Source organism: Crocodylus siamensis, chromosome 3 (genome assembly GCF_052110815.1).
Source record: "Crocodylus siamensis isolate JL-2025a chromosome 3, ASM5211081v1, whole genome shotgun sequence".
NCBI classification, from domain to species: Eukaryota; Metazoa; Chordata; order Crocodylia; family Crocodylidae; genus Crocodylus; species Crocodylus siamensis.
The window spans coordinates 135,161,468-135,387,075 of record NC_143397.1 but is presented as its reverse complement, the minus strand read 5'-3'; the positions used below and the strand labels follow the sequence as shown (position 1 = coordinate 135,387,075).

The 225,608-nt window shown below is 43.6% G+C and overlaps 1 protein-coding gene across 7 annotated transcripts; it reads left to right on the top strand.

Moving 5' to 3' along the window:
* The first annotated feature begins 25,931 nt into the window (after nt 1-25,931).
* Nucleotides 25,932-223,313, top strand: KIF13A (kinesin family member 13A). Of its 7 annotated transcripts, XM_090039263.1 has the most exons (41): nt 25,932-26,345; nt 27,622-27,715; nt 99,406-99,418; nt 116,221-116,281; nt 136,146-136,238; nt 136,839-137,019; nt 138,634-138,721; nt 140,927-141,061; nt 141,499-141,611; nt 152,678-152,789; nt 154,260-154,472; nt 155,540-155,650; nt 156,849-156,983; nt 158,439-158,569; nt 160,217-160,303; nt 160,411-160,577; nt 161,987-162,109; nt 167,453-167,663; nt 171,895-172,057; nt 173,174-173,314; nt 175,028-175,177; nt 177,099-177,263; nt 178,103-178,276; nt 179,062-179,213; nt 179,336-179,468; nt 179,567-179,713; nt 181,694-181,732; nt 183,100-183,199; nt 185,158-185,284; nt 188,560-188,615; nt 189,338-189,462; nt 191,027-191,203; nt 193,111-193,203; nt 199,455-199,607; nt 200,041-200,118; nt 200,757-200,804; nt 204,002-204,113; nt 205,117-205,268; nt 205,754-205,858; nt 218,995-220,123; nt 221,119-223,313. In XM_090039263.1, exons 1-41 carry the CDS (start codon nt 26,291-26,293, stop codon nt 221,403-221,405), a joined length of 6,129 nt encoding a protein of 2,042 aa, XP_089895389.1. In that variant the 5' UTR covers nt 25,932-26,290; the 3' UTR covers nt 221,406-223,313. The 7 variants fall into 7 exon arrangements, with proteins under 7 accessions (XP_089895389.1, XP_089895390.1, XP_089895391.1 ...); XM_090039264.1 differs by lacking the exon at nt 181,694-181,732; XM_090039265.1 differs by lacking the exon at nt 205,754-205,858.
* Nucleotides 223,314-225,608: the final 2,295 nt, after the last annotated feature.

Here is a 225,608-nt window from a genome sequence, read left to right as displayed (position 1 = left end):
GGAGCAAGTATAAACACGGCCAGGGAGCCTGAAGGTCTCAGTGGCCCAGGATCAGGGCCAGGACCCAGAGATGGGCCACAGGCCAAGGAGGGCCACAGCTGGAGACAGGCAGGGCTGGGGGAACCCATGAATCTCAACTGGCCTAGGAGCAGGGCCAGGGCCCAGAGAGCGGGACCAAAGACTGAGAGTCACAGCTGGAGACCAAGGGGGCCAAGGAGCCTGTAGCCCAGGAGAGGCGAGGACTGGAAGCCTATAGCCCAAGAAGGGCATGTGTCAACAGAGGGGCCTGTAGCCCAAGAGAGGTGTTAGGAACCGCAGAGAGAGAGAAAAGAGTAATGTTTTCAAGGCATGGCTGTGGTATTGTGGAGGATGGAGCCTGTGAGGGAGTGGCGGCTAGGGGCGGCCGTGAACCCCCTAGCGCCGCCTACCGTCACTTTAGGGTGACGTAGCACCCTCAGAATCTCGCCCGCCACGACTTTGATGTTAAGAAATATGATGTGGAGGCTGCCAGTTTCCCTAATGGACGGTCTTGTTAGTCGTCCCTATTCCCAGACGGGTATTTGATAAGCGTCCTGCCTTAAGGGCAATGCGTGCCTCCAAGCCTCCCCCTTAGCACGCCCCAAGCCTCGCAGCTATTCCGGGGGACGCTTGTATGGTCCCTCGCCCCTCGGGTGCCCTTGTTCTCACTCTCGGGCACCGGGGTTCTTCGCCCACCTGGCGCCTCCTTGGGTCGGGCCCCAATCTCTGGCCCGTTGCCCACGCCCTGGGCCTATCACGCTGGCGCCCAGCTACTTGCTGGCGCCTCCTGGGTTGGCTCCTCCAGCGCCGCTCACTACCGGCCCCCTGGGCCGGGTTCTAGCCGGCGCCTGGCTAATCGCCGGCTCTGCCTGAGTCTGGAGCACTCTCGCCGCCCTAGCCTCGGCGCCCTCGGGCCGGCTCACTCTCGCCGCCCTAGCCTCGGCGCCCTCGGGCCGGCTCACTCCCTGCGCCCGGATCTCGGGTCTCTCGCCACCCTAGTCTCGGCGCCCTTGGGCAAGCACTACCGCCGCCCTCGTCTCGGCGCCCTCGGGTGGCTAGCTAGGCTGCTCTCGCCGCGCTAGCCTTGGCTCAATCGCCGCCCTAGTCTCGGCGCCCTTGGGCCGGCACTACCGCCGCCCTAATCTCGGCGCCCTCGGGTGGCTGGCACTATCGCCGCCCTGGCCTAAGCTCTATCGCCGCCCTGGCCTCGGCGCCCTCGGGCCGGCTCACTATCGCCGCCCTAATCTCAGCGCCCTTGGGTGGCTAGCTAGGCCGCTCTCGCCGCGCTCTGTCTCTGCCCTGCTCCGGGCCTTGCCCTCTCGGGCTGACTCTGCGCCTCCTGCGCTCTGTCACTGCTCCGCTCCAGGGTTAAACACCGCCCTTCTGGGCTGGGGTCTGTAACCCGCACACTGCGCCTCCCTGGCGCAATACCATGCCCAGCCGCACTGACACTAGTGCCCCCGGCACAGTGCCTCAACTGGGCCCTGGGAACCCCCAAGCTGTTGGGGAGCTCCCCTGAGGCCTCCTCGCTCCCCTACAGCCTCCCCAGTCCTCCGGATGTAAACTATAACTAAACACTCAAGCCATCTGGCTATAACATAAGCAAAGGCTCCACACGCCTAATAACTCCAAGCCCCACCAGGGCTCTCAATCCTACCTCCAGTTAGGGCGATCCTGTTCCCTGCATCATTGCAGCCGGTTAGCGCGATGAAGTAGTAGCCACTAACCCCGGCCACTCAGCTCAGCCGCAGAGCTCCTGCTCCTGCTCCTGCTCCTGCTCCTGCTCCTGCTCCTGCTCCTGCTCCTGCTCCTGCTCCTGCTCCTGCTCCTGCTCCTGCTCCTGCTCCTGCTCCTGCTCCTGCTCCTGCGGCAGCCAGAAGGGAACTGTGTCTCAGGCTCTGGCCTGAGCTGGTTTTAAAGGCCTGGCCCTGCCCCCTTCCGGTCATGTGACCACCTGGTTGCCCCTGGCAACCGGGCACCTGAGCTGCCTGGGTGATTGGCAGCCCTGCCAATCACTCTCACAATCACGGAGCCCTTCTGTGACTCCGTGACATACCCCCCCCCTTAAGTTCCCAACTCACCGGGGAGGGGCTCTTCAGCCTCTCCACGAACTATCCCACCGTTGGGAATGTTCTTCTGGGGTTACCAGCAGCGTCTAATTTGGGTGGCGGAGGTTTTGAGGCGCCCCCAACTCGCCTTTTACCCGGGGGTGCACCATGCGGGATTTCCTGGGGTTTACCCGCCACAGGTAGCCCCCCCACATTAGCAGACCTCGGTAGATTCCCTACCTCGTTCGCTGCTCTACGGATCGCCTTCCGGGATTTCCATTCGGCGGTCCCCTTTCGGGTTTCTTCCGGCCTCATGTTTCGCCGGGCCGCTCGGCTCTCCTGCTGTGCTTGGGCATCCTGGAGTGCGCCCCAAATCTCCCACTGGCACCTTAGTGCCCTCTGGGCTTCCTCTCTACTCCAGAATTCCACCTTACCTCGGCCTGCGGATCTTCCTCCTGGGCCCTTAAAAATTTGGACCCAGGCCACTTTCCCCACCTTCCTTTCTATGAGGTACTTAAGTGTCCTCCACGTGACCTGTCGGGGTATCCTGGCCATATACAGACACGGCCTCTTCCCCATCGCTAGGTTCCCCTTCCCTGGGTGCGCTGCGGTGCTCTTCGCGCCGCCCTGGGTTCTCTGCTCTTGCTGGGGTGGTGTAACTACCCTGGCCTTACCTCTGGCCTGACGCCCGCGCCGTTTATTACAGGCGTCCCCTTGTGCGTATGGCCTGTCTGGCCCTTTCACCAGGTCTCCTAAACGTTGCTCTAATTGAGCTAGGCCATGCAGGTGAAGTTCTTGCCACCGGGCCCACTTTGACTCCCAACATTCAAAGAAGCCTACCTGGGTCCCCTTATGTGAAGGGTCTATTCCCCCGTCTAAGGGGTCCTCCTCCTGGACCGGCCCTCCTGACTGTTCTGGGTCACTGTTCCCCCCAGACTGGTCCGGATTTCTCCTTCTGGGAGATCTCTCCTTTACTGGCCCCTGGGTCTGTGCTAACTGGGGCTCTTTACCTTGGGCTCTACTCCAATTCGAGACTTCACTGAGGGTTTCATTTTCCTGCAAACGCCCTTCCACAGCCTGAAGCTCTTTCTCGCAGGTGCCTGATCTCCTGGTGGTCTGCACTCCCCGATCCATCAGATCTTTCCCTTTTGTCTCTTTACCTTGCTGCACCCGTATCATTTCCTCGGTAGTTTGGCTGCCCACCTCGAAGGACTGCAGCTGGTCACCCTGGCATGGCTGTAACCCTAACAGCCCTTTCTTCAGGGTTTGCACCTCTTGTAGCAGCTGCCCTTGCTCGGCCATAAGCGATGTTACCTTGACCTGGCTCTCCGCGAGGAGAGTTTCAAGTGCTGCTGCCTGCTCCTTAAGCTGGTTTCTTTCTGTCAGCAGATCCTGCACTCGTTCTCCTAGCTCCTCAGCCTGCTGGACCCTCTGAGCTTCTAGAGCCTGCTGGTCTGTAGCCTCCCTCAGCCACTGCATTCGTTGGCGCTGAAAGTTCTCTAATTGAGGCCCGGTTTGCCTCAAGGTCTCGATAAGGGCCTCCCTCTCTTGGAGTTCCTCCCGGACACCCCTTAGGTAGCCTTGTAGCCGCTCCTCTACAGCCTCCAATTCTTTTTGCAGGCTGCCTGAGCTCTCTCCGGTTTGCACTCCCTGTTCTACCCGGCTTTTCTCCTTCTCGTTTTTTTCCACCACAGCCTTCACCTTTACATACTGCACCTCCCAGAACTTCCTAGATTCCTCAAGTAGACCACGGTTCTGGGTAAACTCTTCCTGTAACTGGTCTACCATGCTTTCGGCCTTCAGGCCTCTCTCCCGCCAATTCTCCAGGTCCTCCTGAAGGACTTGGATCTGCTCCTCGCGAGCCTGGATCTCTCTCCGTAAAGTCGTAATCAGATCCCTAGACACCTCTAACTTTAGTTGTAACTTTGTTTTCGCTTTGGCCGGGGTTTCGCTGGCCTCTAGGGCCTGATCCCTCCAGCGCCGCACTTCTGCCTGCATAACACCGAGCTGGTATTCCCGCTCTTGGCTCTTCTCCCTTTCGAGCGCCATTCGTCGCTCTACCTCCCGCACTCTCTCCGCCTCCTCCGTTAGGAAGCGTCGGAGTTCCTTAGCAACCCCGCTCTTTTTGCCCGGCGACCATTGTCGCTCCAGGGCGGCTGCTCTAGCCTCTGCACTCTCACGCCAGATATTGGCTGCCTCTAGTTCCTGTCTGAGCTGGAGCACTTGTTCCTCCAGCTCCTCGCACCTTAACCTACTCCTGAGGTCGTCCATATTCTCCTGCAGCCCCTCTAGGGCTGTTACTTTCTCGGTCTCACGTATGGGCCCTACTGTCTCGGCACCATACGCTGCGGAATGGGCATCCATGCCCCAACAACGTCCGAGCCCCTCTAGGGCCGTTACTTTCTCTGTCTTACGTATGTGCCCTACTCTCTCGGCACCATACGCTGAGTAATGGGCATCCATGCCCCAACAATGTCAACTACCCTAATCGGCTAGGTTCGCTTTGTCCCCGTCTGGGTTCACGAGTTTTACCCCGTGCACGGCCGGTGTTCCCGGCCAATGCACCACTTGTGAGGGAGTGGCGGCTAGGGGCGGCCGTGAACCCCCTAGCGCCGCCTACCGTCACTTTAGGGTGACGTAGCACCCTCAGAATCTCGCCCGCCACGACTTTGATGTTAAGAAATATGATGTGGAGGCTGCCAGTTTCCCTAATGGACGGTCTTGTTAGTCGTCCCTATTCCCAGACGGGTATTTGATAAGCGTCCTGCCTTAAGGGCAATGCGTGCCTCCAAGCCTCCCCCTTAGCACGCCCCAAGCCTCGCAGCTATTCCGGGGGACGCTTGTATGGTCCCTCGCCCCTCGGGTGCCCTTGTTCTCACTCTCGGGCACCGGGGTTCTTCGCCCACCTGGCGCCTCCTTGGGTCGGGCCCCAATCTCTGGCCCGTTGCCCACGCCCTGGGCCTATCACGCTGGCGCCCAGCTACTTGCTGGCGCCTCCTGGGTCGGCTCCTCCAGCGCCGCTCACTACCGGCCCCCTGGGCCGGGTTCTAGCCGGCGCCTGGCTAATCGCCGGCTCTGCCTGAGTCTGGAGCACTCTCGCCGCCCTAGCCTCAGCGCCCTCGGGCCGGCTCACTCTCGCCGCCCTAGCCTCGGCGCCCTCGGGCCGGCTCACTCCCTGCGCCCGGATCTCGGGTCTCTCGCCACCCTCGGGCCGGCTCACTCCCTGCGCCCGGATCTCGGGTCTCTCGCCAGCCTAGTCTCGGGTCTCTCGCCACCCTAGTCTCGGCGCCCTTGGGCAAGCACTACCGCCGCCCTCGTCTCGGCGCCCTCGGGTGGCTAGCTAGGCTGCTCTCGCCGCACTAGCCTTGGCTCAATCGCCGCCCTAGTCTCGGCGCCCTTGGGCCGGCACTACCGCCGCCCTAATCTCGGCGCCCTCAGGTGGCTGGCACTATCGCCGCCCTGGCCTAAGCTCTATCGCCGCCCTGGCCTCGGCGCCCTCGGGCCGGCTCACTATCGCCGCCCTAATCTCAGCGCCCTTGGGTGGCTAGCTAGGCCGCTCTCGCCGCGCTCTGTCTCTGCCCTGCTCCGGGCCTTGCCCTCTCGGGCTGACTCTGCGCCTCCTGCGCTCTGTCACTGCTCCGCTCCAGGGTTAAACACCGCCCTTCTGGGCTGGGGTCTGTAACCCGCACACTGCGCCTCCCTGGCGCAATACCATGCCCAGCCGCACTGACACTAGTGCCCCCGGCACAGTGCCTCAACTGGGCCCTGGGACCCCCCAAGCTGTTGGGGAGCTCCCCTGAGGCCTCCTCGCTCCCCTACAGCCTCCCCGGTCCTCCGGATGTAAACTATAACTAAACACTCAAGCCATCTGGCTATAACATAAGCAAAGGCTCCACACACCTAATAACTCCAAGCCCCACCAGGGCTCTCAATCCTACCTCCAGTTAGGGCGATCCTGTTCCCTGCATCATTGCAGCCGGTTAGCGCGATGAAGTAGTAGCCACTAACCCCGGCCACTCAGCTCAGCCGCAGAGCTCCTGCTCCTGCTCCTGCGGCAGCCAGAAGGGAACTGTGTCTCAGGCTCTGGCCTGAGCTGGTTTTAAAGGCCTGGCCCTGCCCCCTTCCGGTCATGTGACCACCTGGTTGCCCCTGGCAACCGGGCACCTGAGCTGCCTGGGTGATTGGCAGCCCTGCCAATCACTCTCACAATCACGGAGCCCTTCTGTGACTCCGTGACAGAGCCCATGTAAGGAACATGGACTAGAGAGTCCCTTAAGGTAGAGAGCAGATGCACCTGAGCTCAGGAGTGTGAGATCAGGCTTGGGAAGCCCTGGGGCAGCCTCCCTCTTTCTAAAATCATAGTAACATCAAGACGTGGAAGGAGAGATTGCCAAGAAGACAGCAAAGTTGGCAGGGGCTGAGGGGAACTCCAGGGGCATCATGGCTAACCTTGGAAGTAAACCTTGTTACACTTCCAGAAACATATTGTTCACCATGCAGATTTCACGTAATTTATTATTTTAATTATTTTTTTCCCCTTTGTACCAAAATGGACCCTTGGCCAGACCATTAACTGTCCATTGGATCAGTATAAAATCTGAATTTTTGGAGGATTATAGTAAATTAATAACAGATTAGGACTAAACTGCAATTAACGATCAGTCAAGGGAGGATAGATACTCAGGCTGCCTGAGAGTTCTGTAGAGGAAAATGGAAGGACCTGTCTTGGAGGATCTTTCAGGATGTTAATGGAAGAATGTTTTCTTTGTGTGGCAGGCAGACCATGTTGGGTCTGGCTACTTACTGTGCACAACAAGCTAAATTATTTTTATCCTGGATATTTTAATTTCTTTTTATGTAATCTCAAATTCATAAACATCTAAATGGGATTTGCAATACCTGAGAGTAACTGCATTGCTAATTTCTAACATAGTAAAGAGAAAGTACAGATACTCCAGAGAGGCCAGGAATCACACCTGGGGATCTCATCTGACACTGGTTGTTAGATTTATGTGACAGTCACAAAATTACTTGCTACAACCATGTGTTTGGACAGGATTATACACTATAATGTGTAATATTTTTTATCCTATCTCAATAATATTATTATAGTAATACTTTTAAATAACAAAAATACACATGTGAAACAGAAATTACCCATTTTTGTAAATCAATCTTTAAGGCAGAAGCCATGTTGTGCCAGAATCCATTTAATTAAACTATTCTTGGATGCTTTCTGAAATCTAGCAAGATAATTTTTACCAATTCCCTTTGACTTTGGATTAAAACAGATTAAGCTCACCAGCTTGTCTGTTGTTATTCCTACTGTATTTCTGTTCTAATATAAAGACATGCCTTTAACTGTCAGATTAGAGAGCAGTATTGAGATCACAATGTGGGGCTGAGATGGCATTGAAGTCACTCAGGAAAGGTGTCTCAGAAAAAGACTTGCAAATTTAATCAAATAATACAGAAGGAGGAAGAAATCTATCATGTAAACTTGATCAAGACCAGCACTTCTGTGCAAATCCCTTTCCATGGAGATGCTAGCAGTGCTAGCAAATGTGGGAGAACTTGTTTAGATGGTAAATCACCTGCACTTTTTTGGGGGGGTTGTTTTGTTTTGTTTTGTATGTTTTGTTGTTGTTGTTTTGTTTGGGGGGGGTTGTTGTTGTTGTTGTTTTTTGGGGGGCGTTATAATTTACCATCCAGTTAATGTTTGCCTACCATAGCAAACTAGCCTGGATGGCCCAGGAAATCCCTTCCAGTCCTACATTCCTAAATGACAATGGTGAAAAATGCCTGTGATGCATACACACACTACTGCTTTCACTGTTTCTGCCACTAGAAGCAAAATGCTGATGTAGAGAATCCTAGAAAGATGGCAAGCTGAATAGTTAGGAAAAAATAGCCTTTGTTTCCTTCCCTCTTCCTAAATTCAAAAGCCATTTTTGCTCTTTCTTTAAATGAATAGGAAGACAGCTGGGACATGTCTGCACCTGCTTAATACAGTACATAAAAGAGAGAATTTACTGGCACAAGCCTTGCAACATACTAAAGTGATTCATTTTGTACTGCCAGCATTTAGGCAGTCATGCCCAATTGGAAGAGCTAAGGTTTGTCCTGGAACAAACTCCTGGAGACAAGTCTGTCAAACAGTCTGCAGTCCTCCACCCCAATTGTACTTAAAAAAGGGTCCAGTTGCCCCTCCCAGACAATCAGGAGGTAAGTATACTTCATTAGTCCAACATACCAGCCAAGCCTGCCTGATATGGTTTCTGACAGCAACGCAAGCAGACACCGCATAATTCAGTGCCACCCTCCCTTCCACTATCCGGAGGTGATGTAGACATGACCTTAAACTGAAATGATGAAAAAGCATTTCAGAAGAGCAGTGGTATTTGGCAAACTTCCATCAAAGAAATGTTTGATAACATTTTTTTCCTGATGATTATTGAAAGATTGTTGGTTTTATTATACAACTGGAAGATTGTATTATCCTTTAGACCCGAGAGATTTTTTTTTTTAAAGACCTCAAGTCTTGACTTCAGATTAACACAGCTAACATTCTCTTAAGTCAGGCAGAAAGTAGGGCCAGGTGGTACCTTTGAGACTAACAGTCTGAGAGAAACTAGTTTTGTCAGATACTGGGCACATCTACATATGCATTAACATGCCTTACTTACTGTACATTACATTTAGTACCTAAAATAACAGGTACTAATGCAATGCACAGTAATTAGCACTACTGCTCAGTAACACTGGTGCATGATTTTTTTTTTGTAATACTAATACTCAGTAGACTAATTCTACTGTGTATTAGCATGTTTTTTGCCTGTGTTAAAGCGCAGTAGAATTAGTCTATTGCACATTTAGCACCTTGTGTAGATGAGTCCACTAAGTCTTGACCTGACACTCTAATAAGCTGACTTCATATCTATCCACTTATGCAACCAACCAATTAAAATTAATGGGATTCTTTCAATTGATTTTAATGGAAGAGCCAGACCATGCTGACATGACTTTCTTTTTAATAAAAGGAATCCCACCGCCTCCTTTTCCCCTGCTACTCAAGCCTTAGATTTATCATTTGGATAGAAATGTTTTTAAGATTAATTACTTTAATTATCTCTTCCAAGCAATAATTTCCTTTGTCCACTATGTTGTATATGAATACTCAGTTTTGCTTGCAGTACAAAGGAGGAGGCACAGCATTAACACAATTTAATAAGGTCAAATTGCAGCCTGGCTAGTGGGGATGCTAGCTGAACAAAGCAAGCCAGCTCCACAGTGCAGCTCCTCATCATCATCACTGTCTTCCCTGTGTAGGCTGGCAGGCAGGGTACAGGCATGGCACTGTGTATACCCATGCATCAACTCAATGTAATTTAGTCTCACTTTGGGAGCAAAAGGGAAACTGGGGAAAAGATTGGGACTGACTGGAGAGGGTTAACAAAATGTTACATTTTTAAGAGGTTAGTTTCATTTACTGCATCACAAAGAGCAGGTATTTATTGACTACCTGTTCACCCCTATAGACCAGTACCCATGTGTCTATAACTGAATGCCAGAGTTTCTCTGTGTTAAACAGACTTGATGTTGTTTGTCATTGCTAACTATTATAATCTATTAGACTGCAAGCTCTTCAGGGAAGGAACAGTTTTTACCCATGTTGAATAGGGCAGGCAATGTTATTTGCACTTAGTGACCATGTAAGAAATGCAGTGATGATATTCATAAGCTGGGCCCCTGCTTTCTGTTACCAAAAGTCTTTAGACTCAACTGAGGATTCACATTCACAATAGAACTGCAAGGGATCTATTTCAGTCATACTTGCATACCAGACATTCTTTATAGTCATGATGAAGAGGGTGACTGCCTTCTGGGGAAGGGTGAATAATGGGAGAGTTGTCCTTTCCAGCACTTGTTGGGGCCTTCCTTACTAATTTACATTGTAGATCATGTCAGGAACTGACTGTGGCATTTAGTTGGTTTTTAGGGATAAGCATCTAATTCCTCAACTAAACGCCAAAAAGAAATGAACCTTTAAACTTAAAATGGTTAATTTGGAAAATCTCAAATATTAATTTCCAGATATCTGCCCCATTTTAAAACTTAAATTCTTAATGCTATTTACACAACATCAGTACCTTTCCTTCTGTGTGCTCTGATCTTTACCTCTATTGTCACAATGCTTTCTGTTTTCATTTTTCCTTCTTTTCTACCTATCATAAACCACATCTGTTACACTGCCTCATTAGCATTAAACATATCAAATTAAACCCAAGAAACTCTGTATCACATAAGAAAATAGGATGGGAAGGGAACTTCTGGATTTTCAACTCCAGTCTTGGAGTGTCACAGGCATCATGTCATGTAATCCTGTTCATAAATGTGCTGAACTCTACCTTAAGATAAATTAGGGGTTTTTGCCCTCTCTACTCTAATGAGCAAGCTGTTTTAGAACCTCACTGCTTTACATGTTGGAAACAATTTTTCTAGTTTCCAACCTAGATCTATTAACAAGCAATTTATGTCTGTTTTTGTGCCAACATTGCCCATCAGTTTAAATAGCTTTTCTCCTTCTCTGCTCTTTAGATCCCTGATGCATTTATAGGCAGATATTACATCCTGTACCTGTTCATTTGGCTAGTCTGTACAAGCCCAAGCTCTTCTAGTGTAAGATCTGCATTCCCCAAACCAATCCTATTAGCTCTTCTCTGTACTTATTCCAGTTTGAGTTTTATTTCCTTCAACATAGGTTAGAATTTTATGCTATATTCTGAATGCCACCAGGGCCTTGTACAATGTTATTAATATTTCTCTTTCTCTCCCTCTTTCCCTCTGCTGGCAGTACCTCAGCTGACATATCCTAGGATCATATTTGCCCTTTTCATAATAGCAACACATTGGCAATTCAGATTCATTCTGTGATCAACGAATATGCTCTAGTCCTCCTCCTCAGTGATTTTCCAAATGATAAAGTTCTTATTAGTTCCCCATAAGCATGACCTTGTATTTTGCATTACTTGTATCTCATTCCTATTACTCTAGTCGTCAAGGTCCAGTTCTTCCTGTATATCCTGATCCTTCTCTTAAACATATGAATATGTTCAGAATCCATTAACATTAATTTTATTTCCCTACTGCTGTAGAAATTTGAACATTACAGTATAGCAACACTATCATGGTGGCAGCATATCCTAGTCGGGACACCCCTGAGTGTGCTCCCCCCATGCTTTCCCTCCTCTCATGCTGCAGTTTCTAATATAGTTAAATCCTCATGAGACTAACCAGTTATTCTCTTGAAGATATTTTTCTACCATGTTTGTGTATAAATCTTTTTAGAGCCACTATTGCAATACTGTGTCAGGTTTAGAGGCAGGCAAAAATAGTTGTCACATGAGACAATTCTCTTCAACGTTCCAAAGTATCTCAAACTGCTCTGAGCCACACATCTCTGAAGTAGGCTGTTCATTTTTAAATGTCCATCACCAAATTGCCATTATGACAGATCAGTAATACAGCAAAGATGCTATTTTATGTTATTGTCCCATTAGTTGAAGAGAAGTTCTAAAATACAGGCAAAGCTGTACTGTTGAGGTACTCCTCTGTTTCAGGGAAGGTACAGAACTGAACCACCGCATAGATCTTAATGTGTGGACTGTGCTTCTGAAACCCATTATCATCTGAAAGCATAAGGGGAATGAAAATGTACTCTAAAGATGTGAAGTTCCAGGCTGTACTATCTTGTGGGGTGACTAAGACAGAAACTATACCTCTTAAAAACAGGAATGAATCTGATCCAAAGTCTTTGTGTTATGGATGTAAACCATAGAAAAACACTCCCCTCTTCACCTGGCTGGCCTTGAACAGCCAACTGATGCAGGAATGGGAGGATTTGGAGAGGGAAGGTAGAAAAGTTGCTGAGCTGTGGGCAGGGCCAGATTACCCATAAAGGCAAAGTAGGCACGTGCCTAGGGGCACTGGCGTTCTAGTGTTGTAATTTTTTTTAATTGAAGTTTTTTATTGAACAGCACATCAAGTCCCATATACCACAATACATGCTTGAAAACTTTCTGTTGAACTACCCGCAGAACAGTTGACCACTAGATGTTGATATATCATTGGCTCAGAAAAAACTTAAGTCAGAATAGATAGGCAGTGATGAAGATTATGTGTCTAGGGGTGTGTGAGGTATAAATCCAAGCCTGGTTGTGGGAAGAAGCTGGAGACAACCTGCAGTATACTAACAGTTGTTGCAGCCATACAGTAAAGGCCATTTTTAATCAATATGAATGTTAGAAAAATTACAGTATTAGCAGTGATAGAAAATGTTAGTTCAAAATGACCTTATTTAAAACTATTTGTACTGGCAGCTACTTTTACAGATGTATCCTTACACAGCAATTTTAATCTTCAAAGCCCTAAAGCCCTGAACAATTAATTGTCCTTTGTACTTCCGGTAAGAAAGGAAGAGTTCTAATTTGAGATGCCACTTCAGATGTACACAGGCTTCACTTACAGCAGTCAAGATGTTAACATGATTGAATATGGCCTAACGTGCTTTTTAGTGAAAACAGATAATTTCACTGTAGAGAAGTCCTAATTATGAGAGAACAGGTGTTATCTTCTGCTGATGCAAACAGGTAGTAAATAAAGTCACTGAACCTGAGAATTTGGTTCAGTGAGTCTAAACAAATGTGACCTTTTTCTTCTTATTCTGTACTCCCTTCTCTCATAGTTATTACTCACACTTATTTTATGCTATCTGAATTTAAGCCCAGATTGTGTTTTTAGATAAACACAGGCAGACCATGTTACGTCTACATGAGCCCCACTCAGATCTGGCCAGGAGATCCAATTAAAAGATCAAGGCTTTCGACTGTAGGATCTTCCAGGTGGGTGCTGCATCTTATTCGTATTTTAATTAGCCCAGAAAGTTCTGGCACCCTTGTGAATGTTGAATAAATACTAATACAGCTGGTAAATATGGTGGTATACAAGAAAGTAAAAATGCAGTTATTTTAAATGTAATTTTAATATAAAGAAAGAAGTCAAAGTGGGGGGAAATGGTTCTGCTTTTGTCCTGTATTAACACTTGTTGAAGAAATGGTCAAAATAATCATTATTTATTTACAACCTGTTTAAGAATAGTCAGGACATCATTTAGTTTTCTGGACCCAGTATGCTTAAGCAGTCTGAGTGCTGATATTCAATTTTTCTTTTCTTTTCCATAAAGTATTCATTTTACTGGAACTGATGGATTATCAATCCTTCCTTTGAAGAAAAAGGGAAGCATTTATTTAAAAAACTACTAGTGAGAAAAGAATCAAGTTTCAGAAATTAATATCAAAGTATTGCTAGAAATCCCCCCAAAAGGTCAACTCTTGTGACAAAAAGCATCTTACTGCTGTATACTTGAAAAAACCCGAAGTAAACCTGACTTGCATGGCTCTATCTCGACAGCCAAAATAAATGAGTACATTTTTGTTAGATTCAGTTGTTTGACGGGGTCCAGCTAACTCTGACTGAATGGGACTTTGTTTTCCTAATGTAACTGCAAATCTAAATGAAAGTTTACTTTTCCTTCAATTAAATAAATAGATAATTTTCCAACTGAGGGATCTCTGCTAGATTAATTTAAAAAAAGATTGGTGACATGTAGTTGTCCAATTTTAGTTGAAATTCTTCCCATCATAATGAAAATATTGATGTTTAAATTGAAACTTTAAAAAAAAAAACTTGCTGTCCCAGGGCGCGGCGAAGGTATGAACCCCGAAGGGTCCAAGGGGGGCTCTGGGGGGCAGCACACCACAGGGAAACGAAAGGAGAAGAGAAACTAAACAAAAACAGCTTACTGGCGGCAGGAAGCGCAGCAGGGATCGCAGCGGAGCGAAAAGTGGCAGCAGGTCCCGTGCGGCTCATTAGCCCCGGTTTACTTAAAGGGGAAACAGCTGGGGAAGTGGGGGAGGAGAACCAGCATGAGAGAATAAGAAGGGAGAGCGAGTGGGCAGAAGGGGAGGAGAGGTGGCAAGAAAGCATGGGGAGAAGATCTCCAGAGCCCACCAGGAAGGTACAGGAGCCGAAGAACAGTGCTGCAGCCTCACAGGAAGAATCTGAATCCTGCCCAGGGGAAGACGCTGCCATCGGGCTTGACAAGACCCAAGTGTCTCAACTGCATATAACCCTGGGGCACGAGGAGAGCCGAAGTTGAAGGCTTCATTAGCACAGAGGATGACGGATATTGGAATTAAGAAGGAATCCTCAAAGGAAAGAGGGACGGAGACACGACGGCGGGGATATAGGACCTCAACCAAAATTTGTGAGCTGAATATTCCCTTGATAGGGAGTGTAACTTATTTTGTGGGGAACGTGATCCGTTGAGCCTTGTGATTAAATTAGCAATTTTTTTCCTTTCACTACTAGTATGGTTTGTTTGTGTTGGCCAGGATCTCTGTATTAGTGTTCAGGGCTATTGAGTTAAGGGGGATTCTAGGATCCCACAGGTTAGACTGGCCGAGAAGGAACCAGGACTTCCTGGGCCCCTGCGTGAGCCTAGTTGGCACCCAGTAGGGTCCCTCATCAAGCAGAGGGCCAGCTAGCAGCAACACCTATAGCACACTGCTGAGGCGGAGTCTAGGGCGAGGTGCAGGGGAGGTGGAGCCTCGCGAAGAACATCACGCTTTGACCTTGGGGAGGTAGCCAGCGTCAGGTGGCCATCCCCTCCACCACTGAAATGTCATCGAAGTCATGGCAGGCGGGATACAGAGGGGGAGTACGCCTGAAGCGGAAGACCGAGGACTACTCCCTTAAGAGACGGAGCGGAAGGTGACCACCAGGCCCCTGGGCAGGGTGGCAAGGGACCGAGTAATTGAGGCCCGGCGGGTGCACTTGTCCAATGTGACTCAACTCAGTTGCAGTATTTTAACATTTGTTCAATGTAAATTAAGGATCAGGACACACAGGGATGTTATATTCATTAACCACTAAAGCTGGAAATCACTTCACTCCAGATATTTTGTCCAGCTCCATATAATCTAGTTTAAGAATAACACACCTGGTAAGTGTATTCACAGTGTAAAAAAATCACAAAGTTAAAATTAAAATCTAAAAGTGTTTCCTACTTCTGAAGAAAGTGGACAAGTTGCTCTTTTTTCATCATGTTGATGGTGCTCTGAAATCTGTCATCACAAGGGGTCTAATTAGAGAACAACTATCTCCTTCTTCATAGAGAGCATACAATTGGCCATATGAGACTGTCTCAGGAATTCAAGAGCATGGAACAAATCCTACTTGTTCTTTTTTTTTTTTAAACAGGGGCCTAGCACTCTGATTTAGAATTTACTTATTATTATTAATTTAGAATTTGAACAAGGTGCTTTTCACCCCCTCGTCCAAGTTGCTGATGAAGATGTTGTACAGTATGGGCCCGAGGACTGAGCCCTGGGAGAACCCCACTGCCCACATCCCTCCAGGTCGAAAATGACCTGTCCACCATCACTCTCTGGGTGTGGTCCTCCAGCCAATTTGCAACCCATCTGATTGTGTAGGCATCTAAACCACAGTCTCCTAATTTTTTAATGAGAATGGGGTGAGAGACAATGTCAAAGGCCTTCCTAAAGTCCAGAAAGACTATGTCCACCGCAACACTTGCGTCCAAGGATTTTGTGACCTGGTCGTAGAAGGCCAGCAGGTTGGTCTGACAGGACCTGCTTCTAATGATCCCATGCTGATTGCCCCTAAGCATAATCTCCCCTGCTGGTCCCTTGCAGATGTGCTCCTACCCTGTGGGTCTTCAAAAGGAGGCGAGATAATCACCTTGCCGGGGTCATTTGACACCAGCATTCTTTTCTGCCCATGGCAGGGGGTTGGACTTGATGGTCTGCTCAGGTCCCTTCCAACCCTACCAACTATGAAACTATGTTCTCATACACACTGAGGTAAATCCAGAGTAATCCCCCTTCAGTGGAGTTTCTCTGGATTTCCACTGATGTAGGGGCAAAAATATGGGAACAAGGTAAGAGGAGGAACAATGACACATGGGGGAGAGAAGAGAGAGGCAAAGGGCTCAGTCTGGAACTCTGGGTAGAAATAGGTGTTGCCAAATGAAGAAGATCAGCTGTGCTGGAACGCACTTGGCTGATCCGCTTCATCGAGCAAAGCACATTTTGCCTGTTATCCCACTGATGCTGCAGGACAATGGCTTCTGTGTTCTCCCAGGTCTTAAGGGGCTCAATCCTGTATACCCTGGGAAATTATGTGCCTGCCCAGCTTTTTCTGCTTACTGAGATGTGCCCCTAAAATCTCCAGAGTGCATTTTGAGAAATGGGGAAAGTCAAGGTTTCCCTGCTGATTGAGATGGTTCCCCTGGATCTTGAGGGTGCATCTTGGTAAGCAGGGAAACCCTGACTTTCCTCACTTACCAAGACATACTCAGAGATCCAAGGGGTGCTTCTCTGCAAGTGGGGAAAGCCAGGGAAGTCCTCTGAGGGTTGGGTTTGAGGGGCCCAATCCAGTGTGTTAATTCCTTTGGTATACAGGATCAGGCTTCTTAAGCCCCTAGAGCACCTGCCCAGAGAGGTCAGAGAGTGTGGGTAACTCCCGTTTGCCCTTGCTCTCACGCCTTAAGGGAAACAGACATTGGCTACTGAATAGCAGAAGAAATGGATGGCAGCTTCATCATGGCCACAATTCGTGGTGTGACAAAGAGTATGGTCATCTGTTTACTTTGCCTTATTTGTGCCGCCATACTTTTTACAGCAACAAAAGGTGACAGCTGACTCCACCTTCACAGAAGCTAGCTGTAATACTCTGATTAATTTCAGTGACACAATATCAGGCCCAGACCTGGAAGGGGGGAGAGAGAAAAAAAAGATGATGGGGAAAAGTGACCTAAAATTAATTCAGCCCTGGCTTGTAAAATGGAGCTTAACATAGCCCTGTTCTCTTTTCCCTCAATTTTTCCTTTACTTTTTCCTGCTCTCACATTATTTCCCATTGCTGGGGCAGGTTTTTTCATTTGTTGTCTCCCACCTGTCAAGGTAGCTAATAGCTAATTCTGGTGAGTGTGTGACATTAGAATTCACTGCCAGTTGCAATGGGGCATGAGAGCTGATTGCTACCTAATACAGACAGATGACAGACATTAATGACAGGGGTGGGCAAAATGCGGCCTGGGGGCTGGATGCAGCCCGCCAGGCCATTCTATCCGGCCCACAGGGCCCCTAAAAAATTTAGAAAAGTAATATTAATCTGCCCTGGGCTGCCTGTCATGCGGCCCTCGATGGCTTGCTGAAACTCAGTAAGTAGCCCTCTGCCCAAAATAATTGCCCACCCCTGCATTAATCTAACCTGTTATCAGTAGCAAAAGAAGAGATGTAAAGGATTCCTTATGATGGCTATGTTTCATGGAGAAATATACAAAGATGTTATGCCAAGACCTAAACAGTATGTTAGCCAGTATCCTACTCACTCACTTCTGCTACTTCCCCCCTCATCCTTATACAGATTCCTGACATCTCTTTTCCTCTTCAGTGAATAGAAGCATACACCAGCAATGATGTCTTGTCTAAAAAAATAATGTAAAAAACTGTTGGAAATTAAATAAAACTATAAACTAAGGCATAGAGCAGATATATATCTATGTATTGGAGTCTGAGGAAGCTGAAAAAATCCCTTTGAAATCTGGACTACATGTCTTTCTTCTCGTCCATGTTCCCTAGTTCTCTTTTCTTTTCCACCTATTACTTGATTCCATCCTCTGCTTGGTCAAAGCAGCTGTTTTGTAGTGTACTACCTACTCTCTCTTGTGATTATAAAATATTTACAACAAAGGTGAAGCATCAGAAACTCTTTTTTCAAATTCTAATTTATTATTTTTTGTAAATATGTAAAATCCATATTTTCTTCCCTTTCATGCATGGAAATAATTAGCTGTTTGGAAATGTATATGCATAATTCCTGTGCCAGCCTACCTTAAGAAGTCCCATGACTAAACAGTATGTTAAAACAACAACTTGTCACGTTTAGCATAAGACTGTAACATTTTAGGTTAAAAACTCAACTTAAAAAAAGGAATCAGAACTTTGGGTAGAGGTGATATCTTTTATTAGATCAACTAGATATTTGCTATATATATATATAATATTTGCAGGCTTTCAGGCATACTCACCATTCTTCAGGCATAGGAGAATGCAAAGATTGTAAAATTTCTCCTAGGTGGAAATGCAAATTCATATTTCACAGGAGAACTGAAGGTATTGTAAGATCTCCTGGTCGGAAATGTTCATTTTGTGCAAATTAGACTCAGATAAAAGTTAGAACAGTCTATTTAATTTGAAGTTGTCTGATGGTAAGCAGAATGTTGAATTATGTTTCTTTCTGGTTGTGATGTTTCATATTTCGCAGGAGGATGGGTAGATGGAAGGCTCTTTTGGGCAAGGAATTTCTGTTGTGTTGATATAGCTCTGAGCTCTGTGAACATGCACATTTATTTCACAATAAAAGGCAGGGGCACGGGTGTCAGCTTTCAAGTTTCAATGTGTTGATTTTTTTTTCCTTCTTGTAAAATTATGAAGTTTTAATTTTTAAAATTGCTAATTTTGATATTGTCCATGTTTCAGGGATACAGGTTGTACCTATATTGGTTTACAGGCAAAAGGAATTTTTTTGCAACTATCTAGTTGGTCTAATATAAGATATCACCTCTACCCAGAGTTCTGATTCCTTTTACCTATAGACCAGTATGGTTACAACCTGTACCCCTTAACTTAAAACATACTTTTTAAGGGAAGAAAACAAAGATTCTCCATAAAACGGACCCTGCCATCATTTCTATGCTTGTCTGTTACCCATGCTTCATCTTAAACATGGCACTGCCATCTCTGTTTACTTTCCATGATCTTTGTGCCCTATTTTTTTCTGCTTGGAACTCCATTCCAAGGGCTGTGCCTGGAAGAGCTTCCCTCCAGCTGTGCATCTAGTTAAATGAAATATCTAGTTAAATGAAATATGCTCAGATGCTACATTCATGAACACTGGTACAAATCCTTCTGAGGTAGGAAGTCTGACTGTTTTGGCTGATGTTTTAAAACTATGGATGCTCTACTCCCCCCAGAACTACTTATTTTTTTAAATAACTTGAAGAGGTATTTTTCATAAAAAGCAGAGCCTCAAGGGGTTAATGTTTTGTGATACTCAAATGATTAGAAAACTTAAATGCACAACTCCTCTGGCCCTCCAAACTTTAAAATTCTATTCTATTTTTCACTCTTTACGGTTTACCACTAGTACTTAGGATGTGAAGAATTTCATAGATTCATAGACACTAGGACTGGAAGGGACCTTGGAAGATTATCGAGTCCAGCCCTCTGCCCCAGGGGCAGGAAGTCAGCAGGGATCATAGGATCCCAGCAAGATAAACATCCAAATATCTCTTGAAGGTGTTCAAAGTAGGTGCTTGAACCACTTCTGGTGGCAGTCTATTCCAGACCTTGGGGACTCGGACAGTAAATAAGTTCTTCCTTATGTCCAACCTGAAACGGTCATGCAGGAGTTTGTGACCATTTGATCTGGTCATCCTTTGGGGCGCTCTGGTAATGTTCCAGATCCTGGTGAGCACTCCTGATAAACTTATAGGTAGCCACCAGATCACCCCTGAGCCAAAACAGGAGGCAACACAGAGCCTTGAACTGGCAACCTTATGGTCTCAAGCTCACAGCTCAAGACCTCCAGCTATGGAGAAGTCCAACATTTTTCTTTTTATTCTGTTATCTGATTCTGTATTTAAGGATTTAGTTCTGATATCTTCAAGTAAGATTGAATAATAGGCCTCTAAACCTGTATTTCAGCATACAGTTAAATATTATACTTTTCAAAGGCACTGAGAACTTACAACTCTGATTTGAATGGCAGGAATTGCACTGGGTCACTGAAAGTCAGTCAACCTAACTAGGAAGAGAAACAATTGAATATGATAACCTTTATTAGCTCTATGCCCAAAACGTAATTTTTTTAAAATCAAAATGGCCAAAATGTTTACACTAGACAACCAACATGCAAATGAGACCTAGCAGACCTAGCTCATTCCAGTTCTTCTGATGAAAAGGAATATCCAACTGTAAAGAGCTGTGTCCAGATCAGAGTTCTGAAACATGTCTGGTCTGTTCCTTTTCTCATTCACCAACAGATGGCAGTGGCAAGCTCCCTTCCATCTGGGGCTTTAGGTAAAAGGGTTACAATCTGCCCCCCCCATCCCTGCCCCCCACAGCTGAGAATGTGTTTTCCTGGAAAATTCCACTCTCAATATCACACCAGGCTCATTATTTCTTCCTTTATTTCTCATGGTTTAAAAAAAAGAATGCTACCCAGTCTTGTGACTTATTTAATAAAAGACAGTATTAAATTAATGCAGTGCCAGCCCAGTTCTGCTGTACTTACTCATAATGAGTAACTAATAGCTCTATTCAAGTCTGTGGGAATACTCTTAAGAGTAAGAATTATTCTGTAGGGGTGAAGGTAGCAGAACTGGGCCCCTGGCAGTGCCTTAGGCTTTCCACATACAGTGGAAGGGAAAGCTGAACTAAAATTAACATGCAACTGAAAATATTTAAAAAAAAAGAAATCAAGCAAGCAACCTAACAGGGGAAGTAAGTTTTGAAATTAATGCACTGGCACTTAAAATGGAAAATCTAAAATGGAAAATCTGGCTACCACAGCTTGGTTGCTCACTAGCTGGAACAGTTCCAGTTGCTCACTATCTGGAATCTTACATGTGTCATATATTGTTTTTTCTCTGTCCTTAAAAAAATCTGTTACACCAATTAAGAGAATGGAAGTGCAGGTGAAATTGCTCTTTGACATTAAAAGCTCCTATAAGGGTTCCTCAGATACTAACACTGTTCCCTGCCTATCTTGTCCTAATTCAGGATGGAAATTTCTTCTGCATGCACATGGATACTGTCTAACAACATACAGGTGTAATCATAAAACCTCCTTTCCTTAACTACATCTGCAAAAGCTGGTGAAACCAACTTCTTACTCTTGGCTGATTGTCAAGGGGGCACTGGAGCAGCATATTCAGTTTTAAATCAGAAGACGCCAGGCACTCACACTATTTGGAAGGCCCTGCTGTGCCAAGTTACAATTTAGGCTCCACATCAGGACACATTATGATAACATTTTCCTCTCCAGACTCACTTCCATAAATATGTAGGCAAACTTAAGGAAAAGTGGTTTCTTTCCAGGTCCCTTTTGCTGTCCAGGTCCAGTGTTCCGTCTTGCAAGGGAGTGTCTTAATTTCCCTACAATTAGCTGGAGATTTCTGGGTATCACTTTATTTGATATAAACTAGTTTCAGGCAGATAGAAATTATCCTATTTACAAACTTGAATTCTTGGCCTTACAGTGGGCTGTCACTGAGAAATGCTGAAGCTGTTCATATAGTGCTCAGTTTCAAGTGTGGACAGACAATGACTCAATGATTTGCCAATTAACAAGAGACAAGCATGAAGCTACAAGTGGAGATGAGTTGCTGTTTTATCCTACAGTAAATTCAGCATTTGATACCAATCAGGGCATTCTTCCAGCTCACAGTCCTCTGTTGTTCTTCTACCTCAGGGGTTGTCCAACTGATTTGGCCCCACATGCCTGACTGTCATCTAGTCATCTGAAGTTCCCTTTTAAAGCATGGACTTACCTGGCATGGCACTATGACTCACTGCTCCCTTCACCTCTCTTCTCTGTAATAATTGCTGCAGCCTCTGTAGGCAGGCTGGGATTTCCTTGCCTCTTTGCTGCCTGGTGTTATGGAATTTACAAGAGAATCCTTACTTCTCCCCATAGTCCCAAAGGTAGAAAGCCTTTATACCACCATTATACCGTTACTTTCTGGTGGTCATTTATACTACCAGAAAGTAACATTTATTTAAGATGCAGCACAGGACTGTATGACAAAAACTTGCTTGAGGGCTATTGCCAACACACAGTGCTGTAACTCCCAGTATCCCTAAGCAATAAGGGTTCAATGAATCTTGTATCACCTTCAGTCTCTCCTTCTTTGGCCAAGAAAGTTAACAACTTCCTCAGAAATTGATCCCTTGAAGCAGGAGGCTCAGAGGGTTGGCTTCCAGGGACTGCCAGCTTCCGTCCATCCTCAGTGGCTATTTCCAGTGCAGTGCCTTCTGACTGACTTCAGACTAACATACCTAACTACCTCTGTTTCCTTTAGAACAGGCAAGTATTCCCATGTCTCTCTCTCCCTCCATCATGTTGCACAGATATTATCTTTCTTCCTGCACATAAAACCAATGCACCTTGCAGCAACTTAGGCATTTTGTGGCTGTCTGCCTGGTGGTTTCAAGTGAACCCTCATTGTGTCTCTGATATTGCAGTAACCAAAAGAGATCTCTTGTGATCACCATGCATCCCCTTGCACAAGCTCTCCCATGTTTCCTGCCAGGATAGGCACCATCATTCTACCAAATATAAGCAAATGAGGTTTTGTGAATTACTGGCTGACTCAAGATAGTCCTACGAGGAGCACAAACCCAGAGTATCCCCGACAACTTCAAAAGTAGTTCTAAGAACATAAGAATTGCCATTTATTGGGTCAGACCATAGGTCCATCTTGCCCAGTCTCATGTCCTCCAGGGCTCGGTCCTTGGGCCGGTGCTGTTCAACATCTTCATTAGCGACCTGGACGAGGGTGTGGAGAGCACCCTGTTCAAGTTCGCTGATGACACCAAGCTGTGGGGTAAAGTGAATACACCGGCAGGCAGGGACCGCATCCAGGCAGACCTGGATAGGTTAGAAAAGTGGGTGGATCTGAACAGGATGCGGTTCAACAAGGACAAGAGCAGGGTGCTGCACCTGGGGAGAGGGAACCAGCATTCTGGTTATAGGTTAGGGGCTGACCCTCTCGGCAGAACAGGGGCAGAGAGGGATCTTGGAGTCAGGATTGACTCCAGGATGAATATGAGTCGCCAATGTGACGAAGCAATAGGCAGAGCCAACCGCACCCTGTCCTGCATCAACAGGGGCATCACTAACAGGTCCTGAGAGGTCTTGCTCCCCTCTATGCAGCGCTGGTCAGGCTGCAGCTGGAGTACTGTGTCCAGTCCTGGGCGCCGCACTTCAAGAGGGACGTGGAGAACCTGGAGAGGGTCCACAGGAGGCCGCTCATATGATTGAGGGCCTCCATGGCCAGCCCTATGAGGAGAGGCTGAGGGACCTGAATCTCTTCAGTCTCCGCAAGAGGAGACTGAGGGGGTATCTTGTGGTTGCCTACAACCTTATCAGGGGCCACCAGCAGAGACTCGGGGAAAGTCTGTTCACCAGGGCCCCCCTTGGAGTCACCAGGAACAATGGCCACAAGCTGAGGGAGGATAGGTTTAGGTTAGATATTAGGAAGAACTACTTCACTGTAAGGGTGGCCAGAGCCTGGAATAGGCTTCCCAGAGAGGTGGTGCTCTCACTTTCCCTGGAGATCTTCAAGAGGAGACTGGATAGGCACCTGGCTGGGGTCTTATGACCCCTGCTACCCCCAGGGCTCCTTCCTGTCCATGGCAAGGGGTCAGACTAGATGATCTGTCTAGGTCCCTTCCAACTCATTGATTCTATGATTCTGTGTGTCAGACAGTGGCAGAGTGGGTGCTGAGAGAGAGAGAGTAAATAGAGTACAATCAAGGTTGTTTTTTTTCCATTGTTCCTTTCTCACTTGCAGCCTCCAGCATTTAAGGTCTAGGAAGTTCTCATTCAGAGGCTATATCCTTACTTCCCATGCTCAATAGCTACTGATGCCTCTTTCCTCCCAGAATTTGTCCATTCTCTTTCTGAATCCAGCTAAGCTCTCAGTTTCCACAACATCTGGTGGCAATTATTTCCACGCTTTAATGATGCAGTGTGTGAAACAGAACTTCCTTTTGTTAGTTTTACACTTACTGTGTACTAGGTTCATTTTGTGACCCTTAGTTTTTGTCTTGTGGGAGTAAATAATGAATCCCTATTTCTCATCACCAGTTAGTATTTTCTATTTATCATGTCCCTGCTCAAGTGTCTCTTTTCTTAACTGAATAGACCTAGCCTCTTTAGTCTCATTTCATATGGAAGCCTCTATATACCACTAATCATCCTGGTTGTCCTCTCTACCTTCTCTTGTTCTTCTATGCCCTTTTTGAGGTGAGGACCAGAACTGGGTACAGCATTCAAGGTGTGGATGCACCACAGGTTAATAAAGGAGTGTAATGATCAGGGATCCAGGTTTTCCATTCACCATGGAAAAATGCAGTAAAGCGTGGATGTTCTTATTTTGAGAAAAACATGGATTTTCTCTTTTAAAGAAGAAAAACATGGGAAATGGTGGGCTTCCCCTTGCAGGCTGGCAGAGTTTGACAGGGGGCACAATGTATATATGCTCACATACATACACGTGACTGCCAGGCAGCCTGAAGAGCAGGTCCTGCAGGTAAGTTGGGTGGAGGAATAAGCCCTCCATAGTGAGGGAGGGAGGGAGTTGGGTAGGAATGGGGCTGGGGCTGAGGTGTCTGCCCAGCCCAAGTGATACTTGGGGTCAGGGCTGGAATACATGGCTGCAAGGCCCAGGCAGGGAGCAGGACAGGACCATAGGCAGCTCATCAAGGGGTGGGGGTGGGTGAGATGTGGCCCTCTGCCCACCCAGCAGCAGCAGGAAACACAAATCTGCATCATCCTCCCACTGCTGCTGGGTGGGCAGGGGGCACCTTGCCATGGCAGCACTTGGCTCCTGGCAGTGGCACTGAATTTCCCCACCCCACTCTGCCCTGTTGTGCCACGTCTCACCCACTGGGCCACAGAGGCCATAGAGAGGGCAGCAGGGTGGGGAGCTTGAGCCCACAACAGGCAGCCCTCCCCTGGACCCTGCTCATGATACCCAGACAGGAGGGAGAGTAGGGTTTCGCGCTCTACTCCTGCAGCAGCCACCACCTCCCATAATCATTGACTGGGACTTAGATGCTGCTGTGGGAGGCAGGGGGCTGTGGACCCAGGTCCCTGGCCCTGTAGCCCTGGCAGCTGGGGGCCCCCCTCCAGCAGGGCCAGGGGGGCAGGAGGTCATTGGCTGTGATTGAGGGTCACTGGCAGGGCTGGGGGGCTGCAGGGTGGGAGTGAGGAGCATAAGCAACAGTGGGGGGAGGCTATGGGGTGGGGAGTGAAGGGGTGGGCAGTGGCAGATTTTGGTGTTTTTATCGGAGAATTTGTGATTTTAAAACAGAGGAAACCCAGATCCCTGAATTAATAATTTCTATTCTGTTTTCAGTTCCCCTTTTACTAAACTGTAACATTTCATTTGCCTTTTGATGGCTGCTGGGTAGTGAGCTGCTGTTTTTGGCCAGTGGCTCACCATGACTCCCAGATCTTTCCTGTGTGGTAACCCATCATGTAGCCCCCATCATAGTGTAGGGATAATTTTGGTTATTTTTTTTGCCCTGGTGCCTTACTTGATCCTTATCTACATTGTATTTCACCCACCATTCAGTTGCCCAGTTGCTTAATTGTTCTAGATCCTTCTGCAGGCACCCTTCTGCCAAGAGCTGTGCATGGGAAGAACCACACATCTGCCCTCCCCTCCTCAATCCTCCTGCTTTAAACTAACCCTACTTTACCCCTTCCCCATTACTCACTCCCCTCCACCGCCCAGCTTCCCCCCCCACCTTTAGAGCCCAGCTCTGAGCACGTGACACGAGACGAAGTGCGAGGTGAAAAAACCAACCGCGCTTGCGCAACTATACCCATGAAGGGGAGGTAGTTTGCGCATGCTCAGATAGCTGCACCTGGGGAAGGGGCGAGGCTAGTTTGCGCATGTTCGGGAGGCGGAGAAGCTGGCTGTAGGTGGGGCGAGGTGGTGCTCGCGGGGGGGTGGGGTTCGCTCCGCCCCGCCCCGTCCCGCCCCGCCCCTCGCTCGGTTCCCGAAGGCACTCGGCTGTTTCCGGCCCTCTCCGGCGCCGTCCGTACACCCTCCCCCCCGCCCCCGGTCTCCCGGGGCTGCGGTCTAGGCGCGGGGCCGGCGCGGCCGCAAGATGGCGGCGGGCGCCGCTGCTCAGGCGAGGCGGGGGCCGGGCGCGGCCTGACGACGAGGGGAGGAGGCAGGGGCGGCCGTCGCTTCGCCCCGCCGCCCGGCATGGCCTGGCAGCCCCGGCCGCTGAGGCGCTGACCGCCCGCCTCGCCGCCGCCCGCCCACCCGCCCGGCCATGGCGGACACCAAGGTGAAGGTGGCCGTCAGGGTCCGGCCCATGAACCGCCGAGGTGAGCACCACCCCCCACAACCCGGGGGTCGGCCCGGAGGGAGCGCAGAGTCGTGTCCTCCCCCGACGGCCACGGGCCGCTTGCGTGCGCTCTGCGGGGTGGGGAGCCGTCGGGGGGGAGGCGTGTGTGCGCCCTGCTGGGCACGGGGTAAGGGGTGGAGAAGGGGGGCAGGGAGTTTGGGGGTGCCCTCTGCTGTGCACGGGATGGGGGGAATGTGGAGAACCCGTGGGTGGGTGGGGGTGAGTGTGTGTGTGTGTGGGGAGTGGGGGTGAGTGAGTGGGTATGTCCCCTTCCGTGCAAGGGGTAAGGGGAGGATGTGGACAACCTGTGCGTCTGAGTGTCTGGGGGTTGTCCACTTCTCTGGTAGGAGTAAGGAGAGGATGTGGAGAAAAGTGGGTGCGTTAATGGGCTTGTTCCTTTCTGTGCATGAGCAGAGGGAGAATGTGGAGGAGCTCCCCCCACGGCTCTGTGCGCATGTGTGCATGCCGATGTAGGTGTGTATGTCCCCTTTTGCATGGGAGTAAGGAGATGTGGAGAAGCTCTAGGCATGTGCATGTGTGCATATATTTGTGTGTGCAGGGGTGTCCCTGTCTGTGTATGGGAGTGAGGGGAGGATGTGAAGCCCTGGGGGATGTGCATGCATGCACATGTGTACGGGGGGTGTCCCTTTCTGTGCACTGGGGTAAATGGAGGATGTGGAGAAGCCTGTGAATGTGCACATGTATGCATTTGTTGGGGTGTCTCCTGTGCATGAGAGCAGGGGAAGGATGTGGGAAGCCCTGTGTTAGGGGGAGGGTTGTCCCCTTTTGTGCATGGAGGTAAAAGGAAGATATGGAGAAGCCCTTGTGGTGTGTGTTGGGATTTGCAGGGGTGTGTGTGTGTGTGTGGTGTGTTTCCTCCTGTGCGTGGGGGCAGAGGGAGGATGCAGAGAAGCCCTGTGGAGTGTGGGTATGTGTGTGGTAGTCCCCCTCTGCACATGGGGAAGGGGGTGAATGTGGAGAACCCCTGGGAGTGGAGGGGAGGCAGGCTGTCTTTTGCAGGGTGACCACATAGAGCAGACAGGTTGGGGGGAAGCTGTGCTGTGCAGAGGAAGGGTGTGAAGAAGCCTGGGGGAAGAGGGTTGTGGTGAAACTTTGTGTGGGGCTGTCCCCCTCTGTGTAGGGGCAGAATATTGAGAAATCCTTGTGGAGAGAGTGTATCCCCCCTCTTGTGCATGGGGCCAGGTGGAGGTTTCTCAGGCAGTGGGTAAAATCCTTTATGTCCTGCTCTCTTCCAGAGCTGGACTTGAATACGAAGTGTATTGTGGAGATGGAAGGGAATCAGACTGTGCTGCATCCTCCGCCTTCCAACACCAAACAGGGAGAAAACAGGTAAAAACACAGAAGAGATTGCTTATCCAGGCCCATGTCTGATCTTGCCTAGCTTGGATGAAGCAGTGGGTTAGGACCTTGAATTGTTTGAGCGCTTTTGTTAAAGGAGCTGTAGTTTCTCAAATCACTCTGGGTCTCTTTTGGAGGCCATTGCGGCTGGCTAGGAAGGGGTCTGGTGCTCTTTTGTTCACAGCATCGTAAACTAGGGTTGTTCTAAATGGAATTACATCAGTGAGACATTGGAATTAGGCCCCAAGTTGCTGGTTCCAGGAACCCTCGGAGGAATTAGGAGCATTGGTATTACGTGTGTGGATGCAAGGGGATCACTTGTAGACTTTGCTGTTCAAAGTTGATTGTTTTGTTGACTATTAGATAAGGTAGATTATTGGTCAGTTATGACTGTTAGTAATAGTTTTGTCCCTTTCTGTCATAGGGACACTGTTAATGAGCTGATGTAACCTTCAGGTTTGATTTATGAAAGCAAAAGCGTGCTTTGAATTTTGCAGATGCTAGGGATTGTTTTTTGTTTTTTTTAAAGATTGTGTTTACTAGGTTGCAACATAGTTGCATTTGAAATGTTGGAACTGCTGGCTCCCTTGTTAGTACTTCATAGAGCAGCACAGCATTAGAGGAGTGTGCTAAAGTAAATGGGAAAGTTGGCATTAGTTGTGAAGCCCCTATAAAGAGTACTTTTGGAAATGGTCCAAAATACCAGTGCACCAAACTAAAAATAGATTGGAACAGGAAAGACTTTTTTCCCCCCCCATTTTGGGGGTGTGGGGAAAAGTGGGGAAGTGAGAGGAAGAGTTTTATTGTGTGTTGATCTCTTCAATTACTTGTTGCTCCAAAAAATATTTTTAGTTAAGAGCAGAAATTTGGGTGCATATAAGTTATGGGTATTGTCTTGTAACTTTTGATCCCCCTATCCAATAGCTGTTGATACTTTTTCTTTTTTTGGCTTGGCTTTGAAATCTGTGTAAAGCAGTGGTCACCAAACTAGTTGATTATGATTGACTGGTAGATCCTGGAGCCTCTTCAAGTTGATCCTGGGCTGGGGGGCTGAGTGTGTTCACCTGCCTGCCCTCCCCCCCCCGCCCCCCCAGCCCAGCAGGTCAGTCAGTGGGGGAGGGAAGGAGCAGAGGCCTGGGGGCCACATGCAGTAGGGCTCAGGGTGCAAAGCCCAGCTGGCAGCTGCAGCCACTCCCACCATGCACAGATGGGGGGGAGGGGGACACATGCCCTGCCCCCAAATGCACACAACACTAGCAGCTACAGGTGGGGGGTGGGGAAGCCCTGCACAGCCAGGGCAGGAGATGGAGCCGCACTTTGCTGGAGAGGGGGAGAGGGCAGGGCACATGGCCCAGGAGAGCATGGGGTGTGTGGTGTGTCCCCAGATCTGCATGTGGGGCTAGGGCAGGCTGGGGCCAGTGCAGTCCTCAGGCCAGGCAGTTGCAGTGGCGGCACTGGGAGAGGGGCTGCTGGGGGCATAGTGCTCCCCCCACCAACTCCCAGTGCCACTGTTAAGTGCCGTGCAGGCCAGGCCTGGTGGGAACAGCCTGGTGCAGCCTCCCTTCCCCGCCAAGGATATGGGGCCTGGAGGCTAGGGGGCGTGGCAGAGGGCAGGCTGCAGCTGAAGACTGGAAGTGGGGGCAATCAAGGTCCCAGCCGTGAGAGAGGGAGTGGGGTAGGACTGGGGCCTCGATCTGCCCCACCCCCCCACAGCTCTTTCCCTTCCCGCCTTCTTTCCCCACAGACTTACCTGCTGGTTGGGTAGAGGGAGGGGGTAGCTCTTCAGTTCCTCTTGAATTCCAAAAATGATCTTAGACCTAAAAAGGAGAAGTAGTTAAGTCTGTTAGTCTAAAATCAGATGGAAGGCAGAATACAGATGCACCTTTATAGACTAAACCCAAGGTCGTTTACACATACATAGGAATTATTTGTGTTCCCTGCTTTGTAACCAAAATTTAGTGTACTTGTAGACCATATGTAGCATGACTGATTTTAATATTCAAAAAGTATTGAGTTTTTCTGTGCGTTTACTCACACTGATCCAAATGCAGGGTCAAGGCCATAATCACAATTATTTAACTGCATGTCATAAAGATCTCTTCCTGGCTCTTCAATAGACCATGTGTGACCTTGGTCAAGTCATATAACCGTGGTTCTCTATCTTTGTTCTCAGTCTTCAAAATGGGGAAAACATTGTGGTTCTTTGTTCAGGTGTATCCTGTTTAGAATGTCAGCTTTTTAGAGCAGGATCATTTCTTACTTGCTCTGTTCAGTGTCTCTTATAATGGATACCTGATTTTATTTGGGCTCTGCTTTGATATTGATAAGATTTATGAGCTGTATTTAATGTGTGTGGCCTTAATAGAACTTTGAGATTTCCCTGGAGAGGAACAGTTATAAGAACACCTTTTAAAAAATTGTGTTCTTTTTTTCTTTTTGTTCAGTGTGAAAGCATGAGATACGCAGATAACTTTACAATACCCAACTAAAATAAAAAATTTGGAATAGCTGTCCTGATAAAGAGAAAAGGCTCAGTGCTTTGAAGTGTCTGCTGGATACTAATATTTCCGTTTTTACAAAATTCTCGTCTGAATTTAACTAATTGGAAGTGACCTTGAATTATGTAACATGCAGTTGACCCCATAGTTAAGAAGAATTTTTGTCTGCTTAAAAAAAACAAAGAGCCCCCGCCCCCCCCCAATAAGTCAATGTCTTCTAAATCCAGAAGTTGTGAACAGCATAATTTGAAGTTTGGTGAGTCTTCTTGGTACTTAGTAGGACCTCTTAAATTTCCTGCCAATATTGATGTATCTGTTTTAATTAGTCTAATTTAAAGAGTCTAAATGGTTATGGTACTGGAGGAATTCTTCAATTTTGTGTATATATCCAAGTGTAATGTCTATCCTGCTTGTACTTGGATTAATGTCTCAGTAGGGATAAAGACATCAAATCAGTTTTGATTTTCCTTGTGTAGCTTGGTTTCATATTTCTCAGCTAGATTTTTCCTTTTAAAGTAACAGTGCATTTGAAAACGTATTTTGCTTCTTTGACTGCATTTTTGATCTTATTTCTTTTTTAACCTTTTGGTGGGGGTTTTTTTCTGTTGCGTACAAATTTTAGTTCAACATAGCTTTTCCGTTGACTGTATGCGGAAAGCCTAAGGTGCTAATGGAAACCTGGTTCTGCTACCTTTATCTGTACTGAATAGTTCTTACTCTTAAGAGTATTCCCATAGACTTGAATAGAGCTATTAGCTACTCAGTATGAGTAAGCACAGCAGAACTGGGCTGGGACTAGATTAGCTCATTTTTATTTAATAAGTGCATGTGAGAGAAGAGAAAACAAACAATTAATATAACTTGCATTTTTTTCATTTTAAAAAAATGTAATTGTGCTAACATTCAGACTGGCAAATGTTATGCTGAAAAATTGTCTTTGTGGTTAAGTGAAGGCAAAAGTTAGTGCTTTGCTTCATAATGAGAACAAGTGGTTTCCAGCAAAAGTTGCAAGTCAGTTTTTGGCTTTAATAATTATTTCTTCTTAATAGAGTTTAAATTGAGAAATTATAGCAAAAAATGGATTTCTGAACCTTTGTGTCTTTATATAGTTTGCCCTCAGGTCACAAACTGGACTTCCAGTTTGTGGCCTGAACAGACTCTTTAATTTCATTTTAGACAGAACTGTCATGCATGATGGAACTTGTATCTAGAACGGTGGTTTTCAACCTCTTTTTGCTTGTGGACCCCTTTGGAAATTTCAAATGGAGGTGCAGACCCCTTTGAACTGTAGTGTGAGTATTCATGTGCTTTTGATCAGAGTCATCTTTTGCTGACCCCCTTACAGGTTGAAAACCAGTGGTCTCAAACAGTGGTTTCCAAACTTTTTTGATCATGCACCCCTATCAGTAAAAAAATTTTTTGAGCACGCGCCCCCAATATATGTATATAAATAGAAATAGAAGTTCTAATATTTTCTTCCGGCACCTCAGTGGATCATCTTGTGCACCCCATGGGGTGTGTGCACCCCACTTTGGAGACGACTGGTCTAGAAGACTGGCTTTTATAAAACAGTTTCAGATGATAAAATTCAAAGTTTTCAATATATATCTGTTTCATTATGATATATTTAATCTGTGACCCTTTTAAACTTCAGAAGTGGGTACTGCACATCAGTAAATATCATCCTCATTTTACAAGTGAGAAGAACAAGGAGTAGTTTTCACTTGCCTCAACTTATATAGTGAGAAACTGGCAGAGCAGTAATGAACATTCCCTAGTTCCAGGTCCCTTGTTCTAACTACCAGCCACATTGCCTTCTGTAACTTAATAAGCAAAGCATGTGACAGTTTAAGTTACTTTGATTAGTGTTAGAACTCTGCCGTTCTTTGAGGAACAGGCTAGAAACAGGCCTTTTTACCCCACAAAAGTGTGATTTTTCTACTTTTAATTATGCACCTTATTAACTGAGAAACATCAAAACCTTGAAGAAATTACCAAGCTGCACTTCACTTTCATTGAGCTAGTAAGTACTTATTTGGTTTGGCATTTGAGTTGCATCAAACGGTTTAAAAAGAACAATTTTTATTAGTTAACATCAACCTCTTATGTTGGCCAGAGCTATTGCATGTTAATTGGATTTGTCTTTAATGGTAAACTGAACTAAATCTAAATTAAGTAACAGTAGGGCTTCTTCTGTAACCTTTTACTGGGAGCTATATTTTTCTGGGTGAGAGAAACCAGGAATACTTCCTGTATGTGCATAGATAGGTGTTTGGTTGTCTTTTCAGCTGGAAATCTGTTTCCTTCCACTTACTAGACTCCTCTGCACTAATAGGACATACTGAATTACAATATATGTTTTATTTTTAAATATGTATTGCTTTTCAGAGGTTAGGGAGATAAAAGCCTCATCTGTCACATTTTCATAAACATTTCCATGTTGTTTCCTGCAATAAATGGTGCCATATGAGATGGAACTAGTGAGTAATTGAAACTAGTTTAGGAATTGAATGGATGCTTCTAAGTATTTTTATTGAAATGTTTGTCTCATTTTTTTTTTAAAACCAGTTTTGGAAAGAAGTATAAAATACAAGTTTGCATTTAGGTCTCTGAGTCTGCTATAAAGTAAATTAGAAAGGACTTTTCTTGTACCTCCTTTGTACTTATGAGTGACTTTTAATTGTTAGTTAGAACAGATTTTACCACCTTTTTAAGAACATGAATTTGAGGGATTTTGAATAACCAAGTGCTGCTTGTTTATTGCAACGTGCAGGTTTCCCTTGCTATATGCTGTATATGCGATCTTGGAAAAGGGCCCATAACTCTCACTTGCATAAAGGGAACCCACTTTATAATGTAACAAATAGGGATATGTTCCAAGACCTTGACTTACTGACCCCCAAGACCGTTTGGTACTCACCAACAGCAGACAGTACACACAAGTACAGGGTACTTTCATAATGGGGATGGAAACTACAGAAACAAGTGTTGCAGATCCACACGGGAGACTATATTTTGGTGCGCATTGCTCCCACAAGGCATCACATAATGCAGCTGACTGACTGCGTGCTTCCACCACACCAATCGCATGAGTGAATTTACCTAGCATATAACAAATTTTGGTATAAAAAGGGTCATCGCGTAAGAGTGAATTCACACATACAGAGCCCGCATAAAGCGAGGGAAACCTGTATAATCTGTTTTGATTTTTATTAAAGTATTTGTATCTTGACAAAAAATAAAGAAGAATCTAGAGTGGAGAGCTGAAATAGTACTTAAAAACTATTGCATTAAAGGATACAATTCTTGTACTTAAATTTAAGCTAAGTTAGCATTTGTCAGCAAGAAAATGAATGATAGTTGTGAATGGCTAAATTTAAATTTTATTATATGGGTTAGAAACTAGTGAAATTCTTCATAGGGTACCTTAAAAATGCATGTAGTGAAGATTATTGTTTCTATGAATAAGCCTCCTGCCCTCCCTTTTCCAAGTTTGAGCTACTTGTTATCTATTCAAGAACAAATCCTGCAAATCTTACTTTTAAAGTGGCTCTTCTTAACTTCTGAGGCACAAGTTGATGTTTTCCTAGACAGGAAGCATTTGGTAGCATTTTAATTTATAGATTCATTCAGATCAGATACGTGGAGAGTTAGCAGTCATCTCATTTCGCTTGACAGTCCCTTCAGACAAGGTTCAATTGAAAGGTGAGACTGTTGCCACACTCACCAACTCCCAAGAGCAGTGACTTCCTTCTCCTCCTCTTTATCTCCTCCAATGCTGCAAACAGTGGTAAATCAAAACAAAAACTACAAGCTCCACTACAAATGCTATCTACCAAAGTCAATTCAGAATCATGATTTTCCCCCTACCTCCTTTTGGCAGAAGGACAGAGTTGCTATTGTTTATAGAAGAAACTATTTTTCTTCTTAAAATGCTACTATCTAGGAAAATTTTACAAACACACACACATGTTGAATCTGCACTTTGCTGCAGAAGATTAAGTTCATTTTTTAATTTTTTATAACCTTTTGTCATCTTCATCATCTTCATGGTTTATGTATTATTGCCTGTTTCAACTTTAAAACCTTTGAGACCATCATTTCCATCTGCTTGCTTCTCTTGTAGACTGTAACAATCTGGCCTCCAGAATAAGAGATTTAATTTATATAGAATAGATTTCTTCAATTAAAAAATAACTAGGGGTACACTGATAGAGATTTTTGGGGCCGATACCGATAGCTGATTTTTAAGGAGGCGCATAGGCCCATACCAGTCCAATTTCCAATACCCGCATGGAGACCTGCACGCAGCTGGTAAGTCTGGTGTGGTGGAAGGGTGGGGGGGGGAGGGAGAAGAGAAGGGGTGTTGGTGGGGGGGGGGAGGGCAGATCGAGGCCCCTGCAGTGAGGAAGGAGTGGGGCAGGGGCTGGGGCAAATGCTGCCCAGCCAGGGTAGGTGCAGGACAGAGCCGCAGCTTGTCTGTGGGGTGCAGGGATGTGGGGGGTAGCTCCCACCGCTTCATGCCACTCATCTGGGAGGGCATGAGTGGGGGGGGTGTATGCCCCCAGATCTGTGCAGAGTGCGGTAGGCTGGGGCTGGGGCTTCACCAAACTCTCCCAGGCTGGGCTTGTGCTAGATGGCAGAGTGCTTAGTGTGGTGGAGTGGGCTATGGTGAATTTTGTGGTGGCTGCAGTCTGAACCCAGCCCACCCAGCCAGGAAGAGTTTGGCGCAGCCCTAGCCTGCCCTGTGCAGATCCAGGGGCACATGCCCCTCCCCCCCATGCCTTTTTGGGCAAGTGGTGGGAGCAGTGGCAGGAGCCACTGGAGGAATAATGCACAGCAACGGGAGTCACCCCCCAGACAAGCTGTGGCTCCATCCTGCGCCTGCCCTGGCTGGGCAGTGCTTTCCCCATCCCTAGCCTCAGCCCCAGCCCTACTGCTCCCTCACCTCAGGGGCCTTGATCTTCCCCTGCATGCCTGTTCCTTCCCCTTTTCTCCTTCCATTACACCAGCCTTACCACCTGGAGGCAGCTCTCCAAGCTGCCAGGTGGTGCTCCTTGCTGCTTGTGCTGTGCTGTGGCTGCGTGCATGCCCAAGCCATTTATCAGCCAAATTATTGGCCTGATACGGTCTATTTCCAATACAGACATTTTTCTTTATAGTGGTGCCGATCTGATATGGAGCCAATGTATTGGTGCACATCTAACAATAATAACTCTGCCCTTCTGCCAAGGTGGGAATCATGATTCTGAAATGACTTTGGTAGATAGCATTTGTAGTGGAGCTTGTGGTTTTTTGTTCTGTTTTCCACTGTTAGCACCACTGAAGGAGAGAAGGAGGATGAGTAGGTCACTGTTCATGGGAGTTGGTGAGGGTGGCAACAGTCTCACTTGTTAATTGAACCTTGTCTGAAGGGAGTGTCAAGTGAAATGAGATGACTGCTAACTCTCCACATATCTGAATGAATTATCAACCAGAAACTTGGATACCTGGGCTCTAAATATCACCAATGTGAGGTAGTGGATAGAATAACAGCAGGCAGCAGCCATTGCTCATCTATCTAGGAAACTGTAAAAGACCTCTCTCAAATTGGTTTCCTGTTACACATTGGTGTTCAGGTTGTAAGTTACTGGCTTTAAGTCCCTTTCAAGAAGAGGTGCAGTTGCAGAATGTGGGGTTGGAAGTGGTAGTCCAGAGCCATTTCAGTAACATTTGACTTTGTTACATTTCTGATAGGAAACTAGGTGCTGTTCCAGAAAAGTACTGTTCTCGAATTCCACATAATTAAAAATCCTTGAGTTTCAATTTATTGGCATTTGGCAGCATGGTTTCTGAGGTGGTCAGAAGCAGGGTAAATGGAACAATTATTCTGTGAGCAAATTTATAAAATACAAATAGCTGTATGTACCTTGTGCTTGCATCTTTAAATGGCACTACTGGAGCAAGCTGGCACTAGAAGCTTTTGAAATTGTGGGCAGGCTTCACTGTGTAATTCTAGACTGGCAACATTTCAGAACAAGTGAAGATGAGGCATTTGAGGAAACAAAACTGATCTTGGTATTGCCTTGAATGGCAGTCCTTGGCTTTTATAACCTTCCTTTACATGACCACAGTCATTTGAATGTTCTTGGGTGAAAATTAATGTGAGAAGTTGAACTTACAAACATTTAGCTTGCACATTTATTTTGAAATATTAGATGCCTCCACACCATGTGAAGTCCAGTAGTTCTGTTAAAAAAGATTAGCAAGCCTTTAGGTGTGGTTCATTTCAATGGCTGGTATGACTGAGTGTGCTTGCATCTACCTGTTATCCCAAGCTACCTTTTTATTAGTTTTTTTTAAATTAAAGGCTTTTTAAAATTTCAACATGTACTTACCGAAATAAGTTTAGCAAGAATACAGATCTCAGTCTTAAAACAGAATTTTCCTTTTGTTGAGGAAAGTGAGACTGAAGGATAACTCAAGGATATCAGTAGTGTAGGTTATTAGTGGCAAAGTGGTTTTCTGTCTAGTCCCAGTTCTTCAGTGTGAAGTGCATGGGCAGAAAATCCAGTTAATCAATGAGATGCCACATGTCTTTTTTTTTTTTTTAAATCTAGAATCGGCACCAGAATTTAACATTAACATGAATACTTGCTGTTGTTCAATACAGCAAGATAAAAATACAGTTTTCCTTTTCCAGGTTTGCTGATCTATTTTCACCATCATCATTATCATCATTAAGATTATGGTCTTCTTTTTCAAATATTCTACTTCAGTGGTAGTGGAAATGTTTGATTGTATAGTTTCAGCCTCATGCAAGTTAGGTGAGGAATATTTGTTACATGCACGAATGATTTTCATGGTCAGTAAAACTAATCCAGTGCAATAGTTGTACTCCTTTGTGTTGGTATCTCTGTCATCAACTCCTTTGCTTTTAAAATAAGTCTTTTGGCTAAACTCATATTAGTACTTATTTTCTAAACCCAAGTATGCATTTTTGTTAAAGATCACTGTTTCTTCCCTTAATTTGTGGGAGGTGCTGGATTGATTGATACCAGAAACCAGGGTCTATTATTTGGCCACATGTTGGTGCAAGTTGTCAGTAAAGTTAACCTCATTGACTGCCTTACCTATGTCCCTTGTGTGGAAAGACTCACTTTTTTTAAAGAAGAGAAATATGGAGAGAGTAATTCTGTATTTCTCTTATGTGGCTCTTGGCCTTTGGGTCTGTTAATGGAAGCAGTTCATGCCAAAGCATGAAAAGCTATTTTCAGGAGGAATGCTTTTAGTTGCACAAGTGAATATTTTCCCCAATCATATCATTCCATTTGCTTTGTATATTGATATATGTTACAGGATTCAAAATGATGCAAAAGCTCTGCAGCAAGTATGAAATTGCAAAACAGTTGCATTCATTCAGTAACTTGTGACAGACTGAAGTAAGGCTTTGTAACAATCTCTTCACCTGGAAGTCGACATGAACTGAACCTGGACCATAGCACCAAAGTGCATGTCTCAACTGTTAACTGATAGATAATACTGTTATTTAGCACCAGTACTAATCTTCTGATCCCTACGTATAAGGGGACTAAACATGAACGCAACTTATTTATTCATTGCCCTCAACTACTTACTGTCATGAAGTTTGTCTTGAGTGAGGCCTACAGGACTTCAGCATTTCCTATGTAAAACTGGTAACTATTCTTCCATGAATTGTTAGTGGATACTGAATTTGAGAGTGCTGGCATCAAAATCATAGGCCTCTGTTATTTTAATGAGTTGGCAATGAATTGTCGAGCTAAGGAGTAAGTGGTTGCTGGCAAACAGCTTAAAAACTGGGTATATAGGAATGGATTAGAGCAGGGGTGTCAAGCCTTTTTGCATGTGGGGCCGGATCATGAACTTTTTATCACCCAGTGGGCTGGCGAGCCATATTCAAAGACCTCACAGGAAGCGGTATCACATCAGAAAGTGATGGCACGTGAACTTTGACACCAGTGAAGTTGCAGGAAGTGATGATGGAATGGGTCTGGAAATGTAGTTTAAAATCCTAAATAAAAACAATATAAAAGCAAGAATGAAATAATACCAAACACCTGACTAAAATAAACACTTTCGCTTCTACATACTTCTCAATGAATGAAAGAAGCATAATGCAAATCATCAACAGACCAAATGTGGAAGAGATATCAGCCAGAGTGGAAACTAATCAAAGCAACAAAATACGGGCATTTTTGAGAATAATCTTCAAGAAGATTTACTTTTATTGCATTAATAACGTGTTAGTAACTCATCTTTAACAAGTAGTAACAAGTTCAACCCCCAATTCCTCACAAATAGAAACAGGAGCAAACACAATCCAAATGCTGGACAATATTTTTACAAAGATTTTTACCTGCTGGTTAGGGGGGAGAAGTGTAGCTGCCTCCCTCCCACATGCCCTTGCCCTGCTTCTTGTGAACGGTAGTGAGCAGACAGCAGCACCACCAGCTGGGCTGATGATACAAAGAATTTCCAGTGCTACTGTGGCTATTTTTTTTTATTCCTCCTGACAATGAGCAGGGGGGTTTTGGGATGTGAATCTCCCCCTCACCTCCCAAGCCTGCCCGGAGGACACGGGGGCATGTGCCAGCAGGTAAATCAGGTGGCAGGGAGCTCCCTCGCTGGTGGCTGGGGAAGGGGAGAGAGGGGAAGCACGGTGCGGGTGAGGAATCGGGTATGGCAGAGCTGGTGGGGAGAGAAAACTCCTGGCTGCTGCTGCCGCCACTTCCTTATTACGTGGTGGTTGCTCATCCTGGGAATCGGGTGACAAGAGCTGGCAGCAGCCTTCTGTCCCAGCCCAGACGCTTGCTCCTTCCTTGCCATTCCCGCCACCCCCAACGTGGCAAAGCTGGGCATGGCCACAGCTGCACCCAGGCACAGAGCGGGCAGGGCAGGGAGAGCCACTGCCACGCACAGGAGCCACAGTCTGGGCTTGTCTTCCCGGCTGCAGCCTCCCTGGGATGCGCTGGAAAGGCGCCTTCCACTCTTCTGCCACCCGCTGCACGGCCCCCTGCTCACACCTCGGCCCTGCATGCCTCCACCTGCTTTCAAGGAAGTTGTTTGGGCACCAGGCAGTGCATGTGTGCCTGGGCCCCGCTGTGGGGCACTGCCCACTGCAGGCTGCATGTGAGAATCTTGTTTCTTCCCCAGCCCATCAGCAGCTATTAGGGAGCTGCTGAGGGGCTGGGGAAGGGACAAGGGGTGGGAAAGAAAGTAAACAGTGTTCACTTTCGTTTCCCATTGCAGCACCTCAGGCCTCAGAAAACGGCTTGGCAGGCCGCATGTTGGATAAGCCAGGATTAGAGCATAGGTATCACTCACCCTGCCCCACAGGCTGGATGGTGAGGTTGGGGCTGGTCAGCAAGCCACTTTCCTGAATGATATGAAGCCTGGTTTACATTGAAGAGTTTGTTGGCATAAGCTTGTATTTACCCATAAACAAATTTTAGTGTACAACCGACAACGTTGAGTTTTTGTGTTGACTAAGCTTACCCTGCTCTTGGAGCGATGCAAGTCCTCAACTAATATATGTACATAATAGAGACACTGGTTGGATTGGCTCAAGAAGCCCTTAAATGTATATCCCACATGGCTCAGTAATAACTGTTTTGGCCAGAGTTCTGGAGCTCTGTTGCTCCAGGGTCTAATTGAATTGAAACCTGTTTTTTTATTTTTTTGCCTCTCCCAAATTCCCAGGTGTTTTTTAGAAGTGCCTTCCCCCCTCGTGCCAGCTCGCATGCATGAATAGATGCAAATTGCTTCATCCAGTGGGTTTCATTTCCTTTACTCCCCTAGCTATACACGCCACAGGCAGCTCCCCACCCCTGCCTCAGCCCTGGCACAATCTGTGGGCAAGGCAAGAGCCCCCAAGGGGACACTTGCCTTCCTGTACACTAATGCCAGGAGCCTGGGCAGGAGGAGCTCATCCTCCTGCTCAGTGCAAAGAATTATGACGTCATTGGGATAACGGAGACCTGGTGGGACTCCACCCATGACTGGACCACGGGTATAGAGGGCTATACCCTGTACAGGAGGGATCGTGTTGACAAAAGGGGCGGGGGTGTAGCTCTCTATGTGAAGGAAAGCTACATGTCCCTGCAAGCTGATGTTGACGACTGGCATGGACAACTAGAGACCCTCTGGGTAAAAATTTGTGGGGAATATGGCACAGGGGACACAACGGTGGGAGTCTACTACAGGCCTCCCACTCAAAGTCCCGAGCTTGACCAGGAGTTCGCCCGGGAACTGACTGAGGCCGCTTGCTCCAGGACCTTGGTTGTCATGGGTGACTTCAATTATCCGGACATCTCCTGGGAAGATCACTCAGCTAAATCCGAGCAGTTGCAAAGCTTTCTCTCGTGCGTGGATGACCTCTACCTGACTCAAGAAGTCTATGGGCCAACGAGAGGCAAAGCGCTGCTCGACCTGGTACTGGCTACGGGGGACGACCTAATCGGCGACCTAGTGATCGATGGGAAGCTGGGTGACAGCGACCACGAGCTGATCACCTTCACCATCCGCCATAAAGCTGGCAAGTCAGTCAGCAACACAGAAGTCCTTGACTTCAGAAAAGCCGACTTTGACAAGCTCAAGAGGCTTGTCAGTCAGGCCCTCAGGGACCATGACCCCAGGGAGATGGAAGTTCAAGAAGAGTGGTTGCTTCTCAAGGAAGCGATCCTCAATGCACAAGCTAAATCTATTCCAACATGGAGGAAAGGCAGCAAGAAGGCACAGCAGCCCTCCTGGCTCTCCAGGGACCTAGCGGACCTCCTGCGGCTAAAAAGGAAAGCCTACAAAGGGTAGAGGATGGGATTCACCTCCAAGGAGGATTATTCTGCGCTGGTCCGGTCCTGTGGGGAGCAAACCAGGAAAGCCAAGGCTGCAACTGAACTCCAACTAGCTACAAGCAACAAGGACAACAAAAAGTCCTTTTTCAGATGTGGGGAGCCGGAGGAAAAGCAAGGGCAACGTTGGACCCCTGCTAAACCAGATGGGGCAACTGACAACTGACGCCCAGGAAAAAGCCAACCTATTAAATAGGTACTTTGCGTCAGTCTTTCATCAGTCCCATGGGACGCCCATGCCTGCTATGGGACAGGGAGATGCGGGTGAGTGGGATCCCCTACCCTCCATAAATGCTGGCCTCGTGAAGGAACACCTTGGGAAGCTAGATACTTTCAAGTCAGCTGGCCCTGACAGTCTGCACCCCAGGGTACTCAAGGACCTGGCGAGCGTGATAGCCCAGCCCCTGGTGCTCTGGTGTAGTGCCCGAAGACTGGAAGAAGGCCAACGTGGTGCCGATCTTCAAGAAAGGGAGGAGAGTGGATCCGGCTAACTACAGGCCCATTAGCCTGACTTCTATCCTGGGGAAGATCTTAGAAAAGTTTATTAAGGAGGCCATCCTTGATGGACTGGCTCAGGCTAACATCCTAAGGGATAGCCAGCACGGGTTTGTTGCGGGTAGGTCTTGTTTGACCAATCTCATTTCCTTCTACGACCAGGTGACCTATCACCTGGACGAGGGAGAAGAGATTGATGTCATATATCTTGACTTCAAAAAAGCTTTTGATGTGGTATCGCATGATCACCTCTTGGCCACAACTGGCCAGTTGTGGCCTTGGCTCCACCATGATCCACTGGCTGGGAAATTGGCTCTGTGGTCGGACCCAGAGGGTTGTAGTTGATGGCAGTCACTCATCGTGGTGCCCTGTGACCAGTGGGGTCCCTCAAGGCTCTGTCCTGGGACCCATACTGTTCTACATCTTCACTAACGATGTGGACATTGGAGTCAGGAGTGGACTGGCTAAGTTTGCCGATGACACCAAACTTTGGGGCAAAGCATCCACGCCAGAAGATAGGCGGGTGATCCAGGCTGAGCTGGACAAGCTCAGCAAATGGGTGGACGAGAACCTGATGATGTTTAACACCGAAAAATGCAAGGTTCTCCACCTTGGGAGAAAAAACCTGCAGCATCCTTATAGGCTCGGCAGTGCTACGTTGGATAGCACTACAGAAGAAAGAGACGTGGGGGTCATCATTGACCACAAGATGAACATGAGCTTGCAATGCGATGCTGCGGCTAGTAAAGCGACCAAAACGCTGGCTTGCCATCCATAGATGCTTCTCGAGCAAATCCCGGGACGTCATTCTCCCCTTGTACTCGGCCTTGGTGAGGCCGCAGCTGGAGTACTGCGTCCAGTTTTGGGCTCCACAATTCAAAAAGGATGTGGAGAAGCTTGAGAGAGTCCAGAGGAGAGCCACGCACATGATCAGAGGTCAGGAAAACAGATCTTAAGATGATAGGTTGAGAGACATGGGATTCTTTAGCCTGGAAAAGCGTAGGCTCAGGGGTGATCTGATGGCCACCTATAAGTTTATCAGGGGTGACCACCAGGATCTGGGGGAACGTCTGTTCACCAGGTCGCCCCAAGCGATGACGAGGTCGAACGGTCACAAACTCCTGCAAGACCGTTTCAGGCTGGACATAAGGAAGAATTTCTTTACGGTCCGAGCCCCCAAGGTGTGGAACAGTCTGCCAGTGGAGGTGGTTCAAGCACCTACATTGAACACCTTCAAGAGTAAATTGGATGCTTATCTTGCTGGGATCCTATGACCCCAGCTGACTTCCTGCCCTTTGGGCAGGGGGCTGGACTCGATCTCCTGAGGTCTCTTCCAGCCCTGATGTCTATGAAATCTATAGGCAGCCTAGCTCCCCCTGTGTGCACATGGTGAAGGTAGAGCACTGGGCAGCCTGGCTCTCCTCTCCCAGATGCACAGGAAGCTCTGCAGCACCAGCAGCCCAGTGCCCCCCTCTCCCGGTTGGATATGCAGTGCTGGGCAGCCCATCTCCCCACTCCTAGCCCTGTGTACCATGCACGCGGCAGCCTCGTCCCTCCTGGCTGTGTGGGGGGAGCCAGGCAACCAGTGCTATAGCGCTGCATAAACAGGTCATAGCTGGCCAGACTAGTTCCCCCTCTCCCATCCATATGCACTGTGGGAGTTGCCCCCCCCCAGCACACGCAGCCTGACTTTCATCTCTCCCTCCCTTCCCCCCCAACATTCCCTCTTCCCCTGTGGTGTAAGAAGGTTTCCTTCTTTGCTGGGGGCACAGCTTGGACACTCCAGCCCCCTGTATGAGGAAAAGGTGGAGGGATAGCATACCCCTGGGTGAGCTGGGCAGTGGTGAAGAATGCAGCAAGCTTGCCACAAGAAGTGTTCTTGGAACAAAACATCTGGACCTGCACCACTTACTTGTCCTCAATACGATAAGCTTTAATGCTATACTAATCAGGGACCCCCTGTTATCACTGCACTCACTTTGTGCAAACCTAATGATGGATAATGAAAAGAATGAGGAAAATGATGCCAAAGGATTTTCCTTCTCTTGATAGTCCTAGATATGGCCACATTTTTGGCTCTTCTTTCGTGATGGGAAGCTTTCCCTTCCTGTTCTATGACTTGTTGTCATTGGTGGCACCATCCCTGTTGCAGGCAGCTAACAGGGCAGTCTTAGGCTTGCTTTCTCTGATTTCACTTGGAATCTGACTCAGTTGAACCACAAGCAACTGAAATGATTTTTGGTCAACTTTTTGTCCTTGGTTCACACCTCAGAACACTCACCTGAAGATAGTCTGGCCTTTATTTCTAGCGTCCATTAAACTTTAACTCTTTGTTAAAGAAGTCCTTTCGTTTGGCTATGGCTGTAAATTTAATGAACATCCTCAGCTGGAATTTCTTTTGAGAAGCAGTGTGAACATCTGCAGAGAAATAATATGGGTGAAAAAAGCAAGAGGCACTCTAGAGATGACCTGTTTGCAGCCTGTGCAGTGCACCAACACAGCTGAGGAAGAATGTGAATAAAAATTCTGTGAACAGTGCAGAAAATGCACCATATTAATTAATTAATTGAAAAGACAGTATAGCTGTGTATCAAGTCATATAGTTGAATTGCTCTCTTCAGACAGTCATCTGCCAAACAAGCATCTCGCTGACTTATCATTATGCTCCTGATGAGCGAGTGACTGTTCATGTTTAGCAATTGGTCTGTGTTCACTTGTCACCTTAATAACAATATTTCTTCAGCTTGGGGCACATGTAGCACAATATTTAACCTTTGCAGACATGCCATTATTCACATTGCATAGTTTCATGAGTAGGGAAGTAGAGGGTAAGTTGGGTCCCCCCAAAATGACTATTGGCACATCAACAGCACTGTTTTAAACAAGGCAGTTGGGAGAAAAATGTCCGTGTTCGCAAACCCTGGAAGAGTCCTGTGTTGCTAAAGACGTGAGTGTCTGTACCTTTCCCCATTACCCACCATTTAATGCCTGTGACATGCCTCTGTGATCCATTAGTGCTCTTATGGCGCTGGAAGAGTAACTTCTGATTAATGTGCTTCCAGACAAGGGAGGGGGACAGAGTGGCACGTGTGTCTCTACCTCTCCAAAGTTAAGGAAGTCTACTGCTTACTCGCACATTGCCCATGTTGTAGCCAGTTGTAGGATGACATGGTTAATACCTTTGCACTTCTCTATCACCATGACCACTCTGGATTTTTCTGATCCCAAACCAATTCCACACCAACTGGTAAACCTGTTGCAAGTTGCCATGTTGTTGTTGCCCATTCGTTGACTGTCAAAGCAGGTTACATGCTTAAGTTTGAGTAGTGGAAGACAGGAGCAAGTTTACTGCACAATTTTGGAAGTGTGACTTCATTTGAAACTCGTACAGCTTCTGGCAGTCATTCCTGACCTCCATCACAGTGTGACCTCATCACTTGCTAGTTTACTGCAAGTGATGTCTTTGGAAACAAAATCGGAGTTGTTGGATCGAAAGATGGGAACTTTCATAAATGTAATTTTTATAAATGGGCTTATATCCTAAGAGTTTAGAAACTTGTGTTTTAACCAATAATGACACACTTTTGTGCACAGTTGAAATGTGAGAATAGCATTTTAGTTATAATCTCAACTACTTTGGCAAGCATTGCTTTGTACTTGCTATTGTATGTGTGGGTGTAAGTGAAAGAACTATTTTTTCCAACTGTACCAGGAGATGTGCCCATATGCTAGCATCAGCATGTACATGTATTAATCCTTTAAAATGATACTGAGTTAACTGATTTGTGTTTAAATGCATTAAATAACAGAAATACTTTACTTTTCCAAAAGCAGCAAAATTCAGTGACTGAATAAAGTGAATGGAAAACATTTATAGCTGAAAGACTGTAAATTTACAACTGAGTCTGACCTTTTGTAAAACAGGCTGAGGGATTTCACCTGCTGAATTTAAAAGTGCTGTATGTTATGCTTTCAAAATTGTTCTTCTGTTTGGGGAGAATGTGACTTCATACTGTTTTTTGGCCTGCAATTTTGGGAAAGTCTTCTTGTTTTAATAAAATAGTAAAAGCGAGAGGGCTGTAGCAACTATAGGTTATAATCTCTTTTACATTGCATGGGTTGTATACCTGCATAATGCAGTGTGAGTTCTCATTTGTTACCCTATTAGGTACATTCTAACAAACTCTGCTAGTCTATAGATTGGTTTAAATGCATAAACAGCTTCAAATGCATTGCACCTTTCAGCTCTCTTGTCTACTGTGTAATTTAATTGTACTCTGGTTAACTGAATACTAACTGTAACTGCATCTGCCTGTTTTGTAGCCAGTCTTACTCCATTTAAGGGCTTCAGAAAGGGTGAAGAAGCAGCAACTGTTAAAAGGCATCTGTAAGAAGCCTTGAAAATTACAGAAGCTAGTAAGTTTTATGGCTGTTCTCTTCCCTTGGGACTGAAAAAGGCTATGTATTCACTCCCAAACTGAATGTGAATAGCTCTGTCTGTACTGTGGTGTCAGTGACTCTGGAAATAACCAGCTTCTTTCATTTTCAGGGCTTTCTAACAGCCCCCAGACTGATTGATTGTTAAAAGCCTTGAACATGAGGGGAGCTAGTTAGTTTCAGAGTTGCTAATACCACATCACCAGGGATCCTGGTTTTCTCTGATAAAAATCACAAATGATCTCATAACCTGCCCCCCCCCCCATCCCATGATTAAAATTAACCTTCCCCCAGCCCTGCAGAAGGGGGCCCCAGGTGCCAGGGCTACAGGGCCAGGGACCCAGGTCCACAACCCCCCTGCCCCTGACATAAGGCAGCAGCTGCTGCAGTGGAGTAGAGCACAGAGCTGACTCCCTCCCCCCCTCCCCCCCAGTTGCCTGCTTACTGCAGGCTCAGGCTGGCTCCCCACAGCTGTATGCTCTCCTGGGGCACAGGGGGGACCCGTGCCCCACAGATGTGTGCATGGGGCAGGGCAGGTGTGCACTGCAGGCTCTGGTTCCCGCCCTGCTGCCTTCCCCTGGGGCCTTCACAGCCCCGGGGTGAAACCTGGCGCTTTAAAGCAGAGTGCGGCTGTGCAGGAAAGCTGCTTGCAGTGTGAGCTCTTGGCGACTCGTCTCCTGTGCATGTGGTAGTGGTGAGGGCCACTACCCCCTGCTGCCCCTGCACGCTTAGGGGACATGTTGCAGTGTGGCGCTCGCAGCAGCAAACGACTTTCCTGCACAGCTAGTGTTCTTCCTTGCAGTGCTGGCTCTTACCCACTGGGCTGCAGAAACCCTGGGGGAGGGTAGTGGAGCCCAAGCCTGCAGTAGGGAGCCCATCCCACCCCTGCCCTGCATACAGATCTAGGGGCCATGGGTCCCCCTTGCTCCCCCTGGGTGTAGACTGGGGTGAGGAGCTGTTCCCTGCTCCACCCCGTGGACAAGTTGCCTATGGCCCTGTCCCACTCCTTGCTAGGGCCCCGTAGCTGTGTATTACAGCCCCGGGCCCCAAGCCTGAAATACTGCATGGCTGGGCTGCAGCCCCAGCCCTGCCCAACACAGTCCCTCCCTATGGGGGTCTGAATCCCTCCCCTTCCCCCCACTTACCTGTGGGAGCTGCTCTTCAGGCTCCCTGCGGCTATGTACATGTACATGGTGCCCCCTGCCTGACCACTCTCCTCCCACTTCCTCCCAGCCCCCTGCAGGCTGGAGCTCTGGAAGCCTACAGAGGCCTCACTGCAAAATTCACGGGTTTCTCTTCTACACTGATAAACCCACGTTTCATTCCAGTAAGGGGGGGAGTCCACGTTTTACTCTGTTTTTCTGTGGGAAATGAAAAACCCGGATCCCCTCCACATCACTGAGGCTCTTGTAAACAATGCTGACGCAGCATTAGACTTTAAATATCTGGTTGCAAGTGTATTATTTTCACTTCCTATTGACTATTTACCAATCAGAGAATTACCTTAATTCATATGTTGTAAAATAAGTTACTGTATAATTACAAGGATAGAGGACTCCTTTTAGATTCCCATTTTTTCTGTAAGTACTGATTCCAGATGGGTGTTTAAGAGCATATTAAAGTAAGACTGCTTTTGATCTTGGCCACATGGAATTTTCTAACCAAGCTAGTTTCAGACCCTGTATGTCAGTTTGGCAAGTACAAGTTAGCTTTACTAAGAGAACTCCAACCTGGCTTGTCTTAATGTGTCATCCCTCAGGGAGAAGGAGGCTTTAAGCCTTTTTACAAGTTTTTGCAATTTTGAGAACAGAGTTTCAACACTCCTTAATAAACCTGTATCTTACCCTGTCCTGACTCCTCTAAGTCAGTGGAGGCCCACCACACAATTTGTCTCTTTTTCCTCATCTACCTTTGGGCTCAGTAAACCAGAGATGAATGCAAGGCCTGTCTAGAACTTGAAATGAGATGTCATGAAATGTTGTTTATGTTGCCATTAGCTTCAAATTCCCTGGTTTACCTTGCACAAATACCTCCCACTTAACTTTATTCCTACCATCTGGCTGAATCATTCTGTTAAGAAAACTGCATTTACATATAGATTAAGGATTCTTGATGCATGCTATTTGTTTTCAGTGTTGTTCTATTTTAGACAGAAAGGCAAGGTGGCACCTTGGAGACGTAACTCTTCAGAAATTCAAAAGCTTTCACAGGCAACAGCTTACTTCTTTAGATGCTTTGAAACGTCATCAGCTGCTATGATAAAGTAGACTGTTATCTTCAAAAGCTTATACGTTTCTGAATGAGTCATTCACTAGGTACCCCCCAACACTGGCTTCTGCCAGACCTCAGATTAACATGGGTAAGGTTTATGCCAGTGTTTTGAGAGCATTAAAAGATCCCAAAACACCTACTGTATTTAATTTTAATGAAAAAATATAACGTTACTGTTTGATTCACCCTAAGCATTTCAGCATTGGGTTAATAACCAGGAGAAACAAAGCAAAACTGACTAGTAATAAATTAATTTGCTGAGTCTTTTTTCTGTTGTTCAAAAGAAGCAAAAAAAAAAAGAAAGAAAAATGGCATAAGCCATGAAAAGTTAGCTGGGTTTTTAATTCATTTTAATTAATACCCATTTTTGGCTGGTAAAAGAGTTTTTTTTTTTTTTTTTAGTAATGGGCATTAAAAAGTATTCCATAGACTTAGCCAGAGAGTGTCTTTAAGCCTTGAAATATATAGGTTACATAATAATACGATCTGCTTTTGAAGAGTTTTAGTAAATAAAACTTTAATCTTACACCCCTTTAAAAAGACTTGTTCATCTTTTATATAGTCATCAAAACATACCATTTAGGTGGTCTTCATCTTCTGTGGGAAGCCATGGGTGTAGTCCAGTTAAACTCTGTAAATTCTGCAGGTGCTGGGAAATAGCAGGATTAAGAACTTGGGGATGAAACTTCTGCATAGATCTCAGTTACATGTGCAGCTGTTAAAATCGTTTTTATGGTAGTGTATAAGTATGGTTACTCGGGAAGAAAGGAAAAATCACAAACTAAAACGAATACATCTCACTGGAATTCCTCACACTCTTCTCAAAGCATAACTAACCAAAATATTTTATGATGTAATACATTTTTCTGCTTTATCAGTTAGTCCTTTTCTTGGTTATTGGTAAATAATCAAAGTACAGAAACTTGGGTTACCCTGGATTTTTCTCAGAGAAGAAAAGTGGTCACATGTACTTAATATTCTTTTTTCTGTCTTAATATACAAACAGATTATAAGGTAGTTTCTTATGACAGTTTGTTGGAAGCTTTTTGAATGACCAAATTCCTTTTATCTACTATTTTTAATTTATTTGACATTGATTAATTAATAGACACAGTGTTAAGTGGATGGACCTGAGAATTAATATAAAATTAAACTGCTTACACTAACTGCTAAGAAATAAAATGATCGAGGAGCTTTTAGTTAAAGCAAGAGGAAGCTCCAAGCCTACAGGTGGCTTGTAATTTATATACATTTTCTTTAGACCAGAGGTGCAACTGTAGCTCATGTAGGCTTACTTGCACAAGTGTTAAGACTATTTGGCTTGTGTACACATAGCAGAACAGCTGTAGCAGCGTTGGGTTCAGTGCAGCCTGCAAAACTTGCCTGGAAAAATGGGTAAGCATTTGGCTGGGTAGCCCATGCCACCCTCCAAGCCACTGCTGTCAGTCCCTGAGTTAGGTAGTTCAAAGCTTGCTAGTGTGTGTTCTGTAGCTTTGGATCATGGTATAGACAGGTCCCTGGCAGATGTTAATACAGTTACAAGTATGATCAGAGGCATTTTATGCCTGATCCCCAAAATTGTGTTCTGCCATGCCTGATATGATTCCCAGTTCCTTTGGTCCTAATCACATGATTTACAGTGCAGGGAGCACAGAATCAGGACATGGTCCCTAATGCCAGGTTCCTCACCATCCGACAAATTGAAAGGCAAGCTGTACAGCTTGACATGGAGGAACCAGCTCCATGTTCTCTTTTCTTAAGCTTCCCAAGCACTGTGAGCCTGACATTGGGGAGAGACAGTCCCCAGTTTCAGGGTCTTGAGACCCAAGACTTTTAAAAGGCTTAGTGCAGCCCAACATCATCTTTATCCTTTGAACATTGCCAGCTCCCTGCAGAATGGCATGTTCAGCAGGTGCACATGCTGCATGTGTTGCTCCTGGACGTCTGCCTGCCATATGTTCAAAATTGAGTGCAATACAAACCAGCCGCAAAGACATTGTACGGTAAATGTCATGATATTTTATTATGTCTCGAATATCTTGCACGTGTGGCATGTTGCCATTTGTAATGTGGTTAACCTATTAATTGTATGATTAATATAACATCTGCCAGGGGCTGCTTTGAAATTTACTTCAGGCCCTTCCCTGTGATTGTACTGTTTTGTCTTTCCTCTTTTGCCTTTCTATCTCTTGGCCTTCCACCACATTCTTTCTTGTTTTTTATGATGCTATTTAAAACCTGTTATATCTCTAAAATTGGTAGCATGGGAAAATGAAAAGAAGATATCAAATACTGCTGACAGCAGTGAGTGCTACTCTGCTGGGGACTCTGAAATGATAACTTGGGCACTTTGATTTGAAAGTAGTGAAGTTGTTGTGCATTCAGTACAGGAGCATTTATATACTGCATGTGGTTTGACTGCTATTTTCTGAAGATCTAGCTCTATCTGACTGTCTTGCAAGCAGTGCATCCCGTGCATTTTCTGACGCTTTCTTTCTTTTCCCCAAGTTCTCATGTGTGCACCTTTTAAAATTTTACTACTACTGGGAAACCTTTCAGGGCTGTCAGCCCATTTCACTGTAAGATAATTGTGCTTTCTCTGCTGGGTGCCCTGTTGTGTTCCTTTCAAATTAGTCTTCTAATGCAGTAGATAAAAACATAAATATTTAGTTAACAAATGTACACCTGTGTACGATGGTATTGGGCAAGAATATCAATTTTTCTAAGAGGAAGCAAAAAGCTAACTTTTATTAAATTAAAAAACAGTCAGTTGGGATTGCAAAAAAATCTATTATTTCCATATAAGCAGAGTATGATTTCTTGTTTTGCTGTGAAGAGACCAAAACAGGCAGCTTCAGTGCTTACACTCAGTGAATACAGTAAATCCTGCATGAATAGAATTGAAATACATTTCTTTTTTTAGTAGGCAGGAACAGAATCATACTGCTTTTAAATTTTTTTTTTCAGTTAAAGATAATAGATTAAATAAAACCCCTTCATTTATAAAACTGTATAGGGTAATTTTAATTTAAAAAATAATATAGCTTATGCTATAGACCTTAAATAATTTGTGTTAATTTCTGCTACCATTTGAAAACTAATTGGCCATTTCTTCGTAATATTTCACATTTTACTATTCAAGTATTGTGCTTGGGTTTGCAGTATGCAGGAAGTGAATGACACTGCTTTTGGAAACAGGTATTTTGAACACATTTTGCTGTGCTGTTCTATGCATACAAGGACTTAAATGTGGCACAGCAGTTGCATGTCTGGCTTGCGCTACTGTGCATTGAAGTACATCTTGTCAGTGAGACTATGCAGGACAAAGGTGGATGAGAGGCACAAGGCTGAGTTTTGGGACTCTCTTTTTTTGTACTGACCCAAATTTGGAGTGTTATCAGCTAGGTAGGTTATTTTAACATATTTGGGGTTTATTCAATATGGATTGAAGTCAGTGAGTCATTTAGTGACTTCTGTGGACTTTAAATGGAGCCCCACATGCTTACAGTGGTCGCACATCAAAGTATTATGAAAAATGTTATTGTTTTTAGTTATGCATAGGGAATATATCCCAAGCAGGCAAACTCTTGCAGCGTTATAAGACTTCTTAAATTCGGTCCCTGTTCACATCAAGACATTACATAAAGTCATTTATTTATGTCCAAGTAAAATAAGGAAGCATCTAGGGTCAAATGTATTGGAAAATTCTAAGTGGAAATGCGTTATACTATAAATCAGTGATGCTCAAGGTTTTAATTACATTCTGTATATGAAAAAATATAATTGTATTATAATTCTCCAGGTATACAGTCTAATTATTGGAGAGTTGTCTTAAATTCATCCCCTTCCCACTGCTACAGCAGGGGCTGCAGGGCAGTCAGGTGGCTCTCCTGCTCACGTCTTCCTCCTGCACCCTTCAGCCCCTAGCTTCCCATAATTTCTACCCCTTCCCCTCTTCCCCCCACCTCTACCTCTTCCCCACACTCACAATCTCTGTCCTTTTTCCCCTGCTCCCTGCAGTCTCTGCCTCTTTGCTTCCCTTCCCTTCCTATCAGATGCTGTTCCCACAGCTTAGCATCCCACAGCCCTTGCCTGGCCATGCAGCAGTGGTGCTGCTGATTGGTGGGGTAGGGGACAGAGTTTCCATGTGCTCTGTGCCTGAGAGGGAATCCAAATTGAGCTGGAGCCAAGCTGCACTTAACAGTATGGGGGTGGGGGGAGGAAAGGGTGGGGGGAGGGGCTAGGCAGTTGTTTTGGATCTGTCTCTGGACTCAACCTGGGCTCAGGGCCACAGTCAGCCACAGCGGCCACCTTCCCCCTGCCTGCCCCCCCCCCCCCCCAACACTTTGTATATGAATCTAAAATGAGTGGCATTTACCCCCATGCTGACTGTGCAGGAAGAAAACCTCATCTTGGATGTGAGTAAATATTATATTTAAAAAGCTTATAATCAAAGGAAATTGGCTAGGAAATTGATTTGGGATGAACTGCTTGGAAGGCAGCTGTAATCAGACTATCACCAGCTATTCCTGTGTTCATGTTGTTGAAGGGTGGTCTGGTGATAACGCTGGTCAAGTTCTTAACCTTTCTATACAATATTTTGTACAGAGTCTTTTATATCTGTTCAACTGCTAGTACCACATTACAAATCTAAAGGAAGTTCTCTGAAAAAATGGTGTCCTGGGACACAGTGTCCCCCAAAAATTCACCTGAAAATGGCTCAGTTCACATGTAAACATATAGTTTTAAATACTGCCCTGCAGGCTGCTCTAGGGTCTGAAAAGACAAAACATATTCTTTAAAAACAAACAAACGCTAATTGCCAGTAATGTGAGATTTAACTGTGCACATGAGGATCTAAAGTTACTTTTTGTTGACTTTGTTAATGACAGTGCATATATGCATAGCTTTACTATGTTCACAGTATATTGTGTGTGTGTCTGCCTTGCAGAGCTCTTTCTTACACTTGTGGTTGGTGTCATTTGATTTCAGAATTCTGTTGGGCAAATATAACAAGTACCACAGTTAATATTGGTCTTGCAGGCCAAATTCTCCTGTTTTCATTACAATTTTCATTGTTTAAATCAGTGGGGGCCAACCTTTTTAGGCAGGAATGCCACAAGTTAAACTCTGCACGCTCCAGTACCCTTCCCCTGCCTGATCATCTGCTTTGCTTTCTCCAACCTGCCCTGTGCTCTTTGCCCCAATTTGCTGCTCTGCTTTCTGTTCCTTGCACTGTCTGCCATTGCGCTGTCCCATTCCCAGTCTGTTGCAGGGCACACATGGTGGCTGTCTCTGTGCCACTGCTGGCATTCATGCCACAGATTGACTACCCCGGTCTAAACTTTGTGTGTGTGTGTGTGTGTGTGTATAACCTCATGGTCCATGCTTCCTGTGATTTAAACTTCACACTGTTGTTGACAATGTGCAAGTGGGATAGGTTCTTAACCCTTTAATTGCTTTAACTGCAGGAGTCATATCCTGTTTTTGTTGCTATCGTGAGCAGACATTTTTTAATTCATATGGGAAACAAAATCTGGGGATAGTTTAAAAAAAACCCCCCAAAACAAAACTCAACTGTAAGCTAAACAGATGCTGGATAATGTAGCAATGTATTTGGAATTTTCTTTATAGAGTAGTATATACATTGAGCTGTATGTGGAGAATGGCATAACTGTTAAAGAAATTGTAGAAGTATTTGGAGTGGGAAAAGTTATGTGAGATGCTGATAACTTGGAGGAATGGTATAGGCTTAAAGGAGTTCCTGACTTGAAACGTTTAAGGGTTTTTCAATACTTCTAGTTAAGTTTTTTAGTTAGCCTTGATGACAAATTTTCCAGTGAAATAAGTAAATTCTTCTTTCCAGAACTACTGTTAATTAGGTTTATAGATGAGAAGAAGAAATGTAGAGACTTAAAAATGAGCAAATGCAGTAGAGTTGTTAACAGAGACCTCTATAGACTACTTGTGCTATGGATGGGATGCACTTAATTTGGCTTATCAAATGAGAAGCTACTTTTGGCATTATGCCTGACTATCTGAAACCACATCATTGAGGTCTGTAGGTATCATAAGTCTACATTTGCCTTCCTTTTCCATTTATGACTTGAATTTTCAGAGGAGCTGAGTACTGAGAATTTCAGCTGCAATCAGAGATGAAGGTGTGTGCAGAGATGAAGGCCCTGCTGTCTCTGGATAGCATGGCAAGAATAGCTGGTTTTTTGCCTGAACAAATTACTATCCTTTGTCTTCATAGAACAGTTAAGGTATTTTTAATGATTATGAAGAGTTTGTGGTGCAGTTGTGTCAACTGGCTGCTTTTCATTGAAATAAAAGTATATTTTCAGCTCTATTTTGCTTAATATAACAAAGTTTATATTACAGTAACAAGGGATAGGAAAGGAAATGTATCGTGTAACTAATGAGGGGAAGTCACCACTCATAAGCTTGAAGCATAAATGAGTATCGGAGTTTGATGTGATACAAGGTCAGTAGTAGTCTAATGCTTTTACATCTAATTTATCAGAATAGTTTATCTTTGGCATAGCCTTAGAATGGTGATTGTGGTGTTGCTAGGAGTTTGAAGTAAAAAGCAGCAGCAAAGGAGCCATCTTTTGATACTGCTCCTTCTTGTGCTTTGCCTGAGAGTTCCAGTGGCAATTCCATTTGCTGAATTCTTGTTCTCCCTTAAACTGATGCTTGAAAAAGAGTGTACATCTAAGAATGTACTGTATTCAAACTGCTAAATGCTGTCAGACACCAGGTCTCCTGAAGCAACAGATCTAGTATCTGATAAGTTCTTTTCTGACATTTTTCATTAATATCTCAGCGTTGGTTACATCTTACCAAGTCAGATGTATCAAATAGCACATAAGACATCTGTCAGAATAGCTTCTAGCCAATATTAATGATTTTGGGGTAGATGTTAGTTTTACCCAAAAGGCAGCCTACTTTTTACTTCATTACTTTTCTCTATTACTGCCAATTTAAAATAGCAGAAGGCATCAACGAGTAGTGTAGAAAGTATGTGAAATTGTGACTTTATGCTGGATTTTTTTATTGTTCTTTCTGTCTGCGAGACACTAGTGTTATGGTCTGATAGAGTGTTTTTCAATTAACCTGTACAATTTATAATAAAACTATGCATACCTACTTACAAAGTGAAAGATATGCTTGCGCTAAAGGAGTAGTGGGTTTATAGCCTGTTACTTGATTTTGCTTGTTAGGTTTTTAGTACATTGTGTCAACGTTACAACATTGATAACAAATATTTTTGATGTCCCTTAAATTCTTATGAGAATTTAAAAAAATTCTTAGTGAGTGCTTAACTTACTAATTTAGATTCAAAATGTTTTGTCAGGACTGATGAGATTCTTATGTATTACATTCGTGTGCTGGGCTGCATAGAGATTAGGGGTCAGAAAATGGAACAGATTTGCAGCAAATGTGTAAAGCTGATTTGTATTGCATAAGAGCTAGAAACTGAGCAAAAGTCACTTGTCTGTAGTTCTGGAAGAATTCTTCAACCATATTTCATGGAAATACCAAAATGTTCCCTCTTTGTTATTGAAATGGTGTGAGTGATGCTGCCTATTCCACCAGCAACATGTCATCTAGGAAAATTGCCTTGTGGTCCAAAAATTATAGTAGCTAAAGGCAGTTTTCAAAATCTGTAGCCTGTGCAAACTTTGGGCTTTATTATCAAATCACAGTTTTTTTAAGTCTTTGAAAATTGACAGCTTTTACTGACATATGAAGATAAAACACTTTGTCTAACTCATTTCCATCCTTATCTCTTCTGTTCCTCAGAGGGCTGGGGAGATAAAAAGATAACTGTGAGAGCATGAATGGAAGCTATCATATGCAGTGTGCTTGTTTAAAGGGACAGATCTCATCATAAAAGATGATCTTGTGTGAATTTTTATTTACAAAATGTAGCATAAATATATGTAGAGAGAAAAGGGTGTGCTAACAATTACGAATTTTACAAAAATTCAACGTTGCTTGTGCACACGCAAGGAAGTTATTTTTGCATTGTGGTGATCCATATTCAATGACTGTGGCTATTTAAAGTGAGTTTATTATAACCTGAAGTCCAGGAACTAATGCCAAGGTAGGCATTGTAAAGGAATTTATAGTTTTAAGACATATTTAAATTTGACTCTAATTTGGCCAGCATAGACATGGTTTGGTCTTTTTTTTTTTAAAAGAATTCTCAGTGTTTAGAAAGATTATTTTGTTATCACTGAGTATGCAATAAAATGAAATGTGTTCAGATTTTAGAAAGAGAAAGGAACCCATATTTTGTCTTTATCTTCTTGTTATAAATTTTAAGGTCTGAGATCATTTGATTATCTAGCCTGAGCTCTTTGGTAAGGTTATAGCATTTCATTTGTTAAATCCTGTACTGAGCCCAATAACTTGTTTATATTAATCTATATCTTTCACAAAGGCATCTACTTATGGTAGCACTTAGGAGAGCTAGTTGTGGACCAAGTCTCAACTGTACTAGGCACTGAGCCCAGTACGGAATATAATGAGCAAGGATCCTGGTTTTCTCTAATAAAAAAATTACAGATCCTCTGATTTAAAACCCTCCAAATCTGTGATTAAAAAACCCACTATAAATAGATATAGATATAGTTGTATAGGTCTCAGCTGAACACATGGTTTTATTGATATATTTGCAATTTTAAAGCAGTTTGGAAGCTAGCCAGTGCCTCAATCACTATAATAAATTTAATTCTAAATACCTGTACATCTTGGTATTTGATTCTGGGTTTTTTATCATGGAAAGTCAGAGCTCCCTGTGCCCCCTTACCTCACAGAATGCAGGTCTAGGCCTCTCACTCCCAAGTCATAGCCCCCTGTCCCCCCAGCCCTGCTAGAGGGAACCCCCAGCTACCAGAGCTGCCACCCCCTGCCCCCTGCAGCATTGCCCAAGCCCCAGGTGCTGCAGCATAGTAGAGTGCAGAGCCCAGCTGTCCCTCTTCTGTAGGCAACACGCCTGGAGTGAAGCCGGTGGGGGGACATGGGGCTTACAGTGGCAAGGAGCGTCCCTGCCTGGCCCTGCTCTGCCCTCCCATGCCAGGTCCCACCCACTGGGTCACAGAGGCCCTGGGGAAGGGCAGCAGGATGGAGAGCCCAAGCCTGCCCCAGGCAGCCTGCACCTGCCCCATGCACAGATCGGGGTTTGGTAAGGGTCCCCCCCTGCCCCCCCAAGAGTGTGCACAGCATCAGGGAGCCTGTCCCCACCCCTCAGACAACCTGCTTGTGGTCATGTCCCACACCCTGCTGGGGCCCTGCAGCTGCACGTTCCAACCCTGGGCCCCAAGCCCCACACACCCCAGCCCTCCCAAGCCCCAGTCCAATATGCTCCCTCTCTCTCTGTTGGGGCCTCAATCCCCTCTTCCCTGCCCCTGCCAGACTTACCTGCTGGAGCCACTCTCTAGGCTGCCTGGCCAGGGCCAGTACAACCCTTTAGCAGGCCCTAGGCAAACAAACTTGCCATTATAAAAAAAGATATAAAGATAATGCCAGCACATCTACTGTTTAAAACCTAGAAATGGTGCCTCTTTCTTTTCAAAGGCAAATTCATGGATTCATTTACCATGTTGCCCTATTTACCTTTTTTTTAAAATTGTGTGTAGTTTGGTCAAGGTGTACAATGAGACTAGCATGTGCCAGGGTGTGGTGGATGCATTTTATTTCCCTTCATATTGAAATTGAGCTGTAAAATTAATATTGGGCTGCGTAAGAAGAGGGAGAGGATGCATCAGCAAAGTAAAAATCTAGAAGCCATGTGTTCTACAGCAGGAGTAATTATTTTTCAAATGTACAGAACATGTTACATGAGGTACAAAATAAGGATTATGTGGTGTCAGTGTTTTTTAAAAGAAAATGGAAATAGTAATACTGGTTTTTCTCTGAAGATACTTTTTAACTTTTGTTGAATGGTTGTAAAAAAAAATACTTAAAAATGTTCCTACTTTTCCATATAGTGAGGAGAAGTACAACCCTTGAACATTTCTAAAAAACTTCAGGGTGCTGGGATTTTTATTTTCAGGGTTAAAATTTATTTTTTTTAGAATCTTGCTGGCTGTAGGATTTTGCTGTTGGCCAGTGTTGTGCTAAGTCAGTCTCCAAAGGATATCTTTGGGTAGTTGTCCACTGTGGGATGCCACTTTCAATATGCTGTGTATGGACATTGATTTTCCCCCCTGCCCTTCCCCCAGTATTGCTAGGTATTATCCAAGAAGGAATCTAAAATGCACATTAAGGCCCCAAACCTGCAAGTTGCTGAGTTCTTTCTCCTTGATTTTGACCTTTTCATTAAAGCCACCACTGGCAGACTATAATCAAGGTGAAATCTACTTTAGCAAAAATCTGACTTGGAATAAGTACTTTAAAAATTCAAATACTAGAACAAAACAAGCTTTGGATGGAATTTTATCTTTTTACAATAAGATGGGCAGAAAAGTGGTTCCAGAAATACTAAAGGTCTATAGATCCAAGGCAGAGTCCCATTTTATTGCATGGAGCAGAACTTTGGGGTGTTGACTTTTTGGTCCATTTAAAACTGAAAAGATTTCTAATAATCTTTTAAAGGTAGCTTTTATTTCTACCTTATTCTATGACGGGGGGTTGGGGTGCTCACGCACTCTGAAACCAGACTGATTTGTTACTGGTGAGTGGTACAGAAGAATCCTGTATCTTGTGCAGAGCTCAGTAAAGAGCTCTGCACAAAAGGATGAAAAATAGATCTTTTATGCCTATTGGATACCAAAAGCGGTGCTTTCTAGAAGCCTCTCCTTTGCCAAATTAATGGCTCAGATGGCAAAATAATATCTATATTCTCTTCCAGACAAATGACCTGGGAAATGTACAGTCACTGATCCAATATTTCCCCTATATTTAAAGTAAGACATCAGCTTGAGAATTAAAAATGCCAGCAGGCAAATAGATATGCTGGTGGTGAAACTGTCTTGAACTTCCCCTTTATTAAGATTAATAAAACATTCCTTTGGCCTGGAAGACTGCCTGTCTCTGGTGCAAAAGTCCAAACAACAGGAGGCCATCACAAGATTGAGGTTCACACTGCTGCGATCTGCAGTTCTCATGGGCAGGTGGGGTCAAACCCCATATTTGGACAGAATTTGTTTTTGCAGTTAGAATGAGATAAATTATTTGAATCATTATATGTGGTCTTGTTTGTCTTTTGAAGAAATGAGAGAGAGATAAATCTCTTCATTATTGGGAAATTTTAAACACTGGTGTAACAAAGAAGAAACAATCTGGCCTCTTTCTAATACTTTGGAGCCTATCCCATACTCCTTAGGTGTATTTGCACTGCTTGCACATAAGGGCTAAACTCGAACAGAATTCTCATGTCTTGTTTTAATGTTCTCTGCTTTGTTTTATTTTTTCTTTTATATCACCAGGCACTATGTGCTGTTTTAATTTTGTGTAAACTTGTAGAATAGATCATTTTATTTTATGTTTATAACAAAAAAATTGTGTTATTTTATTGTATTTTTATTGCTTATTGTATGGTATTGTTTTGGCAAAAGCTGTAAATAAACTACTATTACTACTACAGTATAACCTCATAAATCCCAATATGAAAAATCTGGAATTCAAAAATTTGGCACTTCCCTCTGTTGCTCTGGGAGCAACCGCTGCTCCTTCCAATCCCAGATAGGAGGGCTGGGGGCGGGAGTGCTCTGTGTGCAGCTGCTGCTCCGGGACCACCCATTGCGCCAATTTCCAGAATCTGGTATTTTCAAATTTCCGGCAACTGCTTGGTCCCATGTACACTGGATTTATGAGGGTTTACTGTACTAGTGCGGTCAAAGTCAGGTCTGATGGTCCCATCCCTCTTTGCACCTCTGTGAGGCCAGGTGTGTGGGGTGGGGGAGAAGATTTGTGACTGGTGAGTGGTACAGAAGAATCCTATTTCTTCTGAAAAGAAAAATGTTTGTACTCTTTTTAGCAGATTTAGAAGGGTGTGTGTGCAGTAAGCCTGAGTCACTTAAACTGCTGCATTTGTCTCATGTTCTAAAAAAACCTTACTAGTTCTGAGCTGAGGTGGCAATGTAGTGAAGTGGCTGCCATTTATGATGCTCGCAGTATAAGTGCAATGTAAGTGATGGACAAGTTCTGCTACTCTTATCCTGGTTACTGTGCAAATATTCTCTGAGTTTAGTGGGGCTGCTCTCATTTATGTTTTTCCATAGTGGAGACCTAAGGTTTCTTTGAAAGAGAGGAGGGCTGGCTGAATCAGGTCTGAATCATTTTCCAACCTGCTTTAATAAAAGACTTAGTCAATGCAGACTGCTTTTCTGTCTGAATGTTTTACCTATTGTTAGAGGTGATACTTCATATCCACAAAAAATTCAGAAGAAGAAAAAAATGCAATTTGTGTTAAACATAATGTTTCCTTTGACTTTGTCTAGTGTAATCAAATAGATTCCAGGGCAGTAAAGGAATTGTGTTAGCACAGCGGTGGGCAATTATTTCAGGCGGAGGGTCGCTTGATGTGTTTTGGCGAGCTGTCGAGGGCCACATGGGTAGCCCCGCCTTTCCAGTTGCCCTACCCCTGGTCACCATCTTGGGACCGGATGTCCCGCTCCCTGACCTTTGCCACTGGAAGTCCCTCCCCTTTCACAGCTTAACACGTAGCAAGGGGTTGTGACCCCTCTAACATCCTGCCCCAGCAGTGAGGTTTCAGGGGCATCAGACCTCCCCCAGAACTTTCCCCCTACCTGTGCCAGCTGGTCCCAAAAGGAGGAGGCTCTGCCACTGCTTCTCCTGGCCGGTGCAGACCCGGCCAGGCTCCTCCGGTCTTCAGCAGCACGTGAGGAGCTGACTTCAGCTGCATGCTGCCTTTCCTGGCCGATGCAGACCCAGGCAGGCTCCTCCTGTCCCCAGCAGCATGCGGCTGAAGCCAGCTTCTCACATGCTGCTGGGGATGGGAGGAGCTCAGCCGAATCTGCACCAGCCAGCAGGAGCAGCGGCATGCTGCTTCGGATGGGACGGGGCTGGCCGGATCAGCACTGGCCAGCAGGAGCGGCAGCAGAGCCGTGTGCTGCTCGGGACTGACTGGTGCAGGCAGGGGGAAAGTGCAGCTCACGGGCCGTATTTTGCCCACCACTGTGTTAGCACAAGACTTTGTCTGAACACATTATTTTGTTGGATTATGCCCTTGGTAATTTTTCTTTCTGTATAGGCCAAACATATATGACTAGAGGGAAGAGAAACCTCTAAAAACAAAGGTTGTTACAAAATAACGACACAGTAGTGAGGGATAAAAAGTCTTTATACATTAATACTGAGTAACACTTTAAAACTTGGCATTCACGCTGATAATATCCACTTAATCGCATTCTAGGGGTAGGGTAAGGAGCCTTCCCTTATAAAATGGCCTTTTTATCTAGGTCCAAAAACAAATAACCATGTGTACATACAGCCTGAGGGTCCTCTACTTTTTAGAAGGTTTTGAGGTTTCCTTCTCCTTTCATTTGTCTATAGTGTATTTGCTGCGTTAACTGACTTAGCTGTTCAAGGCAATTTTTGGTCACTTTTTTTTTTTTTAAACATGTTCTAAAAAATTGGGTACTGTACATGGCTTGACTCTTCTCTGTATGGATAGTTAACACTATATCTAGCAAGATATTAGCTTCATTTCTTGATGATACTTTATAGTTTTTCCCAGTTGTTTCAGTCACACTTTTGTGGCCATTTTTTTAAAATTTGGTTCAGGACTTGAAATGTCACACACCAAAGCAGGATGCCTGTTTGAGTATCAGTGTTTTGTAACTTGCTTTGGAGCACTTCTCCAGATGGTTCCTGGAATTTAAAGGGCAGTGAATGAATATCTCTGCATTCTTGAATATTTGCCAGAACTTTAGCCCATACTTTCAGGTGAAACTTTAATTCTGATACCCATTGCCTTCCCCCCCCCCAAGTACCAGTCTCAACTTTGATAGTAACTTTCATTTAAGTCAGAAAATTCCATTCTAAATTTCTAATACATACGTTAAGACTTCTGTATTGTACTGGTTTCATTGTGTGTGGGAATTTGAAAATTGCCATAATCAAGGGTTGTTAATTCTTTCAGAGTTAATCATGGAAAGACAGAATCCTGGGTTAGACGCAATTCAGTAGATGTGCATATAGCATAAAGTAGTTCTTTTCTGTTGACATGATTATGAACAGGGGGATGGAAAAGATGATTCTCCATTATGGATTTTATAAAGTGCTTTCCAAAGCAGTAGAACCGTTTCCTTTATCCTTAATGGGAAGCTGGAACAATAACTAGAAAATTGGCTCAAGTCTTGTTTTTAACTGATACAGTGAGTCATCCAAACAGATATCACGTGGAAGCTTCATCAAGTTGGGACTCTGTAGGCCAAGCAACAGGACTCAAGAATTAGTGGTATTTAGAAGAAAAACCTGCAAACAATCCTGGGAAGCATGTATGGAAGTAAAATTTTCTAATGGAGTTAGAAGTTGAGCAGAAGGCCTTAAAGTCAGATTCATAAAAAAGGGTGGATGGATTTAAACCCACAAGTGGAAAACTTTGGTTTAAATCATCTACCTTAATCAACTTTTCATTTCTACTAAAGAAAGATATAGTCTTATTGGATGCCACAGCTATTAAATCTTGTGGATTTACACCTAAACAGAACTTTTCAGCTAGATTTAGTAAGTTTTTCTTCTACCAAAAATGGTACCCTCTAATTGTATACATTTGCTTAAACAGTTATACAGCTTAATATTTTTTAACTCTTATTAGGTTTACATGTTTACTTTGTTAGAAAATGATAAGTGGTATATTACTGATTCACTTGATGTCTTTCTGCTTATGGCTTGTGTTGGGGAGTTGCATTAAAATAGGAGTGAGACCAGTCAGGTGGGCTCAGTGGATGATGCCAGTGATGTACATGATGTCTGCTGGAGTCACTGGCTGGGGCCCAAGGCCTGTGATGACATTGCCAGTCTCTTGCACCAGTACCACAATGCTTTGATCTTCCACAGAATTAAGCTCTTAGTGGAGCACATGATCTTTTGTGCCATATTTGGAAAGCTGAGCTTCCAAAGGTAGATGCTTATCTTTCTTTATACAGAAAAGCTTGCAGCCTGTAAGTTGGAGATGTTATAGCTATTCATAGAGTCAGTATATTTAAATTAACTGAAAATTTTTAAGCCATTAGAAAAGTAGGCCTTAACAGATTTGATATTAAATTCAGATCTCATTTTAAAGGTGTTTATTTTTAAAAAAGAAAAAAAGCATGTTCTGTTTTAAATACCAAAATACAAAATCAGAACAAAATAGAAATCCAACAAAAATGTTCTTATTTTTCAATAACCCCATCATAAATGAAAATGTAAAAAATAAGGATAGCTAATGAAGGAGCTTAGATGATGGAATTGCTTGAAGTAAACAAAATCTCTAAAAGTAATTTTATATGCTATCTAGTCAAGAGATTTTTTTGTAATATTCACCTTCCTGTGTAAAGGTGACAGTTAATATAGACTTACAGATCACTACTTTGCCTTGATGCTTATCAGTGGCTGTAATAAATTCTGTTAGCCAGTGGACATTTTGATGTAAATACAGCTCTATAAATTATAACTACGACTATAAACTATATAATTTAATAGAGAACTAGTCTTTGTTAGAGGTTTTTTGAACTATTACGTGAGTAAGAAGAAATTCCCTGTTATAGGATGGTTTGTTCACATAAATGGAAAACTTACTAATTTCTCATTTAAAGTCTACAGACTTTTTTTTCGTAAGTGTGAGGAATTATAAAACTACGTTTTTGGGTGTGTACCATTTGATGCACATAAAGCAAGATGCTAACAACTTAAAATGTTAATGGATGAGCCTTTTTTTAGTGTTTGGGTAATGAATAGTATAAAAAAATAAACTTTAATGACCGTAGACAACACTGGGAAAGTCTTGTTTCCCACTGAAATACAGAACACTTCCGTAAACACTAGCCAAAGAAATGGGGCCTGCATTCCTTTTAGATCTATGAGGGAATGATTTTGAGAGGTTTGGGCCCTTCCTTAAATACTCTAATTGCAGCTTGCAGGGTTTTCATAGATTTCATAGACATTTGGGCTGGAAAGGACCCTGGAGAACTGTCGAGTCCAGCCCCCTGCCCCAGGGGCAGGAAGTCAGCTGGGGTCATAAGATCCCAGCAAGATAAGCATCCAAATATGTCTTGAAAGCGTTCAGAGTAGGTGCTTGAACCACCCCCGGCAGCAGTCTGTTCCAAACCTTGGGGGCTCGGACAGTGAAGAAGTTCTTTCTTATGTCCAGCCTGAATCAGTCACAGTGGAGTTTGTGACTGTTTGATCTTGTCATCCCTTGGGGGGCTGTAGTGAACAGACTTTCCCCCAGATGCTCATGAGCACCTCTGATAAACTTATAGGTGACTGCCAGATCACCCCTGAGCCTGTGCTTTTCCAGGCTGAATAGCCCCATTGCTCTCAGGCTCTCATCATAAGGTCTGTTTTCCTGAACTCTGATTATACGTGTGGCTCTCCTCTGCACCCTCTCAAACTTCTCCACATCCTTTTTGAATTGTGGAGCTCAAAACTGGACACAATACTCCAGCTGCGGCCTCACCAAGGCCGAGTACAATGGGAGAATGACGTCCCGGGATCCGCTTGAGGCACATCTATGGATGCACGCCAGCATTTTGCTCGCTTTACTGGCGGCAGCATTACATTGCAGGCTCATGTTCATCTTGTGGTCAACCGTGACCCCCAAGTCCCTTTCATCAGTAGTGCTATCCAGTGTAGCACTACCAAGCCTATAAGGATGCTGCAGGTTTTTCCTCCCAAGGTGGAGAACCTTGCATTTTTTGGTGTTGAACACCATCAGGTTCTCGTCCGCCCGTTTCATTAGTCTGTGCAGATCCACCTGGATCACCCGCCTATCCTCAGGTGTGGATGCTTTACCACAGAGTTTGGTGTCATAAGCGAACTTGGCCAGTCCACTTCTGACACCAATGTCCATATCGTTGATGAAGATGTTAAACAGTATAGGCCCAAGGACAGAGCCTTGTGGGACCCCACTGGTCACAGCTCACCAAGATGATTGGCTCCCATCAACCACCACTCTCTGGGTCCTACCGTGGAGCCAGTTCCCCAGCCAGCAGATCGTGGTGACATCAAGACTGCAGTTAGCCAGTTTAGCCAAAAGGTGATCGTGGGGTACCAGATCGAAAGTTTTTTTAAAGTCTTGTGTCTGGATGAATAACATACCCAGCTGTTGTGGTAGCATCATAGAGTTTGAAACACCTTAAGATCCTTTTAGGTGAAAGGCTTGGATTCCTCTCCCCCCATAGGAAAAACAAATGACATGTTAGCCAATTCTGTAAATATTTAGCTATAGTACATTAGTTAAGTTTATAAGTACAGAGGACTTCTACTAGTTCTCTGTATTGTGTTAATCCAAGAATTTGTAATGGTTTGTTTAAGATCTTTTCTTTTCTTCTACATTGCTAACGCATGCTTTATATACAGGCAGTCATGTCTAATCTGTGTCTGGTTCATCTGTGTGTCTGAATATCCAGGAGGTTTAAGTAGCAACTAGTTCTATACCATATAGTGGTGTTCATTTTAGGAATCTGAATGGAAATGGATTTTGAACACTGATCTGTCTGGGTTGCTGTTTAAGTGATCGTAGCAGTCTGGTTAGTTGGCTAAGAAACATCTTGTTTAGCATCTCTTTCTTTTTTCTCTTCCTTTGGCAAACTAATCTTCCAAGTGGGCTTTCTAAAAACTTCTGCACATACCGTAAGATAAAATGATGCAAACTCAAGTGAAAAGGCCAATTTTAAAAGACACGTCCTATAAGTTCTGTTGTCAGAATAAATTAGTGACAGTGTGTCACATTATGTGTAGAGAGGGACAAAAGGGGACCATTATTATATGGGAAAATTCCATTTTTAATACCTTATTCACACTAACAAATAGAAAACTATAGGATTTGGCTTTATGCATCAAACAATAACACAACTGCATGACACTTTAATTCCTTTGCCTTTTGTCTGTGTAGAAGATTTAAGAACTAGGCACATTAAACTGTTTAGTGTACCTGTGCTGAGTATAGAAAATGATTTTCTGTAATTCCTAAGCTGTGCAATTTGGTAGACAAGGTGACTGTTTTTATCTTATTGGTACTGAATTAAACACTGTATTTCAGAAGTGCAAATGTGTCTTGCTGCAGAAAATGTTACATGCCTCTCAAAAACATGGTTTATGAGTGAATTACCTTCCAGCTTCATAATCCAGTTCCATTTTTAATAGATACAAATTATATATTTTTCATGTAGCATCTTAATATTTTTTCGTCATGATTTTAGATCTTTTTCTGATGGGGAAGTTTTAAAAGAAAGTACCTGTGAAGCTCACCAGGAAGCCTAAGTTTTTAAAGCCAAGTAGCAAATGAATAAAAGTTACATCTTTAAGTGCAAGGAATGAGTCTTGGGAGATACTTAGTCACTTCTCTGAGATAAGAAGATACTTTGTCATTGAAGACTGTTGTTAATGGTCCCACCTAACTCTTAGTACAGGCAGTCCTTGGACTTATGATATAATTGGTTCCTGAAAACTGCATCTTAAATCGAAACGTTGCAACTCTGAACTGATTTTCCCATAGGAAACAATGTTATAAATGGGGTGTTGGTTCCTGACCTAAGGCCCAATACCCTATTTTCACCAAAAATAACCCAGAATTTTGTACTCAGTCAATTATAGATGAGTAATATAGTTACATTAATGTATTTATATTGTAAATAGCAATCGTATTGATTTGGAAGGACTTCTTTGAGATGACTTCGCTGCACTTTTTGGAGGGCTCTTGGTTGGAGTCTTCTCAGGAGTCTTGGCTGCAGGTTTTGCTGGAGTCTTGTCTGCTTTTTTAAAGAAAGCGTCCAAGGAAAATTAGACAGATATTCTCCAGGGAGTTGGGCAATGCAGCAAACTTATCGCTGGCATGGTGTGACATCAGATCAAGCATTGTAAAGTTGAAACTGATGTCAGAAAGTTGAAATGGTGTCAATTTATAAACGTAAGTGTGAAATGTTGTTACTCGAAACGTAAGTAGGGGACTGCCTGTAATGCTAGCTGAATAAGCAGCAGTGTGTGTTACATGTATTTAGTCTCTGACGTGACACAATGAAAATTAAAGACACTTATGGATTTGGGTGATAAGGGGTGTTTGTGGATGAAGGAAGAGAATACATTATTTTTTTTCTGTTTAACACAGCTGCCATGTTGGGGAAATGGCTTTAATAAAGTGGGCTGCATGCTTGCATTAGGTTAAGAATGGAACGGCTAGTCAAAAGCCACACCACCAAGCTGCAGGACTAATTCTCATAGGAGAGACTGAGGCTGTAGGTTCCATCAGTAGGATAAGTTGGCATTTTCTTGGTGAGGTTCCCAACTTATCCATAGCTCCTGGAAGGCTTCTACCAGGGGGGTCTTTAAGAGGAGGTTAGATATATACCTTGCTGGAGTCATTTTACCCCAGTACTCTTTCCTGCCATGGCAGGGGGTCAGAGTTGATGATCTACTCAGGTCCCTTCCGACCCTAGAAACTATGAAACGATACATTTAGGAGGTCTGCTGTGGCAACTTGGTTGCAGCCATTTGTAAAGTAGACTTGAGGGTTGCATTAAACCTATCAACCAGATCAGTAGTCTCTGGGTGCTGGGGTGCAGATTTCAACCGTCACCTGCACAATTTTCACAGTCCTTCGGACAGAAGAGATGTGAAACTTGTCCCTGTTTCTGAGAGCCTCTCTTTTGGAGAGCCCATTGGGCTACAAATTATACATAGGATGTGGGCCACTGTCTCAGTCTCTTATATTTATTTGACAGGACAACTGCCTCTGGGTATTATGTAGCAAAATCCATGACTGCTAATGCAAACCTGTTGGTTGGATGAGGGGAAATTGTCTGACTAGGATCATCCCCACCCTGGCAAATGGCTTTTCATAGGGAGAGGAGGCAAGGATCTGGTAGAAACCTGTAGTCTTTTTCCACCTCTGTCATAAATCACAGGATCTGTAGTAATTCCTTGCATCCCTCAGAATACCTTGCCAGTGAAACATGTTTTTAGTCTGTCATATGTCTTTTTTTTTGTGCCCTGGTGCCCAGTGAAAAGGCAATCACGTGCCAACCACAGCAGCTCTATGCAGTATGTTGCTGGCACCTCCAGTTGTCTGTGGGCAGCTCTTAGGAGTTCACTTTTTCCTACTAGAGCAGTCTTGTGCAGATATCCATCCTCTGCTCTGAACCTCTCAGTGCCCTTTCCCTCATTGCCAGTGTTCATAAACAGGTGCTGTGGTGGCCTGGGTGCTAAGGCGCATGGTTGACAGTCCAGAGGTTGCAAGTTCAAGGCCATAGCAGAAGTGCTCACATGGCTCTGTCAGATTTCCGTGAATCTTCAGATTATGCTAAATATCTTGTTGCAAGGACACAAAAAAGTTAAGGAACCTCTTCTACCAAACACCAATTTTTTTTTGGCAGGTGCATGCTGTAGTATCTGCTTCTGGTGCTTCTGAAGCAACAGCATTAGCATTGAGTCATTCTCCCTCTTGGGTGTTTTACTTGAACTTGTAGGGTTTTGGAAAATTGCTGTAAAATTACAAAAAATCTTGGTTCTGACCACGCAGCTGCTTATGAATAACTTTGGTCATCCTATTTTTTTGGTGTATCCTGCAGCTTAGCAGAAATATTTATACAGCAACATCAAAATTAGACTAACTGGTCAACAAAATCTCAGAGAAATGTGGATAGTTATGTTCTTTTGCCTTCAGTATAATAGAGAGTGAAATAATTTAAAAGTATACTTTCTTGTAATTTCTTCCTCTGTAAATAACATTAAAAAAAATTCCTCAGATTCAAGGTGAGCCCTAGATGAGATGATTTAATTGGGTTTGGGTAAGGGGATATTAGTTTCCATTTAGAAGAGAGAACTTGCTGTAAGTCCTTTACCTCTGTTTACTGTAATGAATAAGCCACAAGCAGGAAGATAAGAGAATTTACAAGCATTTCAGGAACAGTTTGGTAAAATTGTTCATATAAAGTCACTTGTCACAGAGTCATAGAATCAGAGAAGTCAGGCTGGAAAGCACCTTCAGAGGTCATCCAGTTCAACCCTCTGCCTCAGGCAGGATCATCATTATCCAAGACATCCTATACAAACCATCATCTAAAATCTACATAAGACTGCTGTCAACCCTGACGCATCGCACACCTAACACCCTGCCCTGGCCACAGATAAAGCTGGGGAATCATGGCAGCCAACATCCTGCTTCTATGAAATGTTGTCAATATATTCTCAAGAAATCCTGGGTAGAGGGCCATGCCACCCACTACAGAGGAAGGCAAAACCTCCCACAGTCCATACCAGTCTGGCCATGGAGTAAAATTCCTTCCTGACCCCATATGTGGTGACTGGTCTGATCCTGAGTGGAGGGGCAAGACCCTCTAGCCAGGAACCTCCAGCTTTAAGTCCCAGCAGGAGTATTGGCACACCCCAGTCAAAGTCTTGTCATAGTCAAAGCCTTGGCTGTAGCCAACACCCAGTGCCTCTTGAGGGAGGTTTAAAAACAACCTGCCATAGCAGAAAGGGGGGAGGGGCATGGGCCATCAGCAAAGCACAGAAGCATGGGAAATACCCATAGTAGAACACGGACACATAGCTGTGCCCAAGTCATCCCCGACTGGTGGCTGTCCAACCTCTTTTTGGACACCTCCAGTGATGGAGAGTCCACAACTTCCCAAGGCAGTCCCTGTTCCAAAGCCTCACTGTTCTAACAGTGTGGAAGTTTTTCTAGCCATCCACTCTAAACTTACTTTGCTGCAACTTCAAACCATTGGTTTGCATCCTCTTCTCTGCAGCAAGAGAGATAAGATGCTTTCCCTCTTCTTCATGTGGTAGCCCTTCAAGTATCTGAACACTACTATCATTTTCCCTTCTTAAGTATCTTTTCCACAATCTGAGCATGCCTAGCTCCTTCAGCCTCACATATGACTTGCCTTCCAAGCCCGTTATCATCTTTGCTGCCTACCTCTGGACATTCTCTAACTTCTCGACATCCTTTTTAAAATGTGGAGCCTAGAAATGCATCCAGTATTCCAGATGAGGCCTAACCAGTGCTGAGTAGAAAGAGAAGTGTGTAGCATGAATTGAACTAATGTAACTGATGTTAACATAGAGTGTAATAGTAGTGAACTGTAACCATGTTAGTTTTGTCCTGTAAGTAACTTGAAAACTCCATTTTGTATTCCTTTGTTTGACATCGGTGAATAAACTTTGCATGCCCTTTATGTATGAGTGCATGTGAAAGGGTGAATGGTGAGAGAATGGCATAGAGACAGAAAAAGAAGATGTACCTGTGTTTGTAAGCAGCGAGGTACCAAATGTGTTAAGTTACCAGTCAGTAAACTAATTAACAGATGGCTAAACAATCACTTTGAGGCCTAGGGCACAAAAGAGATAGCGAGGAGGAGGATTGCATACACCCTGCCAGATGGGCTGCAAGAATGCTCCAAGGCTGAGATACCAACTTTTACAAACAAACTGACCTCGGGCTGAGATAAGCAGAAGATGGATGAGAAATAACTGCAAAAACAGAAACTGGGTATAGAAAACCCCAAAGTGCAAAACAAAGGATGCCAATCCCTATAAAAGAGGACTTTGAAATATACTGGTTTGGGTGAGTCTTTCTCAACTGCTGCTTTTTCGGAGCACAGATGCATTTGTTTATCCCGCTCCAGCCTGATATCTGCATCTTCTCTCAATAGGCCTGGGCCAGCCACCCAGTACTCTTATTAAACAACTGATGCTGATAACTATAATATGTGAATTGAATGGTTGTTTTGTGTATGTCTGAGTGTAATGATGTGTATAATAACTGTATGTCTCTATGAGTGGTGTGTCTGAATCTCTGTGTCAAATTCATGTAATCAATAAAGGTGGTGTTTTGCCTTATCACGCTTTATCACTCTTTATAAGGTCTTGCCCTTGATTTGATAAATTGGTAATTCGAAGTAACAAGTGCACCTAATGCTTCTACTGATGTGTATCCCAAAACTGGATTCACCTATTGTGCGGCTGCATCACACTACAGGCTCATATCGAGTCTGTGACATACCAACACTCCCAAATAATTTCTGCCATCCATCCAGGTGTCACCCATTTTATATCTGTGTTTTTGATTATTCCTCCTGAGGTATAGCGCCTTGCATTTGTCTGCATTGAACTTTAACTTGCTAGCTCTAGCTCAGCTTTCCAATATGTTGAGATCCTTCTGAATTGTGCTCACATCCCCCAGTGTGTTGGTAAAACTTCATAGTTTTGTGTCGTCTGGAGACTTGTCATCGTCCACATTATTAATAAACAAACTTTACATCACTAGGCCTGGGACAGACCACTTGAAACCTTCTGACATTGACCTGTTAAATCATTGCCTTTTGCTTGTTGCTATTAAGCCAGTTACCAATCCACTTTGTAGTAGTTTTATCTAGCCCACATTACTCCAATTTGTTTGTGAGAAAGTCTTGCCGGACCTTGTGAAAAGCCTTGTGAAGTCCAGATATGCTATATCCACAGCATTCCCTTCATCCACCCAAGTAGTTACTTTGTCAAAGAAGATCAAGGTTGCTTGACATGATTTATTTTCAATAAATCCTTGCTGGCTGCTTGTGACTAGCCTTTCCTCTTCCAGGTGCTTGCAAATGGTCTTCCTTCGGATATGCTCCAGTAACTTCCCAGGTATTGAGGTCAGGGTAACTGGTCTGTAGATCCCTAGATCTTCCTTTTTTCCTTTTTTAAAGAGGGTCACTACATTGGCCTGTTTCCAGTGCTCTGGTATGTGGCCTGTCTTCCAGAACTTCATGAAGATGCCAAGGCTCTGAGATCTCCTCTGCCAGTTCCTTCAGTACCCGGGGATGAAGTTCATCAGTACCCTGCTGACGAATTCATTCAGACCCAACAAAAAGCTCTTTGACTTCTTTATTATCTTATCTCTTAGCTTGTCTGCTTCCTTATCCAGATAATCCTTATTGGGTGTCTGGCTGCAGCTGAAATTTTTTTGTGAACACTGAGGCAAAGTAGCTGTTGAGTAGCTCCACTTTCTTTGCATCTTTGGTTAAGAGTTCCTCCTGGCTTGTTAACAGAGTACCTATGACTTCCCTAATCCCTTTTCTGGCCAGCAGATGTATAGAACCTCTTCTTGTTGTCCTTAACTTCCTCTTCCAGGTGCAGCTTGTTCTTTATCTCTGCCTTCCTGATTTTGTCCCTGGAGGTTCTTGCTATTTCCTGGTATGCTTCCTTGATGACCTTCCATTGCCTGTATGTTTTCCTTTTGCATTTGAGGCATTTTAGAAGCTCCTCATGCAGTTGCATTGCTCTCTTCTTGTTGTTCTTTTGCTTCTATTGTGTTGGGACAGTGTCTTGTTGGGCTTCCAATGCTATGTCCTTTAGAAGCTCCCAGCCCTCCTGGGTGCTTTTGTCTTTCCATCTATGCTGCCTATTAACTCCTTATGTCAGATGAAATCTACATTTTGGAAATCCAGTGTCTTAATTTTGCTGACCTCATGCTCCCCGTGTCTCAGGATGTGGAATTCTGTCCTATGCTGATGTCTTCCTCCCAAGTTACCCATCACCTTCACTTCCTACACCCATTCTCTAATGCATGTTCTCTTGAATGCATAAGCAAATACAACCATTGGATATATATCTTATGAAGAAATGCACCTGTTGTCTTGTCTCCTTTTTTTTAAAGTTTATTATACAGGATTCTTTCCTAAGAGACTAAGGACTGCAGCTTTTCACATTTCATGCTTTGTAATTTATTAATTAATAACTAGCTCCCTTGGGGTATGTATGTATAACTTTACATTTTGTATATACTGTTTTAAGTTGTCACTCATTTCAGTTTTACCTTTAAAAATATTACTCTCGTAATTTTACTATTATTGGGTCCACAGACACTATTTCAAGGCTTAATATCCATGCATGTTTCCTATTTTTAATAATTAAGCTATACTACTTAGAAAATGTTGCTTTCTTTTGCCATCTTGGAATGGAGACTAAAAAGGAGCATCATGAAAACTATATAGGTGTATGAACGGCATAGAAAAGTAGATCAGAAGAACCTGCCCTTTGTTCATAATATAGGAACAAGAGGGATTGGATGCATATGAAAAGTGACATTTCAAACATGCATCTTAAATGTACAGTGTAAAGTAGCCTGTGGAGCTCATTGCCACAGTAAATAGCTGCGACAGAGAATTTGATGTTTCAAAAAGGGATTTAACAGTTTATATAGTTAACAGGAATGTCTACACTTATACTTGATGCCAAAAAGAGTAGCTGTGTAAGAGAGAGAAATACTCATGCTTCAGGGCTTCAATTCCCTTTTAAATAGCCTGGAGGAGACTTTTAATTGTGGACAGACTATCCTACATCTTCCCACTTCAGGGTTTCTCGCATCTTTCCTTGAATAATTTGGAGCTGGCCGCTGCTAAAAACTGAACTAAATGAACCATACCTCTGATCCAGTATGGCAGTCCTTTGTGCTTCATTATCGTAAGCATAACTATTCATTATAAACATTAGAGTTGAAAGACTAAGTAGGTACAAATCTTCTAATGTGATTGGTGCATTTTCTAAAGCTATAATCCTACATGAAAACATTATTGGTGCTTTGTGGCAGCCTCCTGATTTAGCTGGCGGCACACAATACAGTGATTGTAAACGGTTTATGAAGTACCAAATTTACTTCAGTAGTCTTTTAAGGAGAAAAGGGGTTCTATAAAACCTTAATTCGGGCCATACAAGTAAATTCTAGTAGGGCCTTTGGTTTGGTCAAAAAGAAGAGGAAGTGAAAAGATTTTCCCTCATTCCTCAACTTTTAGGATCTACCAGTCTATGCAGGTATCATTAGATTAAAATTAAAGTTCTTTTATGGTTAAACTAAACAAGACAGAATTAGAATTGGGTTAGCTTCCTACTTCAATGTTATGTTCCCATTTTTTGTAACTTTGGAAGAAGCTGGCCAGTTAACCCTTTTATTTAATATTTTTATGGCATGTTTCTACTGCAGAATTAACTCCAATTCTTACTTGGGTATTGCTCTTCAGCTGATTTTTCACATCCATATGTGAATCAAAGAGCAGTTTAAATACTGCAGAAAAGTGGAAGTCTGAGCACCTCATACAAGTGGGTATATATAGCACAGTGTGGAAGCAGCCTAGTAGACACAGTTAGGCATGGCTGGTGAGATTCAGGTGCCAAAGCCCTTTTCATCAGTATTGGCAAAATTACTGAAAATTCAGTATGCAGATACAGGGTAGCTATCCTTTCCTAACATGACCATGTTGTGTGCGTCTCATCTGGAGATGCCCCACACCTGAATAAAGGAACTATGTGCTAAACCTGGTTTGCTATATAAGTTTCTGTCTCGGATTAGGCCAGTTTTCATTGCAAGGGTTGAATTGTATGAGATCGGTATATTTCTGCACAGAGAAATCTGTGCATCTGTTGCAGCAGGTTTCTAGTTACAGTTTACAGGGAGGTAAAATCAGATTAGTCAGGACAGGATGGGAGTGGCTGGTTCTTGAAGGATAGTGAGATATAGATGTTTCTTTGTGATTTAACTGCAGGGGTTTTTTCTTGCCATTTTTTCAGATATGTTTGAAGTAGATCAGTGAGTTGCTGGCGGGTGTGGATAAGTTGTATGTTTAACACTTTAAGATCAACTGTTCAGAAGCAGACCTTTGCATTCATTGTTTAACTAGCCTTTGTAACACAGGGGCATTAGGCTTGCAGAATTTAAAATGAATCAGTTAAACTAGGAAGTACTCTTTTCCCAATCCCTGCTCCCTCTGCCCTCCTTCAATTTTTTTTTCAAGAAAGTCAAAATCAGCAATTGACAAAAGCACTTTGATTCAAAAGTCTGTGCAGGAGCAGTGGGAAAGTAAATTGGGATTACTATTCATCGATGAATAAAAATTAGTGTTGTCTTGGAAACAGGTTCTCTGTAAGGGTTGTGACTAGAATGTGATTATTTGTGAACCTTACCTACATTCTCTACAAATGTTGCTACATATCATATTTAGTATCGGTATAAAAACAACTCCATAGCTTGCAGTGGGAAAGGTGTCTTACGCAGTGTTTTTGGCTGCTTTGCATTTGTGTTCTTTTCTAGTTTGGAAGGAGACACTACATTGAATGCTTAGTTGTTTTCCTCAAAATTGTTCTTTGACAGTTATCTGGCCCTGTCTATTTTGGGGAACAAGACTACCATATTTTCTTGCTTCCCATGTGTACCCTCCCCGCCCCCCAATGCCTTTGGGTTTTTTTTCCTAATTACCGTAGTATAAATATTTAAAAATTGAGTTAGCTCACTTGTTTATATTGATCCAGCCTAGGTTTCCTATCAGACTTGGATTTACTGCTTTGTTTTCTGTTGAGCTTCTATTTCCATGGAGCTTCCCTCCTATTCCTAGTATCACAATTCATTGTTATGTTGGGAACAGTCTGGAGGAGTGGTCTATAGTTGAAGTAGCTCTGGTTATCTCTAATGCCAGTGGCCGGATCGTGCCAATAAGGAAACAATTGAACCTGCTGATAATGTCTCTTTCAGATGCTTGTTCAGAGTTGTTTGTTTAGGAGGTGGGATGGCTTGATGGAAATCATTACAGCATACTTGTATTACTGCTTCTCTGAGGAAATATTTTTCAAGTATTCTTTTTATCCAGGATGTATCATTTCTACTTTGCAAGAGAAAAGCTTGGCTTAAAGGTTTTCTTCCTGTACCTCAACATATTTAAACCAAGCTGAAAAATCTTTGATTGTGCAGATTTTATGAGTGCTGTGAGGTTAATAATTAATTTAAAGTGTATATAACATTTAGCAGTGCTGTTAAATTTGTTGGTTGTTAGCTGATAATGATGCACTCAATTATTTAAAAAAAAAGTTCTATCATTTACCATTCATACAGCTGCATTGTGGTGTTATGTGCTTAATTTTTTATACAAGAGCCTTCTGTATTTCCCCAGGTGAATGCATTTGCTAATTTATTTACCCTTGTCATTTCTTCACCCATAAATTAAGTGTCTCTTAACTTGATTCTTTTGTCTCTGTCCTATCAGACTTAAGTCTGTCATCCTCCTAGGCCTATCTCCCACCTGGGACAGAGCTAGAGCTCTTCTCACACATGGTGCTGTTCCTTGGTTCACTAGACTAGAGGGTGATATAACACTCCAATTCATATCCTAATCTTATTTTTTGCATCAAATTATTGATGTGACAGGTTTTTTTCTGCAAGAGACTACAGTCAAATAGAGGAGAATATGAACTGTGAAGAAACAGGTTCTTTTAAATACACACAGCTTTGATGGTTTACTTTCAATTCCTTCAATTCTTAACTGAAAAACATTCCCCTGATATTTGAAATTGCCTCCTTAACACCTCCTTTGGAACATATACTTGAAATATTGTTGTTGTTGTTGTTGTTATTATTGTTATTATTTAAATAGGCAGCTTAGTATACTGAATTTCAATAAGGTTTTGAAATTCACCATGCCATATACCCATGATGTGTATTTTCTATGCATATAATGCATCTTCAAATAGTGTTAGGATTACTAAGTTGTATATTGTAAAAGTATGCAGAAATCTGCCTAGATTTTTGTCAGGAAAGACTGTCTGATAAGTTTTTACTCAGACTGTGATACTTTATTGTCAAAAGACTGAAAAAGATTCTTACACTGCAAATTCTCTGGAACTCACTGACCTTGATAATTATTTCCTGTTTGTCTCGTATTTACCTAACATTTGTATGTCACTGAAACAGAATGGTAGCTGTAATCTAACAAATGATTGTAAAACGTACCTGCAAATGCTGAAAAATGATTTGGCAATAGTTAGCTATCAGTGTAGATCCAAAGGGTTTTCTCTGTTTTGTTTAGGTCCTTAAACAGTTTTTAATTTCTCCTGTATTACCAAAGGTTTCTGGCAAAAGTTCTAAATATTTTATTTTGCTAGTTTTGAAACAAAGAATTCTCCTTTCTTAGAAAGGAAGTGATGGTAAAAGTGTCCACTGAAGGCCACTGCAATGGAGGCAGAAAGAAGCAAGGGAGAGGAGTCCCAGAATCCCTACTCCATTCAAGGATTGAAGTAGGGGTGCATTGCATGACAGTGTAAAGAACAGAAAGCTTGAAGAAGTATGACGTTATTTTTTTCTCAGCTTAATTGGAACACACAGTTGGAATGAACATGGGCTAAAACAGTTGCTAGGCCTAGTATCTCTTTCCTAGTTCTCAATGGGAGTTCACCAAGCCTCAGTGGCACAGAACCAATTTGATGGTCCTGGACTCTTGCGCTGGTCAATGTTGTGTCATTTTATACTTCTCAAGTTGCAGCGGTTGTTCAAGTTAATTTTTCTGTCCTTGAATCTTAGTGTCTCATAAAATCACCTGAGGTGCTCTTCTGTAGTATTGCACTTGGAGCAAAGCTTCCAGAATGAGCCCCTAGTACCAAGCAGAATGCATGCACGAGGTTGCAATGTGCACATCAGCCACTATATTAATTCGCTAAAAGCAGAACTTTCCCTCACCTTTGCATGTGAATGTTGAGTCCCTTCCTTCCAATCCTGGTACCTGAGATGTAGGGATCTACTTAATTTGTGATTTTTGTGGATTTTGTGGAAACCCCAAAAAAGAAACAAAAATTAGTTTGCTGTTACTATGAAACAATGAAATTAAATTATAAAAAGTTGTAATGAATTATCTATCAGTGTTAGTTAGGTAAGTATAAATGTGAATGATGTTCAAGATAACAGACTAAATGAGACAAAGCTACAGTAAGATGGATACAAAACTGCTTGGATCATTATGTTCAATAAGTAGTCATTAATGACTCAACATCTAGTTGGGAAGAGATATCTTGTGGGGTTTCACAGAGGTCTGTCCTGGGTCTGGTATTGTTTAATATCTTCAGTGATGATTTGGATGATGAGATTGAGTACAATTTTAGCAAATTTCCAGAATGCAGTAAATTGGGTGGAGTTGCAGGGCACTCTGGAAGATAGAGCTAGGATCCAGAAAAATCTGGATAGACTGCAAAAATGGTCTGCAGTCAGTTGAGTTAAATTCAGCATGCAGAAGTGCAAAATTCTGCACCTAGAGTTGGAACAGAATAACTGCATGTACAAGGATAGGTTGGGGAACGATCAGCTAGGGTGCAGTATTGCAGAGATGGACCTGGGGGTTACAGTAGACCATAAGCTGAGTATGAGCTCACAGTGTACTTTTGTTTTTTTTCTTTCAACAAAAAGACAGAAACATACTTGGTTGTATTAACAGGAGTGCCACTTGCAAATCAGGAGAAGTGATTCTTCCACTCTATTTGACAGTGATGAAGCCACACCTCGAGTACTGTGTCTAGATTTGGGCCTGCCATTCAAAAAAGATGTGGACAGATTGCTAAGAGTAGAGGACATGGACAAAAAATATTAGAGGCCTGGGAAGCATGACTTAGAGAGAGAGGCTGGCAGAACTAGGGTTATTTAGTTTGGAGAAGGCTAATGGAGGTGGGATTCAGTAACAGTCTTCAGATATCCGAAGGGCAATTATAAAATGGGTGGACATAAATAAAACACGCAGAGCAACTATAAAAAACTAAAGTCAGTTTTTAAAATTCAGTTATGTTAAGTAGGCAGCAGGGCAGCCCTTCAAGCATCTGGCTGTGTTTACATTTGGAGATGCCTACCATCCTAACATGGCCAGCAGGAGAAACTTTTCTGAGCTTCTGGTTTTGGTTCTTACCCTTACACAGAGTAACTCCCGTAGCTGTGCCTGGATCATTGTGAGGAAAAGGAAGAGGTGTGGAAGATCTCAGGAAGCAGGAGTAAAGCAGTGTAGAGGTTGGGAGCTCCTGCTAAATGGAGTTTCATAGTGTCATAGTTAGTAGGGTTGGAAGGGACCTGGGCAGATCAACAAGTCCGACCCCCTGCCATGGCAGGAAAGAATACTAGGGTCAAATGACCCCAGCAAGGTTATTGTCAAGCCTTGTCTTAAGACCCCCAGAGGAGGAGCCAGCACCACTTTGCTTGGAAGTTGGTTCCAGATCCTAGCCACCCTGACAGTGAAGTAGCACCTCCTGATGTTTAGCTTAAATCTACTCTCTGCCAGCTTGTGACCATTATTCCTGGTCACTCCTGGCAGTGCTTGGGGGAACAGGGACTGCCCCAGTGCCTGTTGATCCCCCCTGGCTAGTTTGTAACAGGTCACTAGATTCCCCCTCAGCCTTCTCTTGTGGAGGCTGAACAGGTTCAGGTCCCATAGCCTCTCCTCGTAGGGCCTTCCCTGCTGCCCCCGATCATGCAAGTGGCCCTCCTCTGGACCCTCTCCATGTTGTCCACCCATCCCTGTTGAAGTGTGGCGCCCAGAACCGGACGCAGTACTCCAGCTGCGGCCTGACCAGGGCCACATAGAGGGGGAGTATCACCTTCTTGGACCTGCTTGAGATGTATCTGTGGATGCATAACAAGGTACGGTTGGCCTTCCTGACTGCATCCCCACACTGCCGGCCCATGTTCATCTTGGAGTCAATGATGACTCCAAGAGCCTTTTCTGCTTCTGTACTGACAAGAAGGGAGTTTCCCAGCCTGTAGGTATGGTGCCGGTTGTTCCTCCCCAGGTCATCACTTTGCACTTGTTGGTGTTGAATCCCATCCTATTCTCATCCGCCCACCCCTGTAATCTGTCTAGGTCAGATTGCAGCCTATTCCTCCCTTCTAGTGTACTCACATCCCTCCACATCTTAGTGTCATCAGCAAATTTCCACTCGTTGGTCTAGGCTGGGCTATACTTGTGAGTGCTGCTTGGTTTAGTGGTCCAAGGCTTCCTCCTCCCTCGTCTTCCCCTTCCCCCGACAAGCCTAGTTTAAAGCCTGCTGGAGGAGATCCGCCAACCTAGAAGAGAACACACGCTTACCTTTAGGGGAAGGGTGGAGCCCTTGCCACCCGAGCATGTCTCTTGTCGTAATGTGCGGGTCGTTGTCAAGGAAGCCAAAGCCCGCCTCAAGACACCATTCCTGAAGCCTCCAATTGATGTCTGTGATGCATGTCTCATGCCCTCTACCGTGTTCGCTTACTGGTAGAACAGAAGAAAATACTACCTGTGCACCTATCTCCTTCAGTACGCCCCCCCAGAGCGTGGTAGTCTACCATTAGGTGATCAGGGCTTCTCCTGGCCGCAGTATTAGTACCCACATGGCTTAGGACCATGGGGTAGTAATTGGTGGGCTGGATCATGGCATGAATCATCCCCGTCATGTCATGAATCTTTGCTCCGGGTAGGCAGTAGACGTCGCATGTCGAAGGGTCCTGGTGACAGATGGGACCCTCTGTACGTCTCAGGATGGAGTCCTATGACAGTCACTCGATGCTTTCTCCTCTGGGACTGCTTAGCTCTTTCGGCCTGTTCAGAGCGTGGAGAGTGTGGAGTTGCCTCCTCTCCCTCCTTCTCCAGTGTTGCAGGGCCTCGTACCTGTTCTCCAGCCGGACTGGAGTGAGTGAGTGCCTGTGTGTTTCTGTGTGTGTATCCTGACTCCTGCAGGACTGAGGGGCAAGGAGACCCTGTTCCTCCCCTTGCTAACAGGTGACACTATGATGCAATGAAAAAGGCAAGCCACTGTCAACACAAGGGCCTTCTTTTCTTCATGGGGTATCTGACCATTTTCAACGACAATCAAATGACAGATGATTAATTGACATTATATGACCAGTCAATTTACTGGTTTTCCAACTCTATTTTTGATAGGCTACTTTGCCTCTTGATTGGCTTACTGAAGGCTCTACCTCAGGGGTTGTCAACCGGGGGTACATGTACCTCTGGGGATACTTGAGAGAAGGCCCTAGGAGGTACGTGCGGGCAGTCAGGGACGGAGCACTGCCACACACCATCCAGCACTGCTGCGCAGGCACTGCCTGTCCGGCCGGATGTAAGGGGTGGAGAAAGCTCACACTGGCTGCCACTGTTCCGCATACGGCCATGCCCCTTCCACCTCTCCCCCACACTCCACGTCCAGCTGTGGGGGGTACACTGCTCTTTGCCTGGCTGTTGGGGGTACATTGATCCAAAAAGGTTGAAAGCTCCTGCTCTACCTAATCATTTGTTCTGGCAGTGAAGAGGAGTGCCAGAAATGGAGCTTATCCTCCACTGCACTTTCCCATCATTTCTTGCTACCCCAGGGGTGAAATAAACTGCCAAAATCCTTAAATGGCCAGCACACTCCCCTAAAAACAGGAGAAACACTCGGCCGTATTAACCTTGTGAGTAATTGTTTAGAGCGGAATGGGCCTGCATGTTAATTCTGTCTTATTCCACTCTTCCACTTACTTATTTTCCTTGTTATGAAATGGGGTGAGGTGGATTGGGGCAGTAAGTTAAAGTAGAGTAGGAAAGAGAAGAAGGGAGTTTGGATAGCAGTGAGGGTGGAAGATGGAACCTATGTGCCTATGTGCTTAAAAGTTTGTTAGTAGTTAAAATCTGAAGTTCACAAGCATTGATGAAATCTGTCCTTGTACTCATTAGTCTGTTACAGAGATCTGTTGTCACTCATTATAGCACTGATCTGAGACCTTTCCTTTTTGGGAAAATAGAATTGCCTATGAACAAGTCAATCTGAGTAATGCATGAGGTATTATTTCCATTATTATCTCTCAGGAAGTTCTGATTGTTGGGGTTTTTTTTGGAACCTCGAGACTGCGTGTGACTGATCTTTACCTGAGGAATTTGTCCAGTACCTTTGCATAAGTATACAATGCAGGTTTCCTTTTCTTTATGCAGGTTCTGTACGTGTAAATTTGTTCTTATGCAATGATCCTTTTTATACCAAAAGTTTGTTATATGAGAGAGAAATTCGCTCTTATATGATCAGTGTGGTGGAAGCCTGCAGTCAGCTGATTCGTGCAGTGCATTGTGGCACGCACCAAAACAGTCTTCTGTGTGGATCTGTGCTCCTTACTCGTTGTCTGCACAATGTTTTTTTAGCTGTCATTCCCATTATGGTAACATTCACCACCACCCTGTGCTTGTGTGTATTGTCTGCTGCTGGTGAGTACCAAAATTGTCTTGTAAAAGTGGTAGAAATGGGTCTGGGGGTCAGTACAGTCGAGGTCTTGGAATGTATTCCTGTCTGTTACGTTGTAAAGTGGGTTCCCTTTATGCAAATCTGAGTTATGCACTGTTTTCCAGAAACTCATGTATAGCATAAAGTATTTTTTATTATACTGTTTCTGGAAAAAATTAACATTTATAAAATTATACAGACTGCTAGATTGAGAGCAATAATCCTGGGAGAAAAAGCATGTATGTAACTTCAAATAAACTAGCTTCTACCCAGTTGTGGAGATGTTCAGCATGCCTTAATGCTGAAATGCTATGTCAGTAATTCCTAAGTCATATTTTCTATTGAAAACGAAAGGTATAAGCCCGCTATAAAGCCTCTTTAGAGACATATATTATTGGCATAACTTTTTAATAAAAACTCTGAAGCCTGTTGCATTTAGAAAAAATGTGCGTATTGTTAGAGAAATCAGGTTGGTATACAAACATCCATAGTCTCTCATTTTGGCTATTTTGGGAATTTTGACCTTTGTCAGCTTGGTGAATGGAACCAGGTCATTCAAACAAGCCAATTTTAGTTCTAATATTCAATTGATATCAGCTGTCATTAATGTTTAACAGCTTTCTGTAGCAAATATGCATTGCTTTTGCAACACTGTTTGTAGGAAAAAGTCCATTTTGAATTACTATTTATAAATTGTTCTGGAATGCTCACACAGTCGTATTGTATTGTTAGGAATCATAGTTGCTTATAATGCCAGTGATGTGATGGTGAAGAATCTCTCAGCATTTCCATTATACAGTTTTAAATATTTTAAGCAATGTACAGAGGCCATTTCAAATGGTGCTAAGCTGAAACTTGTCATGTAACTTGGGTGTACTTAATCAGCAAATTTGAGAAATGCTGTCCTAGTGTTTTATGAAACTGTTGTATGCAATTTTTAATCATTTTTACAAAGCTTTCTTGCTATAACAACATTATGGGAAACAAATGGATATTAAAATATGATCTAAAATATGTGTATGGAAGGAAATGCCCTTAAAATGCAGGCACAAAGTACAGAATCAAGGGAAAAATTGTAAGTTGTGTGTGAGATCAGTCTTTACTATATGCCTCTCCAGAGGGGCATACAACATGAAGTACTGTAGTTAGGAACTGTTAACTAATTTAAAATACTGACTTAATTTTAGAAGTGGAGCTGAAACCATAATATCATATTTTAATATCCTAGCATTTTACTTTTGGCTTGAAATTTGAAACGCTGTATTAGCTCAAGTTTGTTGAATGGTGAAAAACCCCTCATCTTCGATTTAATAGTTCTATCAGTTCAGTTGGCTGGAAACATCACTGTAAGAATTGGGGTAGGGTGGGGGGCGGAGGCTTTTCTTCAAATACCATTGGGAACATTTGAAATGTCTTCAGTGTGCTTAAACAGATTACAAAATTTAGGTTTTTTTTAAAAATGTGAGCTAGGTTTACTTTGTTGGTTGCTGCAACTGGGGAAAGTATAGTTGATTCCTGGGCCCAAATGATGAGAAAATTAATTTGCCAGGTCCATTACTTCAGGAGGGTTAGCTGTTGCCTGAAAGCTTTCATAACTTATCTTTTGCATCGTCATGGCCATGTCCTGCATACTCCAGTCCCCCCAGCCTCCTCTTTACAGAGCAGATGTTGAGTGGTTAGCTTTATTAATCAGTTTTTGCAGCATTTAGATTAGTAATTCTCAACCAGGCTGATGCGATACCCTGAGTTGCCTTGAGATCCTTTCAAAAGTGTTGCACAGTGCACCACAATGTTAGCACTGTTATATGGGCAAACATGATTCACAGGATAAAACTAGAGATTTCAAATATAGGAGTCCATAGTGTTAAAAGTGTTCTGTCCTTTTATGGTCTTTGTTTTGTAATTTTTTTGTAGTGAAAAAACGTGAAAACTTAAGAGTCCCTCCCTAACCCCCCCTCCAACCAAGGGGTGCCCCAAGACTAAAACTGTTGAGAATCACTGATGTAGATCATCTTTATTAGTATCAGGAAGCTTTGCATGAAAGCTACTTACCCGACTGAATAAATTAGTTTTTGTTTGGCTGTGGGGTTTGTTCACTTTCTTTACCCATATTCTAGAATATTTGCTAGAATACAGAGAATCGGGGTCCCTACTGAGATTTGTTAACAGTTCACATGACAGGCATTTGTCATTAACCTTCCTGTACAAATAGCTTTCTTTAGGGTTTACCCACCATGAGAACCTCTTTTGCCCCCAGACCTTATCTAAGTTTTGACAAGTCTCCTGGGGCTGCCTTATGCACCATTAGCCGCTTTCTCTGTTTCACTTGTCAGTTAGTAGAGCTTTTATAATTGCAGTAATATCTTCTCGCAGGGTTACAAGCTCTATTTCAGTTTCTGTAATGGTAACTTCTTTACTGCCTCATCCTAAATTCCTATCAAAATGTCACTGGGAGAGTAGAGATTTTTTCTTCAAAACAGAATTTCATCTGTGTGTCTAGGGATTCTTTCCAAAACATCTAAATGTGTGAGGAGAACGTTGCAGATGTCTCATTTTATGTCAATGGAGTAAAGCAGCATAAATCTCTGAGTACCTTTGTGGCATATAATCTCTAATAGGAACTCCTTTCATAACATTACCTTTTATGACATGGAAAATATGACATCTTCCAATAAGTCATTTGCCTTTCTTAATGAACAGTCTGGTTGTGGGCACTTGCAGAGCAGCAGCATAGCCAGCCCACTGTACATTTATTTGTTCACCGTTATGCCACTGTTGAAGTATCTGGATATGACACAAACTTCAAAAAGACGACACTTTTACAATCACTGCTTGAGTAAACTAAAGAGTTCCTACCACAGGAGGCATTGCTTGCAAAATTGTTTGAAGCAGAATGTGAGTGCAGTTTTTCAAAGAAAAACGAGTGCTTCCTGTACAGAGAGTGTAGTTCCTCAGGATGTAAGTTGTGTATGTGCTTCACAACCTGTCCTCCATCCTTGCTTCTATAGCTAGTTGTCAAAATTTCAGTGAGGAAGGCAGTGAGAGTTGGGTGAGGCAGCCACCCCAATTTATGCCGTCAAATGGAAACTACTGTCTAGCTAGGTAACACTGACCAAAGGTTTCAAGCTTGCACAGGGTTGAAGTTACACATGAAAAACCTATTCTTAAGAATCACAGTTACTGTACAGAGAAGTAGCCTTTTCTTTTTTCTTGCCCTAGAAAAGTAGCTGAAAAATCTAATCTTTTTTTTTTTTACAATAAGAATTTAGTTGCTGAAATACATTTGAAAACCCACAGAATAAGGTTGCAAGTGAATCTTTGGATACCTTAGCATGCTAATGAAGTTTTTTTCTCCCCTAGTAGGGGGCTGGAATGACTGCATACTTTTAGTGTGGCAGCATGAGCAGCTACTTCTAAGCAATTTGAATAGAAGTAGTAAATGTCTCCTTGAAACGCAGCCAAATCTTCCAGAAAATTGCCTTTAATGAGAGGGGTTGGCAAGTTCTTGATGTCCCCCCGTAACATTCTATACAAAACTTAGCTTTACTGGAATTGTACAGAAGTAAAGAAATAGTTAATGTTCTCATAACCAAATTGCCCTCACAATGAGTGAGTTAATATTACTATAAGAACTGTATCATATACATGTCCCGACTTGTATGTGTAGTTAACTTTAATGTTAATGTATGATGTGTGTAATGGGGAGTAGCTGGGGGATGAGGAGAGACGGGTTACGTTCATTTTTAATTATTTTGTGGAAAGAGTTGCACTCCAAGCTAATACTAAGTAAAATAAATGGTATAGTAAGCCCAGACTGAATCCAGGAGGAACAAGTTTCATTGTCTTCAAATAAAGTCTTGGATGAGAAAGCGTGAGAAGCATGAAATGACTGTTTGCTGCAGTGCATTTCTGACTCCTACCTAGTTAGTTAGGCTTGTATAAAGCAGTAGGTAAGGTAGAATGTTTAGCATGGTGCAGTAAATGAGTGGTATGCACAGAAGGGGATGTCTCAATTTTATGGCTTGCAAAACCCTGAAGAACATCCGAAGTGGAAACATGAACTGCAATTCCCAAAATGTAGCTGCTTAGTTTATAATACTGGATTGGAGTTGGAGAGTAATTTATGCTCCAGGGAAGTTTTTGTGTGTTCCATTTGTTTTGTTCCTCGGTATTTAAAGCATTGGTCTCCAACCTTTTTAAGTAGATCACCTTTGCCATTTAAAAGCAACCCAAGATCTACGGTGTGCTGCTGCTGCCACCCACCCCACAGGTATGTCTGTGGGGAGGGAAGGGGGCACAGATCAAGACAGAGGGAGAAAAAATTGTGGGGGTACACCTCCCCAGCAGGTAAGTACCACCTGGCTGGGGCCCACTCAGTTTACCCCCGATTCTGCATCTGTGGCACAGTCCCTCACTGTGAGGGCCTCAAACTAACCCCCACTCCCTCCCTCCCCCACAGACTGACCTGCTGGGCTGGGGCGCACGCGTGCATGTATGCGGGCACTCAGCCCTCACCCCAGCCTCAGATCGACTCCAAGAGGCTCCGAGATCTACCACAAGAGGCTCCAAGATCTACTGGTAGATCAAGATCCAGTGGTTTGGTGACCACTGATTTAGAACATGAAGGACAGAAAAATTAAGAGTTCTTTTAAGATTTTCCATTGTACCCTACTGAGGAGATGATAACAGTATTTTAATGTTTTTGTGTTAACAAAACAGAAGCATTGTCTCTGACTCTTACTTTTTCTGGGGCATTATCACTTAGCTTTAGGAATACTAGATCAGGTGATGCTTTGTATTTATTCACTACTTGGATAATGCATCAAAAAATTGCTTTATGGATCCCAATTTTTCTCCCATAGTAGATCACACTGCCTCTAAATGGCTTTATTTTCCCTGCAGAAATTCCTTTTAAGGGTTTTAGAACTTTTATTAAATTCGAATCCATTTATTCAAAAAAAGCTTAGTGGCTGTATAAATAGCTCTAAATCAGTTCTACACTAATCATTTGACTTAAAAATGTTAGATGTTTTTACCTTGTACAGATCATTCATTTTCATCATGTGCAAATGAAAACATTCTGGCTTTCCCACCTCTCAGTCTTTAAAAGATCTATGTAATTGTACTTTAAAATTACTGCTGGAGTAAAGCTACTATCAAACAGGTTATGCTTAACACATCATTTAAACATCATAAATTAAGCTTGCGAATTTAAAGCTTTGACCCACTTAAATCTACTTGTCAGAAATCTTGTTTAATCTTGAAAACATCTTTATTTCTGAGACTCTATCAGTCAGTTCCAGATAATTATGACATAATTATAAGGTTTGCACAATGGAAGGAATCACTTCTAGAATAGGGAAATATTCATGCTGCCCTATAAGGCCCTGTTAAGATGGAATATTGTGTACAGTTTTGGTTGCCCATGTCCAGGATGTTACCTCATTCCTCAATGTGTCCCCTTCCTTATCCAAATAATCCTTATTAAGTGTCTGGTTGGGATTGTATGACTCAATTAAGTGACCCATGAGGGCTTTTCCAGTCCTGTATTCTGCAATTCCATTATATTTTTCAAGTGCTTGGTTCACTGCATATGTATTTGAATTTGCTTTTAGTTTGTAAGGATGGAAATAACCTGGTCTGTGTTGTAGAACAGAAATAACCTGATCTTTTCCGAACTTTTGCCTCTTTATATTATCTACTCTATCAAAGAGCTTTTAACTCTTTTTAGGATTAATACAGTTCTCTTGATGGATGCATTTCTGATGTGTATGCCTTCCTTTTATGTTTTCCTAAACATTGGCGATCTTAGAAGATATCTGAGACTTCCTGTGCTTCACTTAAAAAGTGGCTTGATTTGAGAGATGCTTAGAGGTTTGGAATGGTTGTAGGTCTGCAGGGAAAGTACTAGCAGCCAGCATATAGAGGAGTATAGAGTTTAGGGGGAAGAGGTCATTATTATTGCCATTACATGCATATTTTTGCATACTGGAATGAAAGATGTATTTTAGAAACTTAGAAAGTCTATCCCTTAAAAACTAGTGAACACAATTTCTATAACTGTTACTGGGTCAAACTGCTGTAGCATTTATGAGGGTTTTAAAATTCATAGTTTAAGCCTCAAAAGGGATAGCCTAGTCTAACCTCACAGGATTCAACTACAGGAGTGGTTAACTGTGCAGCAGACTAACTTGCTATGGTGTAAAGTGTCACAATCTACACATGTGACACTATTAAAATGCAAGACATTTTCACTGTTGTAAGATGGTACTGTTGGGGACAGTACTGACAGCAAAAATAACTGCTCCTAAATGGTGACCTGGGTATAAATTGCACCCAGGCAGCAGAGGGCCAGATCCCTGCCTGCCACATAGCCCAGTGGTTACCAACCTTTTTTTTTAGCAACCTGCTGCTGGGAGTGTAGTGCAGCGGGGCGGGGGCAGGGGAGATCCTGGCATGTGGCATGGCTTGCTATTTGTGTGCAATGCCACTGGCATTGCCCCCACAACCCTCATTTGGGTTGTGACCCAGGGTTGGGAACCACTGGCCTAACCATATGACTCTGCTGTTTGTGCGCTCTTGTGTGCCAGCCAGCCCCTCCGACACTGCAGCCTGGATCCCAGGGCTGACTCCCCAGGTCTGCTGCCAGCCTAGGGCTGCTCCACCCTGGCTCAAACTGCTGTGGTCCTGGATGCACTGTAGACACTACACCCAAGAGCTGTTAACTCTGGGACAAACTGTGCCAGAGTTTCACGCTGCAGTAATTGAACATGTAGACACACCCACCAAATATTAAGTTCTACCTAGTTATCCCTTTTCTGAAGCTCAGTAATACATTTGGCTAAAAAAACCTTGTGTTTGACTGTGTGCGTTTTCCAGACAAGTATTTGGTTTCTATCTGAAGGTATCAAGAGATAGAGAATCCACTGCTTCCCTAAAAGTTTGTTACAGCACCTATTCACCCTCACTGTTAATTGTTTTGTTTGGTTTTTTTCCCACTGAAATTTGGCTTCTGCTAGAGGTTCTTGTTATAACTTTCTTTGCTAAATTACACAACCTTTTAGTGCCCAGTGTCCTTTTCCTGTGCAGGTTCTTATGCACTGTAAACAAATCGCCTCTGACCTGTTTTTGATCAGTTAAAGAAATAGGGATAAAGAGGTCATGCATACTATAATGCATTTTTGTTAGTCCTTTAATCATTTGAGGACTCTTCCCTGCATCTCCTATTTTTTCAACGTTTTATTTAATTTTAACTGTATACAGTATTCTAGTATTAATCTAATGTTCTTTATAAAACAAAAGAAGTCTCCTTATTCTAACTCACTACTCTCTTGTTAATCCCTTCTTAATACATCCAGGGATCACATTAGCCTTTTTTGCCACAGTGTCATGCTAGGAGCTCCCGTTTAGTTGCTTGTCTATGATAAATACCAGTAGGTGATTTTAACCCACTGACGTTGATGCATACTTCTTCTGTTTGCAGGTTTTTGTCTTGATCTTTCTTCTAGTGTAGGGCTGTCCAACTAGTAGCTTGTGACTGTGGCTTCTCACTCCTGCCCCCTTGCCTGCCACCAAATTTAGGGTCTTCGGTTGTTGCTGGTTACTTAAAGTGGCAGCAAGGTTAGGAGAGGAGGCAAGTGATAGTAGTATTTACCAAGTGCTGAGAAGCCAGAGGCCTGCCTTAGCAGGTATGGGCTCTTACCCACAGGAAGCCCAGCAGTCCAGATCCATCCTTGTGGAGCCAAATAAGTAGGGCAGCCCTGTTCTAGTGTGCCAGCTTACCCTTTTCTCCTTGAGGAGCTCATTGAGTAGCAGTTGGTAGCACTGTTTTTCACACTTTGTCTATTGGTACAATTAATATAATTTCCCAAAGATGGACCAGAACAACTGGTGTTGTGGTGGGTTAGTGAATACATGACACACTTGCCTTCTACAGCATGATTTTGAGTGAGCCAATGGCAGGTGTTAAATCAGTTAAACTATCACAGTTAAGTGGTGGTTTTTAAAAAATATGGTGTTGACAAACTAGTTTATAACTGATTGGTATATTGGTTGTTACCATATTGAAAACCATCTTAATGTAAAACTGCAAACTAGCTTTTGTGAATCTTGCAATCTCTGAGAGACTAATTTTTCACTACCAGTTACATTTAAAGAATGTTAGCGTACATTTGTATGACCCTGTAAAAGAATGTGGTGTCATACTTGATTAGCATCTTTCTTGAAATCTCATTAGTAACTTAAATTGGATGGAATTTGAATAGTGATTTTATCCAGCATGGTGATTGAATGTGACAGTGAAACTTAAGGGTTCTTGCTTGTTATCTAAAGTTTGAACATGCTACTGAAGAAAAGAATACTTATATGAGATGGTCAGAAAATAAGTGTTTGGGACAGTGTTGCCTGCAAATCTTTAAAAACTCAACAGCCCTAGCTTGACCCTGTATCCATTTGGCTATGGATGTTTATGCCTGTATCCTAGTACACAGTAGGTAGTGATTCTTCAGTTCACATTAATTTAATGGGTTAATGAAATGTTACATCTAAAATGAAAAAGGTCCAGATCTAGTTTATCTGGACAGTCTAATCTCTTTTCATTTACAATAAATAGAAATATTCTGTATTGATCTGCGCCAACTATGCTGGTGGTTAGAGTTTGTATCTTTGCAACAGAATATAGCACTTGAATGTTGAATGTGCTTTTACTCTGAAGAACAGTTTTGTTTGTAAAGCTTTACTATTTATTTAATAATTTATTTTCCCCTTTTTTAAAGGAATTACCTTTATTGTGTTAAATTCTTCATGAGTTCTAATGGTTAGGCACAGTGTTTACAGCAAGGGAACAGTTTCATTATCCTACTCAGTCCTTTGGTTATTGCCAACCACATTAGGAATTGCAATGACTAGAATTTCTGAAAGTGGTAGGGTTTGGCAAAGAATTTTGCCGCAGAGGTGGTATAACCAAGAGGTAGTTGACTCATCTGTGAGCTGCTAACCTGTTGTGCCAGTTGCTTGGCTATATTGGTCACAAGGGGTGGCACAGTGGGTTTTAGTGCAACAACATTTATTTTCCCTAGGGAAGAGGCCATCAAATAGCAATGGAGTAAGAATGGCAAGCAACTCAGTGTGCTGCAAGCATCTTATGATATATTTACACATTGCTTACATAAACATTCAATAAAGGCATCTATACATGTGATGGAGCTCTGCTGTGAGGTAGGCTAGCTAGCATGTGTTGGAGCAGATTCAGCTGAGTCAGCTGGAGTGTGCTAATTGGCGCATTCCAGCAGCCTCCGCACCATGTGTATTCAGCATCCTGCACTTCCAAATGGTAGCGGGGGTGCTTTAACTAAAGCTTGTCAAATGAGCTTTAGTTAAAGTGCCCCCACTGCTATTTTGAAGTGCAGGATGCTGAATACACATGATGCTGCGGGCGCTTTTAATTAGAGCAGCTCTCAGAGCCATTCTAAATTTAAAGTGCCCCCCTTCCACCATGGGTCATGTGTATAGATGCCCTAATTGCCCAGTGAGATGTTCCATTACACTTGAGACAAAGGAGAGGAAGTGATTGTCAACCTCTGGAGAGCAGTTCTGTTCTGAGCACCAATTTCTCTCTTACACGCTCAGGTTTGGTTAGTGGTTAAAATAGTCTGTTTTAAACAGGGCAGAGTGCTCCAACTGGTGGCCCATGATCTGTAGCCCTTGAGAGCTTAACATGCAGGTCCCAATCAGGGCACTGTTCCCTGCCACTACTCCGGCAGCTCCTGCTGCTAGAGTCTCCAGGCTCCCCCTCCCTTCTTCAGCTTCTGCTGCCTACCCCTGGGGGTTGGGACTACAGGAGCATGCAGCTGAGGGCTTTAGGGGAGATCCTAGGGACTCCATGCAGCACAGCACGGTATGCCGACAGTACAGCAGGGTGCCTCCTGTGTGGCACAGTAGGCAGGACGATGTAGTGCAGCTAGGAGTAGCACAGGAGTACTGGGATGGTGCAGTGGGGGATGTGTGCCAGTGGTGCCACATGAGAGGATGGGCTGTGCAGCATACACCTGGGGAATGTGCAGCCTGTGCAGTGTCTTATTTAGAAGTTGGACAGCCCTGTGTTAGGACATATAATGCCATTAAAGGGGAAAAGTAGAGAGTCACATTTTTCAATATGTGCACCAAGCTCAGAGACCTGTGTACTGGTACTACTGCCTGAATAAATTGAATTGTTTCAGGCCAGTACAGCTGCTGTCCCTTTTGATAATCTGCTTTTACAGGGAATGGAAGGGGGAGGGGGGAGAGGTGAACAACTAAATATCTTAATCCCGTATTCTGCTTGCAGACAATTGGATGCTGCATAAAACTTTAACTGCACGATTAGCAGGCACTGAGTTACAGTGGGTAGGTAAATGCCTGTAAATCCTGGTGGATGGATACTGCTGTTAAAAAGTAAAGTTGTCAATAACGTTACACAGGCCTGGATCTTTAAAAGTTTGCTATCATACTTGCAAGCGACTATCTGCAGTGTTAAACCATTAAACAAAGAGCAAAGCATCACCAAGCAATGTAATTCCACTGAAATCCTCCACTGGGAGCATCATATCTCTCCCTACACAATTTATGCTGTTGTGACTAAGTCTGTTGCATGCTTGGTTTTTCCCTATAAGCCACACAAGATAGGTTGCTTTTGCCTAGATTGAACAGAGTGTTTATTTCATACGCAAAGCAAGAGGCTTAATGAAGCAAAACCAGAACACAAGTTCCTCCATGCCCTGTTTTTTACCCCTCAAACTATTCAGGCACACATGTTCTTGCCTTAAACCTTAAACACACTAACCCAGAAATGTTTAGATGGTGTTAGTTATAAAAGGCTGAGCCGTAACCTTCAGTGTGTATGGACAACATTTACATGTCGCTTGCAAGTATGACAGCAAACTTCGAAAGGGGAGTGGGGACTGGTGCTCCAGACAGCACTGCAATTGTTCTAACCCTGCTTTTACCTAGGGTTGAAGTTAGAACGGTTTTGCTATGTTTGTATCACTCCCAGCTTCTGTGCATGTAACTGTTAAAGTAACATTTCCAAATGTATGGTTGTCCATACCCAGCAACACCAGATGGATCACCAGCTAGGTAATCATGCCCCAAAGCCAACAAAGACACTAGCAAGACATCAAATCTATGCCCTCAGTAGGGGTGCACCAGTAAAGATTTTCTTAGCCAATACGAACGGCCGGTTATTAACCAGCCTTATTGGCCAGTACTGATCCAATTGCCAATCTGTATCCCAGTTGCTTAAAGAACAGCATCTGGCTAGTAAGTTGCGGGGGAAGGGGAGGCATAAATTGAGGCCCCCATGGTGAGGGAGGGAGTGGGGCTGGGGCTGGGGCAGAGGTAGGCGCTGCCCAGCCAGGGCAGAGTAGGGTGTGGGATGGAGCCATGGGTGGCTTGTTTTGGGGGACGGCTTCCTCTGCTGTGCACACCCTGGGGGAGGTATGGGGGGCATGTGCCCCCTGGATTTGTGTGCGAGGCAAGGGTGGGCTGCGGGCTTGGGGTTGGGAGCAGGGCGGGCAAGGGTGGGGCAAATGGCGGTGGTGCTGAGAGTGGGGGCTACAGGGTGGGCTACAGCCACCCCAAAATTTGTTGTAGCCCCCCTCTCCCAGCGCTGTAGTCACCCACCCTTACCCTGCCCACGCTGAACGCAGCCTTGCCCAAGATGCCCTGCTGGTTCTTGACTAGTTCACAACTGGGGAATGGCTCAGCCCCCCCACTGGTCTCCAGCCAGTCCTCAGCAGGGCAGCTGTGAGACCCTTGCTCAGGTGTGCCAGTTAGACACTGTGCCTCATTGGCAGCCAGGTAAAACCGCCCTGAGTGGTAACATGCAATGATATTGGAGTGCCCCAATTCAAGAGGAGCATGTTCATGCTCCACAGTCCTTCCAGGCTGGCTGTGCACTGGGCACCCAGAGCAGTTTTACCTGGCAGCAGCAACACTTGATTGAGAAGCGCCCAGGTAAGCTGTGGTAGCACAGCAGAGGTTCTCAGCTGGGGGCACTGTCACATTCAAAAAACTGGGCGGTGCCCTGATAGATCAGCAGTTCTCAAACTTTTCAGACCTAATTCAGTATACAAGATCTGTGCTTGTACGAAAGATACCAGTGTTCTTCTAATGCCCAAGAATTCTGAACAAAACAAACTACAGCTAGTGAAAGATATTTACATCAGATTTTAAAAACTGCAACTTGTGGTGGAAAGTTCAGTATTTTAGCAAGAGCACAAAAAAAGAATACTAAAGCACTATGTGCAATGTACACTTACATAATAATAATGAAACCACTTTACTTTCTGCCAAGATACTTTTTAAATTGTTGAGATTTTACATACACACACTTGTAGGAAAAAGATAGGGGGAGATTTTTTTAAAATTGTATTAAAATGCTGAAGCCTCCCAACCCTAAATCTGTTATTAACTATATTGGCTATTGCATGCTACCACTCTAATTACTTTTCTTAGAGAATAATGTTTATTGCAGTTAGTTTGGAAAAGTAAGATGAAGGCTACATGGTTTATATATTATCCATTCCAGAATCTACATATGATTATTTATCACAGTTGGCAGCTATTGCTTGGTCTTCACAAACTGGTGCTGAAAAAAGAAAGAGATACAAAGAGCAGTCACTAAAATGTGAAGTAGCTATTATGGAATAAATGTGGAACCACTGCTTGCTTGGTGCAGTCAAATCATAAATGAATTGGGGTGTGGAAACATAGTCTCTACGGGCATAGGACCAATTTTTGTTAAAGTGCCCCTTACTCTTAATATTTTTGGGTGGTGGGGGAGGGGAATACATTAATTTATACTTGTTCTCTCCTTTAAAAAGGTGCTGAACACAAAGCATTCTGAACACAGAGCACAAAGCAGTCATTTTCAAGTACTATATTAGATGATCTAACCAATTTTTTGCAATATAAGCTTTTTGAGACCCACGTTGCTGCTGTTTTAACAGACATAACATTTAAAGGGAAATACTGGCTCCTCACTGTGCGACAGACTATGTTCTCACTGAAGTAGCTATCAACAGGATTAGTCGGGAAGCATAGTGTACTTTAGAATAACCATATCAGATCATGTTACAGTGTTCCTTAATTATATAGAGCCAGTATTCTGGTCAGAATATCGAAAAGCTAGCTGTTAGCATTTTGCCATTTGTAATTTTCTATATGATGGAGAAAATGCATTTAAAGCTGTTAAAATCTGTGAAAAAGGATTTGTTTTCTATAATAAGAAAAGCAAAGGAAAGCATTATTGCAATATAGGTGAAAGTATAATTACATTAATAGATAACTCAGGAATTAAATGTAATCCTGGCTGCATACCAGCACTTGTGACCTTTGCCAATGGTAGATGTTGCCTAGTGGTGGTAAAGCTAAAATGCGTGTGTACCCAGGAAACCTTATGATGTGGGTGGGTATTCCTCCTGGACCTAGTAAGTACACCATATGTGATCTGTGCATTCCTGCTTCAGTAAATCAGATATGCGTGATGAGTGTTGTTCTAGTAAGGTACAACACGAGTAATGATGTATCAGTGAAAACTTTTACTTTAAAAATTCACTTTCCTTAACTAAAGTTGAACTTGAGAGAAGTGACTTATGCATTCTAAGAACTTTGTACTTATTCATGGAGAGGAATAAAAGAATGGCAGCACTGCTGGGAAAGGTGGTAAACTGCGCTACCGGTGGCTGATGATTACAATTCGACTGTGTAGCTCTGCGTCAGACGCATTGAAACAGGCCTCTTTTGTATTTGTCCATTTTAGAAGATTAAACAGTATTGTGTCATATTTCCTGAAGTGCATCACGTTTTCATTTTGGAGGAAATTCTTTATTACTCTCTTGCTTTGACATTCCTGTGACATTTAAAGGCTTTCAGTAAGCCTAAATCTGGGAATGACATAAGCACATTCACAGCTGATGGTTCATTTATGATGTGGATCTTGCCAGATGTCCATGGTGCAAAGTCTGTGCGGTTATGATTTTGATAATTTGATCCATTTAACTTTTACTACATGGTATTTTTGGCTTGTTTCTCTCCAATTCTCCTGCCCTTTAGGAAGTACAAGTTCTGCTGGATCTAAAGGTTCAGAATCTTTTTTTATTTGCAAACTCAAATGGAAAAATTAATAATGATATTTGTGTAAGGTAATATGTGACCAAATTGATGACTAGTGCAACTGAATTAAAACACTTGCAGGAGAGACTGCAAAGCACATCTTTCAAAATGGTGATCTATGTTCATTTGAAAGGATGACTGAATTTTACATCTGAGATATCGTTGCAAGCATTTAGAGGGAAAACACATTCTTTCACTGAAATGATTGATACAAGTCTTGTGGAGCTTTTCCATCGGCATTGTCTGTGTGATAGTTACAGCAAATGGCTGAAAGTTCCAAATAACTTAACAAGAAATACACATGCAGTAACCCAGCATAGTTAAGTGATTCCAGAGACCTTTTGCACTCGTTACTTTTGGTAGGCCTAGCAGGTGTTCTTGTTGTTCAGTTGCTAGTTTGGGTTTCTTAACAACAACAAAAATTGGGACAATAAGGAACAGCTGCTCCCTGTGGTTTGAAATCAAGTTGATCAGCTGGATTAAGAAACATCTTGCTGGCTGAAATTAGCAATTGGGGAGCTTGTGTTTCCTCATCACCTCCAAGGTTACTTTCTTATGCGAGAGGCAACAATTTTTGTGGCTGCTATATTTTATTGGGAGAAATAATTAGCTGTGTTAGTCTGCCTGAAGTCAGACAGAAGGCAAGGTCTATTTGCACCTTACAGACTAAAGTAAACCACCACTTAGAAAAACCTTATGCATTTTGCTTTAATTAGTTTATAAAGTGCAAATCTACGCTGCCATCTTCTATTGGACCAACTGAATTTTCCTCATACCTGAAGAATAATGCTTTGCCTTGAAAGCTTGCTCAAGTCTATCTAAAAAACACCATTGGTCCAATAAATGATAACACCCACAAGAATCCTTGCCTCTCATATTTTGTGGACCATTGTGGTTACAATATCACTTCGACACTGTCACTTTTTAAATAATTTTCTTGAATTAGTCTTCAGCTAAAACGTGTGTGTGTGTGGGGGGGGGAATTACCCAACTGCACCTGCATAAAATTACTTGGGGAAATGCTTCAGAGGATATAAAATAGATTTTTTTTTTGGTTCCTTAAGGAAATATTCTGCACCTAATTGTAACCCATTGATCCACACTTTTTCTTGCATCTTGGAATAAGGATTATGCGCTGTCTGCCCAAAAAGATAATGAGCTCTATAGGACCATTTACTTCATCCCTCCTTAATTGGGTACGCAGTGCACTTGACAATTTGTAGTGTGGCAATGTGAGACGTATTGCAGAGATTCTTGAGAGTGTTAATACAGTATTTGTCCTGTCCCTTTCTGCCTCGCCCTCCCCGCCCCCAATCCCTGGATTTGGAGATTCCTTTTGAGAAGTGGTAGCAAATGCCTTTCCACATGAGCCATTCTATCAAGGTAGGAACAGAGGGTTAGAGCTGGGGAAGAAGCTCAGTGCACAGATGGTGCTGATCTTCTGGTCTGTCTTAGAATTGATTCAGGGCACGGAGCAAACTCAGACTTTTTATACTCCCTTCTGTTGGACTCTTCTGTATTGAGGAGTGATGAGGCAGTGGTTTGAGCACAGTTATAATTTTTTGTGACTTTAATGGAGTTACTCCAGATTTGCAGTCAAGTAACAGAGCAGAATTTGGCCCCATGTGCTCATGGATGACTACATAACAGCTAAGTGGTTCCAAACACTGGTGGATAGATGTATTGCAAATACATCTTGCTATTCTTTCTCCCTCTTCTATTCTTTGTCTTCTGTGCTTTCCTTTTTTTTTTCTTGTCATCCCTCCCTCCCCAAATCATCCACATGTATATGTGCTTGTCTTCTGAAAAGAAAATGCTCCTTACTTTTTCCACTGCTAAGGGGAGCTATGAGTTTTCTTTGGTTGACATTTCTCCATCCTCCTTGAGTCCCTATTGCCACTGCCTCCATGCATCCTTATGGCCCCAGATGGATCTGATCCTAAAGGCAGGGTAAACCTGAGGTCCCTCATCCAAGAAACTGGCAACCCAGCTTTCCTTCTTATGTCCTTGCTCACAAGTATTTAGCAGAGTTTGCAGATTGATTGGAATGTGACAGGGCTATGCTGTGAATTCTTCTGCCATAGCTTCGAACTTGCGACCTCTGGACTGTAAACCATGCGCATTAGCAGCCATACTGTCCCAGCCTCCAGCAAGCCTCAAGATAGAAACAGTGCAAGATTTTTTATTTTCCCTTTGTTTACCCACCATAGATTCTCTGCTAAAATAGCAAAAGAGTTGATTTTGAAAGCTGCTAGGTTCATTTATACAACTATAAGCCTTTTGAAATGTCCTCAAAATACAATGTCGCTTTGGACTTTTGCTTCGATCCTGCAAAGCATAACTTATCTGAATGCCAGGTCTATACAGAACCCAGCTGAAGCTGCTGGGGCTTTACTCTGACATGGCAGTCTAACATTACATTGTAGGACTGGTACCTTAGTGTGTTACAAAAGAAAATAATTGACCCTTGGGGGAAATACTTCATTTCTGAAATCCAGTGCTTTGGTTTTATGGCTTCCTAGAACCTTAAAGGTTTTGCTTTTTCTTTTCCTAAGAAGGTGGTTATCTTCCTAATTAAATAATTGCCTAATTTAAAAAGGTAAGTATTTGATTAGACTAAAATGCTTTGTGTAATACTGAGATGTAGAGATGGATGGTAGAGCTGTATATTCACCTTATTTTTATTTCTTTTTCTCTTTGTTGTCTTTCTTCATGTGGCTGGCGTATTGGCAATTCTCTTCACCCTTTTTGCTGATTTTTTTTTTTCCCTGCCGTCATCTAGAAAACCACCCAAGGTAAGCGTTTTAATCTTTCATTGTAGAAGTATTGACTTAAACATGTTAAACCTAGCAGAAAAGTCCAGTATATCCTCTAACTTTGTGATTTGTATACCTCCATTAAAAGAAAATCTGATTGAAAAAAAACTAGTTTCACGTGCATTTAGATTAAAGGCTTTTCAAATCAAACAACCTATATTGCATATGGATTAAAATATAGAGAAAAATAAAAGAATGCAATTTATCACAACTATGCTGAAAAGCTTTAATTCAATTTTAAGGGGTTCTTAAGAATCCTTTTGAAGGAGTTAATAAGTAGCCTTTGTAGAGTAAATTATTGCAAATAATACGGCTTTTTAAAAATTCATATTTGATAACTTGGAAAAAAAAAAGGTAATAAAATACTTTTGGTATGCACTGTGCTCTCCTTTCTCCATGCCTTTTTGCCCATGTTTCCCATGCTTCCCTTGCCCCACACAGCCCTTCTGCCTTGCTCCCCCTGCTACCCTTCTTCCCTTGCTCTCCCTTGCACCATGCATCCTTTCCCTGTTCCCTCTTGTACTGGAGCCCCTTCTGCCATACCCTTTCCCTGCAGTCCCCTTGTTCCATATGTCCTTTCACCCATTGTCCTTTTCTGTGTGTTCCCAGCACTGTGGACAGTCTTCCTTGCTCCCTACCACACTTTGTACACCCTTTCCCTCTGCTCCCTCCTGCTCCAGGTACTCTCTACCAGCCACATGGAGCCACAGCAGCTGCTTGTCTGGCCCATATTCAAATATAAGACAAAGTTTTCCCCCTATGCTGAAAAACCTTAACTTAGATTTAAGTAAATACAGTATTTTCTACCTAGTGAGATTTGTCATTAATCTTTGTCACACTATAATGCAACCTTATGTTGTGTGAAATGCTTAACCGTTGAGACAGAAGTTCTTGCTACTCCCAATAGGAGCATGCTGTTGAGGCATGTTAAGAATATTCTGTAAATTAAGTGTTTCTTGTTTCATTTGTTTTATGTGGTACCACATTTACTCCACTTCAAATGAAGATATTTAAATGGAATTTTAAAGATATCAAGAGTAGTATTCATTCATTTTAAAATCGACCAGCTTCATTGTCATCAGTCAAAGCAGCTGACTACTATCTAGCTTAATTATGCATGGCTGAAATAAAACTATAAGCATATCAAGCATATTAAATTGTAACTGTTTCTAAAACCATGAACTCTTAGACCTGTCAGCTCTTAGTACATGACCAGTTTTCAACTTAATTTCGTGACAAATGCAAAATGTTGTCCCAATTAAAATCCAACTTAAAACAGCCTAATGTTCCCTCCACAGCTCTTCCCTACCTGAGGACTTCTGTATTCTCTATAGACAGGGACATATCCAAATCGAGATTGTGCAAATTTCATGAAAATCATGAAATCAGGCAATTTGTGAAATCTGTGGGAGGAAAAGAAAAGTTACTAAAAATAAAGTTCTGATTCCCCAGTGGGAGTCAACAGTGTTCCTGGCTGTGCATCCCACCCCAGGGAAGGGTGGATGGAGGCTGCTGGAAGGAAGGTGAGCAAGCAAGATGGCTGCTTCTTGCCACTGATTGGCTGGGAGGGCTGCCTGTCATGCAACCCCACCCCTCTCCACCAATCAGCAGTGAGGGGTTGGGTCATACAACAGCCCTCTCCACCAATCAGTGCTGGGGGGTGGGGCCACCATAGTTCCTGGTCAGTCAGAGGCATAAGGGGGCCCAGCCATGATAAGCCCGTGAAAATGGCAACTGGCTCCTTGGTCTGCCCACAGAATCAGTAAGCTGCCTCCTTGAGTTGGGTAGACCCCTACCTATAGAAGACATGTGTCAAGTACTGCCAGTTTCCTTCTGCATCAGTTTCTGTAGTAAGCCTCCATTTTCAGGTGGCTTTGGCCCTGGGAGATGTTATATTTATTGTCCAGTTAATGTGTTAATTGCACAATAAATTGTAGCATGCCACCTATTCAGTGAATTTATTATGCCATAAAATGGCAAACCAGCCACAAAGATGTTCCACACTTATTGCAGAATGTCTTTGTGGCCAGCTTGTATAGCAGTTTAATTTGAACATGTGACATATACGAAGCCTTACGCAGCAGCCCTGCATGTGTCTGCAGTGCAAGGCTTTTAAAAGTGCCAGAATGGAGAGATCCTTGCCCTCCAGCTTGCATGGGGAGTGCATTAGCTCCCCATGTCCTGGCAGTTTAAAAAGCCTTGCTCTTCAGCTTGCATGTAGGGAAAGGCTAGAAAGGTGCCAGCTTTTGGGGGAATCCTGCCATTGGGATTGGATAGGCAGTAGTAGCATCTGGGTTTGAGGAACAGTCTCCCTGTGGCCAATACCTGGGATTGGGCAGGGGCTAGTTCTGGGCCTAAGTGTGTTAAGTACTCCAGTGCTGTAGTTCTTTTCCAGCTACTAGTGACAAATGTTTTGGGTAAAAAGCATATTAAGTTCACTTGTAAATAGCGCAGAAAATATTGTTGGGCCAGTCTAGAATGCAGACAGAAATCAACACTCCTGCTTTAATTCTTGACTGCCTCCTAAAGGTTTGATGGATTGTTGAAGGTACTACATAGTTTTCCAAATTCCAATGACAATAACATTAGCTAGGTGTAACTTGACAAAATTGTATTTATTACTCCCTGGCAGCAGTGGCAACCTTAGGAGAGGGCAAACCAGGCAACTGCCCGGGGCCCCACACTTTAGGAGGCCCCAGAATTTTTGCAACAGATGTTCAGCTTGCTTATAGGTTATCAAAATTAAGCCTCTAAGGGGTCCCAAATGACTTTCTTGCCCAGGGCCCCAACATCCCTAAGGCCACCTTCCTTGGGAGGAATCCTTTTTTTTTTCTCAGCAGTATTTATATAAGAACTAGCAAAAACCAACTCTCAAATTAAGATTTCTCCTTCCTCATCAAGTCTCCCTCCCAATTTTTAAGTCACCATTTTATGTTGTAAATCATTCCAAATGTCAGACTCAAAATCTTGGTCTCGCAAGTCAGTGCCATCAGTAGTTGTAGAGTATAAATGTTATTTCTTTTTGTTAACAAGCGCAAAGTGGTGTTTAACAAATCATCTCATCTCTAACTCTCACACAATCCATGCCTTCACACAGATGCATTTAAAAAAGAAGAGGTCAAATTCAATTAAATTACACAAGGTAGAATTAATCTAGTGTGGGATTTTTTTCAGATTTATTCTCTCATTGCTACATTCTGAAAGATCCAGACCCCACATAGCCTTTTCTGAGAGTGCTGTCTGAAGATTGCTAGAAGGAATGAGATGGGATGCTTTCTAAACCAGTTATTCTTCATAGTTTAATCAGGCAGGCACTTACTGTCAATCAGGCACATACTTATTACTGGGAGGTGTTGTATTATCTTTATGTCGCTATTCATTGTAGTGAGCAATTCACTCAAGAGTGTTTGCAGGATTAAGCCTCTAAGATTGTAACTTCTCCAAGGCAGGGGCCTATAGCATATCTTTATTTGACTTACGTCCATCTTTGGTTAATATGTCTTGTTTACATTTCAATAATTATTAGTTCTTCCACCAGTTTATTTTCTAGCAGGCTGGAAATAATTGTTTTGGCTCCATGAATCTGTGTAAATAGTGCAGAAGTACTTTCCCCATCCAGGACATAAAAATGCAATAGTAGCCAGCAGTATCAAGAACTAGTCAGTCCTGGGGATAAATTTATTAATCCCTTCACTGCTGGTTTTATGCAGCACCTGTTCTGTTGCTAGTTTTCATGGAATAGTGAGTGGCAAGTGCCTGGTACATTTAGTAGCAATCAACAAGTTAAGGGCTGGTGGATGTGATGTGGGTGGGATTTGGGCCTGAGGAGTGGATGGAAGGCTTCTGTGTTTGGGTGGACTAGAGGCTTGGGAAGGCCTTTGAAGGTGCTTATAAGCAGGGAGCCTGATTTAAAAAAAAAAAAAAAAAAATCCCCGATTTTTGGATTTAAAAAGTAACAAAAAAAAATTTCCGTGATTAAAATGAAACATCACATATATCTATGTGGACATCTATATCTATATATGTGGCATTTCATTTTAATCGCAGACAAATGGATTTTGGGTTACTTTTTAATCCAAAAATTGGGGACTTTTTTTCTTATCAGAAAAAACCAGGATCCCTGCTTATAAGGAACTTTACTTACCAGAATACTTTCTGGAAGGCTAACACCAGATCAGTTGATACCTCCTCCAATTCTGTTTTTCTATGGTTCTGCAATGCTGTAAACAAATCTAAGAGAATTCAGATCAAATCTTTGCCAGTAAGAGATTTATTTATCAGACACTTTCCATTCTATAGCACCTGCTTGAGCTGTTGAGGAACACGTATGAGGCCATCTGATTCATGGGGTCCCTAGATGGGGATCCCTTTCCAGGATCTTGGTTTATAGTAGCCTTATTAGTCATTAGGTATGACTAACTACAGAGAAAGCAGCAGAAGGGAAGTTATTACTGTTGTTCTGGGTATAATCACTTCTAATGACTAGAAGTGGTTTGTGGGGTGAGCAACCAAGGACAGTTGCCTGAAGAGGGGAACTCCAGATTAAGTTGGTGTAAGACATGCAATACTGGTAGGAGGCAGGAAAGTCTCATAGGTGGGCCAGGCCTCATTCTTTGTCTGGGCCCTCATCACTCAAATGCCAGGTCTGCTAATGACTTGAGTATCAATGTATTGGAGCCGTGCACATATGCCTGGTCAACAAGTGGACGAAACATTAAACATAACCAGACTTGCAATGTCTAATCATTATTCATGAGCCTTACACTTGCAGATCTGATCTCAGTATGGTGTTTCTCAAAAGAGTTTGTGCATCAGAGGTTCAGGAATGTCAGAGAAGACTCAACTAGTTACCATATTTACTTGAATCCAAAATGAGGGTTTTTTTCCCCAAGCAGGGGGTGGGGAAGGGTGGTGGCATGTCAGATTCATGTACCAGCCTAGGATGGCAGTGGCTCAGCTCCAGCTTCAGATCTAGTCTTGGGACCAAAGTCAGAGCTTGGGTTCTAGCTGTCCTGGGCCAGGGTGGCTCATGTGGCTCATGCAGTCGAGGTAGGGGCTTGCAGCTTGTGAGAGTGTAAGGGAGACCATGTGGCAAGAGAGGGGTGCATGAGGGAGACCCCATAGCTTCCCGCTGCCTTCTCAGTTTACCTTAGGTGCTGGCATCAGCTCTCAGAGCTACAGCCACTGTTTTTACCAGGCTGGGTTCTAGGCCACCACTGCCATCTCCCAGCCAGAGCCAGACCCTCTCTGAAGGTAAATGGTGGGGAGAGCAGGTAGCAGGGGGCAGGGCAAAGGGTCAAGGGGCAGGCACTGGGGATAGGCAACAAGAGGGCAGGCACAGGCATGGGAAGCAAGAGGTTAAAGGCAGGCAGCAGGTGGGAAGGGGACAAGGGGTGGGGGTCTGGACCCTCACTCCCTGCCACTGCTTTCCCTGCCACAACTATAGGTAATGGGGGGTGGTGAATTTAAGATGACCTGCCATTAACTGTATTCTAGACATGGAAAATTATAACAGTTTTATAATTTTTCATGTCTACAATCTAATTATTGCAGGGGTTGTCTAAAACTTGAAGTTGTCTTGGCTTCAGGTAAGTTTGGTAGTTTTATAGAAGGAGAATGACAAAGGGGAAATAACTATTAATTTAGGGCTGAATCCTGGGAGGCTCTGAGCACTCTGGCACCTCTCAGTCTTATAGTCAGATATCACTGTGTGTCTTACTGGATTGGAGAGAGGGGACTTGTCACTTGTAGGAACAGAGTTCATAGTCCACTTTATTTTGAGTTTAGAATTTTATTTTTAGTAAGGTCTCCATCTGAGCTGCACTGAAAACTGTTTCACATGATTACTTCCTAGATGTTAAAACATAAGCCAGATTTGTAAATGGTGATACTATGTCAGAGTTGATCAAAGTAATATTTGAATTTTATTCTTGGCTGTTCTCTAGGCCAGTGGTCTCCAAACTTTTTTGATCGCGCACCCCTATCAGTAAAAAATTTTTGAGCACGCACCCCCAATATATGTATATAAATATAAATAGAAGTTCTAATATTTTCTTCCCTCACCCCAATGGCTAGTCTTGCGCACCCCACTTTGGAGACCACTGCTCTAGGCAAGAGAATTTTCCTTCAGTGGCCATTGGTGTAACAGAGATAATGCATATCCCAACAGTTTCCACTTGTTCATTTAGCTGATGCTATTAAAGTTATCCTATGACTTTCTTTTGTTGCAAGGATTTGGCAGTCTTCCAGAATAACTTTGGTCTATCTATGTATTCTTTTCCAGGCTTTCTATGTTCAGTATGAAGCAGATTTTAAAATACTGTATTTATATATATTGCCTCCTAAATGACAAAGCTGTCCTCTTCATCTGGCACGCCAAATTACTGGAGAGAGTTTTTTTTAAAGAAATAGTTGAATAATTCAGCTGTATTCATTTAAACTATTTTATATCAACTGTTTTTCAACTATTTCTAAGTTGTTTTTTATTAAGCTTATTTTTCTATCATGTACCCATTTAACTGTGCACACAGAACTTGTACTTCAAAACACTGTCTCGTATAAGAACACAGTACAGATAATAATTGAGTAGACCTATTGTGTAAACTGGGGTATCAAACATGGCCTGCAGACTGGATTCTGCCTCTGGAGCTGTATGATCTGGCCTGTGGGTCACTGGACCAAACTCATGTGCCAGCCTTGGCCCTGTGCGCTGTATTTGGTATGCAGGCTGGACCTGATGCTGTGCACCCTGCATGTGGCATGAGAAGTTGGTCCTGGGCATGCTATACATGTGTCACCCTGCCAGACCTTGCCAGCCTCTTGTGCTGCATGCAGTGCGTATAGTTAGTTGAGCCCCACATGCTGTGTGCAGCATGCACTGGCCCTAGGGCTCGTTGTGTATGCAGCACATAGAGCTAGCATGAGATGGGTGCTGTCTGCAGCATGCAGCCTGGACCTGGCACTGCATGTGGCACTGTAGATCCCAGGCATGGGCTGCATGAGGTACCCCAGACCTATTCTCTCTGCTGCCTGCAGTGTTGGACCCAGCCCATGTGCCGTGGACAGTGCATGCTCCCTGCCGGCCCTGTGTGTTGCACATGCAGTGAGCCGCAGTGCCAGTGCTCATTGTATGTGCAGTGAGTCCCTGGGGCTCAGGCTGGACCTGGCACTGCAGATGCTGCACAGGGGTTCAGTCTTGGTCCAGTCTGCAAACCATCCCAGCAATGCTCATCTGGCCTCTGGGGCCAAATAAGTTTGACATCCCTGGTTTCAGTTATGTAACAAGTATGGTAAAACTGTATCAGATAGATAACCATTATGATGCCCTGCAGTGCCTTACTATTTACTACCTACTTTCATTACTGTTGTAGTGAGTAATACTTTGTGTATTTGGTTTCATATGACCCACTGCAGATGATATTGTTTCCTTGGGAAGGGACAGACATCTGGTACATCCAAACATGAGCTGCCCATGATAATTGCTTAACTCTGCAACTCTCCTATTTGCTACTCTTAGACATGAGAAAAAGATGAGTTCTTATTAGCAGGTATGAGAAAATTTTCTACATGTGAGAAGTGTTATTTCTCCCATTAATTAGAGCCCAGTTAATGTGATAATCAGAACCCTATTTTTGGCCTGCTAAAAGTAATGAAAATGTTATACTTTTGAATGGCTGAGAATTCCAGTTAATTGTGATTGTGTACGTAAAACAGAAGCAAAGTCTTAGGATTGTAGCAAAATGAATAGACAAGCAAAATAATAATAAAAAGTTATATGAAAGCCTTCATATCCATCACAATGGGTACTTTTATTCTTCTTGCATTGTGGGGTAGAACCAGGCTGGTCAAGGAGTAGTAGTAGGAGAATGTCTTGCTTCCCAAACTTCCCACTAGTTTTTTTGCTTCTGCAGCAGTAAGTGTCTCAGTCAGACCTCAGTGCCATGGAGATTTTTGTCCATGTTTAAATCCCAGCTGCATGTACAAGTAAATGGTTTTCATTTTTTAGTGTTTGCAGTGACTGTTGCCCCTGCAGACTTCAGGGATGGAGCTAGGCTGAGCAAAATGTTATGAAAGATTATGATATGACATAGCTGTCTGCAGTAACAGGGTTGGATTCAATGACCAGAAAGGTCATCTCCCCTTTTATATACTTAAAATACAGAGGGAAAATGAAGTGTCCCCATGTTACTGAGTGTGTTGTTGGGGAGTGTGACTGGTGCAATGAATACAGTTTCCCTTGGAGCTTGGGCCAGATTCTCTAGTTTCGTCCCTGCACAGGAAAGGAGCCAGGCAGGATTGGCAAGGCCAGCTGTGTGGGTCAAGAGGCAGTCCAGGCCAAGAAGAGGTTTTTTGGCTGCCCTCTCCAGACAAGAGAGGAACCAGACAGGATTAAAAAAAAAAAAACCCGTGGCTCTGGAGTGAGCAAATCCCTTTGCTTCGTCCACCACCGCAAGTCAAGACAGAAGGTTGTGCCCAAGTCAGTATAACCCAGGCCAGCAGCCCCCACGCTGATCACAGAGTTCAGCTACTTCTGACCTCCTTCCATATATATCTCTGTGGGTTCTGGAAGTATTGGACAACATGGATCCTGCAATCTTTGGGTGGGATAAAGTCCAGCTCCTTTTCTTCCCCTCATTCTGAAAACAGCCCTGCTCAGGGGCTACTTGCAGCTTAGCCAGAGACTCCATGAGATAAGATCTGTTTAGTCCATATGGATCCTATGCCATAAGGGTAGAACACCTGGAAATCCCATCCCTGAGCCCTAGGTTAGTACTGTTTTCTTTGAGGAACCCAGAATAGGCCCATGCTGGGGAGAGAGAACAAAGTACTTTTGGAGGACGCAGGCCATCTGAAATATTTCTGTGCCCAAGTTTGCTTCCCCTCTTAATCTCAATAAACCCATAATGGGAAAATTAATAAGAAGTGTTGCTGCCCTGTTCATTTTTAGAGTGCAGCAGAAAGGGTAATTCTTAGCACCTGGCTTTCCAGACCATCATCTCTGAGTGCAGCTTTACAAACTCGCAAAAAGGTCAGGCTAGAGACGAGCTGATTCATCTACACATGTATACATGCACTGTTGTAAAATCAACCTTTTCCTCCTCAGGACAGGGAGGCTAGTGGTGAAACTAGAGTTGTAAAGTCAAATAGTAAGGTGCTTTAAAAAATAAGAGGATAGATTATTTCAGGCAAGAGTATGACATTATGAATATGTATTATGAAAATGTGCAGAGGAAATCTGCAAGCCATAGCTGTGTATCCCTCTTCTACCATGGGAGAAGGTAATAGAAAGTAGAGATTTCTTGCCAGGCCTCAAAGATTGGGAAAGCGTTGTGTTATTGTGCCCAGTTGCCACTGTGGATCTCCTTGCTCTAGAGTCCATAATATTTTCCCAGCTTTTTTGGTTGGTTGCTTGCCTTGCCACTGCAATGATGGAATGTGGAGAGAAAATGTGGAAGGCCAGAGGCCTTTCTTTCTATCCTGTGACCCGTCTTTATAAAGCCAGAAAATATCTCAGGATGTACTAGTCAAAATGTAACTTGATATCACTCTTGAAGATAAAGGTGATTATTTTCCCTGGTCAGCAGGGACTTGATGTTTCTAACCAGGGATGATTTTTACCTAAAAGAGGGGCTACAAGGCAGGTAGACATTGTCTTCGCCTCTTTCTTTGTGCACAAAAGTTCAAGAGCCATCAGGCCAACAGAAGTAAACCAACCAATGCAAACTGTTCTCTGACGCTCTAAGTGCCTACACATGCATTCAAAGATCATGCAATCAATAGGCCTACATATCAAACCCTGTCGGTATTATCCATGAGGAGGGAAGCATTCAAATTTAGTCCATGCAGGAAAAGTCAGGATTCAGTCTTTGGGACTGACATGCATAAATTGGTTCCTGTCTACATAGGGAGGATGAAGAAAGCACCAGGAAATGTGGGGCCCCTGCAAGATCTTCTGGGCAATCTGGTGGTTGCACCAGAGAAGAAAGCAGACCTCTTTAACCAATTCTTCACTTCCGTTTTCTTGGGCAGGGACTGGGACTTCCCCACCGTGATGCAAGATGGACTCGAGGGGAACGCCTCCAGACCTCAGGTTGGGGAGAACTGGGTTAGAGAGCTTCTGGAGGGGCTGGAAGTGTTCAAATCAGCGGGTCCAGATGCTCTCCACCCCAGGGTGTTGAGGGAGCTAGCAGGGGTTACTAAAGGGCCCTTGGCACGGCTTTATGAGCACTCGTGGTGCTCGGACCAGGTGCCAGATGATTGGCAGATCGCCAGCGTGGTCCCCATCTTTAAAAAAGGGAGGAGGGAGGACCTGGGCAACTATAGGCCCATCAGTCTTACCTCAATCCTAGGGAAACTCTTTGAAAAGATCATCATGGAGCACATCTGCGATGGGCCGGCCTCAGGGATGATGCTTAAGGGCAACCAGCATGGCTTCATTAGAGGCAGGTCGTGTCAGACCAACCTGATTGCCTTTTATGATCAGGTCACAAAAACCTTGGATGCAGGTGTCGCCGTGGATGTAGTCTTTCTGGACTTCAGCAAGGCCTTTGACACTGTCTCCCACCCCATCCTCATTAAAAAATTGGGCGACTGTGGCATTGATACCTACACAGTCAGATGGATTGCAGATTGGCTGAAGGGTCGTACTCAGAGGGTGGTGGTGGTGGTGGATGGGTCATATTCGACATGGAGAGAAGTGGGCAGCGGAGTCCACCAGGGCTCGGTCCTTGGGCCTGCGCTGTTCAATTTCTTTATCGGCGATTTGGACGACGGGGTGAAAAGCAACCTGTTTAAATTTGCTGATGATACCAAAATTTGGGGTCAGGTGAGCACGCTAGTAGAGGGGGAAAGACTGCAGCAAGACTTGGATAGGTTACAGGAGTGGGCTGTAACAGGATGTGCTTCAACACTGACAAGTGCAGGGTGCTGCACTTGGGCAGTAGTAACCAACAGCACACTTATAAGATGGGAAACTCCCTTCTTGAGAGCACGGAGGCAGAAAGGGATCTTGGAGTCATTATTGGCTCCAAGATGAACATGGGCTGACAATGCGAGGTCACAGTTGGCAGGGCTAATCACACCTTGTTGTGCATCCACAGGTGCATCTCTAGCAGGGCCAAGGAGGTGATCCTCCCCCTCTATGCAACACTGGTCAGGCCACAGCTGGAGTACTGTGTCCAGTTCTGTGTGCCCCACTTCAGGAGGGTTCTGGACAACATTGAGAGGGTCCAGAGGAGGGCTACCTGCATGATCCGGGGACAACAGGGCAGACCCTACAATGAGAGACTGCGGGACCTGAACCTGTTCAGCCTTCACAAGAGAAGGCTGAAGGGGGACCTGGTGACAGTCTATAAACTCACTAGTGGGGATCAGAAGGGTTTGGGAGAGACCTTGTTTCCCCTAGCGTACCCTGGCATAACAACGAATAACAGCCACAAGTTGTTGGAGAGTAGGTTTAGATTAGACATCCGTAAGAACTACTTCACAGTTTGGGCGGCTAGGATCTGGAACCAACTTCCAAGGGAAGTGGTGCTGGCGCCCACCCTGGGGGTCTTTAAGAGGAGGCTTGATGCCTACCTATCTGGGATCATTTGAGCCCAGTTTTTTCTCCTGCCCAGGCAGGGGGTCAGACTTGAAGATCTATAAGGTCCCTTCCGACCCTACTTCTATGATTCTGTGACGATACTGTAGGCTACAAAAAGATGTGGTATTTTTCCTAGAGTAAACCATTTTATCCTGGGACGTTAGTGCAGTTGTTTGATTGTTCAGGGATAAATGATAAAAAAGGCTCATGGGATAAGACTTACTAACAGTTTGCCCCAGGACATAACAAAAAGTGCATCTGAACAGTTACCCTGGGATTGCATCATTAAATCAACAGCAGAAAAGCAGCAGTGCATTCAGCTGCTTATAAAACCTGATCAGAAGGGTGTAGTGTCTGTACACCAATCCTGGGCCATTTCTGTTCCGAGACGAAAGCAATGTCTGTTCCTAGACCTAGTGACATAATGAGGAACTTTATGAAAAGCTGAGGCTATTCAGTCATCAGAAAAATTCACTTGCAGTCCTGGTCAGTGACAAACATTTTAAAAGAAATATAGATCAGATAACCAGGTGAAGCAGCCACAGGAGAAGGTACCTCTTTGCTAGTAATATCTAGAATACATACAGGGTTGTTAGTTGCCTTCTGTTACTTCAGTTATTTGTAGGTCTCCCAATGTTATTCATAATTAACCTCCTTTATTGGTTCCACTGAATTGCGCTTGAATGAGGTCACTGGATATTGTCTCTGAGAGGGAACCTGTAGATTTGAATTCCAGAAATAGCTGCTTTTTGCCTCCATTTCAGTAATTCATGGAAAAGCCATAGCACAAAATGAAATAATCCATCTAGTTAATATCAAAGCACTGTAAGAAGCTCACCATCTTATTTCTTGTCTCAGAAAATCAGGGACAAGAAAAGCAGAGCCCTGCCTGAAATATCTAAGGTTTCATTAGCAGCTTGTCTTAAAAAACTCTTACATTGTCAACTTCATGAAGTTATTTTGCAGTGGAATGGCAGCCTTTTTTTTCTAGTTTTGCTCATTACTATTTGATTTTTACATATACCCAGGGTCTCTATCCCAGGTCATGGGATATCTGTAGGGAAGAAGGAAATTCCTTTTTCTCTTCCAGGACAATTTTTCTCCTTGGATTCTATCCAGAAAAAAAGCTGGAACAATCTAGAAATTCAGAGCATCTCTTCTTCATCTCAGCCTGTCTCATTTGTTGGCAAATGTTTAGCTCTATCAATCAGTGAATGTAGAAAATCTTTTTTTAAAGAATCTTTGTGATCCCCTTCAGAGAGTGGTTTCCAAATAGAAAGCACTGCATCCACCAGGTGAAATATGATTCATTGAGCTTTCAGAATTCTCCTTCCTTATACAAGGAAACTCTTTTGGGTTGTGACAGTTAACTTATCTGCTGGTAACTGGGAAGAACATAAGCAGTCCAACCCCAAAGAGTAGTTCTCCTATTCTGAGCAGAGCAAAGTTTCCACTGTTTCTGCATTAGTCACGTTCTTGTCTCTTAGTCAGCATTAGCACGGGGTCTAGAACAATGGAGGTCTACTTCTGACTGAGTCACCTGACTAGTCTAGTATGCACACTCAACATCACATAGAAATATTCTGAGCAGTGTTGCACCTGAGTTTCATCAGGGATGGGTAATTTATGGCCTGCAAAGGTCTGATCTGGCCCATGATGATGTCCCCCGCAGCTGGTGGGGAGGCTGGGGATCCAGAGGGGTCACATATCTCCAGTAGCCCCAGTCGTTGTCTTTTGTCAGCCTTGCACAGACCTTCCACGTGTGGGAAATGCTGCTGCTAGTGTTGGTGTTATTTCTTGCTACTGGAAGAATCTGATTTGGATCTGCCTGGCCTGGGTGCAGCAACCACTTGGTCTGTGCTTGGGGCCATCCCTCTTCAGCAGGAGGGAACATATTCCACTGGACACTGTCCTGAGTGCAGACCAAGCAGCCACTGCAGCTTGGCTGCAGTGCCCCAAGGGCAGAATGGAGAATAACCCTGCTTCCTTCCCCCTTGCTCCGCCCCCCCTCAGCTCTGGGGTCCTGCTGGCAGCATCTGACTCTGCCCCTGCCCAGCCCCTGGTGTGTCATGGGGGGAGAGACCGTGACAGGGGCAGCAATCCCCATCATGTTTTCCCCATGTGCAAGCCTCTTCCCAGCAGGGGGCTGTGCTGCAGGGTGGGCAGAGCTGCTGTGGAGTGTGGTAGCACTGTGGGAGGCTTGGAATGGACCCTGGTGCTGCTGTGCACAGCCCGCTGCAGCTATGCCGTGTGCCAGGAAGGGGCTTGTGCTCCATGACATAATGACAGGGGCTACTGCCCCCATCAAAGGCCCTGCCCCCTCCCACTGCAGCCTTGGGGTGGAGGCATGGCCAGACACCAGCTGGCAGGGCCCTTTGGTGGCAGGAGGAGACCAGGATGGGGGTGGCTATTCTTCCTCCCTCTGGCGTCCAGCAGGGGAGACAGCAGGGGCTTATTCCCTCACAGGGAGTGAGCATGGCAGCAATGGTGGGCAGACCCAGCTGCCAGTGGAGGTAGAAGGGAGACTAATATTCTTCATGGGCCCCTCTGCTTCAGAGGCCGTGGTACCCTGCTGCTGCTGGCTTGGGTCCTTGCCAGTGGCCTTAACACCTTCCCTGGCCTGTTCAACCTGGACTGGCCATGCCCCCCCCGCACGTGTGTGTGTGTGCGCGCGCGCACTCACTCTCTCTTCCCTGCAGCCGAGGGTGTGCTCTAGTGCCCCCAGCACCTGGTCTGAGCAACTGCAAGCATGTGTTTGCGTTTCCTCAGTCCAGGGAGAATGTTTGTCCTATTACAAACTGGTTCAGCCTAGGCAGATTAGACTAACCTGCAAAGATTGAATCAATTTAGGCTCCAGCTTTTTGAGTATCTGTCCCTAGCCTTCATGTTCAGTCTTCAAATCCCAGATTGACCAGGCTTCTTTCTTCAGTCTATCTTTTATCTCCACATTCTGTCTAGCTGTTTTCCCTTTGGCATTCAGACTGGTTTTCATTGTCCTCCACACTGTCTGGGTGCCAGCAAAGGAGAAATTGAGAATGCAAGAGAGCCAGGCTCCATGTTCTCAGGTCCAGTGTCTGGTCTAGAGTAGGTGAGAACAGCTGCTACTTGGAAATTAGGCTTCACTGTAGCTCTGGGCATGAGCTTCCTTGTTTTGTGGGGACAGTGCACATGCAATCTGGTTGCAGGTGAGAGCTGTGATGGCCTGGCATATACTTAGCATGCATGGAATTTGGGGAGATTTTTGAGCTAAAATCAAAGAGGTTGCTGTTGAGCATGTGCAAATGGAGATTTTTAAAGGGCCTATGACTTGGCCAAATTTATGACATTTCAAGGAACATCAAATGACACAGCCCTCACTAAATGCCAAACTATTCTTCTTAATACATGGTACAGCTACCTGAAAAGTTCTAAGAATGGATTGTTTTGTTTTGCTTTTCAGAAATGCTTGAACTACTTTTACTTAAATTCCACCTCCCCCACAAACAAAAAACAATAACACAAAACAGCCTGAAATAGACTCTTGGCATGAGCATTCAGCTCAAAGTAGGTCTGTGTGAAGTGGCTAGTATTTGCTTTGGATTCAGATTTGACCAATTCAGGGGACACTGATTCGATTTAGTGATTTGAATTGTTGTCCCAAATCGATTTGGCTGAATCTGATTAGGAGATTCAGCTGCCACTGAATCGGCTGAATCTCCGAATTGAACAGGCCTCATCCCCTGCCTGCTCTCCCAGCCCCATCAATGGCTGCCCTGTCCAGCCCCAGTGTACTGGCACTTTTTTTTTTTTTAAAAAGCCCTGCACTCACCAGCTCCTGCCCAGGCAGGGGGATGATCCCCACTGGCCCACACTTCATGGGGAGCTCTGCCACAGGCCCCCAGAAGCCCCAGTGGCCATTGTAGCTTTTTTTTTTTCCCCCCTTTATGTGCCCAGACACTGGGGCTGGGCAGGGCAGCTGTTGACAGGGTTGTGAAAGTGGACAGGGGATGGGGCCTCTTCGATTCAGAGATTCAGCCGATTCAGTGGCAGCTGAATCTCCAAATAAGATTCAGCCAAATTGATTTGGGACAGCAATTCAAATCACTGAAATGAATCACTGTCCGCTGAACTGGTGCTCAGAGGGGCTGGGGGAGCAGGCAGGGGATGGGGCCTGGTGTGGGTCCCCACAGAGTCCCCTCTTCCAGCCCCCTTCCCCCTCCCCCACTCCACTTCCTGGCACAGAGTCTGGGTCCAGCTCCCTGCAGTGGTGAGTGGGGACTGCCCAAATCTCTGAATCTCTCGAAATCTTTTCTGAATTGATTCAGAAGCTTTGAATCCATTTGGACATTTTTTCATAGTTTCATAGTTTCTAGGGTCGGAAGGGACCTAAGTAGATCATCTAGTCCGACCCCCTGCCATGGCAGGAAAGAGTACTGGGGTCAAACGACCCCAGCAAGGTGTACATCTAGCCTTCTCTTAAAGACCCCCAGGGTAGGAGCCAGCACCACTTCTCTTGGAAGTTGGTTCCCGCACCGTCATTTTAAAATTGCAGGTTAGTGCAGCAGGTCATTCTTGTTGCAGATGTGTTGAAGCTAAAGCACTGATTATATTGTATTGGTTAGTTCTCAGTGATTAATACATGGTACCAGTAATTTATTGGTCTTCTGACTTGAATTCAGAGATTCAGCCACCAAGTTGGGCCGAATCTGCTCCAAATCGAATTGGCAACCAAAGCTTCGCACAGCCCTATCAAATATTCATCTTGGCAAAGTGCTATGCAATTGAAAACAGCATCTTATGTTAGGGAGTGTCGGGCAACCTTAGCACTACAGGCCTTACCTGTATTACTCTCCCTGCATGGAACAAACTGAATTAACCAACTCTGGGGAAACTCTTAAATACAGGAGGATAAATGTGGCTCAGATACCTTTATTTTTTTTTTAAGTGTTCTGCATACCTCATTACTATGGTTGTACAAGTCTTTTTAAACAGTATTTTGAATTATTTATAATGTATATGGCAGTCCAGACCTCTTGAACCTCTGCAAGGCTTCCAAAGTATAGTATTGTTGATGGAGCCCTTTCCAGATCTGTTCGAGGACCTGTGAAAATCACATGGTACATCTGCCATTCAAATAGGTATGAGTGTGTAGTGTTTCACAGCAGAAGTGTCTTGTATCTGGGAAGCTCTTCATTTATCTTTTCATGTTCTGTTGCAGGTGTTTGCCTTTGATTACTGCTTCTGGTCCATGGATGAATTAAACACCACAAAATATGCAGGTAAGATTTAATTTTTCCCATATTTGATAGTGCATTTGAGCTAAATGCTTTGAAAATAGTTTCCCCTTTCTCTCTTGGCTGGTCTGCTACCCTTTTCATCACTAAGACAAGCTTTTGGTTTTGCAGTACAGTCTGCTCAGATCAAGAAGAATATGAACCTTAAGGAGCATGCTGCAGTGCTGGGAAGGGAGTCTTTTATCTCTGATCCTGAAAGTTTGTTTTTTCCCCCTCTTCACTGGCCTTTCTAGCCTTCTGTGAGGAATGTCACTGTTTTTTAAGGTGCAGTTCCAGTTCTCTGTCCAAAATTCCTTCTGGACCTAATGCTTGATATGAAACCATATGTTTTCATTGCCATGCTAAAAGAGCTGCAGACAGAAAAGTTATCTCCTATTAAGTCCTCATCACTCAAACAGCAGATGAAGTCATATTTCCAACTTTGACCCTCTTCCATGTCAGACTCACTTGCCAGCTATTATCTTGTCTCATATAATGTTCAGTCCAGTAGATTCTCCTGTATTTTTTGCATACATAAGATATAAGATCATTTTTATACAGGAAATCATTCCTATTGATATTAGTTTTTTGTTGACTTTAGCAGGAATAATGGGAGAGAGTTTGGAACCAAATGAACAACTAAATTTAAACTTTTTTTGTGTGCTCAGCCCCATCCAGTTCTAGCTGAACTCACTGGGTCTAAGTTATACTCCAGTTTCTCCTACTGCCTTCTAAAATTTCTACTGACTTATCTTGAGAAATGCAGTTTTGTTTTATACACACAGATTGACATTAGTCTGTCCATCTGTCTGATCAGACTGTAGAATAGCAACACATCTTTTGAACCCTCTCTTCACCAACGCTTCACACCCTTCCCCCCCCCACAAAAAACAAACCTCAAACTATTTAATTTTTCCACTGCACAATAGCTCATTCAAATTATACTTGTATCTTAAGAAGGGTCTGATTAGATTCTTTCCTGTCATGGATTTTCAGACATAGCAAAGAGAAGTTTGGGAATTTTCAAGACTTTCTTGATGAAAGAGATGCTTTTATCAACCCTTTCCAGTTAATGTGATTTTTTTTTTTGATTTTTTTTTTTTTTTTAATGCAGCTGGAATTATCTTGTGACTCTTAATTCTTCCAAGCAAACCGTATGCACTAGAACATAATATATTTGGGGGGGGGGGGGGGCGGGGAGGAGGATTAAAAGATTTTCTTTTATCTGCTTTAACCTTAACTTATAGGGCTGTCAGCTGGCTAAAGCACGCTTGTTGTTAACTGATGTTCTCCCATGTAGTACAGTAATGCTCCTTGTTCTGGTGCCAGATAGCTGAGCACAGAGATGATGAAGATTTGCTAGGTCCCCTGCTTTTCAAATAAATCAAGTTTCTTTTGGTAGTGTTTGAGTGATGTTGTAGTTTCTTTTGATAGTTTCACTATTGAGTTTTTGCCTGTTTTCAGCTTTGTCTAGATCAGTGGTTCTCAACCTTTTTTGTACCAGGACCCACCTATAAGCATCAATGGCTAGTCCTGCCCCCAGGCCCTAGTCCCCGAGTGTGTGGGGTTAGAGTGGGTGGGGGTATGGGGAGCCCCAAGCAGCCCCTTGTAGGCTGGAACTTTGCCAGCCTGCAAGGGAAAAGCCATGGTTTCCTACATTTTTCTCCTTTAAAGGATAAACCATTTTTTTAAAGCTTGTTAATCCATTTTTAAAGTTTGTTCGTGACCCCTTCATATATTCTTGTGACCCACAGGTTTTAGAAACACTGGTCTAGATTATATTATTGTTTGTTTGTGGCTGAACCTGTACTACTGCACATAGTGCTGTCATCACAGACCAAGGTTCCTATTGCACTAGGTACTGCACAAATGTGCATCTTGTCCATTACCAAATCTTCAACCAGGGATCTTGAGGTAAAATACATGAGCGTCAACAATTTGAGCTAAAAGTCAGACTGACTATCTTCTGATTTTAACAGGTTTGCATGTTATGTGAATTGGGCAGGATAGATGGTACATACTGGCCCCGTCTATGTGAGACGCTTACTGTGCAGTAGTGTTGCTGGGCACAAACTGTGATGCAACACTGCTGCATAGTAGTAACGAGCTACTGCACAATAAGCGTCACTAGGCAGCCATGACAGGATGCTAGTGCGCAGAAACACCGGTTACTGCACAGTCATTTAGTACTTGGTTTTGCAGGGACTAAATGACTGCGCAGTAACAACTGTGCAGTGGGCAGCTCATGTAGATGCATCCACTGATTAGTTGCTTGTATAAACACATAACAGTAGTGTCTAAATATTAGTGACACAAAGTTCTTTTCATCTTTTATTAGAACAACTAAATAGTTGGAAAAATTGTTTGCAAGGTTTCAGGCACAAGCACGCTTCTTCAGGCATTGGGAGAGTCTGCTGGTGTCTTGTGTGTTCTTCAGAAGCCAGTATGCTTCTGTTAGTATTAATAATATATCATTATTTAATAAGTATTTAACATACGATATTGTAAGTATTAATGATTGACTTAGTACTATTTATTTAATTATATTATTAATAATGATTGTTATTATATATGATGTTATTATTTAATATATAGTGTTATAAGTACTAGTGACCAACTTAAGGAACAGCTGCCTTTATAAGTCATAAATAATAAGAGAGTCTGAGTCTTGAAACAACCAAACTGCAGTGCTAATGAACTTGAGTAATGTTTGGATCCCAACATTTATTAAGTCAAATCTTTATTTTATTTTTTTAAAAGAACAATTAAAAAATCTCCTAGAAATCTTATAAGAAGATTTCAGAAAACTAGAGTTGCTTTTGCTAAGGTTAGAGGGAACTTGTATGTAGTTACGTAGCTCCTGTTACTGTAGAGATGCAGCAGATTTTAATGCATCTTTGCAGTGCCACTGTCTAGTAGAAGTATAGTTATTCTCATTGTGCCAGTGGGATTCTGACGTATATAATACACACAGATGTTCAAGGTGGGTAGCAGGAGGTTAAATTACACTAAAAATGGCCACCTGATCTAATTCAGTTTGCCCAGGTGTGGACCTTTACACTTGGATCCCTAGTTAGGTGATGTAAGTGTGAACTGTACAAAAGTTCAGGAAGGTTATATTGGTCTAAAAATGGCTGACCCAGTTGAAGTTAGGAGTACTTCTGAGGTAGTTTAACTTATACCAGTGAGACTGATCTAATTGAACTTCTGTACAGTTCCTAGCACAGCACTGGGTTGGGAAAGGCCAGCCACTGGCCCCAGCGTCTGGACTGCACTTTTCCTACCCACCTCTCAACACTAGACTATTTTTAGCACCTCCCTTGGCTCCTTTACCTCACCCCCAGAAAGACAGCTCCCATCATGGACCAGGCAGCTAGCCACTTCCCAATCCCCCTGTACCCCAAGCCTACCAAACTTCCTATCTCAAGCTGCTCTTGGTGCCAGTTTTTTCCAGTGTTTGCTGATGCTGTGAAATAGGAAGTCAGTTGTGATGGGAGGATTGTTTTTCTGGGAAGGATTGTTCATTTGGGGGTGGGAGGGTTGGAGGCTAAAAATAGTTCCTGTCCCTGGGGTTGGGGAAGAGAGCCCCCCCTCCATCTTCTTGTGGACCTCACAAGCCTCCTGATCCTGCCAAACCCTCCCAGACCCCACCAACCCTCTTAGTCCCCCTTATCCCTCCCACAGACCTGGCCTGCCCCCTGATCTCTCCTAATCCCCCCTGGTCCCTCTAGCCCTTCTGATCTCCCCGGTCCACCTTATCCCTTCACAGATATTACCTTCCCTGCTAATTCCCCCTGTAGACCCCATCAGTACCTCCTTGTGGTCCTAGCTTGCTCCCCCAATCACTTTTGTGGACTTGGCCTGCCCCCAGTCCCCCCATGGACCCATTTGTCCCCCCAGTTCCCTTGCAAAACCCCCTGATTTCCTTCCCTGAGCCTGCTTGCCCCCCCATTCCTGCCAACCTCTGCCTCCCATCCCAGTTTACTCTTGTATATTGTGTGTAGAAGAGTGTGTGGGATGTGTATGGTGGGATGTGGGTGGGGGTGTGGCAGTATATGTGGGGGGGGTGTATGTTTGGGGGCTTGTGGGGGGTGTGGTTGTGGGTATATGGGTTTTTTGAGGTATGAGGGTGGGTGAGAGATTATGGGGATCCCCCCAGGAGACAGTCTCTGCCATCAGTAGACCCTCAGAGTGTTTATGGCCTGTGTAAGTGTTGACACCTGGTGGCACGTGGCTCCAGCCAGTTCTGGAAGCTGCATGTGGCGGCAAGGAGCAGAGCCAGGCCAGCCCACTTCTGTCGCACAAGGCTTCCTGCACCTCATGTGCAACTCCCAGTACTTGTGTGCCACTTGGGGAAAGCCCCGCACAATGGAGCCAGTGGCCTAGCCCAGCTCTCTGCTGCCATGTGCAGCTTCTGGGACTCAGATGAGAAGCAGGGAGCGGGGCTTCCTGCCACTTCCAGCAGAGTCCTGGATGCTGCATGTGGAGGTAGGGAGTAGGAAGATGGATGGATTTATAGCATGGGGCTTCTCCCCAGAGGTGGGCAAGTCCCAGAAGCTGCACATGAGCTGCAGGAAGCCCCATGTGATGGAACCAGCTGGACCTGGGTTCTGTGCTCCCGCTTCATGCCCCGGGACTCCCACCAGCCCCAGCCCCATGTGCTGCACTCCTTACCTGCCTGCTGCACTTCCCTACCTGCTGCCCAGAGTGAGTGCTGCAGCAGGGACATGAGGTGGAGCCATTGGAGACTGGGGAAGCCAAGCAGATCCCCTGGTGGCTGTAGCAGTGGCCCCACCCAGAAGCTGTGTGCTGGCTGAAGCTGCAGCCAGGGCTGAAGCCCTCCCGCGCATGAAGGTGGGAGTGCAAAGCATGTGGGTTGGGTGGGGTACAGTTAATTGGTGGGTGTCCATGGGCCAGATGAAATTGCCTGGTGGGCTGGATGCAGCCAATGGGTCACATTTTGCCCACCTCTGATCTAGTCAAACCCCCTGCCTGAGGCAGGATCATCCCTATCCAAACCATCCTATACAAATCCATTATGTAATCTCTTAGTAAAAGTACTGTCAACCCTGACTCAGCACAAGACATAACACCCTAACCTGCCACAGCAGCCAATGTCTTGCTTCTGTAAAAGATTGTTAAAATATACTCAAGAGATTCCAGATAGAGAGTCATGGCCCCTGCTACAAAAGAAGACAAAAAACCCCATGGTCCATATCAAGCTTACCATAGGGTAAAATTGCTTCCTGACCCCAAATATGGCAGTTGGTCCCACCCTGAATGGAAGGGCAAGACCCTGTAGCCTCTGGCTCTAAATCCCAGCAGGAGTACTGGCACACCCCAGTCAAGATTCCCATTCTTGGCTACAGCCAGCATCCCGTGCTTCTGAGGAAGGCTTAAACCCCACCCCCACACACACCTGACACATAGCAGAAAAGGTATGTGGGGCAGGGAAGTGGATTCCCTCCCAGCCCCATGCGTCAACCAGCAAAGCCCAGCAGCGTGGGAAATACCCATAGTAGAATATAGGCATAGCTGTGCCTCATGGATTTAAGATGAGTAGTCTCTCTGAAATGATGGACTCTTTAAATTGAGCACAGGTCTGAGTTCTGAAGCCTGACATTGATAAAGCAAGCTTATAAGTCTTACAAGCTGCTCTCTCGTTCTGCAACTTCTTGCCTGTGGCCTCTTAGGAAATAGAAATGTCTTATGAAGTCTATATTTATGTGGCACAGAATTCATTAAGAAACAGCTAATCTGCTGGAGAAGAGTCCCATATTTAAAGGTGTTTATTTTGTATATGTAAATGTATAAGTAGCCTGTGTTAACTAGGCTTGATTTGTTTTCTCTTTCATTGTTTATCTTCCTTTATTGCTGGATTGTTAAAGGTGGGTGGAGGAGAAGCAAGTGTTTCTAGAAGGAAAAAAAGCCTATTCCAGTTAATAGTGTAATAGACAATAAAGCTGCACTGATTTATTGGTTGGCTATCAGATCGGCATCAATAAAAGGAGAAATTATATCATTATCGGCTATCAGCTTTTTTTGGTTTTTGTAGTTGATAATTACAGCCCTGTGCCCAGAATACCTTTGCAAGCATAGTCTGGTCCCCATGCCCCACTGCTGGCCTGATCCCGTGGCAGACTACAGGTCCCAGTGAGCAGTGGGAGGGGGAGGAGGTGCTGGGGAGCAGTCCCAGGATGCTGTGCTCAGCAGCAAAGGGACTGTTACCGGTTCCTGCTGCTTTTGCTGCTATGGCAATATTGTGCATGCTGCAGGGGCCTGAGCACCAGGGCTGCCACAAATGTTGGGCTGTGCATGGGTGGAGTAAGGCACTGTGTGAGGCTCATTCTGCTCTGCCAGGCATTGGCCACCTTTACGAAAGTGGCTTCTGTGGGGCAGCCATGGGAGCTCGGTTGCTTGGGGCTTGCTGGTGCTGAGGCAGTGGTGTGCTCTGGGGTTCCAAACACACCTGGCGCCATTGTCTGTGTGAGGGTCTGCTCCACCCACCCAGGACAGCATCATGGGCTGCACAGGGAGTGGGGCTACGAGTAGGAGCTGTGGGCGAGGGAGCAACATGCGTTGGAATAACGAGGTCACTTCCTCCTTCATCTAGGGCTGGAGCAGGCAGGAGGTGTGTGTGTTATAAATGCAGAACAAACAAAAATGGTTTATCTATGTCAGTAGTTTAAAATGCTTTGTACTATTACTAAATATCAGTTATCAGATCGGCATCAGCCAATACGGTTGCATTAATCATTGGCTATTGGTATCAGTCAAGAAAATCTTTTATCTGTGCCCCACTAATGGCAAAGCACTCATACTTCAGTGATTCATGATCTTTCATTTAAAGCAGTTTTATGTTTGTGTGTCTTCACTTCCTGTTATAAAGCTAGGGCTTGTCTAAACAGGAACATTCTTTTGAAATTAATTGGGGTGTGAATTCCACAGCATGCTGGCTATTCTGTGCTGACTGTCTATGTCCTCTGTGTACAGAAAGTATAAAATCGTTTATGCCACTTTGAAAGTGAATTGCACCTGGGGAGTTGGTGTGGATTAGACACTGGAGTATTAAAGCACATTTTATGGTAATTTCCATGTGCACACAAGCCCTTATCTCTGTTGTATGCCATTTGTACAATCAGTACAAACAAAAATAGGCCTTTATCAAACAGTAGATGCAGTTATGACTCCGTTCAGCACTGGTGTGGGAAGTGCTTATGGTGCATCTGTAATGTATTTCTCATAGTGTTTCTCAGGACCCGTCTAAAAGTTCAGGTAAAGGTATGATAGGATCTGGTATATGATTCACAATTATGCCTCCTGCTACGACACATGTGGCATAAACTGTTCAATTACCCAATTAATTGTGTAAATATATATAACATGTAGAAGGGGACCTCATTTGGGTTAGTGAAGAATAATAACCAGTTTTAGGCAGAGAGGCATTATCAACAAGGATCCTGGTTTTACCTCTGCTTATAGGTTCTAACACCACCTTAATGTTCTGGTCAAGACAAATCTTACTTTTCTCTTTCAAAACAGATCAGTTGTCTCTTATAAAATGCATTAAGATTTTAAAACACAAATCAATTTAAGATTGGGATGATTTTAAAACCCCAATCTTAAATTGATTTGTATGTTATTGAGTATTTGCTAGTTGAGGTAAACCAAACACTATTTGTCCCTCTCACCTCTTAGTTTACAAAATATGTCACCTAGCACACTTTTAAAACAGAAACACCTTTTATCATAGACATAAACAAAGGTCATTCCTGGCCACGGCCCCATTAGCCTTGGAGTTTATGGAGATCTGTTTAATTTATAATGCACAAAATACTATTTGCTGCATTTGTGGAATAGTTTATTCTAATGCTCTTAGGGTTCTGATCCATGGAGTTCTGATTGTTTTGTGCCAAGGAGTTTAATGTAGGACTGCAGAATAAAGCTGAAAACATTTGGTGTTGCAACAATAAATGCTTTTCTCTTCTGACACCCACCCATGATTTGTTTAAACTTCAAAATATTTGCTGTATTCCCCAATGCCAAGCACCTCACTGGGTCAGAGATTAAGCAGTAAACAAACAACTTTGGCTGACTTAAAATTTCATATTTTTATAAAAGACTCCATCAAATGACTAGTACAGTGGGGCCCTGCGACCCAGATGAGTGACATGGGGTCAATCCAAAGGCCAAATCAAGACCTGTGTGGTACCTCAGCTGGCACCCATATTCTCAGATTGGGCTTCATACTGGCCCCACTCACAAGGATCGGGCCCCATGTGGCAAGACTGAGCCCTGACACCCTGTGGTGCCCTTGCCTGGTGCCACATGCTCGGATCAGGCCGCATGCTGCTCTGCATACTCAGTGTAGCACTTAGGGCAGGGGAGGCAAAATACGGCCTGTGGGCTGGATCCAGTCCTCCAGGCCATTCTATCCGGCCCGCAGAGCCCCTAAAAAATTTAGTAAATTATATTTAGTTGCCTTTGCTCCCTGTCAAACCTGACTGGAGCCAGGGGCAGTAGGATGCAGAGGGAGCCCTCAGCAGGCTTGCAGACTTGAGCAGCCCAGCCCCGCCCCACCCCTCCCAGCCAGTTCCCTGCTTTTCTGCCCCTGCCCTGCTCCAGCACCATGTGGCAGTGGCTCCCGGCTGCATTCCTGGACTGCGGAGCATGGGACTGTGCTGGTGGGTGCGTGTCTGCAGGCACAGGGCAGAGTGCGTGTGTGTGTGTTTATAGGGCAAGTCCCACATGCACACCCCTCCATACACATGCATCTACGCCTCCCCTCACACTGCCATAGACAAACCCCAGCGACCCTTCCCCCGTACCCCACATACCCACACACACCCACAGCCCTCACAAGCCTATACCCACCCGCCCCCCGCAATATACAAGAATAAGACTTCATTTTAAGTTATTGTGCAGTCACCTCTGTGTACACTACACAAGCGCATGTAAATCAGGACAAAAATATTTTTAATATCAAATTAATGAAAGTTGTAGATGTTTGCTTTTTAGAATATAATTTGATATTTTTCTGGTTCTGAGATGGCAAAACCCCTTGCTGAAAGGAGTATTTATGGGAGCAAGGGGAGGGACTTCTGGTGGCAAAGGTCAGGGGTTAGGGGGTGGGACTTCTGGTCACAAGATGGCAACCTGTCAAGGGGCAGGGCTACCCATGCAGCCCTTGACAGCTTGCCAAAACCTGGTAAATGGCCCTCCGCCCAAAATAATTGCCCGTTCCTGACTTAGGGCCATGCTTTTCGGCTCATGGGTCTCTCCACAGGTCAAGAAATTTGGCAGTAGGAGAGAGGCAACTGCTTCTGTGCCACCAAAATTTCAAACCAGTGAGGAGCCCCAAGGGTCAGATGACATGGCTTCAGGGGCCAGACAGATAAAGCTACATAAAGCGCAAAGGGCTCCTGGAGTGGTAGTTGAGTGAAGGGCTCCGTAGTGGTCAAACATCAGAAGATATATTGTTCTGAACCTACATGAACATGATGGGAGGCCTGGGCAGTTGGGCTCATTGTCTTTAATTTGGTCAAGAGACTTTATTGCTGGAATGAGAATATCACCAAGATTAATTTTTCTCACAATTGGACTTGGATACGTGTATATATAAGCGTAAGTGTAAACGTTTGGCAGTAGTTAGAATTAAAATTATGAAAAACAACAAATATTTATGGTCAGCCCTATATTTTTTAAGACTTTATGGGAAGGAGTATGTCAGCTTTTTCCAATCTGTCACCAGTCTGCTGTTGGATATGTACATGTGGAATTGTGTCATACAGTGCGTGTGGGCTGCTGCTTCTCCTCATGGAGGCCTTCTGTGTAGTCTGTAGTTTCTACAGGAGTGCAGGTATCTGTCTGTGTGTATCTCTTGGCAAAATCAGGGCCTTAGAAACTGCACAGAAGCCATTTGGAGCTGGTGCAGAGCCCTAGATGCACCTGTAGATATTTAGGAGCAGGTCTGTCCAACTTCCGAGGGCTGGAGGTCTCATGCTGTACCAGTCACAGGCCCTGGGCTACACACCATGCAGGCCATGCAACCAGCACAGCAGTGCGCTCCACCCCGTGTCACTGCCTATGCTGAGCCTTCCAGCGCCAGAAGAAGAGCTGGTGCCGCATCTGGATCTCAGTGCCCTGGCAAGGGAAGTTCTGGGGAAGGAGGGGGAATCAGTCGAGTTTATGCTTGACACCCCTCAGTTTTTTTCCTTTCAGTCCACGAGGTCTTTCCCAGAAGGCACTTCAGAAGGTGCCTCTGTACAGCTGAAGGCAAGCGGCTCAGCTGAGTCCACACTTTTTCTTGCTGTGCCTCTGACTGCTGAAGAGGGGGAGAGTTCAGCAGCATCCACAGCTGCACCCGCATGCCAGAGGGAAAGGCCTAGTACTAGCATGGTCTGGGATCATTATGAGCTGACAGGTGATCCCACCTTTGCTATCTGTGCACTGCCGAGCCAAAATCAGCAGGGGCAAGGGAGCAAAGCGCATGACCACCTCGGAGATGCTGAATCATCTCCACACGTACCACCACTTTGCCACAGGAATGGCCTCTGCTCACTCCACAGCCCCCGTCCCCCCACAGCAGAGGCAGGGCACCCTGGAACATTGGGGGCAAAAGGGACCAGTTGCAAATGTGAGCAAGGTCACCCAGACCATTGGGGAGAAGCTTGCTCTGGATGGCCAGCCCTTCACCCTTGGGTGGCCAGAGTTCAGGCAGCTCCTGGCACTGCTGGCTCCATCCTACCAGGTGCCTGCATGCATCACCTTCAGCAGGATGGTAGTGCCCTCCCTATATGAAGCATGCAGGGAGCAGTTGAGGGAGGAGCTGCACAAGGCAAGTCCACAGGTGACCGTACACTTCGTCTCAGACATCTGGAGCAGCTGGGGTGGAGATCATGCGTACCTCTCCCTCACAGGGCACTGGTGTGGCCAGTCAGGCCGTCAGTGGGCTCTCCTTCACGCCAAGGTGGTAGATGAGTCCCACGCAGTAGCAGAGATAAGGGGGGCCATGAACTGCATGGTGCAGGGATGGCTGGGCTTTGGGCAGGCTGAGCTCACCCACAGCTTCATGGTTACCGACAATGAGGCCAATATGGTCAAGGCAGTCCGTGATGCCAGCTTTGCTGGTATTCGTTGTGTGGCATGCAATTTACATCTGATTGTGAGGGATGCCTTGGAGGGGGACAGGGCTGCCGGTGATGGCGCCAGCAGCACCAGCAGGCTCGTTTCCAGATGCAGGAAGGTGTCAGGCTACTTCCACTGGAGCATCAAGGGGGCAAGATGCTGTGGGACAAACAAGCAGAGCTAAATGTCCCTCAGCACAGAATCATCCAGGATGTGGAGACTCGGTGGAGCTCCACATACCTGATGCTCAAGAGGCTGGTGGAGCAACAGAAGGCTATCCATGGTCTTGCTTGGGGAGACTGGGATCAGTGGCCCCCTGACCAAAGCTGAGTGGGATGCCATCTCCCGGATCTTGGTGGTCCCTCAAGCCCTTCCTCGAGGCCACTAAGACCCTCAGTGCTGCTGATGCCTTCCTCAGCTAGGTGGTCCCCATAGTGAAGGAGCTCCACAGCCAAATAGAGAGCTTCCTGGGGGTCAGTGTTCCTGGCTGTGGCAGGCCGCTTTCGCCAGATGTGCAGGCACTGGTGAGCCGGCTGAAGGAGGGCCTTAGGAAAAGGCTTGAACACTTGGGGCCCAACACAGTGCATGTGCTGGCCGCCATCTGTGACCCAAGGGTGAAAGGCACCATATGTGGCAGCAAGACACTGAGTCACTGGAGGGAGGTACTTATTAAGAAAGCGACGGAGGCGGGGGGAAATGAAACGGGGGGATCCACTGCCTGAACCCAGCCTGCCATCCACGAGCCAGTCTTCCCCTCCACCACAAGCGCTGCCAATATGGGCTAAGGCCATGACAAACATTAGGGGGTCCAGACCCACCAGACTCCAGGATCAGGCAGACACTGTGCCTATCTTGCTGAGCCTGTGGAGCCCCCCTGGACTGTGATCCCTTGGCCTACTGGGCAACCTGCACCCCGATGTGGCCGGATCTGGCCACAGTTGCCCAGGAATATCTGTCCTGTCCACCGACCGGTGTGCCAAGTGAGAGGGTGTTCAGCATGACTGCGGATGTTGTGACACCCCACTGCACTGGCTTGGATCCTGGTTTGGTGGAGCAGCTGGTGTTCCTCAAGGTGAACCTCCTGCTGCTGGGGCTCCCCGAGCTCCAGGTGCAGGCGGAGCAAATGCTGCCCTCCTCACTCCGTCTGGAGCACGAGGTTTGTCTGTCAGCAGCCTAAGGTGCAGTTTCCCCCAACCCTCTGCACCTATCACCGTGAAAGTTGCCAGGCTTTGTGGGCTCCTCAGGGGCAAGCAAGCCTGCAGTTTTCAGCTCCCTGTGGCTTTCGACACAGAAGTCCCAGGAGGTTTTCTCTCAAGAATTTGGGGTGCTGTTTCTCTGAACCCCCTGAACCTGTCTTGTTGAAAGTTGGCAGGCTTTGTGGGCTCCTCAGGAGCTACCATTCCTGCAAGTTTGAGCTTCCTGTGGCTTTGCACATAGAAGTTACAGGTGGTTTGCTCTCAAGGTTTGCTCTCAACCTATCTTGTTGAAATGTGGCACGATTTGTGGGCTCCTCAGGAGCTATGATTTTTGCAGGCTTCATCAAGATCAGATAAGAAATGCCAAAGTTATAGCCTGCTTCGACCTTCCCCATTATAGCCTATGAGGAAGTCGAAGCAGCTCGAATATTTGACTGAGCTTTGACCTCGAGTCGAAGCGGACCCACTTCAACTCGAAGCGGACAGCAAATCCAAGTGGGACCCAGTTTAATATTCGACATGGCTGTCGAATTGAATATTACCTGCTCTGCACAGCCCTACAGGCCACGCACTGTTTGGGCTCCATGGCATTCTTGCCCTGCAGGCATTGCTAGCTCTCTTCCTTCATTGCCATGTGGGCAGCGCGAGCTCAGCCTTCCCCCTCCATCACTCAGGCAGCGGGCTTACTGGCATCCTTTTCTCAGGTTTCGTTGTAGTCCAGAAGCAAACATCCTGCTTAGGAAGTTTAGTAAAAATCCAGTTTGAATTTCTTGAGTGTGTGGATAAGGGTGTGTTTTTAGAGTAAAGGTCAGTTAAGAACTTTCTTCACTCAGTAGGCTTTATTTGAAAATATTGAAGTCGACATCTATAGTGTCTGCATCTGAGGTTGTCACTTCATTCAAGAAGTTTAGCTTTGACATATTTCAAAATAGCATACTGAGTAGGTGAAAAACAATAATTTTCAAAGTGATATGTTATCATATCATGGGATGAATGTTCACAGGTGTATTTGAAAAGTTATTCATCTGTGTGGATTAATAGTTCTAAGAGAAGAACAGTGTCATACATCAGAGTTAACATAATTTTGTAATTTTTAAAATAATAATTAAATAATAATAATTTAATTATTTTAAAGGCTTTACTTGAAGACCTCATACAGGATTGATGCTAATAGACAAAACATTTTCCTTTTTCTCTATTTGTATTATATATAAAAGAATGTCACATATCTGATAACCATAGAGGGAAAATATAATTCTAGATCCACAGATTCCTCATGCAGTTTTGTACTGGAATTGGATTCTTATTTCATACATTTGCTCTCTCTTGGATTTTCCACAGTCTGCACACCTAAGCTTTGTAGTTCTGCTTGCCAAAGTGCATTCAGTGTCTCAGCAGGTTTAAATTAGTTTGCACCTTCATGCATTATTTAACTTCTTTTAGTTGAAAGATTAAATTTGGTGCTGGACAATGGCAATAAATGAGGATACTATGAGTAATGTCCTGAAGCTTTGAAAATAATTCAGTTGTGATTTAAGGATCTTATAAAGACTGAAATGAAGCTTTGATTAATACCTCTCCTTACAGAATATTTTGTTTTAAAAGTGCATTCAGCTTCTGATTTATGTTTTCAAAAGCCTCTTTTTTATTTTATATAGGAAGTTTGTTTGTAGATTTCATAGACATTAGGGCTGGAAGGGACCTCAGAAGATCGAGTCCAGCCCCCTGGCTGAAGGGTAGGAAGTCTGCTGGGGTCATAGGATCCCAGCAAGATTAGCATTCAGTTTGCTCTTGAAGGTGTTCAGTGTAGGTGCTTGAACCACCTCTGATGGCAGGCTGTTCCAGACCTTGGGGGCTCGGACAGTAAAGAAATTCTTCCTTATGTCCAGCCTGAAACGGTCTTGCAGTAGTTTATGACCGTTCAACCTTGTCACCCCTTGGGTGCTCTGGTGAACAAACGTTCCCCCAGATACTGGTGGTCATCCCTGATAAACTTATAGGTGGCCATCAAATCATCCCTGAGCCTGAGCTTTTCCAGGCTAAACAGCCCCTTGGCTCTCAGCCTGTTGTCGTAAGGTCTGTTTTCCTGACCTCTGATCGTGTGTATGGCTCTTCTCTGGACTCTCAAGCTTCTCCGCATCCTTTTTGAATTGTGGAGCCCAAAACTGGACGCAGTACTCCAGCTGCGGCCTCACCAAGTCCGAGTACAGGGGGAGAATGATGTCTCAGGATTTGCTTGAGAAGCATCTATGGATGCAAGCCAGCATTTTGCTTGCTGTACTAGCCGCGCCATCGCATTGCAGGGTCATGTTCATCTTGTGGTCAATGATGACCCCCAAGTCTCTTTCTTCTGTAGTGCTAGCCAACGTTGCACTGCCGAGCGTATACCGATGCTGCAGGTTTTTCCTCCCAAGGTGGAGAACCTTGCATTTTTCGGTGTTAAACACCATCAAGTTCTCATCCACCCATCTGCTGAGCCTGTCCAGGTCAGCCTGGATCACCCACCTGTCTTCTGGCGTGGATGCTTTGCCCCAAAGTTTGGTGTCATTGGCGAACTTGGCCAGTCTGCTTCTGACTCCAATGTCCACATCATTAGTGAAGATGTTGAACAATATGGGTCCAAGAACAGAGCCTTGGGGGACCCCACTGGTCACAGGGCACCACAATGATTGACTTCCATCAGTTACTACCCTCTGGATCTGACCACAGAGTCAGTTTCCCAGCCAGTGGATCATGGTTGACCCAAGGTAACAATTGGCCAGTTTTGCCAAGAGGTGATCATGGGATACCAGATCGAAGGCTTTTTTGAAGTCAAGAGATATGACATCAATCTCTTCTCCCTTGTCCAGGTGATAGGTCACCTGGTCATAGAAGGAAATGAGATTGGTCAAGCAAGACGTACCCGCAACAAACCTGTGCTGGGTATGCCTCAGGATGTTGGCTTTGGCCAGTCCATTAAGGATGGCCTCTTTAATAAACTTTTCTAAGATCTTCCCTGGGATAGAAATCAGGCTGATGGGCCTATAGTTAGGTGGATCCACTTTCCTCCCTTTCTTGAAGATAGGCACCACATTGGCCTTCTTCCAGTCTTCATACACTACACCAAAGTGCCAGGAGTTCTCAAAGATCCTTGCCAGGGGCTGGGCTATAATGCTAGCTAGCTCCTTGAGTACCCTGGGGTGTAGATTGTCAGGGCTGGCTGACTTGAAGGTGTCCAGCTTCTCAAGGTGTTCCTTCACGAGGTTGGCATTTATGGAGGGCGGGGAATCACCCTCACCCAGACCTCTCTGTCCCGTAGTGGTCATGGACACCTGGGGAGAGGGAACCAGCATTATGGTTATAGGTTAGGGGCTGACCCTCTCAGCAGCACAGAGGGATCTTGGAGTCAGGATTGACTCCAGGATGACTGAGTCGCCAATGCAATGAAGCAGTAGGCAGAGCCAACCACACACTGTCCTGCATCAACAGGGGCATCACTAACAGGTCCCAAGAGGTCTTGCTCCCCTCTATGCAGCGCTGGTCAGGCCGCAGCTGGAGTACTGTGTCCAGTCCTGGGCGCCGCACTTCAAGAAGGATGTAGAGAACCTGGAGAGGGTCCAGAGGAGGCCACTCGTATGGTTGAGGGCCTCTGTGGCCAGCCCTATGAGGAGAGGCTGAGGGACCTGAATCTCTTCAGTCTCCTCAAGAGGAGACTGAGGGGGGATCTTGTGGCTCCCTACAACCTTATCAGGGGCCACCAGCAGGGACTTGGGAAAAGTCTGTTCACCAGGGCCCCCCTTGGAGTCACCAGGAACAATGGCCACAAGCTGAGGGAGGATAGGTTTAGATTAGATATTAGGAAGAACTACTTCACTGTAAGGGTGGCCAGAGCCTGGAATGGGTTTCCCAGAAAGGTGGTGCTCTCACCTTCCCTGGAAATCTTCAAGAGGAGACTGGATAGGCACCTGGCTGGGGTCTTATGACCCCTGCCACCCCCAATGCTCCTTCCTGCCCATGGCAGGGGGTCAGACTAGATGATCTGTCTAGGTCACTTCCAACTCACTGATTCTATGATTCTGTGACTGACTTGCCAGCTTTATGGCGGATGGTGAGGGTGATCAGCTCGTGGTCACTGTTGCCCAGCTTTCCATCAATCACTAGGTTGCCGATTAGATCATCCCCAGTAGCCAGTACCAGGTTGACCAGCGCTGTATTGTAAATACAATTTCAAGATGGCATATTTTATCACCAGAGAATAGCAGGTTCAGACTGCCAGAGTATTCATTAACATGCCCATTTCAGCATCCATGTTATAAAGAGTTGTTTCCCACTTTGCTGTTTCTGCTGAACTTCCCAAAGGTGGTGTAATCAGAAGCCAGAGCATACAGCAATGCTCTGAGAGTTTTAAAGTAACTGGCTTGATTCCAAATTGATGGCGCCATAATTTTCACTTCCTTTATTTAAAAAAATAGTGATACTTTACAGCATTGAGCACTATCTTGAGAGCTGGGGAAACCTCTGTTCTGTTCCAAGCTCCATTGCAAATTTAAACAGTAAAAAAAGATAAATGAATCTACTGCATCAGTAAAATGGGATTTTAATAATGCCTAATCACTTCCTCCCCTAAAAGTTATTTGAAGTCTACAGACGAAAAAAATTACATAAATGAAAGATATGAACCATGGACAGCATAGGATTACTGAACACACATGTACAGTGGTATAATATAAAACAACTGTACCTGTTTTCTATAACCACAAATTTACATAGGTGTCATTTTGTATCATTCTTTTAGATGTTGTGATGACTGAACTTGTAACCCCCTAATGAAATCCACTTATACAAGGGAGAAGCAGTGAGGTGTCTGTGGGAATGATAATGCAAAATTTCCTAATTTCCATTTAGCTATCAACAAAATAGGTCTCCATTAGCAAAACTGTTGCATGTAGTGGGAATTTAAATGTCTCTGTTTTCTTGTGAATGCAATTTGAAAGCAAGCTTAATCTTACCCCATGATAGTTCAGTTGACTAGATTAAACATTATTCTGTTTAATGACCTATCCATCTGTGTTAGTGTGTTTCTGCTTTTAAAAGTGATACTAAAAATGGCATTTTAGGAGGTATATAGTGATTGCTTCCAGATCAAGCACCTACCTCTCCATTTAAAATTAAATGTTTGCTGATCTCAGGACCTACAACGATTCCAGCTGGTTTGAGAGAGTTAAGCTCTCTCTTCCCCCTCCCTCCCTCCTTCCTTCCCTCCCTCCCCCCATTTGTCAGCCTTAATGATTCTGTAGGTCAGATTAATATACATCAATGCATACCCTATTTTATACCTTCTGTTGTTTGCATGTTCTGTTTAGAACAGGAGGGAAGTCCTTTTTTTTGGTCTGTTACTGATCAAAAGTGAGTGGTACAAGTTTTTCATTTTGAAAAGCAATTTTAACTTCTCCACATGTTCTATCCAGAATTGTATGTTTTTTCTCTTTGAAATAATTCCCTTCAGCCTCATTCAGCATGAGACTGCATTCTTATTTGGCAAAAAAGCAAGTGGCTTCATGTGAAATGAATGCTTTAGTTGTTTTAGAAATGTGCCATCAGGAACTGGCTGGAGAAGCTAGTTTTTTGCTTTGTTCCTCTTCATTAGAGTCTCTGACTTCTTTACCCACCTCTGTTCTCTAGCTTAATTTTTCTAGAGCACCTGTTGCCACAGCATCTCAGGAACAGATATCTCCATTAGTTACTGTAGAGCTGATTGTGATATTGTGCAAGGTTATGACTTCAACCAAGAAATAAGCTGCAGGAGGATAAAAATTCAAGCTACAAAAGACCCTATTTTCAACGTCATTTCCTAGTATTCATAATATGGGGTGGGGGGAGGAGAGTGCATGTTTCAGCAGAATTGTTTCTAGGGCATCAAGTGATTCTAAAAATGTCTTCATCTGACAAACTTTTGGTGCAGAAAACCTGTACAGAAACAAGGGAAATGCTGATTATTTCTAGCTGCTAACTAGTAATGAAGTGTCTGTAAACATGACTCATTTCAAACTGCTGAGGATAACTGCAACTGAATGCCATCTTACTCAGTATATATATTATAAATTAATTAAAGCATGCTATGTGATATAAATCAAGGCATATACAATGCTAACAGGTAAAAATGGAAACATATGCACACTATTTTTGAGTTTAGATCATTGTATCTCCTGTTATATTTAAGATGCATAGTTTACAAAATAGACTGCCTAGCCTTCAAGTATTATGTACGGTATATCTTTATACATTGAGGTTATTGGAAAACAAGAGAGTCTCCTCTGTTCATAATCTGTCCTGTGTAGTTGTGTGTATGTTGTATAAATGTTGACCTAGAAAATATATATGATCTGAGAAATGTTAAATTAATCAGTATATCTGTTAACTAAAGTTGGTCACTTGCACTTCAAGTTTTTTCAGCAGCCTAAGTCCTAAATGAGAAAGAAATAGATGACTATCAATATTTTAAAAAAACCCACTAGGCATTAAGTATAATAAAAAGCAGACCCCCAAAGTAGACATAAATACCATCGTGAGCTCAGTTACGCTTATTTTAGGACTAGATGCAGATGGCACCTTTCCCAGGTCAGAGCTCAAAATACATGATACACTGACCCTGTTGGTAGCATACGAATTCTGAACTTTCTGATAACAACCACTGTTCCTGCTTGCATGTCCTGGCTCAAAGAGCTTAAAGCACATGCTAGATCTTAAAGCGAGCTCAAAGCCTGATATTTCGTATCTGATATTTTAAAGAAAGACTTGTTAGAAAAAGTTAGATTTAGATTCAGTCAATCAACCCACTAGTATGAATGTCATCCTCAGACACCAGTCTAAATGTTTTCATCTTGTTCAAAGTGTCACCTTGACATCAAGTTAAAAATAGTTGGTTTTTAGTGGAAATGGGAGCCAGTTTACAAGAAAGTAACTCGAACAAATTCTACTAGAGCAGAGGCTCCCAAATTTTTTCTTATTGGGTATCCCCTTCCAGATTTACCTGCTGCCTGCATATCCCTACCAGTATACAGTATACATTTTAACCCATTAAGTGCCAATTATTGTTATAATGAAAATTAAATCTGCCATTACACAATTTCCCCTGTCTACCCCTCAGATGTCTTGCATATCCCCAGGGATACCTGTACCACAGTTCGGGAAGCCCTGTATTAGAGTGTTCTGTATTTGTCTCTAATTTACTGATGTTTCAGTATATTGCAGTTTTGTTACAGCATTCTACATTTTGGTCCAGAATGCACGTTAGCCAAAATATTTGCAGTTGTTTGCCTAAAATTAGCCACCTGTGTAACTTATTTAGACAACTGAATGTGGCTGGAATAGCTGGTCTTAGTCTGCTGGGTTTTAAATTTTAGCTATTTTATTTTTTATATCTTTTTTCCTTTTAATCATAGACTCAAAAGGAAATGTATCCTAAATTAAATTTCCTCATTAATAATTTTTTTACTAATGTTTCAAGAATCCTGTTCCTTTATATACAATTCTCTAACATTAAAAAAGAAAAACATTTTATTTTGTAGGTCAAGAAGTGGTGTTCAAGTGCCTTGGAGAAGGAATTCTTGAAAAGGCCTTTCAGGGATATAATGCGTGTATTTTTGCCTATGGACAGACAGGTGAGAGGTTCTCTGCTTGTTGTGAGGGAAAGGGGAAGAAAGCTTTTTGGGGCAAAAATAGAACAACAGTGTTAAAACTAAAAACTCTCTAAACAAGGCTGTTTTATTTCAGTATTATTTTCTATTTGGTTTTAAGTGAATTCAGTGGTTGATTGATGGCTCCGGAGATTGAAATAGTCTTTCTTTAAACGCACAATGGTTTCAGCCAGGGGAGTGGTGATATAGCATTCCCTCCACAACTGTCAGTGTGTTTTTTAGTTTCTACCTGCTGGGACCACCCTCCAGGATAGAAAGCGCAGTTCGTACTCCAGCTTATTCAGCCTTTTGTGTGTCTGCCAAGACTGTCACAAGAGGTGCCCAATTAATGGCCACTGTGTTGAGGGGCTTATGAAAGATTTCTCTGTTGGCATACCTGCATGTCTCAGTGTATAGTCAGAGGAACAGACTGACTGTTTGGAATCCTCTCAGTTATGTTTTTCTTTTATGTGCTCTTGGAAGAACAAAAGGAGAGAAGAATGTGTGTCGCAGGAACAAATTAGTGACTCTTTCAGACATTTCAGGATGCTATAAACATTCCGTTACTTTTCCCCTTCCCTCTAGGTTCAGGAAAATCCTTCTCGATGATGGGCAACGCGGAGCAGCTGGGCCTGATTCCACGGCTCTGCTGTGCTTTATTTCAGAGAATCTCTAGAGAAGAAAATGAGTCTCATACCTTTAAAGTTGAAGTATCCTATATGGAAATCTATAATGAGAAGGTCAGAGATCTGTTAGACCCCAAAGGGTAAGTCATTTTTCCATTTTAGTTGAAACTGAAACATAGAAATAATCAGTTGGAGGGCTGAGGGAAACTACTTCAGTTTGTTTAATTATGTGTGTTGTTTAGAAAAAAGCATAAATCCAAAATGTTAGAAAGTAAGTCCTTGTAGTACCAGGTGTGTAAAACCTAAAGTTTTGGTTGCATACTGACTTTTTATTTGATTATGGCTTAAAATACTACTTTCTTAACCAATCGCTTTGTCCACAGTGGAAAATAGACTCACCTTTTTTGGATAACTGGGGCATATTTAATGGGGCTATTTAATTAGCTGACAACCTAGACATCGTATTGTTCTACCCCCTGCTCCAAGGCAGCCTCATTGTCCATACCAGCCTAGGCAAATATTTATCCAACCTCTGCATAAAAATTATGGAGATTAAAAATGATTCCTTCACTCCATGAAGGATTGAACCAGCATGAGGAAACCACACTGTATTTCAAACCCCACATCTTATCAGCTGGACGCTCACAGTATATAATATTATATAGGATTGCCTCAAACTTGTTAGATGACTTGACCTCCCTTCCCCTTCAGAAAACTACTTCCTAAAAATAGATATAAACCTATATAAGCCCTTATTCCCTTTGTATATAGCCAGTTGCCTTCTATTGCTAAACTTTAGTGATGACCCTTGCATCTTTCTCCCTTTCTGCTTTTCTGTATTTAATAAGATGAGTGACTGTATGAACAAATATCTAAGAATAAAAACAGAGATGTTCTTTAGAGCCTGTTACACATTATATACAGAATTAGGTATGAACAGGGAGTGAAATATTGGGAAGTGTTCTTTTGTATGGGTACTTGGAAGCCTAAACCATCTGTTTCTGCAGAATGTAACCTTTTGTTAAAAATGTCACTCTAATAGTTACAAAAATACCTGTATGAATAAAAAATAATACTATGCTGACTTCTGGGGTATGCAGACAATTGCCAGCATCTGTACTAATTCATGTTTGTAGCTTTCCCGTGCAGGATTGAAATGAAGGAAAGTCAGTTTCACCACTATCATTCAGAACCCTGTGCAGTAGTGACTCTGATCAGAAATCATGCCATTTTCATGCCTCTGCTGCTTGGAAAAGCTATTCAGCAGGATTCACAGTGTAGAGAACTGGAATACAAAAAGGAAGAAGGGAAATGCAGTCACCTCCTTCAGTAATATAATAGCCATGGCTGGACTGACACACAAGTTTCTTTCAGTCTTGGATCCAAGCTTTTAGAGCCTAAACTTATGATGCTTGAGTAAATTGTGCTGAGGTTGAGACTTTCAGCAGGGTTTTACTGATAGTCATCTGCATATGTTATATTCTGTATCTTCCCTAATAAATGGCTTAGCTCTTTGGTTATGAGAGCTCTGTTACATTTTTCAGCCTCTGAGCATGAACATACACCTGATATGTATGGTTTATGTGGAAAATGCTTTGCCTATTACTTTAATCATTAACACAGGATTTAACAGGTGGCTCTCTGTTGTATAGCTACTGCACTGGCATTTCAAACAATCTTTCATTTTAACCAGAAAAACTCATAATTGTAATGCTGCTAGAAGCTTTTGAATAACTTGCTGTTTTGTTCCAAAGGAGCCGGCAGTCCCTTAAGGTTCGAGAGCACAAAGTCTTGGGGCCATATGTAGATGGCTTGTCTCAGCTGGCTGTTACTAGCTTTGAGGTAAGTGTAGTTGAATAATAAGTAAAAAGCATCTCTCTAAGTAGGGCAAAGAGAAATTATTCATTAGTGTATAATCAGATTTTTTTTCCTAAAAAGACCCCTTTTTTGGTTCTCTGATATCCCATTATTCATTGTCACAAAGTTGACCACGACATTTGAAGACTAAGAAATACTTATTTCACTTAACTTTTCTACCCAGCCTTTTTTTTTTTTTTTTAGTGACATTAGTGAAAAATGTCCTACAATATAGCATCAGGGTGTTTCTGTTTTGGGAATTACAGTGTTTAAATCCAACAGTGTTTAAGTCCAAAATGTTTCTGACTACAGGAAATGTCCAGGCTCTCAAAGTACAAAATATTAAGGTTTCTAATATAAATTCCTATAATTGTTTTCTGTGCACTGGATACAACTTTCTTATATCGCATAGGAATTGGAATTTATCCTGACTGCATAGGGGGGCTGAGTCAAGTGAAAATGTTTTCTTTCTAGTTTTATAGAAAAATCGATAAAGGATTAAAAAAGGCTTTAATAAAAACTGCACAGAGCTGTTTTTTATTTTAAAAGAAAAAACCAGAATAAATCATCTGTTTAAGTATTTTGAAACATGTTGGGGACAATATTATTCTATGCACATACTATTAAGGGACGCGGGGGAAGAATCCTTTCTTCATAGAATCATAGAAAAGTAAGGCTAGAAGGGACCTTCAAAGGTCATCTAATCCACCCACCTGCCTGAGGCAGGTTCATCCCTATCCAAACTGTCCTATGCAAATCCATAATCTAAATTCTTTGTAAAACTACTGACAGCCATAACACAACACAACACCTTGACTTGTCACAGGTAAATCAGGAGAACCATGGTAGCCAGTGTCCTGCTTCTGTGAAAGGTGGTTAATGTATGATCAAGAGACCTGGGGTAGCAGGCCATGCCCCCCACTACAGAGGAAGGCAAAACCCCCTTTAGTCCATACCAGTCTGACCATGGAGTAAAATTCCTTCCTGACCCCATGTATGGCATTTGGTCTAATCCTGAGCACAGGGGCAAGGCCCTTTAGCTAGGAGCCTCTGGCTTTAAGTCCTCGCAGGAGCATTGGCACACCCAGTCAAGATTCCCAGTCTTGGGTGCAGCCAACACCCAGTGCCCCCAGAGCTTTATCATAGGCTTTCTGTTCTTCCGAGGCAGATGTACATGGTTCAAGGTACATCCTCACTTCCACTTAAACACCAGTAGTATGTGTGTAACATGAAAAACAAAATAAATTAAAATTCAGTGACTGCTGTTGCCTAATTCTAGCTATGAATTACCTAAGCTATGTGAAAACAACATTTGTTCAATCCTCTCCTATCACCTAGGTCTTTAAAATCATTGCTAATATTTAATTTCACATCAGCATCACCATTTTCATACACATGATTCAGAAGTATAAGCAAGCATGTGTATCAAACTCAACATAGTTGCCTTTAGGTTTTGTATGTGTAGAAAGCTAGTTTCCAAGTAAGGTAACCCTTTTAACCAATTAAATGAATTGTTAGTGCAGCTTGCTAAAGAGATGCATTGTATTTATCTGTCGAAATGGATGCGTTGGCCTGATTCCTTACATTAAACAAATATGACTTGTAACATGGATGGTATCGGTATATTCTTGGTGGCAGATTAGTAGACTGTTGGAATTGGAGAAAATTCAGAAATGGAATTATTTTCAGGCATCAAACTATTCAGTCTTACGGCTCAGAATAATCAGGGATCTGGGTTTTTCATTTCCCATGGAAAAACGGAGAAAACCACAGATCTTACCCTTTAGCAGAGGCAAAGGCAGATTTCTCATTTTACCGGAGAAACCCATGGATGTTGTAGTTTTGCAATGAGTTCTCTGCAGGCTGGCAGAGTTCCAGCCTGCAAGGGGCTGGGAGGGAGCAGGAGGAGGGCAGTCAGGCAGGGGGCGCCATGGCGCATATATGGCTGCCAGGCAGGCTGCAGAGCAACTCCTGGGGGGGAGAGGTGAGTGAGGGGAACCATGGAGAGGGGGCTTTAATTTTAATCACTGATTTTGAGGTTTTAATCAGAGAATTTGCAATTTTTTTTCAGAACATTTGTAATTTTTTTTTTATCAGGGAAAACCAGGATCCTTGATAATTTTGTTTATCAGGGAAAAGGTTTCATTCAGTTTTATCCTAATATCACTTCTATAATACGTTTGGTTCCAGGATATTGGGTCCCTGATGTCAGAAGGAAACAAATCTCGAACAGTTGCTGCAACCAACATGAATGAGGAAAGCAGCCGTTCTCATGCTGTATTCAATATTATAGTAACTCAGACACTTTATGATCTGCAGTCTGGTGTAAGTATTTGCATTAATCAAGTGAGCTAAATTTCTGTCATTCTCTTATTATGGCTGCTGAGCACTTAGCACTGCCCAAGATGTAAACCCTAAGTCAAAGGAAACTCAGATAACTCAAATGAATTCCACTATTAAGGTGCAGACTTCTATATGTGTATAAGTGGAATTGTCTAATCCAGGGGTGCTCCATCTGCGGCTCTGTGTCATCTAGGCATAGTGGTAGCACCACTCCCCCACTACCACATTTTTAAATCCTTGGACAGCCCTGCATAACTATTTAAAAGAAAATTCCCTTTTTCATATTCTTACATCTCAATATGTCATTTTTATCCATAACTCTCTGAACAGCAGGACCTAATTGTGTAAACGTATCAGGTTCTTCAGCATTTTATGTTCCTTTTTCTTGGTTACTTATCTCTCACATTTCTTGTGTCTAGAATTCTGGAGAGAAGGTCAGCAAAGTCAGTTTGGTGGATTTGGCTGGGAGTGAAAGAGTGTCCAAAACAGGAGCTGCGGGAGAACGTCTGAAGGAAGGCAGCAACATAAATAAGTAAGGGCATTTGCAAACACAAGAAGTAAACTTTAATCTACCTAGAAAACCTAGAATTTCTCTGGTCTCTTGCCTAGTTGTCCTGTCACAAGTCACTTCAAAGGATTCTTTTAGCTGAGCAGTTGTTTAAATGTGTCTTTGTCCAATAACTATATGCCTGACACACCACCTGTCTTCCTATATTAATATAGGGACCCTGATTCATGTATGACACAGGTGAAGGTTTGCTGAATTCTGTTTGGAAAAAGTTACAGTAGCACCCTTTAATTAAGAATCTTTTGTGATTCATTTACACACCCTTTTGCCAGGCCTATCTCCTCATATGCCAAAAGAAGAATGTAAACCACAAGGATTGCAGAGTCAGATGAATGTTGAATTGACTTTGCTCCAGTGTGTGCTAAAATATATAAAAGTGTAATCTGCAATTTAAGAAAAACAGGCCAGAATGAAGGTATGTAAGTTTAAAGTTGCCTAAAGGCATCCATGACTCAAGCAGTGACAAGTTGCAGGGAAATTTGCTTCCATAATTACATTGTTTTTCCTCAGAAGGAAGTATTAGCATCGTATCATCACCGTATTAAACATGCTGATTTCCTTGGGAAAAAGTGAAACACAATGCAGACAGTGTTAAAGTTCTTTTATAAAACATTTCAATACTTGTAAGTGGAGAAAAATGAGAGAGAGTTAAGCAGGAGTCATGCTTGCAGATTTAAAAAAATAGCGAATCTGTTTTAAAAGCTGGAGATTTTTAGAAGTTTTAAGGTACATACCAGTCTACTTTGCATGAGAGTGTCATACCAAAAAGTTCAGATGCTTTCACAAAAGGTTAAGGATCTCTATATGTAATGTGGGACTGGATAGCTTTGGGTTATTAATGGAGTCCAAGAAGCCTTTTCCTCCCTGTTGCTGGTTCATACCAGCTTAGTTTTGTTGCCCTGTGGGGTCAGGCCAACAGTCAGGATCTCAATATCACGCTGTTAAACAGGAGGGTGTGGTGTACAGTTGCGCACGCGCACCCCCCCCATTAGGCATGCACATACACTCGAGGTGCATACACCCCCACCAAGCATGTGCACACACACTGCCAACTCAGGCACGTGTACGTCCAAAATTACCAGCCTAGGCACATGCACATCTATCACCAATTCAAGCACCTACACACTGTACACACCGAAAGTTAGACAAAAATCAGTTGTGAATACCCACACACCCAATACACATACATGGATCACTAATTTGTATATCACACACACAATGACACACACATATTCACCAGTTCGCACACAAACCACCCACCTACACATACACACAGGTGAGTTCCTAACTTGGATGGTACGGTATGTATGTCTGTGTTTGAGGGTATACTTGGGATACCTGGGAGAAGGCTAAGGTGAGAGAGAAAGTGTAAGGAGTGAAAGTTGCTGGGACCAGGATTAGAACTGGTAGACTAAAGAGGAGCTGGGCTGAGGAACTGAGGCTTGGGGCTACTTAAGGTCAAGTGGCCCCAGGGTTACTTGAGGTCACTGGTGCCAGGGAAAAGCCTGGTGGCAAGGAGGAAGCAGCCAGGAAAGAGAGAGAGGCAGAAACCTGGGAGCTTGGGGCTGGAAACTGAGGCAGACAGGTGGGATAACAGGGGGCAGATAAGTGGTGGCAAGGAGGAAACAGTTAGGAAACGGACAAAAACCCAACTCAGGGTTTCAAAATATCAGGTTTATTAAACAAACAACATACTACACAGCCCCATGAAGTTATTGGTTCTCTCTCTCTTTCTCTCTCTCAATGGCAGCAGGAGAAAGAGAATCAGTAGAAGGGTTGGAGTCCAGGTGGGGAAGAGAAACAGAGTCTAAGTCCTTGGTTGAAGAGAGGGTGGGGGTGAAAGATACCTATCCAGGCTGAAAAGAGGTCTTTGTCCAGAGTGGGGTTTCCATCAGGGCCTCTGGGTGGATAGGTGGTGTGGCATGGTGCTGGTCCAGGTGGAAAGGGCATCCCAAGGAGTCAGTCTTCACTACCCATTTTTATGTGGCAGATTACCTCTGATCTCCTATGGGGAGGGCCTGTCCAGGCAAGGTCAATCCTGTTCTAGAGTGCTCCAGGTGTTCTTACTGAGCACGTGCAGCCTTGGCACAATGGTGGGTTGCCTCATTTTTTCTTTCTTGATGCTGAGGGTGGTTCCAGTGGCTGGGTCATTGGTCCAAGTATTGGTTTTGATGGTTCGGTCATTCAGAGGGAGCTATTTTTAGACCTACTGTCATTGTTTCTCAAGCACCTGCCTTCATCCCCATTCATTTAGGAACCAAGTTACATAGGAGGGGTAGGTACGAGTCATAGGTTATATAATGGGGCATGGGTAGCAAGATGGAGACTTGACAAACAAAATGGAAACTTGACATGACTTAAGCTAACTTACATATGTAGGCCTAAATCATATAGTATCAGTAAAACAGTAATATGGAACAGTAAAAATCAATATGATGGTAAAAATCAATAATTATACAATATAAAGAAAGAGAAAAAAACAAAACGAACACAACTTGCTACCAAAATAAAATGCTGAAACTTATCCTATGTCTTAGCTCACTTATACTTATCTATAGGGAATAGAGAGGGAGAGAAAAATTCAGAAATGGTTGGGGAAGGGGAGGGGAATACATTTTAAAATAAAAGAAAAAAAGAAAAACTATGGATTTTGCTACAGTTTGATGGTAACCAGGAACTAAAACTGTCTCATGATAGGTCAGAGGTCTGTGTGAAACTAGTTGGTTATTTGTCTGGTTCCTACAGGAAAAAAACACCCCTACTATTGCTATCCATGCTGGCAGTGTTGGCATAGCTACCAATAACTGTAGAGGCACTGAAGGACATTTCTGCCTGTAACCTGGACCTTAGGCCAAGTTTTAAGTCCTTTAGGCAGGTGGTAATATTAGGAAGCAGAATGCTGTGTCCTGCTACAATTTTTTTTAATATGGTGAGAGGGCCCTTATTTATAATCCTCAAGTCTTTCACAAGCCATGAAAATTACCTTAAAACATTTCTAAAAGGAGAAGAAATAAGAATCCTTTTACATTTGCTCCAACTTGAATTCTTGCATCCCTTTACATCCGTCTATACAATGCTCTCTGTTTGGAACCCAACATGGACTTCGAAAAGGTAGAAGAGAATTTTTCCCAGCATGATGCTGTGGTGTCCATCACTCTGCCTTCATTCCTTGGAGAATTAACAAATTCTGTAATTTATGAGAAGCCAGAGAACTGATATTTGTTTTCTAACTGATGAGAACAGAACACTTTTTTGCTGTAGGTAGGAGATGAACCATATTTCCCCTCCTTATTTGGAAACTGCGTGACACCTAATAATGGTTTGTTTCTAGCAGCTATGGTACTAGAGTAGCTTTTCACACTACTTACCTTTTTAAAGCATAAATAATATATAATACACATACGTAACACTGTGACTTACACTGTGTATGAATTACATAGTAAGTTCTTTGGGAGAGAAACTATGCATCTTCTTCCAGTTAACATTTTTTATTTCGATTTGTAATGTGTTCAATTTCAGGTGCTTGCATGAGGTAAAAAATGCATTGCCTGCCATACCACATTGCTTTGAAAGAGAATATAAAAATAAAGGAAGTACTCTGGCCCAGTATTTACAGCATTGGGCAAACACAGCAGTACAACCAGGTAGACTGAAACTCCGACTTTTTGGACATCCAGAAAGAATCCAGCCGGTCCCCTCAGTTTTTCTTGGCAGTTGTTTCTAGATAAAACTAAGCATTGTTAGTATAGAAGAGTGGTGGTTTTTTTCTTTTCATATTCTTCCCTTCTTTATCCTTTAACTTCACCCTACCTGAAGTGCTCTGTAGTTTTGGGGTGCATTGGAAGACTGCAGTAGTTTGGTTTTTTATTTCCTGTAATAAGTGACAGCTGTGTAACTCTTGCTAGCAGTGTGTTGGATATTTAAAATTGTAGATACTGTTCCTTACGGGGCAGATGTATACACTGCCTTCTCTTGTGGAGACATGATATTTTTCTTCCTTAATCTTGTTTACCTCAGTGTATTTAAGAGGGTGATGAGTGTCTGCTGCGTAGCATGCTGCATGGGTTTCAATTACATTTCTAAATCTATATCAAGATCTTCTGAAGAACTGAATGTGCCTGCTGCCCTTCCACCAGTGTGCTAGCTCCAGCGTTGCAGTCAGAGCTACTAGTACCCCTCAGTCCTTTGTAGCATAATTAATTTGTTTCAGAAAATACACAGATAGAGGGTGATAGACTTGAGAGGGTCCAGAGGACGGCCACTCATATGGTTAGGGGCTTACAAGATAAGCCGTATGAGGAGAGCCTGAGGGACCTGGACCCCTTCAGCCTCCACAAGAGAAGGCTGAGAGGTGATCTTGTGGCTGCCTACAAATTCATTAGGGGCATACAGCAAGGGATCAGAGATGCTCTATTCACCAGGGTGCCTCTTGGGGTAACAAGGAACAATGGTCACAAACTGGCAGAGAACAGATTTAGGCTAGATATCAGGAAAAAATTCCTCATGGTAAGGGTTGCCAAAATTTGGAATGGGCTTCCAAGGGAGGTGGTGCTCTCCCCTACTTCGGGGGTCTTTAAGAGAAGGCTGAATAGGCATCTGGCTGGAGTCATCTGACCCCAGCTCTCTTTCCTGCCTAGGCAGGGGGTCAGCCTCAATGATCTGTTGTGGTCCCTTACAACCCTAGCATCTATGAATCTATGAAAAGCCAGAGATTAAATCAGCTATTGGTTAGTGGCTTATCAGAATTAAACTTTCCTGAAATAATTTGTAATTTTGCTGACATCATAATTATCATTGCTAGGCAAATCCTTGAAAATAAAAAAGATTGGGCTGCAAAACCGATTTGAAGAAAGGGTTTTATAGTGCAACAGTAGTAGCTGCTATAGAGGGTTGTATTTACTGGGTAAAGGGCATGAAATCTGTGTAAACAGGCTGAATTTGGGCAGCGTTCTTCTTTGTTAAGCAAGTACCGTTTCTACTCCTGCTGTTGTACATAAGGAAGGCAAGGTGTTGCAAATGCAAAACCTGGAAGAGACTACAGGAAGCAAACTTACACTTTTTTTGAATAGTCTCAGCTTACTGGGTAGTATAGGTTTGGATTTTGGTTACAGGCATTATGCAAACAGTATCAGACAACAGACCACCCATCCCTAACTATGTGAGACAGTGCCAAAATGGGAATACCAAGTCCTGGTCTCAGGCTGCATGACTCCAGGAAAGCATTTGTCTCAGATTCCCAGTATTGTGCAGGGATCCGGGTCTTCCGTTCACCACAGAAAAACCTGGAAAAGTGTGAGTTTTCCTTCTCAGGCTGGCAGAGTTCCAGCAGATAAAGGGCTGCTTGGGGCTGGGAGGAATGGGATGCAGAGTATGCCATGTGCATGTACACACATGTAGCCAGGAATACAGCCCCAGGCAGCAGTGGACAGCAGCTCCCCCAGCATCCTGCAGGGAAGTCTGTGGGGGCCCAGGGTGAGGTAGATTGAGGATCCCATGGTGGGGGAAGGGCTGGGCCTGGAGTTGGATGTACTGCTCGGCCAGGGCAGTCCAATGGGGGCCAGGGCAGGGAGCAAAACAGAGCCATAGGTGGGTCATCCACCCCATGGAAGGGAGGAAAGCTCCCTGCTACTGTGCAAACTCCTGGGGAGGAGGTTATTGTAGGGGGGTGGGGGTGGGAGGGACACATGCCCCCCTTTCCTCCCAGATTTCTTTGTAGAGCAGGAATGAATGCAGGCTGCTCAGTGTGGGCTTGAGACTCCCCGCCCTGCCACTCTGTTCCTGGGAGGCCCACACTGACTGCACCGCTGCACCTGCTGCTGCCAGGAGGACAAGGGTGCCTTGCTATAGTGGCGTGGCCAACACGGTGGGAAGCCCCAAGCTTGCAGTGGGCAGCCTGCATATTCCCCTGCCTCCCGGAGGCTCTGCTCAGCTCTACTCTGGCTGTGCTGTTGGGGGTGGGGGATGCATGTGTTATGCCTTTCCATTTTAAAAGAGTGGTCACTATTCAACAGTGTGGACTAGATCAAAGTATTTACACATCTCTGGTACCTTATGAGTTTATATGGCAGAGCAGCCACTGGAGTCATGTAATTATTTTTGCAGCCTTTTTCTTAGTATTTTCCAGCCAAGCTAGACAATGGTTTTTTATTACAGTCTTACTGTTCTGCATTTTAAAGGACACTGTTTTTATTGGATTTGTTGACAGGTTTATAGAACAGTGATTTCATTTTAGTTACCTTTTTGAAGCAGAAATAATGTTCAGTCTTTAGTGTTAAATAAAATCAATACAGTTTATTAATATATTACAGTATAGTGTCTACAGCTAGAAAATTAGCTGACCTTATTTATAGCTTTAAGTGGTGGAACAGATGTGTGTGGACAGATTGCTTTATTTTTTCTATTAGTTGAAAACTTCTTTCCTTTTTTGCTTTTGCTTTCCTATCACCATTCACATAGAACGAGTCTTGGGGAACCCTTCTAGTTCATGCCTACTTAACACTCCTTTCAAATCTTGGCGTGTTGCTGTGGAGCAACGTGCAGCATGCTGCTTTGTGCCTAGCCCAGGTTCAGCATGTTGTCTTCATAGCACCTGGGAATGGGAGATCGAGAATCAGTTTTCCCACATGGTACTTCTGAGGCGGCTGTACTCTTCCACAGCGTCTTAAAATAAAAATATCCCTTAGTTCCAAACACTGTGTGTTCTGGGAGCAGAGGGGTGCAACCAAAAATGTACAAGTTACGTGTATATTTTTCAAAGTATTGGTAAGGCTTCCCTATATACACATCTGTCTGGTGATCAACCCCAACATGTTGAATCTGTGGAGTCTTCAGTTTCTTTTTGCCTAGGCAAGCTCCAGGATTATCTTTGGTCTCTCTGCACACTTTGTGTGTGCAGGATCTGTCTATTCACCATTGAAGTAGGTGCTCTAAGCACCTAGTGCTGACCTATCAAGATAGCACTTTTTTTTCCAGATTATTAAGTAGCACTTTTTTCCAGGGCTCCAACCTCATGGACAGTCTACTTACCATTTTTCTCTTCAGGGACATGATAGCTGGAACATGTAATTCACACATGCTTTGTACAGGTATCTCATGCTTTATCGTAATTTTAGATAGCATGAGAGTTCAAATATATGTACAAATAATGAACAGCTCATGTGCCATCCCCAGTTCTGTTTCCTGACCATTCTGGTGTTCTTAGGAATTGGCCCTACCTTCTAAAGAATAGAATCATAGAAATTAAGGATTGGAAGAGACCATCCTCCACCCCCATTCTGAGCAGGAATACTGTGGAGATCAAGTGATCCCAGCAAGGTGTCTGTCCACTCTCTTCTTGAAGACTTCCAAGGTTGTGGACTGTACCACCACCTTGGGAAGTCTGTTTCAGAGTCTGGTCACACTTACTATAAAGAAGTTCTTCCTTGCATCCAATCTGAAACCATCCTCTGACCATTTATGTCCATTGCTCCTTGTCCTCCCCTGGGGCACCCTAGTAAATAGTTTTTCTCTCGGCTCCCAATATCCACCCCTTCCATACTTATAGATGGCCACCAAGTCCCCCTCCCAGTCTTCTCTTCTCCAGGATGAACAGTCCCAGATCCCTTAGTCTTTCCTCCTAAGGTTTGTCCTCCAGGCCCTTAATCATTCTTGTGGCCCTTTTCTGGACCCTTTCAAAATTCACCACATCTTTTTTGAAGTGCAGCACCCAGAACTGGACACAGTACTCCACCTGAGGTCTCACCAGTGCCAAGTAGAGAGGAGGTATCACTTCCTTAGCTCTGATTGCGACGCATCGTCTCATGCATCCCAGTATGCTATCAGCTCTGTTGATTACAGCATTGTGCTGGTGGCTCGTGTTCTTCCTGTGATCAACCATAACCCTGAGGTCCCTTTCAGCCATTGTGCTGGCCAGGACATCTCCTAACCTATATTCATGCTGCTGGTTACTTCTCAGATGAAGCACTCTGCATTTATCCTTATTGAACTGCATCCAGTCCTGCTCTGCCTACCTTTTCAGCTTGTCCAGGTTCACTTGGATCCTCATCCTGTCCCCTAGTGTAACTGCTTTTCCCTATAACTTAGTATCAGGGGAAGAGCAAAACTTGGCCAGCGTGCTCTCCACATCCTCATCTAAATCATTGATAAAGATTGATCGGTGATCAGTGGACAAGAGATTGCATGATTGGGGGAAGGAAAACAGGTCTTATAAAGAGGCTGCATGCCGTGGGACTCTTCAGCCTGGAGAAGCACAGGCTCAGGGGTGACTTGGTGGCAGCCTATAAATACATAAGGGGTGTGCATCAGGATCTGGGAGAATGCTTGGGGTGCCCTGATGAACAGGCAGTGACAAGGTCCAGTGGTCACAAACTCCTGCAAGACCATTTTAGACTGGACATAAGGAAAAAATTCTTTACTGTCTGAGCCCCCAAGGCTTGAAATAGACTCCCCCTAGAGGTATTGCAAGCACTTACTCTGGACACTTTTAAGAAACATTTGGATACTTATCTTGCTGGGATCCTTTGACCCTATCTGACTTCCTGCCCTTTGGGTAGGGGCCTGGACCTGATAATCTTACAAGGTACCTTCCAGCCCTAATGTCTATGAAATCTATTAATCTATGAAATCTGTGTTGAACAGTACAGGGCCAACAAAACCCTGTGGGATACCACTGGCCACTTCCCACCAAGGTGATACAGACCTGTCCACTAACACTGTCTGCGTTTAACCCCTTAGCCAGTTTCCAACCCATCTGACCATGGACTCTGCCACCCCACAGTCCCCCAGTTTTTTTAATAAAAGTGTCATGGGAGACCATGTCAAAGCAAAATCCAAGTATATGACATCAACCGTGTCTCCCTCATCTAAGTAGTTCATTACTTGATCATAGAAGGAGATGAGGGTGGTCAGACGTGACCTGCCCACAATAAAACCATGTTGGCTGTCCTTCAGCATCATGCCTTCTGCCAGTCTCTCACAAATGGACTTGATAATTTTTTCCAAAATTTTACCTGGTATTGAGGTCAAGCTGACCAGCCTGTAGTTTCCTGGATCCTCCCTCCTCTCCTTCTTAAAGACTGGCACCACACTGGCCCTTTTCCAGTCTTCTGGAACCTCTCCCGAGCACCATGAGTCTTCAAATGCCTTTGCCAATTGTCCCGCAGTGACTCAGGCCAGTTTTCGTAGCACTCTCGGGTATAGTCCATCCAGTCCTGCCAACTTGAAGACATTCAGTCGCTCTAAGTGCTCCCTCACCAGTTCAGCATTGACCATTGGTTGGCAATTCCCACTGTCCCCTGCATCCATCCAGTATCTGACCAGGTAGGCAATCACCATTTGTATGCAAGAATGCTGATGCAAAGTATTCATTAAAGAGTTCAGCTTTCTCCTGACTGTCTGTTATCAACTGTCCCATCCCATTCTGCAAGAGCCCCACATTTCCCTTAGTCTTCCTCCTGGTCCCTATATACCTGTAGGTTCCTCCTCTTCTGATAGCTTTTGCATGTGACTTCTCTGGAATATGGAGTCTTTCTGTCTGTCTCCCCTTTAAAATGTTGGGTAAAAGACCTTATATTTTAAAAACTTCAGGCATTTTGTCAAGTGACTTTTTGATGTCCTTGTCAGGTGACCAAAGCCCCTGTCACCAGCACTAAGTGACTGTTACTTAGCATCCCATTAGGACAGACTATTCTTGTGGACAGTAGCTAGCTTTATCCAGTGGCACTTCCATGTGAACAAAGAATCATCCATGATTAACCCCATCTCATTACCCTGTGAAATTCCATCTGACCTGCAGGTAAGAAGAAAATATTGGAATAAGGCAAACCCCATGTTACTCTGTGACAGATGTGTATAGAGTTCCCTATTTGAAACATAATGTGTAAGCTTCTACACAGACAGATTCCCCAAGTTGTTTCATTTGAGATGTACATAATATATATTAAGTGCCTTAATTCTAGTAGTTCCTGTGATTGTCAGCATTAGTTACTTGATTAGTTGGGCATACTGAGAGAAATTCTTGAGACAAGATTTCTTGTAACCTCACACATTAAATATGCTGTCAATCGAATATAGTTGCTGATTCTGCACATGGCTTGCATACATGGTTTAAGTGTATTAGTAGTCCCAGTGACTTCAGTGGTGCTGCTTGTGCTTTAGAGTTGAGTATGACCAGGATGTGTTTTCATGATCAGGCAGAGAACTTAAGTGGCAGAGACAAGGACTTTTAACATTGTTCTACACAGCCAACTACTCAATAAAATAAAAGTTGTGAGGCAAAAGGGACAAGGACAAGACATTTTAACTTCTGAGGAAATGTAGGTACTTTAATAATATAATAGGCAGCCATTGATTTTTGGATCATGGTGTACATGCAAGAGGTCTACAGTCATCACACCAGGACCTTCCATGCATGTGCCTAGGCAAGAGTTTGGAGAAGTAGAGGCTGCCCAGGGCCTACCATCCTCCCTTTAGACCACTGAGACAGAATCTAAAGGCCAAACAGACCAAGTCCAAATTTTCAGTGCCTCTATGGCTGTAGCTTCTGCCAGAGAGCAACAGATAAGAACTGCTGCTGACTGTCTAATACCTCAGCAAGGGGACATTTCTGTCAGGGTGATGTCCCTTAGCCTTTCTCCAGTAAAAGAATACCCACAAAGCAGCGAGGGCTAGGGTTTTGAAGCATGTTGCTACATTAGTCTCATTATTAAAATAACATAATTAAAATATTATAAATTATAGAATTATTTTAAAATATTTTAAGGTGCATAAAATTATAAAAACAGTTAAAAATATAAACCGACCTCCAATCCTCTGGTTTAGGCTCATCAGCCCAACCATTTAGACGACCCTTTGAATCTAGTTGTCTTATAACAAATATGGTCACTTTTTAACAGGTGTCTTTAAAACCTGTATGTGAACTTGTGCAGACCACCAAGCCCGGGTGTTTCAGAGATACTCTACTTCTGCATTTTAACAAGTTATTTTGTTTGTAGTATCTATACAAAGCAGTTAATATTGTGTTGTTTTCTTAGGTCGCTGTCAACGCTGGGATTGGTTATATCATCGCTTGCTGACCAATCAGCGGGAAAGGGAAAAAACAAGTTTGTGCCTTATAGAGACTCTGTGCTCACTTGGCTTCTCAAGGTAATGGCATGGTCTCACTTTCACCTTTGACAAACTGACCTTATTGTGGTTTGGGATCTAAGCCTGCTGTTCCACACACACACATCAACGCTTGATTTTTAATACACCAGGGAAGTAGTTACCAACTTTTCAGACCTGTAAGCTGGAGAAACCAGGCTCGCATCAGAAACAGGCCAGTGTTCTGACTTGAATGTTGTGACTGCAGCTTTTCCCTGCTGCTATTTTTCCCTGCCGCCAGCTACAGCACAGGTGCATCTCCTCACTATGCAGGCAGAGGCAAAGTCCCCTGTTGCTGGAATGTCACTGAAGCCCCTTGGCTTCATGAAACAGACCCAGTGGTTTTGCAGGCTGTATGTTGCCAAACCCTGGACTAGGGAGCTAAGTGCGAGCTGTTCCTAATACTGTGGAAACTAAAACCTATTGTGCTGTTTTTGCTCAGACTGCAGTGGTATTTTGACCAACTGTATATCTTTCACCTAAATCTGTAGTGGGATTGAGTCAGGTGCAGAGACCTCCAAATTGTTCATAGATCAGAGGTTAACTAAACAAACCACTTTGATATCTAATGGGGGTCTGTGCAACAGGCCTTATTCCATTTGGATTTGGCCCAAATTGGGAATGGTGATTCAATTCATTGATTTGGATCACTGTCCCCAATTTGATTTGGCCAAATTGGAATCTAAAGGTTCAGTGCTGATTTGGAGAATCAGTGATTCAGACATAGACACAGCTTGTGAATGCTGCAATAGAGGGGCTGATGGAGCATCCCACAGGAGTGCGGGGGGGCCCCCACGTGCTTGGTGGCGAACCCAAAAGCGGACCAGAAGTACTTCTGGTTCACTTCCAGGTCTGCTGGCAACGTTCCCCCTCCTCCCCAGTGTCCCCCCGGCTCAGCAGTCAGCTGCGGGAGGACCCCAGGTGCCTCCTCCAAACCCTGGAGGCACCAGTTGCTGAGCCAGGGGCCATGGGGGAGCCCCCAGTGCGTTCTCCAGCAGACCCGGAAGTGAACCAGAAGTGCTTCTGGTCTATTTTCAGGTCTGCTGATGAGCACACTGGGCAGCCTTCTGTGCTCCTGAGGGATGCTTCATCCACCCCAGCATCACAGCTATCATGAGCCGCACCTGCTACCTTGAGGTATGTAGAAAAAACATTTAAAGCTGTGTCTATTTCCAAATCGCTAAATCTTTCTGAATCTCTCCAGTTTGATTTGTAGGGTTGCAATTCGATTCGGAGAGATTAAAGGGTCCTCTGATTCTATTTGGATTCGGAGATTTGGCCACTGAATCAGGTCAAATCTCTGCCAGATCAAATTGGGAATCAAAGCTTCGCACAGCTCTAATATCTAATAAGAGGTGTAATTCATATTTCAGATTCTTTCTTTACAAGGGCATATTATGATCACAGAGTATATAAAATGCTTTGTATAATCTGTTTTATATGCCTCAAGCTTTCCATGAATGTGCACTACAGGATAACTTGGGAGGAAACAGCCAAACTGCTATGATAGCCACGATTAGTCCAGCAGCAGACAATTATGAAGAAACTCTCTCCACACTGCGATACGCAGACAGAGCCAAAAGGATAGTCAATCATGCTGTGGTCAATGAAGATCCAAACGCAAGGGTCATCCGTGAGTTACGTGAAGAAGTGGAAAAACTGAAGGAGCAGCTGTCACAAGCTGAGGTAAAATTATTGTTGCTCTTTGTAGACAGAACTCATATAGGAAATGTCATGTCATAATAGGAATGTCATTCTCTGTGTAATTTTTACAAATCATGGAAAGGGTGCTTGCTTTATTGATTTTAAGTAATTAGTTTGTTTTCCTGAAAGAGTTCCAGCAGACGCAGAAATATTTGTTTATGAGCCCCTTGTGAGCAGACACAGGACTGGACAGAAGATGGTTCTTGCCAAGTTAAACTGTTTCTGAGGAATTAAAGAAAATTGGTTGCAATGTAATACAACACAGACTGGTTCTAAAGATATATAGAGTTTTATAGCAGGGGTAGATTTTCAGGGGTCCTTTTTTCAAGGAGTAGGATGCAGCTTAGTTGTGCAAAATAGGGAAGTATGAAAGGCATTAAGTCAGAGATAAAACGTGTGCACTTCTGCGTGCTTGTTTCCATATTTTGTTTCCCTCAGAGACTAAGGTCACTGGGGTACAGACCATCTTTCTATTCAGTATGTTTGGCACTCAGAAATCATTGCCAAAATCTTACAAAAATAAGAAGTAGCTTTGGCAAAGCATAAAGAAAAGGAACAGATGAGATTAAAATAGATCTGGGGTAGATTTGTGTGGCATTTAGAATGCAAGAAAGAACAACTCTATCTTAATGCAGAAAGTGGTATAAGTTTATAAATGAGAAAACTGAAAAATAGGAAATAATGAAAACTTGATCACTTTAGCCCTAGAGGTTGTTGTTTAGTTTTCCACAAATATAAAATGTAATTAATTTATGTATGTCTGGCCAACTCTTCCAATTTGATATGGAGCCCTATAGATGCAACTTCAGTGCTGATGCAAAGTACTTCAGCTTGTGCAAATCTGTTCTGTCACCTCAGCTGGGAATCCATTCAGCCTATTCACTGAAGAAAAAATGAGTCAAATTTTATCTTGGCTCAGCTTGGCTCATTAGAGAGGTTGTTATTAATCCAGAAGCTTGCTAAAACCATCTAGAACAGGAAGTTATTTTATGCATCATGAAGTAAGGGAAGCTCTTAAGATTATTTCAGTTTTTCTTCTTGACATCAAGGCTATGAAGGCACCAGAGCTGAAGGAAAAATTGGAAGAATCTGAAAAACTGATAAGAGAATTAACAGTCACCTGGGAGGAAAAGCTAAGGAAAACAGAAGAAATTGCACAGGTAGGCCAGAGGCAAGAATTTCTGTGGGCAATATTTTTTTTATTGGTAGGCCAGAACATTTTGTGTACTGAAGGCCACATGTTCAGCTAGTGTAAATTATCTCAGCCCAGTCATTTTCAGGGCACCTATACTGATTTACACTAGCTGGATGTTGTTCTTTCTTCCTTTACTTTTGTGAGTCCCTCTGTTTGATCTTTCATGCATTCTTGGTATTATCTGTTGTCTCGTGGCCTCATTTAACCTTATGTCCAGAGTACACTGTGGTATGCTAGAACAAACAATTTCATTAGAGCAGATTTAGTGGGCTCTTTGCTGTGACTGCTAAAAAAATAATTTTGTGAAATAAGAGCAAATGTTAAAGTGTGTAGGCAATTTCAAATTTAAAAGACCACTACGTGAACTTGAATAAAATGGATAGTCATACCTTAATACTCTCTGGACTTCAAAGGAGACAGGATTTTTCCAAGTGCAGTCAGCCATTTCGGTGAGCTGTGAGCTTTTGACAGTTCCCTAAACCTCCAGGGGCTCTTAAAAGTAAAGAACAAACATAAATAAATGCTTGTACTTGTGTTGCTAATCTTGTCTTTGCCTAAAAAGATGCTAAGATTCAGGTTTGCTTTCTGAAATTTATGCTATGTTTGTAACTTGTGAAGTGAATGAGTCAGTTTCCTTTTCAAGCCCTCATCAAAAATATGCCGTTTGGTTTGTAACCTTTTAAAAAGAACATTTGCATCTAGATACTTTTGCTGAATTAGTTAGAAAATTGTGGAAATATTTCTATCAACATTAAGTATTTTGTGGCCCCTTAAAAACAAAACAAAATCTCATCATGTTTATTTCTCCACTGTTTGTACATATTGACACAAATTTGCAATGGGAATTCATGAAATCTGATTCTGAAACTCTAAGATTCATGGGACTACTCGCATAAGCAGGTGCTTTTCAATGTGAGTAATCATTCAAGGATTAAGCTACAGTACATAACAACATCTTGTAAAAGAATACAAAGTGCAACCATCTTTTTTAGCTAGTCCTTTCCCTGCAACTTATGGTCAACAATATTTTCAGTAGCGGTGTTCAGTGTATAGCTAGATTACTGTTCAGTTACTCTTCGGTCTTGTTTACTTACTATTGTTTCTGTATTGTCTTGGTAAACTACAGTAGTAGATCTTAAATTAACCTTGTTGTATGTTTATAGGAGAGGCAAAAGCAGCTAGAGAGCATGGGAATTTCCTTAGAATCCTCTGGTATCAAGGTTGGGGATGACAAATGTTATCTGGTGAATCTGAATGCAGACCCTGCCCTCAATGAACTTTTGGTTTATTATTTAAAGGTAAGTGTGGAAACAGGGTACTGACCTTTAACAAATCATACATGAGAGCAGTTGATTCTCCTGGATTTTTATTTTAACTTTGGAATGAGTTGGGTGTTTAGAATGATGGACTCCTAAGACTAGTTATAAGGTTAAGCATAGAAAACAAGGCTGCTTGCAGACATTAAAAACCCCCAAACAAACAGTGCTTTATTTTAAAAACCATGTGCTCCTGCCCTGAGCCCAGTGCATGCCCAAAAGAGGCAACACGTTAGTTGGGCATTTTCATGGGGCTTTTTTGGTGTTCTTATCTAAAAGCTGATTGAATCAGCTTTGGATAAAAGTGCCAAAAGGCCCTGTTGAAGTGCCCAATCTATACAGATGCTGTAGAGCTGGGTCAAAGTAATGCACTGCTTCTGGTAAAGCACTTTAAAAAAACCAAACAAACAAACAAAAAAACAGCCTAAGAAGCCTGATTCTCTTTGTATTGCTAAGACTTCCATTCTCTCTTGCATTTCAGCTTCATTGAGTTTGGTGGATTGACTCCTAGTTTCCTCAGGGTGGGATGAGAATTGGTCCAAGCATGGGTGTTATATAAATTCTTATGGTCCAGTTTGATCCCTAAATTGGGTACATAAATAGGTTATTGTGGGGTAAATGGAGAGCGTTGTATTGAATCATCTGTTCTGCATTAACTCTCCATATCCATCTCTTACCCCTTGTAAATGAGAGCTAACGCATGGTAGCTATAAATTGTGGCCAAGCACCAGCAGGTTGATGTGAGCCCCTGCTTTCCTACCTGCAAATTGAGAATTGTATTTGAGGTATGAAATCTGGGAGTTATAGTCTAACTGGTGAAATTGTCTGGTTTATAAACCATATTGTTATACGTTATTTCTAAAACAAGCAGCTTGGGAATATCCAGAAAGGGCTTCAACTCTGAAGTGATCTAGTAGACAGAATGTCATGGAATTCCATGTAAGTCCATATCAAGTGTTCTGTGTGGGTTCTCTCTTGCCCTCCAAATCCCTCCCTCCCTCACCTCAGCCCTGCAAACTCCATTGGACTGAGAGTCAAGGTGGTCCCCATTATGTATTGTAACAAAAAGTAAAGATTTACCGTCACAATTAAAGTCTGAGTTTCAGTGGTGTGACTCCATTGTCTTCCGTGTGTTTGTACATGCATAACTGAAACTTGGGACTGGATTCTATCTATACTGTATTGTTTTTTCCAGCAGAACTGAAATATTAAGCTAATATGCAATAAAAATAATAAGTGAAATATGTAAATTGGAACTCATTGGTCAGTCCCTGTTTTATGTTCTTTGAAACAATACTGCAGAGATGAAATCCTGCATAGAACAATAATTAGTCATATTCGTAGTACTTCAGTTGTCAGATTGCATCTGAATTATGTAAATGAATAACTTTTGACTCTTACTGATTTTTTTTTTTTTTATGATAATCTGTAACGCAGGATCATACGCGGGTTGGTGCAGATACCTCTCAGGATATACAGCTCTTTGGCATAGGAATCCAGCCAGAGCACTGTGAGATTGACATTGCACCAGATGGGGAAGTTACCCTCACACCAAAAGAAAATGCAAGGTACAGAAGTTCACCATAACTTAGCCTATGCAACATTTGCTTCTTAATACTGGAAGGTGACTTTTGATACTTTCTGGTTTCACTGTCAGGTATAATGTGTAGTGAATTTGACAAGTAGGTTCAATTTGGATTATTTCAGCAAAACACTGAAGTGAGATATACTTGTACACAAAGGAGCTTTGTGCTGTCTGTATGTTGGCTCTGAATAACCCATGTTATAGGGTGTGTGGAACAAGGAGGGACAGATAATTAATTATATGAATCCTTTGCCATAGGCTTTGGGCTTTGTGAGAAGAGAGGTATGAATTCATCCTGAGAATGATTGTCGGGTCCAATAAACAGGTCCCAGGTTGTTTTTCTCTCATTTGTTTCATTATTGTAGTAACATTCTGTATCTAGGGAATCATTTCTAGGGGATATAGGGAATCATTTCTTCTTTGCTGAAGCTTGAAAAGTCTCTCTCAGCTTTGTACTATCACCAAAAGCATGTAATAATTAATTACAAAAGTACCACTTCTGTAGTCTCACTGCTTGCTTATTATCACCGTTAAGAGGTATAATTTAGGAAACAAAAGTGAGATCTTTGCAATTTTTCAAGCACTTCTCCCTGTACTTGCTATAAAGTATATTGTAGTCCATATATCATAGTGCTGTAGACTCATGGACAAAATTCCAAACAGATGGGATTCAGGCTTACAGTGATAGAGTTACAGTAGTAGGGGTTAGTCATTTAGACTGGCAAGAACAAAGGAGCATGTCAGTGGAAAAATGTATAAAAAAATATGTTTTCCTTTATTTGTGACTGGTCTGAAATGTTTAAGTAGGTGTTTCTAGGCTATTTATATCAACATCAACTTTGAAACTCTGGTAACAACTTAAGCAGAATAGCTTGTTTCATATCTAAGACTTGCAATGACTTGAAGTACAAAACTGAATTTAGAACTGAATCTGAAAAACTGTATTCATCTTACCGCATTACATTTGGGGGGAAAATGTCATCTTCATGTTTTGTGAGCTACATACAAGAAATGAACACTTTTTTTCTCTCTCTTTTTTGAATAAAGCTGAAATACAGATACATGTCAGTGCAAATGCTGTTCCAAATTTTTACAAAAATAGAATCTTGTTACTGAGAGCTTAGTTTATAAGAAGAATGAACTTCAGTGATATAAGACAGACATAGTTATATACCTAAATAAATTATAGATTGATGGTAGCAAGTTTAGAAATATTTTGCATTAGACTAATCTGTTTCTTGCAAATAGGAAAATAACAATATATAAGCTTTCTCAGCAAGGTTTGCATGTAACTAAGTTCACAGACTGTTTACAATGAGCAGACTGTGACCCAGTTTCTGGAATGTACATGAGGTTTTCTTAAACTGAGGTTGTGAAGCTGAAATGAAATCCTTGTCCCCCTACTGTTTCAGTGAAGGGCTACAACATCAAACAGTTTTTTTAAAAACAGTGGGAAACAGTTTTTCATGATCTATTGTCACATGTATCCTTTTAAATTAAATCTTACTAAGTCATGTGTCATGTTACATATGAACTTGCATAGGTGAGAAGAACAGACTGCTTATTTTTGTAGGTATCTTTTCATCTGTAATTTCTGGGATTTTGCCAAGGTTGTCTTTTGTTCTTGCAGATCCTGTGTGAATGGTGCACTGGTATGTTCTGTCACGCAGTTGTGGCACGGAGATAGAATACTGTGGGGAAACAACCACTTTTTTAGGTAATAACTTATTCACTTCTTCAGCCCCTTTATTTTTTTACCTATTTTTTTTTCAATGCTACTGTTTTTAAAAGCTTTTAAGAAGTCACTTTCAATTTTTTAACCAGAATCAACCTGCCAAAGAGAAAGCGACGAGACTGGCTGAAAGATTTTGAAAAAGAAACTGTATTAGCAGAACATGATCTGGATGCAGCCAGTGAGGCTTCTTCAGAAGCAGATTACAACTATGAATTTGCACAAATGGAGGTTATAATGAAAACACTGAATAGTAATGGTAAGAGAATGTCTAGGGTGTGTGAAGTAGAAACCTAGTTTGGATCCAGTTGAAACCTTGTCCAGATGTTTGAGCTTACGACGTGCTGGATCTGACCAGTGGTCTGTCTAGACTAGAGTAGTTTCTCTTGACAGCTCCTAGGTGCTTCAGAGATGGGTAAAATAAACACCCTTATAAATAATTATAGAATAAACTGCCCATTGATTAGAAAGAGACTCCCTAGTTAATTTAATGGTTAGTTTCTGCCCTAAAGCATAGTGAGTTCATGGCTTTACACATGATTATCCTATGTGATATAACTGTGAATGGTGAGCAGAGAGGGATGGCTAATACTTTCCTAAATTCTGCTAAGCTCCTGCCTACAATGAGTTGTGGGAGTAAAATGATGCTGTCTAACTTCTGAGTAGCTGGGGGCCACAAGCTTCATGGCCACATTCTGTGCAGGCTGCATGTCTACTTCTTCCACTCTCTCCCATCCCCACTGTGCTGCATGAATACCTTTGCACCTGGAACACTGCACCGCAGCACACCATGTGCCCACCCACTGCTGCACCTTGAGGCAGCCACCCCCTACACGCACACAAGCCCACTGTACTGTACCAGCATGGCATGGGGGCCCAAGATCCCCTGCAAGCTATCCAGCCATAGGAGACCTCATCCCCATGCATTGTACCGGGGTGAGGGCAAGTTGCAGTAGCTGGAGGAGTAAAGAGGAGCCCAAGGACAGCAGCAGCTGGAGCTGTCAGGGAACAGTATCCAGAGGGGCTGGGGATGATTGCTGGAGGTTATAACCCCTTGGAGGCCAGATGTGGCCCACAGGCTTCCAATTGGATGTTCCTGTTATAGGTAGACTTCAATTTATGGCAAAATTGTGTGCTGGATAGTCAGGTCAGAAGAGGTAATGAAGAGCCTAATTTCATGGCATGTTTTTGCAGTTACCTTATATAAACACATGTGCTCAGCAAAAGAGAAAATACTTTGACTTTTACCCCACTGTTAAAGAGAAAAATTAGTTGGTGTGTCAGTGGCAAAATCTTCCTGCCTCATCTTCTCTTGCTTTCCCTCCTCCTTCTTCCTAGTCTATCAGCACAATAATGGTACATTGCCTGTTGTGGTTCATTACCTGTTGTGTTTCACAGTTATTACCAGAATATGTTATTTACAGTTCTCTTAGCTACATCTTTATTTTGTTATGTTTTTTTGTTGAATATGGCATAATTTTGTGCTTTACTGATTTTTATTATATAAATAGCTCAGTATATTTTAGGGACTGATTCTGCAAGCCTGCCTCACATTGGTAATTCCATTGACTTCACTGGAACTGCTTGTGTTGTAGAATCAGGGCTTTTAATTTATGCAGATTACTTTTTAATCATGGAGATATGCTCATTCTGGTTCACCCATGCTAGGAGGAGAATTTCAGATGAATTTGCCCTCTTGGTGGTCTTCAGTATTGTCATCCTTCATGACGACTCTGTTTCCTGTCTTAATGCCTCAAATCATCACGTATTTGTGCCAAAACTGGAACAAAGGTTTTAAATTTGATTGGCTCATGCATGAGGCTCGTGAACTAATTTGAAAGCATTAATTGATGCTTGAACTGCTTGTCACTAACCAGGGATGCAAATAAGTTATAGTGGTCTACAATGAGTCAGTGTTCTATGATTTAAGGGGCATGTCTTTTGAGTTTCTTTTGCTGTAACTAGCTACTGTAAATTATGTCCCAAAATATCTCAAAAGTATGAGAAACATATTTTAGTCCATTTGTCTCCTCTGAATGGAATCCATGATTATTTTTGTCCTGGCCTGTTGTATTTTGGATATCCTCACTGAAAAATAGTGCAGATTTTCTTTTCGTTAATGTTCTTCTCCCTCCCACCCAATACACAACAGATAACAACAGTCATAGATGGTGCATAGCTTCAAAATGCTGTATGTTTAAGTAATATGTTTGCTATAAAAAACTGGGGGAAAGTAACTGTGAGAAGCCATAATTAAAAATCTCATTCTTTGGACTCTTTTGAGAGAAAAATGAAAACAAAAGCAGTATTTTCTTTTACTGTCTTCTCTGTTTTGTTGTTGGGTTTTTTTAAGACCCCTTTTTAAATAAATGTCTTGCCCTTTAGAGGACAAAGTCACATGACAAATTTATCCTCCATAAACATAGTAACAAGGTCATGTACCACATCTGGTACTAGTACAGCTCTGAGGAAAGGGCAGAACTGTGAAGACCATGTGGGTGAGCCACTGAAGTGCATTTTTCTCCTCAACACACTGATTTCCCTTTTGAGATTGTGACAGTTCAGCTTTGTACCACAGATTTGTAACACTGGTCTGACCACCAGTACAGCATAAAAGTCTGCTTTATATCCCCACATAGCTTTTAGTGGTTCAGTAAATTATGTGGTTAGTTTGAGGGGCCTCCCAATTAGATTGGGTTTTTTGGTTTGTTTGTTTTGGGGGGGGGGATTTAATACAGTTCACCGTGAGGATTTTCCAGTACAGCTTAATGAAGTAGTGCTTTCATTCAGCTTCTCTCAGATGATAGTTTGGGTCTGACAGGTGTTCAGATACATTCATTTAAATCATTTTATTTATCGTCATTATTGGGTTAATGTCACAAGCTCATGAATGAAGTGACTTTTCAAATGGAAATGAAGCACAGCACTGCTTTGCAGAAAGTACGTATTGTATCTACTTGAATATAAGGTGACCCTGAATGTAAAACAACCCCCATAATGAGGTTCTGTATATGGAGATTTTATAAATTTATTATAACTTTCTAGGTATAGAATCTAATTATTGGAAATTGGCCTGAATGTGTCCCTCTCCCAGTGCTGCAGCAGGGAAAATACATCTGGGGGAGATCACGTAGCTCCCTTATTTCCCCCAACCTTTGCCTCCTGCAGCCCTTTCTCACCTCCTTACTGGCAGACCCTGCTATTCCTGAGCACATGAAAATGAGGGGCAAATTTGAAAACACTGACCTGGAAATAAGCATGTTTTCAGTCATTTGCATATAGTACCCCATTTACTTAGTTCATCCTTAATTGATGCATATTACACTTTTTAAACTGCTGCAAATTTTAGCATAAGTACTTCATAAACTCACTTTTGAACAGTACTTATTTATACATGGTACATGCTATACATGGTATTAGTCTAAAGCCAAAAGACATGATTATCATATAGTTCATTGGGCTGGGCCCCTGCAGAGTCAACAGCATTTCAAGCCAGGGCAACCCTGCAGCTCAGCACTGCTCAGTATGCGTGTGTACCACAGGTACCCCACCCCCCACAAAGGATCTGATTAGCACCCCCACTCATGACTCGAATGGGATGTGTTCTTGTCACGAGTCTTGGGATCCTCCAGAGATTTATATGCAGATGAGGTACAAGGCAACCTGCTCTGGCTCCATTTCATGGAGGGTGGACCCACACTAATCATATGGGACAGGCTGAGAGACGAGGAGGTGACAGAGGGATTCTGGGTGAACTGTTTGGGTCTGTATTTGGTGATGTTTGCCAGACATTTAAGGCTGGTGAAGAAACAGGAATCATTGGGAAAGGCCCAGCTCAGCTGTGAGAATGAAGATGAAGTTGAAATATATGCAGTGTAGTGGCTAACCATGACTTGAAAAGGAGTTGGCGCTGAGCGAGACTGTGTTCTCAGTGGGCACTACTGTATATCTTATTCATGTAGGCTCCACTAACCTATTTTTGTGGTAAGTTCCCATCAGCTTCTTGGCCTCTGAAGGGCTCAGGTCAAGTGTAGTGTATACTTGTCTGGCAGAGGAAATACCATCATCACCATGGTGGCTTCCTAGTTGCACTTGGGGAAGACCGCTCTGCTGGCACAGGATATTACCTGCACTTGTAATGCATAGTTAACCTTGGCTTTATGCCCACTTTATAGAAATGGGAGACTCTTCCTTAACTTGTTCCTGGGGCCTTATGGCTAAGGGCAAGCAAAATTTGGGGACAGATGAGAACCCCAAACCTCCGGGTTGGGGCCTGCAAGTAGAATGCCTGCCAAAGGATTTGGGAACATCTGAAGCCCCGGATGGGGGTGGAGGATGTTTGCTGGTAGTAGGGCCACAAATGGTTCTAGACTGACTCTCAGATTTGAAATTTGTTTTGGCTAATTTGGCTTGGAATACGGAAAATTATAGTATTAAAAAAAAAAAAAAAGTAGTTCCAATCAGCATGTTTGCTCCATATCACCCATGTGTTTTAAGTCATGCTTAATGTTGGCTGCATTTAAATCAGCTTCATAGTTTATTTCTGTGACTGAGCACATGTTGCCTTTGGCAACGGTTCCATATAGACAGGGCACATCTACACATCACTATATGGTGACATTGCTACAGCACCGTGCTTTAGTACTTCCTCTTGGAAGTACTAAGGTATGGTGCAATATGGGTGGGTACTGCAGAAGGTGTATGGCACACGGGTAGATTTCACTGCTGTGTCACTGTAGCAGTGTGCTATACCCAGGGAGTACACCACTACAGCAACATAGCTGGTGATCACGTGTAGACCTGCGTAATCACTGTGTCTCCATAGTGCACCATACGGCGATGTAGCACATCACTACATCATTGTAGGGTGATGTGTAGATGCATGCACAGTGAATTTAATGAGATTTCCTTGTGTGCGGATGTAAGATAAGGAGCTTTTCCCTTAATGCTGATTTGAGGGGTGGAGACGTCATCTTGTATTCCAGTAAATGTGGTATTTTTTCATTCTTTCAAACACTTTCAGACACTTGATCAAGTAACTTTCTTTGTGCGAGTCATTTAAGGTCTGAACGGCTGCTTTGTAGGCATAAAGGTTTCCAGGATTAGGGTCTTTAATACAACAGAAGAGCCATTTAAAAGATAGTAAACTGGGTAAAATCCTCCTTAGGATGCATGACTCTAGATTGAACTAAATAGGGCTTAAATCCTGCTTGTTGTCTAATGTATGCTTTCTGAATTGGGGAGAATTTACCATTTATAATACATTTCCATTACTTTTGATGGTAGATAGCTATAAATTGAACCATTTTGGCCTTGGTTTTTGAATTTTGAGGTTTGTGATTCTGCTGCATGACTGTATTCATTTTGGAGTGTTTTTTGCAAGCCATATTGGAGCTTTTAATATTGAAATGTCAAATGTAAATGCTCATGTGCTTCTTAATTTCAGCTGAAACTAAAAATGCTCTTAAAAATTGGAAAACTATTTACATCCTGCTTGTAAGGTACCTCCTGTAAAGTATATTTAATGGCATAGTTTAATCCCATTTGATAAATTTCAGTGTGATCCTTTAGCTACAGGTAGTTGGAGGGATCTCTCAGGTGAGCATTATGAAGCTCCATTTTCTGGCATCAGTTATTTATTTGAGTAATTTAAGAAATCCTTGTCTCAGTGACTCATTCCTATAATTCTTTCCCATCTTTTCAAACATAGTAGAAATCTCTTTAACCTCTTCCATGCTTGTCCTCCTTCTTCTGTGTAACATTTAATATCCAAATCACTCTTCTATAAATCACTCTTCTAGCTAGTTATAACTTTAAAATATTATAGAGATGATGCAGTAAAATCTGGAGAATGTGAAAATAATTCTTTGCATATTCAGAAGGCATCTAGTCTGAGTATCACAGGCAGGCATGTGAACAATTCAATTTATATGCTTGAGTACCAGAACTCAGGTCAATCAGTAATCCCTTTTTCTTCATTTATATATCTAGAAGTTAAGAATAACTAACCTTTTTCCAATGAGAATGCAAATTCTGACTAGTTGTGAATGGAAGCTGCTAAAAAATAACAGCTGTGGCAGTTTGGAGACATTTTATTGCCATGGTGCTCAGTCTTTTGTCCCTGAGGCCAGATGAGTCGTGTGGGGCTGGTCCATGGACTGGTTCAAGTCCCATGTGTCAGCATCAGAGCCTAGGGCTCGGCACAGCCCCCTCCCTGTCCCAGGTGCCGAGATTGGGCCATGGGACCCAGCACTGCTCCTTCCTCCCCCTCTGCACCAGGATTGGGGCTCCGAGGGCCCAGTGAGAGGCCCTCCCTCCCTCATCCCAGCACTGGGGCCCAGCACTGCCTTCTGTGCCAGGATCAGGGCCTGGGGTCTAGCGTTGCATGTGCCTAGCTTTATGCATTGAGATTGGGCACACAATCCAACAGAAGCACTTGGGACTCCTGGTGAGTCTGCAAGTTTGGTAGCAAGGAAATGGTGCCACCACTCCCCTGCTGCCAAATTTCTGGACCTATGGGGAGCCCCAAGGGCCAAATTTGGCCCTCAGGATGGGTTGAGCACCCATGCTTTAAAGAATTGTTCAGTGTCCTGAGAAATGTATAGTATATATACTGAGCAAAATGCCAGGTGGTGGTTATTGACTTTGGAGTGGATTCTTGAGTATTCCTGATTAGTATAGATCATTGGTTTGTTCTGTTTTTACCCACTACTGTCCATCATATTCCTAGTACAGGGAAAGAGAAGATTTTTTTCTCTCTCTAATTTATCTCTTCCTTCCTTAGCATCCTCTTCCATTCTTTTCTTACTGTTATTTCCTTGCTCTTGTTGACTCGCTTTCTTCTTCAGTGTTCCTGTCCTAACTTCCATGGTGCTCCATATTATTATTATTTTTTAAATCAAGTGTGTAACTAATATAATCGAAAGAGAATCAAGTGCATCTCTCAGCTGCCACTCCTCCCACCTCCTCTGTATGCTCTGTCTTTTTTGCTGTGTGTATCCATTTATTTTGGCTTTGGTTTGTAAATTCAATCCCTTGGATAAGTGCCTAGCATACACTGAGTGTTATTGCACCATGGTGACAACAGTTGAACTCTGGTGCTGACATGGTGTTCTTTTATTCTTCCTTTGGCAGACCCGGTTCAAAATGTGGTCCAGATACTGGAAAAACAGTACCTGGAAGAGAAACGGAGCGCTCTTGAGGAGCAGCGGATGATGTATGAGCGTGAACTAGAGCAGCTGCGACAGCAGCTCTCTCCAGAAAGGCAACATCAACATGGCAGTGACCGGCTCTCGTACACAGCTCAGTCTGTACAGCAGAAAGTAAACCTCTGGACAGAAGAGAGGTGAGAATGCAGGAGTAAAAACAAAGAATGAATGAGAAACACAAATGAGAGAGGTGGTGCATTGAAGGGTAAGGTAACCAAGCTTTCCAGAAACAGAGATATCGTATCTAAAGAAAGGATGGAATCAAATGCGCAAGATCAAGCTTTCCCAAGTGTTAGGCGCTGTCAGTGCACATATCACTGTGGGAACACAACTCTGCAACAAGGATCTAACTATATTTCAAGCACAGACAAACTTCAGAAACATAGGATGCACAGAATCTCAGATATTGACTCTCATTTTGTGTGTGCTTTAGTTTCTAAAAGTAGATTAGTCTTTAAAAAAGCATTGGTGCCAGACTTCATGTACAGTAGATTTTAGGAGGGGCTTGGAGTAAAAAGGAGAGGTTTAGTTTGAAATGGAAGAAGAAGTCTCAAAGACAAAGCATGTATGAGAGTTTCTCAGATGACTGGCAGGAGTTAGTTCTGGAAGGAGTGTTTTGGAAGTGGGGGAAAGAATAAGTGGAGGTTAGGCAAAGGTAGGGCTGTGTCTTGAAAATGAGAGAGTTCTCTTCTTGTTATAAAAGGTCAGAGGAAGCCTCTTAGATTAAAAAAGGGGAGTCATATGGTCAGTAGCATCAGAGCAATAAGATTTCAGCTGTGGAATATTGTTGTAAACAAATTACTAGTCTGTTCTTAGGTCTGTTTCATTCACTGGGAGAAGTGTCTAGATGGACTAATAGGAGAAGTGTCTAGATGGACTAATAGGTCTTTTCTAACTCTGTTTTCTGCAAATGCTTATTTACATTCCACAACAGAGACTTCATTATTCACTGAACTCTCTTTTTTATACATGCTAACTTTGAGTACTCCCTTCTATTTTGGTGTTCTTCCACCTCTCCCATAAAAAGTCAATCTAAAAGAAAAGCCTAAACATAATTGTCTTGCATTATTTAGATCCAGAATGTAGGAAACAGAAAACAAGACTCAAAATCTAGTGCTGTAAACTGTTTGTTTTGTGCTTAGTTTTTGTTCTGTCTTACTTTCAAAGTTCATAAGTTGTGCCAAGTTTGGCATGAGAAAAAAAACTGTTCATCCAGTAACCAGTGATGACTAGAAAGTTTTCTTTGGCCAGTTTGGGGGAAAATGGTTGTTGCTTTAATTAAAACAATTCCTTTATATCTGGAAGAGCTGGAAGCAGAACTTTGAAGGCCAAACAGAAATAATGGAGTCTCAGGAAAATAATGGAGTCTCATCCTCCTGAGTTTTCAGATAGTTTTAGTACTTTTAGGGCTCTTCATAGCTTTGCTGAGCGGCTGCATATTAAAATAAGTAAAACTTTGGTTAGAGCCACTGCTTCTATTCAGAACTGGTCAGCAAGTGAAGTGGTCTGGAATTCATATCCTTGAAATGGTCTTGCTGCTTGGGGAATGCTTTGAGAAGTAGTAAGAACCTCCTTTTTTCCCTCTGCTTCTCATAGTAGGCAGAGTGCTCTGAAATGGGACAGCAGAAGATGAAATAGATTCAGTTTTAAATGTATCCAATAATTTCTGGCATCAGGCTGATACAAACCCCAGAACAAGATTCAGGATCAACTTCTCAACATCTTACCACCTTGGCAATTGATGTGGTAGAATTGGCTTTGAACCAAAATGTTGCCCTTGGATTTCACAGCTGGATTTCACTTCCACATCTCTCACATCTTCTGAACTGGTTAATTTCTCTGGATGTTATTGCAGTATAAAAAATACCACCCTTATTAAAAAACAAAATGCATGCAATTTATGCAAAACAAACTCTGGAGTTTATTGCTCCTGGGCATGTCGTTTGAACATGAGCCCAGGAGCTATAAACTCCAGAATTTATTGCCATTTGTATGTGCACCCAAAATTACAGCACACTGAACCGGAGTGGAACAGCCCCAGCTGGCAAGGTACCTGGGGGGGCAGCCTGCCAGCCTGGGGCTGGTACTTCTCAGCTCAGCATGCTGCTTGGGGGCTGGCTGGGGCATGAGGATGCTTCAGTGTGGGGCTAGCTGGCAGGTAGCCACCACACTGAAGCACCCTCATGCCCCAGCCAGGTGGGGCATTGTCTACACATGTACTGCTGCAGAGTTTTGTACTCCAAAGCAGGATAGTACTTGTATTTACAAGTACTATCTTGCTGCATAGTAAATTAGTTTACTTCAGCCTAATAGGGTGCACATGTAGACACCGAGATGTTTACTGCACAGATAACTAGTCTACTGCGCAGTAAACATCTTATGTAGACATGCCCACTGACAGCACCAGATTCCAGGCCTCTTTACTAAAGCTGTCCCTGTCCAATCTATGTGTCTTCATAGTATTTTTCATAGGAGAATTATCAGGGCAGAACTACCCTGTCAGACCTCTTGCAAAGATTAGAGCAATTCTTGCTGATAATTACTGGTTTATCAACTGGGCTGCACTATCTGTGAGATTAAGGAACCTCATAGATCAAAGTCAAGCTAAATACCATAAAATGTCTGCGTAGCCAAACTACTGACTGCTTTTCATACATACAGCATACCCCACAGAACAGTTTTGCCTTTCATCCCAAACTTGTCTCTAATCTTGTGTATTCTGTGAAAATGACAATTGATTTCAGTAGGATTTTGCATAAAAAGGGCTATACATAGCACAAAGAAGACACTGCTACAGACTAAAGTTTCTGAGACTTGCTTAAAGGTTTTTTGCAGGAAAGTATGTGATATAGTATGCTGTGTGGTAAGTGCTGTTAGGACTTCTAGGGTTTCCCAAAGCAAGGGAGAAATCATTGGCTTGTTATCTTTGTAAGATCAAAGAACTACCATGTTAAGATGAAAAATTATTAAAGATGTGGACCTGTATATGAGATGTCCCTGCACTTGTATTACAGATACAAGCATAATAAGAAATATCATGGGAGGTCTGGCTTGCCATTTTTCATTTTGGAATAGATTTGTTCAAACAGGTATAGAGACTTGGAATTTGTAGAAAGGGGGTTAGACCCCAGTTGTTTATTTGTGCATTATCTTCTGTTAATTGCAGGGTACACTTGATATATGGGATATAAGATGCTTTATACCAAGAATGGTTAACTGCAGACAACAGGTCTTGGAATTCTACAACACAGTAGGGTCTGCAGTAGTCTTAGCTTTTCAAATGAAACTGTTAGTCCTGTAGATTTTATAGATTACAGTCTGCCATTCCTCACCTTGATCTAAACAGAGGACTTTGTATCGATGAAACCTCACATGTGCTGAGCCTACTACACTCTATTAGGAACAACCTTCACACTTTTGGTAGCTAATTACAGTTGGGAAAGATGTTAGACAGGCTTTCAAGTACAAAATGCCCTTCCTCGGATCTGGGGAAAAAACAGGAACAGCCTAAACCAGGGGTTGTCAACCGGGGGTACTTGTACCCCTGGGGGTACTTTGAAAGTTCCTAGGGGGTAAGTGGGGGTGGACAGGGTTGGAGCACCACCACCACCCCAGGCTGTTGCCTCATGAGAGCAAGGCCGGGATGGGGTGAGAGCAGGGCCACACAGACAGCATACTGCTGCTGCTCCACCATTTGCCACCCTTCCACTCTGCATCCAGGCCACTCGCCATCCCCCGGAGACACACTTATTAAAAAGGGGGCCACATATTTAAAGGGTTGAAAACCTCTGGCCTAAAGTAATTATGAAGTAAATTAATTACTTTATTTTACCTGCATAACATGAACAAAAATAGTCACTTAAAGATGGAGAAGTAAACCTGGTGAGTATAGAGATTATATCAGGAAATAGCTGTAGATCAAGGAAAGGGCAGTTGAAATACACAAACCTATTTTTGTAAAAGAATTAAGATCTGTAGAATACAGAGAGGTGGAGTTAGGTAAGTTGTAATGAGCCAAAAACCATTGTCCAGGTGCAATGAAAGGACATCTTGTCTTGACTAACATCTCTCTCAATTATATAGTTAGTCCAATAAAAGTTATTTCCAAAAAAAATCTTGGCTTCTTGCATGTTCCATAGATCTAAATCTGGCTACAACCCTACTAGTACGTGTTACTTGAAAGCTTTATTTATTTAATATGTTGGTTTGGGTTTTCTCAGTAAAATGATATATAAAACACCAAGCAATTGTGCTACAGTATTTCCTCTCAAGATTTGTTTCATAGAAGTCTTGACTGGTCTGCATTCACAACTTTCCAATAATAGAAATAGGTTTCTGTATATCTTCATGTTACCTACTACACCACAGGGATGAATTGTTCCGACAGAGCCTGGCTAAACTTCGAGAGCAGATAGTAAAGGCCAATACACTGGTGAGAGAGGCAAACTTCTTAGCAGAAGAAATGAGCAAGCTAACTGATTATCAAGTGACGCTTCAGATCCCAGCTGCAAACCTCAGTGCCAACAGAAAGGTAAGGAGCAAACAAGAGCAGGAAAAATGCAGCAGCAACTTTAGCTAATCACTGAAATTTGAGCCTGTTTTTGTTTTCAATTGCAGTTGGAAATTGTTTGTTTTTAAACCACTGAAGTATTATGTAGCTGGAGAATAGCATTAAGTATGGATGCTATCAGTCCCTCCTAAAAACGTATGGCATCCTTACGCTCATGTGACATGAGGGTAAATGTTTGCGTTTTGATGCTGTACTACTAAAAAGGAATTCTGCATTTTTTAAATACATATGGGAAGGGTCTAAAGGGAAAATAGTCTTCTTAAATACCTAACTCTGACATCGTTCCCATATGATTTTGTCCAGTAGTATAATGCAGGGTTGAGTGGGGCACTGCCTAAGGGGAGAGGTGCCAGAAGGATGGGGTGCACATCTCACCCTCCTGTCCCCTGCTCCACCTGCACTTCCCAGCTACTGGAAGCAGCAGTACAGGCAATGTGGGTCATGGAGCACAAGGTGTTATAGGAATCGTTGTTTTGTAGAGCAGCAGTGAAGTTCACTGCTGTTTGTGGGAGAATGAACCCCATATTTTGCTGCTGAAATTAGTATTTGTTTACTCCCTAGACATGGGCTTCAGTGGCAAAAATTGTGGAAGCTCCCTCCCCAGCATTAGCAAACTCCACTGCCACTACAGAACAATTCCCAGAGCACCTTGCACTCTGTGACCCACACTCCCCACACCTGCTGCTTGCTGCAGCTCCCATGCACTGCCTTAGGTGCATGTTTCATGTGTTATGCCTCGGATTTTGTCATTGTGTATTTTACGTGGCATATTTGATGTTTCAGTGAATTTTACTGCTCACAGTTAGGATATTACCATAAGCTGCCACAACAAGATTATTCCTATTTAATGTCACTGTTTAAAAATAAAGTATTTGAGAAGAATGAAAGGAAGGATCCATTGCATCTGCACAGCTTTGTTTGCAAAGTTTGGTTACTGTGCAGAAGTATTACAGGTAACATACCAAAGAAAGCCATGTAACCTGTGTGCAGTTACATACTGTGGGAGTATGATTTGAGTGAAAAGTTAGGATATTTAAGGGTATGTTTCTACAGTCAATCATTTCTCTTCTCTGACAGAGAGGGGCAATAGTAAGTGAGCCTGCTATCCAAGTGAGAAGGAAAGGAAAAGGCACTCAGGTGTGGACTATTGAAAAACTAGAGAACAAATTGATTGACATGAGAGACCTGTATCAGGACTGGAAGGAGAGAGTACCAGAGGTATTTAAAATACATATAACTTGACCATTTTTTAAAATATCTGTTTTCTTCTCACCTCTTCACTCTGTTTTTATAGGTACAATACAGTGAGTGCAAGAGTGTGTGTGTGTGTGTGTTTGTATATTATTTTGGATTGTATCATAAATTACACTGCACAAACAAGGGTGTACAAGGAATGCCTAACACAGAATACACATTCCAAAGAAGGAAAAGACAGCATTTCTGCTACAACTATACCCTCAAATATTTTTATGCCAGTCCGAATCGTATAATGTTAGTTGCAGTTCTTTCAGAAAGAAGATATTTCTTTATGGAATCATGAAGTTCCATGAAGGCATATCTCTTACTGATAAAACTCCAATTAATGTGACATCAGTGGGTAAATCAGAGCAGAGCACCAAGAAAATGCTGTTTTTGGCACTCTGTATGGCATTAGTTAGAGTGTACTGTGCTATATAGACTGCTCAGAGCGTAAAGTGCACATATGAGGGCAGAGCTTGATCCTAAAACTTTAAGTCTGTCTCAGTTGTGTATCCTTAAATCGTAAAGCAGTAGGAGAATTATTCTCCTAGTTTGGCTTGATATTTGCAGATAACTAAAATATCAAGTTGGCCATAGGTCTTTTTCTTTTTTTTTAAGAAAAAAATAATTCTTGTGCATAGAAATCAGTTCTATATTATAATATCAGTAACGCTTGGCTCACTTCACCTAGCAAAAGACTGAAATAGGATTTAACCGCTCATGAATGTCTCCTTTAAATAGCCATGTAGGAATGTAAAAGGGGGTGTCCTGCTACCACATGGCTGATAGGGAGAACACAAATCCCTTTGCATGGAACATAATTCTCATACCTGCTTGAGCAGTTGCTTTGTTCTTTTGTATTATAGCACCTTTAGGCAGCAGAGTAAGAATGTATTAATCATATTTGTAACAGGAGAGAGCCTTTGGGCTTGATTTTTGCACCCATTAAAGTCCACAAAAGTGTCATATCAGTAGGCACAGTTTATTTTAAAAATATGTTAGTATATTCTGTTAGCCCATCCAGTCCTTTAAGCATAGTAACAATATGATTTAAACCTTTTTCTTTTGAGTGGAAAAGGGGAATGCAGAATGCAAATGTCTTGTCTTGTACAGCTAGAGTGGAATACAGCTCTAGGGATTCCTAGCATGAGTTGGGGGCTGAGCCAGAAGATCTGTCTGTGTATATGGAGTGGTCACATAAAATAGGCTGCAGAACTTGTATGAGGAGAAGTAAGGGAACAGTTGCAGGCCCATGCATGATCCCCAGCAACCAGCTCAATTGTTCAGGCTGGGCACTCAGAAAAGAATTTGGTTTGTTCTGGAGGGGTTTTTTTTTTTTTTTTTAATAAAAACATTTTTAGATGAGATGTAAGCAGGTGCAATTTTGGAAGTCAGTAGAATTGCACTTACTTTAGAGCAGGTTACTTGGCCTGATGCTTCCAAAATTGAAGTCACATTACTATTTCTGTATGAGAAGAGATGTTATATGATCCCCAGCCCAATATTTTAATTTAGTTTTGTAGTGTACTTCTAATCTAAATTTAGCTGTGGTCAATGCAAGATAATAGAAGATGAGGTGATTAAGGGCATAAAGATCACGTGGTTCTTCAGTTTCGTTTTCTGCATAATTTTATCACTCTGTGGTTTGCAGTGTTTAAAGAGTAGCTATTTTTGTGCCTTTTTTAAACACAGATAAGGAAGCTCATTGGTAAAAGAGGTGACCCTTTCTATGAAGCACAAGAAAATCACAACCTAATTGGAGTAGCAAATGTCTTTTTGGAGTGCCTTTTCTATGATGTTAAACTTCAGTATGCTGTGCCAGTCATCAGCCAGCAGGGCGAGGTAAGGCTAAATAACAGTGTAAAGCTGGAGTGTCAAGCTCACCCCGTGCCCTAAGCCAGATCCAGACCACAGGGCTCCTTTGCAAACTGAACCCAGCAGAGGGCAGTGCCAACAGCTGTGTTGGACATAGAGGGAAGAGATGCAGCTGTGGCAAGACTGCTGATGGTCATGGGGCGAGCAAGACTGTGCCTTGGGGCTCTGGATTATACAACAAGCCATGCCCCTCTTCTGGTAGCTTGGCAGGCTGGATGAAGCAGACCTGCTGTATGCATGCCACTCCTGGTATAATGCATTGATAATGCACAAGTTATTGTTAATGTAAAGCAGCAGTTAGCAACATTTTGGAGCCATGGGCCAGAACAACCCAGCTTGGGTCCAAGGTGGGCTGGTGTTCTGACCCAACCACTGCTATCACCCACCACTGTTTCTCCCTGTCATCACTTCTCCCCAACCACCATCGTTTGTAGCACTGATGAAGCTCCCAACCTTGGCATGGACATAAGCAAAGCCCCTTGCTGCTAAGAGGCTGCCAGAACCATGGTTCCATGGACTGATCCCCATGCCATATGCTTTTTACCCTTAGGGTAAAAGAGTGAGGGTGGATAGAATTTATCACATCTACTTGAATCAAAGACGACCCTGAATTTAAGATGGTCCCCCAATAATTAGATTCTATAAGAGGAAAATTTACAAATTTGCTAAAAACTTTCATGTATAGAATCTAATTATTGGAGGGTTATCTTTAATTCATCCCTCCATTGCTGCAGGGGGTCAGGCAGTGCAGGGGCAGGTGGTATGGAGAGGTCAAGCAGCTTGCTGTCTGCTTGTGCCTTCCCCTCCTACCACTTCTGCCACCTGCCTGCCCCCCCAGTCTTGGGCCACCCCTTCCCCCTCCGCCTCTGCTTTCCCTCCTCCCCCAACCTGTGTTCCCCACTCCCCCTTCTCCCCCAGCACCTGCTCCCCCTTCCCCCAGCGCCTGCTCTGCTCTTCCTCCTAGCCTCTCCTCCCTGCTGTGGTTATGGTCCTGACTCCAGGTAGGGCTAGAGCCTGAGCCTCAGGAGCTGCTTGCTGCCCCTCCCCACCATTCTCCATTCTAAGATGAGGGGTTGCCCTCCGTGTTAAATGGGAAAGGACCTCATCTTAGAATCAAGTAGATGTGGTAGTTCCAAGTTTATATTTCTGTTTACTTTGAAACAAATGTATATTGGAGGTAAACAAAACCTTATATTTAAAATATTTTACTTGTACTTCATACAATTTTATGGATAAGGAGAGTTGCTCAGATACTTCAAATGTACAAATAAACACAGGGAGGTAAATTAGCAAGCGAGCAAAAACTACAGGATCAGAGATTAAGTCCCTTGATCCTTATGCACAGATTCCTTTAATTTTAATTAAAGTTATGTAACAGTAATGATCCCCAGTGCCTTTATCTTTGTTTGTGAATTGATTAGTGAAAGACTGAATAATGTGGTAAATATATATTGTTTTCTTCCTTATTCTCTCTTCTTTGCGCTTTTTAATTTTCCTTGTGCCATCGTTCCTTTCTCAGTCAGAAGTTAAAATGATCAAGTTTTAATGTCCTCCCCAACCCTAGCAACCTGAAAGTTATAATATGCCAGTTTCTGTAGCCAATGGCATGCAACAAAGAGCTGGGGCTAAGATCATGTCTGGCCACTTTTCCCTCCCCTGCCTCAATGACCCATGTACCTATTTGCAGCTAGGCTGGCAGCTCTGGTATTGTTGTGATGTGCCTTAATTGGTCTGCCATCAAGTCCTGCATCCATTGGTTAAAGGGGCTATGATATTTCTCCTCTCTCTGTTGTGTCTTTCCCCTTTTCTGTTCTTCCTGAGGTCAGGTGTGCAGTATTTTAACGTTTTTAAAGCCCAGGTACTTCGGCACTTTTCATTTGTGCTTCAGGTTGCAGGACGGTTACATGTAGAAGTGATGCGAGTCACTGGTGTTGTCCCAGAACGGGTGCTGGAAGGAGATGACTCTTCTGAGAACTCCAGTGAAAGCGGAAGCCTGGAAATCATGGATAACAATGGAGATATTATTTGCAGGGCAAAAAAACTCACCTGCAGGGTAAATAGGCCACCATGAGCTAATTAAGAATTAATTTCTTGTCAAACAAATGTGTTGTTACGGTCTTAAGATAAACTATTAAGTTATACAGGATGTGGTTTGCATAGGATTGTGTAGAGAGCAGAAAATGGACTTATGTCCCTTCCACTGCATTAGGTCCAGTTTAGATGGGTAGTGATTGAGTGACTGAATTGAGTAGTTTCATTTCTGTTTCTAGTGAGCTTAGGCCTATCCCAAAAATACTGGCATTACAGCAGCTACTCTTTACAGTCGTAGAGGAGAACAATTCAGACACTGAACCTGCGCTCTCCTGTATCTCTCAGTTTGGGGGTTGGTTTGATCTTGAGACGCTTTCATAACTGTCTAGGCTGCACCTGCTCTGTACCTCCCAATATTAAATTTTGGGAACCTATCATTTCCTGAAGAAAATATGGATGTATAAGTTAGATACGTAAGCATGTAACTATTTGTGCCTGGTAGAAATTTTACAGTCTTTGCACTCTCCTATGTCTGAGGAAGGAGCACCTGTGCCTGAAAGCTTGCAAATAAAGACATTTTTTTGGAGCTATCTAGTTGGTCTAATAAAAGATATCACTTCCCCAAGAGTTCTGATTACTTTTGTGTGCAGACCAACACAGCTACAACCTGTATCCCTAACTCTTTGCTGTGTACTCAAATGCATTTCAGCTTTTATATAAACAGAACTGTAGGCTTCCCAAATAGATGCATCCTTAGGTGTCTATGAAAATGTGGTCCTGAATATTATTCTAGCTTAGATATTTAGCTTTTTAAGAGGACATAATCATACTATTTTGCGTATCTTGTTTTTTCCTGTCCAGGTAAAAATAAAAGAAGCAACTGGGCTGCCGCCAAACCTCTCTAATTTTGTTTTCTGTCAATACACATTCTGGGATCAGTGTGAATCAACGGTAGCAGCACCAGTGGTGGATCCAGAGGTGCCATCACCTCAGACCAAGGATGCTCAGTTTACAGTGACCTTCTCTCATTACAGGGTAATGATTTTATTTTAAAATGGTATGTTTGAGATGAACTGTGTATACAGCTTGATCTTTATTGGGATGTAAACTTTTTTTGGAAGGAAATGCAACTAAATACTCTGTAACATTAAAATGTTACACTTTTAGAAGAGGTCAGATGTCCTTAATTAGCCTGAATCCAAGATGACTGTGACTTTAAGATGACCCTCTCCCCGTAATTAGATTTTAGACATTGAAAATGTATACATTTGTTGTAATTTTCTATATCTAAATCTAATTTTGGAATACCTCCCCTTCCCCCCCCCCCAACTTGTATTTGAATGTAAGATAAGAGGCTTTCCCCCTGTGCTGGGGGTGGAGGTGGGGCTCGTCTTAGATTTGAGATTTGAATACACATGGTATTGTATATATGCAGTCATTAGTTCCTCATGTTATCATCAGTGGCATGCACAAAACGGTTTTTTTCCTCAAGCAAAAATGTCAGCATTTATAATGAAATCTTGCTGAATATTTGTGCCATTGTGGTAATTTTAAAAAGCATAAATCTAAGACTAGAGAGAGTATGGCAGGGCCCAGTTGAAATGTAATGGTATTAAAATGTTAAAACACATATTTAAGTTACTGATATGACCTCTCGGTTTTTTTCCTGCTTCTTAAGGCCCCACCTATGAATCAGAGACTTGTCAACTTAACCATGTGGGCTCTGCCATGGAAGCAGAGACTTTTCTGCTCCATTTCTAGTTGCAAGCTAACTATAAAGAATTGGTTTCTTAATATAGTTTACTTTTCCCTCTTTCCAGGATTATGTGGTGAATGTTACAGAGGAATTTCTGGAGTTCATTTCAGAAGGAGCTCTTGCTATTGAGGTGTGGGGACACAGGTGTTCTGGTAATGGCCACTCTGTTTGGGAGGTTGATTCTCTTCATGCTAAAACAAGGACACTGAGAGACAGGTATGGGAAAAAATAAGGAATGTTTCCAAAGAAAGGGATTGCAGTACTTTAAATGTTACAACTGATTGTACTCCTGTTGTCCTTAATTAAAGGCAACACATATTTGGGGGCTGTTTTTCTAGGTGGAATGAAGTAACTCGCAGAATAGAAATGTGGATTTCCATTCAAGAACTGAATGAAATGGGGGAATATACTGCAGTTGAACTCCATCAGGCAAAGGATGTAAATACTGGAGGAGTTTTCCAGCTTAGGCAGGTACTGAGTTTTTTTCCTGTCCTGTTAAATTTAATTATGTTAATCCTTAAATTTGCTCTTAATTTCTCTCTCTTTGGTTCTCCTGGTCACTTGTTCAGGGCCATTCTCGTAGAGTTCAGGTGACAGTGAAGCCTGTACAGCACTCAGGAACACTGCCTCTCATGGTGGAAGCTATTCTTTCTGTCTCAATAGGCTGTGTGACTGCCAGATCAACCAAACTACAAAGGGGTTTGGACAGCTATCAGGTAGGATAATTGCATAATATCATTATAGGCTATTACAATCATTTGCTTTGATGTTTTAGAATCCTGCTAACATAGTTCAAGGTAAAAAATCAAAATGGGGCCCCAGCTTTTTAATAATAGTACATCCATACACATGTGTTAATGTAGCCCTCTCTTTTTTTAAGTTAGCACAGGCTTGGAAGGTGGGGGGGGAGGGTTGGGGGTGAAGAAAGAGAGAGAGAGATGGGCTTATGAGCTCAAATTTGTTTCTGCTGAAGCCAGAGACAAAATCGCTAATGACATCATTTAGAGTAGACTTTGGTCCAGAAATAAGTATATGCACAAACATTAATATCTCTATCAGGATGCTGTCAGGACACTTTAAATTGTTTGGTTGATTGCATTTGCTAATACTGATTTGCTAATACAGTAAAATACTCAGTCATAATATTACACCTTAAAGCCCTGCTCACTATTTTGTACGCTGATCATTTTCTGGGAATCCTATCCCTTAACTAAACTGTTACCTCTATTCCTGTTTAATCTTACCTGTTGTCTATTTAGAAAGTCATTGACATCTTCTCTGTTTTGATAACTTGTGCAGCATTTTTTTTAAGAATACAACAGAATTGTATGACTTTATGTTGGACAGCAATGACTTTAAAAGGAACTGTGGGATATAGCAGGCAGGCATCTGAACATAAGCTTAGTGCAAATCTGGGGGAGCTGAAAGGCTAATGAAATCCTTGAATATAACCAGGAGAGTAAGACTAGGGAAGCAATTTTTACCTCTGTGAACAGGAATGGTGAGGTTGATACTAGAGTACTGTGCACAGCTCTTTTATCATATTTATTTAGAAAAGATGCTCACAAATTGGAAAAGGTGAAGAAAAAAGCCACAAAAATTATTTAAAGGCTGGATAAAAATCTTAAAGTTAAAAGCAATGTTTGCCATCTATTTAGTTTATCAAAAAGAAAAGCCTGAGAGGTGACTTAATTAGTATCAAGGAACCATAATGGGGAGAAGGTACTAGTTACTAAATGTTGTTTTTTACTAGTGGAGAGATGTAACAATAACCAGTGTTTAGAAGCTAAAGCCAAACAACTTCAATTTGAAAGTAATGGACACATTTTTAATAACAAAGATGATTTATCATTTGGACAGGCCAACAAGAGAAGTAGCAGATTCTCTGTCTTTTGATGGCTTCAGAACTGAACTTTGTGAACGTTATGCGTTCGTTTAGACCAGTGGTTCTCAACCTCCAATCTACAGGCTGAATCAAGCCCACTGAGCTGTCATTTGGCCTGATGGGCTCCCCAAAGATCCAGAAATTTTGCAGTGGAAGACCTGTGGGGAGCCCTGCAGGTCAGATGAGACAGCCACGCATGCTGGATTGTACCAGTTTGTGGGGTCACTCCAGCCAGATTCAATTTTTTGGGCCAGGCCACGAAGCTGCATCGCATGCATGAACTGGCCCCACATACTGACTTTATGCTGAATCTAGTTCACAAACCAACACTCTCTCTCTTCAGAATCCAGCCTATGGATTGGTCCCGCACTGCTCATCCAGCCCATGGGGTCAAGCATCACTAGTTTAGACCAGCACAGTTATGGGTTTTGACAGAGGTAACCAGGTGAAATTTAAAGGCCTGTGATATACAGGGCCTCAGACGAGATGAATTTGTCCTTCTTTTGTTTTGAGTCTACAACTTAAAAAAAGATACACTAGTTACAAAAATTAAACTGGGTTGTTAAAACCAAGAAATGAACTTTTGAGAAGTATTTTTTATTAAACCAGAATTCAAAAATCAACCAGACAGCCAAAAAATCTGTATTGAAAAATTTGACTGGTTAAATTTCATAAAAGCATTTACACTTGTACCAGTTTGATTTGGGTTTTTTATCTATTTATTTGGATGTGTGTTTTATTTGGATGTGTGCTGTTATATCAAGAAAATGCATGTTCTTTGTGTTTTACAAAATTTATTTTCTCCTACCAGAAAGATGATGATGATGATGGTGATATGGATAGTTATCAGGTATTGCTGCTGTTGCTGTCAATCCTATGGCATGGGGCACAGCTAATGCTAATAGCCAGCAACTTTAAAGTGGATAAGCATATTGAAGCAAGCAAAAGCAGCTTTGAAATACATTCTGTGCATTCAGGGGCTATCTGGGCTGTATAAACTTTGCCATTTCAATTTATTTTATAATTTACTTTCTATTCCTACACTGCACTTCTCTTTGGTATTCAGCGATCAGATCTTCTAAATGCCTACATGAGATGCTTTGAACAATTAAGCATAACTAACAATATGGGAGTGATTATGCAGATCCTAATACACGTATTATAGTAAAAATGTCCAACCTGCATTAACACTTGCCATCTAGAATGTATCAGTTTTTTTCTAAAGAGAAAACTTCTTGTCTTCTTCAAATGTATAATTGTTTGAAATAGTAATGCAAAGAGTGAAGGTGAAATATGCATGTGCTTTAAATAATATAATAAGAATTTATTTTTCTACAATGCAACACATGGTATGCTGCAGTTAATTTTAGTAGCTTTAGAGAAATTAAAATTTTGAAAGCTAAAATATATATAACTGAAATATAATATTTAAAAAATATGGGGGGGAAATGGCTTACTTTCAAGTAGTGTGTTTCCCCATTGTAAGACATTTTGGATTTTGTGGTTTGAAAGCAGTAAAACCACCTTAGATGTAAACATTAACATCCTTGAGTTTTACTATACTAGGTTTTACAGTTTTACTGTGCTAGGTTTTACAATAGTCTCAGTAATAACAGCTCAGGTACTAACTTCCTGCAGGCTGTTTATATGCTTCCTGACAATGCAAATCAGAGAGCAGAATGGACCAAACTTTCTTGTGATGTCATAAAGCATGATTGCATGATGGGTTTTGTTTGCATGAAGAATTAAATGCTCTGATGGCAGCTCTTAGTAATGGAATTCTGTGAAGATTTAATTGTATACAGGCCTGTCTAATCTTGTAGGAGAAATACATGGCCACTGTACAATACCTGTTTTTACCCATTCCATTCCATATGCTATTAAACAGTTTCAGTGTCTCTTGGATGGTCTTAATGTATTTTTGTGGAAATCACAAATTCTGTAGAAGGACAGCCGAAAAATGTTGATAATTTATACAGCTGCTGGTATCATGTCACCTTTTCTTTTGGAATCTCAAACTTGAAAGTGAATGAGGTTTCATTCCTGGGCAGTATACTGCTTAATCAGCGTGCATGCTATAAATGAAACTTTCCTGCCTGTTAATCACGCAAAACTGTTCAATAGCATTTCTGAAAATGTTATAATTAAATTAGTTGTCCTTCCTTTGGTTTGATACTACATGTTGAACAGAAAAATGTTTTTCTGACCCCGCATTAGGAAGAAGATTTAAACTGCGTGCGAGAAAGATGGTCTGAAGCACTTATAAAACGCAGAGAATACTTAGATGAACAGATTCAGAAGATCAGCAATAAGCAAGGTGGGTCTCACTTCAGACATAAATTATCTTCTTCAAGCATTTTGTTCTTTTGACCAACCGGTACACTTTCACTTAATGTCACAGCTTAATATTGTGAGCTTTTTGGAACAAACTTGCCTCCATGTCTCTGGGCCATGTTGAGCATGTTATCTAGAATACAAGGAGCAGCCCCCAAAATTAGTGGAAAACAACAGAGTGCCTGTGTTGTTAGAGTTAGATGTATGCAATAGCTGTTTGGATTGTCATTGTCACAAGCCAATGCAGTAGGAATACTATAACTCAGGGGCGGGCAGTTATTTTGGTTGGAAGGCCACCTACCCAGTTTTTGCAGGCTGTCTAGGGCTGCATGGGTAGCCCCACCCCTTGACAGGTGCCCTGTCCCCTGATCACCATCTTGGGACCAATGTCCCCGGGGCCAGCACTGGTGGCACCCAAAGTGGGGCACAGGCTGGCAGGGGTCTGTGGAGCTGGGCTGGGCTACACCAGCAGAGAGAGGGGGGAGCTGGCCCAGCTCCATAGAGCTCCTGCCAGCTGGGACCCCATGTTCCTGCTACCCTGCTCTGGGCCCCGCTGGCACTAGCCCCGGGACACCAGTGCGGGCCCTGTGCTCCCACTGGCTTCCACACCTGCTCACTCCCAGTACCCCCCAGTCCCGCAGTACAGGCAGGAGGCAGTGCACAGCCCTGACTCCTCCTCGTCGGCAGGGAAGAAACTGGTGCTGAGCACGGGGAAAAGTGGCCCCTTGCCTGCCCTGTGGCCAGCACTCCCTGCTGCAGGCACTCGCAGCCCATGAGGGGCTGTCTGAAACAGGCACAGGCTGCAAGTGGCTACAGTGTGGGGTACTGACCATGGGGTAAGTGAGGGACTGCTTTTCCCTGTGCTCAGCACCAGCTTGTAACCTGCCTCCGCTGCCAGCCTGGGCCCCACTGGCTCCGGGGCTCACCCGTTGGGGCTGTGTGCGGCAGCAGCAACTGCAGTCCCCTCAGCTTGCCGCAAAGTGCAATGTTGGCTGCTGCTGCCTGCCTGGAGCTCGCTCACAGGGCAGCCCACAGGTGACAGTGGCAAAGACTGCCCGCTGTGGTAACCAGGAGGGGCTGCAGCTGCTGCCATGGCACAGCCCCGACGGGTGAGCCTGGAGCTGGCGCGGGGCCCAGGCTGCCAGTGGAGCCAGGTTACAAGCTGGTACTGAGTGGGGGGGAAGCAGCCCCTCACCCACCCTCCGCCTGACACCCCGCGCTGCAGCTGCTCGCAGCCCACACGAAGCTGCCTGTGCCTGCTCCAGACAGCCCCATGCAGGCTGTGAGCGGCTGCAGCAGGGAGCACTGGCCACGGGGCAGGGTAGGGGCCGTTTTCCTCCATGGAGGGAAGGAGCCCGGGGAAAAACGGCCCCTCACCCACCCCATGGCTGGCGCTCCCTGCTGCAGCCACTCGCAGCCCACACGGGGCTGTCCGGAGCAGGCACAGGCAGCCCCACACAGGCTGAGTGACTACAGTATGGGGCATCGGGCACAGAGTGGGTGCGGGGGCACCTTTCCCTTCCCGCGCTCAGCTTTTCCCTGGGCCACTTTTCCCCAGGCTCCTTCCCTGCCCAGGTCCTCCCCTGCCCTTCCTTGCCCTTCCTTTCCCCCTTACCTGCAGTTCCGGCTTGGGGCAGCCACCTAGTCCCAGGCCAGAAGCCCCAGCTGGGGCCTCTGGCTGGGGGGGGGGCCCTGCTGTTGTGGGAGCCTGCCAGGCTTCCCCTGGGTCCTACTGCCCTTGGCTCCTGTCATTTTTGACAGGAACCAAGGGCAGATAAATACTAATTTTCTAAATTTTTTAGGGGCCCCGCAGGTCAGATGCAGCCCACGGGCCATATTTTGCCCACCCCTGCTATAACTGGATAACTATAATCTTGTAACTGGGAAATGTATGCAAATATAGTGTAGGGCATACATTGAGTATTATCTCTTTCACTGCAGAGAAAACAGAGGATGATCTGGAACGGGAAGCACGGCTAGTAGAACAGTGGGTAGGACTGACTGAAGAAAGGAATGCAGTGTTTGTCCCAGCGCCAGGCAGTGGTATTCCTGGTGCACCTGCAAACTGGTATGTGCACAGTATTCAGTAAGACACCCTGGACATTTAGCTTCTTGTATGTGAGCATTGCAAACTGGGCAATGAGATCTTGGGGCCCGGTTCACTTCTGTGTATATTTTTCAGTGTTATGCTATTTTGTGGTTAAGCTGGAAGAACTCCTGTTGGGCCCTGAATCCGTAATATCCTAGTCCAGTAATTCTCAACCCTGGGATGCTTTCAGGTCCTTTTAAGGGTGCCATTGGATGCTGTGCAATATTAGCACTGTTAGGCATGCAAATACTGGCACACAATTCACAAGACAAATCCAGAGATTTCTAGTAGTAGCGCACAATGTGAAAAAAAAACATTCTGACCTGTCATGGTCTTTCTGAGTTCTTTGCAGCAGAAAAGTGACTGTGTTATTTTTCCATAGTTAAAAAAGAGTGAAAGCTACAAGCTGGCATTTTCTACAGGTGCCTGGCATCTAATGAGCGCTTCCTTGATTCTTAAAAGGTTGAGAACCACTGTTCTAGGAGGGGATATATTATTCCGCCAGCTAAATCCTGTTTCACTTTCATGTACATATTTGACACATATGTAGCCATGTAGTGTCAGGTTTTGGCATTTACACACAGTCTTGATTCTGTTTCCACCTATGGTAGAATAGGATTGTCTACTCATTGTTGGGGCGTACTTATGTGAGTGGGGGGACAGAGACATGACAATGTGGCTGGGTGCCTGGGGTACTTAACCCATGCAGGGGCAGCAGTGACTTCCTGCCGCTGCTGACATGATTGTATGATTGTGGCAGCAGCTGATTTTTTTCCATCCATCCCCAACAAGTCAGTGCCTGGGGCCTTGCTCTAGTGATGTCACTGGGGGCAGAAGGGCCCTCATCACTTTTTAGCCCAAGAACCAAGGTTAAGGCAAGGGTGTCAAACATGCAGCCTGTGGAATTGTTTGAAGTGCAGCAGAACAAAGTCAGGTACCTGGACCCCAGTAGACATGACTATCAGCAGCAGGCCCCCATCTTCATGCCTCTGCCTAGTCAGAGCTCCTCATTGTAAAATCATAGAAAGTTAGGGTTGGAAGAGACCTCAGGAGGTCATCTAGTCCAACCCCCAGCTCAGACCAGGGCCAATCGTCCCCCCCCATCCCAGCACCTGTGCAGCAGCTGCCCCCGGCACGGGACCAGCACAGCTCAGCAGGGCCCTACTCGCTGTCTGGGAGCTGGAGCAGCTCCACATGTCAACTGGAACTCCCTGTTCAATTCTCCAGCTCTCTGATTGTTCCCCCAGCTCTTTCTGAGGAGCGCGGCCTCCGGATCTGCTTGTGGAGTTTCAGGAGGTTGCTGCTGCCAGCTGGGGAAATAACCCAGGAGCCACCGCCATCACCAGCTGGCAGCAGAAGACTGCTGTCATCCCGCATCATCCAGGGGCTGCACCCCCCAGGAAGAACTGGGGGAAAGATTTGGGGACCTGAACATTCCCTCAGCCCCTGGTTTGATTCCCCAGCCCCCTGGTTCAAGTTTCCTGGGAGCTGGGGAGGCTCCATGTGTCAGCTGGAACCCAGTAGCACTCAGCCTCAGCAGCCCCAGCTCCTGGACAGTGTGCAGCGCCCTGCTGAGCCACATTGTACCCATCCATGCTATGTGGGTGCCGGGGGGGGTGGGATCCCTGCTGCCTCCCACTATCCCACATTGTGCAGGGGTGCTCTGTCCTGTGTGTCTGGAGGCCCCAAAGCCGCTGTTGCAGCTGGTGAGTGCAGGGCATTTAAAGTTTTTGGGTTTTTTTAAGTACTGGGACTAGGCTGGGGCTGGGCGGGGGATGGAGCCAGACAGGGCAGCCAGGGGGGCTTCCCCCACGGCTCCCCCAACCCAAAGAGAGGCAGGCACAGCCAGAGGAGCCATGGGAGACCCTGCAGCCGCCTGGCTGTGCCTGCCTCTCCCTGGCCTATCTGAATCTCCAAATCTCTCTGAATCAGCGCCGAATATTCCAAAGCTGATTCAGCCAAATCGATTCAGGACAGTGATCCGAACCTCCAAATCAAATCACTGTTTTCTGAATCCACGTCTGAATCAAATGCTTCCCTATTCACACACACCTAGCATTTAGGCACGTGAGGGTGAAATAGGGTTGAGCCTTTCCTGCTTGATACTGTGCTGGTTATGTTTACTTCTAAAAACAAAACTACATATGAGATTTCTTCTCCGAGGACAAAGAACCATATCAAAGCTTATTTGCATGCAGTTCAATTAAACTAACTAAAATAGAGCACCGTATATTAGTTCAAAATCTAAACAAAGAACTTCTTAGCTAATTTGTTAAGACTCTTCAGTAGTAAATATATAGTACAGTTTGAATGGGCACCTTAAGTCCTTATTTTCACATGCCTGTAATTCCAGAAAAACCTCCAAACCCTATAATTTTTGATTTATATTTTTTACTCATAGATGAATTAAAGAGAACTCAGTAAAATTCCACTTTTTTTTAAAAAAAAGTTCAGACGAACCTGAAAAGAATGTGTTCTCTTCTCCACTCATAGTTCAGTTACCCTTATTTTTATTCAACTAACAAAACATGGCTTTCGAAAGATTCAGATGCAGCTTATATGAAAGAACTATGCGCACTTCTGTTAAATTTGGAAAAATGTGGTTGAAATGAAGCTGTAATTGACTGGAAGCATGTAGCTTGCAAGGATTCATCCTTTTGCTAGTATGGGGACACAAAAGATGTCTGAGGAGATTTTTTTCCCCCATCTCTAATTTCTAGGTTTATTTGATTTTTTTTGCCCATCTCCTTCCTCGCTTAAATAGTGCATGCCATTTAGCCTGACATATGCACATTGAATGCTGTGGCACTTATTTCAGTGATGAGTTGCATACGTATCAAAGGCTACTAACTCAGGCATATTAGACAATTAAATAAACAGCATTTTAGTTGCATGTGCTCTGACCTGACCTTTTCTTAAATGACTGAGTTACTTCAATGTACAAAAAGGCATACTAAAGCAGTGCATAAAACAGGATACTTGAAGGTGTGGTTGCCATACTGATTGATGTGCTGCATCATATGAACTGAGTTTTATCTTAAACTATGATGGTTAGCTGCATATATAGGGATACAAAATAATGTGTGCACAAAGTGGGTTAATTATTAAATCAGTGGGAACTATAATTTTGAGTATCCTAATCAGTTCTGCTGTAGTTTAATTTTCCACAAAAGTTTGGGGGTTTTTAAATCCTTCATGGATGGCTGTTTGTGCAGGTTAACTTCCATACTAATAGCATCTTGTTTTTCTTTTAGGATTCCACCTCCAGGAATGGAAACTCACATACCTGTCCTTTTTCTTGATTTGAATGGTAGGTTGTAGCTGCAAGTTAAAAAACTTGTACTTCATAATAGAATTCAGATCAATAAATAAATAAGCATTCTATGGATGCTGTGGGAGTCAGGGAAAACTGAAAATGAATCATGCTATCAGCTTGCTCTCTGATAAAGCTTTTCTAAAATCTTTTCCCCCTCTGTATTTCCTAGCTGAAATTTGTTTTATATGAAAGCTCTTTGTACAGTTAGTAGATAGGAGATGAAATATGATACTTAAGTTGAACTGCCTGATCTAATAAATTACCACAAAACTTGTTCAGTTAAGACCCTTCTATAGCCTGATCTATTAAACCAAAATGTCCATGTTTCATAGAATTCCAGTTTTGGTATAAATGCCCCTTTACTTAAGCAAGGGTTTTGCAAAGAAATTTGCTTGTTAGAATGTATTGCTAGCAGCAGAATTTGTCAAAGCTTGCCGTGCACAATAAAGTAAAGGCATCTCTAGAAATACAGTGTGAAATTCTGCTTGAATTAAAAGTAAGAGTGAATGTATGGTCTCAACTTTAGCATGGGCCTTGTGTGTGCTGACAACCTAAACAAATTATTGCATGTGGTTATGTTTATCCAAGACTAACTCTTAGATGAAATATAGACAACATGATATAGTAACTGGTGTCTTATGATTCACACTTCTATGAATTCATATTTCTTGATGTAGAATGTTTTTCATTCTCTCTTTGTGTTCATTTGATTGTAGCTGATGACCTCACTGCCAATGAACAGCTTATCGGTCCTCATGCATCAGGAGTGAACTCAATATTACCAAAGGAGCATGGGAGTCAGTTCTTCTACTTGCCCATCATAAAACACAGTGATGATGAGGTAATTTACTAGCAAGCTGCCTCTGGCAGTTGTGACTTGCATTAATAATATTTTTCTTATTTTGTCCTTTATGTATTTAATGCTCGTCGATGGTTATAGATATTGCTAGTGTTATATCTAGTGGTGGGGAGTGTTTGTTGAAACTTCAGACCAAGCATGTTACTAACCATATATAGGCAACTCTTTATAGTTCTGCCTACTTGAACTTGTTGTAGAAATAGAGTTTCTAATAAGTTTAGTTTCTGGTAATTGCAATCAGTTTCTTTATGTACTTCCAGTTGGATGGAATATTCTTTGTTTCCTGTTTTAAACTGTTTAATTGTGATAGGCGATATTAAACACCAGCCCATTTTGGAGCTTTCAGTGATAGATGTGCATCAGGGGTGTCAAACTCATTTGGCCTGTGGAGCAGATGAGTGGTGAGGGTCTGAATCATTGCCCCTCCCCCCACATGCTGGATCTGCTGCACTTGGTGCCTGTTTGAGCTGTTTTGGGACATGTGATGCACATGCCAGCCACCCTAGGAGCTGTGATGCATAAATGCTGTAGGTGCTGTGTGCAGTGCACATCCCAGACTGGCTGGAGTGGGCACCATATGTAGTATGTGTCCTGGAGCAGCTGGAATAGGCACCATGTGCAGCAGAGATCCCAGATTGGCTAGAAAGCGTGCTGTGTACAGTTCAGTCAGTCCGGCCAGAGCGAGCACCATGTGCGATATGTGGTGTTTACCCCAGCTGGGCTGTGCTACATGTGGCTCCCATTCTGGGCTCTGTGCTGCCCATGGCACTCCCCAGCTGGCTGCCATGTGTGGCACAGATCCCCGAGCTGCTAGAATGAACATCACATGTGGCATGCATCTCAGGCCTTGCCTTGAGGCTGAGGAGGTGCATGTGTATCAACTCGGACCCAAAACTGGCACTGGGGCCAGATGATGGAACTCCACAGGCCAGCCATATCTTTGATGCCCATGATATACATGATTTGTTCAATTTTAAGGTGACCTGCAAAGGATGAGGAAAAAATTAGGACTTGTACTTTCCCCGCTGCTGAATCTCAAAAACAGAAAGTATGAATGACTTGAGTGGGTGCAGAGGTGTCTTTGGAAGAAACAAGGAGGGCATTCTTCAACAAATGGGAATAGAACTACTTTGCAAAGGCTTTGTGTGCCCCCTACTGGGGTTCAGTCCTTTCACTGATTTCAGTGATCTTTGCATCATTCAGTTCCAAGTGGGGAGTGACCAGAGAACTCACATAGGGCCTGCACTGGAGGGTCTTTGCCTTTAGGTTTATATCTTCCTTTAACTTCCTTCACCAAAGATTGCATGGTCTGGCTCTGACAGCTACCCCACAGTTCTTGAGGAATTGGAGATTAGTTCCATTGCGGAATTGCCTACTCTGAGGACAGGATTTGTCCCATGAGTGTCAACTCCAGTTCTGTATCTTTTATGGATGAAAATTTTAATTCTTAATAAATTATTGCAAATCTTAAATTTTAATGGACTAATTTAAACTTGTTGGTTTCATTTTCTGCCCTCTTTCCAACTACCACGCTTAACCTATTTAGGTTTCAGCCACTGCTGCATGGGACCCCTCTGTTCATGATTCGGTGCATTTGAACAGGGTAACCCCACAAAACGAGAGGATTTACTTAATCGTGAAGATCACCGTGCAACTCAGTCACCCTGCTGCAATGGAACTGGTGTTACGTAAAAGGATTGCAGCCAATATTTACAACAAGCAGGTGATATGTTTACATATAACTTACAGCTTTTGATTCTATTGATGTCTCATTCTAGCCCGGTTACAAATTGAGTCTCCACTGTAGTTAAGAAAGAGAAATGAGAAATCAGTCAATGGCATTAAACAGTGTACTTAAGAAATCCTCTTCTGAGCTATCATCTCCAACCTAGTTTGGTTCAAATGGTATCAGATACTGATGTTACAAGAAAACAGTTTTCATCTTCCTGCCTCCACGGTACAACAAAGCTGTCCAGATGGCAGCCTGCAGGCCACATGTGGCCCTCAAGGGGTTAATCTGCAGCCCCAGGGCTGTCACGTGGCAACTGCTCCCCTTGTTGCTCTGGCTGCTACTGCTTCTACAGCCAGGTTCTCCTGACTTCCCCTCCTCTCCTGACTTCTGCGTTTGCCTCAGGAGACAGAGGGCACACAACCTGTGGCACTGAGGGAACAGGGGAGCCTGCAGCTGAAGAGTGGAGCTGGGGGTGCGGGAGGAGCCCACCCATGTGTGCTATACATCTGTGAGGGACAGGGGATGCCCTGCATGTGTAGTCTAGAGGTGGTGGGGGTTTTGGCATAGGGACTGGTGGCTCACACTAGTGCAGCCTCCAGGGCTTGTGGCCCCTGCTAAAGCAGCTCATGTGACATGCAGTCCCCCAGCTGCTTTGAGGTTGGACAGCCCTCCTATACGACAACATATTCACTCCTTTGGAGAAATCTGCAATACATTATCTAAACTGGGTTCACTGCGTAGTATCAACCAGCTGGGTTTTTTTTTTTTTTTTTTAACTGTTTACTCCAGGAGCGGTCTTTTTCTGTGTATTAAATTTAAACACAGTATGTTGTTGTCTTCCTTTTCTCTCAGCCCCTTCCAGTGTCTCAGACAGACTTGAGATTTCTTCTTCCTCCTGCTCGCTAAGCCCCACTAAGCACATTTTTCTTCCAGTCATAGAAATTGGGTACCAGGGTTTTGCTGCTCATGTACCAAGCAGTGAGATGCATTCTGAATTTAGTGAAAAATGCCTTCCTTTTAAAAGACCATGAGCATGAGAAGTTCAAACTCCTTGGCTTTTTGTGCTGCAAGAGAAAAACTGCCCAGGGACTATATTCTAATTCATCTTTTTTTGCTTGGTTATCATTGCTTTTGAGCTTCATGAATCTACAGTGTTATAGTAAGTGGAGAAGATCACAGAATACAGTAAAAGAATTAACTATTTGATGGGCTGAAAACATACCAATAGTGAATGTTATGGTTGCTATATGAATTAAGTGGGGAGTCGAAATTGTATTTATATTTTGTTATCATCATACAGCTGTAATCAGATATTGTCTAGCCCAGGGGCGGGCAATTATATTGGGCAGAAGGCCGCTTACTGAGTTTCGGCAAGCCATCGAGGGCCACATGACAGGCAGCCCAGGGCAGATTAATATTAATTTTCTAAATTTTTTAGGGGCCCCATGGGCTGGATAAAATGGCCTGGTGGGCTGCATCTGGCCCCTGGGCCATGTTTTTCCCACCACTGGTCTAGCCTATGGTCCAGAGAATGATCGTTGCTGACATGTGAACAGTAGAGATTTTCAGAGCTATCGTTTCTGCAGGTGATTTTCAGTTATGGCACCGCTTGTGTATCCAAAGTATGTATAAAATGCTACTACTAAAATTTGGTAACAATTTATTCCTGCTTTAAACAGATGTCAAGTGCAAGATAATGGAGAAATCTGGTTCTTTAACTTCAGAAACACATTGAGGATCACTTTGTTATTAGTAAAAAACTTCAGAAATATTACTGAACTTGCTAAATTGTTGTCATTACATATGTTAAGATTTTTTAATGCACAAAATGCATAAAATTACAGACTGTAAATCACCATTCTCAGTGCAGACATATAACATTCTTTTTATATTTCCAGAGTTTTACCCAGAGTTTGAAAAGGAGAATATCCTTGAAAAACATATTTTATTCCTGTGGTGTGACCTATGAAATAGTATCCAATATACCAAAGGTAATTGTTTTTCTCTACAGTCAAATTGTGAAAGGAGTAGAATAGTTAAACTGAAGTAGGAAGGAGATAATGGCTAGGTACAGACATTCATTTGTGCCAATAAGAATTAAGAAACATAATTTCAGCCCCTGGCTGGAGAGATACACAAGTGAGCCCTCTGGCCAGGAGACACTAGAGGGCAGCTCCTGGGCCACCCCTGCTCTTAGGGGAGCCCATTACTTTACACAGCCTTTCCTCTCCCCTGCCTGGGAAGGGGGCAGGATCTCAGCTGGACCACCTGAGCTGCACACAGGTTGATTTAAAGCCCGAGGTTCGGGGAAGCAGGGACAGCTTGCCTAACTCTGGATCCCAGGTCCCTGGCTTAAATCGGCACATGTACCACCCAGCCAGGTAGGACATACAGCATTTAAAGCCTGCAAGTCCACGAACTAGGATGGAAACAGCTTCCCCAATCCCAGTTCTTGGTCTCTGGGGCTTTTCAGTCTCCACCCTTGCTGTCCAGCTGGGTGGTGAGGGTGATACTTAAAGCCTGGAGGCTAGGAACTAGGCTTGGGAACAGTCTCCCTGAGACCAATTTCTGATCTCTGGGAATCTCCCATAGCTGCAAGGCTGCCCAAGCCAGAGCAGCCAAGTCACAGCTGTCTCCCTGCCCTATGCACACCTCCAGTTTTACAGGGAGGCCTGCACTGAATGGGAGATTAGTTCTGCAGCTGCAAAACTGCCCAAGCCCAGGCAGCAAAAGGAGAATTATCCCCCAAATCTTCCTGATGAAACCAGATGCACTGGGTAGGGGCTCTTCTCCCTTGACGGGAACCTTTAAGTGGTATCCTTCCCCCCTCCCCCCCCCCCGCCAGTCAGCCCATTAGTGGAGCAGAGGGCAGGTTCCTCACAGGGCTCCCTGACTGCTTGATCGTGGGCATGCTGCCAGCACACTTTCTCTCTCTGGGAGGGAGGGAGGGAGTACAGAGGCCTGTGGGATATTGATTGTCTCTCCTGAGAAAAGCATACAGGCATCTTATTTAAATCAGGAGAGGAAACATCTTCCTCACAAGGAATTGATTAAATGTCTTATGGAAGAGCAAGTTCTCTTCCACGAGAAATCTCTGGAACATCTTTACAGCTCTCTCTTTGTGCTGAGAGAAAAGGAAATTGAGTATGCAGTTTCTGTTGGTATGGATAAAACTTATTAATTGTGTATCTAAATTTTATGCAAAAACATTTCTTTTAAAGGGCCAGAAGCCCGGGGGGCTATTAATTTAGTTAGTTTCCTCCACCCATTTTTTATGTGATTTTGTGCTTTGTTTGAACAAATTATTACAGCCATAAGTGTCTATAGGTGGCATATACTGCTGTATTTAAAAAAAACCCAAGAAGATATATATGTAATTGATAACTAAAGTGAATGGATAGGAAGCTGTTTATTAATTGGAAGATGCTGTTTGTTTTGGTGCAATATTTATATAAATATTTTTGTATGCAAGACTGGTGCCCAGTTCAAAATTTGTTTTAAAAAGGTTAGAGGAAAATGAATTTTGTCTATATATTTTTACTCAAAAAATAAGCTAGCTGCTAATAGTTTCAAAGTTGGTAGGGTCGGAAGGGACCTGAGCAGATCATCAAGTCTGACCCCCTGACATGGCAGGAAAGTACTGGGGTCAAAAGACCCCAGCAAGGTAGTTGTCTAGCCTCCTTTTAAAGACCCCCAAGGTAGGAGCCAGCACCACTTCGCTTGGAAGTTGGTTCCAGATCCTATCTGCCCTGACAGTGAAGTAGCACGTCCTGATGTCTAGTCTGAATCTACCCTCTGCCAGCTTGTGACCGTTATTTCTAGTCATTCCTGGTAGTGCTCAGGGGAATGGGGACTCCCTCAATGCCTCCTGGTCCCCTCTGACTAGTTTGTAACAGGCCACTAGATCCCCCCTCAGCCTTCTCTTGTGGAGGCTGAACAGGTTCAAGTCCCTTAGCCTCTCCTCATAGGGCCTGCCCTGCTGCCCCCGATCATGCGAGTGGCCCTCCTCTGGACCCTCTCCATGTTGTCCACATCCCTCTTGAAGTGCGGTGCCCAGAACTGGATGCAGTACTCCAACTGCAGCCTGACCAGTGTTGCATAGAGGGGGAGGATCACCTTCTTGGACCTGCTTGAGATGCATCTGTGGATGCATGACAAGGTGCGGGTAGCCTTCCTGACCACGTCCCCACACTGCCAGCCCATGTTCATTTTAGCATCAGTAATGATTTCAAGATCCTTTTCTGCCTCTGCACTGATGAGAAGGGAGCTCCCCAGCCTGTAGGTATGCTGCTGGTTCTTCCTTCCCAGGTGCAGCACCTTGCACTTGTCAGTGTTGAAACCCATCCTGTTCTCATCCGCGCCCTGCTGTAACCTGTCTAAGTCTGAATGAAAGGTAGTTAGTAACAATACAGTTGCTGCCTTTTCCTGCGGAGCACTGAGGGGGCAATCTGCCGCCCCGACCCCTTAGCCCGGGAAGTCTGCTGCTTCCCAGGGGCCCGCATCCGAGACATTGCGGAGAGGATCCCGGAGCTCCTCCGGCCCACAGACCACTACCCCATGCTCCTTATTCATGTGGGCACCAATGACACGGCTCGGAGCACCCCCAGCCAGGTCATGAGGGGCTACAGGGATTTGGGAGTGGGGCTTAGGGGTCTGGGAGCTCAGGTGGTGTTTTCGTCGATCCTCCCAGTTTCGGGCTATGGGCTGAGGAGGGAGAGGAGGATCCACGCGGTGAACCAAAGACTGCCGCGCTGGTGTTATCAGGAAGGCTTTGACTTCCACGATCACAGCCCGCTCTTTGGAGAGAGAGGCAGCGAGCTGCTGGGAAGAGATGGCCTCCACCTCTCTCCCCTGGGGAGGAGGCTCTTCTCAGCCAGGCTGGCTGACCTGCTCCACTGGGCTTTAAACTAAGCCCGCTGGGGGATGGGGGGACTACTGCCACTGCTGGCCCGCTGAGCGACCCTTGCAAAGCCAGCAGACCAAGGCACTTAAGGGGGCACTTAAGGGAGCCCAGCCCTGGCACAATCTGTGGGCAAGGCAAGAGCCCCCAAGGGCACACTTGCCTGCCTGTACACTAATGCCAGGAGCCTGGGCAACAAGCAGGACAAGCTCGTCCTCCTGCTCAGTGCAAAGAAATATGATGTCATTGGGATAACGGAGACCTGGTGGGACTCCACCCATGACTGGACCATGGGTATAGAGGGCTATACCCTATACAGGAGGGATCGTGTTGACAAAAGGGGCGGGGGTGTAGCTCTCTATGTGAAGGAAAGCTACATGTCCCTGCAAGCTGATGTTGGCGACTGGCATGGACAGCTAGAGACCCTCTCGGTAAAAATTCATGGGGAATTCAGCACAGGAGACACAACGGTGGGAGTCTACTACAGGCCTCCCACTCAAAGTCCCGAGCTTGACCAGGAGTTCGCCCGGGAACTGACTGAGGCCGCTTGCTCCAGGACCTTGGTTGTCATGGGTGACTTCAATTACCCGGACATCTCCTGGGAAGATCACTCAGCTAAATCTGAGCGGGCGCAAAGCTTTCTCTTGTGCGTGGATGACCTCTACCTGACTCAAGAAGTCTATGGGCCAACGAGAGGCAAAGCGCTGCTCGACCTGGTACTGGCTACGGGGGACGACCTAGTGATTGATAGGAAGTTGGGTGACAGCAACCACGAGCTGATCACCTTCACCATCCGCCGTAAAGCTGGCAAGTCAGTCAGCAACACAGAAGTCCTTGACTTCAGAAAATCCGACTTTGATAAGCTCAAGAGGCTAGTCGGTCAGGCCCTCAGGGACCATGACCCCAGGGAGATGGGAGTTCAAGAAGAGTGGTTGCTTCTCAAGGAAGCGATCCTCAGTGCACAAGCTAAATCTATTCCAACACGGAGGAAAGGCAGCAAGAAGGCACAGCAGCCCCTCTGGCTCTCCAGAGACCTAGTGGACCTACTGTGGCTAAAAAGGAAAGCCTACAAAGGATGGAGGACGGGATTCACCTCCAAGGAGGATTACTCCGCACTGGTCCGGTCCTGCAGGGAGCAAACCAGGAAAGCCAAGGCTGCAACTGAACTCCAACTAGCTTCAGGCATCAAGGACAACAAAAAGTCCTTTTTCAGATATGTGGGGAGCCGGAGGAAAAGCAAGGGCAACGTTGGACCCCTGCTAAACCAGATGGGGCAACTGACAACTGACGCCCAGGAAAAAGCCAACCTATTAAATAGGTACTTTGCGTCAGTCTTTCATCAGTCACATGGGATGCCCATGCCTGCTATGGGACAGGGAAATCTGGGTGAGTGGGATCCCCTACCCTCCACCAATGCTGACCTTGTGAAGGAACACCTTGAGAAGCTGGATACCTTCAAGTCAGCTGGCCCTGACAATCTGCACCCCAGGGTACTAAAGGAGCTGGCGAGCATCATAGCCCAGCTCCTGGCACGGATCTTTGAAAACTCCTGGCGCTCTGGTGTAGTGCCCGAAGACTGGAAGAAGGCCAATGTGGTGCTGATCTTCAAGAAAGGGAGGAGAGTGGATCTGGCTAACTACAGGCCCGTTAGCCTGACTTCTATCCTGGGGAAGATCTTAGAAAAGTTTATTAAGGAGGCCATCCTTGAGGGACTGGCCCAGGCTAACATTCTAAGGGACAGCCAGCACGGGTTTGTTGTGGGTAGGTCTTGTTTGACCAATCTCATTTCCTTCTACGACCAGGTGACCTATCACCTGGACAAGGGAGAAGAGATTGATGTCATATATCTTGACTTCAAAAAAGCTTTTGATCTGGTATCACATGATCACCTCTTGGCCAAACTGGCCAGTTGTGGCCTTGGCTCCACCACGATCCGTTGGCTGGGAAATTGGCTTCGTGATTGGACCCAGAGGGTTGTGATTGATGGCAGTCACTCATTGTGGTGCCCTGTGACCAGTGGGGTCCCTCAAGGCTCTGTCCTGGGACCCATACTGTTCAACATCTTCATTAACGATGTGGACATTGGAGTCAGGAGTGGACTGGCCAAGTTCGCCGATGACACCAAACTTTGGGGCAAAGCATCCACGCCAGAAGATAGGCGGGTGATCCAGGCTGAGCTGGACAAGCTCAGCAAATGGGTGGACGAGAACCTGATGGTGTTTAACACTGAAAAATGCAAGGTTCTCCACCTTGGGAGGAAAAACCTGCAGCACCCTTATAGGCTCGGCAGTGCTACGTTGGATAGCACTACAGAAGAAAGAGACGTGGGGGTCATCATTGACCACAAGATGAACATGAGCCTCCAATGCGATGCTGCGGCTAGTAAAGCGACCAAAATGCTGGCGTGCATCCATAGATGCTTCTCGAGCAAATCCCGGGACGTCATTCTCCCCTTGTACTCGGCCTTGGTGAGGCCGCAGCTGGAGTACTGCGTCCAGTTTTGGGCTCCACAATTCAAAAAGGATGTGGAGAAGCTTGAGAGAGTCCAGAGGAGAGCCACGTGCATGATCAGAGGTCAGGAAAACAGATCTTACGATGACAGGCTGAGAGCCACGGGACTCTTTAGCCTGGAAAAGCGCAGGCTCAGCGGTGATCTGATGGCCACCTATAAGTTTATCAGGGGTGAACACCAGGATCTGGGGGAATGTCTGTTCACCAGGTCGCCCCAAGGGATGACGAGGTCGAACGGTCACAAATTCCTGCAAGACCGTTTCAGGCTGGACATAAGGAAGAATTTCTTTGCTGTCCGAGCCCCCAAGGTCTGGAACAGTCTGCCAGCAGAGGTGGTTCAAGCACCTACATTGAACACCTTCAAGAGTAAATTGGATGCTTATCTTGCTGGGATCCTATGACCCCAGCTGACTTCCTGCCCTTTGGGCAGAGGGCTGGACTCAATGATCTCCCGAGGCCCCTTCCAGCCCTAATGTCTATGAAATCTATGAAATTTTCATAGTTGTATTTACAAGTTAGTCTATGAAAATTTTTCAGAATATTTGAAAATCAAGAAAGAAGTTGTTGTAGTTATTAAACAGTTAACCCAAACCATATGAAGCATCAGATAATGCATTCACAGTTGGTGGAAAATTGAGTCGATAATAAAACAATAGAGCTTGGCCTTCCTTTCGTATCTAGACAGATACAGATCAGTCTCAATTCCATGCAAGGAGTATTGATATGGTTTATTTCCCCAAGATTGAGACAGTCTAAATAAATAAATCATGCTGTATTCAGATCAACAGGTATTAAAAAATCTATTTTAAAACATGCCATTTATAATTTTAGGCTACAGAGGAAATTGAAGATCGTGAGACCCTGGCTCTGATGGCTGCAAGAAGTCAGAATGAGGGTACATCTGATGGTGAAACTTACATTGAGAAATATACGCGGGGAGTGTTGCAAGTAGAGAACATTCTGAGCCTGGAACGACTAAGACAGGTAAGGAAAAGAAATTTAGTGCAACTTTTAAAACTCTGGGAGAGGGGAACGGTTTTTTTTGGAGGTTTTAGTGTGTTTAAAATCATTGAAGAGCTTGGGGACAAAAACTGCTGATATCTAGACTTTTTTGTAGAATGCTATTTCAGTAAAACAGAAATGGAATAACTATCGCAGCACTGTTAGTCAAAACCTAAAGAAGAAATCTAAACCTGATAGATGTGTTCACAGAGTTTTTGTGTGGGTGTGTGTGCGCGTGCATAACTTTTGTAATTTAAGCTGTTCAAACACCAGCTCCATTTTCACATGGTTTTCTCAACTGTCCTTGAAATGGGCCCTCCCATGACTGTTGACTTCGTATAAGGAGATCCTTAAATAAATGGTCCAGCCTTTATATCAGTATATCTTTCCATGTCCCCATTCTGTCGGCACACAGGCAGTCACAGTCAAAGAAGCACTCTCCAACAAGGCAAGGCATATGCGGAGGAGTATCAGCACACCAAATGTCCACAATGTAAGGAAACTTTTCATTTGATAAGCTATTGTAAGAGTCAATTTTTTCTGTGCTTAATTTGCAGCATGGCAAAATGAATCCTGGCTACTATCATACTCACTGTCTGTGTATTCTGAGCTAGCACTAATACAACATGCAAAAAAATCGTATGAAGAAGTATGGAGCAGGGTGATAATTTATTAACCAAAACAATCACTTGCGTAATCTAAATTAAGTCTCTCTCTCTCTCTCTCTTTTTTTTTTTAGGTAAATTTTGGGCTCAAAACCAGCATTGTATATCTTACTCTAAACTTTTATAAAAGATGCCCCTGCATTATATTGTGGTATGATCCAAACAGTCTAGGTTTTAATGCTTTCAGTTTTAAATAACAGTTTCATTGTATTTTCTCCCGTTTGGGTTGTTTTTTAAATTGCTGCAACATCTAGAAGGCTTTTGTTTATATGTATTTTCCTCATTCTCCTATGCAGTAGAATCAGGATCTGGTATTTACATTGATGTGCTTCTAACAGCATTGTTTAGACGCATAAAACATGAGGTTTTTGGGGAGGTCAGACTACATGATATTTTTGGCCCTTCCTACCATGTTCTGTGAACACAGGATGACCTTAGTCATGACCATTCATTATTTTTTTTCTAGGTATCCTCTAGCCGATTAGATCTTTCTGGTTGTGATGAGGATGAAAAGGTATGTGAATGCAGATATTAAAAAAACTCTGAAGTCTGTTATTTTTCTTTAAAAACAAAAAAAAACCCAACCCAAAATATCATCAACAAAGAAATGCTTCCTCTTTTTGAATCGTGAATACAGGAAAATCAAAAGACTTGTTTTCATTAGGTATGTTTTAACAGTTTGGCTGATAGTGATGTGTATGTTAATTACAGCAGAATTTTCTAATTGATAGGAGGGAATAGGAAAGCTGTAGGAAAAACTAGAACATACTTTTTGCATAGGAGCTGTCCAACATGACGTGCACAGTAAAACCCAGATCATTCATATCTGGGTGGCTTGCAGCTCACTCAATTGGCAGCAGGCTGCCAAAGTAAACATGAGCCACTTATGCATTTGCCATGGCTTTTATTTCAAAGGGTGCTGCTGCTGGAGTTTATCAGTGGTCCATGCATCTAATCAGCTAATCAGAGAAGCAGCACCCTTTGAAATAAAAACTGCGGTAAAGAGCTGGAGCAACTCAGTAGTTCCATGCAACTGTTCTCATCTTCACAGGGGGCTAGGAATCTAAATTTTTGTAGCATCTCGGTTCTACAAGTGAAAGCCTTGCCCCGTACTGTGGATGAAACGATTCTGTACTTAAAATGGCTGTTGCCGCCATTATTCTAGTGCAGTTTCTCTTACTGAGATTGACGGTGTTCTTTTACCCCCATCTGTGTCATTTGGGAGAATAAGTAGGGAATAGTCTCTAGAATACTTTCATAGTGAGCACAGGAGATTTTTATACCATTTCTACTATTGTCTTAGGTTAACTGCTTAATATTCTGTCTGTCTGCTGTATGCATGTATCTCAAAGGAAAGTGTAAAGGGATAATAAAATTAGAAATGATAAAATGCCTCCAAAGAGAATGTTAAGGGCCTTCAACAAAAGATGAGTATTTCCCAAGTAATAGCTCTACCACCCTTGTACCTGCCAGGCAAACATGTTTTAACTCTTCTAAATCTATTTCAGATGCAAAGGGGACTAAATAATTCAACACCCTTGGCCAGGGAGGAAAAGGATATGTTGATGACATGTGTCCATTAGAGACTCTAAATCTGTGGAGACATGAATGGGTTACCCCATGGAAAGTCAGCCCCTCCCAATTAAAAACAACAACAAAAACAAGTGTGAATAAGTTATGTGGTCCCTAGAAGCAGTAGTGATAGATTTGCACCTGGATGGATCAGGGACAGGTTTCTCAAAGATCTCTGTCAGACGTGCAGGTAAAGGCACAATGGGATCTGCTGCAAGGTCCACACAGTTGCACTTCCTGCCATGCTACACGTGCGTAGCAGGAAGCATGACTGTGGGATCAAGCATCAAATTCCATCATGCCTTATTGCCATTCCATCATGCCTTATTGCGAGTGCTGAAGGAGCCTGGGATCATAATCCCACGCTCCCCCTGAACCAGAAAGTAGCAAGCTTCTGCTGCTAGGAGTCCCCCTCAACAGACAGGGCTTCCAGCCATAGGGGTGCATCTGGCCACATGTTCAATTAAAGGCATAATAGGAACCAGCCACAAAGTTATTACGTATTTTTTGTGGAATAATATTGTGGTTTATACCTCATTTTATCTCACCATTAATTGATTGAATGTGTGGCCAGGTCCAGTTTAAGATTAACTTGGTCAGTCACATCTTAAGTGTAACATGTGGCAGGGGCCATGCTTTCAAGTGCCTGCTTTTCCTTGCAAAGACTAGTTTCTCATACTTTCAGGTGCATGGTCTCCTCCTCATTTGGGCACAGCTACCACACTCCAGGTTTATGCTGTGAGCTTTACCTCTTTACTTATTGTCCACAGCTTGAGAGAATGCTGCAAATAATGTTTCCCTCTCCCATCCCAAGGGTTGGGCTGTCTTAGCGGAGTAGAACTTATCCAGAACTGTCTAGGAAAGAATGACATTTAAGTAATAGTGATGTGCTGTTTGTTATTTTAGCTATGGTCTCTTATGTTCCTAATGACTAACAAATGCTTTGTTCTGCAAAGCTGTGGCTTTGTTATTCTTCAATTTTTTGGCTATAAAACTCCAACAAAGAAGACTTCCACATAGAGCCACATCAGTTTGGTCCTATTGAAGGACTCATAGTGACAGACAGGGATGCTGATTAGGGCTGTGCGAAGCTTTGGTTGCTGATTTGATTCGGTGGAGATTCAGCCCGACTTGGTGGCTGAATGTGAATCAAATCAGGAGATTCTTTAATCTCTCTGAATCGAATGGGAACCCTCTGAATCAACTTAGAAAAATTTGATGATTCAGACATAGACACAGCTTTAAATGTTTTTTTGCATATGTCAAGGTACCAGGCAGCTCATGAATGCTGTGATGCTGGGGCAGATGGAGCATCCCACAGGACTCTGGGGGGCTCCCAGTACACTCGCAGCAGACCTGGAAGTGGACCAGAAGCTTGGCGACTGGTGCCTTCTGGGTCTGGAGCGGTACCTGGGTTCCCTCCATAGCTGATCACCAAGGCAAGGGGGCCCCCCTATGGACTCGGTGCCAGACCCGGAATTGGACCGGAAGTACTTTTGGTCTACTTCTGGGTTCACTGCCAAGCACATGTGGGGTCCCCCCATGCTCCTGTGGGACATTCCATCTGCCCCAGCATCTCAGCATTCACAAGCTGTGCCTGGTACCTCAGGGTATGTAGAAAAAACATTGAAAGCTGTGTCTATGACCAAATCGCTGATTTTTTGAATCAGCATCGAATCTTCAGATTCGGATTTGGCCGAATCGAATTGGGGACAGTGATCCAAACCAATTAATCAAATTACTGTCCCCGATTCAGGCTAATCCGAATCCAAATCAAATACAGGCCCGCTTCGCACACCCCTAGTGCTGATCCCTAGAGACCCAGTCTAAGAGCAGCAAAGTCAGAGAACTTCCCTTAGGGTGAAGTGGAGGCCCAGAGCCTTAAAGAGAAAGTGAACTCCCAAGAGACTGCAGAGGGCATAGGGCTTAGCACATCTTGTGATCCATGAAAGCTGTTATAATTAGAAGGAAAAAAATATCCCCATCCATACTAAACAGGGAAAGCAAGCTACAGCTTTGCAGGGGAAAAAACCCCTTTCATATAATGTATGCATGTGAGATTGATTAAGCTTTGCTTAAACCAATAGCAAAGTTAATTAATTTCTTCTTGCTTGTCTTTATTAATGTTGTCTCCCTTAGGGTTGGTCTGAAAGCCACCTGGATGCATCGGACTGTGCTTCTAGTTATCAAGATATATCATGTTACGGTACTTTACCCAGGGATTCCCCTCGCAGAAGTAAAGATGGTAGTGGTAAGACTCTCAGAACTACACAGATATATTTTTAAATGATTCTTAGGACAACATGCAAAGCATTGTAATGTGAGACCGAAAATAAAACACAAAGTTTAAAGTCCTGTCAGTTGTTTCACCTGAGCATGGACATTCAAAAAGCCCAAGGTGGAATTGATTTAAGTTGCACAGTTTTCTGTAAGAGGCATAGTTTAGATCAGTAGCAAACAAAACACACACATTTGCCTTTTGGTTGGGGGAGTCGGCTACAAATGTTAGACCAGGTTGTGCCATTTTTAAACCAGTGTATGTGCCGAACCTCTGTTCTGTTATGGGTATAGACTGGTTTCTAATAACGTATACTGGTAAAAATGTAATGTCTAGTTTACTTTAACCTGGATTATATGGGGAAAGGGTTCTTTTCAGAACAGACTCCACAGAGTTCATGGATACTTGCTTCTCCATGTGTCTATGCATATGTCATCAACAAATCATTTGCTTTAGGCCAAAATGTTGCAAGCTTTTATAGGTAATACAGACTGAGATTCCACTGGAACTGCAAACCAGGGCTGAGAGCTTCATGTACCCACAGCTGTCATTAATTTTCTTTGGCATTACCTGAATTCTGCCCCAAAGAGTCTTGGTTCCAGTGCAAAGTGATACCAGGGGCAAGTCAGGGATGGTCCATGCACAGAAGGCAAGGTGCTGGCAGTTCTGATTTCAAGGAGAGAACACACAGAGCAACTGGAGAGGAAAGGGAAGAGTGGAGCTTCTGCACTGGCCTGGAGCTGTACATTGGATTGCTTCTCAAGTCAGCACAATTTCCCACCTACCTCAGTACAGCTCTGCATCGGTCCATGCTTGGTCTGCTTGCAGAATTTCTACAACATGGCCCATAGTGTAACCACAAGACTTATGAATATAATGTTTCCCTTCTGTTACTACAAGTTATTTTCTCTGCACTTACATAGATAATGCAGTAGCTACACAGAACTGATGTGTTGTGTTTTTGTTCTCCCCTTAGGTTGCATATCAGAGAATCCACATGCCTTAATGGCCAGCCCGTTTAAAGCATTTTCTCCTCAGCCACCAAAATTTTTCAAACCCTTAATGCCTGTAAAAGAAGAGCATAAAAAAAAGACCCCCCTTGAAAGCCGCCCTCTGCTTAGCCAAGAGGTAATTTTATGAAAATAGCAAAATGCTGAGTTTTTGTGCATAAGCAGTAATTTGTGCATGCATCCACAGCACAAGAGCTTTGTGCTGGTATTGACTGGTGTGTGCTTTACTTCCTACTCTCTTGCCCGTTTCACTGTTTGGTAAGTATTTTTGTAGGGAGTGTGTGTTTCTTTTTTTCATTTGCATATTTTCTTTGCAAAAACCTTCCACTGAATGTTTATTTAATCTCCAAAGAAGTTGCAGTATTTTTGGTAAATGGTGTTTTAGGATAGTTGGAACACACTTTTTTTCCTAACCTGTAACTTCATTGGGAAAATTGCATGAATTTCTGTAACTGTTAACTTGAACCATGGTCCAGTGTATGGCCTGCCTGTATGTTTCCCTGTAAGATGCCCTAATGTCTTTCTAACTTGCCTGGCTTGAATACTGTATCCAGGTGCTAGTGTTGTCTTTGTGTGATGTGTTGTGTATCTTAACCTTTGCAGAGTATGCCCTCATCTCAGGTACATAACGCTGGCTGTGTTGTGCCTTCAGGAAGTAAAGCCAGCAGCATGTCAATAGAAAACAATAGCATACATGAAGAGAAGATTGTAAGTTTGTATTGGTTTCTGTCATAATGCCTGGTGGTGGGTTTATGGCTCTTTCACGGGCAATAATGCAACAACTTCAGGGAAAAAAAATCACTGTGTATTTGGTGTCTTTAATTTTCACTGGCTATTAGAATTTGCTGTTGCATGCTTGTGAATATAATTGATAATTTGCGGTAACTTAATTTATTTAATTACTTGTGTATCACTTATCGAGGCTAAATCAATTTTGTGCAATAAAATACTGCACAATCAGTGAACTAGATCAGATACTTCAGTAAAAGATGTTGAGCTCTTTCTAACATACCTGTGTATATTACACAGATTTTGTGACTATACATGAAAGTAAGAGGAATGATCCCATTTGATGTAAGTAGCCATGCATTTAATTATGGGTACATCTTGAAAGCTTCCGGTTGCCTGGCATTGAAGTGCAGTGGCTAAGTTAACATGCAGGTTAACACCATATATCAGGTTGTAGGTTCATTTCCCCTCCCCAGTCATTTGGTTAAACTCGTTCTGCCCCTGTTAGTACTGCTTCTGTGAAAGTTTTGTCAACATTCATCTTGTGCCGTAGACATTTTTAAGGCTGTAGAACATGACTGTAAGCCCTTGCTTTAGTCTGAAACAGTATGAAAACTTAAGACCTGAAAATGTATTAAAAGCTCTATAAACCCTTGCCTATGTGCTCCCAAAATTCTTTCTATTCTGTAGGTTTTTGTATTGCAGTTCATAGTCGTTCATAAGGCTTGCTTTGTGTGGTTTGGTGGTTTAAGTGAAAGTTTGTAGGTTGTTATGCTGCAGTAGGCTGGCCCATTTGGTATTTACATTTGAAAACTGGCTGCAGTGCATGAGCAGTGGCTGTTTTTATTCCTTCATTGTGTTTTGTTTCCATATCTCTGTGTGAGTCAGCAATCAGTGTGTGTGAACTTCAGGCTGAGGACTCATACTGTAAAGAGAATAGGGAAAAAATAGCTCACAATTTGTTTAAAAATATGTCCTTAAGTCCTAAGGAAATTGAATTTACAAACATTCCCATAGCAACTACTCTACAATATAGGTCCCAGATCTAAAGTAACAACCCCTCCCCTTCCTCCCATCCTTCCTTTACTCAGCAGCCACCCTGTGGCAGGGGTGCCATGGGGGATAACGTAAATGGCTGGCAGTGGTCACAAGTTCCAAGCAGATAGCAGAAGCACTCATGGTGTGGCCTGGTGAGATTGCAACAAATCTGCAAATACAGCTAAATACCTTGTCACAAAGACATGAAAAAGGAAAGGAAGCAGCCACCTGATCTAAGCAGAATCTTACAGGTCAAGCTGTATCAAATGATTCAGGCTTGGAAAGCAAATGAGGGCTCCCAAGCTAAGCTAAAGGTTTCAAAGATGGAGTAAGCCTGTTCCTAAACCAGGCAGGAGTATGTGTTTCAAGCAGGAGCAAACCTTTGACTAAGCTGGATTCTCAGGATAAACTCTGTTTTTGAACAGTTCAGGTTTCACAGCCCATCTGTGAAATTTCAGCTAATCTGGTCCTCCATCCTGAAGTGGAGTCTGTCAGTTATCAGCAAACATTATGGGAAGGGATCACTCCATGACATTCAGCATCATCCTGACGTAGTAGATTAACAGGGCCATGTACCTGGTATAAGCCTGGAAGCCCACAGTTTCAAAATAAATTGCTAAATGGCACCATGGGCTTGAAATAGTTGAGTGCAGCCTTGGATATACTGTATTTGCTCAATTCAAAGACTGGGTTTTTCCTCTCATATAACATGGAGAAAATACCCTTGTCTTGGAACTGAGTGCAAGGTAGTGGGGGGAAGGGGCTGCAGTTGCAGATCCAGACTCTGGGTTGGGGCCAGAGTTACAGCTGCTGTCTGCCCCCCCACTGACTTCCCTCATCTGCAGCCTCAGGCCTCCTGCTCCCTCCTCAGGCCTCCTGCCCCTGTATTCTCCCTTCCCTCCCCCCCCACCCCACAGCTTCTGTCCCCTCCTACCTCCCTGCCAATAACCCTGGCTCTGGCTCCACTCCAGCCTGGGGCAGAGAGCAAACAAGCTCTGCCCCCAACCTGGCAGTAGTATCAGCAGCAGTAGGGGTGTGGCAGCTCTGGCCCTGGCTCCTGGGCTTAGTTGGAACTGCTGCTGTTGCTACCCTGCCCAGCACTGGCTAGATCATGAAAGTGGTCTGTGCCCCAGGCTGGAGCAGACTCAGAGTCTGCCAAAGCAAAGGGAAGAGACTGGATGGGGAAGGGGCAGGCAGGAGGCAGAGTCTGTGTGGAGGGGGAGGGAGATGGGGACCTGAAGCCTCGGGGGCCAGAGATTGCAGGGGAGGGTGGGGAGCAGAGTCTAGAGAAGAGAAGATACAAAGCAGGATAGACATAGTGGGGGGTGAATGGAGGCAAGGTATGGGGTGGCGGAAGCAGGATAGACATAGTGGGGGGTGAATGGAGGCAAGGTACGGGGTGGCGGGGGCAAAAGGAATACATCAAGCTGCTTGACTCCCACCACCTGTCCCCTGACTGCCTCCCCCTACTGCCTGCCCAGCCACCTGTTTCCTGCCATCTCACTACCGCCTGCCCCACTGTTGCCTGCCACACTACTTTCTCTCCCACCACCTGCCCTTGCCACTGTTTTCCCTACTACAGTGGTGGGAGGGGTGGGAATGATGAATTTAGAACAGCCCTCCAATAATTAGATTTTAGACATGGAAAATGATCGCAAATCTCTGAATTTTCCATGTCTATAATTAATTTGGGAGGGAGGGGGATCTTAAATTCAGGGTCATCTTGAATTCAGGTAAATACAGTAATACTCAGCAACATCTTGCATGGAAATAACAAGGAGTAGAAATACCAAAATTAATAAATATGTATTTAGAAAATGGGCAAATGGTATTTTTAACTGGAGCAAGTGTTATGCATCTCTAAAATGGCCTTTATGTTATATGGTGGCTGACCTGTCTCGTCAGTGTCATTGTTCTATGGGAAGTTTTTCTTTCATAATGTTTTAAGAGATTTATAAAACAGAAGAATAGAATTTAAACCACAAACCAGAATATTGACATTATGGAGGTACTAAAACTCTAAACAACACTTGCCTTTTATAATGCTGTTTCAAAACATAAATGGTCTGACACATTTGTGTTTGCTGCAATACATGTGTGTAGTGGCATGAATTAAGCGCAGAATATTTGCATATTTTATGATCTGACAAAGAATGTCTTGAATTTGAAAGCTTATCTAACTCTGCCCCAACTACACTGTTAGTCTGATAAAAGGTATCACCCTAAGAAAGCCTTGCCTCTGGCATAATTTCTGGACTTTCATAGCTATAACATCACTGCATATGATATGAGTATTTTTAAACTTTTTGTAATTATATCTCTAATCTTCTTGTTCCAGAAATTATCTCCATAGTGGGCAATAAACTTAGCATTATGAAAATTTAATGTACTAGTGGTGTAATGAATGAAGTGCTTCTTTCTTGAAATTAGCAGTCCAGTAATCAAGAATCTAAAGGTTATTTAAGACCCATAGCTTAGGAACTGAGTGCTTTCAAATACTGGATTGATCTCTACTAAATGCTTAGTATGGGTACAGAAGGCTTTTCATATAGTAATATCCCAGAATTTCACTGTGCTGTCAGCTCTGATTGTCTCTGAATCCTTGTGCTTTTGCTGCCTTTCGTATTTATCTATTTACAGTCTTTTCTGCAGGCACATTCTTACCACCCTCAGTCAGGAGTCTTTTTTTGGTGTTAATGACTCGTTTGTCCTGAGACCAGTTGGCTGGTGCTTCTTTCCCAGGCAACCAGGGATTCTCTGGTTTTGGTTCTTCCTCTGGCCTTAGCTGTGTACAAGAGCTTCCTGCTGCTGCTCTGTTCTCTCCCAGAGAAGTGGGAAGGACCCTAAAAGCACCCTTTAATTCTTCACTTGTGCTTCCTGATAGTAAGATCCCAGAACAGTGTATGTATATATATGTGTGTTTTTCTTTTTTTATTGTTTTCCTTCCCTCACCATGTCTAGAAAAACACTGGAGTCTGCCTTTATTGTTTTGAGAAAAATACTAATCCTGTCCCTTTGGATTGTTATATAATCATAAAACTGTGGACAGTATGACACTACTTAGATAACATAGACACATTTTATGTTTTCATTAACCAGAGATACCCATATAGTGTAAAGTATGACATGTCAGGACTACAGATTTAACTTTGTATTTTTGAACTGTTGAAACTGTTACTTATTTCTCCGTGCTCAAATGTAAACACATAACATTTTGCTTTATTTCATATACTGCATGTTGTGTGACCAGGTAATGTCATGTGTGTTAGGAAGCTAAAGGAAACATTAACAGAGAAAATATAAATAAAAAGCTAGGCAGGAGTTACGTAGGTTGAACTACTGGAAAAGGTTCTTTAGGGGATGAAGTTAGCAGTTACTGGGCATGTCTACATGTGGTTCCAGGGCCTGGGCTGGGAGATCCTTATTTTCTAGCCTGAGCTCTGTGATCCTGGGACCCAGGATCTCCCAGCTCAGGCCCTACAACCACAGAGCTCAGGCTGGAAGATGAGGATCCCCCAGCCTGGGCCCTCTACCATGGAGCTTGGGCTGGAGAGAAGGCTCTCCAAGCCTGGGCCTTGCAACTGAGGGGCTCAGGATGGGAGATAAGGATTTCCCAGCTTGGGTCCTGCGATGGCGATTGCATAGCAGAGCTGGGAGCTCTATGTTGCCAGGGTAGGGGGACATTGGCAGCAGACAGCTCCCAGCGACAGGCAGCCATCTCCTGTCCCCTGCTGCCCGGCTGACTGGGAGCACATTTGCACTTGATTGGAGGTCTACAGGTACCATAAGTAATTGAGAGTAAATCTGCTACTTGTATTTACAGGTAGCAAATCTATTTGAGATTAGAGCAAATTACTGCACAGTAAGCATCTGCACATGTAGATAGTGAAGCTTGCTTTACAGTAATATACTCTGGCAGGGTGGAGTTTCAGAACGCATGGGCATCGTGGGCACTGCCCACCCAGCCAGCACTCACATGCGTGAAGGCACTACAATGGGCACAATGGTCTGAAGCACCATGGAGTGAAAGCCCCTCTGGCTGTAGTATGGGTAGTCCCTGTGGGACGGGCAAGTGATGGGGATGTGGGTCCCCATCCAGGGCCCTGATGCACTGGGGGAATCCCAGGGCATGGAACCCTGCCGCTACTGACGAGGGGTTGTGCACACAGAGCACTGTCCCCCCAGCCCATCGTGGAGAACAGTGCATGCCTCTAGGATGGCCTTCGCAGCAGTGGCCTTGCCCATCTCAAAGAGATGGCCAACATAGCGAAGGTTGCTAGGCATGGCAAGCTTCAGCAGGGCGAGGGCCAGCCGGGTGCCTGTGGGGAGGGGAGGCTGCATGGTAGTGTTCTGCCACTCTAGGTGTGACTGGAACTGCTCAAGTAGGTATCTGAAGATGACCCAGGTCATCCTGAATGCCTGGTGCCACTGCTGGTCAACCCAAGTCTGCTGGATGATGTGCAGCCACCAGTCCTGGAACCCAGAGGTGGTGGGGCTGGAGGCCCAGGAGGGCAAAGGCAACCCTGATGGTGGTGTCCAACAGCACATCATTGGTATCATTGGCTCCCCCTGGTGGCAGCAGGGGTCCATTGCAGGGCTGCAGGAAGTAGCACCAGTTTGGTGCTAAGAGCAGCAAATCTGCTGCTAAGTCCTTGCATGTATAGACACCTACCAGGGAGCATTTGCTTTCGAGTAAACTGATCCCAGATCAAATGCAGTGTAATGTGCAAAAAGAGTGGTCTTTGTATAAAGTTTATCTTCTAGATGCCAATAAGCCCCAGCCAGCTATACATATCCCAGCACGCTTCAAAATATATTATGCTGCAGAGTCCAAAGTGGAGGTTACTACTCAATTTGAAGTTCTGTTTCTGAATAATTGATTCAATAATTTGTTCCCAGTCAAAAGGCTTGGGTGGGGGGGTTGCATAAAGTTTTATACGTTGGTTCAAAAGACAAATGTTGTACGTGAACTAAAATTGTGTTGGAATGCTTTTCTTCCTATACATGATGAAGACTTGCGGCTTGTTTTGTAAACAAAGAGATGCTATTTCTGCATTTGAAAACGTACACAAACCAATGTAAAAAAATTGTGGATTTTGAAATCTTTTGTGATGTTATTAGAGGTACAAAGAAATATTAGTAATGTCAAGCTTTTTTAAGCTCAAAGTTTTAAAAAATTCTTAAAACTTTTTCCTATTTGGAGTTCATCCTTAATATTTTGAGAAAGTGAGTATTTTTAATATTCAGAGACACTTTTTAAAAAGAAAAATGATGTTAGAAACGTGTGTTTTTGTGGAGTCTTGTATGCATCCTCAGTATGGAAAAACTGCTGCTTTTCCTACATTATTTTGGGCAAGATAGTCCTCACTTGCTACTTCGGATGGTACTGCCTGAAAGGATCACATCCTTGACACTCTTCTTACGGATTGTCGCTGTCCAAATGAAATTCAGAAGAGCTGAGAAAAGTATAAATCAGAACATCTCAGGTTTTCTACCTCCTTAGACTTGCTAGCTTCTTTCAAAATACTATTATTCCTTGTAGATACAATACCTTTTCTTTTTTTTGGATATTACCTGAAACTGCATGCTCCAGATCAGTGAATCAGAATCCACAAAGAGTAACTGAATACCTGCAAAGCAGATTCATACTTTTCGTGTCCCCCATGGTGTATTCTTCCCTAGCCCTCGATGTTAAGCTCTTGCTAAAAAGATTTTGGGTTGACATCAAAGAATGTTTTCCCTTTGTTCTAGGAGCTTGATTATGGGCACAGTATGGAAATATTGATACTATATTTACTCAAATATAAGATGGGGGATTTCCCTCAACCAGTGTGGGGGGAAAGCACCTCATCTTACATCTGCATATGAAGTGGAATGGGGAGCATTTGGCTGCTCTGGCTCTGACTCCGGCCCTCAGCCCAGGTCAGGGCCAGAGTTAGACCCACAGCAGCCTCTTGCCATCCCCCCCACCCCGTTTTCCCTCTGCAGCTTCTGCCCTCCCTGCCCACTCCCCAGCCAACCCTTGGGAGATGTTGGGATCTGCCCGGGTACAGAAGACACGGAAACTCCTTCTACCTGGCCAGTCAACCATCATGACACTGCTGCATGGCCAGGCAAGGGCTGAGCTTCCACATGTTGTGCTCCAGGACAGAGTAGCGAGAGCAGTGTTTGGCAGTAAGGGGAGTTGTGGAGTTGGAAAGAGAAAAAGTGGGGAGTTGGGTGGGGAAGAGGCAGAGACTGGGGAGAGTTTGGGAGAATGAGGCAGAGGCTGGGGGGAGAGGTAGAAGCTGCAAGAGACTGGGGAGCTGGGGGTGGGGGATGCATGTGGCTGGGGGGGAGCCAGGAAGCCTGCAGAGGGAAGAAGTGGATGGGACCACCTGACCACTAGGGCTGTACGAAGCTTCGGTAGCCAGTTCAAATTGGGAGACCCATTACAAGGTCTGCATTGAATTGGAAGCCTCCAAATCGATTTGGAGAGATTTGGAAGGCTTGCAACAAACAGAAACTGAGAAGAGGAAGGGGGATGGAGTGATCTTCCATATATGGAAAAGGGTGAGGGGGTGGGGGAAGACTGTTCTGATACTGACATCTGTAGCAGGCCAGTGACTGTGATCTTTCCCCCCACACACAAAAATGATACGAGTTCAACAGTTTGAGGTGCACTTTCACAGAAGCCCTTGCACCTATCTCCTTAAAACTTGGCAGGCTTCATGCCCTCAGAAGAGGCTACCATCCCTGCTGTTTTCATATGAATCTGCAAAAAAAAATGACAAAGTTATAGGTGTTTTAGTGATTCCCATTATAGTCTATGGCCAAATCTCCAAATCGGCCAAATTGAATCAAGACAGTGATTTGAATCACCAAATCAAATCAGTGTCCCTCCAAATTGGCCGAATCTGAACTGAATACTTGCTGCTTCGCACAAGGCTACTGACCACCCTCCTAGCCTCTGCTTTCCCTGCTGTAGCAGTGAAATGTGTGGGGTTGAAGATGACTCTTCAATTCTTACCTGGGAAATTATAATTAATTTTTATAAATTTTCCATATATAGAATCTAAATATAGGAGTTCATCTTGTATTCAGGATCAACTTACATTTAAGTAAATACAGTAATAGAACTAGATATAGGATGGGCAAATATGTTCATTGACTAGTCCAGTCTGATATAGTTCCATAGGAGCTAGGGTCAGGAGGGACCTGAACAGATCATCTAGCCTGACCCCCTGTCACAGGCAGGAATGAATGCGGGGTTCACAAGACCTCAGACAGGTGATCATCTAACTTCTTTTTGAATTTGCCCAAGGTAGGGGTGAGGACCACTTCCCTAGGAAGTTGGTTCCAGATTCTGGCCACCCTAACTGTAAAATATTTCCTTCTGATCTCTAACCTAAACTTATTCTCCATCAGCTTAATACCATTGTTCCTTGTCACCCCAGGTGAAGTTGGGGAGAATCGGGCTCTTCCTATTTGCTGATGATCTCCCCTGATGAGTTTGTAGGCAGCCACCAGGTCCCCCCTCAGCCTCCTCTTGCCAAGGCTGAATAGGTTCCTGTCCCCCAGTCTCTCCTCGTAGGCCCTGTCCTGCTGCCCTCTCACCAAATGGGTGACCCTCTTCTGAACTCTCTCTAGGCTGGCCACATCCTTTTTAAAGTGCAGCGCCCAGTACTGGACGCAGTACTCCAACTGCAGCCTGACCAAAGTCGCATAGAGGGGGAGTATCACCTCTCTGGACTGGCTTGAGGTGCATCTTTGGATGCATAACAAGGTATGGCTGGCCTTACTGGCTGCAGTCTGGCATTGGCGGCTCATGTTCATCTTGGAGTCGATAATGACTCCAAGATCCCGTTCCGCCTCTGCTTTCAAGAGGGGAACTCTCCAGCCTGTATGTATGCTGTGGATTCCTTCTCCCAAGGTGCAGCACCCTGCATTTGTCTACATTGAACCCCATCCTGTTCTCATCTGCCCACTTTTGTAGTCTGTCTAAATCTAGTTGCAGCCTCTCTCTCCCTTCAATGTGTCCACCTCGTCCCACATCTTAGTGTCATCAGCAAACTTGGACAGCGTGCTTTCCACCCCCTCGTCCAAGTCACTGATGAAGATGTTAAACGGTGCGGGCCTGAGGACCGAGCCCTGGGGGACCCCACTGTTCACATCTCGCCAGGCTGAGTACGACCTTTCCACCACTACTCTCTGGGTGCGCCCCATCAACCAATTTTTTACCCATCCAACTGTGGAGGCATCAATGCCACAGTTGCCTAATTTATTGATGAGAATGGGGTGAAATAATATAAAAATGAGATCATTGAGTCTAATCCAGGGGTGTCCAGCCTTTTTGAACTTTTTATCACCCAGTGGGCCAGTGAGCCATATTCAAGCACCCTCTGTCCTGGGCCAGAAAGACCCTGCCCGTGTAGCCCTACTGCAGACCTTGAATCTATGAATCTATGCACCTGTCTGTTACTGCAAGGTTCATGGTAGCTGCTGGTGGGCAGGGGCAAGAGGGACCCATTCTGCATCCAGCCAGCTACTGCCCCAGAGACTGAAGGGGAGAAATAAATAGCTCCACATCCCCATCCCCTGAGCAGTGCAGCCCTATGAGCCGGCGCTGCCTGAGGGGGGCTGGAGCGAGGCAGCCCCTCACCCACCTGCCCACACAGCCCTGCTCACCGTGGTGCCTGGCCATCTGCGCATGCAGCCCCAGTGGCCTCAGCGCTGCGAGCCCAGAGCACGGGGTCCAGCAGACACTGGCTCCTGCCACCTCGCCCCGCAGAGGTCACGCCAGGACCCTGCCTGCTGAGGCCCCCCCCATACTGGCTTCCCACATTCTGCTGGGAATGGGAGGAGGCTGGCCAGGTTGGCACCAGCCAGCAGAAGTGGCGGCGGAGCCATGTGCCACTCGGGACTGACCAGTGCGGGCAGGGGGAAAATGCAGCTGAGCCCCTGCCACTCCTGCCGGGCTCGTCCCGTCCTGTCCCGAGCAGCATGTGGCTCTGCCGCCACTTCTGCTGGCTGGTGCAAACCCGGCCGGGCTCCTCCTGTCCCCAGGAGCATGTGGGAATCCGGCTTCAGCTGCATGCTGCTCCGGATGGGACAGATCTGCCCAGGTCAGCACCAGGCAGCAGAGGTGGCAACAGCCATGTGTCGCTCAGGACTAACTGGCGGAGGTAGGGCAAAAGTGCAGCTGAGCCCTTGCTGCTCTGGCTGGGCTTATCCTGTCCCAAGAGGCACATCGCTACTCCTCTTCCCACACGCACTGCGTTGGCAATGTCAAGCTGATGCAGTATGTGTGGGAACCTTGTCCCTTCCCCAGCCCTTCAGCAGCCATTAGGAAGCTGCTGAGGGGTTGGGGGAGGGACGGGGTGGGAACGAAAGTAAAGTGAAGTAAACTTTAGTTTCCTGTCGCAGCACCACAGGCCTCAAAAAATGGCGTGGTGGGCCGCATGGCTGACAAACCTGAATTCTAATCAGTCTTGCAGTTCAGTGGATCTCCTTCATGCCAGCCAGATTTATAGGTAACAGTATTTTGAAAATCCATCCCATATAGACAAATACTTATTTTGTGTTTTTGCATGTGATCAAGTTACCTTAAAAACACAGCTCTCTGAAATGAATGGATTTCTAATTGATCGGTATCATAGAAAGAAATACCATGTATTATTATGTGGTTTACCCAAATGTGGTATGGTAAAAACCTATTTTATATACTGTATTTATTTGAATTTAAGACAGTTCCCCAATAATTGGATTCTATATATAGAAAATTTATAAATTTGTTATAATTTTCCAGATAAAGAATTTAATTATTGGAGGTTTGTCTTAAATTTATCTCCTTCCCGTTGCTATAGCAGGGAAAACAATGGCTGGGGGGGAGGGTCAGGTGGCCCCCTTGGCCTCTGCTCCCCCCCAACTTTTTCCCTCTGTAGCCCTTTCTTCCCTCTTACTGTCAGACTCCCTGAACTCATGTGCAGGATGCAAGATAGTAAGGGGTGGGGCATGCACAGAAGCTGCAGAGGGCAAGCAGAAGGTAATCTGAACTGCAAAAAAAACGCTGACTTCAGAACCAAAAACCGCTGACTTCAGAATAAATATGCCTACATTAATTTGCATATATGCAGATTCCTATGGGTACCTACAAATTTAGATCATCCAGAATTGATGCATTGTATCTTATTTTACAAACTGCTGCAAGTTTTAGCACATACTCCATAAACACACTCTTGAGCAGCACTTTTGTACCTATTTATATATAGTACAAACTGGGCACATCTGCACAAGATGTTGTGTTGCCATAGTGATGAGCTGTGGCGACAGCTCATCGTTATAGCAGCGTAGCATCAGGGAGTACAAACTGTGTGACACTGACACTGTCACGGTAATGACAAGCTACATCTCCAGAGCTCATTGCTCCAGCAGCATAGCAGCTAAAAATAACCGTGCACTGCCGGGTATTGCAGTACCAAGTGTGCAGTCACGGGCATGTGTAGATATGCTCGCTATGCATGATATTAGTCCAAACTCAAAAGGCTCATGATCTATCACATAGGTCATTAAGCTGGGCCTCAGCAGAGTCAGCAGTGTTAAGCCACGGTGACCCTGCAGTCCAGCATCGTTCAGTGTGTGTGTATGAGTGTGCGTACGTACTCCAGTTACCCCTCACAAAGGATCCACGTGCTAATTAGCTGCCCACTCATGACTGGACCCTGGTATTTTTGCATAAGTCCTGGGATCCTCCAAAATTTTATATGCATATGAGGCACAGGGCTGTCTGGTGTGGCTCCATTCCATGGAGGGTGGAGCCGCACCCGTTACACGCAACAGTTCTAAGAGAGGGGGTGAGCAACTGTCATCTTCATAAATGTATGATGATATTTGGTAGGCATTTAAGACTGATGAAGAGACAGGAATAATTGGAAATGGGGGGAAAGGGTACTGCGCAGGTGTGGGACTGAAGAGGAAGCTGAAATGTATTCGATGTATTGGTTCACCATGAGTGAAAAAGGGTCAGCGGGGGAGATACCATGATCAATCAGGTGGTTTTCCCAGGGTGAACCTGGCTTTTGCACTCTGGGCAGGCTAATGTCTGCAAGCTTCCCAAATGTAGGATGCTCAAGCGCACGTTCTGTGGTAATGGGGGACTGTGTTTGCACTTTCCTCCTTGTTTTCTCCTTTGGCCTTGAGGGCAGGAACAAGTGTCATAAGGGGACATCCAAACTGCAATGCCTTCTGGGTTGGGGCCTGCATGTAGAATACCTGCTACAGTTTTTAGGTGTATCCAAAATCCCAGACTGATGGGTCAGGGAGGGAGGAGACTTGCCCTGTGGTAGAGTCTCACAGACTTGAATGATTGAGTACTGCTTTAGTCAATTTGGAATTTGGAACGAATTGGTCCTTGAGCCAAAAAAAAAAATTGGTATGTTTGCCTAATATGGGTCATATGTTTTACAGGCATGTTGTGTGGGCTGCATTCAGTTAGCTTCATAGTTGGTTTCCATTACTGAGCACATGCTGCTTTTAGCGGCAGTTTAATGATAGTGTATTTAATTAGGAGGCTTTCCTATATGCAAATATAAGACGAGGAGCTTTTTTCCCATGCTGTTTGTGTGGTGAGGATTTCGTCTTGTATTAGAGTAAATGCGGTATTTAATGTTGCAGGCACTACCCATTAAGTAACCCAGAACATTAGGCAGTGAGTAATGCTTGCTCAGTTTATGATGGGTCATGGCTAGTACTGGTATAGAAAGGAAGAAAAAATATTTTAGATTTGTTCTGAATGTAATTAGAGTGAGCAACATATGTAATACTGCGGTGTTCTCAGTGGTTCCTTTTTCTCTTACTCAACTATAATCACTTTTCAGAGAAGTCTCATGTTTTTTGCTTAAAGAATATAAAGCTTCTTTTTACTCAAGTCTTTTCTGGTTTAGAAGAAAAAATGATCAGGGAGAGTATACAATATAACCAAAAGGTAGCAGGCTTAAAAAAAATTGATGCGATTTCTTGGAAATATTAATTTAGCAAACATTTTATAGCAAATATTTTATAAGGTGTTAACCCCACATGAATTTGTCTAATTTTTGCAGGACTCTGAGGAAGAAGATAATGAGTTGGAGGCTATTAACAAGAAGCTGATAAGTTCACAGGGTATTCAGAATTTTCGGCCTTATGTACCTGAGGAGTTTGCTGACTTCAGTGTTTACAATGCCAGCCTAGAGAACAGGGAATGGTTTTCCTCTAAAACAGACTTCATAAGTTCACATGTTCATGAGAAAGAGGTGTCCCGCAGTCCCACCACTAGCAGTATCACTAGTGGATACTTTTCCCACAGTGCCTCTAATGCTACTTTGTCTGACATGCTTGTTCCTGGTAGTGATAGCACAGATCAGCTAGCCAGTCAAATGAAGGATCTGGACTCTACTGACCATTCAGGACCACCTCTTGCACATGATGTAAGATCTTCTTTGAACAAGGAGTTTCCAGAGTCAGAACAGGAGTTAGCTAAAGAAGAGGTATCCATGTCACCACTAAAAGAAAACAGTGCCTTAACAGAAGAAATACCACTGTCCCTTGATACTACTAACAAAAACTCTGAGAAATTACATAGGGCTGACTGCTGTTCACCATTAGATTCCTCAGCTAGCAAAAACATCCGACGTACAGTTGAGTTTTCATCGTGTGAAGTAACAATTGAACATACTACAGATGTTCTTGAAGATCACTCATTTACAGAATTCATGGGTGTTGAAGATGGAAAGGATTTTGACCATTCGGTAATTCCACAGCCATGTTCCACTGATTCCTCTAATGGAGTGGAAAAAATTACAACTACTGGGCTGGACAGTGCCTCTGATTTATCACAGAACACTGACACTCAGCAGGTCTCTCACTTGGGCCAGCTGGAATGTATGACAGTAGATTACCAGCCTTCAAACACTACTGAAAACCCTTTATGTTCTGTACTAGTAGAAGAGGCTACATGCTGTCAGACATACCCTGATTCTTCCCTGGATGATTTTATTGAAAAGAACCATTTAGATGTTTCTGACTGTGAAGATGGCGCATCTGCAGAACAAGTCCATACCTTGCCTAGCTGGGTGGCAGTGGGAGAACAAGTGTGTGTTGGAAGTAATAAAGCTGGCACAGTGAGATACATTGGACCAGTGGATTTTTCAGCTGGAATCTGGGTTGGAGTTGAGCTAAGTGTTCAATTGGGTAAGAATCTACAAATATACTGCAGATTGTGTACAACATGTAGGGCAAGTTTTAAACTTATTCTATATAATTGCACACTTCAGTGTTTGGAAATGCTAGACTAGGCAGGTGGGAAGGGTATCTAATATAACCAGCCTTCTTAGTGCTGGGTGGAGGGTTATTTGTTTTTAAGTTCACCGATATTTATTTTTAAAGGGTTGCTTTTAAAATGTATGTTGAAACATATAACTGCCTCTCTTCTCTCTGCTTTGTGAACATTAGTGCTTTCACATCCTAGATCACACACACTTGCCCTTGCTCCCAATTTTAAGACAAGTGTGAAACTTTTAAAGTGGTCAGTATTTTTTAAAATTCATATTTGCCAATTCAGTTTCTTTTTGCAGTAGGAATCAGCAACTGAGGAGTTCAAATTATCTACAGTTTTGGTTGTTGCCTATTGGGTTCTTTTTTGATTTGGGTGGTTAGTTGTGGGGTTTTGTTGCTGTTGTTTTAAAAAGACCACTTTTTCTCAGGGAAAGAAGTCAAGAATACTGTTCTTTAACTTGATTTTACTAATATGGTCTCTCTTTTGATGAGAAGATAGAACAGAGAGACTTGAGTGTAGAGCTGTCTACAGAAGAGACCTTCATTTTTTTTTTTATTTTTTATTTTTTAGAGTTAATAACAAACCAAGACTCTAGATTTAAGATTTTAAACAGTGGAATGTTTTCTGAGACCTGGACATTTGTGTTTTTTAAACTTTTGAACCTGATGTGTTGAAACACTTGCTTTTGTGAAGAGAATAAATACTAGATCTAATTCTTAACTACAGTAGTAATGTGATGGGGGTGGGGTTCATTAATTCTTACATATCAGGTACTTCTGCTGTGACAGCTTTAAGCTCAAGTACTCGGCAACAAATATTTGAAGACATTTACATGTATGAGTATTTTAATTGTATGTGATGGCTAGGTATCATATATTATTAATTCCATTAATTTTTCTTTTTATTGAAGGTAAACATGATGGAACTGTAAAAGGTAGAGAATACTTCCATTGCAAGCCCCGGCATGGTGTATTCGTTCGTCCTGGGCGCCTCAGTAAAACACCAGCTTCAACAAAGAGATGTAGTAGCACTTCACGATCTCAGGCACCCTCCAGTGTAGGAAAAAAAAAAGGTTCTGTACTTCCAGGGCCATCATCCTCTTCTAAAACAGGAGAAGCAGTCCTTTGTCAGTCAGGAGATGCAGCAGCCTCTGCTTTTTCTAGGAAACAGGAGAACAGGAAGTCTTGGATTAATTAAACTGCAGTATTTTTGCACTTAGTACACACACCACTGTGTGGAAACCTTTATGGATTTTAAAAGTTTAATGTACAGTTTTAATCTGTCCATACCGAATGTGTATTCTTTAGAGTTATAGACTTAATTCTCTAATTTTTTTATAAATAATATATACATATATATATATATATATATATATATTATATATATATGAATGTGTATCTAGAGTTTGTCTGCCAGTAGGCAGATATGGCTGCACACTAAAATACAGTTAAAGCTGATTTGTAGATAATCGTGAGGTACTGGACTATTTGATACACAACAATTTGGGAGATATATTTTAAAGAAACAAAATATTTTATTGTGGAAAAATGGGATGCAAGTCCTTATTTGAAAAAAAGCTACAGTATGCTGTTCTTAATTACCAAAGAACTTGTATTAGACTGACACATTTGCTGTTTATATCTTTTTATTGTAAATGTTTTAACTATAGCTTGGTGCCATGTTACTTCTAGTCACTGGGCACCATGCTGCCTTATGTCCTGTGTTTAAGCACACTGAAATATCTGACTGCTTCATTTTTTGTCTTCCTAGAGGCCTGCCACTGTGCTGACTTGGTATTCTACTGAAAACACCAACAATGCCTAAGACTGTGTCTGGCATTTCCTAAATGATCACAAGCCAGCCAGGCAGTTTGACTGCAGAAACAGTATTACTGTAAGGATGTGAGAGGACAACATTTTTTTAAATGGCTTTTTGGGAAGTGGGTAAACAAAGCAGCAGTAAATGGATCATGACTGCCAACATTGCACTGTTATTTGCTGGGTTATGATCAAGCTAATGGAACATTCTAATTTTAATCTGTAAAGTTTATTGTGATTATGGATAGAGGAGTTTATGTATGCTGCTTGTGGGTTCTTGAGAGAGATTCCACATGTAGATACTGTAGATGCCTGTACAAACATCCTGGATATTTTGTAAAGTAACAAATGGTAAACATGAATGAAATGAATGGCCTGCTGTATCTGTTTTTCTTTATTTCTTAGCAAGTGAATGAGTGAGATACCTGGGACCTTACTGAAAAGCTGCTGTTCTTCCTTTGATTTATGTATAGTAAGCTGACTCTAGTATTTTACTTTTTACTGTAAAGAACTGTAATTTATATTCTGCCATACTGTATTTAATTGGTACAGAACTTTTGTGTGTTAGAATACAGACCATTTACTTTGGATTTTAAAAAAAGATTGTTGTTCTTGTATTTGACATCACCTTTGTACTTCCTGTACTTATGGCTTCATTATCAACTAGTAGGTTAAGTGATTCTGCTGGTTAACAGTTTTGGTGCTTCAATGGAATTTACCCTGTAAACATCCTAATACATATCCACAGCCTTTTAGGAATGGATAGGTGGACAGTATTACTCACTGATACCACTGACTGTCTTGTTTAGTACAAGGTTTCACTGACAGCATGCAATGTATCTGGCTGTCCCCAAATGTATTATTTGTTGTTTTGTTTTTTGGGTTTGTTTGGTGTTTTTTTTTGGGGGGGGGAGAACTTAAGTATAGCAGCAGTTCACATTTTCAGTGTCCATCCAGAACTGATACAGCTGCATCAATTGTATCATTACTGGAGGAAATTATTATAATTGGCAACTTAAGAATTTCTTTATGCACAAATATTTTATCAAAGACGATAAATGATCCTAGAACACAGCTAAATGTTTCTAACAAAAACGATATGTTAAATTAATTTGGGATATAACGACATAAAAGTTGAAAGGGAATTTTAAAAAGCTACAAGACTTGCCCCAGACATTGTGAACCAAAGTATGTTGAATCACTTGAAGGTTAATGTGGACATTATCTTGTTCTGACAAAGATGCGATGTTATACTGGATTCTGATTAAACATACAGGCTTGTGTTTAATTTATTGTAGGCATTCATAAATATTAATGCTTATTTACGTAAGTGACTTGGGGTAGGTTTGCTTCTGCTAATAGGCAGGCTATAAAGATGCTACAAAAAGTCAGAATTATCTGAATGCAGTATGCCTTTTCAGGGATTATGATCCTGTCAGCGTCTCTGCCTACTGAAACTCCTCTTGGTAAGCCTTTATGTTACCCTGTCCCTCACTAACATAAGTTAACTGAAATGGAGTTGACAGTATAAACAGATGTCACTAAAGCAGATCATCTGTGACAAGATGCATCAAACATAACTAATCCACTTCTTTGGGTGAAACAGACATTGCCTGTTGTCCCACAGGGTTGGGCTCCTGCTGCTCCCAGGCGTAGTTAGGGCCGATTACTTGGGATACATCTCTGCAAACGGGGAGCCCTGGGTTTCCCTGGCTGTGCTCTGCTGCAAGCAGGAAAACCCTGAGGTTTTTATAGTGGGACAAAGGCAATGTTTGTTTCCATCCTTTATTTAGTAGCTAGAGCAGTGGTTTGCAACATTTTAAGACTCAAGACACCCCTCAATAAACTCAAAACACCCCTTAATAGACTTGAGGCACCCCTTGGAAAGTGCTGGCTCTTAATTTTCACTTGTTTTTTGACTACAGAAAAATAATCAAGCAATTTTCCTGTCACAAAAAACTCAGAAACCACAACAGGTCAGAATGGTTTTAACACTACAACTTCCTCTTGGAAATATCTTGATTTATCTTGTGAATCATGTTTGTACATCTAATAATGTTAATATTGTGTGGCACCCATGAAAGGATCTCCAGGCACCCCTACTTGCCCTGGCATCCTGGTTGAGAACCACTGAGTCAGAGCAACAAAGTAGAAGTCAGGCATTTTATTCCCAAACTTGCTACTGTAGGCAAGTGGTTGATCAAGCCTTATCTTGTTTTCTAGGTGTAAGATCTAAATTCTCAGCTGTGTGAAGACTTGACTGTCTCCCTTGTGAAATTTGCAAGTTTCAGCCAAAAATCCCTCTCAATGTACAAAGCATTAATAATTATATTTGCCACTGGAAGCAAAAGATTAAAGTGTTGAGCACAAGAAGAAAATAACACAAATAACTGAAAACTAAGGAGATTACAAGTAAAGTTGCGTTCATATTTTGTTAAAAAAACACTTAACACACAACTCCCATATGCTAGCAAGCAGCAGCATTCTCACAGACCCAACGCTTCAAAAGCCTTGACATCCAGAAACATACCTAGAACTTCTAAACTTGCTACAATTGAGTGTTCTGTTTTCAAGTACAGAAACCACATGTGTTTGGTATGTTTCAAACTTTATGTGCAGAAATACGGAAGTGTGACACGGGAGAAGAATGTCAATGCCACATTGCATTGGTGCCCAGGGGCTGGGTGAAATGGTCCACCTACATGCCCACCTTTGATTCCTCCTCCACCCAAACGTTAAAACCAACTGCTTGGAAAGGGCTGCAGCATTTCCATTCAGGCAGGGCTGAGTGAGTCACTTGCCTTCATGGCTCATTATCCTCTTTCCTGGTTCCTGCTAATCTCTCTCCACTCCACAGGTATTAATGACCCTCTATCCCACAGATTGGCAAGCCCTGGCACACATGCCAGAGCATGGCACATGAGACCATTTTCCTCAGCACACCACAGCCAGCTTGGCCTCTGGGCAGCTGCCGCCAACCACAGATCCCAGGCTGCTTGCAGCAGGCGGCCAAAAGGCTGCAAGTCCTGCTGCAGGCAGCCTGGGCTCTGTGGCAGGCAGCAGCTGCCCAGAGGCTACAATTTTGAGGCTGCAAACAGCTGCATGGGAGTCTGCAGTCCCAGCACTGGCTCCATGGTGGCTGCAGCTGGGCACATGCCCATCGCCTGCCATCCCCCTGGAGCCAGTGCCAGGGCTGCAGCTGCCACCACCATTGAGCCAGTGCCAGAGCTGCAGAGCTCAGCGCAGTTGTTTGCACCCTGCTGGCTGCCCACACTGCTCCTGGGCCCTTCCCTCCCATCTGCCCAGAGGTGTACACCCAGCTACCACCACCATGGAGGCACTGCTGTGGCTGCGGAGCCCAGCACAGCTGTTTGCAGCCTCTCAACTGCCTGCCACAACCAGCCTGGGCTCTGGGTAGCAGCAGCAGACTGTGGGCAAGCTGCAAGCAGCTGCACTGACGTACAGAGTACCAGGACCAGCTCTGTGGCAGCAAGTGCACGCACACCTTGTAACCCAACCCTGGCGCCTCCCTGCCATCCACCCAGAGGCATGTGTGCAGCTGCCACCAGCAATGAGGATTGGG

Bases quoted from the DNA above. Each gene is read 5' to 3' on its own strand.
- KIF13A (XM_090039263.1), top strand. From the start codon at position 26,291: ATGGCGGACACCAAGGTGAAGGTGGCCGTCAGGGTCCGGCCCATGAAC. The intron at 26,346-27,621 runs GTGAGCACCACC...GCTCTCTTCCAG, and splicing joins CCGGCCCATGAACCGCCGAG to AGCTGGACTTGAATACGAAG. The intron at 172,058-173,173 runs GTAAGGAGCAAA...CTTCTCTGACAG, and splicing joins ACCTCAGTGCCAACAGAAAG to AGAGGGGCAATAGTAAGTGA.